This window comes from Barbus barbus (genome assembly GCF_936440315.1).
Source record: "Barbus barbus genome assembly, chromosome: 47".
Lineage (NCBI taxonomy): Eukaryota > Metazoa > Chordata > Actinopteri > Cypriniformes > Cyprinidae > Barbus > Barbus barbus.
Genome location: NC_136725.1, coordinates 18404509 through 18692866, shown reverse-complemented (window position 1 = coordinate 18692866; position 288358 = coordinate 18404509). Strand labels below are relative to the sequence as shown.

General features: G+C 37.6%; 21 protein-coding genes, 1 long non-coding RNA gene and 2 pseudogenes across 41 annotated transcripts in view; 12 read left to right on the top strand and 12 right to left on the bottom strand.

Annotated features, from left to right (window-relative positions):
* Window positions 1-18417, top strand: part of LOC306865621 (calcium-binding protein 1-like) — a 26092-nt gene extending 7675 nt beyond the window's left edge. The window contains exons 1-8 of one of the 2 annotated variants that reach the window (XM_079410341.1): window positions 5056-5421; window positions 10434-10592; window positions 12949-12979; window positions 13523-13666; window positions 14301-14410; window positions 15452-15526; window positions 15611-15683; window positions 17353-18417. In XM_079410341.1, the coding sequence (XP_079266467.1) occupies window positions 5293-5421; window positions 10434-10592; window positions 12949-12979; window positions 13523-13666; window positions 14301-14410; window positions 15452-15526; window positions 15611-15683; window positions 17353-17378 (747 nt within the window). In that variant the 5' untranslated portion in view covers window positions 5056-5292 and the 3' untranslated portion in view covers window positions 17379-18417. Of the gene's footprint in view, window positions 1-5055; window positions 5422-10433; window positions 10593-12948; window positions 12980-13522; window positions 13667-14300; window positions 14411-15451; window positions 15527-15610; window positions 15684-17352 lie in introns of those variants that run through there. The other variant, XM_079410340.1, reaches the window with a different exon arrangement.
* The window catches only part of LOC306866153, a 527798-nt gene extending 485034 nt beyond the window's left edge, over window positions 1-42764 (bottom strand). Inside the window, exon 1 of the long non-coding RNA XR_013783926.1 lies at window positions 42730-42764. This is a non-coding gene — a long non-coding RNA (uncharacterized lncRNA). The remainder of the gene's footprint in view (window positions 1-42729) is intronic.
* On the top strand, window positions 19917-29348 carry LOC306866149 (glycerol-3-phosphate acyltransferase 4-like). 5 transcript variants are annotated; one of them, XM_079411206.1, is made up of 14 exons: window positions 19942-20069; window positions 20517-20999; window positions 22071-22128; window positions 24784-24853; window positions 24931-25213; window positions 26663-26737; window positions 26874-26963; window positions 27076-27169; window positions 27258-27373; window positions 27484-27539; window positions 27631-27716; window positions 27801-27929; window positions 28487-28566; window positions 28672-29348. In XM_079411206.1, the coding sequence occupies exons 4-14, from the start codon at window positions 24799-24801 to the stop codon at window positions 28778-28780; spliced, it is 1173 nt and encodes a 390-aa protein (XP_079267332.1). In that variant the 5' UTR covers window positions 19942-20069; window positions 20517-20999; window positions 22071-22128; window positions 24784-24798; the 3' UTR covers window positions 28781-29348. The 5 variants fall into 5 exon arrangements, with proteins under 5 accessions (XP_079267330.1, XP_079267331.1, XP_079267333.1 ...); XM_079411204.1 differs by lacking the exon at window positions 22071-22128 and having other exon boundaries at window positions 19917-20069; XM_079411207.1 differs by lacking the exon at window positions 26663-26737 and having other exon boundaries at window positions 19940-20069.
* On the top strand, window positions 30146-36125 carry LOC306866150 (PDZ and LIM domain protein 2-like). 4 transcript variants are annotated; one of them, XM_079411210.1, is made up of 10 exons: window positions 30146-30323; window positions 30449-30600; window positions 31380-31437; window positions 31595-31650; window positions 31724-31793; window positions 32537-32613; window positions 33051-33187; window positions 33283-33358; window positions 33546-33766; window positions 34244-36125. In XM_079411210.1, exons 1-9 carry the CDS (start codon window positions 30231-30233, stop codon window positions 33727-33729), a joined length of 903 nt encoding a protein of 300 aa, XP_079267336.1. In that variant the 5' UTR covers window positions 30146-30230; the 3' UTR covers window positions 33730-33766; window positions 34244-36125. The 4 variants fall into 4 exon arrangements, with proteins under 4 accessions (XP_079267336.1, XP_079267338.1, XP_079267337.1 ...); XM_079411212.1 differs by having other exon boundaries at window positions 31727-31793; window positions 34244-36124; XM_079411211.1 differs by having other exon boundaries at window positions 31727-31793; window positions 34065-36124.
* Window positions 36604-54942, top strand: LOC306866148 (uncharacterized protein). 2 transcript variants are annotated; one of them, XM_079411202.1, is made up of 6 exons: window positions 36604-37130; window positions 46464-46891; window positions 47697-49227; window positions 50856-52154; window positions 53477-53588; window positions 53722-54942. In XM_079411202.1, exons 1-6 carry the CDS (start codon window positions 36781-36783, stop codon window positions 53926-53928), a joined length of 3927 nt encoding a protein of 1308 aa, XP_079267328.1. In that variant the 5' UTR covers window positions 36604-36780; the 3' UTR covers window positions 53929-54942. The 2 variants fall into 2 exon arrangements, with proteins under 2 accessions (XP_079267328.1, XP_079267329.1); XM_079411203.1 differs by lacking the exon at window positions 50856-52154.
* Window positions 54943-55207: 265 nt separating this feature from the next.
* On the top strand, window positions 55208-59395 carry LOC306865396 (transcription factor IIIB 50 kDa subunit-like). 3 transcript variants are annotated; one of them, XM_079409970.1, is made up of 6 exons: window positions 55208-55427; window positions 55586-55735; window positions 55830-55889; window positions 57023-57344; window positions 57453-57630; window positions 58120-59395. In XM_079409970.1, exons 2-6 carry the CDS (start codon window positions 55588-55590, stop codon window positions 58729-58731), a joined length of 1320 nt encoding a protein of 439 aa, XP_079266096.1. In that variant the 5' UTR covers window positions 55208-55427; window positions 55586-55587; the 3' UTR covers window positions 58732-59395. The 3 variants fall into 3 exon arrangements, with proteins under 3 accessions (XP_079266096.1, XP_079266095.1, XP_079266097.1); XM_079409971.1 differs by having other exon boundaries at window positions 55214-55399; window positions 58120-59388; XM_079409969.1 differs by having other exon boundaries at window positions 55208-55735; window positions 58120-59393.
* A 1994-nt stretch (window positions 59396-61389) lies between these two features.
* Window positions 61390-64005, bottom strand: prlhr2b (prolactin releasing hormone receptor 2b; the record flags this gene model as incomplete). Its single annotated transcript, XM_079409914.1, has 2 exons — window positions 61390-62026; window positions 63578-64005. 2 exons carry the CDS (start codon window positions 64003-64005, stop codon window positions 61390-61392), a joined length of 1065 nt encoding a protein of 354 aa, XP_079266040.1.
* Window positions 64006-77717: 13712 nt separating this feature from the next.
* On the bottom strand, window positions 77718-85917 carry LOC306865583 (beta-1 adrenergic receptor-like). The gene is made up of 3 exons (XM_079410285.1): window positions 85766-85917; window positions 82915-84108; window positions 77718-78949 (listed from the first exon to the last, which is right to left on the bottom strand). The coding sequence occupies exons 2-3, from the start codon at window positions 84094-84096 to the stop codon at window positions 78941-78943; spliced, it is 1191 nt and encodes a 396-aa protein (XP_079266411.1). The 5' UTR covers window positions 84097-84108; window positions 85766-85917; the 3' UTR covers window positions 77718-78940.
* A 2821-nt stretch (window positions 85918-88738) lies between these two features.
* On the bottom strand, window positions 88739-106470 carry LOC306866181 (annexin A4-like). The gene is made up of 13 exons (XM_079411262.1): window positions 106308-106470; window positions 104486-104540; window positions 103495-103582; window positions 94772-94866; window positions 93736-93849; window positions 92249-92339; window positions 92048-92127; window positions 91818-91874; window positions 90795-90888; window positions 90187-90282; window positions 90044-90102; window positions 89827-89949; window positions 88739-88916 (listed from the first exon to the last, which is right to left on the bottom strand). The coding sequence occupies exons 2-13, from the start codon at window positions 104492-104494 to the stop codon at window positions 88857-88859; spliced, it is 966 nt and encodes a 321-aa protein (XP_079267388.1). The 5' UTR covers window positions 104495-104540; window positions 106308-106470; the 3' UTR covers window positions 88739-88856.
* Window positions 106471-107530: 1060 nt separating this feature from the next.
* On the top strand, window positions 107531-145290 carry aak1b (AP2 associated kinase 1b). 5 transcript variants are annotated; one of them, XM_079411001.1, is made up of 21 exons: window positions 107531-108517; window positions 111800-111918; window positions 112343-112451; window positions 114997-115139; window positions 115439-115560; window positions 115798-115879; window positions 116682-116814; window positions 120458-120561; window positions 120728-120813; window positions 120894-121054; window positions 123619-123701; window positions 124184-124501; window positions 125573-125748; window positions 125888-126108; window positions 128228-128308; window positions 129820-129879; window positions 132387-132491; window positions 133134-133235; window positions 135812-135922; window positions 136186-136290; window positions 143761-145290. In XM_079411001.1, the coding sequence occupies exons 1-21, from the start codon at window positions 108352-108354 to the stop codon at window positions 144360-144362; spliced, it is 3189 nt and encodes a 1062-aa protein (XP_079267127.1). In that variant the 5' UTR covers window positions 107531-108351; the 3' UTR covers window positions 144363-145290. The 5 variants fall into 5 exon arrangements, with proteins under 5 accessions (XP_079267127.1, XP_079267131.1, XP_079267129.1 ...); XM_079411005.1 differs by lacking the exon at window positions 143761-145290 and adding an exon at window positions 137547-139235; XM_079411003.1 differs by lacking the exon at window positions 124184-124501.
* Window positions 145291-152134: 6844 nt separating this feature from the next.
* Window positions 152135-180890, bottom strand: antxr1b (ANTXR cell adhesion molecule 1b). 2 transcript variants are annotated; one of them, XM_079410256.1, is made up of 18 exons: window positions 180309-180890; window positions 173773-173844; window positions 173319-173390; window positions 172896-172977; window positions 172774-172807; window positions 171638-171717; window positions 171280-171348; window positions 171053-171133; window positions 170775-170835; window positions 170441-170539; window positions 166952-167021; window positions 166221-166299; window positions 163801-163896; window positions 163276-163317; window positions 161358-161453; window positions 161101-161268; window positions 158732-158812; window positions 152135-154679 (listed from the first exon to the last, which is right to left on the bottom strand). In XM_079410256.1, exons 1-18 carry the CDS (start codon window positions 180461-180463, stop codon window positions 154233-154235), a joined length of 1884 nt encoding a protein of 627 aa, XP_079266382.1. In that variant the 5' UTR covers window positions 180464-180890; the 3' UTR covers window positions 152135-154232. The 2 variants fall into 2 exon arrangements, with proteins under 2 accessions (XP_079266382.1, XP_079266381.1); XM_079410255.1 differs by having other exon boundaries at window positions 166086-166299; window positions 180309-180840.
* A 2480-nt stretch (window positions 180891-183370) lies between these two features.
* On the top strand, window positions 183371-183843 carry LOC306866242 (regulator of G-protein signaling 17-like; annotated as a pseudogene). Its single transcript has one exon. The product of its transcript is annotated as a regulator of G-protein signaling 17-like (transcript).
* A 2707-nt stretch (window positions 183844-186550) lies between these two features.
* Window positions 186551-190332, top strand: npffr1l1 (neuropeptide FF receptor 1 like 1; the record flags this gene model as incomplete). The annotated part of the gene is made up of 3 exons (XM_079410239.1): window positions 186551-186824; window positions 188101-188200; window positions 189522-190332. 3 exons carry the CDS (start codon window positions 186551-186553, stop codon window positions 190330-190332), a joined length of 1185 nt encoding a protein of 394 aa, XP_079266365.1.
* A 2485-nt stretch (window positions 190333-192817) lies between these two features.
* Window positions 192818-213882, top strand: LOC306866241 (bone morphogenetic protein 1-like; the record flags this gene model as incomplete). Its single annotated transcript, XM_079411339.1, has 20 exons — window positions 192818-192947; window positions 196330-196440; window positions 196980-197129; window positions 197410-197527; window positions 200020-200198; window positions 200370-200475; window positions 203180-203304; window positions 203713-203828; window positions 204475-204577; window positions 204787-204903; window positions 204983-205128; window positions 208486-208681; window positions 208758-208883; window positions 211275-211438; window positions 211544-211724; window positions 212031-212156; window positions 212853-212980; window positions 213094-213307; window positions 213385-213635; window positions 213748-213882. 20 exons carry the CDS (start codon window positions 192818-192820, stop codon window positions 213880-213882), a joined length of 2922 nt encoding a protein of 973 aa, XP_079267465.1.
* A 2108-nt stretch (window positions 213883-215990) lies between these two features.
* On the bottom strand, window positions 215991-220196 carry LOC306865462 (zinc-binding protein A33-like). 2 transcript variants are annotated; one of them, XM_079410065.1, is made up of 6 exons: window positions 219626-220196; window positions 219457-219552; window positions 218388-218621; window positions 217690-217712; window positions 217482-217600; window positions 215991-216659 (listed from the first exon to the last, which is right to left on the bottom strand). In XM_079410065.1, exons 1-6 carry the CDS (start codon window positions 220145-220147, stop codon window positions 216115-216117), a joined length of 1539 nt encoding a protein of 512 aa, XP_079266191.1. In that variant the 5' UTR covers window positions 220148-220196; the 3' UTR covers window positions 215991-216114. The 2 variants fall into 2 exon arrangements, with proteins under 2 accessions (XP_079266191.1, XP_079266192.1); XM_079410066.1 differs by having other exon boundaries at window positions 215997-216659; window positions 217482-217597.
* Window positions 220197-225690: 5494 nt separating this feature from the next.
* LOC306866141 (proliferating cell nuclear antigen-like) lies at window positions 225691-228275 on the top strand. The gene is made up of 6 exons (XM_079411195.1): window positions 225691-226235; window positions 226734-226831; window positions 226988-227055; window positions 227154-227348; window positions 227433-227556; window positions 227639-228275. Exons 1-6 carry the CDS (start codon window positions 226015-226017, stop codon window positions 227713-227715), a joined length of 783 nt encoding a protein of 260 aa, XP_079267321.1. The 5' UTR covers window positions 225691-226014; the 3' UTR covers window positions 227716-228275.
* Window positions 228276-228572: 297 nt separating this feature from the next.
* LOC306866137 (GTPase IMAP family member 8) lies at window positions 228573-232138 on the bottom strand. Its single transcript, XM_079411192.1, has 6 exons — window positions 232065-232138; window positions 231199-231784; window positions 231003-231079; window positions 229703-230270; window positions 229595-229632; window positions 228573-229472 (listed from the first exon to the last, which is right to left on the bottom strand). Exons 1-6 carry the CDS (start codon window positions 232072-232074, stop codon window positions 228859-228861), a joined length of 1893 nt encoding a protein of 630 aa, XP_079267318.1. The 5' UTR covers window positions 232075-232138; the 3' UTR covers window positions 228573-228858.
* Window positions 232139-232447: 309 nt separating this feature from the next.
* On the bottom strand, window positions 232448-234730 carry LOC306866138 (GTPase IMAP family member 8-like). The gene is made up of 4 exons (XM_079411193.1): window positions 234653-234730; window positions 233926-234496; window positions 233754-233824; window positions 232448-233161 (listed from the first exon to the last, which is right to left on the bottom strand). The coding sequence occupies exons 1-4, from the start codon at window positions 234660-234662 to the stop codon at window positions 232587-232589; spliced, it is 1227 nt and encodes a 408-aa protein (XP_079267319.1). The 5' UTR covers window positions 234663-234730; the 3' UTR covers window positions 232448-232586.
* Window positions 234731-234854: 124 nt separating this feature from the next.
* LOC306866140 (GTPase IMAP family member 7-like) lies at window positions 234855-237581 on the top strand. The gene is made up of 2 exons (XM_079411194.1): window positions 234855-234930; window positions 235413-237581. The coding sequence occupies exons 1-2, from the start codon at window positions 234882-234884 to the stop codon at window positions 236186-236188; spliced, it is 825 nt and encodes a 274-aa protein (XP_079267320.1). The 5' UTR covers window positions 234855-234881; the 3' UTR covers window positions 236189-237581.
* Window positions 237582-239563: 1982 nt separating this feature from the next.
* LOC306866240 (GTPase IMAP family member 2) lies at window positions 239564-241256 on the bottom strand (the record flags this gene model as incomplete). The annotated part of the gene is made up of 3 exons (XM_079411338.1): window positions 239564-240210; window positions 241000-241064; window positions 241156-241256. The coding sequence occupies 3 exons, from the start codon at window positions 241254-241256 to the stop codon at window positions 239564-239566; spliced, it is 813 nt and encodes a 270-aa protein (XP_079267464.1).
* Window positions 241257-253505: 12249 nt separating this feature from the next.
* Window positions 253506-254480, top strand: LOC306866147 (trace amine-associated receptor 13c-like; the record flags this gene model as incomplete). Its single annotated transcript, XM_079411201.1, has 1 exon — window positions 253506-254480. One exon carries the CDS (start codon window positions 253506-253508, stop codon window positions 254478-254480), a length of 975 nt encoding a protein of 324 aa, XP_079267327.1.
* A 5916-nt stretch (window positions 254481-260396) lies between these two features.
* On the bottom strand, window positions 260397-261422 carry LOC306866238 (trace amine-associated receptor 13c-like; the record flags this gene model as incomplete). The annotated part of the gene is made up of 1 exon (XM_079411336.1): window positions 260397-261422. Exon 1 carries the CDS (start codon window positions 261405-261407, stop codon window positions 260397-260399), a length of 1011 nt encoding a protein of 336 aa, XP_079267462.1. The 5' UTR covers window positions 261408-261422.
* A 12908-nt stretch (window positions 261423-274330) lies between these two features.
* On the bottom strand, window positions 274331-275368 carry LOC306866144 (trace amine-associated receptor 13c-like; the record flags this gene model as incomplete). The annotated part of the gene is made up of 1 exon (XM_079411198.1): window positions 274331-275368. Exon 1 carries the CDS (start codon window positions 275342-275344, stop codon window positions 274331-274333), a length of 1014 nt encoding a protein of 337 aa, XP_079267324.1. The 5' UTR covers window positions 275345-275368.
* Window positions 275369-287026: 11658 nt separating this feature from the next.
* Window positions 287027-288091, bottom strand: LOC306866237 (trace amine-associated receptor 13c-like; annotated as a pseudogene). The gene has a single exon. The product of its transcript is annotated as a trace amine-associated receptor 13c-like (transcript).
* Between the last annotated feature and the right edge of the window lie 267 nt (window positions 288092-288358).

The window sequence follows — 288358 nt, the reverse complement described above, 5'->3', positions numbered from 1 at the left end:
CTAAGAGCATCTATGTGTTTAGCACAAGTCTTCATAACACCAAAACAAAGCAGCACCTGAGGCGAGCACTTGACACTCGGGTACGGCAGGTGAGTGCGAAGGGTCGAGCGCAGAGGAAGATGGAGTGAAACCAGAGCTAATGAAGCGTTCAGATGGGGAAAAGAACAACACTTCTGAAGAGCTGTTACATTTTTGATGCTCTTAGAAGAACGTGAATGAGTATTTCAAGAGAAATGTCTAATTCTGAGTGTAAATCCAGCTCCCCTTTGAAAGCGAATAACCTATTCAATACTTCCCAACAGATCAGTGCTCACATTTCCTTCAGATACTGTAATAATCTGCCTTTCATTATTTATTTTTAAAGCTCATCTTTTCTTGTAAATGTTCCTAAGGTCAGGGTTGTTTCTTTGATCTTTGATCTCGGAGGACGGCTCCTGTCCAAGCATGTGTGTGTGTGATTTTGTAAGACAAAGCAGGAAGCTCAAATGCGGTCAGCGCGCTCGAGATGAACATGAACCTCTCTGATCATCTTCCTGTCTCTCTGGCTGCCTGTCGCCATGTCCACAGGATTATCCATGACCTCACATCTTCCTTAAAATGAAGAAGTACTTATTAACATTGCTGTCAGAATGATCCGTTTTGTGTGTGTGTGGCTCAAACGCTCGAGTTCCTGGAGCTCAAATGCAGAAGCGTGACGCCGGCAACTTCAAGGTCATGGGGTTTGTTTCTCTTACTGATCTGCTAAATGAAAGACGAGAGAGTACATGTCAGTCAATAGCAGACATTTAGCTGAAGAAACAAATGACATACAATGTTAATCATAGGAAGTCAACAAGATTGCAATATATTCTAAGATACATTTACTTATGAAGCAATGACATTACGTGTTCAGAAAAATCTATCAATAGTTTCTGTTTAAAACAAGAAAAATATCTGCTAATGGGGTAAGACAACTAATCTTCCTGTCAATGATTTTACGGCTATGTACTGACTGAAAAATTAGCATACTGTACATTATGTATTGTGTACGGCATACTAAAAATATGGTAAAAATTTGTAGTAAAAATAGTATCTGAAATAGCATATATATGCAACAATAAACAAGCTAAACATTAGTATATTACACACATCACATGACTTTGATCTTGCAAAATTAATACTATAATTCTGTATTTTTAGATCAGTTTTGTGTAAAATATAATACATTTCGATCAACCAAATAAATAATCATATTAGAGATGTTAAAATCACAGTCGAATATGATTATTAGTATTAAAACTATTAAAAATATTTGTCAAAAAGCTGAAATAAAATAAAGTAAAATGTAAAGAGTATATGAGAACGTAAACTAAGCAAAAATTAGAAATGTTGGCAATTAACTGAAATTTCAGTTTAAGTTGAAGCATGAAAATTACTAACGAAATAAATAAAAACTAAAGCTGAACTACAAATAACTAATAACAACAATGTATAATTATAGTAAAAAGCTTATTACAAAATTACTATAAATTAAATGAAAGCTGAAAATATACAAATAAAAGTTATTTCCAAATATTAATAAAAACTATAGAAGTAAATAATACTAAAATAGCACTAGATACAGCATCTTAATACTCTTTTATTCAGTTTAAATTACCACAGGTGTGGATTTTATGCAGATGAGACAAATAAAATGCAGTTATGATGACATTAAGGGGGCATTTCGGTAAACTCAGCATTTAGGGGGCAAGTCGACTGTATCAGATTGACACACTGTGATTCTGTCTATTGTATGTTTAATGCATGCAAAGCAGCTCTACAAAAAATAAAACAATATTTTTTGTGATTGGCTGAAACAGATGATGATGTCAGTGAAATGTACACGTACAGTAACACCAGCTAAACAGGTTGTGATGAACCCAGAGCACTAAATCAGAACTGTTTATTTAACCTCGACACACTCCTGTAAGCATTACAATAGTGGAAAGATGACTTAAATCACCATGTGCGGATGATTTATGCATACATGCACGCACAGTTATTGGTCTGAGCATGTATGGATATATGCGAGTGTGTGTGCATGTGTGCGAGTGTGTTTCTGTGCTGCTGATGCGTGTGCTCTTGCTGAGTTGATGTTATGAGAGCGGACGGCGCCTGGCTCTGATTTCTGATGTGTTCTGAAGTTCACAATGAGCCTCCGGTGAAGAGGCTGGCTTCAGCTAGATGAATCATCCTCACCGACAGAGAGAGAAAGAGAGAGAGAGATCAGCCATACATGAGTAAACCCAATAGAATGGCTGAGAATTAATGAGGGAAGTTAAATGTGCTTACAACAGAGATATTGATGATGCAGAGGAAAATTGATGTCTTCAGAGGTTGCTTTTTCATAGCTCAGGAGTTCTCATCGAACTGGTGCTTCTGGTGGATTAATCTAATTAGTTTAGAAACAAATTAAACAAATATTGACTTACAGAGATATAAAATGAAGGGGTAATCGAATTACATAAATAATTTAGTCTGTAAGGAGGTTGAAGCAAATTTTTTTAATGCATTTACTTGATATGTTCACTAACAATCACTTGCATCTTACTCACTAACCACCCACCCAGCATACAGCTTAACTAGTTGTTAAACACATCTAAATATTAGTGCCTACAAAAATTGTAGTTATTTTGAGTGTGAAAATTAGGTTTGTTATAGATTGCACCTTATTTACAAAACACAATTAATATTGTGCAATTATAGCCTGCAGAAAGTGGGCAGTAGTGATCCCAGCCTTGGTGATTCATCAAATAATGATCGCATGATGGATAGGAGCATTTTTTTATTGCTGAAAACACAAGTACAATAAGGAAATATATATAAAAAAGGGAATCCAAAGACCTGATGACTGTAAAAAAATAAAATAAAAATAAGATTTACATAAAATAACAAACAAAAACATAATCTTAATACCATACAAATGCCAGAATCTTTAGATAAATTAAATTTAAATCAACTTAAATAAAATAAAAAAATACACTCTCCTTCACTTTTCATTTTGTAAAACTCAAACATTTATAATGGGTTAACAAAGGCACTTAATTTTTTTTTTCTTTAAAAATATAAATGAACAAATAAATAAATAAAAACTGCATATGTACATCTTCAAGTAGTATACCAAATGTTGTCATAAACTCCAAAATTAACTGATTAACTGACTAATTAAAGATGCCAAATTATCTGAATTTTTAAGCCGATTATACATTTTAGACTTGTTCTAAGAGCATTAGAACAAGGCATATATCCAGATTTTGAAGATTTTAAAGAGTCAAATCACCTGCTTATGTTACAATAGTGGGTGTGTTTGTGCTCTTACTTGATTTGCATAAGTAATTTGCTATTATGCTGAAACAATGCATGTAACATATCCAAATAAACATCATTGAAATCCCCTCTCAGAGTTTGATTATGGAACACTTTGGCCGAAAACCGATAACTGGGTTAATTTTTGAAGCCGATAATGTAGTCTCAGCCTCAGACGCCACACCCACGGAACATTGGCTAAACGTCTGATGCCTATGGCACACTTCTCTGGAAACACTTCAGGAATGTCATCTGACTGGTTGAATTAAACCAGATTTCTGGGAGTCGCGTCTATTTTAGATCCGCCGGGAAACAAAGATGCCATGGCGCCAAACTCCCTCACGAAAGAAGAAAGCCGTCGTGTTTACAACTGTGACGATGAATGCTTATCAGGGTCAACTAAACGCTGGATTTTCAAAAGTATGTGAAATATTTAAAGTTCGCTGCATAGAATCTTTAAAATACATCCGAGAGTTTCACACACCTGTTTGTAATTGTGGCGAGCCCCGAGACGTGACGCTAAACGAAACGAACTATGATTGGTTGTCTGTCAAACGGCCTCATGGGCGGGCCTTGGCCAATGAAAGAGGACATATATTCCAGACCTTCAGCCGTCAGTCTGAAGGTCTGGCTACGCAAGACTACCGATAATGATATATTGGCAAATATTAAATATCAAGGATGATGCTTCAAATGTCATCAAACATCCAGTCCAATGGAAAACTATTAAAATAAAAATAAAAATGATGCATGCTAGCTTTATATAGACTATTTATGATCTTATCGTTTTGGCCAAAAGTCTCCATTTGCTCTCTATTTCATATCACTACTGTCTAGGAAATACATTCAAGATGTTAAAGGGATAGATAAACAAAAAAAAAAAAAGACAATTCTGTCATCATGCATACTGTAAACTGTGTGACTTCCTTTCTTCTATGGAAAATAAAGAAGGTATCTGGATGAATGCTGGAAACCCAACAGCTTTGATGACCATTGACTTCTATTGCATGGTCAAACACTAAGACATTTCTGAAAATAACTTCTATGTTCCACAGAAAAAATTTCATACAGATTGACATAGAGGTGAATAAATAATGCCAAAATAAATAAATTTTTGAGTGAGCTATCCCTTTCAAGAACTTTTTTTGTTTCTTATAAATATAATGATATGTGAAAAACAGACAGAGCGAGGTGAAAGTGGCCTAAACAGGAAACGAACAGGATCAGTGGGCAAGTGCCAGCTCAGCAGGTGAATTCTGGGAAGGGCTTCCTGTCCTCCCCTAATAACCTGCCGTGGCCTTCGAACGGTGTGCTGTGATTTGGCAGCCTTGGCGCATTCGAGCCCGGTGCGGCCCAACCTCACCTTTTCACATGCGGCTTGTGTGTTTCGCTGGCCGGTGTTTGATCTGAACGCTGGCCCTCATAGCTGGGCGGTACGACTACATGCCAAGTGTGTGTATTTTTAGCTCCATGGCCCCACATCCGTATGTGTGTAATTGACTGTGTTCGTACATGCACGCTCGCCAGTGTGTGTGTTTTTGGATTAGTGTCTTCAGCATCTTGCTCGGGGGAAGGTGATACGCTTGTCCGCGCGAGCCTCTTTGTCTGTTTTCGCTTTGTCTGGATGGACGACTTTAAAACTGAGCAGCTGAGAGTGAGGGAGAGAGAGAAAGAGGGAGGGAAGTGAGTGAAAGAGAGAGTGGGGAAAAAGAAGGGAGGGTAAAAGGGAGAGAGAGAGAGAGTGCCAGCAAGTGAACAAGCAATCTTGGCTTTTCTCTTCTGAGCAGCCCTTCACACTGAGACACATATCTCCGTTTTCTGATCCCTCCATCCACTTCTTCACTCCTCCCTTCCTGTCACCCTGACATCCTGCATCACCACCCCTGGATCATCTACATCCTTTCTGTAAAATCCATCTTTCCTAGAAGATAAGCCTGCAGACCTCATCTCACCATCCGTAATCCATGCATGGAGACATGTGGACCCTCGCACACGCGCGCAAGCGGCTGCATTGACTCTCAAGCGCGTATAATTAGCAGAAGGGACTTTACTATGGGAAACTGTGTTAAATCGCCGCTTAAGAATTTCTCCAAGAAGGTAAGATGCTCTGTCTGATAGCTGAGAGTGTGTGTGTGGCATACAGACTCAACCCGGACTTGGACTGTGTTGCATTGACTGTCAGAGACGAGTTTAATAGCCATGCTCTGAATTCCTCTACACAACTGTATACAGTATCATCATGGTAATTCTCAAAGAACACTCTGGACTGAGTGAACCTCATCAAATTGTTGAATTTAGAGTTTGTGCATGCTAGTGTAGACAACTAGCTGTTGTATTTTGCTTGAAAACCTAATGAAACCAAGCAAAAACATTAGTATAAATGGATTTGTCCTGCATCAGGATGTTGGGTGTTTGGTTGCTATCTTTGACCTTGGAAATGGTGTATGTTAATACGTTTAATGATATCCTAGATCACACTGCTTTAATGTACTTGCATTGAATGAGAGTAAACCGTAAAGTTCTTGACAATGACGTTTGAAGTAGCTTCTGAAAGTTCTGAAAGTCCTCTGAAGTACTTCCCAATCATCTCTAGATGACTTGGGATGTATGCGCTCAAGGATTAGCGCTGGTGCCTGCTAAGAGCTTTTCTCCCAATGTGCCCAATGGCACAGGGTTCTTCAGAAGAACGTACAAGCTGGCACCTTACAGCCTTGGCAACAGATGGAGTGTGAAGGTCAAGTGCAAATAGAAAGGGGATGTCTGCAAAGATACATATGTGCATGCATCATGCTGCCATTACATTATAAAGGCTTTACCAATAATAGCATAGAAGATTAGGCTCATGGCAAGATTCAGTATACAAGGCAAAATGAAACCGCTAATGTGTGTTTGTAAGTGTATACCTCAATTTTACCCACCAGTCGGATGCAGATTACTTTAGCTGCATGTGGTAGGACAGGATAACGGGAACAGAAGAGAGGGGGAAAAGAAGCTCTAATGCAAGAATATGATACTTTAAGTCAATAAAATCAATTTGATGTCAATGTAAAAAATAGTTTTACTTACGTAATCTGTATTTGCATGTAAATCAAGATATTCAGTTAGAAAAAAGTGGGACTTTGGTTATTTAGAAACTGATTGGATCGTAAAAAGTGAGCGAGTCAGATGGCTGGTGGAGAGGAGTTGAACAAATAAGGGATTCGTGAAAGGAAAGTTGTTTCAGAGGCAGAGCAAGTTTTTATATTTTGATGAAAGATTACAATTGCTGCATCCCAATTTGCCCTATATATAGTATGGGTTAAAAGTATGTATTCTCACATTGTGAAAGAAAAGTTTACACTTTTGAGTGTGTTGCAGAAGAGAGGCAAGTATATTTTCTTTATCTATATTTATCTATATTTTCTTTTATTTAAGCTTCATTTATTATTTTAATAGATTTAGTTAACAATAAAATATTACTCAACAACTTAGAGAGAAAAGTATTGGAGAGAAAAGAAGTGGCACATTGATCTGCCAGTCGTGGATATTTTTGCATAATGATAAATTTGTAAGTTAATGGCCAAATATCTTTATGAAAGTTCACAATGCAGTTGCAGATGACATAAGTATTTTTCATCAGATTAGATGCTGTTTATTAATCACTCAAACTCCTTTATTTAAAGCTCTCTACTGTATGTCTCAGACATACAACATGTTTGTAGTTTTTTTTAAATTACATTTTAATTGTGTTTGTAGTTTGTACCGCATCCAAAGCGCAATGGGTTGTGGGCAATATTAGCCATTAGGGTGTGGATGGATCTGCGCTTCAAATTTTCACCGGAAATGGTAAAATATGCGCTACCTTTGGGATACTCATTTCAATAGCTTTACTATAGCTCAAATGGTAGAGCATGGCACTAGCAACGCCAAGATCATGGGTTCGATTCCCAGGGAAAGCAAGAGCTGATAAAATGTAAAACTGTAACTTGAATGCAATGTAAGTCGCTTTGGATAAAAGCGTCTGCTAAATGCATAAATGTAAATGCAATATACTACAATTTGGGGCAAACTTGAATAGTATTTAGGATAAATAGTATGCAAACTGGGACACAGCAAAATTTTTTTTTTTTCCTTGGATATATATGTAAAACGGATTTAATTTCATTATTTCTATTTTCCTTTTTTTTAAGATTTAACACAATTTTCAGCATTTTTTGCCTTTATTTTGATCGGACAGTTAGTTGACAGGAAGTGAAGTGAGAGAGAGAGAGGGTATGGGATCAGGAAACATCCACAAGCCAGGATTCGAACTCGGGACACCCGAAATGCAATTGCACTATATGTCGCCATGCTGTCCACGAAGATATTGGCGCCAAAGGTTTTGATTTCATGTTGACTTAAAGGTCATATGCTAAATTGGGGATTTACTTTTTAAATTTTCACTCAGAAATTGCTAGTAAATTTCACTAATAATTAGAAAGAAATGGCAAGTAATGTTGAATTAAACATGAAAATTTCAAAGTAGAAAGAGTGAAACAGTGTTTTATTGTCCAACATACTCCAGTAATCTTCTAATAATCATTTACAGTGTACTACTATCTAACTGGAATAGGCTACCTAAATAATTTAAATAATTTGAGCCATAATTTATAACTATAAATGCAAATGTTTATGGTTATAAACATTTATATATATATTTCATATCTGTTTAGTTGACGTCAGTCTTCTCTTTAATTAACCCATGGGTCTGTGTTTAATTGGAGAGATGCTCTTTATGTGTTTGTGAGTTGTGTGCTCTTCACCTTCTCTGCCTGTCTGCTAATTGGTCATTATAATGTGCTGGCTGACTGGTTTCATTCTTATCCTGATTAGCCCTCTGCTAAACATGAGCAGTTGTACGTTCTCAAAACATACTAGCCTTTTAGGTTATTTGAGCATCTACTCTCATAATGACGTTGGTTAACCCACATCTTCAACCTTCAATGATCAAAATGCCAAAGATAGTGAGTTTCATTTGTGAGAACAAGCCGAGAACCACTTGGATTTGCTTTTAAAACCGGTTTAAGCGCAGCGTGATCATTTGTTTTCATGGCAGCAATCAAATGGCATAGTATTGCTGCAGTGCGCCGCGAGTATGAAAGGGGATGAATTATTCAGTTTGAATGATATCTGATCTTAAAGGTTCTGTCAGTTGCTGAGAGGGAAGAGAGAATAGAGGGCAAAGTATAGCTCGATGTGATTTACCCAAGTAGGACATGTTCCTGGCTCAACAGCCCTTGTTGGACTCGGAACAACATCCCTGTCAAACAACCATCACCCTAATGGTGCATTTCATATAAATTCGGATGTGGGCTATTGTGACCCGATATCTCTGGCTTCTGAATATATAGCATGCAGTTGTCTGGTGCTTGATATTAGAACCAGAAAAATTGAGGTAAATTTATGGAACTTTGACTCATTGATGCATTTTATTGTTTAAAAGTAAAAGTTGATTAGTAACTCTTTGGGTGCCACTATGTTCACGCCATACTTAAAAAATCTTTAAAAAATCTTAAAATCTAATATCTTAAAAAAATAGGATTAAATGAATGTTGTGGTGTAATTTAGTTTTTTTTACACATTTTGTGCACTAGATGATAAAGCTTAATACTCATTTAGCGAATTTATGAGGAGACAGTCTTGTGTGACCAAACTACATTTTCCATCATCCTCCTTGGCAGCACAAGAACGCTAATGGTGTGTTTACGAGTTAGGAAGTCATAATTATGCCATCAGATGCGTTGAAATCACTTTGGGTGGAGCAAGATGATCATCACCTTTTCTAGAAACATATAACAAGAATTTTTAACTCTACTTCTACTAAATGATGAATAAAGAATTTGCTTTTGGTTTGCTTTTGCTTTATGTTTTATTCAATTTATGAAGGTGCTGTAAATTGAATCATTACATATTCTATCATAATTGTACAGTACTATTATGTTTGGTACATGCAACTTAGCTAGTCTTATAGTAAATAAGAAAACAATAATTCCATTCATTTCAACAAATTCACCAGACACTGTATTTATTGCGTCCACCATATGTGACCCTGCACCACAAAACCAGTCTTAAGTCGCTGTATTTGTAGCAATAGCCAAAACTACTTTGTATGCGTCAAAATTATTGATTTTTTATTTATGCTGAAAATCATTAAGACATTAAGTAAAGATCATGTTCCATGAAGATATTTTGTAAATTTCCTACTGTAAATATATCACAACATATTTTTTTGATTAGTAATATGCATTGCTAAGAACTTCATTGGGACAACTTTAAAAGTGATTTTCTCAGTATTTCGATTTTTTTGCTGCCTTGGATTCCAGATTTTCAAATAGTTGTATCTCGGCCAAATATTGTACAATCTTAACAAACCATACACCAATGGAAAGAGCTTATTTATTCAGCTCTCAGATGTTCTATAAATCTCAATTTCGAAAAATTGACACTTATGACTGGTTTTTGTGGTCCATGGTCATATATTTTCTCACTGACACACCACCAATTTGCAAAAAAAAAAAAAAACACAGGGCTTAAAGAAAGTAAAGTTTGTGTAATTATGACTTTGTGGTGGCGTTCAACTCATAAAAATGATCTTTCTAACATGATTTGAAAGCACCGTTAAAAAACATCAAACACTGATTACACACCTACTGTGCTTCCTCTTTTTCCTTTATGTTGCATCGGTGGTAAATAAACCTTCCTGTGTTAGTCAGGAAGCGAAACGGAGAGAGAATGAAACATGAAACTGTCAAGAGAATCAATTTTATTCCAACTATAATCACTCGTAAATAGGACCTTCCCAGGAGGACCTGAATGGAAGAATGCTGATCCAGAAACATTTTGTACTCGGGTTAATTACATTAAGCACAAAGTCTGAAGGTAGAGCTCAGCTTTGTTTTCTCACTGTCTGATGTAGAAGCACGTAACAGAAAGAGCCAATCGATTGACCTGACGGCTGACTGAATTGACTGACTGACTCGTCCATCCAATGTGTCCGGCAGACGTCCGTGTAGTTTCTAATTGTGTCTTTACCTCACGTTCCCTCTTCGCTTACTTGTTTGGGACTGCTGGGACATGACGGCCACACTCAGGACCGGAAGCGCAGCTACAAAGCAGTGCAGTCATGTGATGAAGGGGTGATGTCTGGAGAGGCCCTCGCGGCCTTGGCTCAGAACTCAACATACATGCACAATGTGCTCGGGCCTGCCTGCATCTTCCTCCGCAAGGGCTTCGCTGAGAGCCGGAAGGCTGTACGTAAGTCTGGACATGCACATCTACACACACATGCCAATGCAAAAACAAGCTCTTGTGAGTGGAAATTTCACAATTCAGGGCTATAAACTACATGCATTGAATATTATATTATGCAGGGGATAAAGTTCAGTTATCTTCACTGAATGTAGTCTTGTATTATCCCGAAAGAGTTTATTTTACAGTATTGACTGGCTGACTTTACATTTTCAAACAAAAACAATAGACATTTAATTATTGATTTAAATTGAAATTTATATGAAATTTGGTATAAAGATTCTACATACAGTTTATACAAATATATTACAGTATTTGACATTGCTTTTCTTGTGGTGTGACATTCTATGCTATCTATTTTAAACTTTTTTTTTTTTTTGCAATTCTTGTATAATTCTTTATACAGCTTTTATTAACTCACTGAGAGATTACATGTACTTAAATTGTAGATATTTGTCACTCCGCAGGACAGTTTAAAATGTACTAATAAAGGCAAAAAGTGTTTTAAATTATGACAAATATGACTTAATGAATCTTGCACTGCATTTCAGCAGCAGCATTTCCCTGCTGTTGAATCTTGAGCAGCGCAGCAAAAGAAATAATTTTTTCCTGAGCTGTGAATGTGATGCAATATCACATAGTCTGTACTGAATGTGATGAATATATACTTACAGATAATGGCAAGAAAGAAATCTCTCTTTATTGATTTGTCTTCACGGGATGCAGTCATAAACAAACTTGACCATTGTAGTATAATTCATAAATGAATGAAACAAATGGTTCTTTTTAGTGAATCAAAAAAGTGTAGTCTACTTAACAAACAAGTGACTCTTATGAGCCGGTTCTTTTTAATGAATCAAAAACATAGAGCACAACCAATGTAGTCTAATTCACATTCGACTGACTGTTATGTGCTGGTTCTTTGTAATGAATCAAAAACATTTAGCACAGCCAATGTAGTCTGATTCCTGAACAAGTGACTCTAATGAGCCGGTTCTTTTGAATGAATCAAAAACTTTTAGCACAGCCAATGTAGTCTGATACTTGAACAAGTGACTCTTATGAATTGGTTCTTTTTAATTAATCAAAAACATACAGAGTGACCAGGGTAGTCTGTAGACTGTTATGAGCTGGTCCTTAATAGTCAATCGAAAACATACAGCACGATCAATGTAGTCTGATTCCTGAACCAATGACTCTTATGAGCCGGTTCTTTTTAATGAATTAAAAACATAGAGCACAACCAATGTAGTCTGATTCACATTCGACTGACTGTTATGTGCTGGCTCTTTGTAATGAATCAAAAACATTTAGCACAGCCAATGTAGTCTGATTCCTGAACCAGTGACTCTTATGAACTGGATCTTTTTAATGAATCAAAAACATATAGCATGACCAATGTAGTCTGATTCCTGAACAAGTGACTGTGATTAGCTGATACTTTTTCACAAATCAAACATATATAGTGCGGCCAGTGTGGTCAATGTAGTCTGATTCCTGAACCAGTGACTCTTATGAGCCGGTTCTTTTTAATGAATTTAAAAAAATGTAGCACAACCAATGTAGTCTGATTCACAATCGCCTGACTGTTATGAGCTGGTTCTTTTTAGTCAATCAAAAACATATATTGTGACCAATGTAGTCTGATTCTTGAATGAGTGTCTCTTATGAAATGGTTCTTTTTAGTGAATCGAAAATATACAATGTAATCCCTGTTTTTAATGAATTAAAAATACAACATGACCAGGGTAATATACTATATACTGAAGCACTGATACACTTTCAAGGCTGTTCTTCTCAAATGCAGACATTTTGCAGATGGCCATAAAGAAGCAGGGCTACGTGCTTGGGTTTATATACGAACTGCAGGGATCTGCCTTTATTAGCCTCTGCAGGGGTCTTGGGCCAGGCTCACGTGATTGAGTTCTTCTGCAGGAGCTCAGAGAGTGTTTGGAGGTGAGCCCTGCATGCGCTCGTGTTCGAGGAGATGTGCGAGCAGGGAATGCTGGGATCAAAGAAACTAGCGGCTTGAGCTGATTATGAGAGATCAATCCTGAGTTTATATGTGCTGTTCCAAATGACTTAATCCAAGTGGGAAGATCGAATTTAAAAACCAGACGTTAATTCCTTTAGAGGCAGGGGAGAAAACCCCTGAAAAGGTTGGGTGTATTAGTTTACACGTGCCATTGTGATCCTAATGTTGTAATGAGTTTCTTCTCTCTAGCAGGAAATAGTGCTTAGAAATGACTGTATTCTTCTTCAGAGGAGGAGAACGCCAGCTGACTTGTGTCATTAATGGAACAAAATTGCACAAATTAGCATGGATTGTCGGTGATTACTTTGTTTATTTTGTTGCAGAACAGAGAGCTGAGACCAGAGGAAATGGATGGTAAGTTCTACTTCAGTATCAGTTTCCACAAAAATATTAAACAGCATAACTTTTTCCAACATTGACAGCAATCACGTATGTTTCTGAACAGCAAATCAGCAAATTAGAATGATTTCTGAAGGATCATGTGACACTTAAGACTGAAAATTCATATGTCTTATAAACAGAAGCCATACATAGTAAACATGCAGTGTTTCTGATATCAAACTAAACTGAACTAGAGTCTGCAGAATGCTTAAGTGTTTTGATCACATGTAATTTCCAGCACACTAGAATATAATGTGTCAATTGTTCCATTTTAATTTAAAGAGCTTTTATTTTATTGTGAATAGAAAAGGTTTGGGATGACGTATTCAGTTGCAAGTGTTTTGGTCATTCAGAGATGCATTGTTGTGCTTTGTAAGTGCTTTGTAATTGTCTTCAAAATTGTTTTGAAAGCAGAGCGCATGAGAGAAACATAATTGTACTATAAAATATTCTCTTTTCATTATCTCTAACTCGCTCTGTCCTCTGTTTTTCCTGACCTGATTTCTATCTTTACAGAGCTACGAGAAGCCTTCAAAGAGTTTGATAAAGACAAAGACGGCTTCATTGGCTGCAAAGACCTGGGGAACTGCATGAGAACCATGGGATACATGCCCACTGAGATGGAGCTCATCGAACTGAGTCAGCAGATCAACATGAACTGTACGCAACAATAAATCAACATGTTTTGTTCAACATTTATTTAGAAATTTAGGTTATATAGGGCTCTGTTTAGTGCTGTCTACATACACTCTTTAAAATAAGTGAAGTGAAGTGACATACTGCCAAGTATGGTGACCCATACTCGGAATTCGTGCTCTGCATTTAACCCATCCAACGTGCACACACACAGCAGTGAACACACACACACAGCAGAGAACACACACACACAGCAGTGAACACACACCCGGAGCAGTGGGCAGCCATTTATGCTGCGGCGCCCGGGGAGCAGTTGGGGGTTCGGTGCCTTGCTCAAGGGCACCTCAGTCGTGGTATTGAGGGTGGAGAGAGTGCTGGACATTCACTCCCCCCACCTACAATTCCTGCCAGCCCGAGACTCGAACCCGCAACCTTTGGATTACGAGTCTTGACTCTCTAAACATTAGGCCACAACTTACCACGAAATAAGGAGGTTTTCACAGTGATAGAAGAACATAGAAGAACATTTTAATAATCTAAATAACTTTTTGTGCAATGGAATGGTTCTATGGATGTTGAAGGTTCATCATGGAACCAAAGATGACAATAAAGAACCTTTGTGGAAGTTCACTAACAGCTTGTGTCCTTTGTCTTATAGTGGGAGGACATGTGGACTTTGAGGACTTTGTGGAGTTGATGGGCCCCAAACTTCTGGCTGAGACGGCAGATATGATCGGAGTAAAGGAATTGAGAGACGCTTTCAAAGAGGTGAGGTAGGCCTGCACAATTTGTGGAAAAAAGCAAATTGTGTTTTTTTTCTGATATATTTTTCTTGAAATTTAAAATGCAATTTAAAAAAATGAAATGGCATAAAAAAAATGATTATTATAAAAATGACTTAAAAAAACTAAAGAAAAATATTACAATTGTACTATTTTACTGTAAAGTAAATTATTGAGAATTTAAGAAAAATAGTATCACCATCATTTTATTTTACATCACAACTGTAAAATTACAATACTAATAAAACACACAGCACATACAGTTATTTAATATAATCACAGCCTTTACGATTAGGTAATTGCACTAAGCCATATTGCCATTTAAATTTTATTTAAATTAGTAGCAGTGCTTTTAAAAAGGTGAGGTGCAATTTTTCTGATAATGTAAAATGTACTTTAAAATGTGATTTTTTGTTTTTTTTAAATCTGATTTTTAAAAAGAATCTACGTTTGTTTGTAGGCCTGCACAATTTGGCCAAAGTAAAATAATAATAATAATAATGTTATTATTTTATTATTATTACTAAATAAAATATAAAAATAGTAAAAAAACAATATTACTAAAGAATAAGAAATATTACTACTGAAATATTTTGCTGTAAAATGATTATTAATAATAATAATTGTAAAATTACAATACTGATAAAACATGCAGTGCATATATTTATGTATATATTTATTTATTTAACACACAACATTTGTGATTTGATAATTATACTACAAAATCTAAGCCATATCACAATTTTGATTTGATTTCAATTAACAATACAGCACTAGAGTGAGAGGTGCCAGGTGACGCCACACAGAACAAAAACAGCACACAAATAAAACGGCAAAAAATAAGATGTAAATATGGATGAGGAAGTAACATTAGACACAGAACAGTTGCTCTCAGCTTAAATGCACATTTCACTTCGCATTCCTTGTAAAACTAGTAAAATTGCCCAAAATTGTCATGAAGAGCAGGAAAGTATGCTCGAATACATTTAAACCTCTTACAGCTCTTCTTTTGTTCCCTTTCTCTCAGTTCGACACCAATGGAGACGGTCAGATCAGTACAGCAGAGCTAAGAGAGGCCATGAAGAAACTGCTGGGCCAGCAGGTGCTGTTGTTTACTTTGCTGAAAAGCTTTTATAGCTCTCATCCAATTCCCCTTTCATCCTTCTATTGATTCTTATTCCCTCAGGTGGGTCACAGAGATCTGGAGGACATTCTGCGGGACATCGATTTAAACGGAGACGGGCACGTGGACTTTGAAGGTGAGCCACCTTGTGTTTGCTATGCTAATTAGTAATGCTAATTTCCCTGCCGCAGTGTTTTTATTGCTGTGCTAGGTGTAGAGAACCGGTTTATGTGGCATGGGAGAAAATGATTGTAGTGATCTGTCTACAATAATCCAAAAAATGTTACATTCACGTTCCCTTCCGTGTCTCTTGTCCATATTTTGGAATGTGCAGTAAAATTTTATTATAGAAAGCAATAATTGCAAGGTTTAATCCCAAATTTAATTAGATTTTTGTTCTCATTTTGATCTCAAAGTTATTAAAGTAGCAATCAACCTTTTGAAAAGTACATTTCTTGAGGGAAAACGGATTTTCTTGGCTCTTTTGGAGGGAAAAATACATAGACGTACTCTAGTGTTGACAGCGCAAGCTCTTCAGTTTTACCAGAACATTTATTGAAAGTAATTGCAAAAACGGTTCTGTAAGAAAAAGTGGAAAATTACTTTTTATGGAAGAAACCTTGACTAACAAAAGTGGATTTAAGAAAAAAAATGCAATGCAAAATACAGAATATGACAAAAAGGACTGAGACAAATGATCCCTATTTTTGGATCCATTATTATTTATTTTGCTCCCTCTTGCTGTGTCACACAGTTTAGCTGCTATTGAATCTCATCCTCGTGAAGGCGGTAAAGTGACAGTAGTAGAGCTGTCAACCAGATTATCTCTTAACCACGGGATTATTTCACCTCTCAGATTAACCACACTCAAAAAGAGCATGAAAACAGCAAGGACAAAAATAGCTAGCACTGTTATTCTTGCTGATGACTGGAGGTGTGACAGTGGAACGTCCTCTTGTTGTATTTGGAGTTCAGGCTAACTTTGACACATCCGAGATTTGTTTTTTTTTTTCATGATTTTTTTCCCACGTTATTTATAAAGCAAGAATTTTTAGAGCAGCGGTTCCCAAACGATGGGCTGCAACCCAAAACTGGGTCACAGACAGCAGAGAAAAATGATGGCAAATGCAAAAATAATACCACACTAATAATATAATTATGCATACTTTGGATAGCAAATGATATGCTCTAAAAGGGAGAAAAATGTGTTGTTGTTCATGGCAAAAGCATACACACACACAGACACAGGATACAGTCCTTAAAAAATTGCATCCTAGAAATTTTCTGTAATTGGGTGCAATAAATATACTGACATAAGTGCATAAATTGTGATAGCGTGTTGTAAAATCTGGATCCTTAAGCAAAACCAGTGGGGAAGCACTTTTATATTGTTTTATTTATTTATTTGCTTATGTATGTATCAATGTATGTAATGAAATTTTGGACATGGACATTACAATTGCATTGGACAAACCATATGCATTTGCTTATATTCAGAATTATTTATATGCATAAGCAATAGAGCAAAGGCAACATGATCAGACAATATCCCAGTGTTTTGTTCTTAGCCATTGTTTAAATCCTCTCTTAAAAACATTGCCATCAGTCTCTAATTTTAAATTAGTAAGTAAAGCATTCCAGAGTTTTGGCCCCTTTGCAGAGAAAGCAGACTGACCAAAAGAGGTCTTATACTTTGGAACGAGACAGTCGCCACTAATAATGGCCTATGAGAGCTCTGGCACTTACAGGCTAATTTAGATAACTGACTGTTTAAATAAAACAATTTCCGGTCTTTCTTCTATCAGAGTTTGTGCGAATGATGTCCCGCTAGAGGAAAGGTGGACAAACCATGTCATAAACTGGATCTCCTGTGCTCCAGCATAGACAGAGGAGGATGGAGGAGAGGAAAGATCAGGAGGAAACGGAAGGAGCCTCACAAGAGGAACTTCTGGAACATGACTTCTGACCTCAAAGCACATAAGAAAGAACTGCACTATAACCCTCCATAACAGCTTTCATGAAGCCCAGAAGCCAACAGCGGGAATGAGAGGACGACTCTGATTCTAATACTGTGATCTCTGAAATATATTTGTGTAACGGGGTTTTTTACCCAATATAAAGCCTGCGAAGGGTCTTATGCAAAAAATATGCCCCGAGAGCAACCAATCAAAACAGCAACTGATCAAACAACTCAAGTATTAAAAAATTCACTACTTTAATTTACTGGCATCTCACACCTACTTTGTTACAGTAGCAGAGCATCAGACGAATTGCAATAACATTGCTGTTTCATATTTAAGCTATTTATTAATATTTGTAAAATATAGAAAGATGAGTGTGTATAGTTTCCCTTTAAAAGGCTCTGGCTGTTTTACAGTAGCCTATGATAGATTATTACTCACAAATATTTTATTTTATATATCAATGTACTGGGAAATGCTGGAAACTTTGCTATCAATCATTTGCTATTATTGTACAATACATCGGACCTATGCACTACTGTATACTTGGACATATTTTTGACATGTAGAGAAAGATTTGCCATAAAAAACAAACATTAAATAGCCCTCGTTTGCACACTGTCTTGCATGAATGCTAGTGCTGATACAATTGAGTCAACACAGCCGAGTAGCCTACACTTGTGTAGGTCTGTCATGTTCTGTCATGTTGTAAGCTTAGTTAGCAGTCCTACAAGCATCTTTGACCTTAATACAATATTTGAGATGTACTTTGTGTGATTGAATGTGTGAGAGAGAGAGGTTGGATTGGATTTCTTGTATCGTATTTCAAGTTTGTCATACCTGAGTTATTCTATGCATGCCAAAACAACTTTTTGTAGAACGCAGCTTTCATTAAAGAGTTGTGCAATCAAACTGTTTCTGATTTGATCTTATTAAAACACCAAGACTAATTTGTCAATAATAAAGCAATTGTACACATATACCTTATTTAAGATAAGAACGACTTCTGGTGTCATTTGCGTTCAGTTATTTTAGCTCTAGCCTACAAAAATAGTCCCTTATGCTGCTTGATTTGCAAACTGGTTTTTCATTTAATTTTAATGTATTATCACATTCATAAATAAAATGTATTATCACATTCATAAACAGTTTAACTATTTACTGCACTTTGTTATTGTTCTAGTAGCTAATTTGACCTATAGTGTCTACTGAAACGGAAGTTTCACACATTTACAGAAAAAGGCTTATGTTCTTCTGTCAAAATAATTTGGAAATTTGATTTCAAGTGCAATTGACTAGTTAAGAGTCACGTGTTTGTGTTCCCTGCATGACACACAGTAGAGTTCCAGCTCCAGCATCTGGCCACAGGTGGTTCTGCAGTAGTACATTTCAACCGTTGGACTTAACAGTGTTATTTGGGAGAAGCAACTAAGCATTTAATTGATAAATGTCAACTCATTTAATCATTATGTAAAAGCATTTAATTTATAAAGGTTTATAAATCACTCTCTGTGATAGGAACACAACAAACCATATTCAGGAGGCCAGACTGGGACATTAAGGCCTGGTTTCACATACGAGGTTTAGACTAAGCCAGGATTAGGCCATAGTTCAATTAGGACATTTAAGTGATTTTTATAAACGTGCTTAGAAAAAAACATTACTGGTGTGCATCTTGAGACAAAACAGAGGCACTGATATATTTTAAGATCAGTCAGTGCGAGTTTCTTTCAGTTAAAACAACTCAGACTTACATTTTAATCTAGGACTAGGCTTAAGCCTTGTCTGTGAAACCGGGGGTAAAAGTTTGTAAAGACAAATTTGCTGTAGAAACATTTGAGATGGTAAAGAATTGGATGAACACCCTAAACGCCCTTTTTACACACACGCTCTAGATGATTTAATTTGTCTACCAAAAGTGCACACATGTATCACAGTCATTTTTGTGTCATGAACATTTCCATCACATCGCAAATTAGTGTTTAATAACGTTCTGTGGCGAAAATGATATATTTTTTAGCATATTTAGAACTAAATTAAGGCTAATTTCAAAGCTGACATTTAATGCATACACCAAATTAATTAACATTTTCACACCTTTTGCACCGTTTGTCAAATTAAAGCTAGGTTGGAAATGACGCACAACATACTCACAAGAGACTTTTTTTTTTACTATTTACTTTTTTTGTTTTGTTTCTTTCTTTCTTGTCTTGTTCTCATTTCATCGCTTCACTGACACTGTTATCTCTTTTGGTAACAAGAAAACTAATGTTTATTTGGGGCTAAATGGTTAGTTTTAGAGGAAATTACACCACGTCTGAAGGGTAGTGATAATTAAAATAAATACAATTTAATAATAATAATAAAAAAAAATGGATAGATAGATAGATACCGAACCTACCGGAAGCGGAAGTTGCTGCTGCCGTGCCTCGCGCCACTGCTGATGCGCTTAAACTTGATGCATAACAACAACAACAGCAGCGCCTCACGATGCTCAAATGTCAAAATAGTGTTTCATTGAGAAGATAAATAAGCATTTAAACGCTCCCTTACGGGCACAGGTCAGTGTAAACATCGTGTTTCATACATTTAAAGACGTTTGGCGGGTTAATTACGTGATTAAAAGAGAAGCTGGTGATTAGCGCTTTAGCATCCACTCATTTACATCTGTATAGCAAACAATGTTTCATACAGCTGCAATTTTGCTCAGTTTATGGTGCATTTGAGATATAATTGGAATTAATCTCAGAATTTAAGATGTAGAATATGTTTAGATTGTTATATTTAGAAAAATAGCATTTTGAGTGCTTTTGAATTGTCCATTACAGTCCATTATATAATGCCTATCGAAACATTTCGTTATTTAGAATATAATTCTGTTTTAAATAATTAATCTAAAAGGTGGAAAAGGCACATATCATTTTATTTCGTAAATAATGCCAGAATATTTGATCAATTTATTCTGAGCAAATCTTCATATAACGTTACATATTTCTGTGTTTTTCTAGATGTTACAGAAATGGCAGTGGACTGATGTGAGACCGTATGAAGCACAATATTCTTCCCAAGAGACTGTAAAAGCAGGAAGGATTGGATATTCAGGTTTTTTTTAACCTTGACATGTCCCGTTAATGTCTATTGCGTTAATTTAATGGCTATTTGTCCATTGTTTCAGGCATAAATTATAATTTTTCCCTATATGCCCATGAAGGCTGTGTTTCAGCGAAGGCTTCAGAAATTGAGGCGCTTTAGAGGAGTCCAGCAGTCTGTGTTTAGGTAATTTTGTCACGTTCAAATAGTCCGGTCTCCACGTTTTGGTCAAGATGGAGTCCTACCTCTTCCCCTTCGACAGCCTGATCTATATGCTCTTGGGCATCTCCTTCACGGTGTGGTTCACCCTTCTTTTGGTGTTCATCATCGTACCTGCAATCTTTGGTGTGTCCTTTGGGATCCGCAGACTGTATATGAAGTCCCTCATCAAGCTATTTGAGGTGAGTGAGTTGATGTTGAGAATGCCTGTCATTTTACAATAATTAAATTACTCAACAAGAATATCCAAGGAGCTGTGGAGAGTTACAGCAGGTTTGAGGATCTGTCTGTGGTGCAGTGGTCTTGTAATATAAGTTGGAAGGTCATTCAGGGAGTTTTTGCTCTGTGTTTTTACTGCTTAGTTCAGTTGCAGTCAGCACTCTTTCCCTTCACTGAGGATGCCAGAGGCCCAAAATAAAATGTAGATTCACGATTGACTGAATTAGTAAGACTGCAGGGTCTGACTGTCGTTTGACTTTGCCTCACTTTATTCTGTGCTGTCACACATTCTTTCATCCTCAAAACTTTATGGACAACATGCATTGTTGCAGGACTCTGGCAGTTTGGGACATTTCAGAGTGGTTTGTAAAGGTGTGAATTTATGGGTGAGAATGTGAATGCCACAAGTGACAGTTTTAGAAATGTGTTAGTCTGTTTTATTAAGCACATGATACAAAAGTTATTTTCATAAGACTTTGGGGTCACTCAGTACAATTTCTTTTATTTTAAAAGAAATTAATACATTTATTCAGTAAACATGCATTAAATTAACCAAGTCACAGTAAATACATTTATAATGTTATAAAAGTGTTATATTTCAAATAAATTATGTTCTGTTGAACCTTCTACTCATAAAAGAATCCTGAAAAAATTGTCTCAAACTGTTTTCAACATTGATAATAATAATAAATATTTATAGTAGCAAATCAGCATATTAGAATGATTTCTGAGGGATCATGTGATACTGAGGACTGGAGTAATGATGCTGAAAATTCAGCTTTGTCATCACAGGAATAAATTGCATTTGTAATATATGCATTTGAAAATGGTTGTTTTAAATTGTAAAAATCTTTTCACAATATTACAAATTTTTACGTTATTTTATCAAAGAAATGCTTTTTTAGATGATTTCATGTTCATTTAGGAATTAATTTAAACAATTCTAAATTTCATTGGAATATTTTGACATTTTGGCAATGCTGTTTTTTGCCAGTGCTGTTTCAGAAATTGTCATATTGCATGTTTCCACCCAGAAATGGCGAAACAGTGGCCTGTTCTTGATGCTTGAGGATTCTCTTTTTGGAACTGACAGCAAGTATCAAAGATTTCACATACTTTGTTTACTTTGTGATTGAGATGCATCAAGACTAATTTTGTTATCAATTAAAATCGAATCCTGAGGTGCCTAAGTGTTTCTAATTGTTGCAATCATTTGTTTACTTAATCCATGTTGGCAAGAGCTCTGTGTGTGTGACCTAAAATAGATTCTGATGATTTCCTATGGTGCCACTCTCCTCTCATCCATCTGGACTGATGTAGTGACTCTTTCCGAGCCTCTCCGGACTCCCTAAGAAACTCCAGATGGCTGTTTTCCAGTGACTAACTTCCCTGTGCTGTGCTATCCTGTGACCCTGAACAGGGGAGCGAGATTTAGTCTGACAAGCAGCTTGACTGTTCACTCTTTCCCTATCCTGACCTTCGCTTCTGCATCTCCCTGAGTCACAGCATCATCAGCGCCCGTGCGAGTCACTGTTTACTTTCATAGAGCACATGGACATCTTTCCACACTCGGTGCTCAGCTGCTGTCCTTGCTTGACTAATCCACTTTAATGATCCCTAAGGGAAAATTCAGAGGCAGCAACAGCAAATGTTGTGTACACGTGTACATACATGTGCAGGTATAGATAAACAAAGCACAATAAGGATAATATTTACAGGATTCCTGTGGGTCTTTAAAAAGTCTTAAAACCTCTTAAATTCATTTTGAGCAAATTTAAAGTCATAAAATCTGAAATTGTTTAACACGAGTAAACCTCTTCTTTTCAATGATTCTGTGATTCTCTTCTTTTCAGCAGTCACTAACAATCTGTAAAACGTATTTGAAACCCTCATTAAGAAGTTATGCTCCGTTTTTAATCAAAATGCGGTTTCTTGTAGTACTTGATTCAAAAGAATCCGTTCAGGAAACATTCAGAAATATTTAGTAATTTTCTGGATATTAATGGGATTTTGGTTGCACAGTAAACTATATCTGGCATTTAATACAATGTTAACACTTGTGTTCTGGGCCACCCCTTCACAGGAAGGAAATACTAAGCACTTAATTTAACACATTGGTTCCGTTCCACTCCACTTTTAGACACGCGCTCGCAAACTTCCCTAAGCACTTCCCCTTGGGGGCATCCCCACTGCCATTTTGAAGTGCGTTCCACTTTGTGAAGTGGACAAGGGAAGTTTACATGGACAGACCCTCGACCCCTCGATTTTGACCGAGGAAGCGAGTCTGCTTCATATGCACACTTTAGGCCTTTCCATAGACCACAATGCAACATGATTATGATGTCATCGCAGATCGCGTTTAATTTATCCCCACCCCAAACAACTTTATAATATATAAATGATTTTTTTAAACATTTAAAACAGACCAAGCATACCTGTTTACATCTAGAATGCTGCACCAAACAAATTCACAAGGGGAAAAATGTAAACAATAATCCAACTCCATAGCAAATTCTAAGTGATCAAGGGTTTAGGAAGTTCCATTGCAAGGCTTCCGCCCACTGATCAGCGGTTCCGCTAGAAGCGTGCATTCATGCAACGTAATCAATGATGTACATCCGAGTAAATGAGACAGAGGGAAGTTTGCGAGTGAAGGGCATAAAATATGGACTGGAACGCGGCAATTGAGTATTGGCACAAAATTTTGTTTCGTTTTTTTTTAAGCTGTTGTTTTCATATCAGCAAAATCCAGTACTGATCAACATCTAATTTGTGTTGATATAGTGCATAAACCAATTTCAGTACATATGCATATATGTTTGAATAAAATCTGGGATTCATGGTTCATTTTGGAATTGTATGAGTTAGTTTTTTTTATGGATATAAAATAAAAAAATTTAAAATCTTAAAAAAGATGTTAAGTCTCAAATTTGTTTTTAAAACCTATGCAGAAATCCTGTATTCTCTTCAGTGTGATGAAGCAGGTTTAAGACAGACATTTTCTTTTAACTTGTTCATTTCAGTCTGAACTGATTATAGGAGTCAAGTGCTCCTAGAAACTGCATTATAGGTAAACATTGGGTTGAAAGTTGTTTATTGCTGGTTTCAAATAGGTTTTAAAAGTTTCATAATTGGTGATTAGTGAGTTCTAAGTGATTGACAGATGCTTGGTGAATCATTTTGACCAAATCATGGAAAATAACTGGTTCAAAAGTCTGCTGAACTGTCAGTGGTTGTGGTTTTCAGGCGCTCTCTGGCTGAACACCAGGACCCAGCAAGGACACACGGATCAGCCGTGTGTTCTCCTCCCCAGTGGTGTTTTGGGCTTCTGGCTGTGATTCTGTGGAATTTGCTCCCCAAAGGCTGTTTACCGCTTGAATGTTGTTTGTTTCCCCATCCTCATGACAGCTTTATGAGGTCTCGTGGGGTCTCAGTCCAGCCTGCCTTTGGGGATGCAAAATGAATGTAACACGGTGTAACAAAAGGACGATTAAGTGTTTCAGTTAAGATATCATGACTCATGTAATGTAATTCCCTAATGAAATGCATCATCCATCACCAGAACATGATGCAATGGTTCAGTAAAAATTTTAGCATCTTTACATTGGTCAAATACCTCAGTTTAAAATATATTATTGCTACTTTGAGGCTTTTAACGTGATACAACTGTGGACACACCAGTGTACTGTGCTGAACTATTACAGTTTGTGAATTGTTTAATTTGTCTAATTCTCATTCTGTTTTCAGTGGGCAACCTTAAGAATGGAGCGAGGAGCTAAGGAGAAGAATCAGCATCTCTACAAACCCTACAGCAATGGTGAAACACTAAAAAGATCATTACCACCGACATCATATCTTCATTATCATAACCCTGCTTTTTTTTTTTCCCCTCAGGGATTATTGCTAAAGAACCAGTGTCCCTCGAACAGGAGATCCAGGAAATGAGGCGTGGTGGTGCGGAGCCTGAGTTTGACATGTCTGACATCTTCTATTTCTGCCGGCGAGGTGTGGAGAGCATCGTCGACGACGAGGTGACCAAGCGCTTCACCGCAGAGGAGCTGGAGTCCTGGAACCTGCTGACCCGAAGCAACTACAACTTCCACCACATCAGTACCAGGCTCACAGCGCTCTGGGGAGTGGGAGTGCTCATCCGTTATGGGTTTCTACTGCCACTCAGGTGAGAGGAAGATCTATGGATGCTGCATGAATGCTTTGTGAATGGATATTGTTAGTGATAGTAGTGGTTTTTAAATTGGTAATCACTTTAAAGGAGTTGAACTGGCTCTCATATTCCTGTTCATTCTTAAAATCATGCTAGCAGAAAGATCAGCTTTAAGACTGGATTACTTGACACAGGTTGGAGTCTGTTTGCAGATTTTAGAGTCGATAGATTTCACAGAAAGTTGTGTGGTATATGTGATCCTGGACCACAAAACCAGTCATAAGGGTCAGTTTTTTTGTTTTGTTTTTTATTTTATTGAGATTTATACATCATCTGAAAGCTGAATAAATAAGCTTTCCATTTCCAACGATAATTAGACAATGTTTTGCAGAGTGTGTTATTGTGCTGGTATCTAAAGGACTACCATGGACAGCTGACTTCTAAAGTTTTTGATATTCTTCATATTCTGCGTGGTGGTCAGTTCACACTGATAGAAATTAATCTTTTCCATTAAGTTTAAATTGATTTTTACCTTTTATGGGCATTTTTACCTTTATAAAGCCATTTTTTTTCTAAAAGTGTACTGTATCTTTTGAGTCAAATTCTTACATTTAATCAGTGAATTAGAATAAGATATTTGGTCTGTTACCAAGCAAATGAAAGAAGTATCAAAAAAATTTGAAGGCTGTTTACACTAACTCCGCTCACTAACATGTGATTGGATTAGTCAACACTAACAAAAGACGCTAATTCAGCATCAATTTCAGTGGTGTAGATGGTAAGACGCATGCTTTTTTGCAAAATACTCAGTCAAATCGAACATAGTTAGAACAACTACAATATCACAGACGATATATCGCACTCCTCCACCATTGCTACAGATATACCCGTACTACTACTACTACGACTTGTGGTCCATGTCACATAAAACTTTTCAATTTATTATCTTTAAGCTTCAGATTTCATCCGGTTGGAGGATATCAAACATTTTAGTGTGTGATTCCCACATTAGGTCTGTAAGTGGATGATTCTCAGTCATTCAGTCTGTTATGCCTAGTTTTCCTCTGTAACTGTTTCAAATTCAATTGTAACAAATTCAACAAGTGTATAATGGCTAGTGTTCTGGATTAAAATTAATGCAGTTTATTTCAGTGAGAAATAGCCAAAGTTCTATGTGGCCCGATTCCAAACCTTAAAAACTGACGTGGGTCAGTGGTTTTAAACCATCAGCAGCTTTAAGGCTTTCAGGTGCCAAATTCTAAGTGCTCAAGGTTAAACGGACACCTTATATTTTTATTCAAAAGAACTATGCTGAAAAAACGTGCAGGCTGTCTGAGGCTGTTTGCAGTCTTAACTAGCCCAGGATGTGTACTCTAATGCAGACACAATGTTTGTGCTGTGATTATGCTAAGCAGTGTCATTATTAGATTTTGCTTTTCAAATTTGCTGTGTTGCTCTTAACAGGGTCACGCTTGCTTTCACCGGTGTCGGCCTTCTCGTGTTTCTGACGTCAATCGTTGGCCTGTTTCCAAATGGAATGTATGTCTTGGTAGACTTCTGAAGGTTTAACACCTGAAGCTGTTGATGCTGAAAATTCAGCTTTACGTCACAGGAATAAATTAATCACATTTGACATGTAAATGTGTATATTAACACTGATTTCTCTAATGGGCAGAATGAAGAATTATCTCAGTGACAAGGTTCATCTGATGTGTTACCGGATCTGTGTGAGAGCCCTCACAGCCATCATCACCTACCATGACAGGTACTGACACATAAACACTACCATATGCCAATATTAAACACAATTAAAGATCCCTATGCCTGGTTTTACTCTCCATATTTCTTAGTATCCACTTAACTTTTTTTTCTTAAAGTGAGAATAAACCCAAAAATGGAGGAATCTGTGTGGCCAATCACACCTCACCTATCGACGTCATCATTCTGGCCAGTGACGGATGCTACGCTATGGTAGTGTGATGTTTGTGTTGATGATTTAGGTTCAGTGTTGATATTGAATGCGATGTATGCATTAACTCTGTCTCTCTGTGTGGATCAGGTGGGCCAGGTCCATGGTGGTCTGATGGGGGTCATTCAGAGGGCGATGGTGAAGGCCTGTCCTCACATCTGGTTCGAGAGATCTGAAGTGAAGGACCGACACCTAGTGGCCAAACGGTAACATTGCATTTCCCTCACATATACAATATTCAACTCCTCCAAGATGAACTTGCAGTTATGATTTGAACATTTCTGTTTGTCACAATCAAACTGATTTAATTTTTTAGATTAAGTGACCACGTTGCAGACACAAGCAAACTGCCAATCCTCATATTCCCTGAGGGTGAGTGTTAAAACTCCTCCTTATATTACCATTTCGTACTGAAGTATATGAATATATGTGGAATAAACCCACTGTTTTGTCATTTCTAAAGGAACTTGTATTAACAACACTTCAGTCATGATGTTCAAGAAGGGAAGCTTTGAGATCGGCTGCACTGTTTACCCTGTGGCTATAAAGGTCAGAACAGCCTCCTTTTTCTGTTATGTACTGGCTTTGTTGTTCATAAAGTGTTTTAAATTCCTCTGGCTGTTGTTTTGGCAGTATGACCCTCGTTTTGGTGAAGCATTCTGGAATAGCAGCAAGTTTGGGATGGTGAACTACCTGCTGCACATGATGAGCAGTTGGGCCATTGTGTGTAGCGTCTGGTACCTTCCACCAATGAGCCGCATGGTGAGTGTTGAAGCAGCAAAAGAGACATATGTATCACTATATATGCACACTGCTCTTCAAACGTTTGGGGGTCAGTAAGATTAAGAAATGTATACTTTTATTGAGCAAGGACGCATTAAAGTGATCAAAGGTGACAGTAAAAACATATAACGTAACAATTTCTATTTCAAATAATAGCTGTTCTTCTGAACTTTCTGTTAATCCAAGTAAAATGAAAACATACATCCACAAAACTATTTAGCAGTTTTCATCATTGGTAAAAAGAAGAAATATTTCTTAAGCAGCATGAAAATTCAACTTTGATGAAAATAAATAATATTTTAAAATATACTAAAAAAAAAACGTTTATTTTGGATTGTAATAATATTTCACAATTTTACTGTTTTTACTGTATTTTTAATCAAATAAATGCAGCCTGGCTGAGCTTCTTTTAAAACATTAAGATCTTACAACCCCAAACTTGTGAACGGTGGTGTGTTTTTCTTTTCAGAACTCTGGGACTATTTTTCTGGGACTCATTCACTATATTTAGGTGTTTTAAATTCATATTTTTACAGGAAGGGGAAGACGCTGTACAGTTTGCCAATAGGGTCAAAGCGGCCATCGCTAGAAAGGGAGGACTGGCAGACTTGTTGTGGTGAGTTCCCATATTAAAGAGTGTCAAACACACAAGTGACTAAAAAGGATGTGCATTGACATTTTGAAATGAAGCTCAAAGCTTTTGTGTTTTGCACATTCACAGGGATGGTGGTTTAAAACGAGGGAAAGTCAAAGAAGTTTTCAAAGAGGAGCAGCAGAAACTTTACAGCAAAGTTTTAGTGGGCAGCAGCGAAGACCGCAGTCGCTCTTGAAGAGATGCAGCTGGCTGCTTGACTTTACACATGCTGCTCGTTGCTCACGGCGAGAGCCTGGACCCTCAGCGGATGCAGTGCGTCCCTAGATTGGCCCCTTCCTGAACCTGCTCAGAGTGATCTGTAGAACTGAACTGATGAAGTCATTGTGAGTTGGCAGACCCTCGGCTCACTGCTGTGACTCAGGAGCTTTTGCATCATTGCACGAAAGTGTCTGTGGCATTCAATTCCTGGGCTGACTATGATTTCAGTTTGGAGTGAGAGATACACGTGGCATACTTGAGTGAATTTTTTTTTCTTCACAGTCTGTTACGGTTTTGAATATTTGTGATGTTACTGTAATGCATGATGTCCCAGGAGAAGAATGAGTGGAAGAGTTTGAAGTGATTTATATAAGCTTGTAAAAAAAAAAAAAAAAATCAGGAAAAGTTGAAAGGATGGTGTGCGTAGAACTTTAGTGTTGGTAGAACCATGAAAAACAATATCGTGTTTAGCTGCTCAGCATTCATCTCCTCATGGCAGCCTCTCTAGTGTGCCGATGTTCTTATTTTAATAAAATGTTTTTTTTAACATTGTGAGTTCATTTCTAATTTTTTAATTGGTACATTCAATCTATCTATCAAGCTTGTAAAAAGGTAATTACTTTATCTCAGTTCAGATTTATGTATTTATTTTATCCTGCCTTTTTTGTGATTAATTGTGGGATAAAATCGCCATTTTGAAGAAAAAGTCAAAATTGTGAGTTAAATTGCAATTAACTTATTTTTTTAACCTTAACTTATTTTTACAAAAAATGATAATAAAAAAAAGCCACATTTTTTAAAAGTTGTATCACTTAACTTGTGCCACGCATTTTTATAAAGCGTTACCGTGACAAGCGCAAAACGTTACAAACTATTTGAAACAGTGGTTGCTTAATTGTTTACTTAAAAACAGATGGAAAACACTTTCTATGTGAACGGCTCTCTAATATCGTGATAAATATTGACGATAATTAGCCTATATGTACTGTCCGATACAGCGAGCTGCTGTGTTTACCAGTCGAAAGCGTTACGTACTCCCAAGCGAAAGTTTAGCGCACTTTACTGACTTATGAATTTGTGTAGTTACTGAAAAGTTCTAATACTATGTTGTAACTTCCCCACTTTAAACACCCGTAATTGGTTATTTTCAGTTTACAAAATGACATTTTATTTTAGTACTACTTTTTAAACATATTTTTGCGGCTTGATTCTATTTGAAGTTGCAATCAGCTGAGAACTTCATGTGCAGATGTTTAAGGGTGGTGCTGACTCCACACAGAGCCTCCATATCTCTAAGCTACAGAAGAACTTTAAAAATACACCATAAACACGGCTGGCCCCTGTAGTCTTACTGGCACAGGCCAGAGTAAACAAACCAATTTTGTTGTTCTGAAAGGGCTTTTATATTGAAAGCTTGTGGCAGACAGATGACATTTCGACTGAATTTGACAGGTCCACCTCCATGGGGGTTTCGTATCTGTGGAGGAAGAGACTTCAAGATGACCCTGACTGTCTCAAAGGTCAGTTGAAGATATCTGGCCCACATTTTCTTATGAACAAAATACTGAAAGTGTTTAGCATAAGATGCCTTTGATTTCTGGTGTGTTAAGGAGCTGTGAGGACTTACCATAGAGTGTTTTGTCAGGTTCATGAAGATAGCCGGGCAGGTGATGCTGGGCTGCAGGTGGGGGATGTTATATTGGAGATTAATGGTCAGGATACTGGAGCCATGTTGAATATGGAGGCTCGGAACAGAATTAAGACATCTGAACATCAGCTGTGGCTTCTAATTGAAAGGTGGTAAAATTAAAAACGGACTTTGCTTTGGCAGAATTACATGTGGTTTCATAACTAAATGAAACTACATTCTTTAAAGGTTAAGTCATATTTCACCCCTAAATTACTCTAAAGACAAGCATATTTTAGGGACCAGGGACTTGTTTTTTTTTAAGCGTTATTTTCACAAGAATATTTTCTCACATATCTCTCCTTACTGTAATGCAGAAAAAATATTTAAACTATATTTTTCATTAAAAACCCATTGGAATTTGAAAATGTATGTTTTGTGTTCATTTAAAAATTACAATCAGCATTGAGAATAAAGAAAATTTCAATTAAAATTAAAAACGCTAATTTCAAAAAACACTAAACCCAGCAGATAAACATATATTCTATGAACCTTTTGCTAACATTTCTTAAAAACGTATTTCTGAATCTTCTATGAAAGTTCAGAATGTTTTTTTCAAATTGATTTTAAAATGTTTTTCTTGGTTATGCAAAATCGTTATGGGAACATTTCATTTAAAATGTTCTGTGAACATTCTGAAACAAGTAGTAACATTTTAAAATGGTTTAAACAGATGTCCAAATAAAATATGTCAAGAAAAAGCTTTAAATAGCAATAAATAATATGTGTAAATAACATTTTGAGAATATTAAAGACCAGATAACTTTGAATGAACATTCTATTAATATTAAAATGTTAATATAATATGTTTTAGATTTAGTTTTTTGAGGTGAAAACGTGAATGTCTGCAAACACTGGTGTGTGATGCTAGTTTCTTCTTATCTTACAGACCTGCGAAAACAGACGTCATACAGCGCTGCGGAGATCCAAGACTTCCTGTTAATTCAGTTAGTTATTCACACAGTAACTGGCCCACTCTTTGTGAACATAACGTTAATGTTAAATGTTGCTACAGGGAAGGCCCATTCAGCCTGTTTGAATAAAACTAGTAAGAACCATCCTGTTTTGTTTATTGAAACTTCCTGCTGTTCTCCTTTAACCCAGGCGCCTTCAGTCCGGCCAAAACAGACCCATGAGTCAGGACAGGGCCAGTCCAAGAGGTCAGTGCACCAGAACCATACTGAGATGTCTTCAAACAACATCAGACGTGTTTCTCATTGTTCATGTGTTCAGCAGCTCTCAAAGCTTCAGAGCCCCACTGGAGAGAAACTATAATCCAGAGCAGCTGAAGCAACACGATAAGGTCGGAACATGCAAGTACTTGTTTTACATCGCAGTAATGTTTGGCTTGAATTCAAGTTTGTACGTTTAGTTTAATAGCATAAAACAGACAAAACCTAATGTTCAAGTCTTTTGAAGGTTTTGCTGCCATCTTGTGGTCCAGTAACAACCAAGCCTATTCTGAAGAAATCATTTTTAATCCCTTGTTTTACTGGCAGTGTTATTTAATTATCAGTGATGTACTGTTAAAGGTTTTTTTTTTTACACGTGTATATAGATATTATTTTTCCATTTTTTTCTTTTCATTTTCTGCTTGCTGTGTTTTTGTAATTAATGTTTTTAATATATAAATATTATTATTATTTTTTTTTTTAAGTGTTACTTATTTAGTTTTAGTTATTTTGAGAAATGTTGCCTTGGAAACTAGCTAAAAAAGTTATTTTTATTTCAGTTAATGTTTTTTTTTTTTTTTTTCAACGTGTATATAGATATTATTTTTCCATTTTTTTTCTTTTCATTTTCTGCTTGCTGTGTTTTTGTAATTAATGTTTTTAATATATATATATATATATATATATATATATATATATATATATATATATATATATATATATATATATATAATTATTTTTTTTTAAAGTGTTACTTATTTTGTTTTAGTTATTTTGAGAAATGTTGCCTTGGAAACTAGCTAAAAAAGTTATTTTTATTTCAGTTGTTTTTTTTTTTGTTTTTTTTATTTTAACCCTGTTTTATTATTTACAGGAGTACACCGCAGGACATAACTCTGCATCCGAGTGTATCCGAACAGTGTCATATGAATCGCACACTACCAAGAAAAAGTAAAACCAACATTTTTTGGAATACTAATGTACAACTTTCTGCATACTATTTTAAAAATACCCATACTTTATAGTAGTTCACATACTATTTTTTTTCTAAATGGTATGATAAAATGAAATTTAAAAGAGCATTATTACTCCAGTCTTCAGTGTCACATGATCCTTTATAAATAATTCTAATATGCTGATTTGATGCTGAAGAAACATTTCTGACTATTATGAATGTTACAGTTAATATTTAATATTTTCTATTCTAGTTTTATATTCACAGCTAATATTAATGTTTTTGTGGAAATCTTGATACATTTTTTCAGGATACAAAGAACAGCATTTATTTGAAATATAAATGTTTTGTAACATTATTTCTTCCAAGCATAGCTCGTGTCATTTTGTCCCATACCTGTTGAACTCACATTTTTGTTTGACTCTTTTTTCAGGGTGAGCTTTAATTATCCAGTATGGAGTTACGGGCCTGTTGACCCTGAAGAGCTGATGAGAATCAAAAGAAGGCAAGTTCAACCTCAGCAGCCCAGACAGTCCAACACTTTCAGAATACTACAGGAGGGACTGGAGCGTGAGTGTTTTATTTCTCTGCATTTCTTGCATTCAGACCTCTTGACTAAAGCATAAGGATGCCCTATGTAACACAAACACACATGAATTGTACAGGAACATCACTGCCATCTGGAGCGGTCCAGCGGAGTCAAAGGTTTCGCACTTGTGAGAGATGTGGTTACATTATTGTGTAAGAACCCTTTAAAAAAGCTCATATTATATTATATATTTTCTTGAGAAAGAAAAGTGATAGTGTTTTGATATTGTCTAATTTTTTAGTGTGTTTTAAGTATTCAAATACATTTGAGGGCGATTCATGTCAGGAATTCATGAAGATCACACATGTTTAGTTCAGTTGTCTGTGTGTCCTGCTGCAGAACTCAGGTGGTGAAGATCAGAGAGAGACGCTACAGACACGTGGAGTGCTATACGTGCAGAGACTGTGGTTTCAATCTCATGGAGCGAGGACATTTCTGTGTGGATGAGGAGCTGTACTGTGGGAAACACGCTCAGCAGAGATGCCAGACAGCCAGTGGTCTTCAGTCACCCCTCGCTCCCTAAAAACACTGCTGAGGAGTACTTGAATTCAATGCCATGGGTTAGTATGCTCATTTGTTTTAACATGTTTTCAGCTCTGTTATTTTACTATCATTGAGCTGTTCTATTATTAAGATTTTGAATCAGTTTTTATTTTTATATTTTCATTTTAAAGTTTTATTAATTGTATCGTGTGTTTTTCTCATTTTAATAATTGTTTCATTTTTAAGTATTCTATATCTATACAGTTTGTTTTATTAGTTTTATTTATTAAAAAAAATTAAATATCAATTTTACTTAAAATAAGTTACTATGAGATATTTGCCTTTATAATAATATTTATGTTAATTTTATTTCAGGTAACAAAACTGTTTGTTTATATACTAATAATACTGGTTTTCGGTTGGAGTATTTCATAGACCATGCTCATAATTTTTAATTATGCTTTTCCAAAAATTTTATAAGACATATAATGCACCTAAAAATTGTGTCTTATTTTATTCCGTGAAACACAAATTATCTTTCTAATAAATGAAAGAGGATGGTGGCCAGGATTATCAAGCTCCAAAAAGGACAAAGAAGCACAGTGAAAGCATCATAAACAGTCCTGAAATCTTCTGAAGCCGTACAATAGATTTGTGTGAGGAACACACTGAAATTGAAGTCAAGCATTAAAGGGATAGTTCACCCAAAAAAATCTAATTCTGTCATCATTTACTCACCCTCATGTCGTTTCAAATCTGCATGTGACTTCTTTCTTCTATAGAACACATATGAAGATATTTTGAAGAATGTTGGTTACTAAACACTTTTGGTTCCCATTGACTTCCATTTTATTTTTTATCCATACTGTGGAAGTCAATGGGACCCGAAACTGTTTGGTTACCAACATTCTTTAAAATATCTTCTGCAGAAGAAAGTCATACAGGTTTGGAACAATATCAGGGTGAGTAAATGATGACATAATTTAGATTTTTGGCTCAATTATTTCTTTGTTGCATATGTTCGTAGTCCTCTCTAGAGGGCACTATTTTCTCATGTTTCACTATTGCATTACAATAATTAAAAACCTGCAGTGTATGACTTTGAGCTGTGGCTGAATTATGAACTTATGCTTTCAATAAATGTCTGGCATCATTGTGAAAGAGATTAAATCATCAGAATGCATCCCCAGCTATAACATTGAAAAAAAAGAGAGTGACATTACATGAATAGCCATTTACCTCAGTATAGCCTGCAGTCTGACCTAATTGTATTATGTAAAGGAATACAGTAAAAGAGAGTTGTTTGAGGGACGTGCCCTGTTGACTTCCACTCCCCATGCAGAACTATGAAGGCCCTGAATGACTGGTTTCAGGAACAATACAAACACACATTACTCTCATGAAGGAACATGCTGTTTGTTCATGTTTATTAAAACCCTAAATGACAATGGAGATTCATTAGTAATGAATCATGGTGCCTTGGTGTTAATACCTGGTGGTTTGTTTACCTAGCTGTGGAAAAACAACATATTAATGTATTATGAAACAAGCTAAATTTATATAATCAGAATCAGAATGAGCTTTATTGGCCAAGTATGTTTACACATACGAGGAATTTTTTTTATAGTGACAGAAGCTCCACAGTGCAACAGAAAGACAGCGACAGGACACAGATAATAAAAGGATAATATACAAATAGGCAATGTACAAAACAGCAAAAACATAATATAGACAATTATGTGTACAGGTCTGATATGTGCAAATTTGAAATGAAAAGTGTGGTGAATAATGTATGATAGAGTTGTGAGTTCTGCGTTTATTGTCAAGTGTTCATAAGATGGATTGCCTGAGGGAAGAAACTGTTCCTGTGCCTGGCCGTTCTGGTGCTCAGAGCTCTATAGCGTCGACCAGACGGTAACAGCTCAAAGAGGGAGTGTGCTGGATGGGTCCAGAGTGATTTTACCAGCCCTTTAGCTCACTCTGGATAAGTACAGTTCTTGGAGAGTGGGGAGGGTTGTACCAGTGATTCGCTCAGCAGTCCGGACTACCCTCCGTAGTCTTCTGAGGTCAGATTTGGTAGCTGAGCTGAACCAGACAGTTACTGAAGTGCAGAGGACGGATTAAATGATGGCGGAGTAGAACTGTTTCAACAGCTCTTGTGGCAGGTTGAACTTCCTCAGCTGGCGAAGGAAGTGCAACCTCTGCTGGGCCTTTTTCACAATAGAGCACATTATACCATAAAGATTCAAATTAGCTTCATATAAACAGCACAATAACAGTGTTAATGTTGCAAAATTCATCTAATGACTTTAGATTCAGTTGTAAATGCTTATTTCTGTGGTTTGCTACATATAAGAGTGAGGAATGTTTTAAATGCTGAAATGCCATTACAGTCTTTTTAGTGTAAACTCTTTTGCAATAAAAAGACAACTGTGTATTCCCCTTTTTTTGTGAACAACGAGAACTGGCCACTGCCTGCATGACAGTTCAGTATAATTGTAGCTTTGTGTCAGAGCTCTACAGTTCTCTAATGTCTAAATTTAGTCATGAGACATTTTAATTACACACCACTGTTGACAACTGAAAGGAACATCATAGAATTATTATTATAATCATCCTTAAAAAGCAAATACAAGAGTTACTATACCCTTAGTGTGTGAGTGTTTCATAAAACATTAATGGGTCTTACATTACACAGGAATGAGTAATCTGTGCGGTATTGTATATGTATTTCTTTACTTATGCTCATAAGATATTATAGTCAGCAGCATTAGTTAGGGTGTAATTTTGGCCTATAAGTAAATATATATCAGAATTTTTACAGCATTTGTTATGCAAAGGTTGTTTCCAGGCACTGCGTTAATCTTCATCTCTACGTTGCGTCACGCCAGGCCACGCCCACACGCCGTGGCTCAGGGGTGTGGGCGTGGCTTTAGAGTGACGCTCACTTGTTGCTTCACTGGATTAGATGAAACTTTTCCAGCGAAACATTAACGGACCTTTAACACATTGAAACTTCTCACAGGGCAGGACAGTCGCGCGTCCTGCTGACTTTTCTGTCCTAACTGAAACGAGTTGGGGTTTTACAGAAATGTCTCTGGCAGAGCAAAGCCAGCAGTGGTTTCCCACCAGCGTCCAGGTAACGGTGCTCGAGGCGAGGGGTTTGCGGAGCAAGGGGAAGAATGGCACCAACGACGCGTACGCTATCATGCAGGTGGCCAAGGAAAAGTTCTCCACCTCGGTGGCGGAGAAAAGCGTCGCGCCGGTGTGGAAAGAGGAGGCCGCGTTCGACCTGCCGCTCTTTCACCGCAGTAACGAGGAGCGCTGCTCCCTACAGGTGTGTGTGATGCACCGGGCTCTGATGGGACCTGATAAAATGCTCGGACAGGCGACCATCAACCTCCTGGAACTCCAAGACAATACATCCCGTAACAAAACTGAGTGAGTCAACATTATAGCCTATTTTATATATATATATATATATATATATATATATATATATATATATATACAACACTAAGTTCTGGTCCTCATATTGCCAAAATTATATAAAATTTGCCTTATGTTTTAATATATTTGGCAAAGCAAGAAGGCCTTTCTCAAGTGCATCTGACTTTGGTCAGCTTCTTATTAGTGTTTGGACACTTCAACAAGGATACTTCTGTGCTGAAAGATGGCATCAAAGCTTCCTTATGTGGAAATTATGAGCTGAGCTTTGAATGTTCTCGGACTTGGTCATGGTAGACCAAAAGGAACAGGGAGGGATTTCTTTCGCTCAACCAGAGACGTCACAGACCCAGTGGCGGAGCCAGAGGGCTAGTTGGGGTGGCAATTGCCACCCCAGACGAAGTCCTTGCCACCCCTGTTGCCACCCCGCTGAAAACATTACACTGTTTCATTTTAACGAACTTTTCTCAAATCTCCCAGCGGACGTGAATGCATCCTTACACAGCACGCACAAGCGTGCAGCGTGCTGTTCCTGCTACACTTTTCATTGGTTAAGCTGACACGCAGCTCTTTCGTGCTCCAAAACATCGCGGCAGCACATACGGGACCGATGAAGAGCGTTTTGCTGGCATGTACGGCTTTTATTGGTATTAAATTAAACGAAGTACTGTTTTAACGGGAAGTAAGGGAGACATTGCACTGTAGTGCTTAGCATTAATTAGAGCTGGGCGATTTTTCCCCTAAAATAAATAATAAAAAAAATAATAAAAAACTCGATTTACGATTCGAATCGATTTTTTTTGTCTGTTACGATAGTCACTGTGTCAGATTACACGATTTTGACTCCTAACAATTTTGTCACGTCGTGGACAAGAAACATGTCAGACTACACGTTGTTTTCCGACCAGTCATCGCGAGCTGTCTCACACACTCATTCACTCGCACATACACAAGCTCACTCATATAGCCTACACACATACACTGTCTCACATACACGCACTCTCTCTCTCACACACACACACACACACACTCACTCACTCTCGCGCGCACACACACACAGTCACACACACACACTCGCTCGCGAACGCACTCTCCCTCCCTCACTCACTCAATCGCTTACTTTTTCGAATTACTTTTTGCTGCTCATTTATACACTCACTAAGTTTAATAAAAATACATAATACATTTATGTAATATTTAAAGGTGTTAACTGTAATCTTACAATGCAAAATGATAACTTACAAAGGATTAAATTCATCACAATTATGTAAGTATCTGGATATTTGCCGCGGGGCGAGGGCTTCAATAACCTCTCTCTTTTTTTGACCATACATGTGTTTGCATCCCTGAATAGATGTGACTGTAGAGATGTACTGAAGTAACTTTGTGTAGACATACAATTTATTAGCACTTAACATAACATGTCTAGACGTCTTTAAGCAATTTTCCTTGTGTTGTCAAATAGGCTAGACCTCAATATACTCACATTTTGTCGTAATGTATTACTTTAGTATTTGTAGTAATGGTGTACTCATGGTAAATAACAAGCAAATTGTTCCAAATTTTGGTTTCTTCATGAGGTGTGTAACCAAGCTTTCCTTTGAATAGGGACAGCACAGCAGAATGAAGAGAAAAAGCGATACCACCAACTTCTTTCTAAAGAAGCAAAACTCAGGTGCAGATCAGGGCCAAACAGATCCCAGTGTCAGCTGTTGTAGTGAACCATATGTAGGTGGTGGACAGGGAAGTCAAGAAGAGAAAGATGATGACACACAAGAACCCAGTGTATCACCAGCAGGTCAGAGCAGTGAGCAGAGGCAGTAAATTGTGTTTTAAATTCAGATTGTGTGATGATTTTTGTGCAAAGTATTATGGTATAATATCCAATGATAATTTTATAATGAATTCAAATTCAGAAGAAGACCAGAGTGAGACGGTTATTTCTACCAGTGATGAGGAAGACAGTGAGCCAGTCCTAATAGAAAAAGAAGAACAATGCACTGAACTCCTCATACCCAGCTCAAGCATCACATGTGCACCAAAAGGACCAAGTGGTAGGTACAGTAGCCATGTACAAAAAACATTAAAGGGATACTCTACCAAAAAATGAAAATTCTGTCATCATATACTCAGCCTCATGTTGTTTCAAACCTGTATGAATTTCTTTCTTCTGCTGAACAGAAAGGAAGATATTTAGAAGAATGTCAGTAATCAGACAGTTTTAGATACCATTGACTTCCATAGTATAAAGTCAATGGTATCTAAAACTGTCTGATTACTGACATTCTTCTAAATATCTTCCTTTCTGTTCAGCAGAAGAAAGAAATTTTGGAAAATAAACAACTTTAATTAATCTGTATACATTTTGTGGAAAATAATTTATTTTTAGTGTAATTGAACACTTTGTATATTGACCCCCCAAAATAATACCTTGCCACCCCTTTGCCACCCCTGTTTTAAAAGTCTAGCTCCGCCACTGCACAGACCTCCACAAATGACTCAGAATCCAGTCGTTTTATGTTTACTGAAGACCGTTTCTTAAGGATCAGAATCATTCCTGAATGGAAACTAATGGAAAGTGGAGACAATTCCTTTTTCCTCCATCATAATTTAATGAAATTCCATTAGCATTCCTTTGGAATGTTTGTTAAAGGTCAGTGCAAATCCTGGACTGGATCTGGTGGTTATTCCATCTCTCTGTAATCCAGGGCCGCTCGGCGTACATTATGCACAGACTTCATGAATAAATTAGTTTAGCTCTAGACATCATTGTAACATCAGTCACGGCAAGCAAAGTTTCGGACTGACATTTACAGAGCAGCACACAAATCCATCACAGCATTCTGACCTTGGATTTGAAGAGCTTGGTTTAAAGAGCTTGTGTTTCTTCACCTGTTCTCTGAATGACTTCCATTGTTTTCTTGTAAATGCTCAAAGCCTTTGATTAGAACCTGCCTGGTCATTTTCATTACAAGACCTAATTCAATCTCATGCACAAAGGCAGCCAGCGCTCATCTGGCCTTCTGCCGAATTATTGTTTTGCTCCATAAATTCAGCTGACGTTTGAGTCAGAATGAAAGCTGGTTTCTAATTAACGAGCTCTAGTGGCCTAGCTTTTTTTGGGGGTCTGACTGACATTTTCTGTTGTCAAGTGTTGGAGCTTGTTATGCTAAGTAAGTCATATCTTGTCGTATACCCGTGTGGACTGCTGTTCCCCAGGTCAGAGGAACCGGAAACTCACTCCGGTCTCTCGAAGTAAGCCGACTCTCATGAAACTGGACCTCTGCGTTTCTTGTAAACCGATCTGCAGTTCTGATGGTGATTTTAAAGTTTGATCTCGCAGGGTGTGTGTATAAGATTGACAGTCTTGTGGTTGACATCAACAGGGTGTTATCGCTGGAAAACATCGCTTTATTTTGATGTCAGTCTTTTTATGTTACAATCAGCTTGATCATTTGAATATTCCAGGTTCAGTGTTTTTTTTGTTCCGGATTTTTAAGAAATTATTTTATTTTATTGTGGAAACATCGATTAAGCACAGCTTCCGTTGCCCAGAATATTGTTTTTTAATTTCCATGGAGTTGATTCATTGTTTCTGCCTACATAAATCAGAAGACTTTAATGACTTCCTATTCTTCTCATTGTTGTCAATTTCACTGATCTTCATATCAGTATTTTCTAATCAGCTGTTCGCAGAACTGTTTCCTGGTTTTTCTTTTATCATAACCTATTAAAATCATTATTTAAAAAGTAAGAGTATTACTTATAAACTTGTAATTAGTAATACTTAGTGTTACACTGTTACTTGCTGTTCAAAAGTTCAGGGTCACAGTGAGAATGATTTATTTTTGAAAGAAATTCATACTTTTATTACGCGAAAATGCATTAAATTAATAAAAAATGACTGTTAAGACATAAAAAAAATCTATTTAAAAAAATACTGTTCTTTCTCTATTCATAAAAGGATCCTGAAAAAAAAATGTAATGTAAATATTGCTACGCACAACAGTTTTCAACATTGGTAATAATAATAAATGTTTCTTGAGCAGTAAATCAGCGTATTAGAATGATTTCTGAAGAAATTTTTCCATCACAGGATATAAATTACATTTTAAAATATATTTAAATAGAAAACTTGTATTAGCGTTTCAAAATATTGCTGTTTTTACTGTATTTTTGATCAAATAAATGCAGCCTTGTTGAACATGAGACTCCTTTCAAAGACATAAAAATTCTTAAAGATCTCAAACTTTTGAACAGTATAGTTTCTGCATTTTAACAACCCTCAGAATCTGAAAATTTAATTTTGTCATGTAATTCACACCCCTTTGTGCACATTTGTTTGCACACTCAAATTTCCTCTGTTATACTGTGCAGCCATTTAAACGAATTAGTATTTTAGAGAAGGTTAAATATCTAACATCCCTTTTTCTGGCGTCTGATTGTTCTGTTTGTGCCCCAATTCTTTCTCAGGCTTTGACATGCGTCACATGCGCTGCCTGATAACTCGTTTTCTGTTAGCGTGGCATAAAGTCAAGGCTTGTCAACTGCTTCAGACTTCAAAGTAAAGAAAACACTTGGTTTTCTCTCAGTCACACATATAGAGGATATGCTTAAAATATGCTAAATGCCTCATGCTAATACAGAAGGCATCAGCCATTTCTTTTGGCGTGACCTCATGCGCTGACACTTTATACACGGTAACTCTTTCCTGATTCGAGGCAGAATGGGAGCACGTCACCTGTCTGCTCCGACTGTCACCTAACAAGTTTAGTTGTTGTTTGCAGATGCTTTTCTTAATACAAAACCTGTAATATTACAAGGAGCAATAGTGTTAAATTCAATGTCTTTTACCTCAGCAGAAATAAGTCAAGATTATGAAAACTTGGATATCGAATCCATCATATTATCAAAACAAATATTTTGCCAGTTGGAAGTATCAACAAAAACTCATGTTATGTCACCCATCCAATTATCTGAGCTTCATGCATATTTAATTGAATATTTTACAAGTAAAGTGAAACCCTATATAGTTGTGCTTAGGCAAGGTTCCTGCGCTGCTGCGTGTGATAAAACATTCCTGTCACATTACGCTCTTATCAGTGCGCTGGCACATGCAGGAAGTCAAGCTGCTGAGAGACATGCTGAAACAATGAAACATCCAGTGCTGATTCATCTGATGCTGCCTTACTTTCCTGTCAGGGCACAGCTGTTATTGAAGATCTTTCAGGGCGAGACAGATGAGTTTGTCAAGAACTTTGCTTATTAAAGTGTTTTATTATCTTACCCAACACTTACCAAAATAGGGCCTGAAAGGCATTTTTCCCTCCTTCAACAAATGGTCAATGAATGGAGGAGTTTAAGCAGAAAGTTTGAACTCAGCCATATAAACAATCAATTATATTCTGTCCTTGATGTAGGAACAGTCAACATCATGTCACAAAACCATGAAAAAACATTTTCATTTTCATAAACATTAAAAGGTTACTCCACCCCAAAATTAAAAGTGTCATTAATCACTTACCCCCATGTCATTCCAAACCCGTAAAAGCTTCATTCGTCTTCGGAACACAATTTAAGGATGCTTTCACACCTGTAGATCGATTGCTTTGTTCCGAAACAGGGATTCAAATAATGCTTTTTATTATTTGTGGGTTCACTTTCACCCGGCAAAGTCTCTAAACGGACCAAAATTGTTATTACAAGTCACGTGCGAGTAAACTGTCCTCTCATATGTCAAAGTTCCACGGTTTATTTTCAGGAATTCCGCTCATAGCTGTCATCCGTCAGGATGGAACTACAACAGCTTCGAGGGCTTATTGTTGGGTTTTTTGTAGCTGTCATTATATAAATTTATCAGTTTGAGCAGGAGTCCAGGATTCGTCGGGAAAACATTGTTAAAATGCTCCTACTACAAAGAGCAATAAGATGGCATTATAAAATGAAAAGGCGCGCTTTGATTTTGAATGGCGAAGACGTGCTCGCCCACAGACATCGTCTACTGCTTTTCATGGAGCTTACGTAATTACCCATTATACACTGTGACATAGTCTGGTTTGTTGGTCCGTTGGATCGGATTGCTTTCTCACTACAACCGAACCCCTCCAGAGTTTTTCAATCGAGCCGAGACCACCTTGTTCAGGCAATCTCGGACTGATTGTTTTGGTGCAGATCCGAGCACGATTGCGGTGTTCACATATGCCCAAACGAACCGAGCTAAGGGGGGGAAACGCGCCAGGTTCCGAAACAACGGGCCAGGTGTGAAAGCACCCTAAGATATTTTGGAAAGACATTTCTTGTGACTGTCCCATTGACTGCTAAACAATTTTCACTGTCAAGGCCCAGAAAAGTATGAAAGACATCAGTGGTTCAACCGTAACGTTATGAAGCTACGAAAATACTTTTAGTACGCAAAAATAACAACTTTATTCAACAATTCGTCTCCTCTTGTAGAGTATCCCCTGAACGCAAACTGCATACGCTGTTCTGTGTCAGCCGCACCACACGAATACGTCTTCTACGTTTGTTTACGCTTTGATTTAAACGAAAACAGCGAATCATTGCAGTGCGGCTGACACAGAACAACGTACGCATTTTGCATCCAGCAGATACTTATTTTTTGCGTACTAAAAGTATTTTCGTAGCTTCATAACGTTACGGTTGAACCACTGATGGCAGATTGCCTATTCTGACGATGTCTTTCATACTTTTCTGGGCCTTGACAGTGAAAATTGTTTGGCAGTCAGTGGGAGCCTCCCGGTTTTCATCCAAAATATCTTACATTGTGTTCCAAAGACGAACAAAGCTTTTACAGGTTTGGAATGGCATGGGGGGTAAGTGATTGACAATTTTCATTTTGGGGTGGAGTATCCTTTTAACTGAAATAAATGAACATTTAAAAACTTAAACTTGTTTTATTTCAACTAATTGCCAGGGCAGCATTTAGCATGTTTGTTTAGTTTACATATAAAAAACTATATAGAGATTAAAAAAAAAAAAAGACAAAACACAAAAATGTACTAAAATTAAAATGAAAATTGACTGAAACATTATATCACAGTATATCTCAATTTTAAGTGAATTTCATCATGCTGTAACATCAAATGTAAATATCAGTTCCGTATATTGTTAAAATGATGAATGCTTGCACGATTTTATGTAATCGAAGGTCAAGTTGTATTATAGACCAAAAATCATCATTTTATGGTGGGATGCAGACTTTTAATTTTAAAAAATTTGCTGATTTTTATATTAGGTTAATATTTTGTGCATAATAGGTTTTCAAGCTTGTCTAAAAGGTCTGAGCTGATCTCAAAGCAGGCAACACCCTTTTGCAACTTCCCTCCTGTGATGTGTGAAGTGTAATGCAACATTTGAGTGACATCACTACAGAAGCTTCTTGTGCTTGCATCGCTGCATTTCTATGGCTGCGAGGTGTCGTCCGAACATGTCGTGTCAAATGAGCACCTCCCATATGTGCAAAGCCATTTCTCTTGTCATTGTGTAATTAGCATTGCTGAAATGTGGTTTAACAGCTTTTGTTTAAGGCCATAATTGTGATCGCTTATGGTTCACTCCTTCCAGGATTTGATTCAGCAACTTTCTGGTTACCAGCCCTTTAACCACTTCTATTTTACGCCCTGAAATTCCGGTTTTACACCCTGATTGCAGTTTTTCATACTTGTAGTTTAATGATTAGTAAAATCTAAAAACTTTACCATGTCAAATTGGAGATTGTTTGCATGTAATTGTTAAAAACCGTGCTGTGATTCAGAAATGTGGTCAAGCGACACTAAAAGCCTGGTGATTAACATTTTTATAGAGTATTCAGTATTATATTGTTGGTAATATGAAATTTTACATGATTTAAAATCATCTAGTTAATATATTGGTGAATATTGTTTATGTTGGTGCATATAAACCATTAGCCACTAGTTTTTATGTTCATTTAATGCAAAGCCGTGTGCAAAACAAGACTTTTTGGATGTACTACTGTAGGTCTTTTTTTATTCTTGTTTCACTTCTGCTTGGCAACATTAACGGTCTATATTATGATTATGATCTCTGGGAAAAAACAGCTTTTTAAGCCATTTCAGAGAAAATAAATAAACATTACAGATAGAAAGGAGTTGCTTTTAATTGTACTTTTTATCCCAGCTAGCTAGTTTGTTATTCTCTGACGTAAATATGTTCTGCGTAATGGTGCTAAATGTTATTGAGGCATAGGCAGGCGGCAGTGATCATTCGCTAATAATCCCAGAGTGCGTTGCTATATTTAGCTTCAGACTCATCGCAGTATTATTTAGCAGATAGCCACAAAGTCATTTAAACACACACCCATCATGTTATTTTCTCCGTAGCGTTAGAATTGCATTACTCACTGTGTCCAGTGCACTTACTGTTGTCATAAACACTAAAGTAGCAGCTGCTGTTGAAGAGGCTGGTTGAGAAACAAGATGGTTAATGGTTACTGTATTGAGAAGTTGGGAGATGTCAAGCTTCACCATTTCCCTGTTGACTATTATAAGGTTTTAGTGAATTTCCATTTTTTTCCTGACCCTAATCTGCCAATGTGTGTTTTCAACCCTGAGTGTGAGTATTGACTCAAAATTGCTTTTCTAAGCCACCCACTCCATTCTCACAGCCATACGCTACTGCAAACATAAGCTTCCATGAAATGAGTCCTGCGTTCAGTTACCGCACCCTTGTGTCCTCATCTTATTCCTCTCTGTTTTTCATGGATCTAAGTTTGTTGTTCCTTACAGGCATGTTAGCTCACCAGTCTAGACATTCATTTCCTACAACATTTAGCCTGGAAAACAACATGATACATCTCTTTGTAGCGAAGAAACAGCATGCTCTAGGCTTTAACTTGTATTTTGGACTTTTAGATTGATTAACCTATTTTATTGATGTCTGAAGGGAAAATTAGGGTTTTTAATTTCTAAAAACACATTATTTTGAGACTTTCTACAACGTAGGTGTTTGTATTAGACCCTGCAGTCTGTATTCTTCACTAGTCCTTGAGAACACAGTGTCTCAGTCATTGAACCTTAATGTGCTGTTCTGGTTTATAGCCGCTGAGGAATGTCAACAATCACATTAAACTATTTACTCGGACTTTGGGATCCCATAGCTTTCTGTGCACAACAATCTTGTCATTATGGCAGTTCTGAGCAATTTTGTAAAGTGTAGCTACAGTATGTGGCACAACATAATTTCATATCTTACATCTCATGTCTTCTAGCTTTCTTTGATATAGGGAGGTGCTTTGGGAAATGAAAAATTCTTGAAACTAAACATCCTGTGCTATTTGTTTTCATACAGATGGTTCAAATTGATGGGCAAGACGGGGAAGGCTGATAAAGACAGGGGTGAGGTGCTCCTAGACATTCAGTTCATGAAGAACAACATGACGGCCAGCATGTACGACCTCTCTGGGCAGGACAAGTCTCGCTCACGGCTTGGCAAGATCAAGGATAAGCTGAAAGGGAAAAAGAAAGATGGGAAGTCGGATTCTGCTTCTGCCATTGTGCCTTCAGTCGGCCAGGTACTGACTGACAGCGAGGGAGAAGAACCACCTGACGCCACACCTGGAGCCAAAAAGAAGAATAAACTCAAGTCCCTATTCGCACCCAAGCCTGGTTTACATCGTAACATTTCCCAGTCCATGTCCACACTCGCCACCCTGCCTGAAAAAGACTCAGCCATCAGTCTGAGCAGATCGTCTGGCCTAAATATAGAGTCTCCTGAAGGTACCCACGATACTATTTGTTGCTGTAATATTTTCAGTATTAGGAATATGTCTGCTACCATATTGCTCCTGCAGGTCAAACAATACAGTATGGTGTTAGCAACACCAAAGTCTTAGGTTTGATTACCAGGGAAATTATGAACTATGAAATCGTGAAATCATAATGCCATGTGCAAACTTTTACTGTTTTAATTTGATTATTATTAAAAAATATAATTACAATTACTATAATTTTTGTTATAGTTTTTAAAGATTCATTTTAAGTAGGGTTGTTATAGTAAAGTAAAACCATAAAGAATTGTTATTTGAAATAAAATAAACTTTAACTGAAATAAAATATAAAGTATGTGTGTATGCTAGTTTGCATACACAATATTGTATACACAATATTAAGGCAATATTTCAAATTTTCAGTTAGCTTAACATTATGACTGAAATAACTAAACTGAAATAAAAATAAATAAAAACTATATAGACATACTTAAAAGAAAAACTAAGAAAAATAACAGAATTGTTTAACAAAACAGTTACTACATTACAAAATTACTAAAAATTTTCATTTAAAATAAAATAAAAAAAACTCATATCTCAATGATACTAAAATAACACGTATTTTAAGTTACTCAAATTTCCAGTATAATATATATACAGATAATATTGTCCACCCCTACATAGTTAAAACATAAATCAAAAACATAATTGGCAGAAGTTAGGGTCTGCCAAAATGGATAAATTGGTGCAAAATTTCAATAGTGTAGTATTATTGTGATTTTTCCTCTTTTTCTTTTTTTTTTTTATCTTCAAAGGCAAAAAGAAATTCAAATTTCTGAAGCACAAGCGGACCGGAAGCTCTGACAGCAAGGTTTCCCAGGGTGCTGGGTCTCTTGGACTAGGCATGGCGCAGAGCAACGTGTGCGTCAACGGCAGTCACGTCTACACAGAAGAGCCAGAGGCCAGAGGATCCAGGGCCGGTTCCACCTTCAGCCTGAACAGTTCTGGCCATGGATCCATGGAGGACCTGCGCAGAGGTCATGACAGGAAAACCTCCAGCACCTCAGTGGACTCCTTGGACCAAACTCAAGAGAATGCAGCGCAAGAGATGCGCAGAAGACAAGAGGAACAGGAAGAGGAATTCAGGAAAAGACTAGAGGAGGAAAGAAGACATGCTGAAGAGGAGGAGAGGAAACGGATTGAGAGAGAAGAGGGAGAGGAGAGGAAACGGTTAGAAAGAGAGGAAGAGAAGAGAAAGCTAGAGAGACTGGAAGAGGAGAGGAAAAGGATTGAGAGAGAGGAAGAAAGAAAGAGGATAGAGAAGGAAGAACAAAAACGGATTGAAAGAGAGGAGGAAAGAAAAAGGATAGAGAGAGAAGAGGAGAGGAAACTGCTTGAGAGGGAGGAGGAAAGAAAGAGGATAGAGAGGGAAGAGGAGAGGAAACTGAGAGAGAGAGAGGAGGAAAGAAAGAGGATGGAGATAGAAGAGGAGAGGAAGCGGATGGAGATAGAGGAAGAGAAGAGGAAGCTACAGAAACAGGAAGAAGGAAGAAGAATTGAGGAAGAGGAAAGGGAAAGAAAAAGGATTGAGCAGGAGGAAATGATTAGAATAAAGAAGGAACAGGAACGAGTTAGACAGGAAGAGGAAAGAAGGAAAGCTGAGGAGGAGAGAATCAAAGAGGAGAAAAGGCAGAGAATGGAGGAAGAGGAAAAGGCTAGGAAGGAAGATGATAAATGGAGGAGAATTGAGGAAGAGGAGAGAACGAGACTTGAGAATGAAAAGCTGCAGAAAGAAGAGGAGACAAGAAAGTTGGAGATGGACAGAAGACGTGCTGAAGAAGAGGAAAGACTACTGAAGGAAAAAGAAAAGATGGAAGCAGAGGAGAAGAGGAAAAGGAAAGGGGAAGAAGAGCGACAACTGTCTGAGGAGATGGAAAGAAAAGAGCAAGAAAGGGTGCGACAGGAAAAAGAGAAGTTGGAGCTTGCGAACAAGAGAATAGAAGAAGGGATGAGAGCGGAGCAGGCACGAAGAAAGGCTGAGGAAGAGGAAGAGAAGAGGAAGCTGAAAGAGAAAGCAGACCAGGAGAGAATCAGGCAAGAGAACGAAGAAATGGAGAGACAGAAGAAAGAAAAAGAACAGCGGCCCGAGGCGAAACCCAGGAGTGCTCGTCTGAATAAGAGTAAAAAAGCATCTGACGAGATTAACTCGGACCACATCCTATCCACCAATCCCTTTGAAGACCCTCTCTTATTCGACGAGAGCTTCACCAATCCCTTCGAGCAACCCAACATTTCTCAACCTGAAGCCCTCAGTCGGTCCAACAAAGTCTCTGCAGTCAAGCCAAGGTCAGTGTCTTACATGAAAGCACGGAAGTTTGTGTTTTTAAATTACATCCCTTTAGCCTTATTCATGAAACATAAACAAACTTTTTATGTAAATTGTTGGTGAAACCAGCTATTGCCTAAGAATAAAAATCTGTATTCGTTAAGATGAATTAGGCCCAAAAACACAACATGGCAGCTTAATAATTGATCTGTTCTCAGTGAAAGCAAAATGCTGCGTGAGGTGTTAAAATCAGCCACTCAGAATATCTTTGTTTAATATACATCTATGAGGGGCACATTTTTCGACCAATGGAATGTCACTGTGGGTGGGGCCACTTTTAATGAAGAGTTCTATTTATAATGTAAACAAACAATTGTGTTCAGTCAGTTCAATGCATTTAGCTTCTGTTTACTAATCAGAACCAAAAGGAAGCCCTCCTTTTTGATGAAGTTTGTGTTTTGACAGACATATGACTGACTCTAACAAGTCTCTGCAACTCTAAGATCTCTCAACGTTCTTCAGAACTCATACTTTTATCATTTCACAGAGCTGTTTTAAATCATTCTCCAAACGTCTGCTTTTTTTACCAATTCTGCTGGAAGGCAAATCCATGACCCATGATCACAGCTTGAATATTAAAGGCATGGAAGTGTCTCTCAGTGTTTCTGTAGTATGCTTAGACTAACTCTATTTCAGTGTGGTAGGGCCCATAACACCACGCTATCGTGATTAACTCCGTCATGTAAGAGCATATGGCACTATTACTAAATATGCAGTAGTCTGTGTGTGTGTTTGTGTGTTGGTATGAGTGCGTGTTTGTACAAGTCCAAAAAAACATCTGGCATGCAATGCAGTTCTTTTGAAACTATTTCAAGGACTCAAAGTAAGGATACTCCACATTTAACTTTTTGTTTTTCTCATATTTTCTGAAGATGATTATCTTCCCAAATAAAATGAGTAACCTTTAACCAAATGAAATGCCCAAACCTGAATAAAGAGTCTTTCTCACCATGGTCTTATCTGTTTATTTCTGCTGAGATTCATTAATGCTGACAGTTATTTTTAAGGTCTCTAACCCTCATTGTGTTAGCTCTCGTGTGGTACTTGATTGAGGCCTAACCCAGGGGAAGCTGGAGAAATCTGTTTCCCTGTAAAACAGCTGATCGGGCAGTTCCTTTTCTCTCACTCATGCACTTGAGGGCTTCATGAAACAGTTCTGGAATGTGCAGAGCAAATAGCATGATTTGAGGGGTGGCTCTTTAAATCTAAACCAGCTATCTCTTCAAGGCTGCAGTTAAAGTAAGGAAGTTTCTCTCCGAAATCTTTAGTGCTCAAATGTAATAAATGTCCATAAACGTATTCCAGAAAACTTTGGAATGACATGAGAATTAGTAAATGGTGACAGAATTGTAATTTTGACATTAACTAAAAAGTTAAAAATTAAAAAGTTTATGGATATTGATAACATTTGTTCAATAACATGAAAGTAAACAAGGCCAGTTTTAAAGACTTAAAAGTGCCCTTTCAGTGGTTTTCATGGTTGTTGACCAGAGAAAAGTGGATTTAACTTGCTTGCAAATGTATTTCGGTATTTAGCAGATTTGTTTGATCGAGTTTAATGTTCCCTTTCATTATCCTGCTTCTTCAGTTCTTCTGTTTCTGGAATCTTCTTTTCACAAGCATCTGTGCCAAACACCAACCCGTTCTTAGATGACTCTGATGTTCATGGTGGAAACACTGAGAAAGTGGTCTATCTCGGAGACACTGCAGAAAGGTCAGAGAAGAAACGACGTGCCCCAATGCCTCCCCAGAACAAGACGCAGATGGGAAAACCATATGTCCCTCCAAAAGCACCAGCAATTCCTGAAACCACACAAGATTTTCCATCTAGAGCATCTGAGGATAGAGACTCTGATTCCCGCAGTTTACGAAGGGACAAACGTCCTGCCCCTTTACCACCAAAGAACAAGCAAGAAGTGCAAAATGAACATGCAGACCAAACTACCACTCCTCTTCATACTGGTGAATGGAGAACTACTAGATTCCAGGAAATAGACCAGACTAACAAAGTGTGCCCGGTATTGCAAGAAGAGTCAAGGACCTCTGATGCAGACGATTTTGGGAACACCAGTTTATCGCATCTCATGCAGGGTCATCCCAGTAACAGACAAGAAACCAACCCTTTTGTATCTACCGAGGTCAAAACAGCTAAACACAACAAGGGTCCAGCTCCAAAGCCTTCATTACAGTCAAAATCTTGCAAGACATCTGCATCTGAAACTGAAACAAGCAACCAAGCAAGTAGTAATGTCCATTTGACTGAACATGAAACCAGTGCTGCCTCAGACTCTTGCGTTGATCAAATAGATGAGTCGACTGACAAGCTTGATGATCTTGCTGCAGATGAAGAGCCTTCTACCAAACCTGAGCACCCTGAAGACCTTTTCTCACAAGAAAGTAAACATGACGATTTACCAGAAAAGTCTAAACTAGACTATCTTGGAGAAGACATGCCTTCAGTGTCTGATCCAGTCCTTGGAAAGGTTCTCTGCAATGTGAATGATCCTGAGAATGCCGAAAATGTCCTGCTTGAGAGTGGTGTTTCCAAAAAGAAGAGTCGGGCCCCGTTGCCTCCTGCCAAATCAGCATCCAGACAGCAACCAGAAGCTGCAATGATCTCCACCAGTCAACCCAGCATACAAGATCAAGACAAGTTATTAACTGTTAATAGTAGCAAGTCAACTTCATGTTTTACCCCATCCCTGGTAAACTCATCTTCAACCTCCAGTCAAGCTCTCGCTCCTTTGAGCCCGGAAGCAGGTCATGGGTTAGAGCCCTGGTCTCTCGCACAAGCCAGAGTGTCACCTATTGATGTCCAGCCCATCGCTGGGCAGAAAAATGGGAGTAACGGCGAGAGAGCAGGTGATCCTGCCTTCAAACCCTGCAGGTGAGGGCACGCATATAACTTCTAGAGACCCTTAGAAGAAGTAGCAGGTGTTTACGGTAGGTTCCCGTTAGCCATCCTGTGGTAGTTCTTGAAATTTCTAAAGGTTGTAAATAATCTTTGTTGCAGAAACTGTTTTCCAAACGTCTCCCTTTTTACAAGTTCTGCTGAAAGGCAAATCCATGACCTGTGTTCACAGCTTAAATAAGTACATGGAAGTGTCGCTCAGTGTTTCAGTACTATGCTGAAGCCCAAAGTTTACTTCGGAAATGTTTACTCAAAGTGAAATGTTGAGACGGAAGAGTCCACTAGGTAGTCCTGCGAGTATGCATCCGTGGTTGAGTACACACAGTATTAGTAGTAGCAAAGTAGCAGATGTTGGCTGTAGGTTCCTGATACAAATGCTGAAGTGTGCCAGAGTAGTTGATTGTCATTTTCAATCACTCATTTTTAGTGGACATTGATGTAAAAATTATCTGAAAAGTAGGAAAATTTTTATTTAACTCACCAACTTGACTCATGAATATTCATGACATGACATAGTATTCACCTAGTATTACAACCTCAGTGGTGTCCAGTCCTGCCCCTGGAGGGCCACTGCCCTGCAGAGTTTGGCTTCAACTTGCCCCAACACACCATTTCTCAAAAGCATTATAGGCTAAAATAGATTGCTAAAATCATTTGCTTTTGGGAAACATAGTCATGGAAGTTTTTAGCAAAATTGGACACTTTATCTAGGTAGGCGTTTTTAATTAGGGTTGGTGGTAAACGCTGCAAAAATAAGTTACAATGGTTTCTGTGCCACGACTTGTGATCACCAGTTCATGTAACTTATTGCTTGACTCCAAGGTATGTTTACGTTATTACACTCTGGACTGTCATTGTTGGGACTTTCATGTGACATTCCACATAGCATGGTTTGCAATGGTTTAAACTGTCTTTTCAGAGTTTCAGATCATATGGTTTGGGTGTGTAATTTCCCAGTGTGAACTTTTTATTTTTGCATTAATTCTAAAACAGTTATCCGATAATTGAAAACCAGAGATATGAACACTTTCATCTTTGAAAATAAAGGCATCAGTTTTCACATTTAACAGTTCCTCCATGTTCTTTGAAGTTCAAAAATTCGGGGCAGGATGTATTCGTCGCCCTTTCTCCTTTTTTTTTTTTTTTTTTTTTTTTTTTTTTTTTTTTTTCTTCTTCCCAAAGGATTATATCAAAATTATGCACAAATGTCTTCTGGCAGAGTTCTGCGATTGACTGCTTTGTATTCCACCCCTGCAAACTGTGCCTGTAAGACTTAACAGCTCTCTTTTTCTTTTCAGGGCCCATGCAGTGAAACCCCTGAGCACCGCTGACAAACAGCCAGACCTCAGAGAGACCCAAGACGCTTCCAGATCTGCTAAAATGACAGATGACAATCAAGTTAAGATGAAGGTAGCATGAGGTTTTTTTTTTTTTTTTCTCTTCTACTGTTGTGTAGCCATTTACCATGCGTTGATATGGCTATTTAAGATGTTCTCTCAGCAGACTTTTAAGCTCGCTATTTGTGTTCAACTGTATCTTTCAGGCCCCAGAAGCTAAAGGGACAGGGCCGTACTCCCAGCTAACCCATGAAGAACTTGTTAACTTGTTGGAAAAGCAGAAGCAGCAGCTTTCTCAGAAGGACGCTAAGATTGGGGAACTGGAGCAGTACATAGACAATCTTCTGGTCCGTGTCATGGAGGATAGCCCCAACATCTTAATGTCCTTGAGCTTGATGAAGAAGTCCATTTGAGCACTTTTGTAGCAGAGTTTTGTATTTAATGTGCACTGTAATCGCACATATGGGGTGAACAACAGTACATGGTTGTGGGTAAATCAGAGGTTTTCACTAAATCCAGTAGCTGTAACTGCAGACACTAGTGAGCCAAAGATCAGGGTGTACACTTGACGTCTCTGGCTGAATATTTGTTACTTGGCTTGCTTCAGATCCACCTAACCATGTGACTGATTTGTTCTTGTACATGTTGAAATAAATCATATGTTAAGTATTTTCTCCAAAGATTTTTACTGTCCACCTTTTTCCATTTGAATTACTATTCTTTGATTAGTATTATATATTATAAATACCATCTATTAAATGTTTAGGTCAATGTAAGTAAACAAAATAGCGTTGCATATATTCTTGAAAAGTGTTTTATATAAATTAGAAAGCTGTATGATATTTTGTAGACATGTCTCTATTGATACATTGTTTTCTTTTCAATGAAGCACTTTAAAAGAATCAGTTCATCTGTAAATAATGAACATGTGATCATTTGTACTTTATACCTTTTGTCATGTAAGCTGACAGCTTTATTATTCTCTGCTTTTGAAATAAAGAATGTCACCGGTGTGGCTTTGTAAAGAGCTGCGTCACAAGACTGTGTCTGTGTGCATTTTTAAGAATACAAGTTAAGCTTTAAATGATTATTATTAAAAAAGAACCACACATACACAATTGAGGCAATGCTAGATACTGTAATGGCCCATAACAAATATGTTGGCTGTCTACACAGGACTCCTGACAGTGTTTACGTGTTGCTGTACCCTTTGGGATTGAGCAAAAAACATTAGAAACATTCAAATTGATCATAGTGTACATAATTTCTTATAACTATGTTAATATGTTATAACTTTAACTATGTTAATTTATGTTGGTTAGTTTCCACTAATAGGCCTACCACATTTAAACACAAGAGGGGGAAGCTCCGGGAAGAAACTGGGTTTTAGCTGCTTGGCGAGCAGCCTGACCAGCTATAGGAGTGGTAAAAAAAAAAAAAATATATATATATATATATAAATATAAAGTCTGCAAGCCTGCAACTAGCTATGACCAGAATGGAAGTCCAGCTAAGACCAGTCAGTCTCATATTTGACTGGTTTTAAAGACCAGTCTCATATTTGAAAAGGCTCTAATATACATTATATATATATATATATATATATATACAATTTAAATTTCATTCTCCCACGTAGGAACGTATTATTATGGAACGATTACTGAAAGCCTCGTTTCCGCCCGGACCATTAACGTCATTAGGAAGCGCGGCGTCGTTAAAAACAAACGTACACTTGTCGCAAGAAGAGATGAGAGAAGCTGCTTTCAGTCGTCTGTGCGGAACAGAAACAACGCATTTTGATTGTCTATCATAGTAATATTCTACCGACCGTTTGAGGATCAACCGCCGACAGAAAGACGCCCAAATATTTCAATAACATACACAGTCTGTTTGTTTTGACACTTGCTGAACAGTATGATTCTCTTTCATATGATTGTGCATATGATTGAAAGTTTGTCATTTGCTGATCAGTAGACAGTCGCACATAAAGCCCTGCTTAATGCTTTTAGATTTTCTGTAAAGTTTGCATTAGTTTGATGGTGGCCAGTAGTTGATCTGATTCCCATGCAGGTATGCCGAGCAGCTGTCCCGAGTGTGGCTCGTCTAATGTGGTGGAGGATGATCTGTACTCTCAGAGGCAGTGGGTGTGTGTGGACTGTGGGTCAGTGGTCTCTGAGGGACATCTGACCACCTCACTGAGTGAAGAGACCCAGGGCAGAGGTAACCCAGCACAGGACACTTCACTGTTAACTGATCGTAATTCAGTCTGTATGAAAACTGCTTGTTTGACATCTGTTTCTTTTGTTTTGTCCAGTTGTGCCTTATCATGCTTCCACAGAGGTGCTCAAGCAACCGTGTCGAAATCTAATTGCTGGTAAGATCGACAGGTCCTAATATTTAACCTAGTTGATAGTTTTTAAAATGTTTGGAGCTTGCTGTCAGGTCCAGCGAGTGGATTTTTATGGAAACAAAACTTTCTGGTATCCTAGTCTACATCATAGTGTTATTGTTGTATTACTTTTATTCTATAGTATTTATTAATATTAGCCGTTGTTTTTATATTTTTTAGGATTGATTTTAATTTTAGTGTAAGTTGTGATTTTTATTTTTTGTAATTTCAGTATTTCACTTAGCAGCATTTACAATTTTAGTAATTTAAGTTTAGTATTATTTATATATATATATATATATATATATATATATATATATATATATATATATATATATATATATATATATATATATATATACACACACACACACACACACATATACATGCATGCATGCATACATATGTGTGTATATATATTTATATATTTTTTTTTTTTTGTGGTTAATGGTATAGCTCACCCAGAAATTAAGATTTGTTATTAATTTAACCTCAGGCCAAATGTAGCATTACATCACTTGCTCACCAATGGATGCTCTGCAGTGAATGGGTGCCGTCAGAATGTGAGTCCAAACAGCTTATAAAAGCATCACAATAATCCACACCACTCCAGTCCATTAATTAACATCTTGTGAAACAAAAAGCTGTGTTTGTGAGATCTTTGAACTGTTTTAACTTCAAACTGCTGCTTCTGGCCAAAATACGAGTCCATAATCCATAATAATGCTTCCTCCAGTGAAAAAGTCCATCTTCTGTTGTCCTCTCACATCAAGTCCACCAACATATTCTGACGGCACCCATTCACTGCAGAGGATACATTGGTGAGCAAGTGATGTAAAGCAAAATTTCTCCAAATCTGTTCTGATGAAGACACAAACTCATCTACATCTTGGATGGCCTGAGGTCGAGTAGATCAAAATGTTCAATTTTGGATTAACTATTCCTTTAGGTTTTTTACCTAAAACTTTTATATTTTATTTACAAAAGTACCAAATTTTCAATGACCAAAAAATGTAATCGTAACACTGGTAAGTCATACAAACCTTAAATGATTTGCTAGGTTGTATGGACAGGATAAGTATAAAATCTGATCAATTAGAATTTTTCTCTCTTTCCAGGCTACTCTCGGGTCCGTGCACTATGCCGTATCCTCCGATTATCCAGCGACATGGAGTCGGCAGTAGTGAGTGTCTTTGGGCAGGCTTACAACCACCCGAACTTCATCTACGTGACCTTAACCAAGAAAGAGATCTTGGGAGGCTGTTGCGTACTGTCCGTCTGTCGCCAATGCAACTGGCCTGTTGCCATGGGAACCATCAGTTACCTGTTGGGAGTGGAAAATACGACATTGGGCGCCGTTTATCGGGAGTTTACAAAGGCTCTGAACATTGAGATCAGCACTATTGGCATCATGGACATGCTGGAAAGCTTCTGCTATGAGTATGTCTAACGCTTTTATGACTTGCACAATGTTTTAGTTGATGTAAAAGTCAGATTGTTCACTTTCTGTGTTTTTATTTTTATTTTTTTTTTATTTTTTATTTGTAGTTTCAAGCTGGGTCCTCAACAGGTGGAAGAGGTGTTTGCTGAACCCCCCCAACGGCTGGTGGACAGGACATCTGCTTTGATTGAACTAGCCGCTGATGCCTGGATAGTGACGGGCCGCCAGCCTTTGCCCCTCCTCATTGCTACAATGTATTTGGCCTGGCAGTCGCTAAATCCTATGGTAAGTGAATATGAATATTTTCATAATCATGTCATTAAGTGATTGACGCTGAAAGTGAGACATTTGTGGTCCAGATAGCACATGTACATCTGCAAGTCTGGTAAAGATTGCTTCATCTGGAAAGCATCTGCTGTGCACAAACAGCAAGATGTCTGTTTTATTTACATTCCAAATCATAAACACCTTTTTTATGAACATCTATTTGACATCTAATAGGGAAACATCTGTCTGCACATCTACAATACGTCTAGTGCATCTCTGTGACTTACGTGTGCTATCATCAGAGCATTTTATGAGACATTTGAAATCTGACATATAGTGTGCAGAAGTTTTTTTTTTTTTTTTTTTTTTTAAGAAATAAAAACTTTATTCAGCAAGGATGTTTTAAATTGAACACTTGTGAAGTTTCATAAAATATATGCAGTTTTTTTCCTGCAATGAATGGACATGAAATGTAGCCTATATTAAAGAATACATAATCATTTGCAGGTCCGCATGAAATACACCTTCAATAAGTTCTGCAAGATCGGACAAGCGCCTGAGCAGTCGTGGCGCAGGAGCAGAGAGTCAGTTGTGAAGCGGCTGAAAGAGCTGCGTGACGTGCTGTGCAAACTGGGCCGAGAGCTGCCGTGGCTGAGGGGCTGCGAGGTAGAGCCCAACACCGTGGTCAAACTGGTGGATGACATCCTGAAGAACCGCAAGGTATTGCTCACGAGGGCTGTTAGAAGCTACGAACAACAGCTGCAAAATGAGACCCAAACTGCACAAACGACAGAAAGTGACAATAAGCCATCAGATTCAAACCGCTCTGATTCAACTTCCTCAAAGACTCCTGAGCTCGTGGATCCCGGTCAGGCAGAATGTGGGAATCCTCCTGATAAAAAAGCCACGGATTGTCAACTACCATCAAACCACTGGATTAAAAGGCACTTGTTTTTACCCCCCTGCGTGAAGAGTCGCAAGCGGCAGAGGGTTGATGCTCCGCAGCTGGAAGTGACCGGAGATGAAGACATATCAGATAGTGAAATAGAATCATACATTCGCTCTCCGGATGAAATTGAAATGTATCGAAAGGTTCAGAAGGAGCTAAAGGACGCATAGTGTCATAGTGTTTAGATTCATTAATTGCTGCTGATTTCCTTATACCATCAGGTTTTTTTTTTTTTTTGTTAGATTGACTTAATTGTTCTGTTCATTGTTAATAAAAGCATTTTTGTTTAAACTGCTAAATTTCTCAACTATTTCTGTCTATTTTTGTTCTGTTTTAAGTTGGAATGCATTTTATTTAATTAGTGCTAGTGCTATTTGGTTAGTGCTGAATGGAATCCAATACTTGTTGCTTACTAATTTTGGGCTGCTGATTCCACATGTTGGATGTTCCCGTTGTGCCCTTGCATGTCACTTTCTCAAAATATGTGCATTTCATTGCATTTTTGCTTTTGAAAACCATTTATAAGGTGAAAAAGCCCCTTAATGACTTGGCAAACTTCCACAAAGACAGGATTTCTATCTTCCTCCGAACAACTCTCTCACATGTATGACATTATTTTATGCCTAATCCTTATGCCAAATTTAGAATTATGGCCATGAAGAAACTGCAAACAGGACCCAAATGTTTTCCGTTCTTTGACATTAAATTGAGTGTTTGAACATTTATTTGTAAATAATAAATTTATTTTTTTTTGGTCATTAAAAACCTATTTTTTGGCATTTGACTGCTGTTATTTTGATAAGTGCATTAAAATGGAAATATATTTATAATTAGAAATATCTCTTCATTCTTGTTTTGTAAGCATACTATGTAATGGAAAGTTTTTATTGATATTTTTAACATTTAATTAGGTATTATTAAGCCTCTTTTTTTTCAAGATGAAGGGCTGTTATGATTAGCCGTGTTTGCAGGAAGTAATTTCTAATCTTGCCAGAGCCTGTAATTTCATGTTATTTGATGCTTGTGCTTTTTGCATAAATTCCAGCAGCTAAAATATCGGTCCAAAACAAATAGATTTTCCATTAACATATCTTCCTTTTGGAAGATCATTCCAGGAACGTACATTTCCGAAGCCCTGATGTTATTAGCGTCGGAATGCTCGCCTCGAACTCGTGACGGTACTCATTAAAGGCTATGAGCCTTTCGCCTGAGGCTGCAATACATACTGTTTCAAATGTCCCGCTGGTGTGTGATCTCGATGGTGGCGGTCACGATGATTTAAAGTGCCTGTTCTCATTATGTTGTCTTATTTGTATGGTTCTTCATGAGAGCTGTTGGTTTTAAGATCAATTGCGGCTTTGGACAAAAGCCCTTCTGGCGACGACTTGCATTCTGATGTCTGATGCATTTACACAAGGTATTGTACACTTGAAAATATTTGAGTCATTTTGTTAGATAGGCTAGCACAGAATATCAATCTAACCGGCATTTACTTCAGAAGAAAGAGCTTAGTTAATGTGGTGATCTACACCTGTGGTTGTTCTGCTAGGACGTCGTGTCAACTTGAGAACTGACTTCAAATACACTACTGCTTAAAAGTTTGGAGTTTGTAAGATTATTTATTTGAAAGAAATAACTTAACACACTTATTCCGCAAGGATGCATTACATTAATCAAAAGTGTCAGCAAAGGCATTTATAATTATTTTTTTATTTCAGATCTGATCTTTTAACTAATCATCATAGAATCCTGAAACAACTGTATTACTGTTTACACAAAAATATTACGCAGAACAACAGTGATATATGTTTGAGGAGCAAATCAGCATATTTGAATGATTTCTGAAGGAACATGTGAAACTGATTGACGAGTAGCTTATGGCTGCTGAAAAATCAGCTTTGCATCAAAAACACTGAGCATAAGAGACTTCTTAAAAATCATACAAACCCCAAACTTTTGAACAGTACTGTGCATTCAGTAAAACAAACAAAAAAAACACCAAACATCAAGTGATTAAAGCAAATCTTTATTTTTTTAATGAATATCATGCAATAATTTAAACAACTTGCAGAAGCCTTCTCCTCAAAGCACAGATAAACAAGTTTTTTTCACGTTTGACTCAAATGTCCGTCCCTAGGCTCTTCCATTCATTATGAATCAGACTTTTTTTTTATCATGGGAGTGCTGCACTGCACTCTAGTGTACTCAATGATCACAAAATCCTCTTGGTTCATGATTCATAAGCAGGAAATTGCTAATGGAAAATAAATGGCAAAAAGAGGCATTAATGAAGTTGACATGAAAGCAAAACTGACCCTGTTTACTTCTTAAAGTTTGTGGATTTATTCAGTACGGTTCCAAAAAAGCATTTCTTTTGTAATTTCTTTGTAAACTTTCAGCAAAACAGTCTTGGTCAGAGCCTTGATTTCCTTTTTAAATCAAGGTCACCAACATCACCACCTTTCATATAGAGACACTTTTCACCATCCATTCAGTTCTTGATGGATAAAATTAACATTGCAGGAGCAAAATGGGTTGCGAATGCCACTTCATGTAACCTTGTAGGATTCTAGGAGCACTCTGAGAAAAGCCCAACATGAAGGCTACAATCATCCGTTTTATTTCAATAAATAGCGATGAATCATCTCAATAAATCACACATAATGAGTCATTCAAGTTAGCATTTGCAGTCCCTCAATTACGCAAGGGTTTCCATCCATCATGTCTGTTTGGACCCAGACATTTATTGTATTTACATTTCGTGGGCCATGTATAGATCTTAAATAGCGCTTTATGTGTTTTCAGCCGTTCGGAAGCCATGAGTGGCATCACAGCACGACGCTGGCCGTGGCGCAGTGGTTGGCCGGTATACCGATGCGACGGTGGCAGGTGAACATCTTGCGCAGCTCTGCACGGAAACGGTCGTGGAGCCAGGCGTACAGGAACGGGTTGCAGCAGGACGAGCTCATAGCGCACAGATGACACAACAGCTGGATCAGCAGGAAATGGCGCTTGTTGATGAGGCGGATGTCGATGTCGCGCAGGACGTTGAACACGTGGATGGGCAGCCAGCAGACTCCGAATGCCGCCACCACCAGAGACACCAGCCTGAAGATCTTCCGCTTGCGCGCCCGCTGGGCCTCGGCCTGGTCGCGCGTTCGGTGTCCGGGGGCCACGCAGTTGCGGAGTTTGACGGAGATGCAGAGGTAAGAGACGCAGACTGCAGATAAAGGCAGGATGTAGGTCAGTAGCAGCGTACTGTAGGCGTACACCAGTCGCTGGGTCTCCTGGCCCAACCAGAACTCCTCACAGATGGTCAGACCCTCGTCTCTGAACTCCACGTGATACGTGTGGGCCACAGCGGGGGCGACCAGCACACACGACAGCAGCCAGATCCCAGACAGCACATAAGAGCAGGTCGCCATTGAGATTCTCTTCTTCAGAGGGTGCACTGTAGCGTAGTACCTGTTATAACAACACACAAAGATTTAGGCATTGTTATATATATATTATATTTGGGTGTTTACTATTGTGCATTATCAACACACCTTTTTCCTGTTTAACACTGTAAAGCTGCTTTGACACAGTCTGTATTATATTATATTATATACATTTTTAATAAATATTACTCCAAATTAAATAATAAAATACACATTATATTTTGTATAAATAAAATTAAACCTATTTTTACCATAATATATTTACCATAATAATTTTGTTTACATTATGCACATTTACCCTCTAATGCTTATTACCGTAATTCACTAGACATTTTACTTCATTGTAGTTTTTTTTTAATTCTCAAAATGCTCATTAATAGAATAATGTGGAAAAAAATTCAATATTTATATTAAATTATTTTAATTCTCAACATAATCAAAAGTTACGTTTTTACTGTAGTAAAAAAAAAAAAAGTTTTCTTTCAAATGCTACCCTAAAATAAATCAAATAATAACAAACGTTATCTTTTGTATTAAGAAAATTAGTGTTTTAGAACTACAAGTATTTTTAGAACTATTGTTTTTTTGTATCATTAAGCACATTAACCCTCAAATTCTTATTACTGTAGTTCATCTGGACGTTTTACTTTTGAGTTTTTGGGCATTTCATTAATAAAATAATGCATACACAATTCTCATTATTTACTCATATTAAAATATCATTTTAATCCTCAATAGAATCAATATAGTTATATTTTACTATAGTAAAAACTGCAGCAATGCATTTTCAAATTATGTTCTTTTCAAAGATTACCCCCCCCAAAAAACAAATATTATTATTATTAATAAACTAATTTAACCATTAAACACTTACCCCCTCCTTTTTACTGTAATTCAGGACATTTGACTTATATTCTCACTAATTGAATATTAATTGCATTATTCTCACTAACAGAATGCATAATAATTGTCTTAATTTACTCATTTATATTACAAAATGTTAATTCTCAGAATCAATTTAGTTGTATTTTTACTATAGTAAAAAAATGCAATAATATATTGTTTTTATTTAAATCAACATTAATGATTCCAATACAAATTTAAAAATAAAATGTAAACAATGTTTTAATTGAATACATTGAATTTTGGTAATGAGAAAATGCAAAAATCTTAAAAACGGCTTCATTTTTTTCTACAATAAAACGATTATTTCTTTCTATATGGGATTTATGGGGTGAAATGTGACACCGATATGTCCCTAACAGATTTATTGAGTATAGAAAGCAAGAAACAATTCAATTTTCAAAGCAGTGGCTGGAAACAGCATGGATAGTGACCCTTCTCTCAAACTGCAGTCTTCACTTCCCAAGCCAAACCTCTAATGATCTCCAAAGTCCTTCAATATAAAAAAGACGAAATCCATTTCACAAGAACCATCATTCTGTGCACATCCTTTGGACATCCTTTCATCTCAAGTGATCTGACCCACTTCAACCACACTTAGCTTTGATATCTGCATCTCGTAATGGTGTAAGCCATTAGCGAGATCATTAGAAGGTCAGGTGCTTGCACTCACCTGTCGACCGCAATAGCCGTGAGAGTGAAAACGGACACGTATACAGTGACAGGCTGGATCAGGAACACTAGGTAGCACATGAAGCGGCCGAACGTCCATCCGTGAGGGCTGAAGGCGTAGGCCAGTGTAAAGGGGACGCAGGTCACACACATCAGCATGTCCGAGAAGGCCAGGTTGCCGATGAAGAAGTTGGTGACGTTGTGCATTTTCTTCGAGTGGCAGATGACGTAGATCAGAAGGTAGTTGCCAAAGACGCCCACCAGCACCACAAGAACGTAACAGGGGATGATAAGCGGCTTGAAGGTCTGCAGCAGGGCGACGTCTGCAAAGGGATAGTTGTGAGGGGCCGTGGCGTTTTGGATCACCGTCACTTCGTACACTTGGCTTCCAGGAGGCTCTGCACCACCTTGCCAGCCAGAGCCCTCCATCCTTTGATCACAGCGCTTCTGTCTCCCCCTGCTGGACGAAAACACAAGGGTCATCGCTGATTGGTGTGTGACATTCAGATTAACTGTTGTTCAGTGGTAGCTTCTTAAACGTCTACATCTGTTCTCGCTCAGTCTTGAAAATTTTGTTACATAACTGCTCAGTTGTGAATTGAAATGCTTTAATGTACCTGTATGAAAGCGACTTCAGAAAATGAAGGTCTTAAAATAGCTTTTTGTTCACTTTTCCCCAGCATCCGGGCATTTTAAAACACTGCAGTGATGTATTTTTCCAAAGATCCTGTGTACTTTCACTGTCAAACAATTATTATGAATGCCAAAGCTTAACTGCTGCTTAAATTCAAACATTTCATGTAATTTGTGCAAATACAAAAATACTTAAATGCCAGTCATTTACTGAATTTGCATTATTCTCTGGTCTTTGCAAAAGCAAAGCTTTGAAGTTTCATAAAATGCTCCCTTTCAAACAGAAGTTGCACTGTGAAATTTAGGATTAGAAGCTGCTATATTTTTGGGTGCTGAAATATCCATCAATATGAATGATTTTTTTCTACAATAATGCCAATTCATGTGATGAATTGGCATTATATTCTCTGGTCTTGCTGAGTTCAGGTTTGCAAAAGTGAAACTTTGCAGGTTCATAAAATGCCCTCTTTCAAACATTACATGGTAAGAAGTACAAAATGTTATGAAATTTGGGATTTCTCAGTAGAAGCTACTAAATTCAACATGTTTGGCTGCTTAAAAATTTATTAAGAAAATATTGATAAGGAGTAGACATTGAATTTATTTAAAAAGTGTTTTAAACTTTTAATATTCATTTGCATGCAGGTTTTAGGATCTTTTATACGGAGAGGTAATGAATACCTGTACTTGTAAAAATCAATATATTTCATACATCTGGAGTTTATTAACATCTCTAAAGTCTAAACCACGTTTGTAATGTCATCATATTCATAAGGGCAGCATCTTATCACATATAATCTGCTAATGAGGACAGTATATAAAAGCCCTTTGACTAAATATAGCTTATACATCAGAATAAAGGTCATACCTTATCTATATGGTCTGAAAAGGTATTAGTTCCAGACAAGATAATAATGTTCTTTGTGGAAGTGAGTCTGCACTACTATAAATAAACCCATTCATTCTCTTACCATAAGAGTTAATTACCTCTGGAAGGACAGAATATTATAATGATAATGGAAAATGATTTTCTGTTCAGAAATAAAGCTTCCAGTCTTCGGCTGCATCCTTATAGAGCTTCCCAAATGACTTTCAAGACTCAAAAAAAAGGTAAGCTGACACTGAGGCGTTACCCTGAGGTATAAAAGCTAAATGGCTACTTCTTTGTATATAAAATGGTACATATTAATACTTTAAACATACATATACTTTTACAAATCAGTACCTTGATTTGGGGTTACCACCAAAGTGAAGAAGCTGAGGTATGAAGTAATTTGTATAAATTATTTAATCATTATAGAGCTCATTAACAGCACACACAAGCTGCAAAATGACAGCCTGTAGCCTAAATGGAGAGTTAGGCTAGCTAATAAATGCCTATTGTTATATCTATTGACTAGAAATGAGAAAAAAATCGATGCACAGTACAATCACCAGTACCAAGATATTTGCTTTAGAATGTAAAAATATTACATTACCTAAGATAAAGAGATACTCCTGCTTCTGAGTGGTGTGTTAATGCATCTTTTCTCCGGTGCGGTGCGCAGAAAAGTCTCCAAACGGCGCGTCGGTGCGCGTCTGAAGCGCAACGCTCCTGCTTCAACAAGCAAACCACATAAATCAGCGAGAGACTGAACGTGCTACAAGTGTTTCCCACCTGTCTGAAGCTCATCTTCTGTCACCATGAGTCAGTGAAGACCGTTCTAATGAGATGGTTAGGAGGGGTCTAATTAACGAGGTTCAAAAAACAAAAAAGAGAAAAAAATTCTTATCTGTAAGAATATTTATCTATACACGCACTTATTAAACAACGTTTCACTATCCACAAAAGTTTACAAATTAGTCAGAGAATTCGTACGGTAACTGTCTCTCTGCTGTCCATATGAGGGAATGGTTTTTATCAGAGCTAGTTCATTTATATTAACTATTTGCAGCAGAGCAGTTGAAAAAAAAAAAACAATTTGTAGCTTTGAAGTGTTACGCCATGTTCCAGTATGGATAGAGCACCAAGACTAACCTCTTCATCTACTTCATGTGAAGAAAGAAAACAACGTTTGGAATGACATTAGGGTGAGTAATGTTATTATTTAGTTATTTAATGCCAGAATTTAAGTTTTGGGGTCAAGTGAACTATTCCTTTTAAACCGAGAAGCATTAAAAAGTAAACACAACCAAATAAAGTAAAATTGGAAAAATGCTTGAAAATTTGATACCAGCCCAGAGGTCAGCATAATAAGGCAGACTGAGCTTGAGTTCATTTTCTGTTACTGAGCCTGCAAGGCTAGTTTTAGCCTAAATGATGAGCTTTCCTGGCCTGAGGATCAAAAATCAGCTCCTTTGTGCTGCCAATAACAAACACCTGCTCTGATGAATAATAATGACTGACGTATAAAAACATTAAAAATCATTTACACCACCATTTAGTGGCACATTATTTTTTATTTGCTTAGCATTTTTTTTTAGTGCTTTATCACGTTTTATTCTTTGCTGTGATTGTTTTTTGGTCCACCATGTATTCGTGAGATTGTTTTTTGGTCCACTATGTTTTAATGAGTTATCTTAATGATCTACTCAAAGCATCTTTTCTGAACTGAGGTTTCCGGCTCGTAAATGTCCCACTGCAGAGCATGCTGCTAATGAAGAGAGAAACAAAACACTTGAAAGTGAGCCGCACAGGTCTGACATTCAGAGAAATGCTCTTTTGTGCATCTTTGTCTGCGGACATTTCATATATAAGAGCTTGGCATGAGGGGAAGAGATAATGTGGCACCTGACGTCATCAGCGAGTGGCGGTAGTGCAAGCTGAATTAATATATCATATTGGTCTGCACATTATCAGAATATACAAGGGACAAGCTTATTCTCACGCAACTGAATTTTAAATGAATAGCACACCATTTAAAGCCTCCATCCAATACAGAACAGATACACATTCTCTAATTTAAATTAGGATACATTATTTGAGTCGTGTATATGGCACTTGGGAGCAAAATTTACTTTTAAAATCTATTGGTCTCTGTCTGCACACATTATTTCCCATATGACTCAACCTGACGCAGTTACTGTAATATGTTTTACTCTATGAAGATTGTATATTTTTCATAGCTTACAGAATGTTCTCCACATGAATATGATTTGCATGTATTTAAAAGGCAATACATGTACAGCTTTCAAACATGTTCCCAGAATAGGACAGATAGGCCGATGTTTGGTGAAATAGGATTCAGAGACTGCAATGTTGAATGCAGAAATTTCCATAATACACATGATTTTTACCTGCAGTGCTACAGTGAGGACCTTAGAATGCAATAGGCCTTGTATTTGCATAAGCAGTTTCTGCATGCACTTCTTTTACACGATATGTACATCTTTTTTAAAATACACATAGTATTATGTTATTTTATTTATTTTGGTACAGATGGACGGATGGATTGATAGACAGACAGACTGTGCAGAATGATGATGAGTCTGAAGGATAGTTCCTGCAATTTAAATTAAATGTGTGCAGTAAAAATCAATTGACATTATTGAATAAATGTGACTTTGTCCTTTAATTTAGATTTATTTGATCAGGTCTCGATGGCTGACCACATGCTCATGCCAATTACCGTCCTGCTGTCCCAGAACTGTTTGCCTGGCAACAGCAGATGTGCCTTCTCTGGTTGTTAATGGCTTTTATTTGCTTTGTTATTATGTAGCAGAACATTTCCTTTTAAAGGCGTCAAAGGGTGATAAATCATTTTGAGTGCATAAAACCGTGGCGTCAGCTCTGTTGTAAGAAAGTGCATTTAAAAAGCGCATTTAATCGTCCCTCCTCACAAAACACCCATCCATTTTGCTTTTTAGGGACCACAGCTCTTGGCTATTCTCACTAGCTCGCAACATAACTCCATTTCTCATGACGAGCATCTCTATTTTGACTCCACTTCATTCTTATATTCCGCCTTTTGCTTTTCTCCCTTCTCTGTTTGTAAGCTCGTTGTCACAGTTGAGAATCCGATTAAAGGTCTCTAAAATGCTCAGAAAACATCTCTGTGGATGTTGAAATCTTGTTAATGATATTCACTAATCTGCCTTTTGCATGTTGCTATGGGAAATCATTGCATTCTGGTATGAACGGAGAACAAAATGAATGTCCTAATTGTATGCACTCTGAATGCCACATGGGTTTCATTATGTGGCATGTGCTCAGCTTGCATGGAAAGACCATCAAAACAAATTCATTTATTTGTGATTTTTGTACAGAGCATGTGGAGTGTTTTCTCTGTGGAAGCATAAACCTGTCATAATTTATTCACCCTTGTGTGGTTCGTAACTTGTACAACCTGCAAGTCTTTTGTTCAGGTTTGGAACAACATGAAAGTGAGTAAATGATGCCAAAAATTTGGATTCTTGAGTGAGCTATGCCTTCAAGGGCAGATTTTCCTTCACTGTCAAGTTGTCCAACTGAAAATGAGTGTGAATGAAACTCATCACCCTGCAAAGCCCCCTTGCTAACGTGTTTGTCAAGATCTACAAGGCATGATGTTCTGCCTCCAGCAAACAATGAGCAGTGCTGCACTGGGTGTTTGTGCATTCATGAACATTTTCAGCTGTTTTGTTGAAAAGACATTTTGACCAGTGGTAGACTTTGACATGCTTAAAGAGTTTTTCTCAGTATGAAGCCCCATTTCTGTTTGCTGTCCCATTAAATGCAAGTGCTTTCAGTCGTATTGGTGGTTTTATTTGGCAAACTGTAGTGAGGTCAACCAATTCCTAATGGATAAAATCAAGTCCTGCCTTCGTTCACCCCTTTAATATCCCTTTTCACTCTGAGATATCACATTATAAAATAATTGAAAAACAAAAAGGAATAGGCCATTCAAGATGGTGATTTATTGATTTAATTTAGCATTACATCACCAATGGATCGAATTATGGCCAGAAGTGACAGTTTAAAGTTTTTATTACAAACGTGCAGCTTTTTGCTTTAAAAGATGTTAATTGATGGACTGGAGTCGTGTGGATTACTTGTGGATTATTGAGGTGTTTTTATCAGCTGTTTGGACTTTTATTCTGACGGCACCCATTCACTGCAGCGGATACATTGGTGAGCAAGTGATGCAATGTTCAATTTCTTCAAATCTGATGAAGAAACTCATCTACATCTTGAGGGTGAGTGAGCTTTAAGCAAGTTTACATTTTTGGATGAACTATACCATTGGTGCTTTCTCACATACAAACAAGGATTTGCCTAGCCTGCTTTCATGCTAGGTTAAGGATTATAAAAATTCCTAAATTAAAAGTGGCAAGGTGATAAATTAGTTATATGAGCTGTTTAAGCCTTAAAATCTTATTTAAAATATTTATTAATTATTATATTATTATTTATTATTTATTAAACAAAACAAAAATTAAATCCAAAGAGTGCTCCCATGATGGGAACCCCTAAAGGGTTCTATATAGAACTTTTTTCCTGGTTGCAAAGAACCCTAAAGGGTTCTTTTGATTGAACCCTTAAAAAGGGTTCTATATAGAACCTTTTAGGGGCTCCAAATATGTAGCGCCTGATAGAACCTTGTAAGGTTCCATATAGAACCTTTTCTTCTAAGAGTGTAGGATGGAGTCTAGAATATTTGCAGTCCATTAACACTACTGTAATTGTAGATAAAAAGAGAACTTTTCCATTTAAGCACTATTAGGCCAAACTGATATGCTTCAGCAAAGTGTTTACGACAATTTCAAATCCTATATAGACTACGCTGTTGACAGACTCAAAAGCCTTTTATCAGCTGAAATGTACTTTTATTTGTTTTGATATTCCTTTCTGAACATTAATATATTTGTATGATTTAGTGTACATATAATTTAGAGGTAGAGAAAGGAGTAATAATTGGCATGTGGTCATGATGGTCATAACAGCAGATGCTGCCTGGAGGCCAAAAGTGTCTTCTTCCATCGTTCCATATGCATCATTCATCTCAGTTCCTGCTTGTTTTCTGTAACTTCTGAGGAGTCTGAATGGATGATCTGAAGGTTTGTGCATTGACGTGACAATGAGAAAAGTCTTTTAAACTGCTCTGAGGGCTCTCCATTCAAACTCTCATCTGCTGTCCTGATGAACCTGTACGTATTGTGCTGCAGCTATGCTTGTTATCCTCCCTTGTCTTTGTAGTGCAGTAGGCATGTGCGTTATTTGAAGAACACGTCAGTGAGACAGACACACGTATGCAAAAATAGAAAATGAAATGATATTGTTTTGACATTGAATTCAGGGCAGGTTTAGAGAAGGAGCAGCCATCTGTACTCTATATCTCTGCTGAAGATGTAGAAGTATTGCAGTTATGAATTTACAGGAATTGTTCACTTAATATCTCTCTCTCTATTCATGTCTATAATGTAATGATATACCATTTTAATGACAGCTGATCAGGAGAATTATTACATTCTTACATCCTGAAGGGGGCATTAATGAACCATAATTTTATTTAACTTGACATATATATATATATATATATATATAGGAAAAATCTGTTACCTGGACTGCATAGCCAATCTATATTTGCATTTCTCTTAATGTGATTGATAAATAGATAGACTAAGATTTAGGTTTGATAAAGCTGTTGACTAAATTCTCTCCAGGATTTTCATAGGCCGACTATAAGAGCACTATATTGTGCATGTGCAGAGCGGTTCCACATGGTGTGACATCAGCAGTATGAATCACTGATGAAGAGAGCAGTCCTTTACTCTGATGAGGGAACATTGTGCTGGAATGACCAGGCTGGTCCTCATGAGCAATCAGACCTGTGCTGCTACCGGCTTTTAGGCCTGGGCCTGTGCTCTCTCTCTCTCTCTCTCTCTCTCATTTGGTGTTGTAACAGTGCTTTGTGTTGTTTGTTTGAAGCTGATGTGATTTTTACATTCATGTAATTTGCCTTTGCTTTCGTGTAATGTGAAGTGAAATGTGTTTTAGTTGTATTGTGATTTTTTAAATGCATTAAAGTTTTGTTCAAATTAAAATTCTAGCGAGCGAAAGAATAATTTTCTGGTAGCTTTTTTCCACTCTACAGAAAACATTATTCTATATAACTAAAGTAACGAGAGAGGAAGTGAAGCAGCCTGCCTCTTTCATTATAATTTTTAAACATCATCACATTTCAGACTAAATGTGGTTGTGAAATAACTTTCAACTTTTCAACTTGCTCTAATATTTGAAATTTTACATGTTGTATGTATGGAATAACCAGTTCATATTTAAACTTTCATATGTTGTAATCATACTGTAGCTTTTAGGAAAGCTTTTGTAGTTTGAAGGTGTGTACAAATAATTGAAATAATTGGTGTGTAGACTGAAGTGTGTTGTTTTTTTTGGCGCTACACTCTCAGAAAAAAGGTACAAAAGCTGTCATTGCGGTGGAAAAGGTGCCACCCCAGGGTCAGCTTTTGTACCTTTTTTTGATAGTGTAATGTCAACAAATAGAACTAAAGAATAATGATTTTTTTAAAGGGGTCATGAACTGCCTCTGTCTTTTATTTTGTACTGTTCTCTGAGGTCCCCTTATAATGTTATCGAGATTTTTACGAAATTTCGTAATTCGAAATTTAGAAGTAATAGGCTATTTTCTGTCCTGTTTTTGACCCCCCTCATCAGAACGCATGGTTTGAATAGGTGTGGCAGTTTGTAGACTCAGAAGTAAACGCCCACTGCTGTTATTGGCTAAGACTTGTGTTGTGTAAAGGCCAAAGTATACTTCAGCCATCCGCGTCCACGAACCGTCCGCATGACGTAATTTTTGTCATCAGATGGGCTTGCGGTACAACAGCGCATGCACGAGGTGAATGTTGTGACAGCGCTAGTCAAGTAGGTGGTACTGCATGTGTTGAGCTCGTCCGCCTGCACTCATCTGCGGTTGAGTATACTTTGAAAGGTGTGCGGACGCAGTTGTGCGCAAGACGGAAAATGAAGTGAATAAAGGACTGAATTCTTACTGATGCTGTCTGGATCTTTATTAAAAATACGATTCATCCACTCTTTCCTAACATTGGGGGGTGTCTTGTTGCTTTTGGATCATCTTTATAATTTTGTTTCTGCATAGATTTCAGCATTCGCCATTCTCATAAACACCACATGCGCTAAATGGTGGGCAGGGCTAAACAGGCAGTGATGTAGAAGCAGGCGTTGATCTTCCTCTGCGGAGGCAGTGTTTAGCCACACTATTACATCATAGAGTTGTACATTCCACAAGCTGGAAGACTGTTTTGGCAGACTGGCTTCAATATAAGCTGTTTTTAGACTAACAAGGAAGTTTTGTGTTCTGAAACTTACAGGATGATTTTATAGTACAGTGACCTCTTATATGCCAAAAGATCAAGGGAATTTTGGGTTCTCAGTTCGTGACCCCTTTATAGGATGCTCTGATCAGTCGTCTGATAATCACTTCCTATGCCTCGATCAACAGTTTCTCACCTGTCTATCACATAAACCAATCACACTGCAATGATGCCAAAGAGCCTACTTCACTTTCATGCGGTGTGATGGTTTTAGACGTGTTGAACAATTCTCACAATAATAATTAACAATTTTTACAATAATAAAACAATAGCAGTGTATGTTTACGTTTGTTTGTAATGGTTGGTTTTCTGAAATGAGACGGCCTCGATGACCTATGCGCCTGACAAATACAACCTCTTGACAGTGCAGCCTTTTTAATGAGACACAGCAGATGTGGAACATCAAATGTCAACTAAAGGTTGTAAGGTAAGCCTGTTACAAGGAGGCAACTTCTTGATTAAAAAACTCCAGAGCAAATGACGTTAACTAAAGCTCTCAGCTCATATGCGTTCTGTGTCCACATCCACGCTTAAGCATGTTTGAAGCTCTAGTTACAGTAACAAGTATGAAATATATCTATAGCGCCATGGCAAAAGAAGTCATATTTTACTTGAGTTGTGGGCTTGCAGTCTGAATTGAATGGGATTAGACACAAATATTGTGTGGCTGTCTTCACTAGCTGTATGCAAAAAAACTAGAGATTATTGTGTTGCCGCGTTTGAAATGCAGTTTTAAAAACCTGTATTTTTAATTTATGTATTTAAGAATCCAAGTTTTGGAGCTGCACATCAAACTGACCAAATCACCTGATACTTTGAAATGTTGCGAAATTTCAGTGATTGGGCGATAAATGCAGTTAATCTCAAACAGATTTAAATATATGGTTAAACCTTGAGTGAGTTTTATAATTTAAGTAAAAATTTGAGTAGTGAAAGCACTGAAAAACTCGAATATGGTAAGTTATTTAAGTGACATCTTTTTTCTAAATGTTTTTTTTTTTTTAGGTTTTGCGTACTTACAATGAAAATGTATGTATTATTTGTAAGCTCTACATTTAATATTATAAAACATGATAGATGACAATGAATAACAACAAATGAGAATGAATGAATAAATTTATAAATAAATATAATAATTTAATTTATGGGCTGTATTTAATGCCATTTGACATTAAACCTTATTGGCCATTTTTATCTTCGCTTATCTATCCTAAAAGCTGAACAACTGCTGAAACCAGCCTAAGCTGGTTGGTTTACCTAAGAGGTTTTGACCTCTTGAGGCTGGGAGACCAGCTCGACCATCTCAAACCAGCTAATCAGCATAGGCAACATTGACATTTCTAACGTATGGTAGTACATCTGTAGCATAACAGCTTCTAGGTAGCTAGTCCCCAACATCGGTAAGCAGTTTACCAAAAGTGTGTTTTCTGAATTTTTGACCTCATTCACTCTTTTGGGTGCTATTCAGTCAATGCTCAATGCTAATCCAGAGAGATGCTGTTACGGACTCCACAAGATTTGAAAGCTGCCGCTATCTATTATGCTGTTTGTATTTTCTTGTGATTGAACACTTGGCCTATTTTAATAGCAGTCATGTCAGGGAATATGTCGTATGATGCTGGAGGAGTAGCATATGCTAGCTCATGATTAATGCTAAAACTATAATTTTGGCTTTCTTTGAAGAGTGCATTCGTAATAAACTATTTTGCTTTATGCATGAGCATGACACAAATTAATTCAAGACAACCTGGAAAAAGTCAAGAAAGTTTCTCACGGAAACACACTTGCGGATATCAGTGTTTTCTCATACATTTTCAGATGAGGAAAGATCCAAATGGCTGCAGTGTTGAGAATGGAATGCCAGGATACTACTTTCTGCATACTGAGCGGTTAGCATGTGCACTGTATACTGCTGTATCAGAAACGTTTTTTTTTTTTTTTTTGCATTTTAATCAGAATTTATGTAAAGCAATTAGTTATGGAAAATTACTTAAACCAATCAAATAATGAGATATTGAAAATCATAGATGATTTTACTTAGTTCATCACACATGAAATGGAAAGTCACAGCAAGCACATTGTATTTTTGCACAGTATTGCATAGTTTGCATACAAAAAATGATGCACACAGTATAAATATAGTATAAATAGTAAGGTAGTATACCACTTCAAACATAGCACATATAACATTTTTTTTATGTTTTTGAAAAGCCTATTATGCTCACCCAAGCTGCATACAGTAAAAATAGTAATATTATAAAAAGTATAAAATAGTAATATTGTAATAATAATAATAATGTAGTAGTAGTAGTAGTAGTAGTAGTAGTAGCCCTTTATTGTCACTAGTCACAAGTACCAGCGAAATTAGCCATCAACCTGTCCATACATACACAACATACATACAATATGACAAGGAGGTAGACAGGACAGGAAGACAGAGAATTTAGGAAGAAATACAGCATAATAACATGAAGAAAGGGGGGAGAAAAAAATAACCCCCAAACTATGCTCCTTTGGCAAGCAGCCATCCGGTCCTGCAGCCAGTCTGACAAGCGGGTCTTTGACCAGCGCTGAGAATGGCTGCAGGACCGGATGGCTGCTTGCCGGAGCTGGATTAATTCCCCTGTTGCTAAGTCTATGTTTGTGTCTATGTTGTATTGATTGATTATGTGCTTTTGTTGCTGGGGTGTTTTTCCTGTTCTCAGCGCTGGTCACAGACCCGCTTGTCAGACTGGCGGTACAAAGCGACGAAGGCGATGTATCGGGGGTGGGGAGGTGAATGCATATCTGTATATATATGCGTATGTGTGTATGTATGTATGTATAGTTCGTGTATATGTAGGCCTGGAGAGCCGCCAAGCTGGCATTCAAATCAAGTTGTCTCAGTCCGCAGAATGTGATAGCGACACAGCAAGTTGCTATGGAGACAACCTTGATCAGGACCCAGACAGAGTCAACAATCAACAGGTGTCTGTGGAAGGGGGGAGGAACGCAAGAGCGTCTCACTGCAGTGCTCTTCCCGGGCTTGTTATTTCCAACAGCGACCTTGTCCGAGGCCCGCGCTGGTCTGGGGGAGCCGAAAAGAAGCTAAGATTGCGATTGTTTGGTCTTGGTGCGAGTAGCCGCATTCCAATTTCACGGCTACTCTCTTTGTCCATTCTGGTCTCCAAATCCCTCAATTTTCCTTTGCAAAGCCGTGAGCTTGTCCATGATAGAATCCATATTGCGGTTAATAGTCTCAGTCTCAGTGCTGACCGCTCTGCCCACTGCTTCAATCATGACGGGCAGCCTTGTGAGGCTTTTGACAGCTGTTCCCGTTTCCTGAATTCTTCGATAACCCAGGGCAAAGCCTAATCCAATCAGCAGAAAACCGGTTATCATGGTTCCGAATAGGTAGATATCTTCAATGTCCTCCACGGAAAGAGCCACCAGACACACGACCCACCACCTTTCCCATGCGTCCATCGTGTAGCCAGCTGCGAACGTTCCGCCAGGGCAATCAGGTTTGCCCGAACCCAAACTTCGTCGAGAAGATGGTCTCAATTGCGTTGAGAGACCAGTTGATCAAATCCATGATTTTTCAGTTTGGAGAGCAGTGCAGAGAGAGTCTCTCAAGTATTAGACAATAGACGAGACGAGACGAGACGAGAGAGCAAAGCAGGGAAGGTAAGGGGAGGAGAGGGAGAGAAAAATGTGTCCGCCTTCGTTGAGAGCCAAGCAAGAAAAAGTATGTATGTATCTTAACTAGTGCTGTCAAATGATTAATGATTGCTCATTAATGATTAATAAAAATACACAGTACACACACATATGTAAACAAAAACTTTTATTTTGGATGCGATTAATCGTTTAATCGATTAATCGTTCGTAATATGATCAGGGTTGAATACAGTTAATATTTTTGTAGAAACCATGATACATTTTTTCAGGATTCTGTAATGAATAAAAAAGTTCAAAAGAACAGCATTTATTTGAAATAGAAATCTTTTGTAACATTATACATGCATTGTAACATTTCATAAATGTATAAAATTATAAATACTATGAGTAAAATGGTAGTACGCCATTTCAGACTTTACAAATATCAAATCCTGTGTTCCTTCAGCAGGTGCTTTGTTCATAGTAAACAACAGTAGCATAATAGTCTCATTTGTATGAACCTCCTCCTGCGGAAGGTAAAGATGAATATTTATTTGTTTTATATCAGGTCCTCATATTGATTGACAGTGGTAAGAATCAAGTTTGCAATCGCCTCCAAACTAGCAGGTTTTTGCATCTCATTTTGAAATAAAACTAGTTTCAGACTGATATGTCAGAACAACAGTCTTCGGAAGACTGATGCAGCAGTTTCACACAATGTTCTGACCTTTCGTGAGTGTGCAGTTAATTACAATGCTTCTACTATTTGAATAGTCATGAAGTTGAGCTTCATCAAAATAATACATTTGATGTTTTCCACAGGACATGACGATGACAAGCAGAGAGAACAGACCAATTAAAATGACTCCGTTCCCCTGTGAAGGCATTGATTTGAATTCATAAAGTATGAAGATACATGAAAAAGACAGTACTTTGAACATGTAGTACCTGAATTTTTGTAAATATATTATGAAGTGCATGCATTTATTCATTCTGTTTCAATTTTCTGGACAAGGCTTTTTTCACTAGGATAAAAGTTTCAGACGGTCAGGATCAAAGAAGCGAGTAAAGGCAACTCACAGTGCTCTGATCAGAAGATGAATGGAAGCTTGTCCTCACCGCCAAGCGCACTGATGCTATGATGCATTAACATTTTATCAAAACACCAATATCCCAAACCAAAAACTCAATGTCAAGATTTGTTTGGCCAGAATTGAATATTTATAAGCAATAAGCTTTGGCTCTGTGTTAGTCTGGGCTGTATGCTGGATGTTGAAGTGTTGAAATCTAACAGATGCTCAGATGTGTGATACAAGCCAGTGAAATATCAAGCTGACCCACTCCAGAGTTGTGTGGCATCTAAAATTAATGCTTCGCCACATCTGCCGATGCAATTGAAAATGCACTTTGGAATTGTTTTTTTTGGGGGGTGGGGGGTTATATGTCTGTTTTTGTGCAGTCATTCTGGTGGTTTATTACAAGTTTGGAGGTGTTTACTTTAGTAGACCATTTGAATTGAGTTTGAGGTATTTATTTTTATTTTCAATTTTTTTAATGGAAGCTTGTTTCCTCAATGGGAAATTCCTAAATTTTGACAATTTTTCTTGCAATTCTGATATTTAATTTCATAATTCAGATGTATTTTTTCTCAGAATTGTGAGATGAAAAGTCAGAATTGTGAGATGAAAAGTCAGAATTGTGAGATATAAACTAGAAATTCTGAGAAGAAAAGATGAAATTGTAAGATGTAAACTCGCAATTGTGAAAAAAGTCCGAATCGTGAGAGAAAAAGTCGCGATTAACTTTATTTTTTATTCTGTGGTGGGAAAAAAACATAATTATGAGATATAAACTACGAATTCAGAGACAAAGTTAATTGTGAGATGCAAACTCAGAATTCTGAGAAATAAACTCAGGTTGAAATGCAGGTTGTAAACTCAGAATTGCTAGAAAAAAGTCAGAATTGTGAGTTCATATTTTGTGATTTTGACTATTTTTCTCGCAATTCTGATATTACATTTCATAATTCAGACTTTGTTTTCTAAAAACTAAGAAGATGCAACTGTAAGATGTTAACTCGCAATTACAAAAATAAAATGCTCAGAACTGTAAGATAAGTCATAATTGTGAGATGCAAATTTTTAAAGACAAGTCAGAATTACTTTTTTTTTATTTATTTTTTATTTTTTATTCCATCTCGCAATTCCAAGTTTATATTTAGCAGAATTGTGAGATAAAACAAAAATCACTTTAATTTTTTTTATCTCATGCCGGAAACAAGATTCTGTACTTTTTGGAGCTCTTTGCATTGATGAAGAAAATATCTGATCTAACTAGATGACTCAAGGGCAGCACTACAGACACCACAGTTGTGTATGTGCTATTCCATAATTATGTTTCTGGCCAATTGGCAGCAGACACTCTCATTTATTTAATCAACAAAGGACATTTTTTTCTCACATTTTGGACATTAGTCATATGCATTATGCATTCCAATTCATATCTGGGTAGTGATTGAACTGGAAAAAGGAAAAAAACAATAATAAAAAAATCCACACAACAGATTTGTTTTTTGATGGTTTGACAGTTTAGGACTTCAGTTTCCAATTTCATTCTGTTTAAAGTTCAAAAAGCTGTCACTGCGTAATCATTTGTATGTCACTGTTTGTTCTCGATATCATTTTTTGGATTAAATGTAATACAGTCAAGGTCCAGTTGAAAAGCATGATGTTTGAGTACAGTTAATTCTCTTGAAAAGCATAGGATCTGTTTCCCATCTTCAGTGGCCCTGTGGGAGGAAAATAATTATGAAATCATTAGACATTTGAACTGGAAAGAACAGACAGCTAGTGCTCGTGTTTTGTGTGCTCTGGTACATGTATTAGGGCGTTGTTTATGCACCGTATAGTATTTTTCTATCATCGCACGTCTTGAGTGACATCAGGGGGATTATGCTGAAATGTTTCTCAGATGTGTTTGCGTCTGCAGTGTCTCAAAGTGTTCCTTTCAATCATCATAAGTACATGAGATTCACGCACACTACAGTGTCTAATCCCTTGTGGCATAAGATGTATGTTCTTGATTAAAACAATCTGAACCATAATTCTGATCCAGACCAGAACTATTATGCCAGAATGTGTGTACTGTACGGCTCACTTCCTTTTTTCACTTATTTTAATTAGTAGTGCTTGCTAAAGCCATTTAGTCACAGTAATCTCTCCTCCTTTTTTCCCTTTTTTTTTTGTAAAGTAACCAAACACTTAGATGAACACGAGGAAAATGGTTAAGTGTATACGGTAATCGAATACAACACGTATCCTGTGTGAGTTCATCACCATAAGCATGAACTCAAGGCCTCTCTAAAATCATATAACACTGTCATGGTGCACCTTTCGCTCTAATCTCCTATTATTATCTCCACACTAACGAGGTAATGAACTAAGACCCCTGGGTTTCCCACACTTAAGTATTCATACACGCACTCCATACTCATGCTCACAGAACACACTTCAGAACATCTCTGACGACTCATTTCAGCCACTTGAGAAACACGTTGAATTGATTGGTTGTGCGATGCTAATCAGTTTCGAGGGTCTGATATCGCCCTAGATTATTTTAAAAGGATGTGGTAAAGGATAAGAGGTTAAATCTCACTGAGTAGCATTATCTCTCAGTGGGGCACATCTTGACAAAATTAAGGTGTAATTCAGTACTGCATGTGGTTAAGATTCTCTGTTGAAGACGAACAGGTAGATTTATGTCCTATTTGTGTAATAATCATCTCCTGTACTCCAGATCCAGGATAATAGTACAATGTGGAAAAAACCCTTTTTGTTCTGTTGCTTGTTTGTTTCATCAGCTTTTTATTTTTATATTTATTTTATTTTTATTTATCTAATTATCTTTTATCTATCTTTCTTCTTTCAGACAAATACAATCAGAGTTATATTAAAAAATGTCCTGGCTCTTCCAAGATTTATAATGGCATTAATGCATGGCTGTTGAGATTTTAAAGTCCAATAAAGTGCATCCATCCATCATAAGAAAGTACTCCACACGGCTCCAGGGGTTTAATAAAGGCCTTCTGAAGCGAATCACGACATTTGTGTAAGAAAAATATCCATATATAAAGCTTTACAAACCCTAATCTCTAGCGTCCACTAATTATCGTTCATGAGAGAGTGGAGTTCCAGCGGATAATGTAGGCTAGTCTCGCAAGAACCAAGATTTGTTTACAGCAAAGGAAAACCAGTCTCCTCTTGGCTTATATCAAAATTCTCTGACATTTTCCTTTACAAATCCTCGTTTTGTGCTTCTAATTTGTGACCAGTGTTTTGTTTTGCTCTCTCCACTGCGCTTGCGCATTCGTCACCGTGTTCGCCTACGTCATCCGCATCTCGTGAATGCGCATATGATGTTTTAAATATGTATATATTTCTTACACAAACCCATCGATTTGCTTCAGGAGGCCTTTATTAACACCTGGAGCCGTGTGGAGTACTTTTTATAATGGATGGATGCACTTTATCGGACTCACTGCCATTATAAAGCTTGGAAGAGCCAGGACATTTTTAAAATATAACTCTGATTGTATTCGTCTGAAAGAAGAAAGTCATATACACATAGAATTGAACTATCCCTTTATTATTATTATATTTTGCTCATTTCTAATTCGACTTAATGTGACCAGATAATATAAGTTTTTAAAATGCAGATTTTTTAAAATGATTTTTGATTCAAATTTACATTTTTACATTACACTAATCTTATTTGTTTGAGTCAGAGGTATTAGTTCCTGTGGTGGGTCAATGCCATTCATCAAACAGGAAATTCACTGAGCTATAAGCGTGATAAGCTGACTAACCGCATTCACCACCCACATGGAAATAGTAGGTGTGGGAGTTTCTCAAATGTGGCTTTCTCAAAGATCATCCTGATTGTAAGTTTTTTTGTCTTTAGTATCATCTAAGCACTTTCACAAATGAAAGATCATATACAGAGTGGTCTAAAGGAAATGCAAGCACTATGAATGCAGTTAGTATAGTAAATCCTCTTTAGTAGACAATGTCTCTCTTTTTTCTGCATTTCATTTTTGCTCTAGCTTGAAACATGGGATTGTGTACTGCATATATTGTTGGCTCTTATGATAAATTGCTTTCAATGTTCCTTGCTTTGGATACAATTCAGATGGTTTCAAAGCGGTTTTACAGGGATAAAGAGGAAAATAATGATTCAAAGACACAAACAAAGATCGATTCTGCTGTAAAGCATTGCTAAAAAAAATCTGGACGAATTGAATCACAGGTTTTCAAACTGTGATCTGTGGACTTCCTAACCAATGATTAGTGTGGAAATTATTGTACATTTTTAATAAAAATTTCCAGATAATCTTAGAACTGATAAAATGTAAAAACTGTAACTTGAATGTAAGCCGCTTTGGATAAAAGCGTCTGCTAAATGCATAAATGTAAATTGTATGGCTTTAGTACAGTGAAAACGTAAATGACAACTTTATTTGTCAATTTTATTAAAGTTTCAATATCCTGCTGTTTCCTCTGACAGTATAGAGGAGTCTCAAAATATATAGGCCTGGCTGTTTTTTATATTGTAAGGAATAGGGGAAATGTGAAGGATTTTCTGAAGAAAACTTGAGTGCTGCCTCATAACTCAATGCCATTATGCTAGGTTTGTGAATGGTTGCCAAAGCATGGGGTTTCTAAGGTGTTCTGAGTAGTTTTTAGCATGTTGCTATGCAGTTGCCCATTTAATCCCAGCGGTCACAATAGTGACCGTAAAAAGGTTTTCATTTATAAAGCTCTAAAAACCTTACTGACTGATGTTTTAGTGCACTTCCAGCAAATATGGAAAAAATAAGGGCGCTCAATTAAGTATGTGCAGTTTCACATGATTAGTGCAAATTGTCACATGACCAGAGCAGTTTATTTCCTGTTTGCACCTTGAGAAGATAATGGCTGCATCAAAGCTCCAAATCGAAAGGCTAGTAAAGTATGTTAACATAAAGATATGACAAAGATTTTTGGATCTACACATGATCTTTAAGGGGTCTAGTATTAATATATGAATTCACATATATTCAGTTTTGTTGAGTGCGGTCATGGAATGAGTAAACATCTTGATGGTCACAATAGTGACCGGTGGGATAACAGTGTATACAGTATAAATCCAATTGCAGTTGTTAGTGAAAATTACAGTAAAATGTTGACAAAATATTGCACTAAATTAAAAGTTCAGATGTTAAAAAATGTACAATATTGATGTTGTAATGGTAGCGCTAATATAAAAATGTGATGTTATATTTGACAAAAAAGTAACAATTTTGAAATACGTTGATGGTTGTATTTTTTAAAATCTTTTATCTTCGTGTTGCTATCAATGTTGTATAAGTTTTTTAATGCATAATAGTAAACCTAGAATGTGATCAAAGAGTTTAAAATAGCTGGGCTAAGATATAAAACAATTTTTATGACTGCAGATATATGTTAATTCAGTACACACATTATCCCACAGGTCACAATCGACCCTAAAATACAATTTTTCACACACTTTTCAAAAAAAAAAAAACATAATTATTGATTATTTCAAAGGGTTACTAATGATACATCATTTGGATATTTTAATGTCTGGGAAAAAAATTGGGATTAAACGGGTTAAGGTCAAAATCCAATCATTTAGATAAATAATAGACCTTACCAACTTGGTTTGAGGGATCACTCACATTAAAGATGCACTTACCTTTAACATCTCTGCTACATTGATCCGTGCCACATTTGAGTCATCGTGAGGCTGAGTTTCCATCTCTTTTTTGAAAACTGTACACGTGTCAGAGCAGACGTTCCCACCCTTTGCAGATGGATCTTCATGACAGAAGCGATCCATTTTTACAGACCTGATGCTTTGGATGCACGAGCTGAGGGTCCATAGATTTAACCCCTTGAGTTTTTTTAACCCTAGAAGATTGAGGAAGGCGGTACGGTACTTGGGACTGTGGCAGTAGATGATTGGGTTCAGGCCCGAGTTGGTGTAGCCGAGCCAGTTCAACAGGAGGAACACATCCTGTGATAGCACTTGAGGATCAAAAACCTTGATGATATTGAAGAAAAAGAAAGGCAGCCAACAGAGAATGAAGATGCCCATAATAATCCCCAGTGTCTTGAGCGCCTTGTGTTCTTTCACGACATGCCTCGTTGATCTCCGGCTCAAATTACGTCCCGTTTCACCTGGATTTTCACAAGAGTCTTCTGTTCTTGTGCTCAGAAAGCGGAGTCTATTCTTATCGATGAGTTTCAGCTGTCTGGTCGCGATGATGAACACCTTCCCGTACACAAACACCATAATAACAAGGGGCACGTAGAAGGACACCACCGAAGAGAAGATGGTGTAGGTCTGGTTCGTATGGAAATCACAGCATTCTGTCTCATTGTAACATTTTTTTGCCACCTCATAATCTGCATGAGAATAATGGTTCATGATTGGCACGAAGGAAACTAGGGATGCCACCATCCACACTGTGCAGACGATGTAGCCAGCTCTGCGCTTCCCAAGGAGGGCCTTATGCTCAAAAGGTCTTGTGATCGCAACATAGCGCTCAACGGCGATGACGCACAACGTCTCTATGCTGGCCGTGACGCAAAGAACATCCACGGACATCCACAAGTCGCAAAACTTGTCGCCTAAAAGCCATTTCCCGCTGACCACTATGCTGGCGCCCAAAGGCTGGACCACACAACCCATGATGAGATCCGCGAAGGCCAGGGAGATGATGAAGACGTTGGTGGTGGAATGGAGCAGAGGGGTGCAAACGATAGCCAGGATGACCAGCAGGTTTCCAATCACAGTGAGGAAGATGACCAGTGCCAGAGGAAGAATGAGCAGGAGCTGTGCATCGTGAACCGGGCTGGAGATGTTTTCGCTCATCCTGAGAGGAATCTTTCAGGGAAAAAGAGAAATGGACACAGGATTGGTCAGTCCTAAAGTGCTGGGTTAATGTCCTCCAAGAAAGAGGTTCCAGGTGACTTCATGTTGAAGAACAATGACAATCTCCTTCTCCACCAGTGAGAAGGAGATATCAGCATCTCACTCATTTCGAAAGTTCATAGACTTTACAGACATGAGATATAATTGCATGCAAACTCGCAGACTGTAAGTTAACTAGCAGGGCAAAGCGTTATTTGCTTTCGTGCACTAGGAGGAGGAGGAGGAGCATGCGGTGGATAGGAGAACTGTGTTTTCACATATAGCTATGAGAGACTTTACATAACTTCCCCCCTTTGCTCCTTCTGACCCATAATACTTTATTTGTGGCATGGTTTTATTGATATTTCGACCTGTTTGCTTTATTGCTGATGTTGCTACTTGTTAATGCACTAATCTGCTTATATAACTTCACAAAAACAAAGCTGTTGCTGGGTACTCATTTCAAAATATGTTTACGTACAAACCGATGCAGAAAGTTTCATGCCTTTGTGAAGTAATAAAGCAATTTCAGCCACCTTACAGTCATTTGAGATGATCACATACCTTCTCCTGGCCCATAATGCATTATTTGTGCCATATTTTAACCATTTTTATTATATTATTTTCATGATTTCAGCTATTTCCATTATTGCTGGTATCATTGAATTGTTTATCACTAATATGCATTAACGTCAGTACAAAGTCACAATAACAAAGCTGCTGCTGATAAATTCAAATACATATTTACGCTTTTTTCTGCTTTATGAAGTAATAAAGCAATTTCACCCAGACTTCTTATCATATAAGATGATCCTCCTGACCTATAATGCATATTATGTGCCATATGTTTAACTTTTGAATGATTTTATTGTAGTATTTGATTGATATTTACAGCTGTTTTCATTATTGCTGTTGCCATTTTATTGTTTATACACTAATCTGTTTATACACCACTGCTCCGGGTGTGTGTTCACGGTGTGTGTGTGTGTTCACGGCTGTGTGTGTGCACTTTGGATGGGTTAAATGCAGAGCACAAATTCTGAGTATGGGTCACCATACTTGGCAGTATATCACTTCACTCACTTTTGTATGCAATATAACTTCACAAAGACAAAGCTGTGGCTAATACGAACTTATTTAAAAATACATTTGATGCCTTTATAAAGCAACAAAGCAATTTCAGCCCGTTAGCCTGAATACTTTTCATTTGCGATGATCACATACTACATTCTGACCCAGAATGCATTTTCTGTGCCATATTTTAATGGTGTTATTGTATTATTTTATGTAACTTCACAGAAACAAAGCTGCTGCATACTTATTTCAAAATACATATTTACATGCTAAAATTAAATCGATCGACGTGGAAATATTTAATGCCTTTATTAAGCAATAAATCTATTTCAGGTAGCTTACTCAGACTTCTTTTCATTTGAGATGATCTCATACCTCCACCTGACCCATAATGCATTGTTTTTTGCTAATGTCATTTAATTGTTAACGCACTACTCTGCAAAAAACTTAGCTGCATACTTATTCCAAATGACATACTTCCGCGTTGAAATGAAACAGACCGAAATGGAAAATTTTATGCCTATATGAAGTAATAAAGCAATCTCAGACAGCTTACCCAGAAAGGAACTTCCTCTCTCAAATCATCTTCAAAAAACTATGCTTGTCAGCAAGTTAACCCTTCTTCAAGACTCTTATCTTCCATTATCGTACACTTGTTCTCCATGCGCCTTCCCACGCCTCTAAATATCGACGTGAACAAATTGTTCTGAAGGATGCACGACATGTGGTATGCGGTGGGCACATTATTGTCGGCTTCCTGTGGTAGAACTTCTGGCCTTGACAGAAGAACTGATGCAGAATGAGCACATTGCTATTAAAAATGTACAATTAACATACTAATGTACTGAACACTATAGAAAATGATGTCCTTTGTGGAAGTTGTTTTGGTACGTTTTGATACGATTCATAGCTCTTGGATCAGCCGAAGCATTGCCCTGACCCTATTTACACTTAATTCCAACACATTACTTGTTTCCTGTGTTGTTGCGTCTTAGTTTTGGTTTTGTTTAAACTGAATTCACAGCGTATAGACGGTCATGCCACAATGCAGTTCTGTTTGTCAGACAGATTAGCCATCATTCATTTGCTTCCCTCTGGCAGTTCAAGCTAAGTTTGTCAAAGTTTCACAACATTTCATGGCGTTTGGTTTACTGCTGAAAATGACAGACTTTTTAATAGGAAATGTATTAGAGTGACAGATTGTTGGTCAGGATGTCCATGCTAATAAGGCTACTGAAATTGTCTTAATTGTTCAAGGTGAGTAAATAGTACAGAAAACTGACTAGGGAACGTGTTGAACGTTTCTGGAAGCTTCATTTGCTATGTATTCTTTGATTTTGGTGTGTTTTTAATTCATACGATGGCTGTACAGCACACTAGCTTGACATTGATAGATTCCAGCCTCAGGGGAAGTTCATCGCTCGCAATTTTACACACATACACGGAGAGCATGTTTGTTTCGCTGGCTCGCTTCGGTTCTCAGATGATAACTATAAAAAAACAGCAACTTTCAAAAAATTCAGAAACTTTCTTGCAAATTGATACGCATGAGGGAAAAACTAGAAATTCTTGGCGAAAATGGCATCGCCTTAAGTGGTAGAGATATATTTATGCTCTGGGCTATCATTAGGGCTCGGGAAAGAGAGAGCTCTTTCTCTCATAGTTGCTATGTAACTCTCATTCCCATGATCCCAGAGTGCTCTGGGGCGCTTTCTGAATATTGAGATTTACAAACCGTTCTTGTTTCTGGAATTTAAACCATTGCTGTCGGACAATTTATTGGGTTGACAGAGATATTGTCTTCTATTGCATAGGCGATAAACAAAGGCTTTCATTTGTCTAAGACATTGATGCCCATGTTAGCTCATCTGTGATATGACAAAAACCTTCAAACTTGGACAGCATGTCTGTGCAGGTCCAGACAATCTGCTGTAAACACAAAACTGATAACAGTTTGACCAAACACACTGCATTTCCATCATTATTGACTCAATTCAGAGACAGATTCTTTCAAGACGCACACACACACACACGTTTGTTTCTGTGAATTGTGGGGACTTTTCATAGACTTCTATTACTTTTATACTGACCAAACGATATTTTCTATCCCCTAACCCAAGCGTAACCCTAACCCTTACAGAAAACCTGTTTGCATTGATACACTTTCAGATAAACATCATTTACTATTATCATTTACATTTATTATTTTTTCCCCTTGTGGAGACATTTGGTCCCCACAACGTAACATAAACAAGTATACACACACACACGCGCGGACACACACACACAGATTTTTGTTTGCTGGAATTATCTCTCTCTATCAGGTGTTTTCTATGAATATGATACAAATTGGTATGAAAGTGGTCTTGACATTCTCTACTGTATTGAAATATATAAGTCATACGGCAAGTGTTATTTTGTCATAGGTGTAATATTATTGTTTGAAGTAACAGATTTCAAATACATTTTTTTTTAAATGAGCAAACTATCCAAATCAAGAAAAAGGATAACATAACTAAATTTATTTAGTTAACAATACAATACCTGTTTTAAAGCTGTTATTTTAGTATTAGTAGGTACTTTTATGGTTTTTATTCATATTCATATTTTATTTAGTTATCTCATTTAATAGTAATATTGTTTTTATAATTTTAGTAGTTTTTTAAATATGTCTATATATTTAGATTTTTTTATATATTGTAAAAGAGAAACTATCAAAGCAAAAAAAAAAAAAAAAAAGGATTTGTCCCCAAATAAATAAAACAAATAAACAAACAAACCCTATTTTCAAGTAATTAGAATTATTTTGATGTTTTAGTGGATAGATAAAATATGTCCCCAAATAAAATAATTACAGATAATATATAATTTCTGTTTTGTGGACAGTTCATTGACTGAAAGATAAGCACCTCCTTTTACTCAATATTTATTGAAAATGAAAAGAAAAAAAAAGTAATGAAAGGAGTTTCTGTTTTGTATCCTATTCATGAAGTGTTTTTTTTTTTTTTTATGATAACTCCATCCAAACCCCCCTCCCCCCCACCAAAAAAAAAAAAAAACTCACATGTGCACATGAATACGTTCATAGCGCCACTTAGTGGTAAGAGTTTAAATAGTTTTTTTTGTCATTTTTCCCACAATTTTAACAGATGCCACATTCACTCATATGATTCATATGTTGAACTTAATTAAATTGAGCCACGTAGTCTGTGAAACCTCTAATCTAGAGAAACCGAGAAACTATGATTGATCTCATATGCTTACACAAACAACCATGAGCAATTAGTATAATTGGACCGAGTACACATGGACGTTGTACATTAAACAAATTATACTCAGAGTAATTATGGAAATGGACCTCAATGAGTGTGCCGAGATTAAAAAAAAAATATCCAACGAGACAACAACAGATCGATATGGTCAATACAGGTTGTTCTTTTCTCCTTTTATTTATTTGACAGACACTAAGATGTGCCAATCTATAAAGGACTCCCATAAATTCCAAGGCAATAAACAAAAAAATCATGAATCTCATTTAAAACATCACTGTTCGGTTTTAATTAGTTTTACAGACAAGGAATGTGTTTGAAATGCTGTAGGCCTGGTGTGAGAGAGAGCGTTTCACGCTAATGAACACGGCCAACGTGTTACTTTTCCCCTCCGCACAGCTCCAACAGGATCTTACAGTAATCGCCCGACGTGTCACCCTAGAAAACAAACAGAGCAGAGTTTCATGATGGGTTAAATGTTAGTACTGCCTTTAGTAGTGCTTTTAGTGAGGATTTTTGCGTTTGTCTGCAAAATAATTATTCACTCAAAAATGAAACCCTTCTGAAAATGTATTTACTCTCAGGCCATCCAACATGTGGATGAGTTTGTTTCTTCATCAGAACAGATGTGGAGAAATTTATCATTCCATCACTTGCTCACCATTGGATCCTCTGCAGTGAATGGGTGCCGTCAGAATGAGAGTCCAAACAGCTGATAAAAACATCACAATAATCCACTCCACTCCATCAATTAACATGTCGTGAAGCAAAAAGATGCGTGTTTGTAAGCAACAAATCAAGATATTTTGAACCCAAAGCCATTGATTCCAGCTAAAATACAAGTTCTCTAAACATTCTACAGGGAAAAACTCTTCTCGTCTGAATCAGGAGAGAAATATGCACAGCACCATTTACAAGTCAAAAGAGTTCTAAACAAATATGTCAGTGGATTTGATGTGAGAAAACAACAGACAATGTTATTATGTTATTATGGATTCTGGGCCCATATATTGCCTAGAAACAACGGTTTACATATAAAACGTCTTGATGGAGTTGTTTCTTACAAACACACAGTTTTTCACTTCGCAAGATGGACTGGAGTCATGTTGATTACTTGTAGATTGTGGCCATGTTTTTAATCAGCTGTTTGAACTCTCATGCTGACGGCACCTATTCACTCCAGAGGATCCACTGGTGAGTACATGTAATGCTAAATGTATCCAAATTTGTTTTTATGAACAAACAAACTCATCTACACACTGAATAACTACATTTTCAGCAAGTTTTGTTAATGGCTTTCGAATGATGCGTTTAGTCAAATATTCCCAGTGAAACAGCTGTGTCCCACCTTTATAAAGGAGTGAAGGGTCTTTCCATACATCTTGTGAAACTCTGCTTTGATGTCGAGCATATCTATCTCGGCGCGAGCCACCATGATCCTGATCAGCACACTATCTGTGGTGCCTAAACCCTAAGAGCCGAGAAACAAGAGAAAATATGACTTTTTTGTACTGGTCATATCCCTAATGTGTGCAAAAAGTAGATTAGTTGTTATTTTCATTTACCTTCATTGACTTGTGGAGCCTTTCAGCAAAAAATGCAGGCTTGTTTTTCAAGCATTTCACTGCAATGGTTAAGAGATGCTTTTTAGATCCCAGTATGCGATTGAAATTGTGATAATTAGAATATTGCAATACTCACAACTGACCTATTGCCAGAAATGCATCCTCCAGGCAGCCAGACATCTCTCTCTTTATGCTGTCTTCAATGTCCCGCCCAGAAATCTTCTGATACTCCTGAAACACTGGGAAAAGAAAAATGGCTGAGAATGTGCTAGATGTAATACTACTTGAATGTAAAGCTTCAAATGCTAAAGTTGTCACATGATCTTACACATTTAATTCAATTAGCAGGATCTAGTTAAAATAAATAGCTAAATACATGGTCATTTTGCATAAAAAAAAAATGACTGAAGGAGGAGAAAAATATAACTAATCATATACATCTTAATCCTATAAAAATGACGAAAACAAAACTACTAAAATTAAATAGACAAAAATTAAATGCTAATTCAAAATATTAATAAAAACTATAATGGTATATAAATAATAGTAAAATAACACTGAACAGCATGAATAGGCTGAGATGTCTGTTCCAAACAACTTTATCTACATCTTGTCACCACAAGGTGGAAGTAATGAGTGTACTTCATTGTCCCAAGGTCATTTTCCCACTGTGCTGCTTTCTACTGTTATGCAAGAATGATCACTTGACTGGAAAGCAGAGTTTCTGTTATTATCTGGCATGCACACATACCTCGGAGTAAGTGATTTCTGTTCCTCACACACAGCACAGTGAGGAACTTGACTTCATCTGTTCCCCAGTGAGCTTCACCCGCCTCGTAGATGTCCTGTTGGATGAGAAACAATAGAGAATTTTATCTAAGCAATTTCCTTTCATACTGTTAATGATTAATGAACATCTACATGACTGTTTTTGCCTAAGGCTGAAACCCACACATTATAAAGGAGTTCGCAGACACTGAATATATACATACACAGAAAGAAGAAATTTAAATACAGAGAATGTAGTATGCCCAATTCATATTTACAAACCTCAGCCAAAAATAAATCTGTCACTACATTAGTGAACATATAAACAATAGGTATTCTAAAGAAACTCTTTTTCTGTGGCCATTGTAGGCGGATTCCATAGTGAGCGACTCTTATGAGCTGGTTATTATCAATAAGTAAAAAAACAAACAAAACAAAAAAAACAGCACGACCAGTGTAGTCTGATTTCCAAACAAACAACTCTTATGAGCCGGTTCTTTTGAATCAGAAGCATGCAGCACAACCAGTGCAGTCCGATTTGCGAGAAATGTATATGTAAGTGAATGAAACACTTAGAGAGCCACCAGTGCGGTCCAACCGATTCCCAAACTAATGAATCGCTTGAATCGGTTTTATATAAGCTTATACTTTACAAGCAAATCAGCTCACAATGTTGTGTTTTTTTTGCACTTAATGCTCTTCACTTAGAGCACTTTGAGACTTCAAGTTGTACAAGCGTTTCAGTTGTACAATGATGAACGCTATAGGTTTTGTCAGAGGTATTTTATAAAGATCATTGAAAATTATTTAAAGTGTTTTTGACATGTCCAGTAGATTTAGGGGTCGCTGTATACTGAAGCACTACTATTGCCAAATCACATTGGATTTGCTAAGCAAGTAATGTCAAAGTAATACCCAGTTTAAAGTAATCAGAACCCATTGCACCGCAAAAATTGAATGTGCTTATTACTCAAAAAGCTACTGCTAACCACGACAAAATCCTCACCTTTGCATCCTGGACGGCTTGAGCCTCGTCCACTTTGGTGCTCTCGTCACGCCCAGCCTATAAGCAAAGCAGGAAACAATATCAATACGTCCCATATTTCAAACTATCAGGGGTCACACCTGCCCCGGCCGGACACTATGGATGGTGAAGTTTTGCATGGCAAACAAGAAGGGATGAGGATAATCAAATAATCTTCTTCACAAATAAGATAGTGCAGGTGGATTATTTACCGTGAGTAAAGACACCAAAACCCTCTGAAACATTCCAGATGTGTCTCCACAGACATCGTCCTCAAGACTCTTGCCATGTTCTGTGATAAGTACATCATTAGCATAAGAAAAGTAATTGAAAACAGTGAAATATGAGGAGAACTGTATATTTTGCACAATGCAAAAGTGTATATCCAAGTGTGAGCTGTAGTGTACATGTACCTTTTTTGTAAGTAGAAGTGATTTCCTTCATCTCAGCAATGCTTCTTGAGGCCAGGATGTCAATGAGACATGCCTCCTCTGTCCCTGCACCCTGGACAAAGATATTGTGATTTTCCATATATATATATATATATATATATATATATATATATATATATATATATATATATATATATATATATATATATATATATATATATATATATATACACGCACACACACACACACCTCAATCAATCAATAATGTAAACTCACAAAAAGTATTACAGTGGTACCATTGTCCAGTGATGGATAATACAACCGAATGACTAAATGATTACTATATTCATGTATTATTTTATTTATATGTTATGGTACACATATGTACTTCAAACAATACAATAGATGTATTTTTGCCTTTATTACGATGGGACAAGGTCCGCGAGTCTGGACTTGAACTCGGAACACCCATAGCACAATGGTGCTGTATGTCGGGACGTTGCCCACGAGGCTATCGGCGCTGACAAACCAACTCTATTTTTGAAAAAGGCATGTGAAAGGCTGACAGTGATCAGAGGACACCTTACTTTTCAACATGGAAAAAACAGACACCATCCCATGTTAGAACTAGATTTTTTTTTATTTTATTTCCATTGTTACCTAAAATAAAGAATGTTCATTTCAAAACAATGAAAATTTAGCCATTTAATGGATTTTTAGGAGTAATGTTTTGTGATAGTTATGTTTGTACATTGTCATAAAAGATCGGAGTAATGTCTTTTTTCAGTATTATAATGTTGTATTTGAATGGGTTAAATGCAGATCACTAATATGAGTTACCACACTTGGCTACAAGTCACATCACTTTTTTTTTCAAGTCAGATCAGAGCAGTATTATATTATAATATATACCGTGTGTGTGTGTATTATATATATTACATACACAACCCGAATTCTGGAAATGCTTGGATGTATTTTAAATTTGAGTAAAATGAAAACAAAGAATTTCAAAATCACATGAGCCAATATTTTATTCACAATAAAACATTGATAACATAAATGTTTAAACTGAGAAATTTTACAATTTTATGCACAAAATGAACTCATTTCAAATTTGATGCCTGCTACAGGTCTCAGGTGTATATATACACCCCCCCCCCCCCCCCCCCACACACACACACACAGTAATTGGATTTATTGTGAGTGTGTTTAACAATCATAATGCCAGTTTGTTATTTTAAGATGTGGAAGTAAGCTATATAATTACAAGAAGTAAACTGTAAAACTATGAGCTATAAGCCAGTGTTTAAAATTAGGATAATAAATTAATAAAATATTACGAGAAATACCAATTTGCAACATGAAGCAGCATAACGGGCTGTTTCTGGACAGTTAAAACAGCTGGAAGCGTTTGACACCAGAAGCCTTGCACATTTAAGCTCTCATTTGAAAAATAAAATACCATATGAAACGGGCGTTGCTTTAAACATTTCCCAGTCCTCACTAACCTTGATGGCGTTTCTCAGCTCATATGCGTCGTACACCGGGGCGGGCATCATCAGGCCGACCACAACCTTCTCAAAGTTTCCAGTAAGCTCTGACTTCAAGCAGTCAAGCAGTTCCTGAATAGGCATTTTAAAATATAGTGTTATTTACCACATTGGGAACATTGTTAGTTTGTTTTTAAAATAGCACAGACAGCACACAAACCCAGGCTTTTCAAGCTTAAAATTCAAATATTTCTTCTTAGATATATTCATTCATGCTTTAAGATTTATTTCCACATCTTGCATCACAGAAGAAACAAATGTATTTGGTGTAAGGAAATGTAATATCTGCTGTAAGCCTGGGTGGGGAAGACATGTCGTCTCCTCGAGACTGTCCTGAATGCGGTCCAGAACTTCCCCCACAATGACTCACACTTTCTTGCTATGTAGACAGAGTTGTAGTCAGTCAGTGTTTCCATTAACATAAGCAGCAAGACATGACCGTGACTTTTACTGATTCTGGTTCACCTGACTGGCTTACAGAGGTTTACAGATTAATCAAGGCCAGGGCAACTACCAGGAAGTGCAGTAAAAGTCAATACTGCATTCTTTATATCCGCTTATGATAACAGTCATAAAGCAGGGATATCTCCCGAAAGACACTGTTTGTAGATGGACTCTGTTCCCTCACTGTGTCCACTGAAGAGTTAATGATTGGAGCCGGTCAGCAGCATCTCTTATCAGTGATTCGTTCTCTGCTTTGTCTATCTTCAAACTGGCTACAGAATCATCAAGAACTGTCAACACTGTTATCTAATCACCTTGCGAACCGTATGTTTTATGTAAATACCACCTGATGGTTGCTCACACCGTCCCTGCTATTAGGACCTTCCACAAAGATAAGAACATGACTACAAGCTTCTCTAATTTCGATCAGGAAAACATGTTGTGTTGGTCCAAAGTGAGATCTGTTAATGATGGGCTACAGAGTTTTATAGATCTGTCTTACAGCAGAGAATGGCAACTGTTGGTTAAATTAAAGTATCGAGTATATTACCTTTCCCACGCTCTGTTTGAAAGCCTCCTTGATTTTCTGCCTTTGTGCAATAGTGCGATGAGCAAGGATCTCGATGATAGTCGCCTCATTGGTACCTGTAATTCATTCAGATTTGGTTAAAGTAATAGTTCATGCAAAAATGAAAATTTTATGATCATGTAGTCAACTTTGTCATTTCAAACCAATTATTTACTCATTTTGAGTATCAGCCGCATTATCTTCACTGTTTGTCAAAACACGCTGATTGTGGATATTATGTTTTTTTTATTGTGCTATTAAATGTAAATTCCTAACGACTCGTTTAGGCGATTGTGAGCCGACTCTTTTTTTTGATAGACAATAACTTTATATATCGTGCACTTACAGCTTCAGAACTTTGCAGAAAGTTTATGTTCACATACTGCTACATGACACACTGCATGAAAGATAATATTCGAAAAGGCATAATAGGGGCACTTTAATCTTTTTAAAAATAATTTTAGAAACATTTCTTATTATTGTTAACATTGAGAAGTTGTGCTGCTAAATATTTTTGAGGAAACCATGATACATTTTGTTAAAGAAGAACAAAGCAACAGCATTTATTTGAAACAAATCTTTTGTAACATTATAATTGTTTTTACTGTCATTTTTGACCAAATTAATGTGTCTTTGTGGAATAAAAGTATTAAAAATCATTAAAAAAAAATCTTACTGACTGCTAAATTTTGAACAGTGTAGTGTTTCCTATATGTTGTAAAGGCTCCTTTAAGAGAGGGCTTTTATTCTGACGTCGTCTGAGCAGTAACGTTAGTTCAGCCGCTCCTGCCTGCTCAAGTTTACCTATGTCGAGTCGATCGCTGAAAGGACATTTCTACTTGTTGATTTGCGATATCCTGCCGCTGTTACATTGAGGTGTTAGTCATTGACCTACAAGTAAGCCTGTTTGCGTTATTTCTGTGTTCATTGAGATCGGTATTGAGTTATTTATAACTGCGTCACCCGCACATGTATAGACATGCCCGCAGTCATTGTTTCTGTTCATCTGGCTTAATGATGCCGCTCGAGATGATTATTTCTTCTTTTATTGATGTGTTTCTCACTGGTTTGCTTTCAATGATACTTTAGTGACGTGGTATTTATTATTTTGAGCGGTTTATACCAAACTAGCGATCACAGTTGATGTATCGTGATTATAGCCATACATGGAGGGATGTTTATCATGTTAGATGATCGCTTATGGCTTATTGTTTGTACTATTACCCATTATTCTCCCTTCTTGAATTGTATTTTTCACTGAGGAAAGTTACAGATGAGGATTTAGTATACTTGACTGCCTCTATATACCCATGGATGTTTATGATTGTGTATATGCTTAATTATTCTTATTCATGATTGTCTATTGTATTTCTTGTATTCCAGACTAATGCCTCTACTGCCTGTAACTCGATAATATCCTACCAATACAGCATCTAAACTCAACGCCTGTCTCCTCATCCTTATATAATATTGTGCTCTAACCGGCACCCAGGGGGTTCACTCATCCAATTGCAAATCAGATCCTGACAGTCAAAGTCTCTCCAATATTGTGGTCCTTCGAGCCGGATGAGTGTTCCTTTCGGATATGATGGAATCTGATGAGGAGATTGTTGGTGGAGCACGCCCTAAACGCTTCACTCATCCTCCAGCCTACTTAGAGCAGTATGAGGTGCAGTATCCTAGAGGGAGGCCTGTCTCAGCATCGGGTGTATCCCGCACCGTGGAGACGCCTGTCCCAGCCTGGTCCCTGTCCTTTCAGCCATGTGTTGCCCTCTCTGGTGGTGACCATGCCCGTCCTGATGGCTCGCAGGTCCCGTCCCCAACTTCAGCGGCTGATTCAATTGCTTCTGCCCATCGCAGTGAGCTACAGCACCTACGTCAGGAGCGTGCAGCCTTCGAAGCCGATCTGAGAGAGTTGAGAGCAGTTCATGCAGAAGTACGAGAGTTGGTTCAAGCAGCGCAGTCCCTTAGGGCAGACCTTAGCCAAGCCAGAGGCCAACCTCTTTCGCCAGTGCAGCCCCCAGTATTGCCCAGTTCTCCAGTGAAGCCCTGTGTATCCACTCCTGGAGTTGATTGGGATCCTTTCCCTGATCTACCTCCGCCACCTTGGCCTAAGCCTGATGAAGCCTTAGCTAGACGGTTTGGTGCCCTCGAGTTGTCTGATGCAGCTACTTCCTATCGGCCTGTGATCTCAGAGTCTCAGCAGCAACCCGCAGTCCTCCCTGCCACTTGCTCGGGCCCTCCTCGGTCTAGTGTTCCTGATGTTGGTGAGTTCCCTCCACCTCCTACTCCTCAAGACCTCAGAGAGTTGCTCACTCCTAGTGCCAAACCAGGGTCTGCTCACCACCAGGCAGTGCCTGCCTCTCCTAGCGTCCCAGTATTTCTTTCTCAGTCAGAGCCTAGGGTGCGCCCTGTAGTCCCTTCCTTTGAGTCTGTGTATCGTGGCCCCCCTCCTACCATCCCTAAGTTTACACATCCGGATCCGAGTGAGTTTGCTCGCCTACGTATAGCCCTGGAAAACCTGCTTCCCCCTGATGGCACTGAGCTGTTTAAGTACCAGGTCCTAGTAGACCACCTTAGGCTAGAGGAAGCTAAGATGATAGCTGATGCTAACTTGAATTCCCCTACCCCGTTTACCGATACTATGTCAGCACTTCATGAGAAGTACGGCCAGCCACATCAGTTAGCCTTGAGGAGGATAGCCAGTGTCCTTGACAGTCCGGACGTTAGACGAGGTGACATCCCAGCCTTCCAAAGATTTGCTCTCCAAGTCCAGTCTCTAGTTGGCTTATTGAGGACCTTAGGACACGATGGGGAGTCGGAGTTAAGTTGTGGCTCCCATGTCGCACGCCTTCTAAGTAAGCTTCCTCCAGAGCAGAGAGCGGAGTTCCGTCGCCACATGTTCCTTCAACCTGGTTCCACGCCTAACCTTGTTGATTTTTCTAATTGGCTTCGTTATGAGACCTGGTGTCATAATTATGATGCAGAGTTGATGTTCAGGAGCTCACATGCTGGCAAAAGATCTGTTGCTGTCCTGCATGGAGTTGGAGCCCCATCCTCATCCTTGTCCCGTAGGGGTTATGTTCAGCCAGATAAGACCACTAGAACGAAGCGACATTGTCCTTTCTGTGATGCATCTGAGCATTACCTGAGTCAGTGCACTGCCTTTGCCCAGCTTACCCCTGATCAGGTTAAGACCTGGATCCGTAGTCACAATCGATGTTGGCGTTGTGCCAGATCCCACCATGCTGCCCAATGTGACCTGAAGAAGCCCTGCAGTCTTTGCCGTGGCCTACATCTTCGTCCCCTTCACGATGTCAACATCAGTCCTTCCTCTACTGAGGAATCCACTACAGGAGAGAAGAGTTGCTTTACAAGTTTCTCCTCTGATAGGTTCTTCTTGGATAAACCTTCCGTTAGCGGCCGTGTGATGCTTAAAGTAGTTCCAGTGCACCTGAGTTATGAGGATCGTACACTGGATACTTTCGCCCTTTTGGACGATGGGTCTGAGAGAACGATCCTGCTTTCCGCTGCCGTTGAAGCCCTGGGTATTCAGGGTGTTCCTGAAGACCTTCCGTTACGGACAGTCAGAGACGATGTTCAGGTTATTCGTGGTTGTTCCATTGCCTTCCAGATTTCTCCCGTCTATCGACCACAGATCAGTTATCAGATTAGTCACGCCTTTACTGCTGATCGCCTTAACCTGTCGCGCCAGTCTTATCCTGTGGAACAGTTGCGGCAAAAGTACAGACACTTGAGGGGCCTGCCTATTCGTACCCTTACTGAGGTCCAGCCTTTGCTCCTCATCGGTTCTGACCAACCCCACCTTATCACTCCTACTGAGCCTGTTCGATGGGGCGGCCCAGGTGCTCCAGTTGCTGTTCGGACCCGCCTAGGATGGACACTTCAGGGTCCTGTTCCTTCCGTAGTTTGTCCTTCCACCCCTCGCCAGTGCATGCTTACCTCTTTGGTTCCTGTCCAGGATGAGCTATTACACCACGTACAGAGATTGTGGCAGTTGGATACAGTTCCGTACCGGGAGAGTAAAGAAGTTACCCGTTCCAAGCAGGACCAAGAAGCCCTTCAGTTGCTTGGCCGCAAGACCCTTACCGTTGAGATTGGGGGTGTTAGTCGCCTTGCCACTCCCCTTCTTCGTCATAAAGACATGCCTTTGTTAAATGCTACGAGAGATTCAGTCTTGCCTAATCTCCGAAGCGTGGAGCGGCGACTGCGGAAGGATCCTGAGAAAGCCGAGACCTACCGAGCAGAGATGCGTAGACTCCTTGAGACTGGAGCTGTCTGTGTAGTACCTGATTCTTTGCCTGATAGCCCTGAGTGTTGGTACATTCCTCACCACATGGTTAGCCACAACGGAAAGTCCCGTCTTGTCTTCAATTGTTCCCATCAGTACAGAGGTCAGAGCCTTAACCAGTACCTATTGCCTGGACCTACCCTTGGAGCCTCGTTGTTAGGTGTCCTCCTTCGTTTCCGGGAGCATCCTGTAGCCGTGAGTGGAGATATAAAGGCGATGTTCCACCAGGTTCGCCTCCTACCTGAAGATCGTCCTCTACTCCGCTTCCTCTGGCGAGACCTGCAGATGGATGAGGCACCTCAGACCTTCGAGTGGTTGGTCCTACCCTTTGGCACCACCTCCAGCCCTTGTTGTGCTACCTACGCACTCCAGTGCCACACTCGTCAGCACCCCTTAACAGATGAGGAGATTCGTTTCTCTGTGGAAAGATGTTTCTACGTGGACAATTGCCTCCAGAGCCTACCTACCGCTGAGGCAGCCCGGAGTCTGATCGATCGCCTACGCATTATCCTTTCTGGGGCTGGATTTGAGATAAGGCAGTGGGCCTGTAACGAACCTGCTGCACTAAGACACCTGCCTCCTGAGGCTCGAGCAACCAGTGTGGAGTTGTGGCTGACGCAGGAGAAGGCCGATGTTCCTGAGTCCACGTTAGGTTTGAGCTGGAATTGGCAGTCTGATACCTTGTCCTATAAGCACAGACCCGTGATCTATGAGACCCCTACCTTGCGGAACATTTACAGGGTCCTTGCTACCCAGTACGACCCTCTGGGACTGCTCCTTCCTTACACAACCCGCGCCAAAGTGATCATTAAACACCTCTGGAACAAACAAAGAGGGTGGGACGATCCTAACCTACCTCCTGACCTTCTCCATTCCTGGATGCAATGGGAAGAAGAACTTCACTGTCTTCCTAGTGTCTCCTTACCCCGGCCTTATGTTCCCTCGCCAGTAGAGATTGAAGGAGTTACTCACGAGGTCCACATCTTCTCCGATGCCTCTGAGCAAGCCTACGGAGCCGTAGCTTATCTGCGTACAGTTGATCCGGCTGATCAGACCTACCTCTCCTTCCTCATTGCTCGGTCCCGCGTTACCCCTAAGAGAGTACATTCTATTCCTCGATTGGAGCTTTGTGGGAGCCTCGTCGCAGCCCAGCTTGCGAAGTTGCTGGCGGATGAGTTGACTCTGCCTATCCATTCTACTGTGCTGTGGACAGATTCTACTACGGTCCTTCAATGGCTGAAGTCTGAGTCCTGTCGTTACCGGGTCTTTGTTGGAAATAGGATTGCCGAGATCCAGGAGCTTACTGATCGGTGCTCGTGGCGTTATGTTGGTTCAGCAGATAACCCTGCCGATGACCTCACCAAGGGGAAATCTCTTTCCTACCTTACTTCCCCGAACAGATGGTGTCGCGGACCCCCTTTCCTTCTCCTTGACCCTCAAGAATGGCCTGTCCTGCCTGCTTCGGAGCCTAATGACAATCCAGCTGAGTTGCGGAAGTCCACCTTCTGTGGAGTTGTTACCTCGCCAACAGCCTCTAGCCACCCCGATAAATGGAGTTACCCTACCTGGATCGACTTGCTGGATGCCACGGCACAAGACCTACGGGGTGAGTCAGATCCTGATACTGTTCTCGAAGCCACAGATTATCAACGAGCAGAAGTCCATGCCCTTAAATGCGTACAACTGGAATCTTTCCCTGAAGATTATCACCTGTTGGAATCCGGGAAGGCAGTGAAACCTAAAAGCCGGCTAGTTGCCTTGGCCCCTGAGATGGATCCATCGACCGGCTTGATTAGAGTGGGTGGTCGTTTGAGGAGAGTGGCTGACCTTGCCGATTCTGTGGTCCATCCTGTAGTCTTAGACTCTAGGCATCCAGTTACACGCCTGATAATTCACCATTACGACAACCAGTTGCATCATCCTGGATCAGAGCGGCTGTTTGCTGAGATCAGGAGACATTATTGGATCTTGCGAGGCCGTGAAGCTGTTCGACGGTTTCAGCATACCTGTCTGGAATGTCGCAGATGGAGAGGCCAGCCTTCAGTGCCTCGGATGTCTGATTTACCCTCTGCCCGCCTTCAGCTTTACAAGCCCGCCTTCCATTCATGTGGGATGGATTGCTTTGGTCCTTTCCTAATCAAGATTGGCAGACGTACAGAGAAGCGCTGGGGTATTCTCTTTAAGTGTCTCACCACGAGAGCCATACACTTAGACTTGCTCCCTAGTCTAAGCACTGATTCCTTTCTTATGGCCCTTCGGAGGTTCATTGCTAGGAGAGGCACCCCAGCGCAGTTATGGTCAGATCGAGGGACCAACTTCCGTGGAGGCGAACGGGAGTTGCGAGGAACATATGCCGCCTTAGCTCCTGATCTACAGCGGCATCTTGCACGTCAGAAGATCAGTTTTTGCTTCAATCCCCCATCAGCCCCTCACTTTGGTGGAGTTTGGGAGAGGGAGGTGAGATCGGTCAAGTCAGCCTTGTACACCGTTTTGGGTTCCCAGTCGGTTCCTGAGGAAGTCCTGACGACGGTCTTGTTGGAAGTCGAGGCTATCCTTAACTCAAAACCTTTGGGTTACGTATCCTCTGATGTGGCTGATGCTGACCCAGTGACCCCCAGTAGTCTCCTAATGGGGCGGCCTGATGGATCTTTGCCTCAAGTCATTTACCCAGAATCAGAGATGTTAAGCCGCAGAAGATGGAGACATTCCCAGATCCTGGCTGATCGATTCTGGTCTCGATTCATCCGTGATTACCTCCCTAGCCTACAGACCAGGCAAAAATGGCAAGCCTCACCTCCTGACCTCCGAGAGCACACCTACGTCATGATTGTCGATCCTCAGTTGCCCCGAGGATTATGGCCTGTAGGTAAAGTCATTCAGACCCACCTCAGTCCTGATGGCCACATTAGATCAGCAGATGTGCAGATCAAGGATCATATCTATACCAGACCGGTGGCCCGCCTGGTTGTCCTACCGACCTTCCCTGCAGATGGTCCTGGGATTCTGAACCCTCCAGTATAGAGTCGCCTTTCCTGAATACAAAGATGTTTCACATCTTTGGGGGCGGCTGTTGTAAAGGCTCCTTTAAGAGAGGGCTTTTATTCTGACGTCGTCTGAGCAGTAACGTTAGTTCAGCCGCTCCTGCCTGCTCAAGTTTACCTATGTCGAGTCGATCGCTGAAAGGACATTTCTACTTGTTGATTTGCGATATCCTGCCGCTGTTACATTGAGGTGTTAGTCATTGACCTACAAGTAAGCCTGTTTGCGTTATTTCTGTGTTCATTGAGATCGGTATTGAGTTATTTATAACTGCGTCACCCGCACATGTATAGACATGCCCGCAGTCATTGTTTCTGTTCATCTGGCTTAATGATGCCGCTCGAGATGATTATTTCTTCTTTTATTGATGTGTTTCTCACTGGTTTGCTTTCAATGATACTTTAGTGACGTGGTATTTATTATTTTGAGCGGTTTATACCAAACTAGCGATCACAGTTGATGTATCGTGATTATAGCCATACATGGAGGGATGTTTATCATGTTAGATGATCGCTTATGGCTTATTGTTTGTACTATTACCCATTATTCTCCCTTCTTGAATTGTATTTTTCACTGAGGAAAGTTACAGATGAGGATTTAGTATACTTGACTGCCTCTATATACCCATGGATGTTTATGATTGTGTATATGCTTAATTATTCTTATTCATGATTGTCTATTGTATTTCTTGTATTCCAGACTAATGCCTCTACTGCCTGTAACTCGATAATATCCTACCAATACAGCATCTAAACTCAACGCCTGTCTCCTCATCCTTATATAATATTGTGCTCTAACCGGCACCCAGGGGGTTCACTCATCCAATTGCAAATCAGATCCTGACAGTCAAAGTCTCTCCAATACTATATATAATTCTACATACAAGATCTATATATTTCTATGGCTTTTTTTGTGACATTACATTGTATATTCTGCAGAACTTCTTTTACGTTCCATGGAAAAAAGAAAGTTTGGCATGTTTGGAATGACACACGGGTGAGAAAATGACGAAAATTTTCAATTTGACATCTGCATATACATTTCTGACACTTTTGGAATTATGTTTGTTATTTTAATTTACCCATAAAGTCCCACATGCTTGGTTTGTAAAACGGCAAGAGATTGCTTCATTTTCTTGCACTGCACAAACATTTTTGACACTTCCAGAATCAGAAGCTTACTGTTATTTAAAGTATCAAACTGCATGTTACTCATAACTCACTTAAGGCCAACAAGCGAGCCTGTGTTTTGTAATACACCTCACGCTGAAATTTTAATAAAATGATTCTACTGAAAATGGGTCTTGTAAATACGCTCATCCTGAAGCCTGGTTCTGATTTGTCCAATCACTTACCAGCTCCTTTCATAGCACCGTAGATTTTCTGGGCATCTTCCTCTGGTTTGAAGCCTGATGCCTCCGTGACGGTTCCACGGTTGCCCAACTAGAGCAAAGAAGAGATAACACCAGCTTTAGACAGATTTAACAAGTGTGCAAAACCTAAGGATAAACGGACCCCTGAAAATTAGAGTTGCTGTCACAGGGCTGCTTGACAACATATATTTTTTAGGCTCAGATTGTGTCAAAGGCAAAACTTTCTCAAATGTTCAAGTTATTTAATTTTAAAATTAAATTATCTTATGTTAACCAAGGCTGCATTTCAAAAATACAGTAAAACAGTAATATTGTTAAACGTGAATACTATTTAAAATAACTTTTCTATTTGAATATATTTTAAAAAGTCATTTATTCCTGTGATCGTGAAGCTACAATTTCAGCATCATTATTACTCCAGTCTTAAGTGTCACATGATCCTACAGAAATCATTTTAATATGCTGAATTGCAGCTCAAGAAATATTGCGTATTATTATTCATGTTGAAAACAGTTATGCTGTTTAATATCCTTTGCCAAAATCATGATACATCTTTGCAGGGTATTTTGATGAACCGGACATTCGAAAAAACAGCATTTATTTAAAATAGAAATCTTTTGGAACATTATAAATGTCTTTACCATCTCATATAATCATTCTTTGCTGTATAAAAATAATACTTTTTTTTTTTTTTTACTAACCCCAAACACATTCTTTATTGTGACTATATTTCACATACCCATTTTCTACAATCTTATATTTGAGCTTATTTAAAAGTTGCCACCCTTTTAAAATTCACATACATTCAGTTTTTCTACTAAATTAATTTCAAGCATTATTTGCCAGACTTTTGACTGGAAAATGAGAATGAACCTAATGTGTGATAATGATACAATAAAATTAATTGCCTTTGATTCATCTAGAAGTGTTTATGAGAATGTAAAAAGATGACGGTAACACTGTCTTTTCTTACCGCTGCCATTGTGATGGAGGAAAGGTTTAAGTCTTGAGATGAGGAGATGAGAACACTAAAGGCAATAAATAAAAAAAATGGTGTGTTAAATATATGGAAGCATTAAATATATGGAGACATTGTATAGGCAACTGTACATATAAAACAATTTTTTTTAAACTGATGAAATTTTTATGCATTTATAATATGTCTTTGAAATCCACAAACAAAAAAAAAAAAACAAAAAAAGTTTTGTTTTGACATTTCCCAGAAGCATTGCAATCCCAAATTGTAATCCTATTGGTGTCAGCGGTTTCTTTGATCTACTCAGGCTTACAATGATTTTAGGAAACGCATGCCAGTTTGTTTGGGTTTTATTTAAGTGAAATTTAGGAGTGAGCTCTTAATAACAGGGTTAATGACACTACTAAATAAATAACACCTTTGGATGCACTAGCAAAATGGTTTCCACTTTACTATTCAGCTCATTAAGAAGAGGCTCAACCGGTAATTAACAGCCTAATGCTCGGTATCAGTTTCCCCTTTGAAACAATAAACTTACAACCTTTTCTAACCCCCAAAAGACCTCATTTAAAACACAGAGACATCTGACAGTCTCTGTTTTCACTTCATTGTGTTCTAACACTGACAGCGGCCCCATGACAATATAGTGCATCATTTAAAGATCTTTTAATAATTTATTCTTTGCATACAATGTGTTGTATGTTCAAAGAGCCTGTCGACATTATATTTGACTCATGCTGTGCAGCTGGCAACACCGTTCACAAACCTCTTTTGATTGAGCCTCAGTATCAGAGATACATTCAATGACATTCAAAATGCATTTCGTCGTTTAATATTAAAGATTTAGCTCTTATTTGAGAAAGCTCAGCATATGCCACCCAGCGTAACCCGCAAATTAAAACCCAAAGGAAAATGTTATTGCTCATGAGAGTTCTGTTTAGTTATCAACTTAATAAGACTCCTCTGAAGAAATTAAGACATGCAGATAATAGCCTAGATGGTAAGAATTACATAAATAATAAGTCCATATTCCAATCTCTGTGAAATGCGTTTAATAATAATGTAATTCTGCTTTCTAAACACTGATCAAAAATCAAGACATTTGCCATTTTTGTTCATCAGAAACACTTCTTTTTTTTGTAGTCAACTTTTGCAGTAAATATTTTTCAGATAATATGTTAGCAATTCATTTATAAAATCCTCACAGTGCAAAACCCAATTATTTAATTTTGGAAACAATTTAGTATTCTTTGTTGCATTTAATATTTTCTACACACAGTACAGGCCAAAATAGATTTTCATCCACGAAAACATGCAACTGTTTTTATATTGGGAAAAAGGGGCCCTTCACAAGGAGATCATAATTTTTGGGGGTGTTTATAGCATCAAAAATTCTGATCTAGGAGAAACAATAGAGATATGATAAAGGGATTTCATTCATTCTTTTCCCTCTTGTGGGTATATCCTTCCTTGCTGGCTATACTACATCTAGGTCATTGCTTTGTGTTTGTAAAACATGCGGTCTAATTAATTTGCCACGCAAAGCAATATGACTCATTGCATTTTAATGAAAGCCACATTTGAAGGGATCGTGTTTAGCAGGATGGAGTCACGTGACGGAATATGGGCGCAAAACGTTAGGAGAGAAAACTTCATTTTACAAACAAGCTTCAATGCACGATTAAGTTATATATCCATGGCATGATTTCTATTCGTCTGATAAATGAGTAAACTGATATTAAAACATTCGTTATAGCCTAGAGCGGAAAGCGAAGTAAGAGTGTTTTAGGAAAGCGGATGAGAGTTTTTATTATCTTACCTTCTGAAGCGCTGGATTCAGAGATGCAGGATGGACGTGGAGATTTGCGAGAATCTTTATGAGTTTTGTTGCCAACTTTTGTGGGTGTTGGTCTTTTATGGACAGAATCGTGTTACAGTTCCTCGTTTACGGCCCCTCCTCTTTATATTACGTTGAGATGAGAGCTTGAACATTTCATAACCTGAAACTAAGACTTGCTTGTTTGACATAGTGATTTTTCACCCACATATGATCATGCATGTGCTTACTGAAGTTTTTTTTTTTTAACTCTGTCACGTGTCTCAGCTGTGCTTATAGCCAATTTCAAAAGTTTCTTTAATTGCTTTTTTCTAAACTCTATTGTCGCGTGAGTTTATTTTTGACGTAAAAATAATTGCATTATAGAGGGTAAATATATAATTGCATTATAAACACAAGGATAAAACACAAGAATAATCTATCTTCCATCTGGCAACAAAAAACGTAATTTTGTAACTATGTATCTGTTCTATAAAGTTAACTCGTGATTATTTGCATAGGGAGTTACAGCACCCCCTTCTGGTGCAAATTGACAAAATTAAAAGCACCCCTCCTTCACATAAACTTATTTCATAGTTTCTTTAATCATAATTATGTTGTACATTATGAATCAATCAGTCAAAGAATAGATTTATAAAACGGATAGCTTGATTCTGATTGGTTGAGCCGCGTTCGAAGCGACACCTTTGTTTAGTTTATGTGTTGCTTTTGAAGAATACTGTTTTTATTAATATCATTACACTTTATTTGCTCTGTTTTATTTTGTGAAACTTTACTACGTATATGGAATAACCGTTTTTAAAAGCAATACAGTGAATTTATAACAGCTAAGAAGGTTATAACAACGCCCCTTAGATGTTATAAATTATGTGCAGTAATTTACAGTCTGTTTTTCTGTTAAAATATGACGGTAACGTTAGTGACCTATTTCGATTTTAGAATGGGTAAATATGAATTTGGGTAAATACAGTGAAACCACAATTTAATGTCTTTCCAAAACCTTACATATGTGCATGTCCCTCATTGTGATGACTGGGTTGTAAAACTCATACACATAAAGTAGAAAGGATTCAGCTCATATACTATTTAATTTGACCTCATAAGGTCAACATTTTCACTGCCTTTTTTCTCTGCCCTACTGCTGAAAGGTGGAGAAACGACTTTAATTAGTAAGAATTTCAGACTTTTATTATAGCTTTAGCTTCACGCTTCCGGTGTGGTTTCCGGTTAGCTGGCGCATCTGCAGCATCCGAAGCCGCAGACGAGAAACGCTATGAACAACACGCTCATTTCTGCCTGAATTTGATTCTGTCCGATTAAAACCAAACCGCATCCGTTCACCGTTCACCGGCGGCGCGCGCAGATGAGATGTGTCACGCGCCTCAACGGGTTTTGCAGGAATGCTAGCGTTAGCGCCTAGCTGAGTATTTGTTGAATTTAAATGATTATTTTTCACCAAACGAGAGACGAATTAATATGATTATGGACGTTTAACAAAAGAAATCTTCTATTAGTCTAATTAATATCTGCTTTTCTGCGAAAAGTGGGTTGTTTTCAGAGGTCCTAATGAGCTTCACAGCTGGCTGACGATGGAGAGTTTCATCCATCAAAACAATAGTTTCTCTTCACTTCACGTTTGAAGGTTCATTTTTCAACAGGGCTTAAATGTTTACATTGATTTCAGCTGGATTTAAGTATTTATATCGTGATATGGGCCCGTGTCCCGTATATAGACACTAACGTTAGATAAACACTTTAATCATATCAGGCCATCATTGAAAGTTGCTGTTTATTTTGGATGTACTCCACTGTGATGTATTGATTTAGTACGTATACCGTTTGTTTCCGTTTACTAAGACGTTTTTTTGTCGCTATACGGTTCATTTAAGCTGTGATCAGCACCAGAATTGGACTACGAGTCCATGTTTGAGAGCCACAGCTGATCTAGACCTCTGGCACCAGAACAACCAACCCACTTCAGTTTCTTAAAGACTCACATAAGTAGTTAAGGGATCTTTGATACATCATGAAGAAGTTCTTTGACTCCCGGCGGGAGCTGGTGGGCTCTGGTCCCGGTTCTGGAGGTGGAGCTGGAAGTTCTGGATCCAGCAGCAGTGTTGGTGGGAATTTTATCGGACGGGCTTTCACTGTTGGAAGACACCAGGTCACTGTAGAAGAAACTCTGGCAGAAGGTAGATGTTTAATATTTTCGAATTGATATTTGAGTGTCCAGTCTCTCAAAAATTATTTATCCAGTATTTGTGAATGCCTGAAGAAATTGTGTGTGTGTGTGTAGGCCTATATTAAATAATTCCTAATATTATAGTGGCTTTTGAAGCAGGTTGGCCAATGCTGACCACTTCCAAATGACCAAATACTGAATGATGAATGACGCTACTTAATGTTTTCTTTTCATCTTGATGTTCAGTGTTGTACAGCAGTTAGTTACTGATAATTTTATCCAGCAAACATGTAGCGTGGCCTGATGGTGATAGATCTCAGCGCTCTTCTCAACTCCTCTGGCGGATTTATTAGTGGCCTAAATCCTCTGTCTGGAAATCCCTGCTCATCTGTACTTGGGTATTGACATGTCCTGTGGTGTAACATCTTATACACAATCTAAAACTGTTTTATAAAGCATTTTTTCTGATTCTTTTACTATTATTATTATTATGCATGCAGAAAAATATTAAGCAGCACAACTGTTTGACAGATTTTCTTTTATGTTGTTTGATTAACATGACTGCTGTCTCTTTAAGAGCTGCTCAAATCCAATATGCTTTCTTTCTCAGCTGTTTGCTTTTACTTAAAGGTGCTCTAAGCAATATTTGAAAAACACTTTTGACCACAGTGTCGGGCCGAGTCCCAAAACACACTTGCTGCCAATCAGCAGTAAGCGCTTCTCCAGTAATGACAGGACTGATATTAGTAGATTGACTAAAGATAGAGAGGGATGGCAGATAAAAAAAGAGGGAAATATCGGAGGAACAAAACAAAAGAAAGGTTAAAATCAAGCAAGAGACAATTGTCTTGTCAAGCAAGACAATTTACGCATGTAAATATTGAAGCAACGTCGTCTTCCATGTGAAACGGCGCAAAACCATTTAATCATTAAAACACACACTATTACCAAACACATTCGACCTGAATTAGCATAGTAACACACATCGCTTTCACTTATTTCACCTATTTTTCACCTACAGCGTTGTTGCCAGGGTTGTGTACATTCGTGTGGGGTGGAAATATCAAAATAGGGGTCCATCTTGTTGGGGTATGGGCATGTTTGTTATGTTTTGGTGGTTTCAAATATTAACGTTGTTTGGCAAAATTCACTTAGTGCAGCCTAAAGACCTAAATTACTGTGTTTATTAGGATGCTTGGCTTGCAAATACCAGCATTTTGACACATACAAGTGTGTATTTAACCTACTGGATGGCAAAAAAACCCTCAGTTCAATACTCGCGTGCTCTATGAGCACTGCCTTCACGTGCGCATGCTCTCTGACAGCACTCAGAAACAGTCTCTCAGACAGCACGTGGATATAGCAAAATGAGTTTGTAGCAAAATGAGCGCGATCATCCCTTCCTCTAAATAACATGAGTGAACATCCCATGCCTCATGTCATAGCTCAATCTGTGTTTTAACCGTAGAAAAATGTCAATAAAACAACAAAATGTGGCGTAGCATTTGGTTTACCTTAGGAAAGTCATCAGTGTCCACAGCTCGTTAGTTCACTAGAGAAATGAAGTCTAGAAAAGAGCATTTGGCGAAATATTAGGGTGCACGCATATTTTAATTTACCTGTTAGTGATGTCTTAATGTGTGTTTAAATAAATCTGTTAGGAAACAAGTCATGACAGTCACTATGTAAATTAATGTATTTCAATAACAAGTAGAAATTATATAACCGTGAAGTCAAAACCGAGGTACGTACCAAACGTTTGTGTAACATAAAACGTGTGCAATTGGTACGTTTTTATGACCATGTTTTACAGCAACGTCACATGACTATGTAACCGCGATAGAGACGATAGTCCAAAATCTCCAGTCGATTGACAAATTTCTACCAGTATATCGCCCTCCCCTAGTTTCCAATATTGGTAATAATATGAAATGTTTCTTAAGCAGCATAATAAATGATTTCCAAAGGATCATGTGAAACTGAAGACTGGTGTTATGATGATGAAAATTCAGCTTTGCATTTTAAAATATATATAAAATAGAAAACTATTATTTTAACGTGTATGTGTGTAAACTGTATATTGTGTAATATAATTTTGGATCAAATAAATGCGGCCTTGGTGAGCATGAGACAAACATTAAAAAATTCAAAAATCTTTCTGACCTCAAACTTGTGACTAGTAGTGTATATAAATTCTAACTTGATGTTGATTCAAAGATTTTGAATGAGGAATTTAAGGGCTCTGTTTACCCAAAAACAAACATTCTATAATTGTTTCCTCTCCCTCGTGTTGCTTTAAATGTCTTGATGTTCTTTCTTCCTCAAAAGGAAATTTAGTTAAGCATAATGCTACTTTTATATCAAACTATGAATGTAAATGTTTTCCAGGGGCTGTCAAAGCTTTAAAAATGTAACAAAGAGAAAAAAAAGCATCTTGTGATGTACAGATGAAAGCTAATTTAAATTGGTGAACAACATGAGGGTGAGCATTCATTGCATCATCATGAATTGCATAGGTTATCTGTGATGTAAAGGAAACAAGAAAGGTTTAATTTGCTTCCCAGTTCACAGATCGAGCTAGTAGCGATGCTAATAGACTTTCAGGCCTGGCGCATCTCAGACTCATCTGTCCCGTTTAAACACCTCTCAGCATCTTTTCTCAGCTCTGCAGTATAAAACCAATAGCATCTGCTTTGCAGAGAGATAACGCTGAATGTTTGACTGTTCCTGTAGAGCTAGGTCCTGGATGAAATATCTGCGTCCTGCTTCCCCCACCAGCTTCCCCTGGCCCTGCTTTGAGGAATAACACCCTGCACCACATTATGCCAACACAGCAAATCTGAGTGCAAACGCACAGACTCTGATGTCTGGTTGGACATATCAGCATGGACTATAACACCAAGAGTACATGCTTAGACTAAGTGTGTATATGCTGTTCACACGGAGTGCTTCCACTAATATATTTGGATCAACAAAATGTAATTTATTGCATGCAGAAATGTGAATTATGCTTTTTGTAAACATACTAACAGTGCGATCAGCGATTGAATACAAATAGTAATAGACAAATTTAAATGATTAATTATAATAACAATTGGTACTGTTTTTTTTTTTTAACAAATAAGCTATATATACAGCTTTTTATATTTTGTTCAAGTTCTGTGGTGAACTGAATTAAATTTCCTGCTGTTTTCCTCATGGTGCCAGTGTTGTGGTATATCATCTTATTTTTCCAGTCCTCAAGCTTGTTTTCAGCCAAAACAGCCTTAACAATGTGTTTTTGCCTTTGTAGGTGGCTTTGCAATCGTCTTCCTGGTGCGGACCAATCAGGGGGTGCGCTGTGCCCTGAAGAGGATGTATGTTAACAACGAACATGACCTGCAGGTCTGCAAGCGTGAGATCCAGATCATGGTGAGTGTGATGAAATGTCTACTGTGCTTTAGCAATGATGAGAGAATAGATTTTTAATTCTGAAATCCATTTTAAATAATCTCTGTTCCTTTTGAACTTCCTATTCATCAAAAAAAGTTATCTTAAAATATTAAGCAACTGTTTTCAATGTTGACGGTAATAAGAAATGGTTCTCGAGCACCAAATCATATTAAAATGATTTCTGAAGAACCATGTGACACTGAAGATAACCGGGTTAAAATGTTTTTATAATTGAAAAAAGTATACATATTTCTGCATATAAATGCAGCATTAGTGAGCACAAGCAACTAGCAACACCAGACTTTTAAACATTAATGTAGGTGCCATACTATATTTAGAGAGAATATTTTTGTCAGTTTGAGCTCATTCATAGTCTTTCTGTTCTTTGTGGTCTGTGTTCCAGCGGGATCTCAATGGTCATAAGAACATCGTTGGGTTCCTGGACTCCAGCATCACGGCTGTAGGAGGTGGAGATGTGTGGGAGGTGTTTATCCTCATGGACTTTTGCAGAGGTAAGTCTGCTGTCCTGCTCACAGCCGCATTGTGCTCTGTTTAAGAAAACAAACATACTCCTTGCAAAGAGTAAACTAAAGTTCTCGTCAAGTACCACCTAGATGGCAAACAGTGTTGAAAACAAAGGGACTAACAGCTACTGTTTGTCATGGGTCGTTCCAAAGAAAAGTGAACAACCAGTAAGCTTTTCTTTTTCCAGTTTTCTTTTATTTAAAAGGATCTCTCAATTATTTTACACATCTAGTAATTAGTTTTATCAGTGCTAGTTTTTGGTGTCAAAGCAAAATCACTTTTTTGGCAATATTGCTATGTTTAATATAAGTGAGTTTGTCCTTGTTTATTTTATTGTTGTGTTTTTCATCTAAAATAATAATGAACTTTGTCATGTGCAGAGCTCTGTTTGTCACCCATCTTATTTAAGTTAATAAAAGTTCTGTATTATAATATTGTATAGTTTTATTGTTGTAAGAAAAATAATGAACTATGAATTTTGTTCAAAGAAAAGAAAGGATGTAAAGATCAAATGTTAAAAATCAAAGCGTGAGCAACAGATCCGGAACATCACTGACAAATATCTTTTATTGTAATCAGTAATAACGATGTTGTCTCAAGCATATTAATCCTTGGGAAAATGTCTTCATATCATCCCTAATCTCCATTTACGCAGGATTTGTGCTGTATTTATGCAGCTCATCCACCTGAGGGCACCCTTTATGTAGATTTCATGTCTTCATGGTAGCCTGACATGATCTTTTCTCCTAGTCTTTTTGTACCTTGAAAAAGCTTTTCATTTATCAAATTGCTGTCATTTCCTAACAGCACCTACACAAAGGTCTAAACCTGACTGGTTTATGCGTTCAAAAATGTTTTCCTGTCTCTTCATCTGAAAAGCTTTCAATATGCCTTTATTAGTTAATTTTGTGCAAGATGCTATTGTAAAGCCCCAATAGATGGTTGATTAATTGATTCTTCCAAAAGAGCTTTGTGTGCTCACAAAAGGGCAAGCGTTTGGATGTATTGAATGCGCTTTCACAGGGAGCAACCATCACGTGGCATTGGTATTGATATTCAAAAGAAATTGATTCAGATTAAACATGAGGGAGTCAATTAAAGGCAAAATGGCATAATTGCTGGCTAATTGACTTCTGAAGTGCTTACAGATGGATTCAGGGACACGTGTTTATATGTGGTAATATCCTGAGAAGCACTCAGAGGGAAATCTCTTCTGTAGTGCTTTTGAAGGGTTAAATTTTTGTCAAATCCTAAAATAGGATTTTTAAAAATAGGATCAAATTCTAATGTGACCCTGGACTACAAAACCAGTCATAATGGGGAATGTTTTTGAAATGGAGATTTATACATCAGCTGAATGAATAAGCTTTCCATTGATGTATGGTTTATTAGGATAGGACAATAACAAACCTAATCAAATCAATGGACAGCTTATTCATTCAGCTTTCAGGTGAGGTATAAATGTCAATTTCAAAAAAATTGTGCTCCAGGGTCACGTATAGGATTACAATTGTAATAAAATTAGTTACTTTATTTGGTGTAACATTCAAAGCAATTTTAGAAAAAATTGAGATTTAACTTGAATCAAAATAGGACTCATTTTAATTATCTAATTTCTGATACCAATAAATTAAAAATTAAAGGTTAGAGGTGGTCAGGTGGATTAAATCATTGTGTAATACATCAAATGTTATGCTGCCTTTGTTTCTGTTAAGGCAAGACATCACAGGTGAAAAGGGTTAAAATGTTGATTACAGTACAAGACCATTGTTTTGTGAAATTGTTTAGATACGAAAATCATTGTCTAATTAAATATGCACAAATTTCAGTATGCTTTTAGACAATAAGATCCTTTTGTTGGCATATTAGAGTTACAAGTTTTTATAGAGGGGATTTTAGATCTCTTTTGATCACTCCATATATTAGAAAATACATACTGTTGACGACCAGAAAGAAAGAAAAAAATCATTGTTTTAGGAATAAAATATTGAATAAATCAGGTGAATTGTATATAATAGAAATAAAACTGTGCTGCTGATGTGGAGATTTCTGACAGTACCAAAAAAAACTGATGCAAATAGACAAAGTGTAATAAAATAAACACTTAAATGAGTATTTGGCTGTTTTCTTCCTACTAAAATACATGTTATGGAAGCCATCCAAGTGCACACACACAGCAGTGAGTAGTGAACAAATGCATACACACACACACACACACACACACACACAGTGAACACACACCCGGGGAGCAGTTGGGGGTTTGGTGCCTTGCTCAAGGGCACCTCAGTCGTGGTATTGAGGGTGGCGAGAGCGCTGGACATTCCCTCCCCCCACCTACAATTCCTGCTGGCCGGGGGCTCGAACTCGCAACCTTTCGATTACGAGTCCGACTCTCTAACCATTAGGCCACGACTTCCCAGCTGTAGTGAGACTTGAAAAGCTGTAGTGTCTTGCCTAAAGATTTCTTAAAAATTTACTGATTTAGCGCTGAAGTATTGTACCGTTTACATCCCTACATTTGTTTGTGAGCAGGTGGTCAAGTGGTGAATCTAATGAACCAGCGTTTGCAGATGGGCTTCAGTGAACAGGAAGCACTCCAGATCTTCTGTGACACTTGTGAAGCTGTGGCACGTCTGCACCAGTACAAAACTCCCATAATCCACCGAGACCTCAAGGTTACTTTATTTTCAGATTTGTTTTCTCTGCTCTTCCCCTTCCTTTTTAACTCCTCATACTAGCAACACTTGTGTGAGTGAATATTTCAGTTTGAGTCATGATGGAATGAATCATAGTTAACAGTCATTTGTGACTGACTGTTACCATGATAAAAACCACTTCAGAGCAAACACTTGATTAGCAGGCTCCTCGTGCTTTTTCTCAAATGGTTTATTTCATTAGCGGAGGATGCAGTGTTGTACTGGAGTGTAATTTGTGTTTTCAAAATAACACCTGTAATATCTGTCTCGCTTTGCAGGTGGAAAACATCCTCCTTCATGACCGAGGACACTATGTTCTGTGTGACTTTGGCAGTGCCACCATGAAGTTCCAGAACCCCCAGAGTGAAGGAGTGACTGTGGTGGAGGACGAAATTAAAAAGTAACTCTTTCCAATCATCCAGTTTCTGTGAAACTGAAATAATTTTCAGAACCATTCAAAAGTTTGGTGTCAGTAAGGTGTTGGAAATTGATACTTATATGGAGCAAAGATACATTATATTGATCAAAAGTGACAGTAAAGACATTCGTAATGTGTAGATTTCATTTTCAAAAAAAAAAAAAAATGTATCGTTTCAGTTACAATAGTGTTTAAAAAAAAAATGTCTGTTTTGTTTAGGTACACAACACTGTCCTATCGCGCTCCTGAAATGGTGAATCTGTACAACGGCAAAATCATCACCACTAAAGCAGACATCTGGGTAATTAAAGATATAAAAGCAGTCAGTGGCTTTTTCATCCCCGTTTTGAATCGATCTTCCATGCCTTAATCAACACCTGAATGGCTACTATTTTACTGGTTATATTGATGTCAGCGTTCCAGAAGAAATTACAAAATGTTTTGACCAGAATTTGTATTTAACAAGGCCCATATTATATGTACCAATGAGATTTTACACAGTGGGTGAGGATGCGCAGTGTAAATAGAAGTAATTGATAGTACTTGATGCTTTGTTTTTGTGCATTTGGATAATGTAAGTTAGTTAGTTTGGTTTATTGTCCTTTTGGAAATTATTTTCCTATCTGTGGCAACTCTTCAGTGATCAACAATTAACAAATGCAAACAAACATCAACAGGTTACACATTACAAATACAACCAGCACCAACAACATCCCTTTCACAACAACAGAATCGCTGCCATAGATGTTATATGACAACTGTGATATCACAATTTATTTAACAGCTATACTGGAAGATAAAATGTGTAAAGGTCAGAGAAGAACTAAATTACAATCGTTTTGTGTGCCAGAAAATTGAAATAATCAAATTCTACAGAAAGATAGATTATGTCTCTTAAAGCATACAACAAGAGTATTCTGGTCTTTATGAATTGCCTTTGAATGTATTTTTCAAGTCTATCAAAACTAGACTAATCTGATATAAAAAGAGTGGCAGTAATAATGTTCCATTAACTTTATTCAAGGCTGTTATATTATATAAAAGCCTCAATCAAAAGTATTTTTCCCCATACTGTGTAATGACTTGTTTTTTCTTTCTTTCAGGCAATGGGCTGTCTGCTTTATAAACTCTGTTTTTTCACATTGCCCTTCGGCGAGAGTCAGGTGGCCATCTGTGATGGCAACTTCACCATTCCAGACAATTCTCGTTACTCACAGGACATGCACCGTCTTATCCGTAAGTATTTTCCCCTCTCTGCTCATGTTCCGCACCAGGTTTCTGTCGCAGTCTCACCACTGGCTCAGTATGGCTGTGGGTCTCACTTGAAAGGTGTAGTTCAGCCAAAAGGGACATTTTTAGTAGTTTATGCACCCTTATGTCATTTCTTTCCTCCATTGAACACAAAATTGAAATCCTTGTCATTAACGAAAGCAAAGGTGACTGGTTATGAAATTAGATTACTTGTGTGATCTGAAGTTACGTAGTAGCTTTATGTTAGGAACAGTAAAATATAAATCAGTATATTTTTTTCTTGTACCTGTCGAATAACAAACATTGATGACAACAACATTGATCGCCAATGTTATTTTTTTTGGAGACATGCAGGAAACAATGGCGTTTAGCTTTAAATGGTGTCAGCACTTCATTATAATGGTCTATATGATTTTTATAGTCCATTTTAGAGCTTTATTGGAGTATCATATGTTTATGGTTACTTTTATTAATTCAGCAAACGTTTTATCCAGATCAACTTAAAATGAGGAATACAATGAGTGATTTATGCCAATAATGCAAAGTTTCAGACCTTGTTTATAACAGTACAAGCTTTTTTCGTGTTTTCAGATGTTTCTTGATTTTTGTCAGGGATTGGGTGTTGTAGTTACATTTCTTAATTTAGCAAACGCTTTTATTCAAAGTAGCGGTCGACCGATTATCGGTGCCGATATTAAGCATTTTTATGATTATCGGTATCGGTCATTTTCAAAACCGATGTGCCAATAAAATAATTTAATTTTGAAACATGCTATTTGGCTCTGATGCAGCCTGTCTGAACTCACCACTCTGTGGCCTCGAGCAGTCTCCGCCCACCGCGCATCTGTTTTGTTGGGAATCACGAGTCCAACCAATCAATGCTGAAGGCACTCGCACACGAAAGCGCTTGTAACTGGAGCTGTGTCAGTGATTACGCATCAGTTGTCTCTCAAAGGCAGCAGACATTACTCAAGTTGCAATAAATCACAATCCACTACACTGAAGTTGCAAAACACCTCAATGTTATCTATATATGGTTTCCGCGATGGGATAAACGCGGACGGAATTGCGGAATCCAGTCATATAAATGGAATTTACTGTATAACTCTGTACTTCCTTTATTTTCATTTCTGAATCTTACTAATGGCCTGTGCAGCTTGTTCATGGAAAGTACAAGTAGATCTTCTTGTGCTCTTTTCTTGGGAGCAGATTGCTTCTTCAGTTAATGGAAAACATCCTTGTGCTGGTCTTTCTGTAGATGAGGCAGAGCATGGAATCTGGGGTCTAATGCAGTGCACTCTTTTAGGTGTTTGTACTCTGAAGTATATAAAAGCTTGTTCAGAGTTCATGCTGCTCTCAGTGAGGGGTCGTCTTCACTTGATGCTTTTTGCCAGTATGCTTGATTATATGTATTAAGGGAAAAATGAGAGAGACAGCTTTAAGAGGCATCGCTCATTTACCAACCTGAGGCTTCTGGAGGGGATTTAGACTTAAGAGGGTGCAGAGCCCATGGCTGTAACTTCTGAATGTAATCATCAGTGTCTTTAACTTGATACGAGCCGCAAGCCAGTGCAGAGAGATGAACAGAGGTGTGACTTGGGCTCTTTTGGGCATTTTAAAAGCCAGTCATACTGTTTCACAAAAGCTAAAGCTTTGTATGAACAGTGCTAATTTTGACAACTTTTGTTTCAGTCACAATCTTTTGACTCAGTCGTGGTATTGAGGTTGGAGAGAGCGCTGGACATTCACTCCCCCCACCTACAATCCCTGCCGGCCCGAGACTCGAACCCGCAACCTTTGGATTGCGAGTCCGACTCTCTAACCATTAGGCCACGACTTCCCCCAATTACAGACAGCAGCAGGTTTATGAAAAAAAGTTGTTTTTCTATGCTTACCTCAGGTGTCTCCATGTTGTCATTCTTTTTAAATTGATCCATTTGTTTGCTCTTCTTTTTCTTCCAGATTTTGAATTTTTTTTTACATTTTATGCATTCAGCGAGTGTATGCTAACTTGTGTCTTGTTGGGTCAGTAAGTACTTGGATCAGTACGCAGGAGATTAGTTCTGGTTGGATCTTTTCCCAAATCGTCCCTTTTAATCTTTTTTTTTTTCATCTCTGTTTTCTGATGAAAATGTCAGTAGAAGAATATATATATTAGGGATGCACCGATAGGATTTTTTGGCTGATACAGATTTTTAACAAACAACTCCTGGCCTATACCGATATTGGTCAATTGCATAAAGCAGGATTTAAAAAAAATAATACTAATAATAAAGTATAGCATTTTCTTTACTCAAAAAGAAAAAAAAATCACGAAGGGGGTTTTAATCTGGTACTTGTGCTTAGTCATAGCCAATACAGAATCATCTTTTCTAGATTTTGACCAAATGTATTAAACAAAAGGAAAATCTCTCAACGCTTTAAAAGACATTAAAGTATTTTTTCAAGAAAATGTTTGCTGCATGAATAAAAAAATGCTACTCCTACAAGAGTTTTGAGCAGAAAAAAATAGTAGGTTGTACATCGCATTTTATTACTACATTCAGAAATATTTCTAAATTCTAAATATTCTAAAATATTATTTATGTAAATAGGCTTTCTTCACTCGCATTATCGACGTAAAACATCATCCTTAACATAGGCTATATCAGCAGTGAGGCGTTGGTCACGCTGAACGGCACAGACTGTACTAGGGACTATTTAAATTGAGCAGTGTAACTTTTTATGTTTCATTAACTGTATTTTATTTTGATAATGGACAGGCTGCAATGTCAATTTAGCGAAAATATGTGGTGCGTGTGAGGCACCAACGCAATCACAGCATTGTTTTCCCAGCTGTTACTCTGTAATTTATGGCCACACCAATGCTGGTTGGTCATAGAGATAGAAGCAAAACATCATTCAAATCTGTAAAGCTTTCGCAAAATAAAGAAAATGTCTTTCTGCAGTCTGGGTTTCCTTTCCGTGAACTTTGGAGTACGAAGTTACAATTATTCGAAACTCTGCACAATTTTTTATTGTTTTGTTCATCTGTTAATGATTTAAGTGAAATATATTTTGTGTATAGGCCCATATATTCCTTTTTATGTAGCCTATATAGTTAGTTCTGTTTTCTCCGTTCACAGAAGCACTGCAGGTGTGTGATATGACCTTGTGTGAATCGGTGTTCTACACTCTCCTGCCATTTTTGCTGGTTTCAAACACAAAAAGCTGGATTATGCAACAGACATGCAACTCATTGTCTCCATGCAGTTAATTAATAAACCATCGGTATGGGCCCTTTTCATGCTGTTTCCGATATGCCGATGCCTTTAAAATAATCAAAAATCAGCCGATACATAGGTGCATCTCCAATAAATATAAACATACATGTGTATATAAAAGCATATACATAATACATAAGCAAGGATATGCTTTGTTCCATGAAAGTACAAATGGTTTTTGAACAATTCGAGGGTAAGTAGACTAATTTTTGGATGAACTATTCCTTCAACTTCCTTATATCAATAAACACTAAATACCGATCATCTGCTCTGCTCTTTTTCTGTCTGTCACGTGGTGACACTCAATCTCTGTTTCTCCTGCTCTCCCTCTTCTGTCCTTGTGTTTGTGGTGGTGATTTTGTCAGGGTACATGCTGGAACCAGACCCTGATAAGAGGCCTGACATTTATCAGGTGTCCTACTTTGCTTTCAAACTGTCCAGGCGGGACTGCCCTGTCCAAAACATCAAGGTTAGTCTCTTTCCTTCCTCTCCTCTGCGGTCACTCTCAGCCTGTTGTTGGGTCAGTGCTTTTACTTCTGGGATCAGTTGTTGGATTGCATGCTTGTGTGTGTCAGCCTGCAGGAATGCCTGAAATCATAAAAACAAGACTGAAATTTTCTGAAATGTCTCCCCAGAATTCTCCCATTCCTGCTAAACTTCCTGAGCCAATCCGAGCAAGCGAAGCTGCCACAAAGAAGAGCCAAACACAGACCAAGGCGAGGTATTTGTCCAGAGACTCCATAGTACTCTGTGGTTGGTAAATTTGACATGAAATTTATGTCTCCATGTTTTGTCCCATAGACTTACAGACCCCATTCCCACCACTGAAACCTCCATCACCCCACGCCAGCGGCCCAAAGCAGCACAGTCCCAGGCACTAGGGGGCATCTTACCCATCCAGCCTGCTGCCCTGACCCCACGCAAGAGAGCCAACCTGCCTGCTGGGGCCGCCCAGCCAATAGGTACCGATATTATGAACTGTTCTTCAACACTTACATGTATGTGAGCATAAAATAAGCTTACAGCTACAGTATGCCATCTCTGAACCAATAGCAGAACTGAAACGTAATAGCTGTTTGTTTCAGGCCGTCACACCTAAATCATCCATTATAAATAATATATGTTTTTGCTTAATTTTGCTGATGAAAATAGTTCCAATTATAGCCACAGAACTGTTTTGTGTCTCCAAGCAACACAGCGGTGTTTCATTACTGAATGAATGCACGATTTTGAACGAATCAAATGAGTCAATGATTCAGTAACCCATTCATAAAGACAGTAGTCACTTGCCTCATTTCTGAATGAATCAGTTGTTTGAACGAATCTGTTGGATGAAGGACTAAATGACTCTCATTCAAACAGTCATCTGCCACCACCTTCTGGTTTGGTTTCATATATAAAACTGTCATTGCATTTTCCCCAACATTTCTTATTTGTTATATTTAAAACTTTAATGCAATTCTTTATGCATTAGACATTTTGCAGTGTAAATGCATTTATGGCACCTCAGTTTCATCACTCTCTCTTACACTCGTCTGTGTAAGTGCATCTAATGCCACTTCAGATGTAGCTTCTGTGTTTCCTGCAGTGGAAAGCAAAAGTTTGTTGATACTGATTTAATTTGAATGGTAACAGCTCTACACTAGTTTCTTATTCTATCTGAATTAATGGAAACAATGTAAGAATTTGATGTAAAGGATGACACATTTAATAAGGTTAGTGAAAAATTGCAATTTAAGAAAGTGGAAAATGACATCTGTTTTGTTAAATAGTACAGTTACATTGTTAATTTTTTTTATTTATACCTCTTTTCTAGTCACAGAGCACTTTATTTTGAGAGTCGTTTAAGTGAGAGAACATCTGTAACTTTGTCCAGATTGGGAGGATTGTAATTTTTAATTTATGTAAATATTTTTTTGCATGAAAAAGGTATAGATTTTTGTTTGTATATGCTGTCAGTTATTGTTTTTAGAAAGAAAATCGGAATTTGCAAAAATCAGTATTAGCAGGTCGCAATTACAAAACAATCGGCCAAGAAAATTGCAGTCGGTGCATCTCTAATACTTTAGTTCTATTGTTTATAATACATTTAAGTCGTGACGTATTGTCAAGTATGGTGACCCATACTCGAAATTGGTGCTCTGCGTTTAACCCATCCAAGTGCACACACACAGCAGTGAGTAGTGAACAAATGCACACACACACACACACACACACCGTGAACACACACCCGGAGCACACACCCGGAGCAGTGGGCAGCCATGCTGCAGCGCCCGGGGAGCAGTTGGGGGTTCGGTGCCTTGCTCAAGGGCACCTCAGTCGTGGTATTGAGGGTGGAGAGAGCGCTGGACATTCACTCCCCCCACCTACAATCCCTGCCGGCCGGGGACTCGAACCCGCAACCTTTCGATTCCGAGTCCGACTCTCTAACCATTAGGCCACGACTTCCCCACATTATGTATTTTAACAGTTTTGTTCAATAAAACCATATGATAACTTGCTTTTGATACTTTATTTGGACCAATTAGTATTGCCTCATTGCTATTATATATGTATTTTAAGCAGTGTTAATTTTGTCAGCTATTTTCAATTTTAGTCTTAGTCTTAGTCCCGTGTTAAATGTCCTTGCTTTTATCATATTTAGTCAACCTTATCCTATTTAGTTTTAGTCGACTAAAAGTCTCAACATTTTAGTCTAGTTTTAGTCAATGAAAACTTGACATTTTAGCAAGAAGATTATTATTAATTAACCGTACAGCAGTATTAATTTTGGCAGACATTTTTAATTTAGTCTTAGTCTTACTCAAACGTACATTTTAGATGTCATATTTATGTCCTGTTTTTGTATAGTCAAGTTTGTCAATAAAATGTATGAGCATTTTAGTCAAATTTTTGTCATTCTGTATTATGGTTAAACTGATCTAAATTAGTTTTGCTCAAAATTATAATCGCAATGGTTGTTGTCATTTGAGAAATTTACTTTTGTGTTACAGGTATTGCACTTTCACCAGTAAGCACAAATCAATAGAATATGGGCTCATGCATGGTGTATTTTACCTGATCTAGTGTGCTGATTTATTATAAGCTTTTTATTATATAAATTAATACCAAAGACTTATGCAATCTTTCTGTCTACATTATGAAAACTGCTAAAACAAACACAAAATATTATAACATTGAACGGCGGCATTTCTGCAATGAGGAGCGAGCATGTGTGCATGGTTGCAAGATTGCTTAAAATAACAAAAACAACAACACCGGGCAGTGTTTTCATTTTCAAGGCTATTGTTCGTTTAGGTATGTTTTTTATTAATTATTTAAAAAATTATTTAGAATTATCTGATTCCTCAATTAATTGTCAGAATAATTTGCCAATTACTTATGAAAATAATCATTAGTGACACCCTGAATTGTTTTTTTTTTTTTTTTAATTGTCCGGCTGAAGTTTGGTTGATTTCTCTGAGATATTATCCATTCAAAATAAATAATTATTAAAATGAACAATTGTTTTCTGTGTGTTTCTTAGCTGTCAGCATGAACTTGGCTCAGCCGGCTGCAGCACTACAATCTCAGAAAGCCCAGGCATCTCCGGCCCCTCAGCAGAAAACGGTGAGTCTCTTTACTTTGTCTGTACCTCACTGCACTAATCAAAACCTACAATGCTCAGCTCTTTTTAATTTTATAGTCTACTACAGAGCAGGAAGTATTTTAGGATAGTAAGATGTTGCAAGAATTTTGGTTAACTAGGACGATAAAATGGCATAAAAGCACAGTGTAACGCTGTTCAAATTTAACTGAATTAAATTTAATTCCATAACCTAATGTCATTTCTGTGCCAAAAAATGTGATTGCAAAGATTACTGATTTCCAGTTGGTAGGATGAAAAAATAGCCCTACCTCAAACTCTCTTATTGATTGTGAGAAATGCCAATCTTATTTCAAGTCTGGGTAAAAAGAAAGGGTGTCACTTTATTTGAACTAATTTCAATTTCTGTTCAAGCATGTAGATTGCATTTATTAAACTAAAGTAACAGTGATATGTAAAGGTCACATTTATGGTTCACATCATAGTATAGTTGTCTGTGTGACAGCCCGTGCAGCCCATTCCCGTCACAGCTGCGACTGCAGTAGCAGGAGGGGGTGTTCCAGTTGCAGCTGGCAGCCCCGTCCCTCAGAAAGCAGTAGCCACTCCTCCTCCATCCAGCCCCGCCCCGCCCACCGCGCCTGCACGGAGCGCCCGTCGTAAGCAGGCGTCTGTGGCTCAGCAGCAGCAGGTGCCCATCCAGCCCACTACCACTCAGCCGCCTGGTGCCCCGCCTCCAGCACAGGCTGAGCCTGCAGCAGTGCCGCCCACTGTCCAGCAGCCAGTGCCTCAATCCCAAATCAGCCCAGAGAATGCAGAGGAGAGGGTAATCACCTCCATCGTGTGCATTCTGCTCTGTCCCATTTGATTCAAAGCTCTGGCAGCCTCACACTCACTAATGATGCGCCTCATTGTGTTACCTCCATCTGTCCATCCTTGGTTTATTTTGGATGATTGTAGGAGGTTTTGATTGTTCGTGTGACGGATGTTTGCTCGTTTTGGTTTATTTGCTCTGAAGATTGTCTAAAAATTGTGACAATGTTTTTGTTAAAATAATTAGAATTGTATGCTTTCATTTTTGATTTGCTAAAGTGTTGTTAATTTTATGGTTTCTAGGCTATGTTTACACCACATTCTGAAGTGTTTGTCAGTTCAGATGATGAAGTGATGAAATCCAGTTGTCCAGACAGTGTAGTAAATATCCAATACATTTAGATCAGTTGTCATGGAAATTACTTCAGCATCAGAAAGAGGGACAAAATAAATAATTTACTGTTTACACTACTATTTTTCCACATTTACTATTCACTGTATACACTAAGATTAGTTTTTTTGGTTGGTTGTTTTTTAAAGAATTCTCTTAGGCTCAACGTGGCAGCATGTACTTGATAAAAAAATTAGTTTGTTAAAAATAGTTATTGTGAAAAATTATTTTAAAAAGGACTGTTTTCCATTTAATTATATTTTAAAACATAATTTATTCCTGTGGTGGCAAAACTGAATTTGTGGCAGCCGTTACTTCAGTCTTCAGCGTCAAATGATCCTTCAGAACAGCATTTATTATTATATAAAAATAACCCCAAACTTTTGAACTGTAGTGTAGCTAATACTACATGAGAGAATAGATGTGATTTTAGAGTTTATAAACTTTATTTATTACCACAAACAACCAAGCGATTTCTGAGTCTGACAACAATTTTTTGTTTTTTTAATTGAAAAAAGGATGTTGGAAATTATGTATCAGTTTTTAATATTTATTTCTTACCTGTATGCACATTTGGGTTTTCCTGTTTTTTATTCAAGCCATTTCACTGCATCTAAATTTACATTTTATGTCCCTCTAAATTCTCTGTATTTTAAGTGTTCTTGCTTGCTTATTCTGCTCTCATTTCCTCAGCCTGTGGCCCCTGGCCTTTCCCAAACTCCTCCCTCATCCCCAAGGACGGCCCAGAAGGCGGGGCACAGACGCATTCAGAGTGACGTCACTCACAGCGCTATGTTCGGTGTTCCGGTCAGCCAGTCCACTCAGCAGCTGCAGGCGGCCACAGCAGAGGCCAGCCTTAACAAGTCAAAGTGAGAAATCTAACATATAAATGTAGAGAGAGACACTGCAATTATACTGCCTACTTAGCCAAGAAGAAATGTTTTGTCAGCTTTGAATTTATTTAAAACTATTGTCTGAGCATTTGTTTCTTTATTTGGGCACAATTAGGTCAGCCAGCACCACCCCATCCAACTCTCCCCAGTCCTCCCAGCAGAGTGTGTACCAGCCTGTCCTGCAGGGCAGCACTTCTGTCCCTCAAGCTCCTGCCTCAGCCGCTAGCCTGAAAAGCCCCCCTGACCAGCCCACCTGGAATCCCTTTGGCGATGACAATTTCTCCAAACTTACAGCCGAGGACCTGCTCAACAAAGACTTCACCAAGCTTGCTGACGGTAACTTTACTTTCTCACAGACTACTGTATATCTTATCTTATCTTATCTTATCACATACTACACTATATATCATTTTATGTATATGTATGTATGTATGTATGTATGTATGTGTATACATTGCCCTCCATAAGTGTTGGAACAGTAAAGACTAAATTGCTCTTTTGGCTGTGGAGTCAAGACATTTGCAAATATGATTAAAAGATGAATGAGACACAAAACTAGAGAATGTCACATTTTATTATTAGCCGTTTCAACACATACATGTTTTACCAAATAAAAAGAACAGCACTTTTAGAGTTCATCCCACTCATTGATGTGAGCATAAGTATTGGGACAGTTGAACATAAGGCAGATATAAAAGATTAAAAGCTATTATTTAGTTGCAGATCCCTTGCGCACAATCACTGCAGTGAGTCTGTGACCCATAGACATCACCAGTAGGGCTGTGTAGTGGCAAGAATCTGGCAATACGATACAGGGGTTGCGATACGATATATTGCGATACTGTAAACAAGGCGATATATTGGGATATTTCTTATTTTAGGAATAGGAAATATGTTTTTTTAGGAAAGCTGTCATTAAAAACACACCACCATATGCAAACCTTAGCAAAAAAATAAAAATAGTTTAACCAGAACACACTGGGATCTGCATTTGCAATAATCAGTCCCTATAACATTCAACATTATTGAACCATTTTTTGTGCAGTACTAGTAAAGGGGGAAATATTCAAGTGCTTGCATGATTCTTTAGTGTGTATAAAATGTATTTTATAAAAAGATAAAAATATATATTTATAGACAATACTTTAAAGGTTCACAGTTTAAGTTTACAATTGTGACATACAATGTCATAACATTTGATCTGAACCATAGATCTGAACAAAAAATGACATCTGCTTAATATGAGTGCTTGCAGGATTCCTAAAGAAAACTAAACAATTGTAAAACAATAAAATAAATACAGATGTTAAACATTCTCAGAACTTTTCAACTTGGATTTCACAAGTTTTTCAGTTTGTTTATGTTCCACGTGGAATCGTCAACACTGTGACGCGAGCACCGCCCCACCTGCACAAAACGCCCCCGAATTACGAGAAAAAGCTGCAGCTGCACGGCGACTCTACCGCCCGCCATGCCCCGCGCAAAGGCTCTTCAACACGGGATGCGGCAAGCGGCAGAACCGAGGTTGCGCTTGCGCCGCGGTCCCGGGGCGGACATTACCACAGAAGCCCAAATGGCGCCACACTTCAGCTTTGTACACCGAAACGAGAACTGGAACAATTCTTTCATCCTCCATTACTGGCAGGCAGCGAAATATGTTAATGCTAACATTAGTGGAGTGCCCTGATGCTAGTATTTCCTTTCACTGTTTAAGTTCAGAGATGAAGACTGATATCTAGCGGTCGGGAAATGAACTCAAAATGAAACAACTGCCATGAATCTTGTATGATTTTTTTTTTTTTAAATATCGATATTCCGTTTTGGAGAATCGATACAGTATCGCCAAACAAAATATTGCGATACTCGCGTGTATCGATATTTTCTTACACCCCTAATCACCAGACTCTTGCTCTCATCCTTTGAAATGCTTTTCTCAGCCTTTAATGCAGCCAATTCCAATTGTTGCTTGTTTTGGGGAGTTTCTGCCTTTCCTCTCCTCTCCAGCTGGTGAAACTCATGTTCAATCAGATTTAAATCTGGAGATTGACTTGGGCAATCTAAGACTTTCCATTTCTTTGCCTTTATAAATTCCTTGACTGAACTGGCAGGGTGTTTTGGGTCATTATCCTGATGCAATATGAAGCACTTCCCAATGAATCTGGTACCATTTTCTTGAATATTGGTAGGCAAGATGGTTTTGTACCCTTCCAAATTCATTCTGCTACTGTCATCATACATTAAGTCATCAGTAAAGTTGAGAGGGCCTGTTCCAGAGACAGCCATGCATGCCCATGCCACGACACCACCTCCACCACGCTTTACAGATGAGGTTGTATGCTTGGGATCATTGCAGTTCCTTTTTTTTTCTCCACATTTTATTATGCATTGGTGGGTGGGTGAGTAATGAATTTTGGAATTGAATTAATGTTTGTTTTTTTTATTTTGCTGTTTGCAGAACCTGTTGAACCTCTGATTGCTGCTACTGAGAGTCTTATTCCTGGGCTGGAAGCTGCAGAGCCTGCTCCTCCATCTTCTGGTAGGTGTACCATCAGCCCTAAACTAATGTTCCACTCTTTCATAAATTATGAAAAGTGGAAAATTATTATTATATAAACAAATATAAATCATTGCGAATATATTGTTATCCCGAATGTTGCTTTAACACCGAGCGCAAAATGAATGTTTGCCTTGTGCTAATTCGCGCCTGCATGCTAGGTGGCGCCAACCAACAATGCATTTTTTCTTCATGTAGCGTATGTATCTCGTATGCTTTACATCGTCCACTGCTCAATATACAGCATTAAATTAAGATAAATAACTTGTTTCTTCATCAGAAACATAAAATATCCATAATTCTTACAAGAATACATCTGAAATAGGCTAATTAGAGGTACAATTAGCATCAAGCTACATTGAATAATGTTTTTGCTCAAAACCCACTTTAAATAATCATTGAGTGCTTGTAATAACTTCCGATTGTGATCTAAAATGGATTTTGATTCCATAATAGGCAGACATACACTCTTTGTAGGTTTTCTAATGGACTGATCGATACCTGTTTATCATGTGTCATAAACATCCTTTATTGTAAAAAAAATAATACCATGAGCTGCATAAAAACATGTACAGAAAACCTATCTTCATAATTATAGGTCTATTTGCTTTCATATTTCATGTGTAGAAAAATGTTTCTCTTTTTATATATGGAAGGGCAAGAGATATGATTACAGGATTGACAGGTCTAGAGTGAACGAGCTCTGACTCGCGCTCGTGGAAGAAAATGGACGGTGCTCTTCAGATCGCATTCAGTGGAGAATTAACAGAAATGCTATTCTGTGTAAAGAACATGAGAATAGTCTGTTCTTAAATACAAACAATAACAAGAACTCAGCACTCACTCTTCTCTCTTGCGGAAAAAGTCCTCTACTTTGGTGTTTTTATGCTCATGTTCAATACAGTCCTCTGAGCTTTTAGCATCACTGTGTCGACCTTTTGGGTAACAGCCACGTGATGTAGTGCTCAAATCTTATTGGACCGCCTGTGTTTTCACTTTGCGAAACTGAAAAAATTTGTCGGACTGGATGATAAAAAATTTGCATGTTCGGTGCGCGAATGTTTCGCGGTCTATGTGGAAGCATCCATAGGAAGCTGTTGTTTTATTCCAGCATGTCATCGCGTTCAAAATTCGTTTTGCATTTTCGCACTCAGTGTGGAAAGGCCATTAGTTGCATGCACCCAAAAACGGGGTTTATCTGGGGTTGTGATGTCATGAACCCGGGAAGCAACTCGTTGTAGTCCCTACAAGTTTTTGTAGGCATTAAACTGCCTTAATTTTAAAAGACATCTCCATTTGCATTGAACTTTCAGCGTCGTAACTTTGCAGATATTATTTATGCGCAAACTGCAACATTACACACTAACGTTAATAAAGTGAAATCGCAATCAACCACCCCTTTAAACTGATGCTCAGCATTTAATGCCACCCATTTTAAGCACTTCTTGACCACTTGAGCATTTCCAATTTTCTCTTTCTCTGCTCTTATACAGCTGAAAGACCTGGTGACATTCTGGGCTTGGAACTGGGAGCTGGTTTGCTAGCTGTGCCAGGTAATCCAGAGGTCCATGCCAGCCTTACCTGACCTCTATGCACCTTAGTGGTCACCACACAATGCGGTGCACACACCACAATACCAATGCTTTGAAATGTTGTGATTCACAGTAACAGGTTTGCTACCAAAGGAAACACTAATGTACTATTTAACACTTTATTTTATTATTATTATTTTTTTATAATATTTTTTATATTATTATTATTTTTTTAGACAGTCGGTATTTGGCCTTTTCTAGTAATTATTGAAAGTTTTAATAATAATAATAAAAAAAAAAGTAATTAAGAGCAAAAGAACAAATACAAATGGAACAAAGAAACAAAATACAGGTACATCTAAAAAAATTTGAATATCATGAAAAAGGTCTATTTTGTCACTCATTTCAGAAAGTGAAACTCGTATATTATATAGATTCATTACACACAGAGTGAAATATTTCAAGCCTTTATTTCTTGAAATTTTGATGATTATGGCTTACAGATAATGAAAACACAAAATTCAGTGTCTCAGAAAATTAGAATATTACATAAGATCAATAAAAAAAGGATAATTTAAACAGAAATACTTGTTAAAATTACTTGTCAGGCTTCTGAAAAGTATGTTCATTTCTATGCACTCAATACTTGGTTGGGCCTCCTTTTGCATGAATTACTGCATCGATGCGGCGTGGCATGGAGGCAATCAGCCTGTGGCACTGCTCCGGTGTAATGGAAGCTCAGGTGTAATGGAAGCCCAGGTTGCTTTGATAGCGGCCTTCAGGTCATCTGCATTCTTCAGGTCATCTTCCTCTTGATAATACCCCATAGATTCTCTATGGGGTTCAGGTCAGGCGAGTTTGCTGGCCAATCAAGCACAGTAACACCATGGTCATTGAACCAGCTTTTGGTACCTTTGGCAGTGTGGGCAGGTGCCAAGTCCTGCTGGAAAATGAAATCAGCGTCTCCATAAAGCTTGCCAGCAGAAGGAAGCATGAAGTGCTCTAAAATTTCCTGGTAGATGGCTGCGTTGATTGTGGACTTAAGAAAACACAGTGGACCGACACCAGCAGATGACTTGGCAGCCCAAATCATCACTTAGTGTGGAAACTTCACACTGGACTTCAAGCAACATGGATTCTGTGCCTCTCCAGTCTTCCTCCAGACTCTGGGACCTTGATTTCCAAATGAAATGTAAAATTTACTTTCATCTGAAAAGAGGACTTTGGACCACTGAGCAACAGTCCAGTTCTTTTTCTCCACAGCCCAGATAAGACGCTTCTGACATTGTCTCTGGTTCAGAAGTGGCTTGGGAGCCCTTTTCCTGAAGACGTCTGAGCATGGTGACTCTTGATGCACTGACTCCAGCTTCAGTCCACTCTTTGTGAAGCTCTCCCAAGTGTTTGAATCAGCTTTGCTTGACAGTATTCTCAAGCTTGCGGTCATCCCTGTTGCTTGTGCACCTTTTCCTACCCAAATTCTTCCTTCCAGTCAATTTGCATTTAATATGCTTTGATACAGCACTCTGTAAACAGCCACACCTTTCAGTAATGACCCTCTGTGACTTGCCCTCTTTGTGGAGGGCGTCAATGTTGGTCTTCTGGATCATTACCAAGTCAGCAGTCTTCCCCATTATTGTGGTTTCAAAGAACGAGATACCCAGAATTTATACTGTAGGGATGGTCATTTAATGAAACTCAAATGTAAATATTATAATATTTTGAGATACTGATTTTGACTTTCAAGAACTGTAAGCTCTAATCATCAAAATTAAAACAAAAACTTTTGAAATGTTTTACTTTACATGTAATGAATCTAAAATATATGAAAGTTTCACTTTTTGAAATAAGTGACTAATTTTTTGAGATGTACCTGTATAACTGATAATTACATAAATCTGCTTGTGCTTATTCAGATATCTTTCAACAGCATCAATTAAGTATTCAGAAATTGGAAAATATACAAAACTAAGTAAATGTAAAAGTTACTGAAATTGTCATTTTATATCATACATTACTACTGGTTGAAATGACATACTAATACATTTATATCAGTTTATTTTTTGTGTATCTTTAGGCATAATTTTTTTTGTTAAAGTTTGATTTGTTGATTTTTGTCCCACTTCCTTCATTTACTGCATCAGTACTTGGATAAGCCACCCTACCTCTAATCATTTGTTTTTATCCCATTCACTTAAAGTTCAAATTCAAAATAATTTATTGTCATTCTGGTCAAACGACAAAGTGTAAAGCAGAGCAAGATTGCATTTCTCCAAGACCAGTGCTGCTTTTACACTGTCTGTACTGTCTTCTCAGCCTGCATTGCTGCAGTGTATAATTTAGTTAAGCTTTTAAGACCCATCGATAATTCTACAGCTGCTTATTTCTGTTTGTTAAAGTTACCTTTTTCTAATCATCAGTCTGGCTTTCAAATCCTCCATTGTTCTTTCACTTTCCTCTCAGTTTCTGCACGCCTGCATTTCTGTGTTTATTCTGGCTAATACTGGCTGTTTTCACTGGCTGACTTGCAGAGAAGCTGATAGAGGGCCTGAAGTCTCCAGATACTTCTCTCATGCTGCCTGATCTGCTGTCCATGGCCGACCCTTTCGGCAGCTCTATGGATGACACTAGAGATGGTAACAGCTTTTGCTGACTCTCTGTGCTTTTCTGTTACAAAAGCTAAACTAAACACTGTACAGTTCTTTGAGACAAATTACATTTTCCACTTGTTGTTTGATGCAGATCAAGCCAGCCCCTGTATTATTTGTAATAGCTTTCAATGTTGTCTTTTTGACACATGAAATTTAACTTGATTTGTAAATCTTGAGATCTTGTGAAATCAACACACAAAAAGAATGGGACCACATGTAGAGTAGTGTGTTAAGGCATTGCATTGGTAGAAAAAACTGAGTGAATTATTGCTTGGTGATGGTTCCCAGAAATATTGTGTATATCAAAAAGATGAGGGGGCCAAGTACGGAAACCTGAGGTACACCTGTTTTAATCGATATGACTTGCACACCCCTCCTTTCCATGATGACTCAAAGAATCTATTTATCATGTAGGGCTCAAAGTAGCGAAAGGATGTTTTTATGATGTCTGTTGTTCAGGTCTCTGTTGAATGCATCGTACAAGGTCCAGCATAATGAAACGCGAATCATTGGTTTGAATGTTATGAAAGATACCAGTGATGTGTTTGATGTGATGAATAATTTACAGTGCAGTATCATGTTTTTTTTTTTTTTTTTTGTACTTTTCCCATTCTGTCTTACTCTCAGCCAAAACGGAAATGTTTTTGGACTCTCTGATTCCTGGCTTGGAGCCCCCTCAGGCTCAGTTGCACCTTGTGGAGGCTGAACCAGCATCATTAGCACTGGCAGGTAAAAATATGCATCAGAGATGGACGAGCCTCAGCCTAGCATTTTAACACCCAGTCAAATGCATAAGTGGTTGCAGAATGTTTACTTTGTGTAGAGAGATTGGTTGAGACTATAGCTGATTTCAAAATGTAAAAACTCAGGATCCTTTTTCCCTATATTAAAGATGCAGAATGTTGTGCTTTAAGCAGGTAGATGCAAAGATGCTCAAAGGGGTAATATAATGAGAAAACAATTTTCTTTCATCTTTCTATATACATATACACATACACATACATATTATATATATAATATTATTCAGTGTACAATGAAAAAACACACATTGTTTGACAATTTTTGTAAATTTTTAATAGGAATCCACACGATTGGGAATTTCACCTTTGGTCGAAAGATTTCCCATTTTAGATTTGGCAACAGGTTCAAGTTGGTCACGCAGACTGGCTGTGTTGCCCCAACAGAAAGTTGCTTGGTTTAAAGTAACTTCTGTTAGGACCACTATTGTCAAAATGATAGACACTTAGCATACAGTTTGGTTTGGCGGTATGGTTCTGTTCTGGGCAAAAACTCCTTGCTCATCCATGCAGGCTGTCATGAATGAGCAGGGAGAGTAGCAATAATAACTAGGGATGGGTACCGAGAACCGGTATTTTTTTTGGACCGGTATGTAATTTGGTCAATACCGGACTAAGCTTCAGGACATACGATACTGTTATCGATACTTGCGTTTTATCTCCGTATACTTCAATGTTAATGGCCAATTCGTAGCTGCTGCTTGTAATTTTCCTTCACTAAATTATATGGCCGTCGTTTGCTAAAAAATCATATTTTTTCAAATCAAGCCAAGGTAACACTTATTTTACATACAGCACACTGTGGAAATTACATGAATATGGCAGTGGGCAAATGCATAGTGTGCAGCATAATTTAAAATCACAAGTTTAAAATTTGTTGATCGCGCATCTCCAGTGAAGCTGAACTCTCCTCCTGTCCGCATTCAATTCACACGGATCGACCATCACACAGAGCACAAGCAATCATGCAGCATACAATTGCACACTTCACAAGATCTCACAACTGGATCCGACTAAGTTTGCAAGGTTTGTGAAATTAAATGTTCATTGGTCATTCAAAGATTTGTTTAAATTATATAAATGCGTATTTGCTGAATGCTGACGGCAAACAAGAAAGTATTATGTTTGCCTTTCTATTACTAATAATATAAAAACAATCGTTATAATACTTTTTGTATACATTTTAATTCCTTTGTTTAACTGTTCTATCTGCTTATTAGACAGACTTCTATCCATATTAGACAGAACTGTTAACGACAACAGCGAACTAGTAGAGGGAGAATGTGAGCACTGTGTGCTCAGGCACTGCTGTTCTCAGCGCCGTCAAAATAAAAGTCCCACCTCAGACTTCGGTCAAATTGAAAAACTTATCGGCCAATGCCAATATTTTGCATATTTCAATATCAAATATAAGTTTTTCATCAGCCTTGGCGATATATTGGTCGACCACTAGTCCTGACTGTGGCGAAAGGAGGAGTTGGGGATGGAGAAGGGTTATTTGCTCCCGAACAAACAAAAACCTGCTGAATTATACTGAATAGAGCTTATATAGAAATGTCCTAAATTGTCCTCTCTCTCTCTCTCTCTCTCTGTCTGTCTCTCTGTCTCTCTCTCTCTCTCTCTGTCTCTGTATGCATGTGTATATATACAGTGCCCTCCAAAAGTATTGGAACAGTAAAAACAAAATTGCTCTGTGGAGTCAAGACATTTACAAATATGATTAAAAGATGAATATGAGACAAAACTACAGAATGTCACATTTTATTATTGGTGATTCAACACATAGATCTGATGTGAGCATAAGTATTGGAACAGTTGCCTCACAGGTCTTTCTAAGTGATCAGCTGTGTCCTGTTGCATTAATTCTTCAAATATTAAAAGCAGGGAATGTGTCGTATCAGTTATATCCATTACTTCTGTATTCTGAATCTTGCATGTGTGTATGTGTGTATATATATATATATATATATATATATTCCTATAGGTAGATGTGATCAGCTGAGAGTCAGTCACACTATACGCTTAATTTCTGTGTGAACTGTGCTTTATGGATCACTACTCAATTAACAGTGGACCTTTTTTACCTATGATATTTGCTAATTTGACTGCATTTTAAAATTTAGAATTAAAAACTTTCCAGACCATATTTTTGAAACCAAGTTGCAAAAAAGGTACTTTTGAACCTCCACAACTTTCTGACAGTTGTTAAACACATGACTATCCACATTTACACGTCAGTAAGGTCTGTTTGGTGTCCAGATGGGGCAGCACAAAGTTTGTTTGACTCAGCAAGCCCAAAAATACGAATGATCCAATTTAATTTTGAGAGTTGGAAAAGAGTAGGAAATGGTCGTACCAAAAAGTCCAAATTTAGTTTTCTCTAAAACCTTGACTAAGATTAAAAGTGGACCTCATAAGATATGACCCCCTGATTTTTATGTTGTTAGCAACTTCATGGTTTTAATGTTTTCATGTGTTTCCCTGGTTCTGCTCCCCACTGTGCTGTAGACCCTTTAATTGGAGAGGACTCCTTGCTGGGCTGTTCTCTCCCCTCTGGCTCTGCCTCATGTCTCGATGACTTTGCGGCTGTCTTAGGAGGCTCCTCCCAGAATATACCAGGTACAACAAATCACTTTTTTTTCTGCTGGCATTTGTAGCTTATGTGACCTGGTGAGGCATGTAAAGAACCTTAGGATGGAACTGTAAAGTGCATTTTATTAAAAATGAAAATGAATTGATATTAACATACTAAATGCACTTTCTAGACATTTGTTTAGGTTTGTTGACATAATGCTAACAGTGCTGTCTTTCTCACCCATCTGTGTCTCTCCCTACCACCACCCTCTTAAATCTTTTACCCGTGAACTCTCATCGCCTCTCAGCTGCAGACTCCTGTTTGATCTCAGGCTTTGAGCCTATGAGTGCTGAGATGGCCAATGAAGATGAATTTGACCCCATACCAGTACTGGTCTCCAAAAACTCTCAAGGTGAGCTTTATTTTTTTTTTTTTTTAGAAAGAGTAAGTGATCAATTTGCGTCTTGCTCTCATTTTAATGACAAGCAGTTAGTTCATTACCTGTATATGAGAACTATATAGTCTTGAGCACATTCTTTGTTGGTAGTTGCAAATAAACAGAATTGAGACTAGTTATTTTGCACACTTTGCATACTAGTTATAGGAATCATATAAAAATTCTAGTTCCACTTTTTAGAGGGTTTAGAGTATTTAAGTATTTTAAAGTAAGCAACTGGTCCTAAGTATATTTTGATAAAAATATATACAAAATCTTTGTATTTAATACAGTTTATTGAAAGAAGTTGAATGTATATCTTCATCTCTACATTGGCAGTCTGTTTTTTCAGATTTAGGCCTCATAATACAGATACATAGTAATATAGTTCACAGTTCATTTTGAGTTTTACATAACAAAAGTATTTTATTTGTACTTGTAGCGAGTCATTCTTTGTCAAATCAGATTGGCATAAGTGTTTTTGTGTTCTTTTTATTATTTTGCGGTATTAATTCAGACAAGTCAGTGTAATGTTAGTTTCATATACTGGTATAGTATTTATTAATATTAGCTCTTTTAAGCTCTTCGAATTAGCTTTTTATTCCTTTTTTCCATTTTAATATTAGTAATTTTGTGTGTGTGTGTGTGTATATATATATGTATATGTGTGTATATATATGTATATGTGTGTATATATATGTATATATACATACATACATACATACATATTTTTTTTTTTTTATTTTAGTATTTAAACTAATTCTTTTAATTTAGTTGTCAAGGCAGCATGTTTAATAAAAAAAAGCTATTTTTATCTAATTTAAAGTTGATTTCAATTCTGTTTTTAAGAGTTTTCATTAACAATAACGACACTGAGACGAGCTTATGTTTTTTGCCCTGACTTACCGATTCAGTAGTGGTGCAGGAAACACTGAGGTTTGATCGAATTAATCTGATATTTTTACATGTTTTGTGAGGTCTTTAACTGAATCAAATATCATCTATAATTCCTTTATAGTTTATTTGAAAGAAATCCCCAAATTTTTTAATCACAACCCTATGCATGTTCTCTCGTAACAGACTCTCTTGACTTTTTGTGAACGTTCACTTACCGTTGTGTCTCTCTCTCCCTCTCTCTTCTGCTGTCCCCTTCCTTGGCCTCTCCTTGTCTTAATTTGACTGTCCTCCCTTTCCTCCACCCCTAACCTTCCTGTCCATCTGGCCTCTTTTAGGAGGTCACTCTCGCAGTAACAGTGGCAGCTCTGAGTCCAGCCTGCCCAACCTGGCCCGTTCCCTGCTGCTGGTGGACCAGCTCATCGACCTCTAGACCGTACAGATAATTCCTGCAGTGCTGAAGATGACGCCAACCGCTGTAGTCTTCTGCCTTTAACCATAAATCCCTCCTGCTTTCCTTTGTCCTATCCTCCACCCACACCCTCTTTCATCGTTCATTTCCCTCTTTAATCGGTTTTTCATCATTCCGTCGCTTCAGTTTCTTCCTCTTCATCACATCTTGCTTTTTATTTCTTTCCCTGCCACTGTTGTCCATCAGTTGTTGTCGTCGTCGTCGTCACCATCATCGCTCATTTGATTTGACATACTCTGCTTTCTTCCCCTGCACCATGACGTTTATCTCCCTGATGAGTTTGTTCAACTTGTTTCTTACAAGTCTGGTGCAACCTTTTTCTACAGGCTTTCTACAGTTTCCTCTGGCATCCATATCTGTGCTTCCTTTGGACACGCATGTATGACCGTCACACATTTCATCTGCCTCGCAGTCAAGAGTGCACAATCGTTCTTCTCTTCGGTCTTTAGCTGTGTCTTCAGTGGCACTCAGGAAGCTCGTCTCGAGATTAAACACACATGGGTTTAGACTCATACAGTTGGCTCCTTCCAGACCAAAATTAAAGTACAAAGTGAAGCAAATGTTTACAGACAGGAGTATTTTCGCTGGATGTTTACAGACCGGCAGGTAGGCAAGCACAGCATGTGAGAATTTATCTTCGCCCAGACTGACCGCAGGGTACGAACGGATCCTAATACTTCACGTAGAGTGATTTTAAAACTTTAAAACCTACTAGAAGCTCCTCATTGCCATCAATGGTACTTGTTCGCCATCTCCCGACCTCCATACCATCATTTCTCTGTTGTTTCTTTATAAATAGCTCTATTGATGTTGTATGTTGGCTCGACGCAATGTAAATTGTTGTATATCTGCAGTATCTGACTCTCCCGCCCTCAAAAGTGATTCGTTCCTCCTGTGTATAAAGCATCTGGTCCAAATTTCCAGCGATTTCCTTCAGAGATCCCCGTCTTACCCCATAGTATACATTATGAGATCATTTAAAAGAAATATTTCATATACGGTTAAGATTATATGTGAATATGAATAGAGTGATAGAATGAATGTATGAATCGAGTATCCATATATAAATACAGATATGTGTATATGAAACCTATTTAAGAGAAAACTTTATCTCTTTGTTCTGTGTGTTGAGATGTGTTTGCGAATGTAAATTGTTTCATCTTCTAACGGCCAGAGCGTCATTGCTGAACAAAGTCAGTTAAGAAAAGAGGACAATCTTGAAGCATCCTGACACGGTATGACGACATTCATGAGCAAATCAGTTTTCATTGCCTTTTATTCTCCGATGTATATCGTCGAACAAAAACAGGCTGTAGTCTTGAGGGAAATGCTCTACGGTCCTCAATGCTGTACGTATACAATTCTTCCTCGAATCTACTGCCCGATGCCATTCTTTCTTGCACAGTTCTCGTGAATCAGACGCATATCGAAGCATGGCAGTGTTTATCAATATGAAGTTAAGACATGTCTGTGGCCAATCTTCATATCAGTACTGTACGTATGTGTTTGCGTGTATGTGTGGATGTGAGGTAAATAAATAGCTAGTCTTAATTGTTGAAAGTGGTGAGGTCGTTCTGTTTTTGACATGGTTTATCTGCTTCGTTCGGACAGCTGGACCCGCAGCAGGCACCTCTGTTTCAAGCACAGGTTCTCTTTTCATTCAATGAGGGTCATTAGACCTCCAGGCTCAAATTAAGAGCATGGAAAATGCTCGCTTTAATGCTGTACGATATTAGCAGAATCTCAATCAGTGACTGACATGCTGTAAAACTGAAAGTTCTTTAATCAGATCGAAAAAAACATCAGCTTTTTGACATTGCTGAATCTGTAAATGGCATTGAAATGAGTTGTCATTTCACAAGGGCAACAGCAGTAGGGTATACATACGTGTGTGTGTGTGTGTATATATATATATATATGTATATATATATGTGTATGTATGTATGTATATATGTGTATATATGTATATGTATATGTGTGTATGTGACCCTGGACCACAAAACAGTCTTAAGTGTCAGTTTTTTCGAAATTGAGATTTATACATCATCTGAAAGCTGAATAATTAAGCTTTCCATTGATGTAAGGTTTGTTATGATAGGACGAGATACAACTATTTGAAAATCTTGAATCTGAGGGTGCAAAAAAAAATCAAAATATTGAGAAAATCGCCTTTAAAGTTGTCCAAATGAAGTTCTTAGCAATGCATATTACTGATCAAAAATGAAGTTTTATATATTTATGGTAAGACATTTACTAAATATCTTAATGGAACATGATCTTTATTTAATGTCCTAATGATTTTTGGCATAAAAGAAAAATCAATAATTTTGACCCATGCAATGTATTTTTGGCTACTGCTACAAATATACCCCAGCGACTTAAGACTGGTTTTGTCCTCCAGGGTCACATACGTACGTACGTACATATGTATGCATGTGTAATTTAATACATTGTTTCTGAATAGGTGTGTGTTCAGAACACACACACACACACACACACATTTTTGATTTCCATCTAATTAAAATATACTCTGACATACACATTGTGAGAGAGAATTTTTAGTCATACCGCCCACCCTAAAATTCTGTAATTAAAAAAAAACAACAACATTACAAAAAATCGTGAAGTTCAAGCTCATGTTGTCATAAAAGCTTAGGATGTTTTAATAGGCTTATTGTTAGGTTGGAGGCATTGGTGAAAATCTGCAGAACAGCACTGCACGTCAGGAAAAGAGATGCTGCTGGGGCTCCATTACTGATATTTGTTGTTGGCAGTGTCGACTATGAGATCGTTCTATATCCTCGCCTCTCCTCTGTACAGCCGTTTGCAGACTCTCATGTTAACCTATGCAATTCTAATGCTTCATCTTGTAGTTCTCAATAGAGGTCTTTGCCCCGCGGGTAGTGTTTGACTTGTGTTGTTGTGCAAAAATCAAAGATTCCTTTTATGTGCTGTTTTGTTCAGAGAAAAACAATATTTATGACCATGTTTATCCCCAGAGTTGGAACCTCATTGGTCTCTGTAGCAAACACCCTCAGCCCAGTGTTAGAACAGTGATGGGTTCATGTGCACCTTCTATTTTTGTGAAAACCAATAAACAAAGAAAGGGGTGTTAAATAAACATGTAAATGTGAATGTAAATTGTGCCGGTGTTAATTATTTGTTGAAACCATAATCACAGCAGCAGAGTTGACACAGCAGCCTTCCAAATGTCAACCACTGTTGAACTATTATTTGTTTATTATTTATATTAATTTAATATTTATTATTTTAAGTTAATAATAATAATGTAATCCAATATATAAATATAAAATGTTATTATTTTTATTAGAATTTCTGTAGTAGTAATAAAACATATTTTATATAAAATGAAGTTTTTAAAATTATATTTGTTTATATATTTCATTTTTTTAAATTTTATTTTTAAATTTATATTTAAAATGTCAATGTTTTTGTAATGATTTATACAATTTAATTATTTAAACAGTATATTAGACTTAAAGGGATAGTTCACCCAAAAATTAAAATTGGCATTAATTACTCACCCTCATGTTGTTCCAAACCCGCAAGACCTCCGTTCATCTTCGGAACACAAATTAAAATATTTTTGATGCATCCCGAGAGCTCTCTGACCCTCCTATATACAGCAAGGATCCTTACACCGATCAAGGTCCAGAAACATAGCAAGGAGATCGCTAAAATAATCCATGACATCATTTCGGAGAGTATCCACTGAACGTAAACAGCGTATGCTGTTCTGTGTCAGCTGCGCCACGCGGATACGTTTTCTACATTGTTTGCGCTTTGAACTGAACGAAAACAACACATCCACGTGGCGCAGCTGAGACAGAACAGCATACCCTGTTTACGTTCAGTGGATACTTTCTAAAATGGCACTAGGAGGAGACAAATTGTTGAATAAAGTTGTTTTTTTTTTTTTTTTTCGCACCAAGTATTCTTGTAGCTTCGGAAAATTACAGTTGAACCACCGATGTCACATGGATTATTTTACCGATCTCCTTGCTACGTTTCTGGACCTTGATCGTGTAAGGACACTTGCTGTCTATGGGAGGGTCAGAGAGCTCACAGGATGCATCAAAAATATCTTAATTTGTGTTTTTTTGTTATTATTATTAATTATTAGTTGTTTTGAAGATGAACGGAGGTCCTATGGGTTTTCAACACTGTTCAACAGAGAAAATTGAGGGGAATTTTTTTTTTTTAAAGAAAATATAACTTTATAAAGCTGTATAAACTATTTGACAAATATTTATTGTGAAAAACAAATGCAATAGTCATCTTCACCATATTTTTTATAACCATTTTAAACTACATTTTAAATGTCTTTATAAAGGCAAAACATATTTATCATCTTTTTTTAAATCGCATGGTGATACTCGGGCCACACACACAGCCTTGTCTTCTTCAGGTAAGATTTCCTCGTTCATGTTGAGGCCGTTGTCTGTCTCACTCATCTCTTTCATTTCTTCCTGTGTCGTTTGAGAACTATTTTTCTGGGAGAGTAAACATAGGCTGAATGTTCATCAAAAAAAAAAAAAAAAATTGTGACTTGGCACTATATGACTGAGTTGGAAAAAGTAAATTGTATTGGTTTCCACCCGAGACCTAAATGTGTGTTTACTGATTGGAAATCATGATACGGTGCCCATATGATAGAACAGCCAAGGATATTTCGAAATAGCAATTAGATGGAAGAAATGGACTCCTGGCAGACACAGAAGCCCAGGTGGCTCAAGTTAATCATTTTTGAATCTTGAGGAATTATGAAACAACAAAACATCTTTTGAGGACATCATTTTTTTTTAAATACTTCGTTCTACTTGTTGCAGCATCCAGGCCTGAATCAGACCTTTTAAGTATTAATCTTATGTATATTGTTCTTATTATTTTTATTCATCAAACTTGCTTGGATGCTTGTAGGAAATTTGCCATTTAGGAGATTTTATGGAGTTTCAAAATGTCATTGACTTTAAAGGAGCACTTAAAGCAAGGGAGTTCATCTATTGTGCTCCAGGCCGTGCAGTTCCCTGCTGGCATTGTATAACACAAAAATAGCCCTCTTCAAAAGTGCGATTATCTACCCTTTTACAAGCCGTTTCTGCTGCTTCTATGCGTTAATGACCACTTTTGTCATTTTGACTCCACATGTGAAATACTTAACATCCTGAAGAAACAATAAATGTGATTTGACGTTAATGTTCAAATTGTTGGGACGTCTATAGATGTTTTTTGAATGGTCTGGTTGGACTAGTGATAGATGTTTTTGATTGTAATTTTAACAGTAAAAGACTAATGCTACATAAAAAAAACCTGTTAACTTTCCCTTTTTCTATATGGTGAAAACTGGATCTAATTTAATGTAATTTTACAGTTCAAAGATTTACTGTTGAATATACATTTTAAAAAAAAAATTCAAATTGCAAAAGAACAAGCTATCTTACAATTTGCAGTGAAAAAACATAAATTGACATTCCCCGAATTCCCTGACAGCTCACATCGAACCAACTGTTTCTTCTCAGATTTTTCTTATAATAGGGTTTTATATTACATATGTTTTTAAGTTAATATTGCTAAAATAATGTATTATTGTTTTGTATACAATGCTTGTACACTTTCTATATATTAGTATTCACCTCAACTTGTGGAAAAGCTATTTACGATCAACTTTGTAATATATTGACAATCATCATAAAAACATGTGGTAATGAGAAATCCACATGATGATTCAAAGATAAAAACAGTTTCAACATGAAGATAAATTCTTTGTCCTAAAATGGCTTTTATTATAAATGTACGTCTACTCTGCAAGTTGAGGAGATTGGTTACATGTTTGCGACTGTAGGAGACGGGCTGTTTCAAACTGAATTTTTGAGACCATCTTTGTTAAACTGCAGTTTTAAGGAGAAATGCTCAGCAGTGGTTTTGACTGATGAATTTGCACTTGTTTTTTCTTTAAGCATATTAAAGACCTTAGGTAGACATGTAAACAACATTAAAAATGTAATCTCCGCAGGGAGTCTATAATTTGTTTTAACTTGTCTGCTTATTCTCTTTTGCAGATGATCTACCTAACATCAACGGCTATGATTCTTTATCAGGAGCCAGTAACATCCATCGCTCAGAGGTTCCTGCAGAAGAAGACGAGGTTCTGCATATGTGCAATGGCTCAAAGCTTCTGCTGCTGGACTCCAAACTCCTGAACACTACGTCTCTCAAACTCTCGCCATCGTCCTCCCCTGACATCTTCTCAAATGCTCCATTCCCTGGGTGTGGACGTGACGGTAGGGACATCTTCACCGGCATGCCATTTCCCCAACTTCAGCGAGCCCATCCGCAGTCTGACGTCTTCCTCCAGGCTCCTTTCTGCAGGAGGAACGACCTGCCTGGGCCTCAACATGTAATGAGGTGCTCGAATGGCAAAGAGCCTATCTTGCCCCATCCACCGGTGCACAGTCAAATCCGGTTTCCGCATTGCACCGAGGCTCCAATGCCCCAGCAGCCTATTGCCGCACACCGCGTGGTCTCCAGTGTGGGCCAGCAGGCGGCCGTGAGCTCCGTCCCCGTCGGCCCACTTCATTCCTGGACGGTAGGTGTTCGAGCAGTGATGGACCCATTCCTGGCGGCCCCGTTTCAACCTCGGGGCCCATTGGGAAAGCCTTAACATTTGAGGAAGTCACTAGCACCCCGTCCTGTCGCCCTAGTGCTTGTTAGTATCTGTGGAGGAAGCAAATCTGGCGTAGTCTATCATGAGACGACTACCTCAGTCCTCGTGACGCCATCTGGCATCACCGCAGCACTTTAGCTCAGCTTCACTATGATGTTCTTCCTCTGTGCGTCTCTCCACCAGACATTTAGAGAGGGATTTTATCTTTTGATTATGTATTCATCCATTTCTTTTCTTAACAGTTTGAGCTTTTTTATATCATACATAGTAAATTTTTTCTTTTACATTGAGTCCAGTATTTAAAAGGACATAAAATGTGAAAATGATGGACCTTTGTTACTCTCTTTACTAGTGTTTTTGTCCAAGGGAGTGGCTGAGAGGAACAATTCAATGTTTTTTTTGTTTTTTTACTTTTTGAAGTACTAACTACCTTTTTGAGTCTAAAAGTTGGAAGAATATCCAGAAACTAGTGACAGAATTGTGTTGAGGCCTTATGACAGGTAAAAATGGCTGGAGAATTGCGTTTCTTTGCTGTTCTTGTACTTTTCTTGAACCCAAGGTACTGTAGGTGCTCCTAAGCTGGACTGGAATAGATTGCAAGTAACTGACAGTCAGATCCACACCGTCTAATGAGGTGAAACCATTGAAGCACTTTTATAATCTGTAATCGTGGATATAGTAGTTTTTCTATATAACAGTCTGCTGTATATTCACTTGTATATTCCTACATGATAAATCATTTGTGTTAAAATGTCTTGACTTTTTTCCTTCATAGCTTACATATGACTTACAGGCTGAATGTGTTCTTTCTATCTATCCATCTATCTATCATCTATCTATCATAGTTCTGTATTTTATATAATTTCATCAGCATTTATTAGCATGTTGCATTTGGGGAGCAACAACATCAAGAGATACACGTCTGCAAAAAAAAAAAAAAAAAAAAGTTATAACAGGCCTTAAAGGTTCACCCAAAAATAAAAATTCTGTCATCACCTTCGGAACACAAATGAAGATATTTTTGATGGAATTTCAGAGCTCTTTGACCCTTCATAAACAGCAATGATATTGTGGTAATATCATTGCTGTCTATGGGAGGGTCAGAGAGCTCTCAGATTCCATCAAAAATATCTTAATTTGTGTTCTGAAGATGAACGAAGGTCTTGTGGGTTTGGAACGGCATGAGGGTGAGTAATTAATGACAGAATTCTCATTTTTGGGTAAACTATTCCTTTAAGGACCAGCAGCTCTTTTTATTATCTGTACTTGACACGAAAGCTGTGATGAATTCACATTTGTTCTGTTGTTGATGAATCCCAGGACATATGGAGTATTGGCCTGAAGCAACACTGAGCCATGAAGCAGTGCTGAGGTATTGAAATAACAGCCAATGTGCTTCAAAGATTGCTGGCAGATTCCACTGCTGTTTAAAAACGTATGTTCTGCACATCTTTTGAAGTTGCGTGAAGGGGATTCTGCAACAGAGCAGCATCATGAGCCTCCTACAGACCACTTTCATATATTCACCATCACCTTAAATTGATCACATACAGTTCGGGGAAGTCGTGGCCTAATGGTTAGAGAGTCAGGCTCGTAATCCAAAGGTTGCGGGTTTGAGTCTCGGGCCGGCAGGGATTGTAGGTGGGGGGAGTGAATGTCCAGCGCTCTCTCCACCCTCAATACCACGACTGAGGTGCCCTTGAGCAAGGCACCGAACCCCCAACTGCTCCCCGGGCGCCGCAGCATAAATGGCTGCCCACTGCTCCGGGTGTGTGTTCACGGTGTGTGTGTGTTCACTGCTGTGTGTGTGCACGTTGGATGGGTTAAATGCAGAGCACGAATTCCGAGTATGGGTCACCATACTTGGCAGTATGTCACTTCACTTCACTTCACTTCTTAAAAACAGAAGCATCAAAACACGTGAAGTTGCTTTTGATGCTAAAGTCTTGAAATGCCTACTCTATGCATTTCAAGGCAGAACGGCATTGTATTCTGATTTATATAAATCCATGAGTCTCCAATATCTTTTTGTCAATGTGTCCGTATGCTTCTGCAAATACCGCGGTACCAGACAGTGCAGATAAGACAAGAATACAAAACAATAATCCTTTTATTTGGATCTCTTCTTTAGATTCAGAGTGTCTGAAGAAGTGCATTGAGATTCATCAAACTGCATTAGCTTGATTTCAGCCCTCTGTGAATACCCACTATTGATTTGTAACGAAAATCTTTGACCTACCTTGACTTCAGGTTGTATGTAGATATTTGATTTTATATACAGTGTGTGCAGAATTATTAGGCAAGTTTGATATTCTGGTTATACTTTTTTCCAAGAACATTTGACCAATTCCAAACCACATCAATCGTAATAACTACTATTGATTTTGTGTTTAATCATTTATAAACGATATATAATTGAAAACTCCAAAATCAAAACCAAAAACTTATTTCAGGTGTGAAGAATTATTAGGCAGGTTTTCTTTTACAGATAAAATGAGCCAAAAAAGAGATTGAACTCAAGAATAAAAGTAAAAAAATTATTTAATGCAATAAAAGAATTTAGCAAAGTTAAGGCATGACCATTGGGCAGCAAAATGATCATTGGGTCAGCACGGTCAGAAAAAACAGGTGGAGAAGAAAAAACACGTTAACTGGAAAAGAATTAACGTGAAGAATTAGGTGAGAAACCACCAGGAACCATTTAGTCTCCAGCACCATCATATTCCAGAACTGCAACCTTCCTGGAGTTTCCACAAGTGGAATGTGTCAGGTTCTCAATAATTCTATTATTGCATTAGTATTGCATCCTTCTCATGGGCATTTTTTACTTTTATTCTTGAGTTCAATCTCTTTTTTTTGGCTCATTTTGTCTGTAAAAGAACCTGAAATAAGGAGTTTTTTACTTTTAGCCTTCATGGACAATTATATATCACTTATAAATGATTAAATACAAAATCAATAGTAGTTATTACGATTGATGTGGTTTGGAATTGGTAAAATGTTCTTGGAAAAAAAGATATGACCAGAATATCAACTTGCCTAATAATTCTACACACACTGTACACTCAGTTCAAGAAGCAAAATCTCTCTTTTTCATCTCTTATGTGACACGTTACACTTTTAATCGCTTCTCAGTTCTTTTTGTGGCCAGTTGTCCTTGTGAATGTCTGCACACAAGCACAGAATGGAATTTTCCACCCTGCTTATTCGTATTTCTCAACCAGTGCTTTGTCTCTTGCTTAGCTCTATCAGTCATGGTCTAACGGCAAAAATAAAAAATGGTAATTTATAGCTGTGATCCTTCGATAAACAAAAGATCATCAATACTAATAATCAGTACAGTTAAAAAAAAAATCTTTTCACAAGCTAAAATTAAAACGTAGTGTTTAATATTTTTATTAGATTTTAAAGGAACACTCCACTTTTTTTGGAAATAGGCTCATGTTACAACTCCCCTAGAGTGAAACGGTTGTTTTACCGTTTTTGTATCCATTCAGCCGATCTCCGGCTCTGGCGGTAGCACTTTTAGCTTAGCATAGATCATTGAATCGGATTAGACCATTAGCATTTGGTCATCAAAAATTACCAAAGAGTTTCGATAATTTTCCTATTTAAAGCTAGACTCTTCTGTAGTTACATCGTGTACTAAGGCAGACAGAAAATGAAAAGTTGCGATTTTCTAAAATTGTATTTCCATCTCTGTTGCAACAGGTTTGGACGTGTCTAAAATGACAGTACCCTGATGTACAAGTCATTGGTGTTTGGTGACGAGTTTTTGGCTAAAGGTCTGCATATAAAGTCACACCAGAGGTGTTCAGCTGGGATCAGGCTGCAGACCAGTCAAGTTCTTCCACACTGACTCAATCAATCATGTCTTTCTGAACCGTGTCTTATACACAGAGGCACTGTCATGTTAGAATAGAAAAGGGTCTGGTCCAAACTGTTGCTATAAAATTAGAAGCACACAATTCCCTAGAATATCATTATATGCTTAAACATTAAGATTTGTTCTCATAGAAATTACTAAAGTAGTCAAACATGTTCATTAGAACGGGGTGACCCAATACTTTTGGCAATATAGTGTATATCTATGATGGTTCAGAGTTGTTTTAGCATGTTGCTTAGGTGTGCAGAGTAAGATGTTCTTGAATGCAAACATCAGTGGGGAGTCTTTTTGAAAATCCCTTTATTCTGCTGTTGCGACTGATCTAAGATGTTTTACAAACCTCTCAAAATGTTTACGAGATGTGTCCTTTTACGAGGCTGAGTGCGACCAGAAATCAATTACAGCAGATATAACTGGAACCAACCACAAAGTCATTTTGACCGGTCAGTTTGCAACACTTCAGCACGAGATAATCTTTTATCCTCCTTTTAGGAATTTACTATGCTTGGATCTTGAGAGCTGATGTCATTAGCCACTGGACTGTGGGTCTGTCTACCACTGAGAAGATTCTCACGTAAAATAAATCAACAAATGGAGCCGCAAAGCCTTCTTGACGAGGACAACAGGTAGGCCTATTAATAGAGCCAGAAACCACTGCCGTGTTAAGGGCTGCATTAATGCACTGCCTCTATGCTGGAAAGAATGAATGCATTTAAGATATTTAAAAACAGAATTGATTTCTGCATTTTTTCATTGCTATTTTCATTGGCAAATTGGACCACTGGTTTATGGGGAAAATAGCACACAGATTGGATGGATTTTTAGCACAATATGGTGGTTTGTGTACACACTGCTGACACATAATTGCACTCAGAAACAAAAGTGAATTTTGCACAATAGGTCCCCTTTAAAATTAAACCACATTTGTCAGTGTCCAAATATATATTGACCTAACTGTAAATGCAGCTTTGAGCATTAGAATTTAAAATCATACCAAATCTTACTTAACCCAAAGTGTAACACTGCTTTTTCATATCATTATTTGCAATTATAGCTACAACCTTTATGATATTAACTAGCAGGAAATTGCTGAAGCTGTCTAGAGCAATAACTAAATGGCTATTTCATTATTCATCATCTTTAAATGATGTCAGCTGAAGAAGAAAATGGTTTGAGCCCTGTTGACTTGGAACATGAATAAAGGTTCAGGTTAATTTAATAAATGCTTTGTTCTGTATGAGTGTTCGTGCAGCACAGGGCCCCCTGAGAGCCTGTGATTGTGTTAGTGCAGCCCATGGCCACATTACTGGAATGTTTCATCAAAGACTGTTTATCTTATAAGCAAATGAATGTGAGCATAGTTTTCAGTAAATTGGGTGAGTAAACTGTAGCGTGCGATGCCTGTCAAAGCAAGTATACATGACTAAACATAATGTACAGGGAGGAGACATTTCCTTATACAGAATATTTATTTAAAAACTTGATCACCTCCATTAGGAACTGATCTTAAAAGCAGATTTTCTGTATCTCAATGGAGTGAATGATGTGATGTGGATTTGCAGTAGATTGTAGAAGACTATACTGTTCTTCAGAAATTAATACTTTTTTTATATCAAAGATGTATTAAACTTCTCTGAAGTGAGAGTATAGGCATTTATGATGTTATAAAAAAAAATCTTTTTCAAATAAATTCTTCCAAAAAGAGTAAAAACTCACTTGAAATTAATTTGCTGTTTCCAAAAGAGGATTACATTCCAAAATCCTAGCAATCATCTTATGGTTACAAACTGCAAAAAATAAAGTGCTCAGTCAGTGCATTTTAAATCTACAACAAACACTTTGGTCATGTAAGACCTTCCCCTCTATTCACATTCTTAAAAACCTTCCATTTTAATATGATTCCTCACGTATCAACACCCATGTGTTCACTCAATGAATGACAGACCAGTTACTGAATTTCCAGTTGACAGGCATATCCAGAGAGGGGAAGATATTCTTCAAAATGAGCATTTTTATCAGGCTCCTATGTGTAGGTTCAGTCATTTCACTTTAAAGCCAATAGGTTCTTTTCATTGCCATTAAAGTGAAATAACTGAACATAAACATAGCAGCCTGATAAAAATAATAATTTTAGAAAAAAAAAAAAAAAATGAGATGGCACTTAGAGGCTTTTGCATCTGAACTTTTCTTATATATATTATATATATATATATCTCAAAGGTGCAGTGGATTGCTCAAATGTGACAGTATAGGCATTTATGCTATAAAAAAGACTTCTATTTCAAATAAATAATGTTCTTCTGAATCTCTATTTATCAGATAATCCTGAAGAAATATCACATTAAGTAGCACAATAGTTTTCAATATGGAAAATTGAGAAATGTTTCTTAAGCAGCAAATCAGCATATTAGCATGATTTCTAAAGGATCATGTGACACTAAAGACTGGAGTAATTTGGGATCACGTGAATTAAAAAAAAATAAAAAAGATACCAAACCCAAACTTCTGAACAGCATATTTCAATGGTAATGCTGCTTGTTCAAATCTATCATTATTTGCAATTATTGCTATCAGCTTGATGTTAACCAGCATTAAATCGCAGAAGCTACATAACACGATAAATATCTATTTGGCTATTCGTTACCTAAATCTAAAGGTTCCACAAGAGTTCCAGAAGTCATGTCAAATACTAACTTTTGATGATTATTTATTGCAACCGAATTCAAAAATGTCTTCAAGACATGAGATCAAACTGTAAATTTCCTTTGTTCTATTTGTCTGCATCTGCTAACTGCAGATGTGTGCTATAAAATGTTTAAGATAAATATATGTTTAAGTTTTTCGATTTGTGGAGTAAAAGGAAAAAACTGAATTGGGAGTGCTGCTGGGGGTGTCCCGGACACCAGTGTCCACATTATATAAGCGAAATCAGTCATAAAAGAAAGTTGTTTGAACCTTGTTTACCAGAAGCATGTGGGCTCATTTTAATATAATAAGGCTTTTGTTTGCTGTATGAGTGTGCGTGAAACACAGGAGCCTTTGAGAGTTAAAGCCCCAGAGCCTCTGATTGTGTTAGTGCAGCCCATGGCCACATTACTGGAATGTTTCATCAAAGACTGTTTATCATATAAGCAAGTGAGAGCATCATTTTCTGTAAATTGAGTGAGACGGGGTTTGTGAATAGTAGAGAGCGATGCCTGTCAAAAGTATTAAATTACTTAACATATCATTTGGCTACTGATTACGTTAATCAAAAGTGTCCAAAGCATATGACGTTAACCGAAGAAGAAAGTTGTCAATGGACTACTTGCAAACTACTATGCTTTCCTACAAACCTGCAGCAAGCCAGTGTTTGTAGGGACATGTATTTTAAGTCTTCTTGCAGAACCTCGTTTTAAGTGGCGTTTAGTCAACTAGATAGATCCAGCACATTGAAAGTATACCTAACTGGAAACTAGTATCGAGCCTCACTAATTGAAAACAGAAGTGCATCACAAAGTTCAGTGCAAGTAGTCCATAGGGTTTATTTTAGAGATCGCCATAGAGTCTTCAAAGAGACCTTGAGTTTGACCAGTTCTAAACATCAATGCTTTGTTAAAATAACAACATTTAATATATCTGAGTGGCTGGTTTCAATGGTAGCATAAATGTGCTGCTAGTGAGTTGATGCCCTCATTGCTGTTCATTAAGCCACTCGGCACCGGTGCTATGAATGGCATTTCATTTGGGAATAAGAGCCATGTGACTCAAGCTGAACATTTCCTTTATCATAGGTGTGGATGGTTTCAAAGACTGAGTCATAATTGTGATACTTGCCAAAATCCGATGAAAACATGCTATTGAGCCCACATAAAATGTTGACCCAAAAGTAAGACACAGAAGTACAAATTCCAACGTTTAATTGAAGCGTGTAAAAACATGCTCTTCATTAAAAAGGAATAGCCTGACACGCTCTGTACATCTGTAACAGCTCAAGCACAAGCGTTTCAACCCAGAATGAGAAATAAAAATCACTGTTCAAGGTAAAAGAAGAGACAGTATAGTTAAATGTAGCAAAACAAAACATAGAACTGCTGTATGCTTGAATAGATTGTAGCATTATTACAAATTCTGTAATACTTAGTCATGCCATTTCAAACCTGTATGGGTTTCTTTAGCAGATACACAGGAAAATATATCAAATGTGTTTGAATCATTTTGTGTTCTACAGAAGAAACAGAGTCAAATGGGTTTGGAGTGACATGAGGGTCAATAAATGACACCGATCTATCCCTTTAAATGCATCACTTGCAAACGACAGAACAAAAGACATTTTAAATTAAAAATCATAAAGCACCTCATGAATTTTTACTCATGAATCTGTTGTTAGCACATGTTTAGAAAGCATCCATATATACAGTACAAAACAAAAGCCTGCATTGTTCCGCAAATGTTCAGCCAGATCATAACACTGAAATATCAACCACTGATCAAAGGGTCATGCGGTTTCCTTTGGAATAGAGTCGTGATTTCAATTTGTAGGCTAATTCTGGACTTTCTATTGGGTTGTACGTGTAGTTGTTTTCAGTTTATAAGTGAAATATGGTCCATGGTTAACTTAACTTGAAGAAACGTTCCTCCGTTATAGAAGGACTACAACAATTGTTAAATTCTTCAACAAGCACGTAAACTCGCATGCTCGTAGTCGATATGTGTGCACTGTATTTTGGAGAATGTGAAAGTCTCTTCAAATGTTAACAGACTTTATTTTACTCTAATCCAAAACCACTTCTCTGAACTCCCACTGGAAATTCCCCGGGGAATTTATGGACGTGCTAATTCTCTTCTGGGTTTTAGGACTACAGACCAAATGAACTATTTGATCAGTTTTGCCGTTGTTTCCTTCCATTCTTGCAGTCACTTGAATGTTTTATCCTGCAGATGTTTTCCTGACATGTTCAAAAAGGATCAAAGCTAAACCTGATCTGTCAAGTACTAAAGGATCTATAATACTGATGCTTCTGGTTTAAACCTTTCATATCTGCAAAGCAATAATGATACAATGTGAATAATTTACAGAATCATTTTTTAATGAACAAAGCCATTAGGCATTAAAATATGGCTACGTTTTAGCATAGAATAACAGGCCGCTGAATTGTTGAATATTAAAACACATTAGCCTTTAATTATTTAATGGTCCAATGTCAGTTTCCACCCTCAAAATAAGGCCTAAATGAAAAATCTGTTTATTTAAAATGTATATAAAATAGCATTGCGTTACACAGTTTTAATATAATTGCATAGTTTATTATTTGAAGTAATCCTAATTCAGAATGCATTTATTACATTTGTTTAGAATCAGCATAAAATAATTCAGTTCATTTACTTCAAAATGTTTGAAATACGGCTAGCTGTGTAACAAGCAATATTCGAATAATTAAGCTGTGTGAGATTGATTTGATTTTAAATATATAAACCTGGCTATTGTGTAAACTCATTCAGTTTATTAGTACTATTGCAAAAATCCTACCTGTCTTTTTGTGTGACTGATGAATATGCATCGCATTGTTTATTTGTTTGTTCGTGTGAACTGTGTAATCCAAATGGATAGAAATTTTCAGTGCAAATCAAATACATCTAAAATTTTTCATTTTAAAAACTCCAAATGCTTAGAATTTATAATCTCTTTCTGATTCTTTCATTCGACTCACTTTGACGTTCTGTTCATTTGAAACCTCAAAACAATTAATAAAGAACATGGCAAGGTGACAAACCTCGAGCTAATTCATAGATGTGCAATTTTAGAAAATTAACGTCTTAGAATGTTTGTCAACCTAATCAGAATCCAGTATGCAATAACAGTCACTGCCACATTAAATCCCATTTGCAACCATTGTCAATTATAACAATCATGTTGCTCCTTTCTATGCCTGAAAAACTCTTAATTTTTGTGCCGGCGTAACCAGCAGTTTTTCTTGTGCAAATCACTTAGATCTACTCAGTCAGTCCTGGTAGCACTCTGGTTCATCAGGGCCTGGACGAGGTGGTGGACGAGAAGGAGGCGGGGCTCGTCCGGGCGGAGCCGCTTGAGGGGGCGGAGGCAAGGTACTGGGTGACGAGGGCGGCAAGAAGCTTGTTGGTGGTGGCGGAGTGGGTGGAGAAGGAGGCAGTGTCACATTGATGTTCAAACAGGTAGGAGGAAGAGCTCTGGTTGGAGGTGGTGTGTAAGGAGGAGGGGTTATGGATGTTGGGGGTGGGGTTGACGGCAGAGGGGGCAGGGTGGAGGTTGGAGAGTGGGCGGAGCAGCGCGGGGTGGGCGGCAGGGTGCCCTGTGGTACAGGAGGGCATCTGCTGTGGGGGAGGCTGTAGATGTGGCTCGACGGGTTGTTGTAAAGCGGGTATCGAGGGGGCGGGCAGGATTTCACACGGGTAAATTTCATGCAGCGACCCTGGAGAATCAAACATTTACATTTCATTTGTAAAAGCTCTTAATGAATACATATGAATATGAATACATACAGTGCTGCTAAGGGTGGCCCAACCAGTTATTAGGTTTAGGGGGCAAGCACTTTTTCACACAGGGCCATGTGGGTTTGGATTTTGTTTTCCCTTCATAATAAAAAACTTCATTTAAAAACTGCATGTTGTGTTTACTTGTGTTATCTTTGATTAATATTTAAATGTGTTTGATGATCTGAAACAAGTGTGACAAACATGCAAAAAATAAATCAGGAAGGGGACCAACACTTTTTCACATCACTCTATATGCATAAGAAATAAAAAAAGAAAACAAATATTGTTTTGCGATTTTTTTATTTTTTATTTTTTTTTTTTGGAAAAAAAATTCAGCTTTGCCATCACAAGAATAAATTACATTTTAAAATGTTAAAAAGAGTTATTTTAAATTGTAATAATATTTCACAATATTACTGTTTACTGTATTTTGATCAAATCAATGCGGTGAGCATAAGATACTTCTTTCATAAATATAAAAAAGTGACCACAAACGTTTGAGCAGTAGTACATATTAATAGTTTTCTGATGATTCCAAGGCATGGTTTTTAGGAAAATTAAGTACATATAATTACATAGTACTGCATGTCAAACTCTGACTTCACAAGATCAAGGAAAATCTGATTTCTTATGGCACCTCTAATAGTTTCTACTTGTTTAAAATCAGATGGATTCCACAGTATGGCTTTGAATGATAAAAAAGGCATTCGTGAGATGAATTGAGTACAGTTTACTGTTTTGTGTTATTTAGCTCAGTGCAGTTTAATATAGCTTTAAAGAATCAACAGAAGCTCTTGTTTGCCTGTGAAGATCCAAAGCAGTCCCATTGCTTTAATTTTAAAGACCATCTGATTTCCATCCAACTTTCTTGTTCTATTTACCACAGCAGATCAGACACCCCAAAACGCCCCTCTGTGCATTCTTCTGAGGGAAAGGGGAGGGGGGTTAATGTTTTAAGCAGACTATGGTGCATTCCTTTAGGCAGGAGCAATATTAGCAGACTGGTCCTATTGGTCTGAAGCTGAGCCAGCGTCCTGTGTACCTTCACTCTGCCTCTATTTCTGACTGCACTTATTGCTAACAGCTGGCCTCCTTTCATCCTCAATATGCATCACAATGTTTTCAAGTGTTCCTCACAATCTGCCTGCAACATTTTAACGAGAACAGATTCTGAAATAATCCAGAGGACTGCTTTATATTCAGCATTACCTTGTGTGGAAAGTTTTAGCCCTATTTAATGTGTTATAACTTGGAAATATTGTCACAGAGCTTACAGTCAGGTCCATAAATATTGGGACATCGACACAATTCTAACATTTTTGGCTCTATACACCACCACAATGGATTTCAAATGAAACGAACAAGATGTGCTTTAACTGCAGACTGTCAGCTTTAATTTGAGGGTATTTACTTGGGACAGAATAATAATCATAAATCAAACTTTCACTTTTTAATTGCAAATCCTTTGCAGTCAATTACAGCCTGAAGTCTGGAACGCATAGACATCAAGAGACACGGGTTTCATCCCTGGTGATGCTCTGCCAGGCCCCTACAGCAACCGTCTTCAGTTCCTGCTTGTTCTTGGGGCATTTTCCCTTCACTTTTGTCTTCAGCAAGTGAAATGCATGCTCAATCGGATTCAGGTCAGGTGATTGACTTGGCCATTGCATAACAGTCCACTTCTTTCCCTTCAAAAACTCTTTGGTTGCTTTTGCAGTATGCTTTGGGTCATTTTCCATCTGCACTGTGAAGCGCCGTCCAGTGAGTTCTGAAGCATTTGGCTGAATATGAGCAGATAATATTGCCCGAAACACTTCAGAATTCATCCTGCTGCTTTTGTCAGCAGTCACATCATCAATAAATACAAGAGAACCAGTTCCACTGGCAGCCATACATGCCCACGCCATGACACTACCACCACCATGCTTCACTGGTGAGGTGGTATGCTTAGGATCATGAGCAGTTCCTTTCCTTCTCCATACTCCTCTCTTCCCATCACTCTGGTACAAGTTGATCTTGGTCTCATCTGTCCATAGGATGTTGTTCCAGAACTGTGAAGGCTTTTTTAGATGTCGTTTGGCAAACTCTAATCTGGCCTTCCTACATCTTGTGGTGAACCCTCTGTATTCACTCTGGTGAAGTCTTCTCTTGATTGTTGACTTTGACACACATACACCTACCTCCTGGAGAGTGCTCTTGATCTGGCCAACTGTTGTGAAGGGTGTTTTCTTCACCAGGGAAAGAATTCTTCGGTCATCCACCACAGTTGTTTTCCGTGGTCTTCCGGGTCTTTTGGTGTTGCTGAGCTCACCGGTGCGTTCCTTCTTTTTAAGATTGTTCCAAACAGTTGTTTTGACCACGCCTAATGTTTTTGCTATCTCTCAGATGGGTTTGTTTTGTTTTTTCAGCCTAATGATGGCTTGCTTCACTGATAGTGACAGCTCTTTGGATCTCATCTTGACAGTTGACAGCAACAGATTCCAAATGCAAATAGCACACTTGAAATGAACTCTGGACCTTTTATCTGCTCATTGTAATTGGGATGATGAGGGAATAACACACACCTGGCCATGGAACAGCTGAGAAGCCAATTGTCCCATTACTTTTGGTCCCTTAACAAGTGGCAGGCACATATGCAAACTGTTGTAATTCCTACACCGTTCACCTGATTTGGATGTAAATGCCCTCAAATTAAAGCTGACAGTCTGCAGTTAAAGCACATCTTGTTTGTTTCATTTGAAATCCATTGTGGTGGTGTATAGAGCCAAAAATGTTAGAATTGTTGATGTCCCAATATTTATGGACCTGACTGTATATGGCGAATATCTATGCTAGAAGTTTGATATGAAGTTAATTTAAATATGAAGTTAATTTAATAAATTATACGCTACACTTCAAACAATTGGAATAAGGATTTTTTTAAAGAAGTCTCTTATGCTCAAAATAAATTAAAATACCTTTTCTCAAATATATTTTAAAATGTTATTTTTTCCTGTGATTGAACTTTCAGCCGAATTTTCATTCTAATATGCTGATTTGGTGCTCAATTAATATGAATGATGATGTTGTTGTTGTTGTTTTTTTGGCGCTTACTCCAAACTTCTTAGAGTACCACGGTTTAAACAAAAATATTAAGCAGGAACTGTTTTTAACATTGATAATAATAAGAAATGTTTCTTGAGCATTAAAGGTGGGGTAAGCGATTTCTGGAAGCCAATGTTGATATTTGAAATCATCAAAACAAACACGCCCCTACTCCAAAAGGGTCTCGCCCCTATTTTGATAGCTCCGCCCCACACATACGTAGCCTACACAACCATTATAGAAGTCATTATAATCAGTGATGCTGTCTACACTGGATGCTGTGCGACGCGACAAATCCCCGACAGAAAACTGCTGCCGCGTTCTATTTATGACATGCTGACACAAATTTCAAATGATTTTCAACAGTCGCTTTAACACGTCCAGTGTAGGCAGACCTTCGGCAAACGTTTTCCTCTTTTGTTTTTTTTATTCGCCATCTCTATCTTTGTCGCTCAGCTCGGCTGTTCACTGAACGCTCTTTCCTCGACATCATGAGTAGACACACCCCTTACTGCTGACTGACTACAAGTTTGTTTTGGTACTCGGCCCCGACTCAGTTTTCTAAAGCTTTTGAAAAATTACATACCCCACTTTAAATCAAAGCATTTTAGAATGATTTCTGAAGGATTATGTGACACTGAAGATTGGAGTAATGTTGCAAATTCAGCTTTGCGTCACAGGAATAAATTTTAAATGATATTGAAATAGAAAGTGTTTTTAAATTGTGATAATATTTCACAATTTTACAGTTTTCACTGTATATGTAATCAAATAAATACAAGTAATAAATAATTTGTATTGTTCCAAATCTTTGACCTGTTGTGTGCATATGCCACAAATTGACAACATTGTTGACGTTGTTCTAATATAGCGCATCTGTGTTACGTATGGCACTATTCATTACCTTCTCTCCCGGCTGAGGCCTCATCACAGATACGCGGTCATATCCTCTCCTAAGCCACACCCACAGGGCATCCAGTTTCCCCTGAAAGATCCGAACACAACAGCGGTTGTGAGAAATTCAAGGTAAAAAACACACTTCATCAACAATGCATGGATGATTTTCAGGGTAATCTGTAATTGATAGTGGTACAGAGAGACTTACAGAGGTCTTATCTGTTGAATTTTATTTTATGCACGTTGTTAACTGACAAGTTCCACTAACTTTCCAATTTCTTTTCAGGATCAAAGAAAAATAAGCTAGTAGAACAGTAACACTTGGAATTTAGTGACGCGGACATCTAATTGACTGACTCTGATTCTTCGGTGTGTATTTTCAATTCAGTGAATATTAAAGTTTCTCATTATTTGGGTGTAAAATCACTTTACCGAGTAAATTTTTAGCAGAATCTGGGCCAAATACACACAGAAGCTTCTCTTCGTTTCTCTCAACCTATGTGTGTTTAATTTCTCCGTCTCAGAGCGAACTGTCACCCAACATAATCCAGAGGAAAGAAGGTGGAAGAGAGAAAGAAAAGGAGTTTGTTTTGTTGGGAAATGGACCAGCTCTGCAAAGCTCATCTCCCTTGGGTCAGCTCAGTTCAGTGTCTGGTTTAAATTAACCCTCCCCTTCCATCTGACAGAGACATTATGAAACAATGCAAGAACCGCTTCCCGGACTGGCTGAGGCCACCACAGCACACGTCGCTTCTTCTGAGCACCTTCCAGTCTTCCGATGAATGACCAAGTCGTTCGTTGTCCACCAGATGACCATAAAATAAGCATGACACTGTACTGGGTCATCCATAGCTGTTGTGTAATGTGTTTTTGCTAGGACGCACTGGGATATGAATAGTTTTTGGCTTACTTTGTATTAATTCAACACCTTTTACAATGCCATCCCTGGCCAACGTAGACCAGCATGAATTTTCATTCTGGATCGGGCTGGTTAGAGCTGGTTTGGTTCTGGTCAGCAAAACTTGATAAATTAAGAATAAAAAATCACTTCAGTAGACTTTATATTAAAAGATAAAAACTGAAGAAAAAAGGTATTCATTTAAAAAAATAAATGTCTGATGGGGACACCATTTTACCATCTAGAGCACTGGTCTCAAACTCAATTCCTGGAAGGCCACAGATCTGCACAGGTTAGCTCCAGCCCTATTCAAACACACCTGATCCAGCTAATCAAGCTCTTCAGGATCACCAGAAACTTCCAAGCAGGTGTGATTTGGACCTGGTTGGAGCTAAACTATGCAGAGCTGCGGCCCTCCAGGAATTGAGTTTGAAACCAATGATCTAGAGCAGGGGTGCCCAACCCTGTTCCTGGCGATCGACTGTCCTGCAAAGTTTAGCTCCAACTCTAATCAAGCACACCTGAAGCAACTAATTAAGGTCTTCAGGATCGCGTGAAAATTAAAGGCAGGTGTGTTTGATTAGAGTTAGAGCTAAATCGGTATGCATCGATCAAATGACTAATGATATGATTTCTCAAAACAAAATATGTATACATCTATATCATATTAAAAGACTTGTTTCTTATAAAAAAGATTAAATTGCCACAGAGCTGTCATTTAAATTGATTTGATTATTTTGACATTATTATTTATTTGTATCTATTTCTCTATATAATTCAGTATTTTTGCAATACCTCGAGTACCTATTTTGTTGAAAAAAATGCAGGATTTTCTATGAAACAATATTCACTCAAAAATTTGCTCATAAATTTCACACGTAATTACAAAGAAATGGCAAGTAAGGCATTGAACTGAATGCAATTTTTTTAAATATAGAAAGTATTATATAGTATATTCTTATAAAACGTAGTCCAATAATCTTTATTTAAAACTTTGAAACATTGAGTATATTAACATTGACAAAAAAAATCTAGATTACTGCACAAGCCAATGAAGAGCTGACGATTAATAATAATAATATGTGTGACTTGATTATTTTTCTCATTTATTGTTCTATATTATTTAAAAACCTAAAGTGTATTTTTGTTGTGGATGTCCCAGTTGGGATAAACAATTTGCAATATTCAGATTCAAGTTCAATTAAATGTTCATGTTAAATTTCGGTTGCATTTTTTTAGTTAATAAAAGTAACTATTTGTGTAAAATATAGGTCACAATATTGTAATATGAATCTTTTAATTGCATGCCCTTGAATCTATCAAATCATAATAGTTTTGCAGCACATCTTGAGGTACTGGCTAATAATGTATTGCTTTTAAGACATTTCGAATATCAAAATGCCATGCTTTAGTTTCTTAATGCTGTGAACGAAACCTGTGGTTGCACTTATAGTCCCCCTGAAAGTAAACTGATCTACCTTGATTGGCGAGTACCACTTCTGAGGGGAGATGGGTTTCCTCATGCCATTGTTTAGGGTCCGAGTGGTCGGAAACTCAAACTCTTGCTCTGGCATCTTCACCCGAGCATTCTTTGCCTTCTCCAGTTTGGCTCCTTCTTCTGTGGATCCCTTATCTCCCCAGCGCACCTGGACACACACACATACTCATTCATATCATTGCAGTGGACCGGAGCAAATGGAAGCTGTTATTTTCGTTCCAGACACCCTTGCCTTACTTCCATCCTTTTAATGCCACCAGCTCCTCTCCCACCATAATACGAGGCGTCCACTGTCGGCCATTTCTTCTTTGGATAGGCTTCATCCTCTTCATCCTTCAGAGAAAGACAATCTTATTGAGTTAACATGAATTAGTCAATGACTTGATTTTATCAATCAAGAACCGTTTGGATTGCAATTCCATGTGAAGTTCTGTTGGTTTTAAATCGTCACTGGAAAAACATTATGATGAACAATAAGATGAAGTATTGCTTAAAGTTTCAGTAGAGGATGGAAAAAGATGCTGTGGCTCATGCTAGCCAGCCAAACTGATGCTTATTATTATATATTACTAATTATTAGGCAGATGATTTGAAGTGTTTGGAGGAGCTGAATACAAATGAATGCATCCTTTGTTTAATTCAATTATGCTCAAGGGCGCACAAGAACAAAGTCATAATTTATTCTCATGAAAACAATAATCTTTTCCAAGCACGGACAGGAAATTATGTCAGCCTATACCTTCCAGTCATCTATCTGGATTTCATAGCTCATAAAAAACACAGAATTGGGTTTCCATATGTTCCCACGCGGTCTGACTGCAACATGTTTAATGAGCCTAGGAGAAAGAACTGAAATTTTAGCATGAGCTTTACATTTATTTTTTATTTTCAGTGCTATCCTAGATGTTAGAAACCTTTTGCAGTCTTTTGATACTTGCTAATGATCCACCACTTATCTCAAACCCTGTCCTCAGGGTTTAGAACAATGTTACATTTAGCAAAATAACAACTCTTTTTAAATGCAGTCCATGTGCGAACTGTAATGACCTTAACTCTATCGATAAGAGAAGCATCTTGCAAAAGGATCAAGAAAAACAAACTGCAGTTTGAATGTTGCATTTAAAACAATTTATCCATTCATTATACAATTTAATATACCTGTTTTCTATTTGAATATATCTTTAAATTAAAACTGAATTTGCAGCATCATTAATCCAGTTTTCAGTGTCGCATGAGCCTTCAGAAATCATTTTAATATCCTGATTTGCTGCTCAAGAAACATTTCTTGTTCTTTGCACATTTGAAAAGGGTTTGTTGTTTAATATTGTTGTGGAATATGGACTATTTCAAACCATCATGACCCATCCCTAGTACAGTACAGTTGATCTTCCTGAAGTAAAGTTCAGATATAAAATTTGGAGCGATGAGTCCTGAGGGCAGAAATCAGGGATCAGTTTGTATTTCCACTGCAGACTGTTACCTCAGACACTGCAAGACCTCCTTAAAGCTTATGGAATTTCCTGTTTTGAAGGAGCAATCGGAGACTTGGAAAGAGGAAGAGCTACAACGTGTCCAGGTTGAAATGTTCTATGGACAATTAAACTGTTCTCAAAATTTCATAACGTTGGAGAGGTAGTACAAGAACTCCTCAACAGTGGAACTGCTCTGTCTTTTCTTTTCTTCCCCCGGTGTTTACATTTATCTTAGTCCAAAAAAGGGTGAAAATCGTTACAATTAATCAAAATCCTGAAATACAAGCTTGGACATTTTGCTAACTGCGTCTTTCTGTTTTCCACAGAATCAAGAAAATTATCTAACGTTCATGTCTGAAGATACATATAAAATATGATACTTTTTGCGATAAGTGGTTCAGGATTCAGGAAACAAACAAATAATCTCGGTCACTTAATTTTAAGGTCCAATTTTCGCTATTAATAAACCATTAACTACGACTTTTGCCTCTTTGCTGCTTGTTAATAGTAAGGTAGTTAAGTTTAGGTATTGGGTTGGATTAGGGATGTAGAATATGGTCATGCAGAATATGTGCTTTATAAGTACCTATAAACAGCCAATATGTTAATAATAGGCATGCTAATAAGCAACTAGTTAATAGTGAGAATTGGTCCCTATACTAAAGTGTTGCATCATCTCTTACCGAGCTGTCGTCCATGACTGGTGGCGGTGGCTCATGGACAATCTGTTGACATAAGAATGAAAATAAGTTGTCGTAACATAGCTCACGATTTAATACTTACTGTACCTATTGATTATTACACCTTTAGAAACTATAATGCATCAAAACCTATGACAAACAACCATTCTACATTTTACCTTTGGTTACAATTATTTGTGAAAAAGTAGCCTATGTTATGAGCAGCTTTAAAATCCATTACATATAAAGGATTCAAGCAAAGTGTTAACAAAATTGTTACAGTTCTTTATGTCACAGGGGTCATTTGTGAAGGAATGAAAATAAGATTTGAATATGAAATATTATTTTAAATAAATGATTCCCTTTAATTCCATCTTTCTTCCTAGCAAGACTTTTTCCATGGCATCACTGGGCTCAAAAACTGCTTGAAAACCACTTCTCTGCACTGTAATAACTGGATTTTGGGCTCTAGTTGGGGTAACTTTTGAAAAAGAAAGCTGAGATGAGGGGCTTCAGTATGAAACTTACCACTGTGCAACAGAGGGGCCAAAACCACCAGAGTGTCGCCATAGCGATCAGCAGCAGCAGTATCAGCAGCGCTATGGCCAAGAACGTACCGTCGGTCTGAAGGACAGAGCAGAGAAACAGATCCGGGGAGGTTTATGGTCCAAAGGAAATAAACATTGAATAATTTTCCTCATGCCACACTCGAACCCTTCTGGATGGGGTTCCACTTAAAAATTTGCAGCGTAATGTAGTTTAGGGGAGAGAATATTAATAGGAATTGCGGCAAAGAGCTTTTTAAAACCCTATCTTGATCTCAGTGTGAGTGACAGGAACCCCATAATAAGGCATCTTATATTGAATGTATTTTTTTCTCTCTTGTCTGAAATCAAATAGAGTATATCTCGAAACCTGTGAATAATGTTTCAAAGTCACATTTCAGCCCAAAATCAAAGGAAAGAAATATGTGTCTATACATTACTTGAACTGAAAATGAAGCCTATTTTTGTTGTTGTTGCATTGACATCATAATTGTGTTCGTAATAGTAATTTATTATTACTGTAATGCAAAAAATAAAAATAAAAAGTCCAGATGCATGAAAAAATCTTGCATGTTACAATAAAAACTGGTCCTAAAATGTGATCTTATCTTCACAAATATCAACAAACACAATATTACTAAGCTGATAAAACACAATCTTTCATGTCTTTATTGAACACACCCATTAAACATACAAAGTGATGGTGGAAAAAGTAAGTGAAACAGTGCTTTAATAACTGGTTGAACCACCTTTGGTAGCAATGTCTCAAGCAAGCGCTTCCCGTAGCTGTGTATTAGACCTGTGCAACGTCCAGGTGTAATTTTGGACCATTTTTCCTTACAGACTGCTTCAGCTCACCCATATTCTTAGGGCGTCTGGTGTGAATGGCTCTTGAGGTCATTCCACAGCATCTCTATTGAGTTGAGGTTTGAGCTTGACTGGGCCGCTCCAAAAAGTGGATCTTATGTCACTGAAGCCATTCTGTAGTAGGTTTACTTCGATCTTTTAGGGTCATTTAAGGTCAGCACCCAGCTTCTTCTGAGCTTCAACTGGTAGACAGCTACCTTGAGATTATCCTGTAGGGTATCCTGATAAACTTGTGAATTAATTTTCCCCTCCACAATGGCAAAGCGGTCCCAAATTATGATGCTCCATACTTCACTGTTGGGATGATGTTTTCATGTTGGTAAACTGTTTTCTTTTTACGCCATAAATAGCACCGCATGTTCTTCCCATAGAATTCTATTTGTCCACAATCCACAAGACATTTTCCCAGTAGTGTTGTGGAGTGTCAAGGTGGTCTTTGGCAAACTTTAGGCATGCTGCAATGTTTTGTTTGGAGAGCCGTGGCTTCTTTCTTTGTGTCCTTCCATGGATACCATGCCTGTTCAATGTTTTATGTATGGTTGACTCGTGAACAGAGATGTTAACCAGCTTCAATGAATCCTTCACGTGTTTAGTTGATACTCTATGGTTCTTTTTCCATTTCATTGAGCATTCTGCATCGTGCCTTTGGAGAGATTTTGGCTGCGCACTTACTTCTATGGAGAGTAGCCACGGTATTATATCATCTGCATTTATAGACAAATTGTCTAACTGTGGACTGATGAATATCTAAAGTCTTTGAGATTAATCTGTAACCCTTTGCAACTCTTGATCGTTTTTTGTGAGGCATGGCTCACATCAGGTAATGCTGTTTGTGAATAGCACACTGACACTGTCTGGGTGTTTATATCAGTCAATTTAGCCCCAAACAACACCTTTATTCTCGTTTCATTTATTGGACTCCTGGTTTTCTAACACCTGACTCCAACTGGCATTTATTGAATGAAACCAGAAGACTGGTGTTTCATTTACTTTTTCCACCTGTGCTCAATAAAGACATGAACAATGATGATCGTTTGTGTTTAATTAGCTTAGAAATAATGTTTGTTTATATTTGTGACTTTGTTGAAATTTCATGATAGCATATATAGTTTAATTTATTTACATATTCCATTATATTTTATATATTATTTTATATTACTGAATGAATTTATAAACAAATTCATTACCTGAATTTGTTTTTATTACATATGTTAATAGTGAAACCCTGCCACATTCCCACATTCTGCACTTCAACAACCCTGTTGTTTGGCCTCTGCAGTCAGCTGCTCCACAGCAAAAACAGCACCAAACTGCTGTGATCTACCAGTTTGATCTTGGAATAACACCCCACCAGATGAGCGTTAGTTTTTAGAGAGGGCAAGTAGGACAGAATATACTGACTGTGTTCAGAGGGCAGACTGAAGATGGAGCTGAACTAGAGGTACTGCCCAGTGTAGTGGTACTGGGAGTGGCTCTGCCCAGTGTAACAGTGGTAGTGGGCTTGGCACTGCTGCCCTGCAGGGTTACTGTACTCACACAGCTGACAGTGGTGATGGTCACAGAACTGGAGATAAAACTCAGGCCGTTGTTCATACTGACATGGAGGGAGGCAGTCCTATGAACGATAAAGAGACAGACAAATCTCAAATTCTCAAAAGAAGAATTTTTTGGTTCATTTAGGAAACATTTTTTCTATTATCTCTTTCTGCACCGTTTAACACATTTACCGTATTTAAATATGTTCTGAAGATTTTACTGCCGAATACAAAAAAGTATGTGTTCCAGCTGTGCTTGAATTACATATAAAGTATACTAATATTCATTATCTTATGGTCGCTAAGTAAATAAGTCTCCTAGGTTCACCAAGGCTATATTTATATGATCAAAATACAGTACTGTACAATGCAGTAGAAACAATAATACTGTGAAATTACAATTATAAATTAAAATAACTTTTTATTATGTTACAGTAAAGTTACATAGTCTTGTTAAAAAAATTATTTCATTGCATAACCAAATTTATTTTTTTTTACATTTTTTGATTCAAAACGATGAGCATTTACAACAATTATGACAATTACTTCGCAATTACAAAGCATTTACAATTAGTTTAAATTGAAAGTGCATGGGAGAAGAGTTACTTCTATAGAGCTTACTTTGGGCGTCTTTCTGTCCTATATTTTAATTTGGTTCTTGGCTTGTGCGTTTCTCTTTCCATTCTAGCTCTATTTGCTTCAGCTGAAGAGAAAGTTTCCAGCAAGACTTACGTTCCCTCCTCCTTCAGTACTGGCGCTGGGCAGAGCAGGTACGTGTCTTCGACAACCAGAGGCCTCTTCACTGGAGAATAACAACACACAGGAAAAGAAGCAAACTGATTAATGTCCTCAGGGTTGATATCATTAATTCTGTTTCATTTTATGAATTGTTTGTAAATATTTCAACAGCAGCTCAACCTATAAACCAATCTGAATGACGTTACACAGTTTAATTTCACCGAGCACTACTATTTAAAAGTTTGGAGTCAGTAAGGTGTTTTTTTTTTTTTTTTTTAAGAAATTAATACATTTATTCACCAAGGGTAAAATAAACTGATCAAAAGTTGAAGTAAAGACATCTATAATGTTACAAAATATTTATTTTCCAAATAAATGCTATTCTTTTGAGCTTTAATTTCATTAAAGAATCTTGAATGTATCATAGTTTCCACAAAAATATCCATCACAACTGTTTTAAACACTGATAAGAAATCTTTCTTGAGCAGTAAATCAGCATATTTAAATAATTTCTGAATGATCAAGTGAAACTAAAGATTGTAGTAATGATGCTGAAAATAGTAGTAATATAGAAAATTGTATTTTTTTACTGTATAATTCACTCAAATAAATGATTGGGACCTTGGTGAGCATGAGAGACTACTTTCAAAACATAAAAAGAAAAATATTTAAAAAGTTAAATAGTAATAAACTAATCAATAATAAACTAGATTTTCATATTTTTTGAAGAATAATGGTGAGCATTTCTTGTTAAAAGAATAAATGAAAATGTACTCACCCTTAGGTCATCCAAGATGTAGATGAGTTTGTTTTTCTTCAGATTTGGAGAAATTTTGCATTACATCACTTGCTCACCTCTGCAGCGAATGGGTGCCGTCAGAATGAGTCCAAACAGTTGATTAAATAACAATAATCCACAAGTACAGTAATCCACACCACTCCAGTCCATTAAATAACATCTTGTAAAATGAGAATCTCTTTGTAAGAAACAAATTAATCATTAAGACTTTTTAACTTTAAACCTTCATTTCAGTCCAACATCCACAATAAGTGGTTAAGGTCCATATCCTGTTTCACATCACATTAAAACCCACTGACATATTTGTTTAGAACCGTTTTGGACTGTTTCACTTGTAAAATTATGTTTGATCTGTGCATATTTCTCTCTTGATTGTTTTTCACTCGAGAAAGCAATATTATTGATTGAGGATTCACTTAAAATAAAGTTAAAAATGTCTTTAATGATTGATTTGTTTCTTACAAAGAAGCAGTTTTTCACTTCACATGATATTAACTTGATGGATTGGTGTCATGTTGTCACGAATCTGGTCTGTGGACTTCTGTTTACTCCCCACCAAAGGTCACTCCTCCATCACATTGACTCTTGCACCACACTACTGTTGCACTTCACCCACGAACTACAATTCCCATCATCCATTGCACTGACGACACATATACAGCTTATTGCACTGATCACACACCCTACATAAACCATGGACTTCCTCTTCCTCTCTGCCGAGTATTGTATTGCGCTTATCACTCCCCTAGTGTTAGCTGCCTTACCGAGCCATTCTGTGTTTTCTGTTTAGTTCCAGTATTGTTCTGCGTTTATAACTCTCCTAGTTTTAGCTGCGATACGGAACCCTCTTTGTTGTCATAGTCTTTCCTTGTGTGTTTTTCTAGTGTTTTGATTCTTGCCCATGTTTCCTGGATTTACCCTTTGCCTTGCCGTTTGGACTCTGTTTGCACCTCTCTTGGACTACTGCTCGTATACCTGGATTATCTCTCTACCTTGCCCTGTTGGATATTGTTCGCCGATCGTCGACTCTCGCTAGCCCTAGGATTGCTCTGTCTTGCCCGTACCATACCTGTTTGCCGTTGTTTGACCCTGCCTGTTTATTGACTGATTTATAAAAGCTTGCACTTGGATCCGCACGTCTCACGTCTTGTTCGCCCCGTTACACATGTGCATTACTTGTGGATTATTGTGATGTTTTTATCAGCTGTCTGGACTCTCATTCTGAAGGCACCCATTTACTGCAGAGGATCCATTGTATTTCTCCAACTGTGTTCAGGTGAAGAAACAAATTCATTTACACCTTGCATGGCCTTAAGAGTGAGCAAATATTCACAAATTTACATTTTTGGGTGAACTTTTTCTTTATGCAAAACTCATTGCCATGATGTTAGAGTGATCTGGGTGATTGCCAGGGTGTTACTATACAGCTCCTAGACTGTTTTGGGTGGTTGCTAGGTGGTTACTTACTGGCTCAAGTCAAGAGTCCATCCTCAAGCCTCTATGACATTTTGCTCTGTAGAAATGACTCAAGTCCCACTTGTATTGTAAATCTATGGGATGCTTTTGATAATTTTCTTATAATAGTACATCTCTTCTCAATAAGCCACATGATTTGAGGTATTATTTAAACAGTGCAGGACAAGTTATGCGCTGGAGTTTGAAAAGCCCCTACGCATAAGTAATGCTGACGCTTGCCTTAGCAATAACCACTAATAATTATTTTCAGAAGAAAAACATTGAAACTCTATTGCATATCTTTCCCACTTTGGTTCAGCCTAAAACTTAAGGGCAGAATTTTTATTCTCTTGTCATTTTTTCACATGAAAAATGAGAAACTGGAAAATGTTTGACTCCAAAGCCTATTTACCCTGGCCTAGACTTGTGTGCACACACACACACTGGTGAGAAGGGCTTTGCATTCCCCCATGCCATCTGATATTCTTTAAGTAAAGCAGCAGCTGAGAGAGAAGGATAGATGCTCAGAGCTCAGAAATCATTAGGACATCAGCAACGCAGCAGACCAATTTCTAGCCATTCGCTTCCAAGATAAATCCAGCATTCCAAGCGCTGTGCGTTGAGCCATTTTATTAGTTACCCAATGTAATGGTTATGTAAGAGTTGTACGATGGGGAATAAACTTCAGTGCTATAACCTAAAAGAACGGAAATTGTTCACCAAAATGTGAAAAAGAGCTTTGAATGTGCTTTTCATGACATTAACAAACTCTGCACTTGCTAAGCAAACCGATGCATATAGAAAACAATTAAAAACCTCCAACATATTTGAACGAAAACCCTGGTAATATTTTCCATGGTGTGTTTTTTAATGGTGTGTGGATGTGTTTGTGCACATGTGGTTTGTGTTGAAGTCAAGTCTTGTGATTTACAAGTGCTGCGGCCAACCTTTCTCGAGCGGCATGCTAGCTCATTGTTGAAAACACGACAGACGTACTGACATTTGGATTCAATTGGCTTCTTTACCAATACAAAAGACTGTCTGCATTGCCACATAAGCAATGACAATGCTACATTAGCCTGGCCTGCACTCACTTCTGTGATTTAACAACTTTCACTCTTGCTCCTTATTGTTGTCGGTTAGCAGTTAATGCTAACACAGGTTAACCTATTAGTAATTCAGAAGCACAGTGCAAGGAAGAGAAATCGGTCTGTGCTGTTTTCACTTACTCACGGTGAGGGTGCTGTTGATACGGAAGCTGCAAAGGATTCTGTTCACATCGCGGGCATGAAGGAATCCGTTCCCTTGAACTACCACCTCAAAAGATTCTGGGACAGAGGAAACATATTGTGTTTGATGCTCAATACATGTTGTGTCCTGAATATAATCATTCAGACAGAATTTCTTGTCCAAAAATTCTATTTTAATACTATTTTAGTTTTGGTTTGAATCGGTTTTGTAAAATTCAGATTTGTTTTGAGGTTGTATATGCCAAAAAAAGAAAAAAAAAGTTTGTTTCCTGGCTGAACTAGGTCTTTGCTTCATGGTCTGATGTCTGTTTACCTCCTGCACAAATACTTGAGGGCTCCACAGCGAGGATTTCTATACAGGATCTCTTCAGGATCTGAGGCAAGAAAAGAAGAATGCATGGTTGAATGTTTTAAGTATTCTTTATTTTAAAGAAATAAGCCATTTGTGTCAAACGCAGACATCTAATGCCATAAAATGCTGCCTACAGCAACTCCCAAGTTTCATGAACACAAGTGTCAAAGCTCATTTGAAGCATCAATAAAATCATCAGTCGAAATAAATAAGTTTGAAATTTTATTCCATTCACTCACCGAATCAATGACCCCTTGCAGGGCTTCAAAGCCATCATTAACTGGAAAGACATGATCTTTGCTGTCAGCTATTGTTGCCAGCTGTGAACGAATGAGAAATCATGAAAAATGCGTGTGTATTCTTTCATTCTTACATTGTATTTCAGTTACCGAAAGATCAAGATTATGGTGACCTGTTCACAATGAAGGGCCGAATCATTCTGACCTGTGTGCGGTTGTCACCTCACCTGGGTTTCATTAAAGTCCTTCACTCCAACACAGTACACAGAAGCTCCCAGCTGACGTGAGCGATCAGCCTGCCATTCAAACATATCAAAGAGGGTTCAAAACGATGTGTTGGGGGTGCATATATTCAGTCATTACGTGTGAAATATCAGGCTATGCAAATATGATCTAGATAATAAAAGAGAGACAGTCTGAGAAAAAGGACTGGAGGTCTAAGGTTCAGTTTATTTATAAATTAGTTCTTGCCAACAGTCAGAGCTAAAGCCTGATGGTGCGAAGTAATTTTTTTTCATGCGCAGGGGAGAAAGAATAGGAAAATATGTCAGTTCTGTAAAAAAAATCCAAGGTCTAATGTCTCACCTCTCTGGCTGCCAAGTCAAATTCATTCTCGCGCAATTCTCCATCTGTCAGAGCAATGATGACACTCGCTGTGCGGTATCCTAACAGAGTAGAAAGAGAGAAACTATAAAAACCACCAAGAACTGTCCCGAATGCGAGTTATTCAATGACTTTAAGGTGTATTTGTTTATTTAGCTATTTTTATTTTAACATTTTGTTACGTACTTTCAGGTTCATTTTGTGCAGCTGAATTGTGCTTTGAAGCCCATAGTGCAGGGGATCCTGGCCCCCTGAAGGCCTTAATTAGCTGGATCAGGTGTGTTTGAATAGGGCTGGAGCTAAACTGTGCAGAGCTGTTGAGACCAATGCACTATGGCCGGGGTGTCCAAACTCGGTCCCGGAGGGCCAGTGTCCTGCAGAGTTTAGCTCTAACCATAATTAAAACACACCTGAAGCTAATCAAGCTCTTACTAGGCATACTAGAAAATTCCAGGCAGGTGTGTTGTGGCAAGTTGGAGCTAAACTCTGCAGGACACTGGCCCCCCGGGACCGAGTTTGGACACCCCGGCCATAGTGCATTGGTCTCAACAGCTCTGCACTGTTTAGCTCCAGCCCTATTCAAACACACCTGATCCAGCTAATTAAGGCCTTCAGTATTACTAGAAACTTAGAAACTAGAAAAGTAGTTTTCTTAGACCTAGCCTACGTTTTGTCGCTGTACCATTACAAAGAGCGAGTGAGCAGCTGTACGCGATCGCGATATTTTAGCGCACTTTGTCTAAAATTGTGGTAACATTAGTAAAATTTTGATGAAACGACTGTTGCAAGTTATTTGTATTTGGTGTCAGTAAGTCATAAATGGAACGAAACAGCAGTTTACTGCCAGGGATTTGTCTTGTCTTGCCGTATCGCATCAAATCCGCATGTGGAAATCTTTTGGCTTCAAGCGAAGTTGCCTCTCGTGTCGAAGTTTATTGAAATTACTGTATATTTCGTAAATATGACCACGGCTTAATTTTAACTATTGAAGATGTTGTACCGCTGTTTAAAGGTATATAGTATACTTCGCTTAAAAATAATTATTTTAAAGTTTTAAAATGTCTGGTCAATATCATATATCATCTCAAGTCATCTTGAGAATTTGAGATATAACGTACCGTCACCTGTTCCGTAGTATATCTGCTCGCTTGCCTAAAAAACACAAATATTTGTTTCAATGAACAGTGCTTTTGTTCTTATGTCTACTTTACTGGAAGCAATGGCAACAATAACTTCTTACCCTCTGAAAACCTTTGTGCATGAAGGTATCTCCACCTGGCAAGACTCTCTGAAGTTCCTCCAGTCCAGCACGAATCAGATCCCTGAACATTAAATTTTTGCCTTTTGAAATGGTGTATTGCTTTTTGTTTAAATAATGAAATATAGTTAAGATACAATTGATGTAATTGATTCTCTCTTTTTTTATTGTTTTTTATTTGGTCGGCTAAGCCAGAACCAAACCAAAGCAAAGGTCACCAGCATAAAGGTTGGACCAGCATGGAAATGAGAGCCTCCTGCTCTTCTTTTTTTTTTTTTTTTGGATAGACACAAGTTACAAATAAAGCTGACAGATTTGCAGCAGGTACAAAGAAATCAAATTAATTGAAAGCTTTTGAGTCCGAGTTGGCAGTTTGAAAGCACAGCATGTGTTATGAACTCTTGCCTGTCTTCTGTCAGCTTCATCAGTATTCTTCCCTCCGTTGAAAAGACAATAAAGGACATGCGGAGCTGGGGGCTGAAGACAGAGCACAATAGGTAAGATTTTGTTTTTTTTATTTAGAAACCATCACATTGCAGTTGCCCCCTATTTGACATTAATTGGGTCTAATAATTGGATCCCATTATAGCTATTTCTGCTATACAAGCTGTCTTGTCCTTAGCATCCTTCTCTGCAGATTTGTATTGCATGATTTCATATTACTGGACAGTGGCCGGCAACTTAAAACTGCTTACCGCTGTAAAGAGTACAGTGTTTTGACAATTTAATTTTAACCACAACAGAACAATTTGCTAAAACTTTAGGTTACATAACTGAATTTTTAAATACATTATAATGCAGTAATCTAACTGCAAGAAAATAATAAAAACCACACAATATGAGTTTCTTCCAGAATCACCTGATGAACTTGTGTGCAAGGTGATCAACAAAATAGTAGATCTCATTCCAGTGGTGCTGTACACTTCCAGACCTGAGAATGAACAAAGGTTATGTCAAAGGCAATATAGATTTAATGCATTTAAGAATTCAGAATTAGAATTCAGTATTTGTATTAGGAAAGCGACATGTTTCCTTTCATTAGGTAAAATATCAAACTATATATAGGTCCTTTTCAAAAAATTAGCATATTGTGATAAAGTTCATTATTTTCTGTAATGTACTGATAAACATTAGACTTTCATATATTTTAGATTCATTACAACACAACTGAAGTAGTTCAAGCCTTTTATTGTTTTAATATTGATCATTTTGGCATACAGCTCATGAAAACCCAAAATTCCTATCTCAAAAAATTAGCATATTTCATCCGACCAATAAAAGAAAAGTGTTTTTCATACAAAAAAAGTCAACCTTCAAATAATTATGTTCAGTTATGCACTCAATACTTGGTCGGGAATCCTTTTGCAGAAATGACTGCTTCAATGCGGCGTGGCATGGAGGCAATCAGCCTGTGGCACTGCTGAGGTGTTATGGAGGCCCAGGATGCTTCGATAGCGGCCTTAAGCTCATCCAGAGTGTTGGGTCTTGCGTCTCTCAACTTTCTCTTCACAATATCCCACAGATTCTCTATGGGGTTCAGGTCAGGAGAGTTGGCAGGCCAATTGAGCACAGTAATACCATGGTCAGTAAACCATTTACCAGTGGTTTTGGCACTGTGGGCAGGTGCCAGGTCGTGCTGAAAAATGAAATCTTCATCTCCATAAAGCTTTTCAGCAGATGGAAGCATGAAGTGCTCCAAAATCTCCTGATAGCTAGCTGCATTGACCCTGCCCTTGATAAAACACAGTGGACCAACACCAGCATCACTGACTGTGGGTACTTGACACTGGACTTCAGGCATTTTGGCATTTTCCTCTCCCCAGTCTTCCTCCAGACTCTGGCACCTTGATTTCCGAATGACATGCAAAATTTGCTTTCATCCGAAAAAAGTACTTTGGACCACTGAGCAACAGTCCAGTGCTGCTTCTCTGTAGCCCAGGTCAGGCGCTTCTGCCGCTGTTTCTGGTTCAAAAGTGGCTTGACCTGGGGAATGCGGCACCTGTAGCCCATTTACTGCACACGCCTGTACACGGTGGCTCTGGATGTTTCTACTCCAGACTCAGTCCACTGCTTCCGCAGGTCCCCCAAGGTCTGGAATCGGTCCTTCTCCACAATCTTCCTCAGGGTCCGGTCACCTCTTCTCGTTGTGCTGCGTTTTCTGCCACACTTTTTCCTTCCCACAGACTTCCCACTGAGGTGCCTTGATACAGCACTCTGGGAACAGCCTATTCATTCAGAAATTTCTTTCTGTGTCTTACCCTCTTGCTTGAGGGTGTCAATGATGGCCTTCTGGACAGCAGTCAGGTCGGCAGTCTTACCCATGATTGCGGTTTTGAGTAATGAACCAGGCTGGGAGTTTTTAAAAGCCTCAGGAATCTTTTGCAGGTGTTTAGAGTTAATTAGTTGATTCAGATGATTAGGTTAATAGCTCGTTTAGAGAACCTTTTCATGATATGCTAATTTTTTGAAAAGGACCTGTATATATATACATACATACAGTCATGGCCAAAAATATCGGCACCCTTGGTAAATATGATCAACGAAGACTGTGAAAATTAATATGCATTGTTAATCACACAAATCTAGCCTTTCATTGGATAATAACAATTTAAAATGGGGGAAAATATCATTATATAAGAAATTATGATCTGCCCTCACGAGAACAGTCTTCTTTTTCCGTTTTATTTAGCGATCATCACCAATAAATAATCATTATGAAATAAATGTTTTTCTCAAATACACATTGGACACAATTATTGGCACCCCTAGAAATTCTTATGAGTAAACTATCTCTGAAGTATATTCCCATTCATATTCACAATTTTGAGCACTCCAGGGTGATTATGAACATGAAATTATCCAGTCATGGCTTCCTGTTTCACAGAAATATAAATAGGAGGGAAAACAAAGCCCAAATTCCCTTAATCATCCATCACAATGAGAAAAACCAAAGAATATATTTCTGATGTGCAGCAAAAGATAATTGAGCTTCACAAATTAGTGAAGTGGCTTTAAGAAAAGAGCTAGAGCAGTGAAAATTCCCATTTCCACCATCAAGGCAATAACTAAAAATTTCCATTCAACATAAAATGTTATGAAACTGTCTGGAAGAGGACGTGTGTCTATATAGGAGGAGAGTTTGAGTGGCTAAAGACTCTCCAAGGACCACAGCTGGAGAATTGCAGAAAAGTCTTGGGGTCAGAAAACCTTTTAAAAATAAATTTGTCAAACAGCACCTACATCACCACATTGGAAAAATTCTCCTAGCTCATCCAAAAACAAACTCCAGGATATTCAGTTATCAGACACGACTGGAAATTCAAATGGGACTGGCTTCTATGTTCAGATGAAACTAAAATAATGGGCTTTTTAGCAGCAAACACTCACTGGGTTTGGTGAACACAGGGATAAAAAGTACCCCATGTGTACACTGAAATATACTGCTGTATTTTTGATGTTGTGGGCCTATATTTCTGCTGGAGGTCCTGGACATCTTGTTTAGACACATGGCATCATGGATTTTATCAAATACCAACAGATAAAAAATCAATAAGTGACTGAGTCTGTTAGAAATCTTATAATGGGCCATGTTTGGATCTTCCAACCGTACAATAATCCAAACACAAACTTCAAAAACAACACAAAAATGGGTCTCTGAGCACAAAACCAAGCTTCTGCTATGGCCATTCTAGTCCTCTGACCTGAACCCTGTAGAAAATGAGTGAAGTGAACTGAAGAGAAGAAGCACCAACATGGAGCTGTGAATCTAAAGGATCTGGAGTGATTCTGGATGAAAGAATGGTCTCTGATCTCTTGTCAGGTGTTCTCTAACCTCATCAGGCATTATAGGAGGAAATTTAGAGCTGTTAAACTGGCAAATGGAGGTTTCAAAAGGTATTGAATAAAAGGGTGCCGTTAATTGTGGCCAATGTGTATTAGAGAAAAACATTTATTTCATAATGATATTTCCCCCCATTTTAAATTCTTATTATCTAATGAAAGGTTGATATTTGTGAATTTTTTTAATAAAAGATCAAAAGGATTAACAATGCATATTAATTTTCACATAGTGCTTCATATATACATACATGCAGTGGTGGCCAAAATTATTAGAACACTAGTATTTTCACCTTTGATCATATTTACCAAGGGTGCTGATATTTTTGGCCAAGACTACACACACACACACACACACACACACACACAGTGGTGGTCAAAATTATTAGAACACTGGTATTTTCACCAGTTAGAAAATGGTTTTAAGTCAGTTATTTCTCTTTTGCTGTGTCAGTAGGAAATATCAGTTTACATTTCCAAACATTTATTTTGCCATTAATTGTAATATTCCAGTGAGGTTTTTGTATGCACAAGGAGTATGACAACAGCCAGTGCTTCACACATAGTGCTTCATATATACATACATGCAGTGGTGGCCAAAATTATTAGAACACTAGTATTTTCACCAGTTAAAAATGGTTTTAAGTCAGTTATTTTTATCTCACACACACACACAAAAGAAAAATAGAAAATCAACAACCTGGATGCATTGAAAGTTCACATATGATGAATTTTGTACTGTTTTTCATTGCAAGAGGTGATGCTGGCGAATCCCATCTTCTAGGTGTCATTTTGTTAAAAATGCCACATTGACACATTGGGAGTGTGCATCACAGGTCTATGTGAAATCTCAGCGGAAATAAGGTCTGCATCGATTATCTAACAGCAGAAGGTGTGATATTTATGACTGCAGACTGAGACATTATCTGCCACCGCAACATACCAACCCTACTTTTAGTGGAAAAAAAAAAAACTCTTTGGAAAACATTTAGAAGTTCGCATTATGGTTTAAATCCACAAAAGGATTTAGGCTGCTAATATGTTGTAGTGGTGATTTTTCACTAATATTAACCCTCTTGACTATTTAGGGATTATCTCAAGATTCATTTCAGATTGGCATGGCAGCATGTCATTGTCCACAACAGTCTTAAAAATGATAGCTTCTGACACAGAGAATGGTATCTGAGCATCTAGTCGCTAACTCTTTCTTAAGTGGGCTGCTTTAATGGCTCAGCTTGTGTAATAGCTCATCTGGCTGGGCAGTTGCGGTGGAGACAAATCAAAAAAGAATTTTAAGCTTACGTAAGTGACGTAGAAGCCATCCAAAAGCAGTATAAGCTTTCCTCTGCACACATCCACCCCCACAAACACACCAGTGCTGCTAATTCAGTCTCGATCAATTCAACAGATGTTGGTAAACCTTTTTTTTTGAATGTGGACGGGCTATTATTGTCTCTAATTCTACTGGCTGTTCTATTTTAAATCCAGTTATTTCATATATTTATATATATATGTGTGTGCGTATATATATTTAAAATGTAGATATGGAGCCAAGACCAGACCATTCACGACTGCGACCAAGTCTAAACTTCTCAATTCTTGAATTCAGATCAAATATATAATTGAAGAACCATGCAAGGCCATGCATTTCAGTGAACTGGAAAATAAAATAAAATTGAATTTATTTAAAAGATTGAATTGATTTAAAATCAATTTATTATAGCATTTTGACACGAGGGAACTGAGAGTGAGGCCCTTGAGGCCCAGATCCAGACCATCTGGGTCTCAGGGGGTTTTCTGTTGGTACAAAAGCTCTGTCCATTTTAATGAGATGAAAAATGTGTAAATTCTGAATTTATTTCAAATGTTGAACCACTTGCCGATTTGTGGTTGAGGTAATTATCATTGTCTGAGACCAGAAGCCGAGACCAAGACCAAAACTTGAGACCCAAATCTAGGCCAAGACACTGAGTAATGACACTCAGACCAAAGATTTTATGTGGTCTTGAAAGGTCTCGAGCTCAAGACTCCAGCTTTTCCCTAAACAAAATGAACTAGCAGACATGTTGATATTTAGATCCATGAGAAGATGAAGAATTATAGCCGGCTTTGAAAATGAGAAAATCAGATTTTGTTTGTGTGTTTATCAAGAATTGTAGTATGACTGACAGACAAACATGCTACTCATACTGATAGTGATATTATTTTCTGTGATATTCTGAGATGAATGGTTGAAAATGGCAGATATTGATCGCATAGACCTTGCAATGTATCAGCATTGTGCCTGTCTCTACACTTTCAACAGGAAAATGAAACTTGCATCGTGAGCCAAGTCTTTGCTATGATCTAATCCTACAACCATTTCTGAAAAGACTTTTCCTTGTTGTCCTACACTGCAAAAGGATTGATTTATTCTGTCATAATCCAAAGATTTTGCCTGCATATTATTATTTTTTTAATCCACTCTAAATTCAATCACAGGGTTTGCATTGTTCTCATGTCTTTTCTCTGAGTTTATCTGTGTTTTAAAATGAAGAATATTAGAATTGCATACATTCTCTGTGTCTTTCTCATTCCCCTCTGTCTCTTTCGCATTCCCATATAATTTGTGCTCAGATACGAACTCTGCTTCAAAACAGCTCTGAGGCTTTGGAACATCTGGCCCTGCTGGTGAAAAGGTTCAGCACATGAGGAACCCAAACACCCCTGAACGCTACATTCAGATACCCTCACCTTCACCTATATCGTCAGTAGGCTTTCCTATGGAACAATGACCCTAAAATAACCTGAAACTGTTGTATTTGTTCTTGAACTGAATATATTAATTATAATATGCAACCAAACCCAGGGCACAACCTTAGAAATAAAGCTAGACAAAGGAAAGTAACCCTTTAAACCCCAAATATCCCACAACCATCATTCAAGAGTCTATTTCAACAGTCTTTAAAAAAAAAACCTCAAGAGTGTAGGCTGATTTTCTCTATTCTTTCTTTCTTTGCCAAGCTCTTTGTGCTTTCTGGAGGTGGGCTGTTGTCCTCATAGTTACTATTTTTATGGAAAATGGTTCCATATGCATCCACACAGCTATTAAAAATGTAATAGAAAAGCAAGTACAATTCTGTGTTTGAGGATTTTGTCTACATGTGTGGAGCTTGTATAATTTAGTATACTATAAGTGTACACTTCAGTACAAGTGACAGATAGAGATGATGAACTGACCATGTGTATGTTTTCATGCTTTTTGACAAAACTGCCAAGGTGATTCAGGAGCTGACCTTTTGAGACACCTACAATATACCGCAGAGAATATAAATGTAAATGATACATTTCCAAGATATATGGGCACATTCAAACCTCTTGTTTCACACATGATTTGCAGCCACAAGAGCATGAGAGACTAATGATACTCCACATAGGCAAATCTCTGGCTGATGTGTCTCTTTGGAGACCTAATAGCTGATTGCCTGCTTGAATTGGTCACCTAACCAGCAACAGACTCTCAGGTGTCATTTTCACAAGACACTCTCAAAGCTTATGGTATAATGAAAAAAAACTCACTTGTCCAGCACAAAGTAGAGGTCAAACCCTCCGTAGCATGAGGACCCGGCCTCCCAGCGTTCATAGCTCTGTCCAGCACAGCAGCTGAGCCTCAGAATAAGCATCACAAATAAGCCAATAAGCAGCCTTCCACCTCCAAGCCAGTCCATGGCCATTATTCTGGTCTGGTAATTGCAACCTTGCACAAGTCAGTGGCACTTCCCAGCAAAGCCTCAAAGCAAAACATCCAACTTTGGTGGAGACGGTTATTGCTGTAGTCTCTGATCCATCCAGTTTGGAGCAGGTCTGGTCTCAGTACATGTCTGTGGCAGAGTCCCAGAGCTGCAGTCAGATCCTGAGGAGCTCCAGTCAGACTGGCCTGAATCGCTCTCTCTCAAAAGACACACGCTCAGATAGCTCAAATACAGCTGTGCTGTTGCCACAGATGTGTTTCAGGCTTTTAAAGGTGCTGGCCCTCAGCATGCCCTTGAGGCATGTGTTATACGTGACATGAGTTAGTTTGAAAACTTCATCAAATAAGTTTACTCTCTCTGGTGTTGTCTGGTAAATGGAGGTATATCTTGAATAGGAAGGGGGAGTGACATGAATACTTTTTGGAAAAACATTCAAAACAGTCTCTCTCTCTCTCTCTCTCTCTCTCTCTCTCTCTCTCTCTCTCTCTCTCTCTCTCTCCTCTCTCCCTGTCTCTTTGTTGCTCTATCCTCTTTCCCCAAAAGGGCTTTTTGTTGAGGGTATTTTGCTTCTCTACTGCCACAGTGTGGTGACTTTTATAAATTCATTGGTGACAGAGGATTGTTTATTCCTGTTATCCTTATTTTCTTGCAGGAAGAAAAGGTAGCCTATACATTTTTTTTATTAAAATAAAATAAACTTTGTTATTGTTTATTTAAAAAATATATATATAAACAAATATTTAAAAAAAAAAACATTATTTTTTTATTTCCTTAAAAGAAATAAATTAAGAATTCTGAATGAATGACTCTTATGAACCGGTTCTTCAATGAATAAAAAACATTGCAATGTCTTGCGTGACTGTCACGAATCCAGTTCATGGTCTTCCGTCCGACTGCCACAAGAGGTCGCCTCTCCATCATATTGACTCTCACACCACACATCACACTGGACTGCATTTCCCATCATCCATTGCACTGACGACACACACACACACACACACACACACACACACACACACACACACAGCTGATTGCACTGATTGCACAGACACAGCTGAATGCATTGATCACACAGGCATTTCATGATCACACGCTCACACCTGAGAATTATCACACAATCACACACCATACTTAAGCCATGGGCTGTATCCGAAATCGCCCCCTATAGTGCACTTTTTGAGGGGACAGCCATTTTAAGTGGTGTTCGAAACCATAGTGGATGTTCTCGAGTGCACTCATTCAATCCCACAATGCACCGCAAAAACGAGTGTACAAGCGATGTACACTCAACGGCTAGAGAATCCCCAGAATGCACTGAGAGAGTCGCGCGCCGAATGAATTCCTGCGTCTCACCAGAAGATGGCGCCCACAGCTGAATCATCCATCCATTCATTTTAGAAGCGCTCGTCCACGGCGTAATACAACACAGGTACAAATTAATTGTAAATTGACTATTAGGGTTTATACATAATTTCCGTGACGGAGTTCTAGATAAATCCTTCAATCTTACTATTGGAGCTGCCCGTATCAAATTATTATTTAACAGGAAGCAAACTATGCAAAAGCGGCAGTCCTTCCGGTGCACTTAGTGTCTGAATTCACTCACTCGTTTTCATTCACTCCTTCAAGTGAACTATATGAGTGGACTAATGTAGGGAATAGTGAATGAGGGTATAGGGGGCGATTTCGGATACAGCCATGGACTTCCTTTCACAGATCGCTGAGTATTGTCTAGTGCAGTGCTTCCCAAACCTGTCCTGGAGGACCCCCTGCCCTGCACATTTTGTATGCCTCCCTTATCAGAAACACCCAATTCATGTCTTGCAGCCTCTACTAATGAGCTGATGAGTTGAATCAGGTCTGTTAGATAAGGGAGACATACAAAATGCGCAGGGCTAGGGGTCCTTCAGGACAGGTTTGGGAAGCACTGGTCTAGCGTTTAGCACTCTCCTAGTGTTAACTACGTACCAAGCCTTTCCGTGTTTGTTTTGTGTTCAGTCTCCTGTATTTATCACTCTCTGTGTGTTAGCTGCTTTACGGAGCCATTCCTAGTTTCTGTTACTTATTTTAGTTTAAGTCTAGTCTTTTGGTGTTGCCTTGTTGTCTGGCTCCTGATCTTCTGCCTTGTATCTTGGATTAATCCTTTGCCTTCCATTTGGACTCTGTTTGCCCCCTGCCTGGCCCATTGCTCGTGTACCTGGATTACCTCTCTTGTCAAGCCCTCTGGATATTGTTCACCGATCGACGACCACACCCGTTTACTTGAGTACTTAACTGTTTGCCATTGTTCGACCCTGCCTGTGTTTTTGACCATGTCTATTAATAAAAGCTTGCACATGGATCCGCACGCCTCCCGTCTCGTTCGCCATGTTACAGTGACTTCTTAAAACCGGAGGATTGATGATCTGTCAAAGAAAGTCTATGATTTTAAGGTGAGTCTACAGTTTAAGACTAAATATGTTTGGCCATGTGATTGCTCTTTCTGTTTTAATATAGGCCCAACTATTTGTTTAATATTTTAACTTTTTTTTTTTTTTTTTATTAAATGAACTGAATTACAGTGTCCATTCTTTATTCACTTCTGTTGAAATATTAGCCTTTAAATTAGTTTATGCAAATGAAGAAAAATTGTCCGCCTAAAAAAAATAACAAAATACCACTGACTGTTAGCCTACCAACACACAACATTTGAACCACGACGTCGCAATTACTAATAACTGAAAACGTTACGAAATTAGGTTGTGATGACGAATCCAGGAATTTCACTTTTCAGATTGTGGCAGTAGCAAATCAGTTTACGTATCTGTTACAAATCGTAACGTTTTTAAATACCTGATTTCGAATGGATCGCTGCCAACTTGTATTTCTCAGAGAGTGTGTGGAGTTGAAATGTGGAAGAGGCATCAGGCACGTGAAGGACTGCCACAGCAGCCTGGTCAGCCGAAGCCCACCTGTTTTCTGTGCTGGTGTGGATGCTGCAAATGCCTCTGGAAAGAAGACCGAAGGAGAGGTTCAGAGAGGCAAACCTGTACAAAGATGAAAAGCATAGAAGCAACAGAAGATCAGTTCTTGCGGTCTAGCGACGAAAACCTTATGTTGGATCGCCTGTGAGGAACTGAAGAAAGACACCCAACCCATCAGTTATTGCTGAAAAAGCCTGCATCATTTATCGAGATTACATCTCCATTTGTTCGCTAAAAGAGGTCAGCCTGGATTCACGCGTGAGGGAAAGCATCAGGCAAAGCCTGGCAGAACCCAGCAGTATGATGTATGAGGAGGCCCAGCTTCCGATCTACGACCTCATGCGCAGAGACCCCTTTCCCCGATTTCTCAACTCGGCTGTTTATCTTCTTAACTGCTAAAGCACAATGCATCGACATTGATATAATCTTACAATACCCTCGCTCCCTCTCTTTGATATAAACCTTTTTTGATATATGACTTTTTTTTCTTTTTTTTTCTCTCAGAATTGCGACTTTAGGCCTATATCACGCAATTGTGATTTAATATCTGGCAATTACGAGATTATATCTCGCAATTTTTAGAGAAAAAGCCAAGATTAGCCAAAAATAGCCTGATTGTCTAAAATGTGACCATTTAGGCTACATTTGAATTTAAGCACCCAGTATGCGGTTGTGTAAAATTTAAAAATAATAGTTTACATTTACAAAATGAGCATACACTACAAGCCCTTATGAAAGTAAAGTTCCATGTTTAATAGAAATGAAATTAGAAAATAAAATATTTAAGCGATTGTTCTATTTAGTTTTATACAAATGCTATTTTCAAATATTTTATAGGCTATGTCACAATCTCAAGATTTACTGGGTTTTACATGATTGTTTGCGGAGCTATGGAAAGCGGACGGGGCCTATAGTCCTTAAACCATTTAAATGACGTTTCAAACTGAGGTTCGGTATAGTAGCCTAATCTTTCAATTCTGTCAATCATCACTACGAGTGTAGCTAAACAGCAGTCGCTGCACCGTCCCAGCGACAATTCTTCCGGCATCCATCCTTCTCCTCACTTTTCTCTTTCTCTTTTCCCTTTCTTTTTCCTTCTAGGCCTATAACACTGAATTTAATGATTCATTGAATTTACTCAATTTTTTTTAAGATAAGTGATTGCAATCAATTTATTTTAGCTACATTTAAATAAACAAATTTAGTTGACTAACTTTCTCTCTCTCTCTCTCTCTCTCTCTCTCTCTCTCTCTCTCTCTCTCTCTCTCTCTCTCTCTCTCTATATATAATTTTTTTTTTTTTTTTTTATTATTTTTTTTTTTTTAATTTTTTTTATTAAATGTAGTTTAAAATGGTTTGTGACCACTTACCTTTTTTAAAAAATGTCAGTGTACAATCCATAGACTGTAAAAAAATCAATCACAGAGGGGGGGAGGGGGGTGGGGGGGGTGGGGGGTTCTCACTCGGAGCTCGAGCCAAGCCTCGGGTTTGAGCCTCCTTGGAGGACAAGACAAGTTCGTTTACAGGACTGAATGGGCAGGTCAAGTGTTTTCGCCGCGTTTCTTTTTTATGTGGAAAGACACCGTTTAACCCTAATAGGACAACGAATTTGAACATGTTTCCCAATGCATTATGCCTTATGAAGAATTATAGCCTCTGATGTTTGCATATGTGCATACCAGTTTACCATATAAAATCCTTCATGAATGACATGTTTGTACACCTAGCCTACACCGACATACCATCTCCTCGCACATGCAAATATTGTCTAGAATAAATACCGCACTTTTATTGGCTGCTGTGCGTGTTGTCACGTCGCGTCAAATTTCACGTGTTTGGTCCTGTCCGCCTTCCATGCGGAGCCCTGCGAAAAGGCATAGAACCAGTTGCGCATTGCAGCCGGGGCACAGAAGACAACAACCTGCTCATCAGACAAAGTGGATATACATACACTAGTATTTCACGTGTTAGAATCCACAGGTGAGTGATCCTATTCTCTTTTTGACAGATGTAATTTTTTTCTTTTTAATATATGTTCTAAGACTCTTCTAATAGTGTTTAGAAACTTTTTTTTAAAAAATACGAAAAATATAGTGACATTATATAGACTAAATACTTCCATGGAACTCACGCGGTAAGATAAAAAGCCTTTAATGTACCGGTCAAAATAGTTAAAACTATTATTACAAAATAGTTAAAAGTAGATCTACCTTCTTCAGGACACACATCAATTGCTCAAACAGGTATTCTTAAACTGGTGTTAAATTAATTTTGTTAAATATAGTGACATATTCTGTAGATGATGAGCTGATTAAGTTTAGTGTTTGTACTGAATAATTCTCAAAATGTACAACAGTGAAAACGAATTTAATATTGTTTTATGACTTTATGTAGCCTAGTTATTAAATCCTATATACAACTGAAAAGAACTGCATTATTTCAATGTTACGTTCATACAAATCTAGCCTATAATTTTCATTATTTTACAATTCCAATAGTTTAAACTAGCACAAGCTCATTAATCAGTGTCTTTTTCCTGCTAAAATGATTTGACTAAGTAATTGAGTAACCTGCAACAATCTCATTTTTTAAAACAAGAAAGTCCTTTTTGCTTTAGTTGAGATTTTCATCAGTCAGATATCTTAGTAAATTGTTGGCTTTCTTTTAATATTTCTGTGCATCTTGTGTTTCAAGTTTCAGGTACCAGAATGGATTGTCATTTCTCTTTTTAAAGTGCCCCTATTATGGATCTTTGAAAATTACACCGCTCTAAGTGAATGAAAACATCATGCAAAGTTAAAATCTGAAAGCACACCATGTATGAAGTTGTTTCTCAAAAGAGATGAAACATTAGCATATTCCCTGCCCACTTGTTGGTCTTTTTGGGTTGGAATGGAAATGCAAATTCATTCTTTGTTACTAGGTGCCGCTTTTGGAGCAGCAAAATAGCCGTTTCCCCGTCGTTGAGCAAGTAAGGTAAAAAATAAATGCATATCATAAGGCAAGGAAAGTGTTTTTTGACCTTGCATGCATGTCAACCTGTTCTTGGGGACTCCCAAAATATGAACCTTTCATTATCCATAATAGGGGCACTCTAGGATCCAAAATGACCCTGAATAATGCTGCCAACCTCACTTCGGACAACTGCACGCTTCTGCCGTATTACATCCACTCGGCAGGGATTACGGTCAGCTACATCCTCTCCTACCTGCTGGTGCTGCTGCTGTGTGTGGTGGGGAACGGACTCGTCTGCCTGGTGGTCATCAAGAACCGCCACATGCGCTCAGTCACTAATCTCTTCATCCTGAACCTGGCCATTAGTGACCTGCTGGTGGGCATCTTCTGTGTGCCCACCACTCTGATTGATAGCCTTATCTCAGGTCAGTGGGCCATCATCATCATCATTACCATATACAGCTGTTAAAATAAGTATCGAACACGTCACCGGTTTTCCCAGTAAATATATTTCTAAAGGTGCTGTTGACATGAAATTGTCACCAGATGTCGGTAACAACCCAAGTAATCAACACATACAAAGAAAAGAAAAGAAAAGAAAACAAATAAGTTCAGAAATTAAGTTATGTGTAATGAAATGGAATGACACGGGGAAAAAGTATTGAACACGCTTACTGAAATTTGTTTAACACTTTGTACAAAAGCCTTTTTGGTAAGGACAGCTTCAAGATGCCTCCTTTATGGAAAAACTAGTTGCATGCATTGCTCAGGTGTGATTTTTGGCTCATTCTTCTACACAAACACAAACGGTCTTAAAGTACTGAAGGTTCTATGGGCCTCTTCTATGAACTTCCATAGAGTTTTTAATTGGATTCAAGTCAGGTGATTGGCTGGGCCATTCTAGCAGCTTTATTTTCTTTCTCTGAAAGAAAAATTGAGAGTTACCTTGGCTTTGTGTTTGGGATTATGGTCTTGCTGAAATGTCAACCCTTGTTTCATCATACTGGTAGGTGTTGGGACTGAACCAGCTAATATTAATTTCCACTGACAAGGGCCAGAATTGCTTTCTAATCACTGATTGGCGTTTCTATGCCTTCTTGCACCTCCCTTTTTTCATGCGTTTGTGTCATTTTATTACACAACTTAATTTCTGAACTTATTTATTTTGTTTTCTTTGTATGTGTTCGTATGTTACCGACATCTGGTGAAAATTTCATGTCAACAGCACCTTTAGAAATATATTTACTGAGAAAAATGGTGCCGCGTTCAATACTAGCTTCACCTGCTGTAAGCAGAAGTCACCGTAGTCTTCTATAGAGGTGAACGGAAATTACTGCAGATATATGTTTTCCCATCTGATCCAATAGCACATGATAAAATCAACTACAGGGTGGGGGAAAACGTCTCACGTTAAGTGATGTAATTTTGAGCAGTAAGAAAGCGTAAGAAGTGTTTTAAAGCTTATTGTTTTGCAGAACATCACAGGAAAACAAAGGATGTGATGTTCAAGCATTGATACTCCCATATCTTACATAACTAAGTCATCCTATGACTTTCCAAAGAAAAAATATCAGGGGATTGATTACAGTGGTCAGAGCACTGTTTCTATTGACTTTTCAAAGAGGAAAAATATCCAGTATGAAAAATATTAGATGGAGCAGCTTCACTGCATTCTGATTTCTTTCCTTGATTTCTCCACAGGTTGGCCTTTTAGTCAGATCACCTGCACTACGAGCAACATGATCCAAGGCATGTCAGTGTCTGCTTCTGTCTTCACCCTGGTTGCTATAGCAGTGGACAGGTAATGATTAGTGACTTATAATAAATGAACCTTTCCACACACACACACACACACACACACACACACACACACACAGACAGACAGAGAAATGAGAAAGGCTATGGTGCTTTGTAGAGTTAAAAATCATGGAAGATCGCGGCATATAATTTATTGTAATGCGCGCACTCAGGGAATACAAAACACTGCTAGTGGAAAATGGCCAACCTCAAAAAGTATTTCTTGATGATTCCAATCTTGCTGTTGGTTTATAGGACTGCTGTTGATTTGTTGGAAAGTCCCTGCTGATATTTTGAAGATGGTGATGTGTGGAGATGTAAAACTATAAAATCATCTGATCGCATCAAAGAAGTCAGAGCTGTGAATTTACTTTTTTCAAGCTCAATGATCAAGGGTCCCATAAACTGTAACTCATTGTGTCAGCTACTGTACATGTGTTTTGAATGTCATACTTTTTTCCTCTTTAGTGTGAATACTGAAAGATTGACAAACACCTAAGAAGCTGAGTGCCTGCATTTTGAATCTATCACTTAATAAAAACTTACAATGAAAGGCAAAGAATGATTTTTATAATTGAATTTAGAGGCAAGGTCAGAAATAACCAACTTTTTCTCAGACGGCACCGCTGGCAGATCTGGCACACTAGATGCATCGGATGAGATCAGACATGGCCAAAGAAAATATGATGTAAACACACCTCAAAATGTGTAAGCAGTGGTTTTCAACCCTTTTGACCTCAAGGCCTCTCTTCATTGTCCACAGCGATATCCAAATTTGCAGTAAATAATTTTTCCAGTTGTTCATGAATAATGATATTTCTTCCCTACAAAATATTACAGAAGTGCACAAATTTATATTTGTTATGAATATCGCTCCATTAGAAAATAGTAATTTGATTTTTGAACAGTTAAATATTGGTATACATGTTCGGCTGTTTAGATCTGGTGTGAAGCCAATTCTTCAGTCAATATGCCATTGTTAATCAAATGAAATTTAAACTGCATATTGAATGGTGTTATTTTATTTTATACTATTACTATATTTTATTATGTTGACATTAATTGAATTTTTTATAATCAGTGATTTTGTTCTAAGCTTTTTTTATATGACTATTTAAATTTTATTTATTTTAGTTTTAGTTACATTTTTAGTAATTTTAGTGTTTCAATTTAAACAACTTTCAGTTATTAATTTAGTGTACATTTTTAATCTAATTCATATTTTATTCCAACTTTTAAATGAACAAAAATGTTTTTATTTTTATTTAACAATAATATCCCTCTCTTGAATGTAGTATTTAAGCATTACGCTCGTCTCTCGATAGGTTTATGGGAATTGTTTACCCTTTCCATCACCGCCTGAGGCCTGTCACTGCACTCTTCGCCATCATCTTCATTTGGCTTCTCTCTTTTGCCATCATTTTTCCTTCTGCGGCAACCCTGACGGTCATTCACCTGGATGACATGTACATGGTCCAGGACAACCAGATCTATCCTCTATTTGTATGTTTCGAGGACTGGCCCAGAGCAGACATGCGGCGACTCTACACCTTGGTCATCTTCATCCAGGTGTACCTGGCCCCGCTGTGTCTCATAAGCATTCTATACACCTGCATCGCTGCCAAACTGTCCAACAACCTACGTGAGAATCAAGTCCGATCCAAGAGGCGAATGAAAATCATCAAGATGCTCGTCATGATTGCCATTCTCTTTATGGTCTCCTGGCTTCCGCTTTGGACTTTGATGCTTCTCACGGACTATCAGGATCTGGACCGCCATCAGATTGACTTCTTGAGCAGCTATCTTTTTCCCGTAGCTCATTGGCTGGCATTCTTGAACAGTGGTGTTAATCCGATCATCTACGGCTTCTTCAACGAGAACTTCCGAAGGGGCTTCCAGACTGCTGTGGCCTGTGGCTCCTGCAGATCTTTAGTGTTGGAGATGTGTCACACACAGTTTGTTCTTCTGCCTCCCAACAGAGTATCTGACGGGAACCATGGTGATACCAGCAGGAGGAAAGAGCGCTGCATCACTGTAATGCCGCAGGAGATAGGTCATGGTATTCAGGGAATTCTCCTTGAGGACCAGAATGGAATTATTGATTCCCACAGAGTTATTGGAGCCTGGATGGAGTGAATGGTGCAATCGAGGAGTTTATATACCAGGAGAAAGCTATAGCATTCCCAGTTTGAACCAGTTCATTCTTTGATATTGCTTGAAGTATTTCAGGGCCTTCAACCAAATTCAGCATATTCAAGAGTAGACCGTCTCATTTAGTTGTTTAATTGAGATTTTACCACTGGACACTGGCATTCCTTGTTTAAGGATAGTCTTTTCCTTATTTCAGACACAGAGAACAGGATGTATCACACTGGGAATGAATAAAATCAAAACAGCAAGAGCAATCAACATTCTGTGCACAAACATGAAATTGTTATATTTATTATATCCATTAAAAAGAATGTTGTAAATACAGATATTTATTCATGACTTTACCTTCATTTTACCTTTTTATTGTAATAACTTGTGTGTTTCTGATCAACCGTGTGCTTTTGTGGCCAGTAAAGTGTAAAGACACCAGTGAAAACAGAAGGGCAGCAAACTTTCATGTACATGATTATGTGTGGATATGTGGAAGGTATATTGTGTCCATTACTATAGATTGAAGTGATGCTTTGAAGGGAAATGCACAGAAAAAATGTTTACATATAATTTTATGTGTGGTAACAGCATGCCATTATTCTTATATGAACCGAATTCTTATAGTGTCAGTTCAGTTCTTGTTGTCCTCGTTTAAAATTCACTTCAAAAAGTTTTATGACCTTTTGAAAGCACCAGATGTTAGTTTGCTGATTTGTTTTCATGAGTAATGCACACCTTTATACAAGTTCTAGGAATTAGAGCTGAAGAAAAAACGTTACCTGACTGGAAAATAAAGTGATTTGTGAAATGTGACCCCTAAAGTGTTTATCATGTCCACGTTTTTTATGGGAAATTTATCAATTACAAAAATATAATCTCATTGCTTCTGTTTTTTTAATAAATTCACACCATCCAAATTCAAGCATCCATTTTCATTCTTAAGCGTGTAATTTAGACAGCATGTCATGTCATCTTGTATAGGGTTGTTCCAAACAGAAATAACCTCTTCAGATGGCCATTCACAATAAACTGCTAGATACAGGCCCAAAGATTCTTTGTTTCAATTAGAATCTCACAAAAGCAGTCTGGGTCAGTACCCCTTCAAACTATACAACTTTGTATAATTTATTTACCCCCAAGGGATGCATATTACCAATAAAGGTGCTGAAAAAAATGACTTTTTATTTAAGCATGTTTTTTGGTTTGCATTTTAAAAGTGGATTTAGCACAACCAAAATTATTTGAAATTAGGTCTGGAAAGATGTTGTGGTGCACTCTAAATTACTGTAATTTTTGAGCTCTACACCCTCAGGCTGAAGCTTCGACATATAGACATGATAGAGAGATTCTAATGGAACACACTCAGTTAATAGGTAAGGATCTTAACGACCAGCAATTCATTTTCTTGAACAAGTCAAAACATGTGTCAAGATATTTAGAGAGAGCTATTAAAAATAAAATATGGAGTTACTGTAGAATGTTTTGGTTAAAGGTAACGACTTTCCAAAAACAGTGCCTGAATCACATTTTATATACAAAAGCAGCCCACAGTCGGTTTTATTAACACCTTCACTGTAAGAAAAATAGCCTGACAGAAAATTACCACTATATTTTCCTTTAAGTTTACAGACATTTCCTTCAACCCTAAAGCTTTACACAATGCAATGTGTAATTCGAAATATGGTTAAAGAAAACACCTATTTAAAAAAAAATCAATATGGAATATTCATTGATATAAACAGAGTATTTTGATTGGCTAAGAATCTTTTTAGCGCAAAACGTTTCTGATTGGTTAAAAAGCGTGGGTCGCCCTCTGCTTGTTCAAGATGCATCGCTGAGCAGACCGATCGGCGTATGACATCAAAGTACCGCTGGAGTGATTGGAGAGCAGACTCTTTATGCTTTTGAATTGCTTTCGCGGTACTTTGATTTTCATACGCCGACCGGTCTGCGCAGCGCGAATAAGCCTGTTTACAGATACTAGCGCAAAATGATTTTTTTGATTGTTTGCTGTTAGGGCTGTTATAGCGACAGGTTTGATTCCTCAGGAGGCATTTGATATCTGTCAGCTATTAGGGATATTTATGATTAGGCTATTCCAACGAAATATAAGATATTGCTACCATTATGGTAGTGCCATATGTGCAATAAAATTAATATCATTTTTATTTTAGATACAACAGCATTTCTGCTGCTGCTCACGCACGAGCTTGTGCGTTCGCATTCTCCCCCACAGATGGGCTCAGGACGCTTATTAGGTCCACCGACCTCCGATCTGTGATGTTTGTAAGCTTGATGCTGGCCCGAGTCCCGGGTATGTGAGCGAATCACTGCACTAGAATAAAGACACTGAATAGAGCAAAGCCTCGCTTCTCTAAACCCGCCTTCCCGGGAGCTCCCATTTCCCCAAGTCCTTCCAAACTCCCACCGCAGCTCTCCGCCGGCTCCAGGTTCACATACATCCGCACTCATTCCCGTCATGAATTCCCCGTGGACATGTTTGCTTATGTTCATTCTTCGGCTTTTATTAACGATCGCATTGAAAGTGGATTCAAACTATCACACAGGTCTTGGAGATGAAGTTGACTACAAGGACCCATGCAAAGCTGGTAATATTATACACAGTGTTTGTAAACTTTATAAATCAAGAGTTTGTTTAGTTTTGTTGCTGATGTTATTTTGATTTGTTTAATGTTGTATTGTTTTATTTTAGTTATTAATGAGCTGTGTTTTGGTTCAAATTTATGATGCTTTGCTTTGTTTCGATTAAAGTTGTTTTGTTTTGGTCAAAGTCTATAATGTTTTGACTTAAGTTTTATTTTGTGGTTTTGTGTTAATTTGTTTTATTTTTAGTTTTGGTTAACATATTATTTTGTTTACTCCTACGTTTCTTTGTGTTATTTTGTTGTGTGTTGTTGTGCAATGTTGTTTGTGTTGCTTTGTTTTGTTAAGCTGTGTACTGCATGACAGCATGAGATCTGGGACAAGTGAAAGGGATCCTGGTGGTTCGGCACCTCCCCCTATCCCAACTCAGAAATCAGCATCCTCGGGCAGAGCATGTAGAACTAACATGTTACCTAATTTACAGCACAAAATGTGCTTTACAAACGCTTGAGTTGCCTGAGCAAGATTTGATGGCCTGTAGAAGAACTTTTCAGAGGGCAACATTTTGTTACAGCAATGGACAGCTCGCAACTGAATAGACAGCCAATTAAATGTCATCTGGCTATATTAACTGAATTTAATAGATGTTGTATTGTTTATGTGTCACCATGGTCAAACAGCTCCCTGCAAATTTATTTTTTTTAATGCTTTCACAAAAAATAATCATAATTAGCCTACTAATTTGTGTTATATTTTCTTAATTTCTTGCAAATTCGTGATTATGGCTTTACTTTAGCACATTGTTCACTTGTTTTAGAGGCAACGTCATTGAGCCGGTGGCCAAGCATAGGCTATTGTGATTTCCACCTGCTAACATTAACTCATTATAATATTAAATTGATTCTGAGTGCTCACCAAGAAATATGTAAAAAAGCTCAGAATGTAATCAGTCAAATCACAGAAGCACAATTAAAAAAAAAAATAATAATAATAATTCGAGAGGGATTTGAATTTACATTTAAATAAGTCATATATTAGTTATTATGTTTCTGACAGGGCTGCCCAGCATTTCAGATGATTGTTCATTACTGTCACAGCATGAAGTGGACTTCAGGCTACTGAAACCTGTCAAGAATTTGGTTTGGCCCAAAGACTATTAAACTGAGACAGTTAATTTGTTGCTAACAAAGAGAAGTGTTGAATTGCGAAATTGGAAGAGGAGCGACTACTGTGTTGTTGCTGCCACTGAAGTTGGTTTGTCGGTAAGATGACTAGATGGCACAAAAAGAACAGCAGATTTTTAATCTGAAGGCCTTTGCTTGCGTCCCTTTTGCAGTAGCTTTCAGAAATTAAATTGTTTGGATTGTGAATAAGGTGAGGGTAAAAGGTTAGCTCTACAGTGTGGCCTTAACAGAAGTGAACCCTGCCTAGAATACATTAGAAAATGCAATTATACTTTAAATAGCATATTAAACCCGTTGCTGAAAATAAATGCTTGTTTAACCTTTGCTGTTTATTTAAATATTTGATTTCTGATTGATTTTATTCTTATTAACCTTCTATTATATGGCTGTAAGGAACAGATTGTGAGCTCTACCTGAGATCTTCTGTCAATGTATTGACTGTCATGTCAATTTGGTTGAAGTTTTGATGGCTTTTGTGGATATATACACTATGAGTTTTGAGCAGAACAGCAGAGAAGATGTTAATAGTGACACATGGCCAGTTATTTGTCAAGGAGTTTAGAGTGTAGGTTTAAATTTAACCTTTAATTGGGAGCTACATCTCCTCAAAATTGGTTGGCTGTGACTTGTTTCTTTATTTGTGGGTGTATTTTTTTATATGCATGTTCATAGATTTGACAGCTTTGGATGAAAACCTCAAGGGAGGTGAAACATGCTCACATTGTGTGTTGGGTTTGTTTAGCAAATGTTTCAGGCTTAATAAGATGTCCTGCCAGGCTAAAGTGTTCCCTGCTGCCACAGAGTACAATGAATTCTGCTGCTATGTCACAAAACATGATGAATGTTCACAGCCGCTCAAGCAAATTTATAACGCCTTTACAGAATTTAAAGGATGAAAAAAAAATTAGTTGAAATGAAAGACCTTGTGATATCAAAACAAGGATTTATTACTTTTTAGTTTTTATTAGCTCTCTGAATCTACCATTAAAAAAGGTTGAAAATAATATATTTCATGAGAAAACAACGTTACAGATGACTCATAGCCATGTTTTGTATAATGTTCTGTGCTTTTTTAAATATATTATTTATTCATTTTATTAGTCCTTTACTATACCCAGTTTTCACTTCCTGTCAGTAAGAGGTACATTCAAACAGGAAAGAAAATGATGTGGGTGCTTTTGACACAGAAATAATGATTTATTAATCTGTTGCAAAATGCTGTCCCTGCTAACATGGTTCTTGTGTTTCACTTATACATATAACCTTTTACATTTGCATTGCACTTGTTATAAATAAATTGTATGAGAAAGCTTTAAGCTTTCACTGAGCGACATCTTAGTGTTCTTTAGATTTCTTTTTTCTGCTTTAATGTTATCACTTTTCCATCTTTTCCATCTTTAAAGACGTTCATATTTGCAAGAATGGGTTGTTTACTTAATCATCAGTTATTTTTAGTTGTCAAAGTCTTCACTTCTCCCTTCACTCATGGAATTTTTTTTAAGATACAGAAAGATACTTTGGTTCGAAGATGGCCATGACTTACAGATTAAAGTTCTAGCAAATGTAAGGATTGAAGACTAAATAAACAAGACCCAGAAGTTGCAGGTTTGATCACAAAGCGGAATTTTCAAGGCACGGTAGAGTTGCTAGAACAAATTTGCTCTATTATAGTGCCCTTGAGAAAATTGCACTTTTGGTCAGTGCAGAGTGACCATCCGTGCACTTACAGCTCTGTAAATTCCTGGAAAACAGAAATTGTTTGCTGAAAGACAATAGTTAATAGGTGCTTAAGAACAGCTAATAAGTTATTAGATAAAGTAGCACACAGAATAATCGTTGTGCATTTACAGTTGAAAAGCACCGAGAAAAATAAGGTGGACAGAGGAAAGTCACTTTTTCTGGATTTTGTTGCTGGTCTGTGGTTTCTTTGCACCATTTCCCTGAATCCTGACTAGCCTGTATGGGAGTGAGTCCATTAAAAGTCAGAGTTGAGACTGGCATACAAGTTGCAGCTGTGACTTCAGAGAGCTACTTTGACTTTAACCTTATGACCCCAGATTTAGTTTCTGGGGACCTGTGCACAGCTGCATTAAGCTGGGCTGAATGCTTCTTATTATGGTAAGGTGTTTCCTTCGTCAGTTGCAGAGGGTTGCATGATGCTTGAGAAGTTCATCTGGGGATGTGTTCTCACTCTCTGTTTTAGCTGCTTTTCTGGGCGACATAGCCTTAGATGAGGAGGACTTGCGCTTCCTTAAAGCCAACTATATGGACGCCAAGAAGAATGACTCTTCTAACTTCTCTATGCCTGATTCAGGTGAGAATGGTTGCAAAACACACACTGCTGCTACCATGCAATCATATTCAGTGCTACGTTGTAACTGATTACATGTAATCTGTATTGTGTAATTATATAGTTTTAAATGAATACTTAATAGCATATTAGCATGTTCACGCTTCTCAGATGCAATTCAGGTACACAAATAAAGTGTTTTATTTTTAGTTGTTTGTAATTTGTTTTTAATTTAGTAATTTGCCATGTTATTATTCATTTAGTTATTAGCTTTTTATCAACTCACAAACTCCCTGCAGTTCCTTCACAAACCCCAGTAATGTAATGTTTAATACAGAATTTAGTTGAATTTACTTCATGTTGTTTAAAACAAAGAATGGAATAGATTTTCTTTCTTTTTTAATTTTTTGATGAATATGGTGCAAAATAATCCTGTTCTATGTGATGAGTTACTTGAAAAGTAATCTAAAAGTAATCCAAAAATAATCAGGTTATATTATGTAATTTATGTCATGTAATTTGTAGACAAATACATTTTGTCTGAAGTATTGTCTTCGCCCTAGCAAACAGATCCTCAGGTAATGGCAATGCAAAGGACGACCCAGTTTTGGCTGTTCAAAGCCTTCTACGCAGACGGAGAGCAGCCACAGCCAGACCTGAGAGAGTTTGGTCGGATGGCATAATACCCTATGTTATTAGTAGCAACTTCAGCGGTAAGTCTGCATATAACTTTTTATTTTATTTATTTTATTGTTTTTAAATTAATTTATTTTTTAAATTTAATTAATTATTATTTTTTTTTGCATGCTCTCCTAATATTCCAGTGTATTGCAATTTTTCAACTGCACACAAAACCTGATTTTTTTCTGAAACTATTTTTTTTAATTGTTTTCTTAAAATAGTAATATCCTTTGGAATTTGAAGCTGGTGCTCCAACTCAGTGTTATCTATAGATGACCTTAGTTTTTTACTGATATAAACTAAACCCTGTAGGTAGCCAGCGAGCCATTTTCAAGCAGGCCATGCGTCACTGGGAGAAACACACTTGTGTGACATTCATTGAAAGAAGCACAGAAGAGAGCTACATCGTCTTTACTATCCGGCCATGTGGGTAAGTTTATGTCCTGCCTGTCTCTGGGGAGAGACATCTGTTGCTCACCAATAATGTCCCTCCACACATATTGATTATTCCAGTTCCTCCCTCAGTCCGTGATGCACAGAAACGCACCTCCCTGCCAGCATTCAAAAGCTCCAATCTTTTCAGCAGTTTTCTTTATTTGGCTTACTATAGGCATGGACTGCAGAAACAGGTTTTCCTCTAGAGCAAATCTGGCTCCCTGTAGAGAGTGCTACGGTGTGCTTTGTGTCTTTTTCTGGGTGATGGTCTTTTTTTTCTGAGGGTGCTCTTTCTGATTTTATTGCACCTTTTAAGTCACTGTGAATTGCCATTTACAACACATTTTACAGGGTATTCAATGAGACTTGACTAGGCACTAATAATGTGAAATTGTGAAATCAGTGTTTAGGGTTTAGACTATTGGTTAACATTATTCAGTTGTACAGTAATTTTGTGAAACATTATTGCAATTAAAACATTTTTTTTTTTCAATATTTTCTATTTGAATTTATTTTAATTTGTAATTTATTCCTGTGATTAAGATTAATTTTCAGCACCATTACTCCTGTCTTCACTCACTTTTAATATGCTGATTTGCTGGAAAAGTGGCTTAAAAACAGCATTTATTAGAAATAGAAATCGTCTGTGTCAATCTTTCATATTATAAATCTCTTTCCTGTTAATCTTGATCAATTGAATGTATTTTTCATTCATTTGAGCACCTAACAACCACTCAGAACATCTTAGCAACCACATAGCAACAACCTGGCAACCATCCACAGCTCATTTTGCATGTAAGCACCATTCCAACTTGGCTTTCTTGTAGGTTTCTAGTATAATATTTAATGGAATTTGTTTTTATCAAATAATTTACCTCCTAGTTTGAATGATTGAATGTGAGTGTATGTGTGGCTGTAAGTAAAAAGATGGGCCTTGCTGAAGCCACGTCATTACACAACAGTTCCCAAATCACACAAAAACATCCACGCTTAGATTCAGTCAGCACAAATCCTTATTTTCTCAGCAGAGGCAGATCCTGATCTCAAGGTCTGAATGACCATAGAATTTGCTGCATTCAGCTCATGGTGGGTCTCCTTTGAATTGAGCTAATCTTTTCTGAACTTTGATAAATCAAAAGGCTGAATGATGAAGGATGAACTTGATGGTTGTCATGCTTCCCCAGACATATAGAATGTTTTCTACTATTTGGTCTTTTTCATTCATTTCACTGTCTTCTTCCATTAAGCCACGCTATATCCCAAGAATGCTTAGCGTGCAACGCAACGCGATGCATTCATATTCTGGGGTATATTCTGCTTGTCTGTAAATGGTATATGCTTTTATTATTAAAGTCATCAAGCAAATTTCGATTTGTAATAATTTTGTAAAGTCACTTTTTATCTCCTAATTTTGACTTTTTAAGTCATAATTTCGACTTTATGGCCTAGTTTCACAGACAGGGCTTAGACTAAGCCAGGATTAGGCCATAGTTCAATTAGGACATTTAAGTAATTTTTATTAACATGCTTCGAAAAAAACATTACTGGTGTTCATCTTGAGACAAAACAAAGGCACTGATATATTTTTAAGATCAGTCAGTGCAAGTTTCTTTCAGCTGAAACAGCTAAGATTTTAGTCTAGGACCAGGCTTAAGTCCTGTCTGTGAAACTGGGGGTAAATCTCATACTGTAAATGATTTAAGTCCTAATTTCGACTTTTTATCTTCTAATTTGGACTTTTTAAGTCATAATTTCTTTTTATCTCGTATTTATTACTTAAGTATGTCATAATTTAGTGATTTTAATGTATATATTTTTTTTTACGTGGTGGAAATGGGCTTCCATATTTATTTGATCAAAAATACAGTAAAAATAATACTGTGAAAAAAATATTACAATTTCACATACATGTTTTCTATTGTAAAATATTTTGAAAAATATTTTATTCCTGTCAGAGCAAAGCTGAATTTCAGCAGTCAATATTTCAGTCTTCTATGTCACATGATCCTTCAGAAATCATTCTAATATGCTGATTTGCTCAAGGAACATACTATCATCAATGTTGAAAACGGTTGTGCTGCTAAATATTTGTGTGGAAACTGTGATGAATGTTTCAGGATTGTTTAAAGAACAGAAAGTTCAAAAGAACAGCATTCATTTGAAATATAAATATTTTTTAACAGTAAATGTCTTTTCTGTCACTTTTTTTTAATCATTTGAATGTGTTTTGCTCAATAAGAGTATCAATAAAAATAAAAAAAAAATGAAAAGGACAATGTTACTGACCTCTAACCACTCAGATGATATTAAACTTACCTAACTTAAAATTCTTGCATACAAAAACTTGTTTAATGTTGTTTCTGCAACAGTGAAGAAAGCAACTATACAAATACAAACCAAACATTAATTTCACCATCTGTTTACAAAATGTGCCTGCAAAATAGGTCCAGAAGTGTTTTCTAACTCCTGGCTTTGTTTAAAAAAAAGGTGCTGCTCATTTGTCGGGCGGAGAGGTGGAGGGCCCCAGGCTATATCTATCGGGAAGAACTGTGACAAGTTTGGCATCGTGGTGCATGAACTCGGGCATGTCATTGGATTCTGGCACGAGCACACACGACCCGACCGGGATGAGCATGTTGATATATTTAGAGAAAACATCCAGCCAGGTACAGTAATCTAAACCTCTACTACAAACAACTGTAGAATGACTTCTAATGCTCCTGTATATGCCTATAGTTGCCATAATTATAACTTGTATGCATTGTATTATATCTCAAACCCAGGAGATTCAGTGAGATTCAGTAGAAGTGTGATGAAGCCTATGTTGCACTTTACAGGTCAGGAGTATAATTTCATTAAGATGGAGCCAGATGATGTAGATTCGCTTGGAGAGGTTTACGACTTTGAAAGCATCATGCATTACGCCAGAAACACTTTTTCCAGGTTTGGATTCATAAGACTTTAATGTAACTTGTACACAAGTAGCTTCTGTTATTTTAGAGATACTTGGATAATATATAACATACAGTTGGTGTAGAAACCATTTTTACTCAGAAATTGCTAATATATGTATCTCAAATAATTATAAAGAAATGACAACACTATATAACTTACATTTGTATAAATGAATACAATTTCTGCTAAATACCACTTCAATCTGATTTTGCAGCCTCCCGTTGACACTTTAATTATACTCTGTATGTTGACTAAAAAAAATCAACCATTATTTATTCTCTGATGTATTAAATTATAAAAATACAAATTTCTACACTAATTATAAAAGACAGACACATTATTGCACGTGTTATTGTCTTGTTTTTAAGACAAGCGTTGAGCTGATGGGACAGAGCAGGACTTGAGGACTTGGCGCTCTCACAGAATGCTGACTAACCTGTTGTTAGTGGCTTGAGGATGGAGATCCAGCCAGCTGCTTTGAGGGGGCCCGTTGTTTAGGACAAGCAGGAAGGAATTCAGACAGGGAGCCAAGGCTGAAGTGCAGATAGGCTTTTAGGTAGAGTGTGCTTTGGTCAGTTCTTTTGGGTCTCACAATGCTGCTCTGAATTGACTGTGCTGAAAACTCGCAAACAGTTTGGAAACAGTGAGGATAATGCTGATGTAGTCTACACCAGAAAGAATTCAGGATGTTGTGATCAGCTTCTGTAAAAAGTCACATTACTCTGTCCTACTACAGTCAGCGTTCCCATGGCCATGACATTTAATTTAATTTAATTTTATTGTTTGTTACTGTTCTGTATTGTTTTGAATTTCGTTTGAAAACAATATGCAGTATATAATGCAGTATATATTTTTAATAACTCAAACGTATTAAGAAAATATACATGAGCAAACCAGTTTGGTTTAAAATTATTAAAAAAATTCCTTGATGTTATGCACAGTCAGAAAAAAGGTACACAATTGAGGTCAAAAGGTTACTTTTGAAGTACTAATATGAAGTACTTTAAGGTACCATTTAGGGGTATATAAGGTACAAAGAGGTACCTTTTCACTTTTGTACCTTAGGGTAGCGCAACATTGACAGCTTTGTTACCCTTTTTTCTGAGTGTGTGGAAATTGATCAAAATGCCTGTGGTTAATGTATTCTATATTTTCTAACAGCCGTAGTCAGAGTCTGAGAAAAACTTCACATCAATTAGTAGCGCAGTGGTTTGTGGGAAGCTGGCATGGTTGCTCTGCGATTGTTAATTTTAGTGTTTTGCAAAGTGGCCCCTCTCCTTCTGGCTTCTAAACCAGGAATATTCACATTGTGCGGTTTTACCTCCAGAATTTTGCAGTTGGGGGATCCTGGAATTAGGCCAAAACAAATAGAGCTCTTCCAGGCTTTTTTGTCCTGGACAATTGCAGGGCTGGAGTGCCGTTGTTCTCTGGCATGCAGGGTGGGCTCCAGGGAGTCGCAGTCCAGCGAGGCAATGCTTTAAACTCCACTCTGACCGCTCTGCGTCCACATGCTGGCCATTCAGGGTGCTGTCGTCATGGGAACTGGACGAGAGAAAAGAGCAATCATTCTGTCCTCAGAGCAGCAGAGACTATATGTAGTGGACAAGTGCCACTCAAATGTGATTCATATTTGAGTGGTGCAAGCTGGATCTCTGGTGTCATTATTATGCACAGTGGCCCCAAAATGTATTTGGACACATATCATGTTAACTAAAACTAAAACCATAAATCATTTTTGAAACTTGAATCAAAATAAATATTTAAAAATAATATTTCAGCTAGTTGTCAAAGCAACATTTTCAAGTCTAACTAAAACTAGCTTAACTACATAAAAAAAAAAATACAATGAATAAAAACTGTATTAGAATCATTCAAAATATAAACAAAAAAACTAATAGGACATCAATTTTACTAAAATAAGACTATACTCAAGACGTCACAAGAATAAATGACTTTTTAAAATATTAAACTAGTAAACATTTATAATATTTCATAATAATACTGCATAGTTCTACTATTCTTTAGTGTTTTATCTTACTATTCTTTATTGTTTTTATCAAATAAATGCAGCCTTTCAAAAACATAAAAAACTTACAAATATGAATCTGTGATGTAATAATCATGTACAGTGGCCCCAAAATATATTTGGACACCTGAAACACTTACAAATTCAAAGTATATGATTGTCACAGCATTCAATTAAAAAAATGAAAAACTAAATATTTTAATGAAATATAGCACACTTTTAAAGCAAGATATTTCACATGAAGAAGTTTTAATTGATAAATTAATACATGTAAAATAATGTCAAATTCACAATTTGTAATATGGTGTTAAAAGTCATTGCAAAGTGTCTCAGAATTTAGTTCTAGTAGTTGCAATAAAAGCTCGTGCAGCATTTGTTTGAAGGCAGTGACATTCAGACAGTTGTGGATTAAACCTTCAAATACTTAGAAGTCACCGTGTCAAGGAATCAACCAACCATCAGCCAAGAAAAAACTTTGAGTCCCTTGTTAGTTTCATAACATGTTCATTGAGTCAGCACTGCCTCAGTATATGACATGATTCATTTTTCAGATGCATTCTCCTTATATCTGTATCTACATTATATCTGAGATCCTCAAAAAGGCTTTTGAGCATTCACTCACAAATAATTGGGGGGCTGTTGCTTTTGTGCTTCTGTGAAAAATAGGGGCATCTATCTTGATACCATGCTGCCAAAGTATGAAGTTGATGGAGTCCGACCTCTCATCGGGCAGCGGACGAGACTGAGCAAAGGGGACATCGCTCAAGCTAGGAAACTATATAAGTGTCCAAGTAAGTGGTCCTTACGTCAGGCATCTTTGTACTGTAGCAGCCAATCTTGCATCACTGCACAACCTTTTGAAGAAGCAGCCAGCTTTTTAGAATTCCTTCTGCTCTTGGTTCCAAAGAGTGTTTTTGATAGATGCATTTGCGACTGTCACATCAGTTTAATTACCCTAAAGTGGGAGAATGAAACAGCTGTATTATTATCCCTTGTAACAGAACATTTGTTTTTTCAGTCATCTCCTTTAATCTCAGCTGGACTGATGGTGATTTCCCACTTCAAAATAAAAGCGTGATCCCTAAAACTGACCTTAGCATCTGGAAAACTCCTACTGTTTTCCAATAAGAGGATCGGGTTTCCAGGTCAAGCATCTGTGAGTTTGTCTCAATGTGGTTTCGACTCTGGTTTGTGCACAGGATGTGGCGAGAGCCTTCAGGACAGCACTGGAAACTTCTCCTCCCCTGGGTTCCCTAATGGATATGCTGCATATCTTCACTGTATATGGAGGATATCGGTCACGCCTGGGGAGAAGGTAGAAGAATCATATTCCATGAGCTGATATACATAAACACATATATGTGACGCTGGTCCACAAAACCAGGCATAAGGGTCAGTTTTTCGAAATTGAGATTTATACATCATCTGAAAGCTGAATAAATAAGCTTTCCATTGATGTATGGTTTGTTATGCTAGGACATATTTGGCTGAGATACAACTATTTCAAAATCTGGAATCTGAGGGTGCAAAAAAAAATCAAAATACTGAGAAAATCACCTTTAAAGTTGTCCAAATTAAGTTCTTAGCAATGCTACTAATCAAAAATTAAATTTTGAAATGTTTACAGTAGGAAAATTTCTTTTTTTCTTTTTTTTTTTTTTTTTTTTTTTCTTAATTTTGTTGGACAATTTGTTGGGCAGTCGTACAATACATTTCACTACATGTCGTACTACGTATGTATATGTATGTGACAAATAAAATTTGAATTTGAATTTGAAATTTGAATTTGAAAATTACTAAATATCTGTATTTCTGTTTTTACTGTATTTTTGATCAAATAAATGCAGCCTTGGTGAGCGTGAGAGACTTATTTAAAAATCATTAAGTACAGTAGTGCAGGTAACCTTTTTTTGACTTCTAACTTCTCTTTCCTTTTGTCTGTGTTTCATTCTCTTTGTTAGATCATTCTTAATTTTACTTCAATGGATCTGTACAGAAGTCACCTGTGCTGGTACGACCATGTGGAGATCCGTGATGGATACTGGAGAAATGCACCTTTGAAAGGTTCTCGTATTTCTTGTATTTATCATTTCTTTGTCTTAAATGCCTTAATTATTATAATTTTTTTTTTTTGGTAAAAAAATTATCTTGTTTTTTAATTACTGAAAAAAAAAGAATATGCAAATATGTCTGAATATTCCATCAACCCTGTCCGTGACAATCTGAAAGAAAGTGGAGCCTGATCTTTGATCAGATTGTTGCATTTGCTTCAGGCCGTTTTTGTGGAGACCAGCTACCTGAGGCCATCGTGTCCACTGACAGTCGACTGTGGATTGAATTCAGCAGCAGCAGTAATTGGGTGGGGAAAGGCTTCTCTGCTGTCTATGAAGGTATAAATCCACTGATCACCAGCTGAGAGGCTCATCTGTTCCCCTGTAATAATAAGTGATGTCCTGTCCATGGATTCAGCTATTTGTGGAGGTGAAGTGAGACGAGACAGTGGGCAGATCGAGTCACCCAATTACCCTGATGATTATCGTCCTAATAAAGTGTGCACGTGGAAGATCATCGTACCCCAGGGGTTTCATGTGGGCCTCGTCTTCCAGTCGTTTGAGGTAGGGTGCACAAGTCTTGTGTTCTTGTTATTGTCATGTGATGTTCTATAAGTAGCCTCAGACAGCAGTGTGAGAGAGCACAAAATTATACATTACAATGCTGTCATTTGTACAACATGTTTGTCTCCATGACTACTGTTGATATAATTGACAGAATACTGAACTTTTTAATTAATAAAGCAAAATGCATGACCTTGTTTACTGCCATTTCACATAAATGGGTTAAATAGATCTGCATCATTACTCAGTCACATGATCCTTCAGAAATCATTCTAATTTTCTGATTTGCTGTCAAAAACATATTTATTATTATTATGTTGAAAACAGCTGAGTAGAATGTTTTTCAGGTTTCTTTGATGAAAAGAAATCTGAAATAGAAATCGTTTGTGTCATTATAAATGTCTTTATTAACTTTTGATCAATTTAATGTATCCTTTCTAAATAAAGGTATTAATTTCTATCATTTCATAATTTAATAATAAATATATTATAAGTTAAATACTGACGCCAAGCTTTTGAATGGTACATTATAATAGTACATAATGGTACAGCACATTATAATGATAAAAAAACTTTTTATTTCAGATAAATGCTGATCTTTGAATCTTTCTATTCATCAAAGAATCCTGAAAAACATTTACTCAACTGTTTTAAATATTGATAATAATACTAATAAATGTTTCTTGCACAACAAATCAGCATATTATAATGATTTCTGAGGGATTATGTGACACTGAAGACTGGACTAATGATGCTGAAAATTCAGCTTTGATCACAGGAATAAATTTTATTTTAAAACATATTCAAATAGAAAGCAGTTATTTTAAATAGTAAAAATATTTCACAATATTACTGCTTTTCCTTTATTTTGGATCAAATAAATGCAGGCTTGATGAGCAAAAGAGAATTATATAAAAAACATTAAAAATCTTACTGTCCAAAAACTTTTGACTGGTTGTGTATATCGCTACATTGCCCCCCCCCCCTCATAAATCTATCCAAAGGTATATCAAATTCAAATTCGAAATTAATAATATAAAAGCAGTTTCTGCTACATTTTTGAGCCTTTTTTGTCACTTTTCCCAAAAAAGAAGTGTACAGTGGAGATCAAAATTAGAGAACAACCTACAACTTACTAAAAAAGAAAAGTGTATCCTATTGCAAAATAAAAAAAATAAAAAAAATCCACATCTAGGCACTTGCATAATTAGCTAACTAAAAGCCTTTATTGTAAGACAGGGCTATATATTAAAAGACATCAATGCGTATCAGCCTAAGCAGGATGGGGAGTACACCCTGACAAAGGCCTGCTTAAGCTGATACGCATTGATGTCTTTTAATATATAGCCCTGTCTTACAATAAAGGCTTTTTACTTTGCTAACTATGCGAGTGCCTAGATGTGTTTTTTTGTATTTTTTGTATTTTGAAATAGGATGCACTTTTCCTTTTTGACATTTTGTTCTGGAGCACCCATAGCTTTTTTTTCTGTGAGTATCTGATGCACCCCTGGTCAAGATTTTTTCTTTGACTACGATTTACTAAATTTTAAGGTCACTGCTTTGAAGTTATCCTAAGAGGAGTAGAATGGCAATCCTATTTCAGATGCATTTGAATAATATTTCATAATTTAATTGTATTCTGAAGCACAGTATAAAAAAACTTAAATGAGATATTTGGGGAAAAAAAAACTCTGATCAAAATTAGTGTACACTTACAGATACTTCCAAGTTATTGGTGTTAATCTGGCGCCTGGTGCTAATTTCCTTAATTATATAACAAATCCTATTTAACTGGCAGCATTCCTCCAATTTTCACCGAGATTATAAAATGGTGGGCTGCAATATGCGGTACACTCCCTACAAGCATCAACCTGCAATTTTCATGCAAGACAATGCTCCCTGTCACACTGCAATACGGGTAAAGCAGTTTGTTGAAGCTAAGAACACTGAAATAATGAAATGGCTGGCCCAGAGACCTGATCTAAACTCGTATTGAAAATTTCTGGAAATTCCTTGTTGACAAAGTTATGGCTAAAAAACCCACTACAGTTACTATGGAAGAGACTAGAAGAAGAGTGGACCAAGATCACAGATGTGCTGAAGTCATTCAAAGCAAGGCCACACTTGCTACTCATTTTTGACAGACGTAAACCTCCAACATTTTAGTTGTATTCTTTCGTGCCACAGTGTTCTCTAATTTTGATCACTGTGTTTTCCACAAAATAAAGGTTTTTGTTGAAATGCCTTGTTTTTTTTTGTCAAACATGTTAGTAAAACAGTGGTATTCCTACAGCTAATATTCCTTCAAATTTTGGGCGATGAAGATTTACAACATTTCAGAGAAAATCAAGTATTGTTCTCTTATTTTGATCTCCACTGTACATACTTTTTAAAAGAGCACTTGGAAATTATATACTTTAAAAGAATATACTTAAGTGCAAACAATATTGTTTTTGGACACCTAATTGCATGTTAATTGCAATTAATCAAAATTTATTATAATTTAGCTTGATATTAAATGAAGTCACCTCAACCTTAGAATGCTTTTTTAGTAGGACATAAGAAATTATTAACAGAAATTGAGGTAGAAAGTACACTTTCTAACCATATTTCAAAAACAATGGAATTATGAAATTAAATATAAAACTGTATGGTTAAAGTGTACTTCCTACCTCAATTTCTGTTTTGCTTTTAAAAATATTTAAATGACAAATTTGTAATAATGAAGTTGCAATTTAATGTATATGATATTTTAACTTTAAATGTAATATCAAATATCAATCAGGTACTTTACATGTACTTTAGTAAGTTAGTCAAAATCATATTAAGTGTACTTTATTTATGCATGGCTAAAAGATTATGAAAACAATGATTTAAAAATTTAAACTTTTAATATGACATTGTTTCAAAAGTGAGTTATGAAATACAGCAATCAAAGTGTACTCTTTGTAAGTACACTTTTCATTTCATTAATATTATCTGCAAGTACATTTTAAAAATATATATACTTTTAAGGTTTAAAGCACACTGCAATCACTTTCAGTATAACTGAGCACATGTTTTCTTTTTTTTACACTTGTTATTATAGAGGAATTTGTAGACAGAGCATTTAATGATGGGAAGAAAAAGGGATTGAATCGAGAAATGTCATGAAATTTTAGTCATTGCAGAGCAAAACAGATATATTGATGAAATGCCTGTGATTTATTGTGGCTTCAGCTTGCTGTCATAGCATCACAAGTGCTAATTAGTAGTAATGACAGTTAAGCATTCTTGGGTTTCTTATTGATTGTTCGGACAGAGAGGTGCCACAAGTAACATTTCTAGTATGACCCTTTTCTCTGCTTTCACACTCAGATTGAGAAACATGACAACTGTGCGTATGACTACCTGGAACTGCGAGATGGCGATTCCGAGAACAGCCCCCTACTGGGCCACTTCTGCGGCTACGAAAAGCCAGACGATATCAAGAGCAGCTCCAACCAGCTGTGGATGAAGTTTGTATCTGACGGTTCTGTGAACAAAGCTGGGTTTGCAGCTAATTTCTTTAAAGGTGACACTCAGAATAATATATAGACTGCTTTGCCTCCTTTGTGACCTTCTGACCTTGAGTTTTGTTTGTAATTCAGAGATTGACGAATGCTCTAGGCCTGATAACGGTCACTGTGAGCAGCGCTGCATTAACACCCTGGGTAGCTACCACTGCGCCTGCGACCCTGGATACGAGCTTTCTGCAGACCGCCGCAGCTGCGCAGGTGATACCAACACTTTTAAAGTAAACTAATGCACTAAAACAACACAGAAACCCTAGTTCTGTCAGGACCACTATCGTCAAAATGATTGACACTTAGCATACAGTTTGGTTTGGTGGTATGGTTCTATTCTGGGCAAAAACTCCCTGCCCATTCATGCAGCCTGTCATGAATGAGCAGGGAAAGCAGCAATTATAACCCCCCTAGGGTAAACAGAACAGAACAAAGCAGAATATCATTATATTTAAGTGTAACAACATTATTCAAGATAAAAGGAGTCTGATTCAATGAGGAATATCAGAAAGCCAAGTCCTGACTGTGGCGAAAGGAGGAGTTGGGGATGGAGGAGGGTAATTTGCTCAAAGCTGCTCAATAATACTGAATAGAGCTTATATAGGAATCTTAACCTTAATCATCATCAGTGAGAAAGTAAGCATGCACAATAAAGTGCTGGTGGTCATTGACTCTAGTGAGGAATCAAGAAAAAAAACACTAGTTTATGCTAGTTACCCCCAGAGATGTGGCGTAAGCAACCCCAATAAATGCAGTGGCTAAGGAGATGAGTTTTTGAGTCCGTAAAAACATCAACAACCTAAGAAAATAATTTTTTTGAGGTAATGTGTAATGTCATCTTGTTAAAACGAATTTCATAAAATTAGTATTGAAAAACGTATCGTTTCGTACCGGTATCGGAGTCAAGGTATCAATATTGAACATTTTTGAATGATACCCATCCCTATCAATGTATCTAGCCCATACAAATATACATATAAGCCAAATGCTGTCAGTGCATGTTGATATTGTGTATTATTATTATTTTACAAAGACATATATAAACATAAAGAATTTTTTTTATTTATTTAAGATTTTTTTTGTCATTTTTGCCTTTATTCAGACAGTGTAAGGAAAGTTGCAGGAAAGTTGTTTTAATATAGTTGCAGGCTATATAAATATATATTGTTGATATAGGGTTGTATATGGTCTAAAATAATCATATTATTGACATTATTTTATTATTAACATGGATTTTATGTTATAAAATTATCAATTTATCAACAAATTTATCTTCATAAATTCAAAAAATATATGTGTGTGGAAAATTATATATTGCCTTATAGGTAATACATAGCAATATGACTCTCGATGTGGAGCAATTTATGTCTGTCATATATTACATTTCCATATGGGTTTTTAAGTTTTAAAGGACCAGACGGTGACATCAGACCTGAAGTTGCCTTTTAATACCAATAACCGATCCGGAAAACCAGAGTGTGAAAGCTTAATCATGTTCCAGTAAAAATCACCTTAGTGTGTGCTACAGACACGAATGGTAGAAATGTGGCTTAATGAGGACTGAGGAGAGATGTCCTGTTGCTTTTCTAGCAGACTTGCTATTTTTGCCTGCCAGACTATGAAACCCCATTGACTAACACTAAATGAGCGACTCAAGTTATATCTAGATAACAGAATCTTATAGAGAACTACTGAAGGGCTCTTTTGACTTGAGCAAGTAATCAAGCAGCCTAACTGCCCTAGTACACCCTAGTAACCCTAGAACACCCTAGTAACCGCAAAAAACTCAGAACACCTTAGCAACCATATAGCAATACCCTGGCACCCTCCTCCTGCAACACATTGGCAAAGCGACTTCTGCACTGGCAAAGAGCCACCACTTACACTATGTTCAAGAAAAAAACATATCAAGATATACAGAAAGTGCCATTAAAATTACAGTAATCAACTGCAGCTGGTTGGCTTTGTTAAAGGATTTTGAATTGCAGTATTTCTCTGATATTATTACAGTTTTTATTAATATTTTATATATATATATATATATGTATATAGATAGACAGACAGACAGACAGATAGACAGACACACAGACGGACGGACGGATGGATGGACGGATGGATGGATATAGAGATAAATTTTTTCATGGTGCATGTGCGATAATCATAGGAGGAAGCAGTGCTTCAGTATCTCACAAGAAAACCAACACACAGCAATCAGAGAAACTCTCTCAGTTCTCTAATGAGATTGGTTTTCTTGTCAAAGATAAGAACAAAGACACTTTACTCGTAAAATATAGAATTCTATAAGGTATCTTGGTTCGATGCTACTTATGCATTCATTAAACCAAGCAAGTTTTCAGCTCTTTCTTTATGTTTAAGAATGGGCAGCATTTTTGGATTACATGAACTCTTTGCACCCTAAAGCCTTGAAATGTTTAAGAATAGGCTCATTGATGCTTGTATTTAGATTTCTTTAGGTCTTTACAGTGGTAAGGATTAACAGTTGAGTTGCAGAAAGCTGGAAGATTTCTGTTATATGTGTCTCTTTGCTTGTTGGCTTGGCAGTCAAAACAGCATAATAATGGCTCCTCCGTCTGATCCCAGCAGCTGCCTGTGGTGGATTCATCTCCAAACTCAATGGCTCCTTCACTAGTCCAGGATGGCCACAGGAATACCCACCCAACAAGAACTGTGTGTGGCAGCTCATTGCCCCGGTGCAGTACCGCATCACTCTGCTTTTTGATGCTTTTGAGATCGAAGGGAACGATGTAAGTTGACTATGCTGGAGACTTGTGTGTGACTTGTAACAAGGTTGCCAAGACCAACTAATCTTTTGACCACAATGGCAATGCAATGTGCCCATCTGTTTGCAGGTTTGTAAATATGATTACGTTGAGGTACACAGCGGCCTGTCCACAGATGTAAAGCTTCATGGGAAATTCTGTGGCACAGAGAAACCAGAGGCGATCACGTCTCAACTCAACAGTATGCGTGTTGAGTTCAAATCAGACAACACCGTGTCCAAGAGAGGCTTCAAAGCTCAGTTCTTCTCTGGTGAGAATGACCTTCATGTCCTTTGCAACTTGCCGATAATCAGCTAATGAACAATATTCATGCCAGACAGCCTTGACTTTTTTTTTCTGATCCTGCATTCAATACAAGTACAGTAAGTTCATAAAGTAATGTCATTCTGTCCTTCAGCTTGTAACTGTGAACAAAAATCACATTTACAGAATTTCACATACAATGGAAGTCTGTCAAGGTTCCTTTAATAGCGTGCATGAATGTTGTAGACTCCTGTTTGACTGTCAATCAGCAGACTATATAATAATAATGTACTTCCTCTTTTTCCTCTTGTAGACATGGATGAGTGTTCTAGGGAGAATGGAGGTTGCCAGCATGAGTGTGTGAACACGTTTGGGAGCTACAGCTGTCAGTGTCGCAGCGGCTTTGTGTTGCACAGCAATAGACATGACTGCAAAGAAGGTTTGGCTTCACATTACATTACCAATCATTCCGGTATTGGAAAATATTTGTCATGTGTGAAATAAATTGATTAGAAGGTAAGAAAACAATTGATGTTTTTTGAACCCATTCATTTGCATTTTAACACAAAATGTCAAAATTAAATACTTCAGAGTATTCTTGTATTCTTTTTGAAGTCACATAGATACTGATACAGAGGTGAATGTTTTTTTTATTGCAAAGTGCAGTTTCGTTATTGCTCCAAGGTTGCCCCGAGTGCACAAAAACACTTCTTTTTGCTTTCTGTAAACTCTTTAAACCTGGATTTGAAAGGTATATTTTTCCCAAAAATAAGTAAATGCTGCTGTTTGCTCACCCTCATGCTATTCCAAACCAATAAAAACTTTGGTTACTCTTCAAAACACAAATGAAGATATGTTGAATGAAATCTGACAGGTTTTTGTCCCTCTGTTGACCCTCTATTGTCCAGGTAAAGAAAAGGCTAAAAGACCCAAATAGGTCATAAAGGCATTGTAAAATGAATCCATATGAATCTCATGAAATATTTTAGACATTTTATATGTATTTTATTTAGATTTAGAATTATGAAAATAACACAAGATATAGAAAATATCTTTTTTAATATGTCTTAGTCTTTACACTAATCCTAATTCTGGATTCCCAACAATCATTTATATCTTATATTCGTGCTTTTAGTGGGCTGTGATCAGGCCATTACCAGTGTTTCCGGTATCATCACAAGTCCAAACTGGCCAGATAAATACCCCAGCAAGAAGGCCTGCACATGGACCCTATCCACCACCCCAGGCCAGCGCATTAAACTGGTATTTGCATCATTCAGCCAGACAAAATGAGTGGTTAAAGATAGAGCATACACTGCTCATCAAAGGAATGGTTAAAACCATTCCAGCTCAAGTTGTATTCTCTCTATTCACAGGTTTTTGAGGAGATTGACATGGAGGCTCATGAAGAGTGTGCTTATGACCACTTGGAGATATATGATGGTCCAAATGGCAGAGCAACCAGTTTTGGTCACTTTTGTGGGAGTAAAAAGCCATCGCCTGTTATTTCCAGTGGCAATAGCATGTTCCTGAGGTTCTTCTCGGATAACTCGGTACAGAAGAGGGGTTTTAAGGCCTCTCATTCAGCAGGTATTTTTTTGTGTGGTCGTGAGGTTCTCCATAATGAACGTTTGATTTCAGTTAACGATAATCGCTCTTGTTCTCAGAGTGTGGCGGTAGTCTGAAAGCAGAGATAAAGACCAAGGATCTGTATTCCCACGCACAGTTTGGTGACAACAACTATCCCGGAGCTTCAGACTGCCAGTGGGTGGTCTCAGCGGAGAAGGGCTACGGGGTGGAGCTCATCTTCCACACCTTTGAGACTGAGGAGGAAGCTGACTGCAGCTATGACTACGTGGAGCTGTTTGATGGCGCTGATGTCAAAGCGCCCAGGCTGGGACGTTACTGTGGGTCTGGGGTAAAGCAAGAATTTAAGATCTTTGTTAAATATAAGCAATCATTACGCTTAAAATGTCTATACATTTTACAGTACAACAATTTATATGTCTCAATAATTTTATCATTTATAGCCACCAGAGGAGATCTACTCGGCTGGTGATGCCATTGTCATTAAATTTCACTCAGATGACACCATCAACAAGAAAGGTTTCCATGTTCGGTACACAAGCACCAAGTTCCAGGACACCTTGCATACTAGTAAATGAGTTCTTCATGACATAAGAGCTCTGGAGAACATAGCAGCCAGGGGCCTCTAATATTTCCTGCACACCTGTGATAGTGATGCCACCCAAGGCCCCATGTTCCCTCCCCTCCAGACTGCAAAGAAGACATAGTGGTACCAAACCCCTTCAAAACGCTGGGAGGACAAGCTTGATGTAGGGATATGGCAACATAAGTTGTCCTGTCGTACTTCAAAGGATCCATTGAAAACTCTATAGGAAATGGAACATAGATATTTTCAGTATGAAGAGCTTTGTTGACTGCAAGTCAAGGAGGAATGATAAATTAGATTGTCCCATCATGTCCCTGATGCACTTTTGTCTCCTAGAGATCTCTTCAGTTACTCAAAGGCTAGAATCTAAAAGACTTTTAGATGATTCTTTTATTATAAAATGAAATAATGAAATGCACAAATCATAATTCTTTATTGCCACACATCTAGTTGGTGGTAATTGAGTTTGGAAATATATAAAATATCATTCAATGATAATTACAAGGATTATATCTTTTGTAAAAAGCAATTCTAGCACTATTTCTTACATGAGAGTTGTACATGATTATTCAGACTACTAGAATTAAATTATATGACATTAAATCGTGCACCTGAAGCAATGAGCTGCAAGACAGAAATGTTAATGTGACTAATAAACATATGAGATGACATTTATTTTATCGTTCTTTTGACTGTGTATAAAACGAGCTAGGATTGAGGCTATATGAATACAGAACAAACTTTATCAGAAATCTTGGTCTTTTGAAACTACATGTTTATAATGATTGGTTTATGGCAGTCCTGCAACCTTGAACTGTGTAGTAGCGTGTCAACCTGGCTAATAGCAAATTAGTTTATCTTTATGATTTGTTAATGTTTTTGTTTTCTAGCTTGGTCAGACTGGTCTGTATTGGCTAGTTTTAAAGGGGGTTTGGACACATTTAAGCTTATCAGCCTAACTATACATGTAAAATCGTATAGCTAATGTCTTTAAATCCTCTCTTAAAACTCACCTTTTTAGACTTTTATAAAAAAAAAACAATCTTCTTCAGTGCGAGCTACGCAGTGATCAGTGATACCTTACAAGTACAATACAAGTTTTTTTTTTTAGTTTTTTTTTTTCGTCCTTTTTAAATAAATCGTGTAGGTGATGTGCATGATTTATTTAAGTACAATTGCACCATCCTGTGGTTAGTGATGGTGACTGCATTGATTTTACGAAGTTCTGACGGAAAAGAGGCCGGAGAGATTTTGTTAAATAATAATTTTTTATTATTTTTAATAAATTTCTTTCATGGATTATACAAGTTTGTATCAAAATGATATGATATCATTAGTTTTGTAGATTTAGACTATAGACCGCCTATCATCCTACGACCCATACTGTGATCTCTTGTGTTGAAAAAGTGTATATTTTCTCTTTCTCTGCAGGATTTGAATAAAGACCGTGTAGACAGTGAGGTCCGTAACACATCTGTTAGCATTCCCATATTTATCTCGGTGACAGTGGAAGTATGCTTGTGTCCATCTTTGGTCACTAATAACTCTTTTGATTGGCTGATGGCGCAAGAACATGCATAAACCCCTCAGGATCATCTAAAAAACATTAGTCACTGGTTAAATATCCATTATACTGAAATATTTTATACATAAATTGATTATATGTTGCTTGCCAAAAATATTAAAATACACAGCCAATATTGAATGGCTGTCAATGGGAAAAAAAGCTTTTTGCTTTCGACATCTACCAGCAGGGGCTGTCTTGACCATGCTGACCAGCCAAATCCTCTCTCCTATGTTTATAAAATCAAATATCACAGAAACATGTAGAATATATTATATCTGCCAGGTAATGGGGTAACTTATGCCCGGTAGTCTAAAATAGAATCCTTTAGCGTGGGATAAATAAGCATAAGCCATGGTTTCCAACCATTTTTGAAGATTTTGTTTCACCTTCATGTGCCTCCACTAACCCACTGTAATGTTAAGACAGTATAGCCATATGCAATTTTGCATGTCATTTTTTAAACGTTTTATATATATATATATATATATATATATATATATATATATATATATATTTTTTTTTTTTTTTTTTTTCTCGAAATTGCAAGTCTCAGAAACAAAAAGTCTTAACTTAAAATATCTAGGTCCAGCCTAGTGTTTATATGAAAAGAAATATATTATTATTATTATTATTAAAGAAAATATATGTTTTTAAAAATCAGATTTTAGGTAGGAACACTTTAAGAGGCTCATTTTCGTGCACTTTATCTAGGAAGCCCAGGTTAAAATAAGGGTAGAGGGTCTCGGTGAAGATGTCTTTGAAGGTGTAGAGGTGCGTCATGCTCTCAGCATTGTAGAAGGACACCAGGCCTCTTTTGTAGTCCAGATACACGCCGATCCTCGCCAGTGGCTCTTCCAAAGACAGTAATGTTGGCGGAGACGTCCCGGCCATATACTGAACTCCATACGATAGTGAGAGCGTCCAGAAGCCATTGGCAGGCATGGTATTGATGACGCCTTTTCTCGTGACGGATTCACGAGCAACTCCCACGGTCCACACGGTGCTGCTGTACACCTCCACCTCCCAGTAGTGGCGGCCTTTAGTGAACCCTTGACTGCCCAAGAGAGACAGCGCGGCATTGAATCGCTGTGGATTGTCCTGCACCGCGTTGTTAAAGGTCTGGTAGCGCACACAGGTAAGCGAAGATGTAAGACTTAGCCAGGGGTTGGCTGTTTTGGAGTTATATGTGATGGCTGAGGGAACTAGAAAGGGAACAGTGTAGTAGAGAAGAGTCAGTTCATGCATTCCAGAAATTTAAATTTGCTGAAAATTTATTTATCCTCTGGTCATACAAGATGCAGATAAGTTTGCTTCTTCAACTGAACAGATTTGGAGAAATTTAGCATTAGATCACTTGTTCACAAATGGATTCTCTGTAGTGGATGGGTGCCGTCAGTTCAAACAGTTGATAAAAACATCACAATGATCCACAAGTAATCACATGACTTCAGTTAATCAATTACTGTCTTGTGAAGTGAAAAGCTGCATGTTTGTAAAAAAAACTAAAAATCCATCATTAATACATTTCTAACTTCAAACCGACTTCTGGCAAAATTATGAAACTATAATCCATAATAATTCCATAATTTAGCTTTTATTATTTTGGATTTTGGCCTGGAATGTTGCCTGGAAGTGACGGTTGAAAGTTAAAAATGTCTTAATAATAGTCAAATCAATAGATTTGCTTCTTACAAATATGCAGATTTTCACTTCACAAGACATGGACTGGAGCCGTGTGGATAATTTGTGGATTATTGTGATGTTTTGTTTGGACTCTCATTCTGACGGCACCCATTCACTGCAGAGGATCCACTGGTGAGCGAAGGATGTAATGCTAAATGTCTCCGAATGTGTTTCGATGAAGAAACAAACTACATTTTTAATGGCCTGAAGGTAAGAAAATTTTCAGCGTTTTTGGTTATTCCTTTATCGGAGTTAGTCCTTTAATCTTTATTTACACAGCTTGATTCAACATGTGAAAATTCATATTTAACTTCATTTTTTATTAAGGATCATTCTCAAACCTGGATAGATGCTTCCCTTCAGTGACTTCCACACTCTGTACTGCAGGGGCCCAGCAAAGCGGCCCTCACACAGTCTGGGTGGCGTCAGCGCCGGCTTCTCAAACTTTGGTGGCTGCCTGCTTGAAACAACACAATCCCAGACACAAAAACAATTCAAGCACTTCCTCGTGAAAATATTAATTGTAACAGGTCCATAGAGGTCTCTCACCTTTGAAGCAGGCCCTTTATACTCTGCAAAACGACAGGAAAAAGGAGATTGATGAAATTGGCTCAGTTCGAGAGGCAGGGACAGAAGTTTTCCACATGAGATCAGTGTTTGAAACTAAGCTACACCTCCTTTTTTCATCTGCGTCTCTGGAAAATCCCCTTGTGCTGCACTAATGGCATTATTTTCCTATTGCAAGGGTGAAATCATTACATTGTGTCCTGTGTTGATCCAAGTGATATCCCAGAGCTTTCTGTTAGCAGTTAACTATTGAAATGACTATTTAAGATATATATAATATATATTTTTTCTTTTCAGATTTGAAATGTATGATTTTCACATCATTAATACATGTTTTAACATTGCTTAAATTTTTTTAAATCATTTGTATGAAATTTTTTACAACATTTCATTGCTTCCCAAGAATCCATTTTTATAATGCAATCAACATTCTGTCATTCACACAAAAATCACTGGAGGTCTGAAAGTCCCTGTTGTAAGCAGGCATTCCTCTTCTTCTGCAGTATCCAAGTATATGCAGTATATCTGGTGCTGGATTACACAAGTGTCACTTTCTGCACACCCATTGCCAACAATCTGATGCTCTAGTTTCACCTCAAATCAGCACCTAAAATAAAAGTCTTTTGGTCTCTTTTGTTCTGCAAGATATCTGTCAGTGTGATGTATGACTTTGCACTCACCCTGAGTAGAGTGTAAGCATCCTGTTCACTGAGTTTGTCCTCAATGTCGTTCATAGCTCTGCGCAGGCGTGATATCTCCACACTGAGCAGGGCCTTGTGCTCATCCAGCCTTATAAGCTCTCGCCGTTCCTCCGTCTTCAGCTTGACCTGCAGGAGTTTCTCTTCCTGGTACAGGAACTGGTGAAGCTCACTGAACTGTGCCTCGATTCTCTGTTTCAGATCTGCAGTGTGGTCCTGGGTACAAAATAAGAGAATATGAGGTGATGTTTTGCCTCAGAGGTTGAAGTCAACATGCATTTGGCATTTTCAACTTATTTTGCTTGGCTGACACAGTATATTTGAAAAAAAAAAAAAAAAAAGTATTGTAATTGAATGGATCATGAAAATGGCATTTTTTTTTTTTTGCAGAATGGAGCCAGAATTGTATTTTTTTTTCTATTTTGCCTCAAAGTTTGGTGAGTCTTAAGCACACGTTTTTCTGTCATAATTAACATACTCATGTTGTTCCAAAACACCACTCTGTGTGCAGAACACACAGAACATATTATATTTCAATGAAAGTCAATGGAGAAGAATGTTGTCTGATGTCATTGTATGGACAAAACAGTTCTTTTGTATTTGGAACAACATGAAGGCGAGTAAACTCTTAAAATAAAGGTTCTTTATTGGCATCTATGGTTCCTTGAAAAACCTTTAACATCCATGGAACTTTCGATGCACAAAAAGTTCTAAAATAATTTTTTTTTTTAGATTTTTTAAATGTTCTTCACACAAATAATAATAATAAAATGGTTATTTTAAGAACTGTTCACTGAAAGGTTCTTTAACCAAAAATGTTTCTTCTTATGGCATCACTGCAAAAACATTCTTTTGGAACCTTGACTTTAAAGAATCTAAATGATGACAGACTTTTCATTTTTGGGTGACCTATAATTTTGAACCTACAAGTTGCTATTTACTGGAAAGGGTCAATAATTTAGATGATTAGATGTTAATCAACCTAGAATTAGGAATCATTTCCAGTGCTTTTCCATTTATTGGAGAGTGTGCATGAGGTTTAATTTCTTACCTTCAGTTTCTTCACCTCCTCTTCAGTCTCTCTCTCACACTCTAGAGCAGTGTTGAGCTCTTTTTGAAGAGCATTTGCTGAAGTGGTTAGGGAAGCCTGTTCATCACAAACACAATGAGCTTTTTTCAGCTGAGCTGAGGAAGTTATAAAACGTGTCTTTGATTCTTACCCGATATCTCTGCTGTGCATCTTGCACGCACACCAGTGTGTGAGCCCGGTGATCCTGAGAGATCCCACACACCAGACACACCAGCTCTTGGTCTTCCTCACAATACAGCTTCAGCTCTTCTCTGTGTCGGCTGCAAAGTGGGGTCGGAGGAACCGTGTCTGCTGACAACCTGGTCAGCTGACCCCCACTCTCCTCGATCCCCTGGCAGTAGCTCTCCACTATGTTGGCCACAATGCGGTTGGGTCTGTAGCTCTGGCCCAGAAAGACTTTCCGGCACTGAGGACAGGAATTAGACCCACCCTGGCCTTTTCCATGAGGGACGCTCCAGTAACTCGTAATGCAGGCCTCGCAGAAAGTGTGGTCGCAGGGCAAGGAAACCGGGTGCTTGAACAGGTCCAGGCAGATGGAGCAGGTGAGATCCCTGCTTAGGCGCTGTGCAGAGTTCTTGGACACTCGAGGACTGATTTCAGCCCTCAGTTTTTGCTTGTCCATTTTGTCCTGTGGAGGAAGATTGTTGGACATCTAGTGTGATCTTCTGTACAGTTCTTCTCTTTGTCTCTTCTCTCCCTGCTCTCTCGACTTTCCTGTTGACTGTGAGAAAGGATAGGGGGAGCTGAGGGGGCGGCTCTTGTCTCAGGCTTGATCCTGCCGAAAGTTGGCTGGAGTTGCACGTCCCCTTTGCTTTGCTTCAACATGACGTCAGACCTACAGTCAGGAAACTGAGAACCTAGACACGGCATGGACTGTTTATTTTTAGAGAAAGCCTCATCTATGCATTGCTCCCATGAATTCCATTATAAGAAACTTTATTGCACGAACACAGTAACCTGGTATTTATCCAAAACCTTTTAATCCCCTCCATATGACTGTGCGTATATCAGCACAAAAAGCTTTGTGAGTAAAACCAGATGTGCCCCCCCCCCCCCCCCCGCTTTCTTTTTTAACTTTCATTAGGAATATAAGCGTATTCAAAATGTGAAAATATTACTTTTACAGTTACTAAGATTACAGATTATAGTTACTTTTTAAAAAATATATTTCTAATGCCTCATTATATTTGATCAAAATTTGGCCTCAACTCGTAATATTTTATTTATTCATTAATTTTGTTAATTATTTCAACCTGAATACTGTTTTCCTGTGTTGCATGCCTCAGTGAAGCAATATTTTGTTTTCTCTCCTGATTGATAATAAAGTGAATCTTGATCCTTTATTACAATAACCAAATTGTCATTTAGTATAATTTCAGTGTAGAATAGTACATTTTTCAAAGTTAGCATTTGAAGACAACTGCTTAGACAGTTGTTTATCTAGTTGAAAGTGCCACTGTGGCCTGCACATGCCTGCAGCAGTGGCTGCTGTAATCTCAAGGGACTGCAAGCCGAAAAAGAAAGAGTTGGACTTGAACTCCCTCCTCATGTTCCCCAGGACCGCTCGGCCTACGTTTCCTTCCTGTTCATATTGTTAAGGTTCATTTCCATATATCCTGCCCCTCTTCCAAGTTCCCAGAAAAAAAAGACGGCGCTACAGCTATAATTTAATACAGAGAAGAACAGCCTATAACGGATGTTTGAATAAACATAGATGGATGTGGAGTGTCTCTCGGGAAACACAAAGTCAAAGTCTTGAGGGCTCAGAGTGACTCAGAATTGGATTTTAGGTCAACTTTGCAGTGGTGGTATCGCAATCTTCACAGGAAACTTGGCAGTCGCGATAGGGGCTTTTAGATCAGAGACTCTTTTACAGTTGTTTACTTGCATTGGGAAATTCCACCCTACTTCATTTGGGTGGGTTCAGGAGTGTTGGGGCTAAAGTGGGAAGACAAAAAACCCACAGTAGGAACCAGCTGGTAAGCCCTGTGGTTGAGGATTCTGCCTGCAAGATGGGACAGTGATTGAACTGTTCTCTGATTCGTGTGAATCGACGGCATACAGTCCCGTGTGAGTTTCAGTTCTTGAATCACTATTTGATCCCATTCCAATGACTTTATCATGCACATTTGAAAAGATGATCTAATATTCCCTATATGTGTGTGTTAGAACATGTTATGGAGGAATGCTTACACACACACACACACACACACACACACACACACACACACACACACACATACAAACACATACACACACACACACACACACACACACACACACAATTTGAGGTCCTGTAGATTGCTTTTAGCATGTAATGCAGGAGACTGCAAAAGGGTAGCTGTTGTAACATGTTTCAAAGTGTCAGCAGTGTTCTGCACTGTGACATAATTCATAATACAGTTCAACCTACTTTTACATAATTATTACATGCACTTTTATAACTTTGTTTAAAATGTTGAAAAGCTAATTATCCAATGCATCATTATATTTATCAGTTTACTCAGTGTTCTGAACTGGCATAATATAGTTAATGGAAATCTATATATAATTATTATACACTAAATCATTAATTATGTAGGCCTAGTTGATTTCATTTTTAACTTTATTTTTGCAGTTTTCATAGAAACAGATAACAAATAACATAACTCTTATATAGTGTTCTGCACTGTGACATGGTTCATCTATAATATAGTTCAACCTATTTTTATATAGTTATTATACATGCAATTTTATAATTACATATATATTATTATATAGGCCTAATATAAACTGATATAATATGGTTATAAACTGATATAATCTAAATCTTTGTATAACTACACACGTTTATGACTTTGTTAATTATGTAGCTGATTTAATATAATTTTAACTTTATTTTGTGGTTTTCGTTGCGGTTTGCTGCTGCATAACAGCAAAAAAGAAATGCTCAAATTACAGTTTTTCTCAGTCGCTTTGGTGCATTTCTCGAATCATCCTTAATATTTGCAAAGAAGCATGTGCATTTCTCAAAACAAGTCGTACATAGATTGCCTGCAAAAGCCAGTAACTTACTCAAAATCTTTAGTTTATCTCTCAAAAGTAAGTATTTATGTTAATGAACATATCAGTGCCATCAGAATGAAAAGTCCTTGTGTCATTGTTCACAAACAAGAATGTCAAAATGCTTAGTCTTGTTGTCAATATAACAGTGCACTCTGTTAGAGTTACCTGATGTAAACTATGGCAACAGTTTGGATGACAGTTACTGATATATAGATGCAGATATGTATGCCATATATCCTTTCAAATGTACAAATTTACACATTACTGTATGTGGGATATTGACTGAAAGATCCTGTTTCGAAATGTTTGAATTGAAGATATTTTGCTGCACCCTTCAGCCATTGTAAGGCCATGATTGACAACATGGTCCACAATAGTGGTCCTATTTCATTTGATATGCATCTATGTCCTTGGCCTCTTCTGTCTCTTCCTCTGTTTTGCCTCTGTACCCTTCCATGCATCCTTACTCCTCTTCTTCCTCTTGTCTGATAACCCTGATCGTTTTCTGGATGTCCATCCATCGTCAGAATTTGTAACTTTTGTGTTGTCCTGTCTATATATGCTTTCCGATTGAAGGTTCATGAGATGCACCTTTGAGCTATTTCAGAGAACTGGTATATAATTGGTTGATCTATATTCTCTTCATTAGTGAGAGTCAAGATTCACTTGCACAATTCATGGCAAATTTACAAAAAGTCTAACAGAAATGCGTAGAAAATATGCTTGACAGTTTATGACAACTAGATCAACCATTTTGCATCTAATGACTTACACATTGAACTAATGACTATATGTGTTGAGGGGAAAGACTATAGCACAGAGAACTATATAATACATTTTGAGCATACATTTTGATGACATTAGCAACTGAAAATGTAGAAAACCGCAGACAAATGTACATAATCAGTTGCATGAATGTACCAAAGCAATCGCAATTTGTTCAAAAGAATGAGAAACTGCTTTTATGATGTGCACAAGTGACTAGATGATGTGGAGCAGGGCCGGCCCAAGCCTTTATGGGGCCCTAAGCAGAATTTTATTTGGGGGCCCCTTGGTGCCGCCAATATGACTGGTTATTGTCAAAGCTTGATTATTCACACACTATAAATCTAACACACCCATTATCAGTGTTTGTTGTAGCTGTGTTGCTTAGGGGGCAGTTGTGGCCTAATGGATAGAGAATTGGCCTTATAACCTGAAGTTCGTGGGTTTGAGTCTCGGGTCCAGCAGGGATTGTAGGGGGTGAGAGTGAATACTCAACACTCTCTCCACCTTCAATACCACGACTGAGGTGAGACCCTTGAGCAAGGCACCGAACCCCCAACTTCTCCCCGGGCGCCGCAGCATTGGCTGCCCACTGCTCCGGGTGTATGTTCACTACTGTGTGTACACTTGGATGGGTTAAATGTTAAATCATACTGCATGTTTTTACCCTTCTGTGATTTATAATTGTAATAGTTGCAAACTTACAACAGTGGTCAAGTGTTAATTTTCACTTCAACATTCAAAGTCTTAGGTCAAAGTTTCACAGACAGACTAAACCAGGATTAAGCCAGGATTAAACCATAGTTCAATTAGGACATTTAAGTGATGTTTATAAACATGCCTTAGAAAAAAAATCATTACTGGTGTTCATCATAAGACAAAACAAAAGCACTGACATGTTTTAAGATCAGTCAGTGCAAGTTTCTTTCAGTTGAAATAGCTCAGATTTACATTTTAGTCTAGGACTAGGCTTAAGTCTTGTCTGTGAAACAAGAAACCGGGGGTAAAGTATTAAGTGGCATACTTAATGTGCTGAAAAGTAGCTAAATAAACCAGCAGACAATGCATTTACAGAACAGAAAGTTATTTTAACAACATAAATATTAATCGAAGTTGTACTTTTATTACAAGTCGTACTTTTTATAATAAATATTAAACACAACAGAGGGCATCTGTAAATATAAAACAACAACTCTTAATTGATATCTAGCTAATTGAGGCATAATGATATTGGAATATAATAGCAAAGACGCAAAATGTAGGCTGAGGTAAATAATGTTAAGCTGTTATCAGTTTATGAAACAGAAGCTTATTTTTATTACAAAAATATATACCCAGGAAAGTTATGGCAATTTTTACTGATCTGACCAGGTGTGCATTTCCCAAAAGCAACTATGGTCGCAAGCTCAGTCGTTACAAATAGAGTTCAGTGGAAATAACGACCACAGTTAACGTTAGCTAACAATGGTTTTGAGAAACGTACCTCTGATTTGTGCCACAAATTTGTGCCATGTCGAAACCCCCCACCCCCACCCCCAAAACGCGATCGCTTTGGCTGGCGCTGAGCCAGAGAAAGACGAGCTCAGAAAAAAATAAAAAGAAAGACGCGCTCTGTGCTTTTCATATTTCATAACTGTTCAGTGTTTTCAACCAAATACAGTTTATTTTAGGTTTCAGACATTTAAATACACTTCAGTTAAGTGAAAAAAAAACATTTAATTTGTTAAATAGGCTACGCACTGATTTCTGTGGAAAGCGGCAATAATAATCCTTTCAATTAATGGACGACATGTTTTATTCCTATCAAATAGTCTACACATTGTGTAGGTTACCATAAAGTTTACTCTGTTTTTCTCCCAGCTAACTGACCACTTACTTTCATTTATTTCGGGAGAAATAGGTGAATTTACGTGATGTTAATCCGGCAGATCCACACGGCAGCGTCCGGCGCATAGGTTATCATCAACATGCTCATTATTGTGCCTGCATGACACGTCGCTAAGGAAATAATAAAAATTATATGTATAGAATATTTAATTATCTAATATTTCACTTTTGTATAATTACCACTGTCCATTGACATATATCACGAATATAAAATAAAATAAAATAAACGGTCATTTAATCTAGACTACTCTTGGGGGCCCTCTGGTGGCCACGGGGCCCTAAGCAGCCGCTTAGTTCGCTTATGCCTTGGGCCGGCTCTGATGTGGAGGTTGAACAAGTAGTTTTGAAAATTTCATTTCTGATCTGAAAAATGCAGAGAAAAATTTTAATAATTGACGTTGTAAATAGTGCCCTCTTGTGGCCAATTGCTGCAGTTAAAAATACAAAGTTTTCAATATTCATTTGTCACATTGCTGGAGCATTACATTTTACTGATAGATTGGGACGCTGAGTGACGCCCTCTTGTGGTCAGTGGCTGCACTTCCGTGTTCCAGGAGGAGTCCAGCGTCACAGGAAATGACGAAGGCAAGAGTGGGCCAGTTTATGAAAGTCCCAGCAAAAACGCGCGCAGTTCCACTCAGAGCCTCGAGACGGGATAGCTGCGCCTGCGCTTCTTTTAAAGTCTTTGCTACTGCTAAAACACTTTGATAGTCTAAAAGTACTGCGTTCCTGCATTTGAAGACGAGCAGAAAGCCAGGCCGCGCTTGTGTCATAACAGGAATTAGATAACTTTTTCCCTCCTCCCATAAAAAAAGAAGCACGATGTTTGAGGCACGTCTCGTTCAAGGATCAATCCTTAAGAAGGTTCTGGAGGCTCTGAAAGACCTGATCACCGAAGCCTGCTGGGATGTCAGCTCCTCGGGCATCTCGCTGCAGAGCATGGATTCCTCTCATGTGTCTCTGGTGCAGCTCACGCTCCGGAGTGATGGGTTCGACTCCTACCGCTGCGACAGAAACCTGGCCATGGGTGTCAATTTGAGCAGGTAAGTTACTGATGGAAGTCATGCGAGTTTGGTGCTTAGATCGTGAAAGCTGGACATGTCAAGAGCTAAAAGGAGCCCGCCATTTGTAAGATATAAAAATGGGTTTTGCGCCTTTCACGATTATTAGTATTGTTGAAATGCTGTTTTAATGTGTCCCAAATAATTGCAGTTCAAAAAGATTTAGTAGTATTTGGCGCGTAGAGTGTTTCCTGCATTCTCACCGATCTGTTGAGCGTGACGTCATTTACCCGCGCTCAATCTGGTTGGCGCGAAAAAGAGCCGGGTTGAATGACAATATGACTTCACAATAAGACAATAAAGACTTGGCCAAAAGAGACTTGGACGAATTTTTTACTGACAGTCAAATATTCGAGTGTTTTGAAAGGAAAACTGGTGGGGTTTTTTATAACAGCTTGAATTAATTTGATCCAGAATGCAGTTTTATGTGTGTTTCAATAAAAAGCGTTTTATTCTAATTATTTTATTCTTGTTTTCTAGCATGTCAAAGATTCTGAAGTGTGCTGGAAATGAAGATATCATCACACTTAGGGCAGAAGACAATGCAGACGCTTTGGCGCTTGTCTTTGAAACACTCAGTGAGTTCATAAGATAGTATTACACTTAACTGTTACATATTTAACCTAAAATTAGGGACAATAATTAAATATCTATTTTTCTGGCTATATGTTATTGATGGTGTGCTGTGAGTTATAATAGTAAGATCACTTGCTGAATTTCGAATGTGTTTTCAGGTCAGGAGAAAGTATCCGACTATGAGATGAAACTGATGGATCTGGATGTGGAGCAGCTTGGAATTCCAGTAAGACTTATTTTACCAATTCTGATATGAATGTGCATGTTTTTTTTTTTTTTTTTTTTTTCTCCAATGGTCATGTTTCATTCTATTTTTCACTACAGGAGCAGGAATACAGCTGTGTGGTAAAGATGCCCTCTGGTGAATTTGCCCGAATCTGCAGGGATCTGTCACAGATCGGTGATGCTGTCATGATCTCTTGTGCCAAGGATGGTGTGAAGTTCTCTGCCAGTGGAGAGCTGGGCACAGGCAACATCAAGCTCTCACAGACCAGCAATGTCGACAAGGAGGATGAAGCGGTAATGTTCTTTTAACATCTGCAAAATTACCAACAAATGTCAGGTGTGGCAGTTTGTATGTCATGAATACTGTGTTCCCTACAGGTGACAATTGAGATGAATGAGCCTGTGCAGCTTATTTTTGCATTGAACTACCTGAACTTCTTCACCAAAGCCACTCCTCTGTCCAAGACAGTCATACTCAGCATGTCTGCAGACATTCCACTCGGTATGATAAATGCTCTCATGCCCATGTTAAATAGCCTTTTGAGTTGAAACAATTTAAATGATGGTCCTTTTTTCTTTTGCAGTGGTTGAGTACAAGATTGCAGACATGGGACACATCAAATACTACCTGGCACCCAAAATTGATGAAGAATCGTCCTAAATCCAAGTACAAGACTGAAGTCTGTCATCTGCAGAATTGTGGTCTGCATATCAGAAATTATTTCAATAGATATTTTGGGAAAATGTATTTTACTACTTTGTGTCTGTGGTGGTTTCCAGTTCAATGGATTCACAATTCTATAACCATCTAAGCCATTTCATATGATTGGCAGATATATGGACACACTTAAACAATAGTAGTTTGGTACTTGGCTTTACCAGGCGCTGTGTGCTGAATCTAGAGTTGTTAAAGACCGCTTGTACAGACTCCACTTTGGTTCAGTCTCATTCTCTTGATCTTTGTGCTCTTCTTCCTCCTTGACTTCAGGTTTTTGTCCAACTGCTCATTTCAGTGTGTAGATAATTGTCTGTAAATATGCTAATTGGACACTTTTCATCCAGTCAACCATTAATAAAAGTTTTTGTAATGATAATTCTCTTCTGTGCGTTTCATCATGTGTCATACTTGATATTTAAAAGAAGGTTGTTTAGATTTTGTTCACTTATTATTTTAAATATAAAACAAATTGTACTTGTAAAATTAAAGTTTTGTGAATTCTGTTTGGAACAATGTGAACTTAGTTTGACCACTAGATGGAGCCAGAGTAGCAGAATTGACTGCAAAAGTCTTCACTTGTGTCTTGTACAAAGGAAAATTAGTCCCTTCTCTTGAGTAAGTGTCAAAAATAGCATCCAAGAGGAACATTTCCATTCGTAAGACAAGGTTCTTTGAATGAAGCTCAAGCAATTGGTCCAATTGAGTCCAATCTTTCAGTGAATCTATTGAACCAGTTCTCAAAACCGATCTGGGAGCTTCCCAAAAGAGTCATTGCATAGGTATGGAGATATATTTTTTTTAAAATCACGTTTATTTTTTATTGCTTTGTTGAAACTATAGGCTCATGTGCGGGGTTTAATGTTTTTATTCAATTTGAATATTTCACTTTTTTTTTTCAATTAAATCACAATTAGATATCTTCTATCTAAAGAATTATTAGTGGTTTACAGTAAATACAGGTACAATCAAATATGCTTCAAACAGTCCTTGATATTAAGCCACACAACTGTAGACTAACCATAATAAAACATGCATTTACAAAAAAGTTCCCCAATTATATTTGTGCACATATACACACACTTTATCTTACAAGACACGGCATTCTTTGATCTCCTTATGCTTCTTTTTATAACCGTGATGACTTATGTCAGAAATGATCTCCAGAAGTTGTTTCACCTGATGAGTGCATCTCTCGTTGTTGTTGTTAAATGCATAACATCTTGAATGGCAGGTTTTGATCAGTTCCTGAAGTTCTTTGTCGCTACCATTGATGTAATCGGTTAAAGTCTTGTTCTTCAGCTTCTCTTTACCCGTGAAAAGAATTACAGTCTTTAAAGTCACATCCTCGCCAAACTCTCTCTTCAGATGTGGAAGAACCTCTCTCTCACCCTCTGTGAAACGGCCAAGCTGCATAACCAGCAAATACACATCAGGCCCTGGCCGAGCGAGCTCTTTGCACTTCTTTATCTGTTCTTCCTGGTTTTTAAGGTCTTCATTAAAGAAATCTGGGGTGTCTATAACCCTAAGCCTCATTTCATAAACAGTTTCTTCTGCTATCTTGCACTCCTTTGTTACTGACACAGAACTGGCATGTGATTCAAAATGTTGCTTTTTTAGGATAGTATTTCCTGTAGCACTCTTCCCACATCCTGTCTGTCCCAGCAGCACGATGGTCAAAGGTTCTTGTGGATGTATCTTAACTGATGAGTTAGAATAGTTACAATTAGAAGATACAGTCCATGCTAACGGTTTCAGTTGTTATGTACTAATGACATGTTAAAATGTTTTCTAGTTGACAGGTTGAAGTCAAAGGCTTTGTTACCTGGTTCGTATGGTGGCACCATTTTGTCATCCATCCATCTGGAACAGAAACAGTGATTGATATTTGTACATTAATTCAATCCCTGCTGCTTATAACTATATCACATACCTTACTCGGTCAGTTTCTGATGTTTGGTTCTTGCTTTCTGTGTATTTCATCAGTTCTTTGATTAGTTCAGTATTCTTCATGTGTTTGCTATAAACGCACTTTCTGTTTCCACACTCCTTCAGAATGTCTTTTCTGAATGCCAGTGGTGTGTCCATTGATTTCGAAGAGGCCTTTTTATCACTGTTAACCAGCACAATTGTTTGTTCAACCATTTTCTGACCGAGCTTTTTCTTTAATTCAGTAAACATCTCCATCTCTTCTGGTGACACCATTCTGTCCTGGAGTACGAGGAGGAACACACGATGACCTGCATATGATGGCTTCAGCTCCTCCATACTGTCAGCTTCTGGATCTGATGAGCTTGGTTTATGAAAATGGTCTGGAGTGTTGATAATACAGACCTTCTTACCATCGACATTATCTACAATCTTCTCACAGCTGACCTTCTCTGATCGGAAATTATCTTTTTGAAAAATTGCGTTCCCCACAAGACACTTGTTGTTGCTTATCTTTCCCAGCAGGACCACTGTCAACATGTGCTTACTTCCAGATGTCAGACCACTTTTTGCTGTGATAAATTCAAACAAATTATTGAAAAAAACATACATCCTTCACAATATGAATGCAGAACTTAGTTGTTTGTAGGACACAAACACAGTGGTTTTCAACTGGTTTGGTGAAAGACCCAGATTTTACAATGGACAAGTAACCCAACGCCATACCAAATCCATAATTTATATTTAAATAGGTCATATTTTCCTAGTTTTGATTGTATGTATGCCAAATTGCTAAACACACTGATAGCATTTATGTTGTTATCATATGTTACTGCATGTTATCGTTTTTCGCATTTAGCATGTCTTTGGCCCTCAGATGTCTGCAACCCTATCAGAACATACCACCTGATAACCATTCATTTGATTGATCAGACACTTTTCATCATGATCGTGTACTTTTGGTAAATTTTAAACTTTTGTGAACAGCCCAGATCCTTAATCATTATGCTCCTTGTGGTTAAATAGGATATAAGGTGCATTATTTCTTACAATTTAATGAAAATTAAAAAAACAAAAAACTTAATGCAAGCATTCTCAATTCATTGAGCAAATACACCTCTGTGGTTGCTGGAAGCAATGTTCACACCCCATTGTGACACAAAATGCCAGCCAAAACATTGGGTATCTAGCCAGTTATAGTTGTGATTGAATAACAGTTTAGATTTGATGTGAAAGCCACATAAGAAAAGAAACAGCATGTTGATCATATTCTTTTAGATGACTGAGAAATCTGTAAGATATACCTTTGCTGTTTTCAGACATCCATGACTCTTCCTTTATTTCATTCATTTTTACATATGTATCAATCTCCTCATATATCCTACAGGATTAAGATTATGTTACAGGTTATATTATAATCTTAAAAGGTATTTATTGTTAAGTACACAGATTTCATTTTTTAAAATTGATTTAATCACTACTGTCGTACGTGTATCTTACCTCTCAGCAGGTGCGGAGTTGCTTGATTCTTTAACCAGCTTTTCATGTATTCTCTTCCATTCTTTCACTACCTGTATGGTCAGCTCATTATCTTTTTTCTTGTCATGAACACAAATTCTCTGTCCACACTCATCTAGTAGTTTTTTGAGATTCTCATCCGCTTGGTCATATAGTTCTCCAGACATTTTCTCCTGACTGTCAATTAGAACTACAATTGTATTTTCCACCATTTTCTCTCCAAATCTCACTTTCAGCTGGCTGAACATCTCCATCTCTTCGTGTGAGAGCTGTTTGTTCTGCAGTACCAGAAGAAAAGCACATGGCCCTGGATATAGGGCTTTTATCAATATATTGTCAGTTTCTTGATTTGGGTGCGATCTATGGAAGAGGTCTGGAGTGTTGATGATACAGACCATCTGATCATGTACTCTTTCCTCAGCTCTTGTACATGTGTCGTTTCCAGATATGAAACGGTTTACCTTTAGGATGGCATTGCCTATCATAGACTTATCATTGCTGTTCTTTCCCAGTAACACCAAAGTGATCTTGTCACCTCCACCAGAGTGCTCCACCTTTGCATTCTCCACTATAACAAATCACAAGAGTAATTCATAGCTTTTTGAAATCTAGCCATGAGGAAACTATATTTTGGATTATGATAATTTTAATTCACAATGTTTACAACATTAATTTGCAATTCACATATATTTGAGAAGAAATCCCTGTCCTTATTTAATTTAAGGCAATAAAGTATCAGATTGATGCCATTATTGCGAACAACTACCAGTTTTTGTGAAGTCAAGTCTAAACTACAATTGTACCAAAAATTAATTTGCTAAAATATATTTAATAAAAGGCATACTTACGTTGTAACATGCTGACTTGTATTACAAGATGCAGAGTCGAACGTGTCTCTAGCACTCAAAGACAGTTGTAAGTAAATGAAAGTGAAAAATACACTTGTCTTAAATGCATGAGAACAAAGGGCTTGTCCAAAATCTGGTATAACACGTTGAGTCACTAGTATGCTAGATAACAGTTGTTTGGCTTTTTGTTTATGCTGTTTGTACTAAAGGTAAAACATCCAAGCAATGGGTGCAGGAACATTTATGCACATAAGTTTACCGAACTCCAGTTTCCATCTATTATTTCTGTTATAGTCTTTTACTAGAAATTCTAGCAAAGAATATATTTGAACAGTGATTTATTTCAGATTCGTGATAGTAGTAAAATTGCATGAAGAAGTTGTAGGTGGTTGTGTTACATGTTTATTTATCTTTTAGTTACACAGACATTACAATGATTAAAACTCTTCTTTATGTATTCAGCAAAATCTGTTTTATGGCACAATTTCAGTCACACACGGAGTTGATTTGTAACTGATATATTCAGTTTTTGTCAGTTTCCTGCTTATCCTGCATGCTGTTCATTTGCCCTATAAGCTGTTCGACCAGCTCAGTGATTTTCACATTACTCCTGTAAACATAAATTGTCTCCTTGCACTCATCTAGAATCTTTTTGAGGGTCTTATCAGCTTCAAATTTCTCTCTTAAGTTACTTTCGTCGCTACCTATGAGCACAACAAGCATGTTTTCAAGCAGTTTCTTTCCAAATCTTTCCTTCAATTGGGCGAACATCTCCATCTCTTCCTGTGAAAGAGTTTTGTCCTGCAGTACCATGATGAACATACGTGGACCTGTGTATGATGGCTTCATCTCCTCCATACCGTCAACTATTGGATCTGGGCCTGGTTTATAGAAAAGGTCAGGAGTGTTGACAATACAGACCATCTGGTCGGCTACTCTAGCCACAACCCTCTCACATGTGGCTTTTCCAGCCATGAAACAGTCATGCTGGAGAACACTGTTCCCTATCAGGCACTTGTCATCGCTGTTCACTCCCAGAAGCACCATGGTGACGATCTTGCAGTCACCTCCAAATGGCTTGACATTCACACCCTCCCCTTATGAAAAAAAAAGTTTGGAATGAATAATTTTTCAATTTTTCAATTTTTTTTTTTTTTTTTAAAGAAGTCTCTTATGGTCACCAAGGCTGCATTTATGTGATCCACTGTAAAATAAAACCAGCAGTATTGTGAAATATTACAATTTAAAAGAGCTGTTTTCTATTTCAGAATTTTTTCCGGTGATGGCAAAGCTAAATTTGTCACATGATCCTAATATTTTATTTATTTATTTTTAACTATCAATGCTCAAAACAGCTGTGCTTAACAGTGCTGCTTAATATTTTTGAGGAAACTGTGATACTTCTTTTTCAAGTTTGTTTGATGCATAAAAAGTTCCAACAAACAGCATTTATTTGAAATGGAAATCTGTAAAAGACTTTGCTGTGAATTTCGGATCAATTTGATTATACTTTTAATACAGCTTTGTTGAAAATATTAATTTCTTTTCAAGAAAACAAAAAATATACTCACCATAAACATTTGAAAATAAGTTTACTTTCATAAAATACATTTTCAGTGCAGCATTTGGAGTTGGCCTAGATTCTAGAATATTAATCATTTCAGATAATTAAACACAAGTAAGCATTACCTGGCATTGTCGGTTGTTCTGTCTCCTCTTTTTCCTTCTGATGAGCATGCTTGTTCATGTCTTCATGTAATCTACAGGATAATGTTGAAGTTTAGGTAAAAAAAAGTCAGAAATCAGCTTTGTGAACAATGCACAAGACAATACCAAATGTTTTCCATTTGTAGAAGTGTACCTGCCAGGATCAGCTTCTAGTTCCTCTGATGTTTTTGTAATATGTATCAAAAGCTGTCTGACCAGATCTGAGTCTGCCGTATCTTTGCTGAAGACGCAAACTCTCTCGTCACATTCATGTAAAATCTTTTTGAGGTTGATATCCTCTATGTTGCAGGACTGTCTTGATGTCTCTTTGCTGTCGATCAACACTACAGTAATATTTTTTGTCATTTTCTCTCCAAATCTCTCCTTCAGTTGGGTGAACATCTCCACCTCTTCCCAGGAGAGCTGTTTATCGTGGAGTACAAGGAGGAACATGCGTGGACCTGTGTATGATGGCTTCATCTCCTCTATAGTGTTAGCTTCTGGTTCTTGGCACAGTCTCCAGAAAAGGTCTGGGGTGTTTATAATGTAGAGCAGCTCGTCCCTCATTCTTCCTAGAGCCTTTTGATACATGGACTTTCCTGGCTGAAAACAGCTATATCCAAGCATGGTGTTTCCTATCAGGCATTTATCAGTGCTGTTTTGACCCAGCAGCACTACGGTGACAACGCTGTCATCGTCTGAAACTGGTGCTGTTTTTGTTTCTTCTATGAAGATTTAAAATGGTTTGCCCACAATTAAATGCAATAGATCATTTTGAAGTAACAATATAGAAACTGGCAGAGAATATAAAGAATGTTCAGAAATTAGCAAAAGAACAAAATCTGTAAAAAGCTGATCAAAAAATAAAAACTGCGTTTTACCTTTTGGCATGTTGAATTTCCAGTCTGTTCTTCAGGTTGCGAGAAATGCCTCTGGTTATAGCTGTCGTGAGGCAAAGCATGAAAATAATGAGTAAATGAAAGTAAAAGCAAGTTTTGTACATATGCAAAAAAAAAAAAAAACAGGTGGCGTCACAAGAAAATATAGTACTAATAGGGTCACGCAAAAAATAGTTTCAGTCATTGTCGAGAGAAACTGTTTCTGAAGGAAATGGACTGTTCAAAGTGCCTATGCTGGTGCCGTTCTCCTATTCCACAAGGTTAGTGCTAAAGTTGTGTGCTACAAATTTTGACTTGGGTTGTTTATCATGGTTTTTAGTAAACGTCTGAAAGCTCATAACTGCTCAAACATTTATCATATAATTTAGAATTTTGTGAGTAAATGGAGAGTGTCTAAAGTCTATTGTCTATTTTTGTAAAAACATAAAATATGCATTAAAAATACAATAATATGTTAACTTTAACCAAAGCTGAAAAATAATTATATAAGTATATGACTTATTAATACAGTTGGAGGGATTTATTAATGAGTATTAATATGTGATGATGAGTATATAACTCACATAGTTTTGACGCACATCAAAAAAAAGAAAAAAAGGATTTGCATCATAAAGCTAAACTGCAGTTTTATACAATGCCTCAGGCATCCCCTGCTCTGTCTCTGTATCCACCAAGGCAGCTGAATTTGTCTGTACATGTTTCGTTATCTTTTTTTTTTTTTCATCCTTTGCTGTGTCGATAGGTCCACGACTTCGCATAGTATTGATTGGAAAAACTGGAGTGGGAAAAAGTGCTGTGGGAAACACTATCCTTGGTAGAGAGGTTTTTGAATCAAGCCCTTCTGCAAACTCTGTCACTGAGAAGTGCACAAAAGCAATGGTCTATGACCAAAGAGACATTTATGTGATTGACACACCCGGAATCTTGGATACCAGCAAATCAAAAGAACACATAAAAAAAGAAATACTGAGATGCATTCAGGTTTCAGCACCAGGTCCTCACGTGTTCCTGCTGGTGTTACAAATTGGTCGTTTCACTCCTGAGGAGCAAAGATCAGTCCATGCCCTGCAAGAGCTCTTCGGAGAAGAAGCTTCAAAATACATGATAGTGGTCTTCACTCATGGAGATGCACTCAATGGCAAAAAAATTGAAGACTATGTGAAAAACGGCCATGAAGGACTGCGTAGAGTGATCCAGAGTTGTGGTAGTAGATATGTTGTTTTTGATAACACTACAGGGAAGAGTCGAGTTCAAGTGGGGAGATTAATTGAGAAAGTTGATGAAATGGTGGCAGCAAATGGGGGAGAATGCTTCACTCAGGAAATGTTTATAGAAGCGGAAGAAAAGATTCAGCAACAGAGAGAGGAGAGAGCTGTTGCAGAGCTTCTAGAATATCAATTTAGCTTTCTTGGGATTCTTGACAACAGAGTTGCCTCATTCCAACAAATATTGATTGAAGGCCTTTATGAACAGTTGGCTTTTGATAACTTAAATCAGAGATCTTGGAAAGATGTGTAATATGAAAACTACTTTTGAACATAACTCATTTATGTCATGTTACAGAGTGGTGGAATATGATGTTATTTTGATTTGAATGTGCAGCGCATAGCAGAATGAATAATTATGCATTGAAGCTTGTGAATCTAATGTGAAGGTGTTCTGTAGCACTTTTTGGTTTCTGAACTGTTTTCAGAGACTTTATTTGAACTAACGTATTCAGTCGCGATATGTCTAAACTACTAAATGTGATGGTGTGACTGATTGCATCTGACGTTTGTTTTATGCATAAATACTAAGTTTTAACTCGATACAACAGATATTAGCAGTCGATCCAATTCGGGCAGAGAATACTGGCAAGTTTAATGTCAGTTAAATGTATGCCTGATATACTGTAATTACATTCATCAAAATCATTTTTAGATTTAATAAAGAATAAATTGTCTTTAATACTGTAGACATAAATGTATTACTGTCTTCATTCTTTCTTCTTGAAGATTAAATTTCTTCAGAGAAATCTGGATATTAATGTATAACAGTATTTTTTGTATTTTAAGATACGCTAATAATCAGTCATTCTCTGTATATGAAATAAAACTGTAAAAGTGTTAAATACAAGTAAAATGTTTCTACTGTAAAAGAAAGAGCTCTGGATGTTTTAATATGTAATGCGTTTGGACATCCCTTTTTGACCATACAAAAATAAAATAAATAACATGATTTTTAAAGCAATACTATCTAAGGATTCTTTTTTGGTTTTTGACTGGCTAGAAAATTTTATATTTGTACATTTATGCATTTGCTAGACCTTTTTATCCAAAACAGCTTAATTTGCACTCAAGATGTTTTTATTCAAGATTTAACCTTTTGAGTTCCCCCAGGAATTTTCTGTTAGTTCTTAGAAAACAGGTTTTAACCTTCGTGCTGTGCTGAAAATCCTTTACCTATTTTGGTATTTTTTTTTTTTTTACCTAATTTTGGTGCAAAAATTACCGGCCTTTTAAAATTGCTTGTAAATATCTTATAATAGAGTGTATTATGACCAAATCTTTGATTCAGTCTTTCTGTCAACTTGTTTTGTATTTCTTTGTGGAACTGTAGACCTTTGTAAACCTCATTGATCTGAGCAAATTCATTTCACATCAGTTTTTAAGTGAACAACACAGTATTAGTGGATGATTAAGGATAAATGAAATATTTAGTAAAATATTGCATAATGAAAATTTTTTAAGAAAAGCACAAAAGAAGATAGTTTGAAGAATGTGGGTAAATAAACTGTAAAAAATTATATTGATTTTTAACAGTAAAAGACTGTAAAAATGCTACAGTAAAAATCTGTTAAATGGTTAACAGTAAGTTTCCTTAGCCTACAGTGAATAATTGTAATTACATTTAATGTATAATGTAATTTTATTCCCTGAATTCCCTGCATGACACTTCATATTTGATGTTTTTTGTTGAAATGAACATGTTTCTTCTTAGTTTTTTTTTCTTATTAGTTGTGTACATTAGGGTTTTATCTTACATCTAATGTTCAATTAATGTTGTTCAATTAATGTTTATTGCATTATTTCAGTATCATGTGTGTTACCATGAAGGTGTTCAGTGTTTGTGTGAATGACACTGTGTGCACAGCCTATAGAAGTTTTTTCCTTCTCAGATTGTGAAAAAGCTATTTGTGATAAGCTTTGATTCATCATACAATTTTCTCTTCATCACCTGCTTTTGTTGGTTGTCAGTGTATTACAATGGTTCAAAACAGATATTAGTTCTTCTGTTACGGGTCGAACAAGACGTGAGACGTGCGGGTCCATATGCAAACTTTTATTTATAAACATAGTCAATTCACAGGCAGGGTCAAACGACGGCAGACAGGTATGGCACGGGCAAGACACAGAGTAATCCTAGGGCAAGCGTGGGTCGACGATCTGTGAACAATATCCAATAGGGCAAGGCAGAGAGATAATGCAGGTACACAAGCAAAGATCCAAACGAGGGGCAAACAGAGTCCAAACGGCAAGGCAAAGGGGTAAATCCAGGAAACTTGGGCAGGAATCAAACACAGGAAAACAGGCTAGGCAAGACTAGGAATGGCTTGGTAAAGTAGCTATCGACAGAGACTGTGATAACTGCTAAACAATACTCGGCCGTGACAGATAGGAAGTCCAAGGCTTATAAAGCGTGTGTGATTGGGTGATAGCTCTCCACTGTGAGTGTGATTAGTGTAATCAGCTGTGTGTGTGTGTGTCGTCAGTGCAATGGATGATGGGAAATGGAGTCCAATGTGCTGTATAGTGTGAAAGTCCATGTGGTGAGCGGGTGACCTCTGGTGGTGAACAAATGGAGGTTAATGGCCAGGATTCGTGACAACTTCAATAGGTTGGTATATTAACATTACATCAGTTAATAAAATATGGGTTTTTATTTAGAATTTTTGTAAATGTTTGTAAAACCAAAAATGTTGTTAGTAAATGTTTTTTTTTACGGTGAAGTTTTACGGCAACCACAGCTGCCGGTATTTTACTGTAAACATGACAGCATTTTTTTCTTTTTTTTTTTTACAGTGAACAGTTGATGACATTGACTTCTATAGTATTTTTGTCCATACTATGGAATTTAATAGGGACCATCAATTTTTCTTCAAAATATTTTCTTTTGTGTTCAGCACAAGAAAGAAACTCATACAGGTTTGGAACAACTTATGGTATGATTATGTAAACTATGTTCTAGAACACAAAAAAGAAAAGGGACATTTTCTTCAGTTAATGTTAACCGCTAACCCACTGAGCATAACAACAAACAGAAAAGGAAACAGTACACTTGTATGTGTTCTCTGCTGATCAGATATGCAAGATGTTTTTCAGAAGGAAGAAATTGTTCTGCATTTTTCTTATAAGGAAGAAATTCTGTTTTTTTGTATTTCTCAAAAGGAATCTTAATTATAGCAATAATTATAGTCAACCAGTCAAACTATAGTTCTCTTGCCTAAGTACATTCTCCAAAGTACATTCTCTTGCCGTCAGCTTAAAGGGAAACACATTTTGAGGCTTGAAACATCACAAACATGTATGTAGACTTGTGGGACCCCATTCTCTAAATATTTTGCCTCTGACTAACACATGATGTGCAAAGGGTAACATTCCTTCTACGCCTTTTATGAGTTTCAGAGTTTTTCGTTTTTTTTGGTTTGTTTGACCTATTTCTGTGTGACAGATGAAACGGTAATGAATTAGCCTTTTTGAAGAAAATACATATCTTTTATTTGTACTTCCACTTGATAATACATGCAACATAAAACTGATGTACTGTGTATTATTTGATTGTAGCAAAAATGAATTAATGTTTTAAATCAAGCTACTAGCACAGAACAAAAGACCGTGAATCAGTTGCCAGTGTCTACTGAATTCTGCAGTCTTTTTTCTCTGATTCCTTACAAAACGAGTAATGTTCTATGTCAGTATTTCCATTTTGCTTCTTCATTTCCAAAATCATCTCTAATACCCTTTCAACTTGTGAAACATTGTGGTCATTGTTGTTAAATGCATGACACCTTGATCCACAGGTTCTGATCAGCTCTTGCTGCTGTGTGTCAGTGTTTTTAATGTACTCTACTACAGTTTTCCCTCTTAATTTCTCCTTGCTAGTGAACAGAACAATGGTGTCTTTTACCACTTCTGCACCAAACGCTCTTTGTATGTTCTGAATTATTTCTCTCTCCCCATCTGTGTAACGGCCAAGCTCCATCACCAGTAAATACACATCAGGCCCTGGCTGAGCGAGCTCTTTGCACATCTTTATCTGTTCTTGTTGGTTTTTTAGATCTTCGTCAAAGAAATCTGGGGTGTCAATGACCCTGATTTTGATTCCACAAACAGTTTCCTCTGCTGTCTGGCACACCTGTGTTACTGGCACAGAACTGGCATATGATTCAAAATGATGCTTTCTTAGGATGGTGTTTCCAGTAGCGCTCTTTCCACTTCCTGTCTGTCCCAGAAGTACGATGGTCAAGGTGTTTTTCTTCTTGATAGCAGCTTGGTTACCTCCTTAAATATACAATAAAATAAAATGCTGCATGTCAAAAGAAACTGAATGCACAATAAAATAATTGTTATTTAATTTTGGTTTAAACTGCATCCTATCTGCTCTAAATTTATAAAAATGTGGTTCTTTTTAGATATCGATTTTCCTGGTTTGTACACTTGTAAAATAGGTCCAATAGTCCAATTTTTTCATCCATTACTTTTTTTCATCCTCATCTTGGTACCATGATCATATCAGGTAAAATCTTCTGTCTAAAGTCTTTCTATCTCCACCTCATGGAGAATGTGTTGGCATACAATATCGAAAATCTACTTTACTGGCTCAAAGTTCAAAGCCAGTTACATATTTATTTTTTTACATGTTGTGTGAAGTATTGAACAGATTTAAATATGACCAAGGCAAAGGCATTTAGCCCAAAACTTTGGTTGTTGGTTGTTTAGCCAAAAACAACTGATGTTACGAAAAAGAATTGGGATATTCTTGGAAGCATCAAACAAAATGGTAATTGTTGACCGTCTCCTGTCATTACGTGAAAAATGCTCCTCTAAAAGTCTAGAAAATTATTTTAGTGTGCATAAAACTTTCTTAGTATGATAGAAATGCATATTATACTATAGAAATGCAGATTGTTTTGGTTATCATCTTATTTTATAATGTAGAATTATAGGTTATAGTGGTATTATGGATGTTACTTGATATATGCTCTTGTGCCATTGCTTCTTGTGGTCTGCATGTCTCCCTTTCCACAGACGTGGAATAGTATCTCCCATTGGTATTATTATGAATTTTACCTGATATATCTTGTGTCATTGCTTCCTGCGGTATCCAGATCTCCCTTTCCACATACATGGATGAGCTGCAGTTGAGGAGAAAATGAATTAATCGATATATATGTTGTCTCTGGAATGGATACAATCATGAGGGTAAACTTCGATTTTTAGTATTACCTTTCATGCTCGTATATGTGCAACTCAGGCACACTCTTCCAACATGTAATCAGCTCTTTGATGAAGTCGGTTTGCTTCAGATTTGTGTTGAAATCACACATTTTCCTTCCGCTTTGACAGAGAACCTTTTTCAGGTGTTCGTTTGCTACCTTGTTTGGCCTTGCTGATGTCTTAGTATCGCTACTGACCAGAACTACAACAGTATTTTCCTCCATTTTCTTTCCGAACATTGGCTGAAAATGTGCAAATGTTTCTATATCCCTCTGAGAAACATGGTCACGTTGCACAACAAATAAAATCATACATGGACTCCTGGATGATGTCTCCATATACCTCTTAATTACAGTCTGAGGCTCATTAATAACTGTAATCCATTGGACACCTATCTGCAGTGATACCTCTTCGTCAAATGTGGACTGCTTTTGCAGGAAATGTTCAAACCCAAGAATATTATTTCCCACCAGACACTTACACCTGCTGTTTGCACCTAGCAGAAAAATGCCTCCACAGAACTCATGGCCATCTCCTGTAAAGAAGTCCGCATTTGTTAAGATTAGTTAATGCATACCTAATTAGCTAACATGAATTAATGAGCAACATTTTTAGTTCAAAATACATTTACATTAAAATATGTGTTCCCTTGGAATCTGACCTAAGACATTTCTAGATTGCTAGTACCACTGAGTTAAAACTGAGCTCTAACTCTACTTTACATTTACATTTTTACATTTATGCATTTAGCAGACACTTTTATCCAAAGCGACTTACATTGCATTCATGTTACAGTTTTTACATTTTATCAGCTCTTACCTGATGTTATTTTAGATGACATCAGTTGAGCCTCAGAACATGCTGAAATCTATAAATGTTTCAAAGATTCTCACTATTTAGCCTTAGCTTTGTAAAATTAAAACATATTAGAAGCTTACCTTTTGACATACTGAAATCAGCATAAAGTTTCAAAATATTTCACACAAAAAAAAAGCAGACAAAAATTCAGACTTTTTTTTTTTTTGAAAGAGAATAAAGCGTTTGCAGTAACTGAAAGTGAAAATCCAGTGAGGATTTTTCTGAACACCGAAAAGGGGTGGATCACCATAAACACATCAATACTCACTAAACTCACTATGTTACATTATGTGTGTGTATACACACACATATAAGAGTATACAGTAGATGTGTATAGACTATAAAGTAAGAGGGAGAGAGTGTGTGAGAGAAAGCAGTATACTTGAATTGAACATCACTTAAGCATTTCGTTTATTTATAATCTTCCATTTCAGATACAAAGTTAATTAAAAACTAACTAAAATGTAAAGTGTGTGCATGTGTGATCTACTGTTTTTTTTATGTTTTTGTTCCCTCCATAAAATGTAATTAATTCTTATAAATTTTTTATTTTGATTTCCCGGTCGGGGGGGGGGGGGGGAGTTAAATGTGAATTTACATTTTAGGTTGAACTATCAAAGTACTACAAGGTGAATCGTGTCATTTTTGTGCCACTAGTGGCGAAAATGTTATTGCACAGATAATTATAGTTTCTAGTTTTCTGAGCTAGAAACTGGCATGCCTAAAAGCAGTTCAGTGTGTTGAGAGCACCATGTACCCCCAGAGTTTTTTTTTATTTATAAATTTCTAATCCCTATCAAGTGTGCCTCACACATCATGAAAGTGAAGCCAAAACATTCTGCCCCCTGGTGGCTAATTGCAGTATAGGTCATAAACACCACAGTCTCCATATACTGTACTGTAAACAAATGGGACCTTAGCCAAACTAACTAAACTAAACTTGTATTATTATTATTACTTTAAATACAGTCTATAGTCTCTATATTTATAACTTCCCTTTAATGTCAGGATTTCCACAGTCACTGAAAACTGGTTTCCAGACCTGGAAAAGTAATGTAGATTTATAGTTATTAAAGTACATATGCATGTGTCTATGCTCAGCAGTTAAATATTTAGGGCCAGATTTACTAACAGCTTATTAACAACTTTTCACTCCTATCAGTGGTTCAGTTCAGTTCAGTTCAGCTTTATTGTCCTTGTATTAAAATACAACGAGATTACAGTGCAACTCCCTTTAGTGCAATTTAAAAACACATAGTACAACATTAAAAACACAACAGGACATTACATAATAAGTTAGTAAAAGTAAAAAAGGGTATACAATTATAAATATAGAAGCATGACCATAAATAATTAATCAGTTGTTGGATTATTTAGTGTTCTTATGGCCGTGGGAAGAAACTGTCCCTGAGTCTAGAGGTTTGAGTCTTAATCGATCTGTAGCACCTACCTGAGGGTGTTAGTGAGGTGCTACTGAAGGTGGGCAGGGGTGCAGCCAGTCTGTTTTCTTCAAAGTGGGCAAAGAAAATGTTTAGTTCCTCTGCCAGCAATGCATCAGTGTGGAGCGGTGTAATATTACAACCCTTATAGTTAGTCATGTGCTGTAACCCCTTCCATGCCCTCCATAGATCCCTATCAGTGTAATGCCCCTCAATCTTTTGTTTTATAACTTCTTTGCAGCTTTAATGCCCCTCTTCAAATTCGCTCGGCCCATGCAAAACTGTACTCTATCCCCAGGTCTATGCAATGGTATACGGTCACATATGAGAGTTCGGACTTCCCTCGTCATCCATGATTTTTGTTTCTGGAAGATCTAAAGATTCTCAGTACAGAATGAGATGTTTTTCAGAACAGCACGTGCATATTCTTCCAGGTCCTGAATTTCAAAAACACGCCACTCTGTGCTAATGAAACAGTCTTGTAGCTGTGAGAGAGCATTTTCCGGCCAAGTGCTGATTAGTCTTCTGATGGGCTTTGTTTGTCTACTACGATTTATGGGATTGCAATTTTGTGCTAATTTGCCCTGTTTTATACATCTTGTCCTTAATTGTATAGATTATGCTCTTTGTGATCTCTTGGAATGATTGTTAAAATCATTATTTAGTCTTTCGAATGATGAGAAATTCATGGAAATTAATAAAATGTTAAGATTCATGGTAAATATTCACTGATCAGCCACAACATTAAGTCCACTTGCTTAATATCATGTGATGCCAAAACAGCTCTGATGCGTCTAGACTTGGACTCCACAAAACCTCCAAATGTTTCCTGTGGTATCTGACACCAAGAGAGTGGCAGCAGATCGTTTAAATAAAACAGGAGTGACAGTAACAGATGTTATATAGTTAAAAGTCACTCCACAGAACATAATATAATCAGATAAACATGCAAAGTTTAGGCCTATCTGCACAACAAATTGTGGCATTTGTTTACAACTGAAGATTGCACTTCAGAATTTGGTTTACTTCAAACCAATTCAGCATCTATGGAAAGTGCTGAACCAACAAATCCAACCCATGGAGCCTGACTGCGCAGTTTGCAACTTAACCCACTGTTATGTATTTGACTGGTCATGTGACCTCAGTTTAACCAATGAAAGGTGGCCTGCCATATATGACCCTGGACCACAAAACCAGTTTTACAATTATTTGAAAATCTGGAATCTGAGGTAGCAAAAAAATCAAAATATTGAGAAAATCGCCTTTAAAGTTGTCCAAATAATAGTTTTGTATGTATAAATATTTGTACGTTTTATTTACTCATAAATTCAAATTATACAAATGACACTGACTACTTCAGAAAATATCGTGTTGCACATTATGGATTTTCTTATGTCCTTACATTCAGTTATCATTTATGCACACTCACGTTGTTCTAAATCTGTGTAACTATTTCTACCGAGGAAAAATAAAATTTTTAAAAAGAAAAAAATGATAAATTAATTATTGCAAATATATGATTTTGATTCCTGGGAAAACAAATGCTTGATATGAATCTAATTTTTTTTTCATCATATCAAATATGAGGTGACGTGTGCAATGTCTGTGCCACCGACGGGCAAAATGTTGATGCAAAAATAATTATATTTTCTAGTTTTCTGAGCTAGAAATGAACATGCCTAAAAGCAGTTCAGTGTTTTGACAGCACCATGTACTCACATCGTTTACCCATGAATTTATATTTGTCTCTATCATGGGTGCTTCTCAAACGGTCAGCTGCATCCTACAGAGGCTGCGTCCTTCCTAGTTCAGTCCTTCAGAGTCTTGTAGGCTATAGTCCTCCTCGGCATTAAACGCTAGAATGAAACAGTCTAGTAAGTGCGCGTGGCTACGTCACGTATATCCCCGCCCTCACCGTCATGGCATGAACACACTAATAAAACATGGTTTTGTAAAAATACTTTGTATTATAAATCTTTATATTATTTGGCTATTAATGCAATACAATGAATCCCAGCTGTCTACAGCTGTCTACCCTGTGGCTTAAATTATTGGCAGTTTAGTGTTTAGTAAGTAATTGACACCAAAACAAAAGATAACCTCTAACCTTTCGTATCCAAAAACATTATTTTTGTCTTACCCTTCATAATAAATTTAGACAAGCTTAGTACTGACTCATTTGTCATCATTTAATTTTCATGAAATGGAATGGGTACAAAGGATTGTGGGTGATTGGAGGTTGCGAAGGTCCCACGCATCCTTTAAATTCAACTGGATGAAGGACGCGAAACAAAGGCTGCCTTCCAAGGATCCTTCCGATTGAGATGGCCTTCAGCGATGTTTGATGATGTGGCAGTGGAGATATGCAGCCTTCCATTTGAGAAGCACCCCATGTATGCCTCACACGTGCTGAAGCCAGAATGAAGCCAACACGTTTTGATCGTCCCCCTGGTGGCTAGTTGCAGTATAGGTCATAAACAGTAGCCTCTTCATGTAAGCAAATTGAATGTGAGCCAAACTAATAAAGTTAGTCGATTTTTTTTTTTTACAGTATTTTCATAACTGTGATAGAAGTATTATACAATCAGAAAAAAATACTCCCTTCACCTTTAATGTCAGGCTTCCCACAGTCACGGAAAAACCTGGATTTATTGTTTTAATGTTCTGATTTCCAGACCTGGAAAAGTAATAGAAATGTATAGTTATTATAGTAAATATATGTGCCTCTGTGCTCAACTGTACATTTTTTTTATGGCCAGATTTACTATCAGCTTACTAATAACTCATTTGTTTAGTAAGCCTGGTCTTTAATTGTGTAGATTACACTCTTTGTGATCTGTTTGGAATGGTTTTTAAAATCATTATTTAGTTTTCCGAATAATTGAGAAATTCATGGAAGTTAATACAATGTTAAGATTAATGGTATACAATGATCATATACACTGATCAGCCACAACATTAAAACCACTTGCTTAATATCATGTGGGTCTCACTTGTGATGCCTAAACAGCTCTGATATGTCTAGGCATAGACTCCACAAGACCTTTGAATTTGTCCTGTGGTATCTGGCACCAAGACATTGGCAGCAGATCCTTTTAGTAGCAAGATGCAAAGACGGGTCCAGCACATTCCATAGATGTTCAATCGGACTGAGATATGGGGAATTTGGAGGCCATGCATTACCTTTAACCCTTTGTCATGTTAACTTTTGCAGTGTGTCAGGGTGCATTATTCTGCTGAAAGAGGCCTCTGTCTTCCTTCTCATAGAAATCCTGCTGCCATCTTGACTGGCAATTGACGCGTACCTTTTTCCCAAGGAGCACATGTGTTCCTAAGTTGAAAAATTTAGGAGTGCATTAAAAAAAATTTGCACTCAGTGGAGTGCACTCAGTACCGCTCAGTGGAAACGAGCCATAAGGTTCCATTTGTTAACATTAGTTAAAGCAGGTTAACATGAACTAACACAATAGCTAATTTTTGCAGTAGTTAATATTCTTTGTTAATGTTCATTAATAAAAATACAACTATTTATTGTTAATGTTAGCTCCATTGAATAATATTAGCAGACACAACTTTTGATTTCATAATGTAGTATTAAAAGTTGAAATTAAAATGAACTAAGATTAATAAATGCAGTCACTGGCTGCGTCTGAAAGCCTAGGCAGCTGACTTTGCAGGCAGCGTTTTTGCATGAAGGCACCTCATGAAACTGATTTCGGACAGGCTTCTGAGGTAGCGTAATGGTTTAATGATCTACAACAAAATAGAACAAGTTTTGGTGATAACTAAATTAATATTTAATTACTATAATACTAATTTCTCGCTAGAAATCAAAAGTGCAAAACGTCAGAAATATACATTTACACACAAACTAACGACCAAACGCAACTTTCAGACGCCATCTTTATTTTTTAGCTCAACTGTCATGGAATGGAACGCACAGAATTGTGGGATATCAAAGGCAGCGAAGGATACATCTATGCTGCCTTCGAAATTCGATCAGAAGACAGTACCTTCATTGACAGGAAGTAAAGCAGAATTTGGATTCGGACGTGCCTTGCTGCCTTCCTGCCTTGGAGGCAGCATTTTAGAGCTTTCGGACGTAGCCACTGTTATTTCATGTTAACTAATGTTAATGGAACCTGTTAAGTGTTACCGAACAATAAAAATGATATATATATATATATATATATATATATATATATATATATATAAATCTAGAACTGGAAAAGTCATGGAAAAATAACTGAAATTCTGTAATGTGAATGCTGCGTGTATGAGATCCCTAGAGAAAAGAAGGTAGGTGAATAAGTAATCGTCGGCTTCATCATCTCTAAGAAGAAAAGGACGAATATTTGAGTAATGCTGTCAAACTCCATCATGAAGATGTGTTAAAAGGAAAAGAGAGCCAAAGGCCAACCTGGTCTTCAGTGTTCTCTGCACTAATGGCATAATGATTCTCTTGTGACCAATCAACACTTTTACCTTTTTTGGTCCATGTTATTTATCTGACAAAAACATGTAATGCTCTAGAGAGGCTATTAGCACTTATCACAAAAGTTTGGCATCCATAATGATGTCTGCTCCTTCAATGTAAAATTAAGTGTCTAAAGAAAAAATGAGAGGGACAATTCAGCCTTGTCTCTAGTGTCCTATGTACTTGCCTTATGATGCAATCATTTTGTGAACTCTTTTGTGACCAATCATCACTTTTACCATGCCCTGTTTTTTGTTAAAATGTGTAACTCTCTTGAGAGTCTGTTTGCACTTGTCACAGACAATTGTCATCTGTAGTCTAATTAAACTTGCTGTTGAAGCCTAACAATCAGAGGTGCAATGTAAACTGACTTGACTGATGCAACCAGAGCTATTGTGAAGATTGTAGATGAGATCCCTTCCCATTGGGAGTGGGTTACTCATCATTACACCAAAACACTTTTGTTTGTCTTGTACAATTTAATATATGGTTTCAATGACTTTGGAATACTTGGCAGAAAAAGATGTGTACATAAACACACGAGTCAATAATGTCAGCTACAACTAGTAAATGTAAAGTTTAAACTTGTTTCTCTCTTTATTTGTTTGTATAGTACCAATATTGGTCTGTTTGTTAGATGGTCACAATGTGTTATTGAAAGTGTGTTTATGCTTGTAGTTTTATTTTTTTATCCAGACCAAATAAGAAAATGCACTTAGTCCTGGTTCGCTTAGCATCCGCACTAACATTTTTTTAACAACACACCTAAAGATACAAAACAAAGGGCATAAGGCTACAGTCACAACCTGATTGGACAGCTTGTATGATCTATATTTTGTAAACTTACCGAACATCCAAAACTGCTGTGTGCTGGTCTAAATGTGCTTGTTGTATGTGGTCCATTTGGTGGTATTTTACCAGCTGATAACTCGTGTAGAAATTTGGAGAAAATATGTAAGGGTCAAACCAGAAATTCATACACACACGGATCAGCTGTAAGGAGACTGTGGTTTCGACACCTGTACCAAACTTTAATGGGCAACATAGCATAGTGAGATTTTGTTTTATGGGAGACAATATTGTGTTATTTTTCAAAGGCAGCCAAATGCATATGAAGCTCAAAGCAGGAGAAAGTGTAGTTGAACAGCACGAGCCCCTTGCTGTTGTTTGTGCAACTGCGAACTTCATAAGAACAAAACATATATTTTGCTTTATTGGTGGCAAGCAAGATGGCCTAATGGCTCTATAGAGTACTCGTGGATTGACATGGAACTTGTAGTTCATTCAGTGAGTCATCTGTTGATTCAGAAGCTGCTTTGATGGATTTGTTGAGTTAATTCACTAGGCTGATTCAACGTTCTTCAACACGCTTGTGTCAGACAGCATGCAGTTACTGCATTGAGCACTTTTTTGTGGCTTTAACCTTCTTTTTAACACTAAGGATGTCCTGTGCTTTTCTCATTCATGCGTCTTGCTTTCACTCTAAATGTGCATTTTATTGCATTTGTGTATCTGTTTTGTTTGTATATTTGCTTTGGTTTGATGACAGTATGACGGTAATGCAAAATGTACAATGATGTGACTATAATTTTGTGCAAATTTTACTTGTCCAAAGATTTTCCAAGGACATGTCAAAACTATTTAATGTCTAACGCTTCATGTCTTTTTAAAGTCTGTTTTGGTCTGCTTTACTGTGCAAAGGCTGAAGAACTGTGATGTGGTGTGATGGGGAAAATTCACCTTGCAACTGAGTGACAGACGTTGTCTGACGAGAAAATGTAATAGTTTTTGTAATGTTCAAATGGCGTTTCAGAGATAATCTTTAATTTAAGTGACAGACTTATCATTGAGCCCTGAGGATTTTTTCTGTTGCCCTAGGGGGACCAGTGGTTCCAATGTCTTAAATATGCGACAACAACAAAAGAGATCAACTGGATGAACAACTACAGATTAGTATACGTTATACTGTATGTGATCATTATATTGGACAATTATTAAGCTTTTCATGTTCCCTGTTTTCCTAGTAGTGCCTCTAGATATTTAAGCTATGGACAGCAGTTTTGGTGGGCTGTTCATTAAAAGAGCCCTGTCTAGTTTGTCCAGGCAAAACTTCTTTCAATGGGTGGTGCTGTAAGCAATGAATCTGGATCTAGCTGGCCAATTTACTTTCTTTAAACTGACTTAAGGTATACAGGTCATGGAAACTGAGGTCATTGTACGACCCTATGAAATCAGTTTTATTTTTTCCCAAATTCTGTTTTTTTTTTTTCTGGATACCCATTTTCTAGACTTTGTTTTAATGGTTAAATTAAATTGTATTTATTTAGAAAGCATGTCTAATTAATTGAAATGAAACTTACAATTAACCAGCTATTAAACAGCGATTTATTAGAAGTTTAACAAAAATTACATTTTTAAGGCCCTATGAAATATGTATTATTTTTCTGCTAAATCAATTCTGGTAAATATTCCTTTAAAATAATGTTTAAAAATAATTTTATTACTAGTGCTACATAAAGTAATATTTCTGTCACAGATTCTTCAAGTTAAACTGAACTTTTATTTTGACAGGTTGCTGTAAAAACCTTTAGGTTTCTGTTTGTACATGATATGACGATAGCTTTACTCAAAAGAAATGGTAAAATCCTCATAAAGTGACTCCCAGAGCAGCTCTAGAGATTGTTTGTGTTCATGTTTGCTTATTGGTGTGACAGAGGCTGAAAGCACAGCGAGCGTCACATGTTTTTCGGTATGTGTGTAGTAAACTGCGCCATTCATGCACACAGAGACATGCAGAACATGTAGGATTAATATTTAAATTGTATTTTTGTGGATTATTATTTACAGACACTAATACATATTGCAGTTTGATTTAAATGTAGTGACCTAGTTTTGGTGTATCAATCCAAACTTTGGCAAATTACGTGACATGCACAGTAAATTCTGTTTTTATGAATGAATTCCGCCCGTGTTTTCCGCTTTGCGGAAATCATAGGGCCCTGTCACTGTTGAAGGTCATATTGTTATTGACTGATTTGACAAATTCACTATTCAAATAGTTGATTTCAGTTAATTAGTATTTTTTTAATATGCTGAAATATATGATAATGCTTGAGCTCAGAAAAATCATTTAATATTATATTGATATATTGACACTACCTCCATAGGCAGCTCACTAGGTTTTGGAACAGACCTATTGTTTTAAATTTTTCCTCGTCTAAAGCTGATGTAAAGCTGCTTTGACAATTTGCATTGTTAAAAGCGCTATACAAATAACAGTGACTTGACTTTTATTAAAGAATGCTAATAAGATTATTTTTTGGAAATCCTCTTGATGATTTGTCTACGAATTATATAAATATTTTTGTATACGTCACATGATTAGAAAAAAAGTTATGTTGTGAAATAAATGAATTTGGATGTTTAGAGATTTTTAATGATAAAATGTGTTACAAGGTCCACGTTAGAAATTTCGACATGCTTGCAGTGTTGACTGTGCTTCCTGATAAAGAATGAATGTAAAAGGGAATCCAGCAAAGCAGGTGAACAGTCACAATCTGCAAAGCCTTTGCAATTTTACATGGAGGAATGTTGTTTCTAAAGTATTACACAATCTTTTTACGCACTCTTTCACAGATTGGAGAGCCTCTGCCCATCTTTACTTCTGAGAGACTCTGCCTCTCTATCCCTTTTATGTTACAGGCCTGATGTCAATTAACTTAATTAGCTGCTAAATGTTCTCCCAGCTGGATCTTTTCAAAATTGCTTGCTTTTTCAGCCCTTTCTTGCCCCAGTGCTAACTTTTTTGAGACCTGTTGCAGGCATAAAAGTTGAAAACTTCTCAGTTTAAACATTTGTAATGTTATCTATGTTCTATTGTGAATAAAATATTGGCTTATGTGATTTGAAAGTCTTTTAATTTTAATTTGATTGAAATTTAAAAACGTCCCAACGTTTCCGGAATTTGGGTTGTACATTTAACCAGTTTAATATGGAGAGGCACTGAAATGTAAACCTTCGTTTGTGTTTTTGACTTACATCGTACATGACGTGAGAACGTAATATAGATATATACAAAATATAGATACAGACTAACATAAAACAACACACAACACACAACGTAAAACAAGCTTAGTACAAAAGACAGCAAAAAACAAACAAACAAATACATAATTTTGTATAATTTTACATAAATCACACTTATTTATAGGTTGGGAGTGTTGAGTATTGTGGGTGTTGAGGGTATTAATGTCTTTGTGAAGTATTTTCTCCTTCCCTCCTTCTCCCCTCTTCCTCTTCCCAATAATGATAATGATGATGATAATAATAATAATAATAATGAGAATAATTTCCATTGACAAGGATAGCCACATACAGATCCTGGGGGAAGACAGGGACCCGATCTGCAAACACACCTCCATCCAAAATCCAACACACAAACCAAGCACACCCGACTTAGGATTCAGGATTCTTTCCTTTCTCTCCCTTTCCCCTTTCCATCTCCCCTCCTTCTTTCCTCCGCCTAATTCCTTTTTTCCTTTTCTCCTCAGTTCAGAGCAGTTCACTATTTATGCTTGTACATTAGCATTGACTTACTAACTGTAACATTAGTTTTAGCAAGAAATACCTTGCTGACGCACAAGATGACATTAACGTTCTGTTTGAGCAGATGAAAATTGTAATTAATGAGAGGATGGCAACCAGAAAATGAATGTTTTCTTCATTGGGATTAGGGTTGAATGCTTAGGGACATTTTTGCTGTTTTGTTTTGGTTTAGGAAATATAATAAAATTAATTATATTGCCTATCCTCTCAGGATTCCTGGAATCAGTGTTACCCCAGGCACATAGTTTTTCTTTTGTAGCATAAACACCATCAAACCGATGAAAGCTTCGGATCTTCCAATGTTTCTCTATGGCGCTGAAACCTAAAGATGTCCAAGTTCCAGTCCCTGTGCAACTGATGCTCGACTACCATTGGCTCATCTGTGTTCGATGAGAGGGGCTTACTGATAGGTCAATTGTCAAATTACTTAAGAACTAAAATGCTCAACAACTATTATTTATTTATGTATTTTACTTTCTTGTGGCAGGACCAGTAAAAATTTTGGAATGGCACGTAAAAGTCCTTGGCGTTTAACCCTGAAAAAAATTCAAAAGTTGAATTACTGTCACGATGTACATTTTTCCTCATTCCTCAGTGACGAATAACAACAGTTTTTGTCATTGATTTCATTGTCAAAATGATCAACATGTCTCTGCACCACTGATATTAATGAGTGCCTGCAAAAAATCTTAAATTCAAATGCAGATGCGTATTATTTGCATTAGCAATACTACACATCAGATTCATCACTGAATACTATGAATATTTAAATAGTAGTTAAATAGTAAACCTCACATTTAATGGGATGTCCCTGTTTTCTGTATATAAATTAGAGTTGAGTCAGTGAAGGGAAGGAGAAAGCCAAACTGACAGCTTGAACATTGTACCACAGCTTCAAAGTGGTCTGTTGATGACAAATGGAGTGAATATCGGAGGCAGGCTACAAATGAATATATAAATAATTGTGAAAACTGCGCATCATGGAGGACAACAGTCAAGGAATACAGTATTGCTTTCCAAACAACAATATGTCTTGTTTCAAAGATATCAAACCTGAAGTGGAGTATGTTTTTTTGTTTATTTTCATTTCTTTAGCATCAGTTTTTACAGTGTTTCTGAATCTGCTGGTGATCATCTCCATCTCTCACTTCAAGCAGCTGCACACTCCAACCAACCTGCTCATTCTCTCTCTGGCTGTGGCCGACCTGATTGTGGGACTGATTGTTATACCGTTCATGGGTATCAGATTCATAGAATCATGCTGGTACTTTGGAGAGACATTTTGTTCTCTATTTTTATTCATTGTTTTTGTGGTTGTTTCAGCATCTCTTGGTAATTTAGTCTTTATATCTGTCGATCGTTACATTGCTGTGAGTGACCCTTTGAGATACACAGTAAGAGTCACGACTGATAAAGTTGTTTTTTGCATTATTATAAACTGGGTCTGTTCTAGCATATATTCTGTAATTATCTTACATGATACTATGTTCTACCCAGAGACACAAGACATTTGTTACGGAGACTGTAGAGTTTTTTTTAAAATCGAACATTTTATCACAGACCTCATAGTCACTTTTATTGCCCCTTCTTCTGTAATCATGTCTATATATATGAAAATGTTCTGTGTTGCAAAATATCAGGCCAAGGTTATAAATTCTGTCACAGGTGCCAGCGGATCACAAAGAAAGGCAGCAAAAACTTTGGGGATTGTGGTAATGGTTTACTTTATGTGTTGGATACCATACTATATAGTCATCCTTATCGAAGGAAATGACACAAAAGAATCGGTTGAATTTAATGTCACATGCTGGATTGTGTACATGAATTCCTGTATGAATCCACTTATCTATGCACTGTTTTATAAATGGTTTAGAATATCAGCTAAACACATTCTGACTCTAAACATTTTTAAACCATCATCAGAATATTTGAATCTTTTTCCAGAGGATAAATGATCAATTATATAAGTGATTCACATGGGTGCTCGCCTAATGGGCCATCAATGCATGTGTAATGTGATTGAGGCACATAAAAAAGAATGTGAGGAGATTAAAATATTGGGGGTTTTGATTATTTGTATTTTATTTACAACACAGTATAATCTAAATATACACAGTGAAGGTCAAAGACACATTATTGAACATACTGATCTAAACACTAAGTAACACACCATTGTGCCAAACTTTCTTAGACTCTAACATTCATAATGTTACAGTGTAAACACTCATACTAGCAGTCCCTTGGATCCGAGAGCCTCGACTGATGCGTAAGGTTTCCTTAAATTCACCACGACGACAACACTTTGTAGCATCTCACAACACCCCACAGCCTCCATGAAAACTGTTTTAACACATGCAAATTACAATATAATTTATAATTCAAGCATAGACTCGTAAACATGTTGAATTGCATAAGCATCATAATTGATTACGTCTCACATTCTGTCAAAATCGCAAATTAAATTACACAAACATCTTCAATATTTCATAACACAATTCATCTATACTTCCTATACTAGGAACATAATTACAGTATTTCAGATGGTCCCTCACACTTCTGCTATACAATTCTGATAAGAAAGACGCATGCTTTAGTTGTGTATATATGTATATGCAAGTGATTTCATATGTGGATGTGCGTGAACTTTTCAGTGCAAACGGAAGGCATTTCAGTGTAAAAGGAAGCAGCGGCACTTCCGGCGGGACATTTGAAAATGCTTAACGTGGCTTAATGCATTAAAACAGTGTTTTTAACAGATCAAACTCAATAAACACATTATTTATAAAGCACACGATGTATAGACAAGCAGATGAGTCCAGAATAAGAACGTAACGTGTTTAATTACACGTAAAGCGTTTTCCTCCCATAAGGAATACGCTTAACCTAGCTTAATGCGTTAAGACAGTGTTTTTAAAATGCCAAACTCAGTAAACACATTAATAAAATCAAACTATGTACAGTATAGTCTGATTTATTAATGATGTGTTTGAGTTTGGCGGTTTTGGGGAAAAAAAATTATATCGATAAAAAGTGGTTGCATATTGACATGAAAAAATATTTGAAAACGTGTATTGTAGCAGTAAATTTAAACTAGAGAAAGTTTTGAAGCGCTATATGTGCTTGATGGTTAAGGGACCGTCTGACAATTCCACCGACTGGCTCAAAACGTCCGATGTATTTTTAATTAATTACTTTTAAAACAACACATTGTCAAACTGTAAATCTTATATTACCTATATAGTGATTTACAGTGAGGTTTTTTTGTCAATATATCCCTTGTACACAATTATTTATACACTAAATGTAGCCTCAGTCCAATTTTGCACCCAGCGAGTTTATATGTGCGTTTGTTGTTGTGGGTGTATATGCATGGATCGTGTTTATATGTATTAGCGAGTGTCTATAGGTGTATGCAAGTTTATATATATATGCAAGTTATTCACAAGTGTATATGCATTCATTACTAACATAATATGTATTGATATGGATTTCATATATGTATTGTGACGAGTCGGCTGCCTCCACCCTTATCATCATCACCACCCCGTCCCGTATTCGCCGCCCTTCACCAGGCTCCCGACGGGAGTGGGTGTGTGAGAGAGGAGGGGCGCTGAAGCAGCCAGGGCTGGCGGCGTGTGATGAGGCGCACCTGATGTGAATAGAGCCTCATCACCGCCGCCGTTTAAATGCCGAGCGTGCCTCTCCTCGGGAGACCGGTCTCTTCCCCGTGCATGCACGCTGGTGTCCTCACGGGTCCAGGAAGGGAGCGTCGAGAAGGAAGACTGCCGCACCCGTTATGGCTGACGGGCCAGGATGCCGGGCCGTTTAATCCCCCAGAAGCTCCGGGGGCCAAGGAGTATGACGAAGCCGCTGGAAGAAGCCGCCTCCACTCGCTCCCGGACCCGAGAGGGGAGCGTGTGCGGCCACCGGACTCCGCCCCTTCCATGGACCCTTCCTTTCTGAGCACTACCGCAGCACGACGAGGACACCAGATCCCCTGTTTATTTTGGACACTTTTTCCCCATTGGACACTATTTTGTTTATTATTGTTTAATAAAAACCTCTCCGAGGCCTGACGCCACGCCCACTGTGTCTGTCGTTTGCTCCTCCCGCCACAGTGGTGGAGAATGCAGGCAGGCGGAGCTAGACAGCGCAGTTGGGCAACACCTGATGACGTCATCCCCTCTCACTTGCAAGAAGCCGTGGAGCCCGCATGGGGACGGAGGAACAACGGGGACAGCCTCCCAGCCACCAAAGGGGTAAGTGACGTTCTGTCTATTTGTCATTTTATCCTGTGGTTGGTTGAGGCTGTCGACTGATACCCGGTTTCTCTGTCCCGGTTCCGGCGCGGTGCGAGAGGGAGAGTTGCCCGGAGAGGAATTCCTGCCCCGCCCACTCCGACCGCTGGAGCCTGGCTGAGGAAGGTAGCACTCCTGCGTGGGCGGCGACCCTAGGACGGGGATGTCGCTTGGGGGGGGGGATGTGATGAGGCGGCTGCCTCCCCCCTTATCATCATCACCACCCCGTCCCGTATTCGCCGCCCTTCACCAGGCTCCCAATGGGAGTGGGTGTGTGAGAGAGGAGGGGCGCTGAAACAGCCAGGGCTGGCGGCGTGTGATGAGGCGCACCTGATGTGAATAGAGCCCCATCACCGCCGCCGTTTAAATGCCGAGCGCACCTCTCCTCGGGAGACCGGTCTCTTCCCCGTGCATGCACGCTGGTGTCCTCGCGGGTCCAGGAAGGGAGCGTCGAGAAGGAAGACTGCCGCACCCGTTACGGCTGACGGGCCAGGATGCCAGGCCGTTTAATCCCCCAGAAGCTCCTGGGGCCAAGGAGCAGGACGAAGCCGCTGGAAGAAGCCGCCGCCACTCGCTCCCGGACCCGAGAGGGGAGCGCGTGCGGCCACCGGACTCCGCCCCTTCCCTGGACCCTTCCTTTCTGAGCACTACCGCAGCACGACGAGGACACCAGATCCCCTGTTTATTTTGGACACTTTTTCCCCTTGGACACTATTTTGTTTATTATTGTTTAATAAAAACCTCTTCGAGGCCTGACGCCACGCCCACTGTGTCTGTCGTTTGCTCCTCCCGCCACAGTATTTTGAACATCCAATAGTATACATGTATATGCAAGTAATATATAGGTGTATATGCACGTGTGTTATGTATGCATTGATAAGCGAAGTTTGATTTAAATCCTACGTGGCGCCTCATATTGCGAGTTGTTCTTCTCAGCACTAAAGCAGAAATCACTGCCGCCAAGATGACGTGCATGCGCAGGAAGGACCTCAACTTGAAACAACTCAGTTTTTTCTAATGGACATCAGTTACTCTAGACTAGCAGTGTAATCTTATTTACCAGTTCTATTGATCAATGTTATATATATATATATATATATATATATATATGCAACTATCAAATCTGTATACTGTCGTACCTGTTATGCTTTACATTTGTTTTAAGCAGTCTTGTATGTATCTTTATTGTATGGAATACATCAGATACGATGGACTGAACAGTATTTAGGTTTAATATATTAGCTGCATTGTTGTATCATCAATTTCATATTGTCATCTGCTTGTTAAGGGTATAAATTGATGAGAATGTTCATGAACATTCTGGAAATCTTTTTATGTTTGTAAAGAGTGTGAGATTTGAGTGTCACTGTGTCAGTTGTAAATGCCACACTCGTCTTTTGGGGCTGTAGCGTGTGAATTGATCATATTTGCTTATTTCTTCTAGTGTGATGGAAAGTGTTTAAAGTTGCTCATGTTTATAGCCAGTTATTGCTATGCAAAATGTAATGTGCCTAACTCTTATTATATGCATATGCTTTCATTATTGATTCATAAATACACTGTATAAACTGATGGAAGCCGTCGCAGCAGCACTCTTCTTTAACTTTATTATACTTCTTGCCACATAAACATAAGAAGTGCTAGGAATACAAAGTTTCAGACAACTTTCAGCAAGATGCAGTTAAGCGTTAAGTGCTTATGGGAAAGATTAGTTTTAAGCTATTTGTTGAATATAGTCAGGGATTTGGCTGTTGGGGATGGGGTTGGGAAGATCATGCCACCAGGAGGGGACAGTGAACGAAAATGTTTGAAAACTGACCTCTCTGACCTTTCTGGATGGAATGTAGACTGGTAAGATTGAGGTGAAGTAGGAAGGTGTGGATTCGATGGCCATTCTGTATGCAAGCATCAATGTTTTCAACTTGATGTGAGCTGTAATTGGTAGCCATTACAGGGATGTGATGTGGGCTCAATGAAGACTAGTCGTCATGCTGCTGTATAGGTATATTAGACATCTGACTGCCTCAGTAATGATTCATGTTCATTTACAATGTAAGTGAAAGGTGACAGTGATCATGAATGAATGTTTAAAAATTACATACACGTTTGGAAAAACACAAATGTAAGTAAATGATGACCATTTTCAAAAGTTTGGTATAATATTTTTGAGATATAATATAGTAAATCGGAATAAGGCTTATTCTTGTGAGCATCAAATAAATGCTTCATAATAATCAGTAACATTTATTTAAAATCCTTCCCACCATGTCTAGACACTGCATTTTAGCAAAGATGATTAAATAGCGTTGTGGTAGCACAACCAGTGTTGCCAATTTAGCAATTTTGTAGCTAGATTTAGCAACTTCCCCACCCCTTTTGAGACTTTTTTCAAACGTTTAGGGACAAATATAGCAACTTCTTGGACAAACCTTATCTAAGTTCTCATCTTGCCCACTGATCTATATTAATCTTTATATAGATCAGTAAATTTGCCATTATGATGTCATTTAGCTACCAGTTTTAGCTACTTTCAATTGAAAGCAGTTGGCAACACTGACCAAAACAGTTCACCCCAAAATGAAACTTACCCCATTATTTACTCACCCTCAATATTCTCAGAAAAATGATTACAGGAATCTCATTTTTCATGGTATCGTCTTCAAATTTGAAATATAAACTCATGAGACATATGACTTTCAACCCATTACTTTTCTGGATTGCTCCAGGATTGATATCATGTATTTGTATATGAAAAAAATAAATAAATAAAAACATTCAGTGCGGTAAAACATTTTTCAAGGCACTTCAGTGTCTATACATTTTTATCTTTTTGAGCATTATCAACTCTGGATGATGGATAGTAAAGCCTAGTGTGTCTTCTTTCCAAAGATACCTAAATTGTGTGTGTAGCACATTATTGTCAGGAACTGTTACTATTTTAATTTAGGTAGGTCATTTTCAGCTGCGAGGCCCAAAATGGGGGTTGCTAGCTAACAGGTTAAAAACGCATCTTTTTTTGTGCTTTTAATTCTCTGTAATGCGTATGTGCTTACTTGCTTTTACTCTTATTTATTTTCTTTTTTACTTTTGTACAGCACTTTGGCCAACTAAGGTTGAATTTAAATGTGCTTTAGAAATAAAATTGAAATTTAATAAAATTTTTAGAGTGTATATATTTCATTGTTTATTGAAACAAATTAATAAAAGTGCTATCAATATTTCTATTACTTTGTCCACATATTGGATTTCCTTTTTCACCGTGTACTCTAGTATTGCCATAACTGTGAAGTATACATGTCATGGTGCCTTGGAAAACAAAAAGGCCTATAAGGCATTATCTGACAGCCTCATTCACCATTCACATTCATTTAATCTTTTTATGTTCAATGTAAGTGAAAGGCAACGGACCCCATGATGTAGTGTTCAAAAATTACATACAAGTTTGGAACAAAACAACGGTGAGTAAATGATAACCATTAACCAAACCAAGTTTGGTTGCACTTTTTTTGGGAATTGGTCTCAGAAGTTGTGGTCTCTAAAAATAAATAAAATAAAAATCCCCACTAGAAATCATTAAGTAAATTCTGTAAAAATGTCAATCAGAGAGGATGCTGGCTGAAATATTCTAAGTGTTAGAATGTGTTTAACTGATATTTTAAACCAGCGGTAAAATAAAGCATAGACAATAGGATTCAGACCTGAGTTTATATGGAAGGTCCATGTTAGAAATGTTAGTGTAGTGGAAGAGATTGCTGTGGTTTTTGTTAGAGAACAGATGTAGAATGGAATCCAGCAAAGCAAATAAGCTGTCACAATGATTCCTAATGTCAGTGCAGCTTTGCTCTCAGTTTTCCTCCTCACTGAAACATCCATTACACATTTTACACCATTCATTTGAGAGTTAATAACTTTCACTTGCCGTTGTACAACATAAAATATTCTCAAATATGCAGTGATGATCACAGTACATGGAAATAAAAAGGAAACGATCAAATCTATGTATCTCCAAGCAGGTGTAATCAAAACAATACACTGGCCATAACACAGTGTTGTGTCTGACATATTAAAATATCCGTTACTTATTACAAACCAAATAATGTAAACTGAACAGCAAAACCAGCAGAGACAGATGCTTATTAAAGTTTTAGTTGTGGTCATTTTCTGTGGGTACAGTAAAGGATGACAAACAGCCATATAACGGTCCATGGCAATTAATACCAAATTACTAAGAGATATAATAAGGAGCAACCTAACGATGATCACAAACAGTCCACAGTAAGTGTCTCCGAAGTACCAACATGTTTCAATTTGCTTGATTCCCTCTATGGGTATCACAATAAGTCCAACGAGCATGTCGGCCACAGCTAGAGAGAGAATAATCAGGTTGGTTGGAGTGTGAAGCTTCTTGAAGTGAGAGATGGAGATGATCACCAGCAGATTCAGAAACACAGTCCATGCTGACAGCAATAATACAAACATATAGGTGATATTATGTTCAAAACTGGAGCGTTTTCCCTTGATGCATGATGAGTTGATGGTAGGAAAGCAGTATCGAATCTCATGATCGTCTGTCTCATTAGCCATGAGTGAGTCTCCTCCTGTTAGGAATTTGATGTGCTCTCCTTACTGTGCTTTCATTTATAGTGTCTAGATCACACTGACCAACCCATCTACCACCCTCTCTGATGCTGAATAATTATATCATATTTTCTTCCCCCAACTTTTGATATGGTGAATACACAGTCTAAGATTGATTCCTTTCTGAAATATAATATAGTAAATCAGAATAGCATTTATTCTTGTGAGCATCAAATAAATGCTTTAGAATAATTAGTAACGTTTATTTAAAATACCCTCTCTCCATGTCTAAGCTATTTGTGTAATATAGCAAAAATGATGCCAAGTAAAGTCAAACAGAGTTGTGTAACCACAAACAGTTAATCTGTAAATTGTAACATGAAGTTACAAAGTAGTCTGACAGCTTTTATGAAGAAATTGATATGTAATATTAGTTTTGACCTAAATGTCCCTCCTTCCAAAACTGGGGGGAGATAAAAATGTGAAGCAAATAAGAGTTCTTTTTTTTTTTTTTTTTTTTTTTGTGGATGTATGAGTTAATTTCTCATCAAGATGCAGGTATTGGTTGTTTGCTGTGAACATCACAGTTACATGTTTGTTTGTGTTTGGTTAATTAATAACACTGCTTACACTGCCCTCTCCTTTTCCCTGCACAACAGGACAAACTATTTAAGTGTAACGCATATTTGGTCAATGCTAAACATTCTCATTTATAAGTTATATATAATATCACTTAAAAATTATGACAAAATTTATGGTAGTTATTAAGATTGTTAAGAATGTTGTAAAAAATATATACACAACCCAATTTCCGGAAATTTAGGGACGTTTTTAAAAAATTTGAATAAAGTGAAAACCTAAAAGACTTTCAAATCACATGAGCCAATATTTTATAAGAAATTTTAAATTTTAAAATATTATGCACAAAATGAGCTCATTTCAAATTTGCTGCCTGCTACAGGTCTCAAAGTAGTTGGGACGGGGGCATGTTTACCATGGTGTAGCATCTCCTCTTCTTTTCAAAACAGTTTGAAGACGTATGGGCATCAAGGTTATGAGTTCCTGGAGTTTTGGTGTTGGAATTTGGTCCCATTCTTGCCTGATATAGGTTTCCAGCTGCTGAGGAGTTCGTGATTGTATTTTTCATTTAATGATGTGCCAAATATTCTCTATAGGTGAAAGATCCGGCAGGCCAATTCAGCACCCGGACTCTTCTACTACGAAGCCATGCTGTTGTAATAGCTGCAGTATGTGGTTTTGCATTGTCCTGCTGAAATGCACGTCATCTGGAGGGGAGCATATGTTGCTCTAAAACCTTTATATACCTTTCAGCATTCATAGTGCCTTCAAAAACATGCTAGCTGCCCATACCGTATGCACTTATGCACTCCCATACCATCAGAGATGCTGGCTTTTGAACTGAATGCTGATGACACGCTGGAAGGTCTCCCTCATCTTTAGCCCAGAGGACACGGCGTCCGTGATTTCCAACAAGAATATCAAATTTGGACTCGTCTGACCATAGAACACTTTTCCACTTTGAAACAGTCCATTTTAAATTAGCCTTGGCCCACAGGACACGACAGCGCTGCTTGGCCATGTTCACAGATTGCTTCTTTTTGCATGATAGAGTTTTAGTTGGCATCTGCAGATGGCATGGCAGTTTGTGTTTACCTACAGTGGTCTCTGGTAGTATTCCTAGTCCCATTTAGTAATGTCAATGACAGAATCATGCCGATGAGTGATGCAGTGTCATCTGAGTGCCCGAAGACCACGGGCATCCAACAAAGTTCTTCGGGCTTGTCCCTTATGCACAGAGATTTCTCCAGTTTCTCTGAAACTTTTGATGATTTTATGCACTATAGATGATGAGATTCGCAAAGCCTTTGCAATTTGACGTTGAGGAACGTTGTTTTTAAAGTATTCCACAATCAATACCAGCATGACAATCCAATCCGTCGACATGCACAGGGTTAATCCAATAGACAAAGACGAGTAGGCAAGCAAAAGGTCCAAACACAAACATCGAGTTAGTCAGGCAGTCAAAGCAGAGGGGAAAATCCAGAATGTTCGTAGTCAGGTCAACAGGCAGAATCATACACAGAATAGGCAAACAGGATACTAGAGAAACACTTGGTAAGGCAGGAATACTGGCAATACTTCGCACAGGCCCAAAAGGCTAGCATGCTTATGAATGCTACGAACAGGAAATGACTAGAGAAGCAGAGGGAGGGGAGTACAGTCAGTATTCGGGTGAGGGTTTTATTCACAATAGAACATTGTTACGAGGTCCGACAAAAGCTGCACCACCACAGCCAATTTTCGACCCGCACAATTCAACTAAACACACTGGGATTTATTACAATCAAGGAGCACCTTAACCCCGCCATAATAAGGTGCCCGGAGTCTCATCTCCCGCTTCATCAATTAAACAATATAATAAGCCATCGGAACCCAGAAGTATAACCAGAAAAGTGTTTATTAATTACATAAACTTAGGAGACAAAACAAAATAATATAAGCTGAGAGCTTCGGGAGAGGGAATAGCCAAAATAACAAACCAAACTCAAACTATCTACCGTTTTATACCTCTTTCCTTCCCAAGAATAAAGAATAAAATAAACAACATAGTCTTACCTCCCTGCTAGCCTCAAAACAGGAGAAAACGGAAGGAAAACAAATAAAAGGCACCCACCTCCCTACATACGTCTCCTTTTGTTACACAGGTGATTCAACAAATTCTCACATTATGAATATAAGACAGGTTTCGAATAGCATCTAAGATGCAACAAATCTTAGAAGAGACTTAAAACAACCACGAAGCCGGGAGAGAGGAGAGCTCGTCGAGGAAACATCCAAACATGCTTAAATCCAAGCCGCCATGCCACTTCTGACGTCATCGTAATGCCGTGCACCTGTACGCGCTCTAACAAGCGCCGCTAGGAGAGGAAGAGAGAGAGAACCACAACAATAACAAAACCACATGCACAAACACAACGGGGGAAGAAAAAAAACAACATTCATCAAAATCATTAAATTAAACAACGTAACATTTCTCCCCACTAAAGAAAGAGACAAATTTATTTTGTCTCGTCTATTTCAAAATGGCATTTTCAGGACCAACTGCTCTGGACAGCGCATCAGAGAATACCATCTCCGAGCCACGTTTGTGAACGATCTCAAGATTATATTCTTGAATGACCAGGGACCAGCGCATTAATCGTTGATTTAAATTTTGCATACGGGACAGAAATACCAACGGGTTATGGTCTGTATATACTTTTACAGGAAAAGGGTTAGCACTTAAATAAACATCAAAGTGTCGCAGGGCTAACAATAAAGCTAGAGCCTCTTTTTCCACAGTACTATATCGACGTTGACTGTCACTAAATTTTTTTGAAAAGTAACAGACTGGTAATTCCAGATTAGTTTCTGATATCTGTAATAATACAGCTCCCGCAGCAACCCCACTTGCATCCACCTCAAGCAAAAAGGCTTTAGAAAAGTCTGGCGCAGCCAAAATCGGAGCTTTGCACAGAAGATCTTTTGCCCCATTAAAAGCATTTTCACATTCTGGTGACCAGACAAACTTTCGACACGATTTTAAAAGATCTGTCAATGGCGCCACCAGTGTTGCAAAATTATGACAGAATCCACGATAATAACCCGTCATTCCCAAGAAGCGGCGTAACTCTCGGCGATTAGAGGGTCGGGGCAACTCTGTGATGGCGATTATCTTTGCATTAACTGGTTTCACTTGCCCTTGACCTACTTGTTTTCCAAGATATGTAATAGTGGCTTTAGCAAATTCGCATTTTGCCAAATTCACAGTCAACACTGCACTGGCCAAACGAGCAAACACGATCTCTAATGACTTCATATGTTCCTCCCATGTAGGGGAATAGATAACAATGTCATCTAGATATGCTTCACAGTCCGGTACATCCTGCAACACTAAACGCATTAGGCGTTGAAAAGTTGAGGGGGCGTTTCGCATGCCGAACGCCATAACAGAATATTGACCAAAAAAGTCAGGCGTTACAAAGGCAGATATTTCAGCAGCTCGCTGCGTCAATGGCACTTGCCAATATCCTTTAAGAAGATCGAGTTTTGTTACAAACTTCGCTGGGCCGACCTTATCGATGCAATCATCAATCCTGGGGAGTGGAAACGAGTCAGGTTTTGTAACAGCATTGATCTTTCTATAATCTGTACAAAAACGAAATGACCCGTCCGATTTTGGTACCAGCACACAAGGCGAACTCCAAGCACTCTGGCTCGACACCGCCAACCCATTCTGTAACATATACTTGATTTCAGATTTCATGATCTCTCTTTTTACAGGATTTACTCGATAAGGATGTTGCATAATCGGACTTGCGTTCCCCACATCAATATCATGAAATAAAACATTGGTTTGCGATGGAACATCAGAGAAAATAGTAGCAAATTTCTCAATCAAAGCTATAACATCGGCACGTTGTAGCTCGGACATGTACTTTAGGTATGAACCCAAATTCTGCAAAATTTTAGAATTTTGCAGACTTCCCGTGGGAACGGAGACAGATTCCACACTATCCTCCTCAATTTCCTTTAGTGCTGAAACTACAGCTACGGGAACTGACACGGTTTCAGTTTCAACGACCGACTTATTTCCTTTCTCTCTTTCATGATACTGTTTTAACATATTAATATGGCATGTACGCAGATCTCTTCTGCGCTCAGGTGTACGAATCACATAAGTGGTATCATTCAACTTTCTCTCCACAACATACGGTCCGGTGAATCTATTTTGCAGTGCTGAACCAGGGACGGGTAGTAAAGCCAACACCAACTCTCCAGACTTAAAAGAGCGTTGAACAGCTCGTTGATCATACAGAGCTTTCATTACTGCCTGAGCCGAAGTCAAATTTGTTCTGGCTAAATTACGTACATGCTTCAAGCGCTTGCGAAAAGTATCGACATACTCGGCAACAGACCTTGCCATAGGTTTAGTAACCAGCAGTTGCTCACTTAAGAGCTTTAAAGGTCCACGGACAATATGTCCAAAAACCAGCTCCGCGGGACTAAACCCAAGAGAATCTTGCACGGACTCTCTAATAGCGAACATAAGCAAAGGAAGACCTTCTGCCCAGTCTCGTCCAGAATCCAAACAATGTGTTTTTAACATAGTTTTAAGTGTTTGATGAAACCTTTCCAACGCTCCTTGCGATTGAGGATGGAAAGCGCTCGAAGTGACATGTTTCACTGCAAGATCGTCCATTACCTGGTTGAACATTTTTGACGTGAAATTAGTTCCACGATCTGTTTGTATCACTCGTGGCAATCCAAAATAGGAACAGAACTTTATAAGTTCTTTAATCACTGTTTTGGCCTTCAGATTGCGTAAGGGCACAGCCTCCGGAAAACGCGTCGCTGAACACATGAAGGAAAGAATATATTGGTATCCCTCCCGTGATTTGGGCAGCGGACCCACACAATCCAAAATTAACCTTTCGAACGGTTCCCCCATTACTGGTATAGGGCATAAGGGAACCGGTCGAACGACCTGGTTAGGTTTACCTACCAGCTGACATTCACGGCACGACCGACAATAATTCGCAACACTTGTTCGCAATCCAGGCCAGTAAAAATACTGAGACACACGTTGGACAGTTTTATTAACTCCTAAATGACCACCCATTATATGATCATGAGCTAACTTTAAAACCGCCGTTCGAACTACGGAAGGTAATACAATCTGATACCTAGGGGCCAAATTAGCTTTCTCATTTGCCACCAAATTCCACTTGCGCATTAAAACGTCGTCGTCCCAATAATAACCGGTCCTGACTCCATCTAACTTACTTTTGTCAGATACTGCTACATCTACACAGGTTGCTAAGGAGGAGTCAGTTTTCTGAGCAGCCGCAAGTTCTGCTCGACCTAACCGAACGATCGGAACTTCAACACCAGCATCCTTATCCAGCTTAACTGCACTGTCCACGGATAATGCAAATTCGGTAGGACTCGAACGTACAAGAAATGAGTCGGACAAATCTACCTGATCTTCATATTCACGCATCTGAGAACGTGTCACAGCACAGATGGGAAACACGTCCGGATACTGCAAAGATATTTTCGAATCACACACTGGAATTGTAGTCACAATTGGGGAAGGAAAAACTTTACCTCCCGCTAGATCATTACCGAGGACGACATCAACATCATCCACCGGAAGTTTTTCACAAACTCCCACATTCACCATACCCGTAACCAAATCCGTTTTCAAATAAACAGAATGAATTGGAAGTTTAACACAACCTAACTCTATACCACGAACGAGAACGTCCATTCCAGTGTACGTATCAGCCGAGAGTGGCAAAACTCCTTTCCTAATAAGGGATTGCCCCGAGCCAGTATCCCGCAGAACGGAAACGTACTGGTCACTTCCACTATCCGAGAGAGATATCGCTCCTCGTGTCAGAAACGGGTTAAAGCCGGATAACTCCAACTTAGTTTCTAACTTTTCTTCTCTCGGAAGAACTACTACATGCGCTATTTTTTTTACTCTCGACGCATTCTTTTGTTTCCACAACTTACAGTCAGCTATCAGATGGTCAGATTCAAGACAATAGAAACAAGAACGCGTTCTATCCGTACCTCTTTCTGGACTTTTTGGAACACTTTTTGTCCGCGTCTCCGATTTTTGCACATTTGAGAACACGAAAGTTTTATTTGGTACCGCTTTTACATTTGAATACGAACGTGTCACAAAAATGTTTTTATGAGTTAGCACATACTCATCAGCCATAACGGCTGCGTCCGCCAAAGATGTAACCTTTTGTTCGTTCAGATGCACTACTAAACTCTCGTGAAGACAGTTCTTAAAATCTTCCAACAGAATTAATTCCTGCAGACCCTCGAAAGTATTCACTTTTGACGCAGCACACCATTTCTCTAACATGTTTCTCTTGTCTCTTGCAAATTCGAGAAAAGTGTGTTTGTCAGATTTACTATAACCTCGAAATTTCTGCCTATAGGCCTCAGGCACCAGTTCATAAGCCCTGAGTACCGCAGTCTTTACTAGGTCATAATCCAGAGAATCCTCGATAGGCATCGCTGCACAGACTTCTTGAGCCTTACCGACTAGATTACTCTGCAACATAAGTGCCCACATATCCCTCGGCCATCTTAATTTCCCAGCTACACGCTCAAAAGCTGTGAAATAAGCGTCGACCTCCGTTTCCCTAAACGATGGGACTAATCGAATACATCGACCTGGATCAAATTGATCAGAGTTATTAGCACCAACAGGTTGAACATTATGAGCACCCTCATCACGCTCTTCCTGCTTCGTAACACGATGCAACTCCATCTCTCTTAAATGCAGCAAACGATTTTTATGCTCTTGCTGCTTAATTTGGAGTTCTAACTCTTTCAATTTTAATGCAACCATCGGGTCACTTTCCCGTTCAGGGGAGACAGACTTTAACCTTCCACTCGGTTCTTCCATCTCCTCCGCAACCTCACTCACGATCGGGGGTTCCTCTGGCAAAATGCCAAGAGCTATCATTTCAGAAAGTAGATCAGATTTAATCACTTGTTTCTTTACATTCGGCACAACTTGAATTTTTAAAGCATCTGCCAACTGTAAAAGATCTTTCTTTCTAAATTTATCTAGCTGTTTAGCAGTTGGATTACCAAGAAAAGCCTCAACATTCACTTCCATACCAAAAAAAAAATTAGGCTTGTTCCCAACTACCCCTGTACACAAAAAAAGGACAGTTAATAAAAACTGTACTTACCACTTTTCAAAATTAGAGAAAAAAAAAAAAAAAGTACAAATTATATAAACACAATAGTGTATAGTTATTCTCCTTTTTTTTTTTTTTTTTTTTTCAACCCCAATATAGGCTACATCACTTTGGCTCACTAAAAAAAACAACTAAAAAAAAAAGAACGAACGAGCCCCCATTTGTTACGAGGTCCGACAAAAGCTGCACCACCACGGCCAATTTTCGACCCGCACAATTCAACTAAACACACGGGGATTTATTACAATCAAGGAGCACCTTAACCCCGCCATAATAAGGTGCCCGGAGTCTCATCTCCCGCTTCATCAATTAAACAATATAATAAGCCATCGGAACCCAGAAGTATAACCAGAAAAGTGTTTATTAATTACATAAACTTAGGAGACAAAACAAAATAATATAAGCTGAGAGCTTCGGGAGAGGGAATAGCCAAAATAACAAACCAAACTCAAACTATCTACCGTTTTATACCTCTTTCCTTCCCAAGAATAAAGAATAAAATAAACAACATAGTCTTACCTCCCTGCTAGCCTCAAAACAGGAGAAAACGGAAGGAAAACAAATAAAAGGCACCCACCTCCCTACATACGTCTCCTTTTGTTACACAGGTGATTCAACAAATTCTCACATTATGAATATAAGCCAGGTTTCGAATAGCGTCTAAGATGCAACAAATCTTAGAAGAGACTTAAAACAACCACGAAGCCGGGAGAGAGGAGAGCTCGTCGAGGAAACATCCAAACATGCTTAAATCCAAGCCGCCATGTCCCTTCTGACGTCATCGTAATGCCGTGCACCTGTACGCGCTCTAACAAGCGCCGCTAGGAGAGGAAGAGAGAGAGAACCACAACAATAACAAAACCACATGCACAAACACAACGGGGGAAGAAAAAAAAACAACATTCATCAAAATCATTAAATTAAACAACGTAACATTAACATAAATGTTATGTTAATAGGAGAAATTTTACACTTTTATCCACTAAATAAGCTAATTTCCAAATTGATGCCTGCTAAAGGTCTCAAAAAAGTTGGTACAGGGGGGGTGATAACAAAGGGCTGAAAAAGCAAGAAGATTTTGATAAGATTCAGCTGGGAGAACATCTAGCAACTAATTAAGTTGATTGACATCAGGGCCTGTATTCATGAAAAATCTTAGTGCTAAGAGTTGCTCCTAGTAACAAAATTCTTGTGGGTGTTTCCTCTGAAAATTAAAGAAAAGATCCCAGTAAAGAAAAAAGTAATTCAGAAAGCATCTTAACCCTTAAAAGAGGTCTTAAGGTCCAAAATTTTTAGGAGTACGGACGAGGACTTTTAAGGGGCTTAAGAGTTTCTTTAGCGATGGAGAAAATGGACGAAACATGAAGAGGGAGAAGAAATGTGTTGCACACAATGCATGACAGTGAGTTAATAAGACGCTACACATTAGATCGTGCAGGGATCATGTTTGTGACCGATCTTATTAAAGACATGCTAACATCTCAGACACCGCGCAGAAATGCCATACGTCAAAGACGCTCACAAACTCTTCAGCAGCTGGAAACCTATATCAGGCAAGAATGGGACCAAATTCCAACACCAAAAATCCAGAAAATCATAGCCTTGATGCCCAGACATCTTCAAGCTGTTTTGAAAAGAAGAGGAGATGCTACACCATGGTAAACATGCCCCCGTCTCAACTATTTTGAGACCTGTAGCAGGCATCAAATTTGAAATGAGCTCATTTTGTGCATAAAATTGTCAAATTTCTCAGTTTAAACATTTGTTATGTTATCTATGTTCTATTGTGAATAAAATATAGGCTCATGTAATTTGAAATTCTTTGTTTTCATTTTATTCAAATTTAAAAAATGGCTCAACATTTCCAGAATTCGGGTTGTAACTGATTGGATTCGTCTGAAAGAAGAAAATCATATACACCTAGCATGCTTTGAGGGTGAGTAAAACATGGGCTAATTTTCATTTTTGTGTGAACTAACCCTTTAAGTACAATAAATATCACATATTTTGAAACTTGTACTCAAGTAATATTCTAAACGGTGACTCCATCTTCTACCAAAGTCATTTTCTGGTAAGATATCTATCATCTTTTACTTAAGTGTGGCTTTGAGGTACTGGTAGCACCACTGCCGAAAGTAACGGACATGAAAACAGGTTAAATTAAATAAGCATTCATGTGTATGCGTTTCAACCAGGGTTTGGCATATCCAGTGGCGTAATCTCAATGTTCACGTTCGTTATTTCTAAGGTTGATGTTTTCATTAGCTGTGATGATTGTGTGGTTGATTTCAGCTGCACACTGTGTCAGAAGCATGCACTTATTGCAGTCATATCAATGACAGTGTTGCGGGAGAACAGAAATTTGATTTATCGCTTAAGATCAATACAAAGTTCTGGCATGAAACTCTAGATGGTGCAGTCCGATAGGTCTAACTCAGTATGACATAATGACATCGTTATCACGTCACAGCTGATTGGTTCTCTCCTGTATCGGTAGCCACTGAGCTCGCTGCTCAAGGATTCAAATACTTGGCTAATGTTTGTTGTTGCAGTTTGCAACACACTCCAGAAAGAGCTGAAATCAATATCTAAGATAAGTGAAAGCTCTTTTAATCCATATAGCTGTGTATATTGCATGGTCTGCCTTATTGAATTTAAAAATGAGTGACCACAAACAAGTTTAAACTAAGTGTCTTGTTAGCAGTTTGCATCGTATGCAGGAGCGAAAATAAGCATATTAGCAGCAGCATTTACGCATCTGTGTTTATACATCTGGAGCAAATACAGTCTAGAGCATGTAATTGTTCTGAGAACATGCTGATAGAAATAGACATGTAAACAGGTTAAATGAAATAAGCATTCTCGTGTATGTTTTCAACCAGGATTTGCTATATTCAGCGTTGTAATCTCAATGTCACGTTTGTTACATCTAAGGTTGATGTTTCATTAGCTGTGTTGAGTGTGTGGTCGATTTCAGCTCCACGCAGTGTCAAAAGCATGTGCTTTTATTCGATCCTAATGGCTCTATACAATTAAAAAAAGAAAAGAAAAATAGATCACTAGTTAATATCACCTCACTTATACCATGTTTGGTCTCTATCAACTTGCCTTCAGATGATCTAATTGAGAGTGTATATTATATGTTGATACCTATGCAACATATTAGTGTTCTAAGAATCTTTACTAGTTTGTATATCAACCTCTGATCCAGTTACATAAGGAAATTACCATGCTTTGAGACAAAGAGTCGTAACCTTTCCCTCCAAAAGTTCAAGACACCATTGGGTCTTTGACAACCGAAAGGAGTGACCTCTATAGCAGATAAAGGTCTCACATCAGTGACCCGCCTCTCAGTCTGCGGTTCTTTTAGATCCTAAGAGGATGAGGAGAATGTGAGCTCTTCAGCAACCCTTAAGTTTTGCGCCAGTCCTTGCGGCCTTGAGTTTCCATTCAACCAAAGATCCTCGGATCTCAGCAGATCTCTTTCTTAGCCCTTTTTCACTTTCTACCTGGGAAAACTACTGGAACTAAACAGAAACACAAAATGGCTCAGTAAGGCAGCTAACACTAGGAGAGTGCTATACGCAGAACAACACTCAGCGATCTGAACAAGGAAGTCCATGGTTTAAGTAGGGTGTGTGATAGTTCTCAGGTGTGAGTGTGTGATTAGTTAAATGGCTGCTGGGAAATGTAGTCTGGGGTAATGTGAAACAGTCTCTGCAATGTGAGAGTCAATATGATGGAGGAGTGACCTCTGGTGGCGAGCGAATGGAAGTCCATGGACCGGATTCATGAGTGAAGATCTATTCCACCAAGACCTAACACATTAATGTTGTCATATACATTACCATGCCATCATGACAGAAATATATATATATATATATATATATATATATATATATATATATATATATATATATATGTAAACACATACTTTTATTTAGGAGCTATTAATCCTCCTCTGCTTGTTCATGTACAGCTCCATTGGATTGAACCAGATGATTTACATTTACAATCATTGATTTAGCAGGTGCTTTTATACATGTCACATGCAATACAACATGTGGCAATTTAAGACATGCAACATGCAATACAACAAAAAGAGGCAATAAACACAAGTGCTAGTTAAAAAAAAAAAAAAACTGGCCCCTCCAGAATAGTATAAACTATAACAGGGAGGGAGGGATTAAGGATTATTGAAAGTTTAGAGGAAGATTTTTCCAACAGGATACCATTAAGGGCTTATTGAAGAGATTAGTTTTCAGCTATTTCTTGAATATTGTCAGGATTTTGGCTGTTTGGATGGGGTTGGGAAGATCATGCCAACTCTAAGGAGCAGTGAACAAACATATTTGAAAAACAACCTCAGCTCTTTAGAGGGGATGTAGACTAGTAAGAGTGAGGTGAAGTAGGAAGGTCCAGAGTCCATGGCCACTGTGTATGCAAGCAGCAATGTACTGAACTTGATGCAAGATGTAACTGGTAGCCATTGCAGAGATGCTGCATTGTAAATCATTTGTAGAGGTTTGATTGCAGATGATTTTGAGAATTTGAACTAATAGCAAGATACTAAGCATAAAATTACACAGCATACACAAATTCTAGTTAAAATTCAATTTTAATGACTGTTTTAATGACTAATAACTATTTATTATTTATACATTTCACTGTTTAATATTTCTATTTCTATCTTGGATTTCTTTTTTCCTTTTTTTCACAGTGGACTCTAGTATTGCCATATCCATGAAGTATACATGATATACTGCCTCAGAAAAAAAGGCATATTAGGCATTACCTGACACCTTCATAAACTATTCAGGTTCATTCATTCATTTGTTTGTTCTTTCATTCATTTATTTTTTGGTACAATGAAAGTAAAACGTGACAGAGACAGTCATTCTAACATCTCAATTAGTGTTTAAAAGGTAATACAGGCTTGTGCTTGTCACTACATGAGGGTAAATTAAATGTTGAACGATGCCTTTAATATTAAGTTAATGTTGATCAATGAATTGTATGCCATTCCTGTACCTGAACATATCAATACATTTCACATATGCTTTAATTTTTAAGATATTGATCTCAGTGGTGTGCTCTTGGTTAAACAAAACTAAAATAAATCCCCACTGTAAATCATGAATGATAATCTGTAATAATATCAATCAGAGAGGATGCTGGCTGAAATATTCTAAGTGTTAGAATGTGTTTAACTGATATTTTAAACCAGCGGTAAAATAAAGCATAGACAATAGGATTCAGACCTGAGTTTATATGGAAGGTCCATGTTAGAAATGTCATTGTAGTAGAAGAGATTGCTGTGGTTTTTGTTAGAGAACAGATGTAGAATGGAATCCAGCAAAGCAAATAAGCTGTCACAATGATTCCTAATGTCAGTGCAGCTTTGCTCTCAGTTTTCCTCCTCACTGAAACTTCCATTACACATTTTACACCATTCATTTGAGAGTTAATAACTTTCACTTGCCGTTGCACTACATAAAATATCCTCACATATGCAGTGATGATCACAGTACATGGAAATAAAAAGGAAAAGATCAAATCAATGAATTTCCAAGCATTAGTAATCAAAACAATACACTGGCCATAGCACAGTGTTTTGTCTGACATGTTAAAATATCCGTTACTAATTACATACCAAATATTGTAAACTGAACAGCAAAACCAACAGAGACAGATGCTCATTAAAGTTTTAGTTGTGGTTATTTTCTGTGGGTACAGTAGGGAGTAACACACAGCCATATAACGATCCACAGCAATTAAAACTAAATTACAAAGAGATGTAGAAAGGAGCAACCTAACGATTATCACAAACAATCCACAGTAAGTGTCTCCGAAGTACCAACATGTCTCAATTTGCTTGATTCCCTCTATGGGTATCACAATAAGCCCAATAAGCAGGTCGGCCACAGCTAGAGAAAGAATGAGCAGGTTGGTTGGAGTGTGAAGCTTCTTGAAGTGAGAGATGGAGATGATCACCAGCAGATTCAGAAACGCAGTCCATGCTGACAGCAATAATACAAACATGTAGATGATATTGTATTCATGCCTGGAGCGTTTTCCCTTGATACATGATGAGTTGATGGCAGGAAAGCAGTATTGAGTCTCATGATCCTCTGTCTCATAAGCCATGAGTGAGTCTCCTCCTATTAGGAGTTTGTTCTCATCTCATTATTGTCCTTTCATTTATAGAGTGTTTGGCTCAGACTGGCCCACCCATCTACCACTCACTCTAATGCCGCATACTTATATAATCATTTTCTTCTCCCAATGTTTGATATGAGTGTAACCTGGCGCGTGGTGAAGTAAGACGAAGAAGTCAGGAATCAGGAGTGAACAAGGCTTTTATTAGGCTCTTTAACAAAAATAACTTTCAACACAAATTCCTGTGTGGCTCCCTGCCGTACACAGTCTGTCAGCCCAGCCGTCCATGTTCCAAAAACGCTCGTTCCCCTGCTGTAGACTCCCCTATACCATGCCCCCCTTTCCACAATGATGGATACACATAACTGTAAAATCTAAGGGTTAATCATTTTTGAGTCCTTAGAAATCAGAATAACTCTTATTCTTGTGAGCATCAAATAATTCTTTCATAATTTATTTAAAATCCTGCTCTGTCTGAAGTACTGAAGGTGCATAGGCACCTCTTCTACAACCCAAATTAACTAAATGAATGCCAAAAAATGTTGGGACATTTTTAAATTTGAATAAAATGAAAACTAAAAGAATTTCAAATCACCTGAGCCAATATTTTATTCACAATAGAACATAGATAACAAATGTTTAAACTGAGAAATTTTATAATGTAATGCACAAAATGAGCTAATTTCAAATTTGATGCCTGCTACAGATCTCAAAATAGTTGGGACGGGGGCATGTTTACCATGGTGTAGCATCTCCTCTTCTTTTCAAAATAGTTTGAAGACGTCTGGGCATGAGTTCCTGGAGTTTTCGTGATGGAATTTGGTCCCATTCTTGCCTGACATAGGTTTCCAGCTACTGAAGAGTTTGTGGTCATCTTTAACATATTTTTAGTTTAATGATGCACAAAATGTTCTCTATAGGTGAAATATCTGGACTGCAGGCAGGCCAATTCAGCATCCGGACTCTTCTACTAAGAAGCCATGCTGTTGTAATAGCTGTAGTATGTGATTTTTCATTGTCCTGCTGAAATACACAAGGACTTCCCTGAAATAAACGTCATCTAGAGGGAAGCATATGTTGCTCTAAAACCTTTATATACTTTTCAGCATTCATAGTGCCTTCCAAAACATGCAAGCTGCCCATACCGTATGCACTTATGCACCCCCATACCATCAGAGATACTGGCTTTTGAACTGAACGCTGATAACACTCTGGAAGGTCTCCCTCCTCTTTAGCCCGGAGGAAATGACGTCCATGATTTCCAACAAGAATGTCAAATTTGGACTCGTCTGACCATAGAACACTTTTCCACTTTGAAACAGTCTATTTTAAATGAGCCATGGCCCACAGGACACGACGGCGCTTCTGGACCATGTTCACATACAGCTTCCTTTTTGTATGATAGAGCTTTAGTTGACATCGGCAGATGGTACGGCGGATTGTGTTTACTGACAGTGGTTTCTGGAAGTATTCCTGGGCCCATTTAGCAGAGATGGCAAAAGTACACACATCCTTCACTCAAGTAGAAGTATAGATACTCATGTTTAAAAATACTCTGGTAAAAGTAGAAGTACTTACTATACTTTTTTTAACTCAAATTAAAGTAAAGAAATATGGGCTCTGACATGTACTTAAGTAAAAGGTACCCATTACTACTACCTGTTTTAGTGACATTGTTTTTAGTGTCACGCTGGTAACTGGACCTCATGTCATATTGACACATTAATACAAAATAACTTGCATTTAATATTTTGTTAGCTAATGAATGTATCATGACTGAACAACCACCATGTAGAACAGGGCAGGACAGGGACAAAATTTCAGGGAAGGAAATCTCACACTCATCCAGGCCATCCCATACACCCACAACAAATTCTCAAATTCATTAAGAAATAATTAAAGGTTCTCTATTGAACTGCAACTTCACTTGCATTTTCAGTCTTTTCATTTTCTATTATATCTATCTACATCTCACTGTGTGTGTGTTTACTTTTTTCACTAATTTTCTTGTACCTGTCACTTTTCCCATCAGCCATCTACTGTTATGAACAAAACTGTCTCCACCTTGTTGCAAAACAACCACCTCATTGTATTCTGTTTGCAATAACAGGCCGTGAAGAAATATAGAGCGGAGTATCATCAGCATAACAGTGAAAGCTAACACCATGTCTCCTGATAATATCTCCCAAGGGTAACATGTAAAGCATGAAAAGTAACGGCCCTAGTACTGAGCTTTGAGGTACTCCATACTGCACTTGTGATCGATATGATACCTCTTCATTCACTGCTACGAAACTGATGGCAGTCAGATAAGTACGATTTGAACCATGCTAAGGCATTTCCACTAATGCCAACAAAGTGTTCTAGTCTATTTAAAAGAAACGCTGTGGTCGATAGTGTCGAACGCAGCGCTAAGATCCAGTAGAACTAATAAAGAGATACAACCACGATCAGATGATAAGAGCAGGTCATTTGTAACTCTAATGAGAGCAGTCTCAGTACTATGATACGGTCTAAATCCTGACTGGAATTCCTCACAGATACCATTTTTACCTTTTCTAGTATCTTTGACAGAAAAGGGAGATTTGAGATCGGTCTGTAATTTTTAATGAGAGGCTTAATAACAGCCAATTTGAAGGTTTTGGGGACATATCCTAATGACAATGATGAATTAATAATAGCTAAAAGAGGATCTATGACTTCTGGAAGTAGTTCTTTTAGTAGTTTAGATGGAATAGGGTCTAACATACATGTTGGTTAAGATGATTTAACAAGTTTATACAATTCTTCCTCTCCTATAGTAGAGAATGAGTGGAATTGTTCCTCAGGGGATCTATAGTGCATCTGATGCGATACTGTATTTAACGGCTGCATGGTTACAATTTTATCTCTGATAGTATCGATCTTGGAAGTAAAGTAGTTCATAAAATCATTACTGCTGTGCTCTTGGGAAATGCCAACACCTGTTGATGCTTTATTTTTCGTTAATTTAGTGACTGTATTGAATAAATACTGGGGGTTATGTTTGTTTTCTTCTAGAAGAGACGAAAAGTAAGATCTAGCAGTTTTTAATGCTTTTCTGTAGGATAGGGTACTTTCACGCCAAGCTATACGAAATGCCTCTAGTTTTGTTTTCCTCCAGCTGCACTCCATTTTCTGGGCTGTTCTCTTTAGGGTGCGAGTGTGTTCATTATACCACGGAGTCAGACTGTATAGTGTAAATTGACCATTAAAAAAAAATAAAAATCTTCCACCACTGAATGGAGCCATATTCAATATGATTGTGTTTGTCTTTTTTCAGCTTGGGCTAATCATATAGGCATGTTATACATTATGAATATAGCAAGATATGAAAAGATGATGTAACAATATTAGGCAGTCTACTCCTACCTTAACCACTCTCTTGCAAACAGGACCACCATCCCACTGATACCCCCTTTCCACCAGCTGGAACCAGGTGCTAGTTCAGAGCCAGTGCTATAATCGGTTCTTAGTTGGTTCAGCTGGCGAGCCCTTTAAGAACCGGTTGCTTTTACACAGGCTATAGAGCCAATACAGAGCCAGGTCTTACGTCACAATACGTTTCAAACACACCTGAAGCATGCTCAACAAAAATAAAGTGCATCCTCATACCAAGGTTGTTAAGTCGCAACACCGGTTATCACTTGCCCACCGCAGCACCGTCCCTCACTGTCATTTTGAATTTTTTAATAGTAATAAAAATCATTTAGTTCAGTTAGAAAACAGACGCTACAATTAAAACTGAACGTGGCTGCTCAATGCAGCACACCAAACGAACGACAGTCGCGCATCACAGATCAGATTTCATTTATCACCTGAGGAGAGTGAGTCGAGCTGACTGACAAGAGTGAGGTGAAAAAGACAAGACGATGGCAGAAAAGTTTCAAAACGAAATGTAAAAGCGCCTGTTTTAAAAATATTTTTGGATTTTGAAAAGCCTGTTGACCTGCCATTTATCAAAGGTGATATTGGAAGGTCTATTTATTTATTTATTTTTTAAACATTCGTTTCTCATTTAGCCTATTTGGTTCCACAGTATTTGCTGATTTTTATTTTATTTAAACTGTGATATTTTTCCCATTATTTTACATCAAGGTGTATGCAGTCCGTGCCTCAAAACTTTCCATCTCACTAATAAACGTTCTACGTTTTATAATTATTTGTTCATCAGTCTTTACTGATTTTCAGTTTTGTATAGGCCTACCATGCATATTTAAAATTTGTAAGTTATCTGTTATTTTATAGAGTGTCATGTATAATAATAAGATTAAACACTCAATTTTCAGTTAAATGCATTTCATTATTGAATTCAGTGAAGTCATTGTCTAGCTCAGTTTAGTTTAAATAGTATCTGTGAAATCAAATATAGAGCCAATACAGAGCCAGGTCTTACGTCACAATACGTTTCATGTTTTGGTTCACTAGCGCGGCACAACAGGCTTGTTCGAGGTGCATCAGCGCCACGCAGACAGATCGATGGATCGGCACACAACACACTAAAACACCGCGAGAGTGATCCAAAAGCATAAAGAGATGTCTGCTTCCCAGTAGTTCCCGCAGCACCCCGATGCCTCGCACCGACTGGTCCGCGCAGTGCCGATCCATCCCGAACAAGCCTAAACAAACTATCAACAACAGCGGATGTTGCATTGCTATTGATGTTCATGGGTTTGCAAACCTACATTGGCATCCAAACACGGCGAATCAAACGTGTTAGCGTTTAGCTGCTATTTCAAATATGGCGGTCCAAGTTTCTGTTCGTCTTGTTGGTCACGGTAACCCCGCCCCCAGCCCCTGACGCAAGCGGTTCATCCTTCTAGCCCAGCAATGTTTTGGTGCTACTTACGAACCGCTTTTCCTGATTCGGAGCTGGTGCTTTGGGTGTCGAAAAACAAAGAACCGGTTTGAAACTAGGCTCTGGCTCCGAACCAGCGCTGGAACTGCCATGGTGGAAAAGGGGTTTGACAGGACCTGGCTTAGCTCTCTAGGCATTAATGGGGCATGTTAATGTCATTAATCAAAGTTTATTAATTATGTCATTCATTAGAGCAGGGGTGCCCAACCCTGTTCCTGGCGATCGACTGTCCTGCAAAGCTTAACTCCAACTCTAATCAAACACACCTGAAGCAACTAATTAAGGTCTTCAGGATCGAGTGAAAATTAAAGGCAGGTGTGTTTGATTAGAGTTGGAGCTAAACCAGGACAGTCGATCGCCAGGAACAGGGTTGGGCACCCCTGCATTAGAGAATTTGATAATTATCTTAACATTGTTCTAGATTTGTGCCAGCTCTGCTCCATTCAGTGCAGTGCAGATACACTGATTAAACTGATATTTTAGTAGCTCTGGCCTAACTATAGCAAACATCAGTCCTGACTCTTCAAATGTTTTTTATTTTTTGTGTAAGGCCCCACAATACTTTGTAACAGAATTATGACAGAACTATGGTTTATCTGCAATTAACAACTCATTAACAACAAATTTATATTCAAATATTTCACGCATAAAGAAATGCATCTATTCAACGCTTTTAGTGCACGAGGATGAGAAAGAAAAAAATGCATTGACATTTGTCAGCCTCGAAAAAAAATGAAAAACAAAAGTGCATGCTCAACAAAAATAAAGTGCATCCTCATACCAAGGTTGTTAAGTCGCAACACCGGTTATCACTTGCCCACCGCAGCACCGTCCCTCACTGTCATTTTGAATTTTTTAATAGTAATAAAAATAATTTAGTTCAGTTAGAAAACAGACGCTACAATTAAAACTCAACGTGGCTGCTCAATGCAGCACACCAAACGAACGACAGTCGCGCATCACAGATCAGATTTAATTTATCACCTGAGGAGAGTGAGTCGAGCTGACTGACAAGAGTGAGGTGAAAAAGACAAGACGATGGCAGAAAAGTTTCAAAACGAAATGTAAAAGCGCCTGTTTTAAAAATATTTTTGGATTTTGAAAAGCCTGTTGACCTGCCATTTATCAAAGGTGATATTAGAAGGTCTATTTATTTATTTATTTTTTAAACATTTGTTTCTCATTTAGCCTATTTGGTTCCACAGTATTTGCTGATTTTTATTTTATTTAAACTGTGATATTTTTCACTGTGATATTTTTCACAGTCTTTGTATAGGCCTACCATGCATATTTAAAATTTGTAAGTTATCTGTTATTTTATATTAGGCATATAGCATGGTGTATTTTTATTTGTTTTGTTAATAAGTTAGCTATATGTTCTATGTTGTATTTTGTTGTTGCTTGAATTGAATTCAAGCAATTGATGCCGAATTGCCACTAATTTGAAAGTGAAAATAAAACGCGCACAGAGCTTACAAGCTATTTAAAACCGAAGGAAAGCGAGGAAAAGAGAGAAGACTCAAACCACGTCCACCCCCCATCCACCGAGGTGATACCGGTAAGGTGTTGACACACGTCGATTAACCAGTGGGAAAATTTCCTCACTGTCGCAACCCTACTTGATGCCTTTTTTCCTCCTTTCGGAATCCTTGCTGAACATGCGTTGGAAATAGCAATGGCATTGTCCTCCTCTGCCACCGAGAAAAACTTCCAGACCGGCGAAGACATGTTCGCAAATGATGACGTAATGAGCACAACACATGCTGAGAGTCACTGCAGTTTAAAGCTCCAATCACTTGCACTCGGAAAGAAGATGAATCTCATATAAATCAGACTGATTGATTGATTTACCAGCAAGCATATGTTATCGGATCTAGTTATCGGATTTCATTTATTTATCGGAGCAATAAAAATGACGTAATTTTCTCTCATATCGGTCGATAATTTATCTGTCCGATAAATATCGTGCATCCCTAGTCTATATAATGTTACAAACATGCCAATACACTGTAAAGAGTAATATTTCAAAGGATTTACCTATCCCTCTTAACCATTTATGATCTTGTTTGCTTTTTACTGAACAGCTTCATGTTTGTGTTAGGGATCCCTGGAAAACTGCTATATTAAATGTAAACAATTCAAGCTTCAGGTTACAGATAATAAAAGTTGAAAACATAACAATAACTGCCAGATACAATTACGATACAATCTAAAAATGGGGACAGTATTTAAAATACTTTATATCAAGTGAAGACGTTTCTATCACAGCAAACACCTATCAGAGCCACAGATGCAAACAAATGTGGATTACCGGGAGCTCTGCTGTTATTTCTGCTATCTCTTAGGAATTATAAAAACCTGAGGTGGACGGAGTTTAAAGCTAAACTCTAACTTAGCCCTGCTATTTTAGTGCTGATCAAATTGGTGCAGCCTTATTAGCTAGATTTGTTAGAAGATGATAGAACAATACTCACCTTAAAGTTGTCGATGTAACTTTAAACGTTTAATGCCCTTCTCCGTGCGATGAAATTAATTTACAATAATCTGGGGAAGTTCTTGTAAACTGAAAAATCATCTTCTCCTCTTGTCATTTTGAAATCATCTATATGTACTAAGGAACAATGGCTTCCGGCACAGCACCGGATTTAAGTAAGCCCCCTGAGGAAAAGCGTCCATTGTGTGAAAGAGCAAACTGTCCAAAATTTGAAAATAATATTGATTTATTTTCTGCTCAATTCATGAATCGATACATTAAGATTACCAGGATATCAATAACAATCAGTGAAAACACGTTGTTCATCAAAAATCGATTACACCAGTGGGGATTTCTTTAAGACTGCAAGGGAAGCTCGGCTTCCCCTATAATGTCAAAAAATTAATGGTCAAACATGTACTATTGTGTCAACATTTTATTGATTAAAAATGCGTTAGAACACGTTCATCTCGAAAACGAGTTCGTTCAGAATCAGCTGCATATAGCAGGTGAGGTGACTCGATTTCCTTCTCATATATTCCCGTAGCATCAGTGTATTTGCCTGTTGAAGCCCAGCGTCCATTGACTTCAATGGGGCTGCTTTGAACAGTTTTTTTCAGTGCTTCGAAACTAGACGGTCATTGGATAAATGCTGCGATTATGTCCCGCCCCCGGACGCTCAGCGTCTCTGGGGGTGAATGGAGGAGTGGGCGGGGCTGGACTCCGGGCTTCTGCGTGATGATTGGAGGGTTTGTCGAAAGACTGCATCTCCTTTTGATTGACAGCGATTGTGAAGAAGTCGCTGATGCTGAAGCTATTCGAGTCAGTGTTGCCAACTTAGCGACTTTTCAGACCACCCTAGCGACCTTTTTCCCAAAAAGTGACTAGCGACAAATCTAGCGACTTCTTTGATAAACCTTAGCGAGTCTCTGTGATCGCTAGTACTGCCGCAACGGCGCGAGGTCAGCGCGCACGCACCTCTTTCTCTGTTCAGTGAGCGGCTGAGAGGAGCAGCGCGTTCAGTTCAAATAAATATTATGTTGCTTCTCTAATTTTACATGCAAATATAGCCGAAATCAAAGCACAGGAATTGTCTTGTCTTATCTTGTGTGTATTATTTGATTTCATCAGACGACGGCTCGATTATAAATTAGGATTTTTGTGCAGACTAACTTCTTGGGAGGGAGAGCTGGTTATGTATTCTTAAAGGGATGCGTTTCAGTACTTCATATTTATCCCGTTGACTGACAACATAAACAGTAAAATATATAAAGGAAAACAGTTTTATTGAGAATTTGGCTGCATTAAAATACAGTATGAGCACAGAGAGACAAACAAATGTAAAAGGCAATATGACGCGATGACGTAATGAATATGCTAATTAGCACATGACGTCATCAGCTACTTTCCATCGAAAGAAGTTGGCAACATAGATATATATATATATATATAGTCATTCTATATATATCTATGGTTGGCAACACTGATTCGAGCTCAGTCCCATAGTGGACTTTGCAAGTGTAGTCAAAAGACAAACTGCTGCAACTATTTCTTGATATTTGCTTGGCGAAATTGCTGGCCAATTTTCATTATACATTTCACACAATTATACACCACATTCCTTGTTTCAGTTTAACCTAATTCCCACATTTCCTCCATCGAGTTTAATGTTTTTTACATTGTTTGTTCATTCAATCATTCATACAGTAGGCCAGGCGGTGAACTAGTCAGCTAGCAAACTGCACACGATGGCAGAATTTACGTATAAATAAATGGACAATTTTTATGATGTAGGCCGAAAATTAGCTTCCCCTCTTTGAAAGACCATCAGCCGCCACTGGATTACACATATAGACCCTTTTTGAGTCGACGTCACGATTACGTCACAGCGCTAGCTGGAGGCAAAACAGAGGGAGAACTGGAGGCGGCCCATTCAAACCAGCGCAGATTCGGCGACATAAGGAGCTTAAAATATTATCTTGTTGTGATGTTGGGTGCCAGAATCGACATAGTAAAGGCTCTGATTTGAAATTTTATCGCTTACCTGCTGCCACTGCCAGACAAAAACGGACGACTATGGTTAAAACGTGATAAACGAGCAGACTGGAAAGAAACGACCATCAAAATGCTCGCGTTTGCAGCGCACACTTCTTGTCAGAAAAGGTTCAATAAAGTATTGTCTTTTGTTGTTATGAGTGCGTCTATAGATTTCTTATGCATCTCACGATTATGTCGTGTATGAAATAATGTGTGTAAAACAACAAACTTTACATGCTTAATTGTAATTGTATTGTTATGAGTAATTGTGGCTGGAATAATAATGTAGCTGTAAAAATAGTTGCCTGCTGAAATTGAAATATATATACCTCTTCATGACTCGATAAGCACTGGGAGTTTGTCTGAACTATACACGTTAGATGTGAGTCACTCAACCGGAGGGAATCCTGTCAGATCGTCCATCTTTTGAGTAAAAGCGTGTTTCAAATAACAATCACGGTCCTGGACAGTGTGTGACCTTACATATGCGGGTGCAATCGGATTTTCTCCAGTTATTGTTCAAAAACAAGCTAACAAACTTCATAGCTAGCGTTAGTGAAGCGGTCAGGGGAATTTTTCTGCCTCCAGCAAAGCTCGGCCCACAGAAAAACGTCACAATGTTTACTAACAGAAAAAGGGTCTATTAATATGACCTAGTGGTCGGGAGCACTTACATTGAGAATTTCGTGTGGCATCTCGAGAAAATATCGGGGTTTAACTGTCAACACTGCCCCCTAGTGGTCGGGAGCATTTCCGTTGTGTTGTGAGCTTATGTTTGCTTTTTTAATTGCGTTATGTTGTGTATTACTGGGCCACCGTAGTTTACACCGAAAACATGCTGTTTTATAAGAGAAGTCACTGACTTTTTGCGACAGGTTTAAAAGTAACAACAATAAAATTAATGCCGCGATTTCTCATAAGGATTCATTTTTAGGTGTCATCAATATATGTCAGTTTTGTACGTTTAGATGCTGAAAATACATCAGTGTTGTAGTGCCTGTAAAAACTTAAGTAAATGTACGTTTTATAGAACCACATTTTATGCAAAATACATACAAATTATCATGAGATCACGTTGGACTGTGACACACCATGACGACATCAAAGAACTGCAATATTGTGTTTCTATATTAAAGAGTTACTCTTGCCAGCAGCCACTGACTCCCTGTGGAGCATTTTTAAAGTGCCCTGTTTGTGTCAAAGTCACTGAAATACATTCATATGAAGTAAAGGCTCTTATATGAGCATCAGTGACCACCAGCAAAAACACAGACAACAGTGATGCCTTGTACACATTTACAAAGATATTGGGAGGTGTATCAGTAATAGTAGTGATACATTTTGATGAAGGTAAATCTGGTGCAACAACCTCTTCTTATTATTTACTTACTTAACTTTACTTTTGTCATTTAGCAGACGCTTTTGTCCAAAGCGACTTACAAATAAGAAAAAGTAACTAAAACTAAAAAGTTACAACTCTATAAATACTATCTACCCACATATTTAAGAAAATAAAGAAATTAAATCAAATTAACACATGCATATAACAACAACATTTCAATAATAAACATATCAATGAAAAAATTAAATAAAAAGCTACTACTATCCCTTGCCGGTGTCCCTGCCCGGTGGAGTCGCACGGTAGAGTCGATGGTCTTTACACTCTTTACTTTTTTACTTTTGTCATTTAGCATTATATTTAAATAAACACATACATTTATACATAATGCCATCAATACTTTATGTATACATAAAGCATAAAGCAGCAGCTCTGTACACAAAGAGCACAGGAGACTCAACTTAAAATTGATTTCTAAAGAGTTTGATGCTAGCATGTTAATAAGATAATAGCATAGTAACCTACTTGGTTAAAGCAGTCCATTTTTTATTACACTGAACCATTTTGTACTAATAAATTTCATCATTGAATTTACTGTGCATTGCAGTGCAGAATACATATAATGCTTCCTTTGAACAGAGAAGAGATAGTGGCAGCCTCAGTCACATTTATGTTCATTCACTGTAAAAAAAAAAAAAAAAAAAATAGTTGGGCAAACTTAAAAGTTTAAGGCAACCAGCTTCAGCAGATTTTTGAGTTTTCTCAACTTCTTGTTTTAAGTTTATACAACAGAAATTTCCTAAAAAAATAAGTTGAGAAAACTCAAAAATCTACTGAAGCTTTGCCTTAAATTGGCTCAACTTTGTTGTTTTTTTTAAGTGTTGCAAGTGTTGTACTCTGTACAATTTTGGTTGAACAGTTCCTTTAATATTTAGTTAATCATTATTAATGACAATTTGTAAAAATGTCTATCAGAGAGGATGCTGGCTTAAATATTTGAAGAGTTAGAATGTGTTTAACTGATGTTTTAAACCAGCGGTAAAATAAAGCATAGATAAGAGGATTCAAACCACAACTAACATACAAAGTCCATGCTAGAAATGTCATTGTAGTAGAAGAGATTGTTGTGACGTCTGTTAGCGAACAGATATAGAAAGGAATCCAGCAAAGCAGATAAACTGTCACAATGATTCCTAATGTCAGAGCAGCTTTCCTCTCAGATTTCTGCCTCACTGAACTTTCCATTACACATTTTCCACCTTTCATCAGTGAGTTTATAACTTTCACTTGCCACTGTACAACATAAAATATCCGCAAATATACAGTAATGATCACAGTACAGGGAAATATGAAGAAAAGTGTCAAATCTGTAAATCTCCAAGCAGGATTAAGCATAATGATACATTGACCATAACACAATCTTTTGTGTGAGATATTAAAATATCCGTTACTAATTACATTCTCAATATTGTAAACTGAACAGAAAAACCAGGAGAGACAGATGCTTATTAAAGTTTTAGTCATTGTTATTTTCTGTGGGTACTGTAAAGGGTGACACACAGCCACATAACGATCAACAGCAATTAAAACTAAATTACTAACAGATGTACAAAGGAGCAGCCTAACGGTAATTACAAACAGTCCACAGCAAGTGTCTCCAAAGTACCAACATGTCTCATTTTGCTTGATTCCCTCTATGGGTATCAAAATAAGTCCGGTAAGCAGATCAGACACAGCTAGAGAGAGAATGATCAGGTTGGTTGGAGTGTGAAGTTTCTTGAAGTGAGAGATGGAGATGATCACCAGCAGATTCAGAAACACAGTCCAAGCAGACAGCACTGATACAAACAAGTAAATGATATTATATTCATGTCTGGAGCGTTTCCCCTTGATACATGATGAGTTGATGGCAGGAAAGCAGTATTGAGTCTCAAGATCCTCTGTCTTATAAGCCATGAGTGAGTCTCCTCCTGTTAGCAGTTTGGTCCGCTCTCCTTACTGTCCTTTCATTTATACAGTGTCTGGATCAGACTGACCAACCCATCTACCGCCCACTTTGATGCTGAACAATAATATAATTACTTTCTTGAAGCAAACACTGCAGATGGAAACTAAGGTGTAAGAGAGTTTAAAGTGTACTCTATAAACAAAAGTATACAACTGTCAAACGGTTCATGAGTTTGACTTTTACGACTTTTGACAAAAGTCAGCACGCTGTAAAGTGTGAAGTGCATTGTGAAACAGCACGAGAAATAATACAGAAGCACAGAGGACTTT

Excerpts from the sequence above, each read along its gene's own strand:
- LOC306866149 (XM_079411204.1), top strand. The coding sequence starts at position 20,832 with ATGGAGTCCTACCTCTTCCCCTTCGACAGCCTGATCTATATGCTCTTG. Across the intron at positions 26,964-27,075 it reads ATCATCACCTACCATGACAG|TGAGAATAAACCCAAAAATG; the intron begins GTACTGACACAT and ends TTTTTCTTAAAG. Across the intron at positions 27,540-27,630 it reads AATCCTCATATTCCCTGAGG|GAACTTGTATTAACAACACT; the intron begins GTGAGTGTTAAA and ends TCATTTCTAAAG.
- LOC306865462 (XM_079410065.1), bottom strand. The coding sequence starts at position 220,147 with ATGTCCAACAATCTTCCTCCACAGGACAAAATGGACAAGCAAAAACTG. Across the intron at positions 217,713-218,387 it reads ATGCTTACACTCTACTCAGG|AGTATAAAGGGCCTGCTTCA; the intron begins GTGAGTGCAAAG and ends GTCGTTTTGCAG. Across the intron at positions 216,660-217,481 it reads GAAGGGAAGCATCTATCCAG|TTCCCTCAGCCATCACATAT; the intron begins GTTTGAGAATGA and ends TTCCCTTTCTAG.
- LOC306866148 (XM_079411202.1), top strand. The coding sequence starts at position 36,781 with ATGTCTCTGGCAGAGCAAAGCCAGCAGTGGTTTCCCACCAGCGTCCAG. Across the intron at positions 46,892-47,696 it reads AAATATAGAGTCTCCTGAAG|GCAAAAAGAAATTCAAATTT; the intron begins GTACCCACGATA and ends TTATCTTCAAAG. Across the intron at positions 53,589-53,721 it reads ACAATCAAGTTAAGATGAAG|GCCCCAGAAGCTAAAGGGAC; the intron begins GTAGCATGAGGT and ends TGTATCTTTCAG.
- aak1b (XM_079411001.1), top strand. The coding sequence starts at position 108,352 with ATGAAGAAGTTCTTTGACTCCCGGCGGGAGCTGGTGGGCTCTGGTCCC. Across the intron at positions 115,561-115,797 it reads GTGGAGGACGAAATTAAAAA|GTACACAACACTGTCCTATC; the intron begins GTAACTCTTTCC and ends TGTTTTGTTTAG. Across the intron at positions 115,880-116,681 it reads CCACTAAAGCAGACATCTGG|GCAATGGGCTGTCTGCTTTA; the intron begins GTAATTAAAGAT and ends TCTTTCTTTCAG.
- LOC306865396 (XM_079409970.1), top strand. The coding sequence starts at position 55,588 with ATGCCGAGCAGCTGTCCCGAGTGTGGCTCGTCTAATGTGGTGGAGGAT. Across the intron at positions 55,890-57,022 it reads GTGTCGAAATCTAATTGCTG|GCTACTCTCGGGTCCGTGCA; the intron begins GTAAGATCGACA and ends CTCTCTTTCCAG. Across the intron at positions 57,345-57,452 it reads CTGGAAAGCTTCTGCTATGA|TTTCAAGCTGGGTCCTCAAC; the intron begins GTATGTCTAACG and ends TTTTATTTGTAG.
- LOC306866150 (XM_079411210.1), top strand. The coding sequence starts at position 30,231 with ATGACATTTCGACTGAATTTGACAGGTCCACCTCCATGGGGGTTTCGT. Across the intron at positions 30,601-31,379 it reads CTGTGGCTTCTAATTGAAAG|ACCTGCGAAAACAGACGTCA; the intron begins GTGGTAAAATTA and ends CTTATCTTACAG. Across the intron at positions 33,359-33,545 it reads AGATGTGGTTACATTATTGT|AACTCAGGTGGTGAAGATCA; the intron begins GTAAGAACCCTT and ends GTCCTGCTGCAG.
- antxr1b (XM_079410255.1), bottom strand. The coding sequence starts at position 180,463 with ATGGCCATGGACTGGCTTGGAGGTGGAAGGCTGCTTATTGGCTTATTT. Across the intron at positions 173,391-173,772 it reads CTTGCACACAAGTTCATCAG|CCCCCAGCTCCGCATGTCCT; the intron begins GTGATTCTGGAA and ends CTCTGTCTTCAG. Across the intron at positions 172,978-173,318 it reads ATGAAGCTGACAGAAGACAG|GGATCTGATTCGTGCTGGAC; the intron begins GCAAGAGTTCAT and ends TTTAATGTTCAG.
- LOC306866141 (XM_079411195.1), top strand. The coding sequence starts at position 226,015 with ATGTTTGAGGCACGTCTCGTTCAAGGATCAATCCTTAAGAAGGTTCTG. Across the intron at positions 226,832-226,987 it reads GCTTGTCTTTGAAACACTCA|GTCAGGAGAAAGTATCCGAC; the intron begins GTGAGTTCATAA and ends ATGTGTTTTCAG. Across the intron at positions 227,349-227,432 it reads TCGACAAGGAGGATGAAGCG|GTGACAATTGAGATGAATGA; the intron begins GTAATGTTCTTT and ends TGTTCCCTACAG.
- LOC306866138 (XM_079411193.1), bottom strand. Across the intron at positions 233,825-233,925 it reads CTAGAAGCTGATCCTGGCAG|ATTACATGAAGACATGAACA; the intron begins GTACACTTCTAC and ends ATTATCCTGTAG. Across the intron at positions 233,162-233,753 it reads AGAACAACCGACAATGCCAG|GGGAGGGTGTGAATGTCAAG; the intron begins GTAATGCTTACT and ends TTTTTTCATAAG.
- LOC306866181 (XM_079411262.1), bottom strand. Across the intron at positions 93,850-94,771 it reads TCAAACAGAGCGTGGGAAAG|GAACTGCTTGACTGCTTGAA; the intron begins GTAATATACTCG and ends ATGCCTATTCAG. Across the intron at positions 92,128-92,248 it reads CACTTCTACTTACAAAAAAG|AACATGGCAAGAGTCTTGAG; the intron begins GTACATGTACAC and ends TACTTATCACAG.
- LOC306865583 (XM_079410285.1), bottom strand. The coding sequence starts at position 84,096 with ATGAGCGAAAACATCTCCAGCCCGGTTCACGATGCACAGCTCCTGCTC.
- LOC306866140 (XM_079411194.1), top strand. The coding sequence starts at position 234,882 with ATGGACTGTTCAAAGTGCCTATGCTGGTGCCGTTCTCCTATTCCACAA. Across the intron at positions 234,931-235,412 it reads CCGTTCTCCTATTCCACAAG|GTCCACGACTTCGCATAGTA; the intron begins GTTAGTGCTAAA and ends CTGTGTCGATAG.
- LOC306866137 (XM_079411192.1), bottom strand. Across the intron at positions 230,271-231,002 it reads GATGTCTGAAAACAGCAAAG|CAAAAAGTGGTCTGACATCT; the intron begins GTATATCTTACA and ends AATTTATCACAG. Across the intron at positions 229,633-229,702 it reads TCAGAAACTGACCGAGTAAG|ATGGATGGATGACAAAATGG; the intron begins GTATGTGATATA and ends TTTCTGTTCCAG.